The sequence below is a fragment of the Chamaea fasciata genome, unplaced genomic scaffold (genome assembly GCF_029207755.1).
Source record: "Chamaea fasciata isolate MVZ Bird 193981 ecotype frontalis unplaced genomic scaffold, bChaFas1.0.hap1 SCAF_4, whole genome shotgun sequence".
NCBI lineage: Eukaryota > Metazoa > Chordata > Aves > Passeriformes > Sylviidae > Chamaea > Chamaea fasciata.
Genome location: NW_027094089.1, coordinates 75,162,772 through 75,449,382, shown reverse-complemented (window position 1 = coordinate 75,449,382; position 286,611 = coordinate 75,162,772). Strand labels below are relative to the sequence as shown.

At 45.4% G+C, this 286,611-nt stretch overlaps 2 protein-coding genes and 1 long non-coding RNA gene across 11 annotated transcripts in view; all 3 read left to right on the top strand.

Moving 5' to 3' along the window:
- LOC136288984 (uncharacterized) overlaps positions 1-1,132 on the top strand; it is a 1,376-nt gene extending 244 nt beyond the window's left edge. Inside the window, exons 2-3 of the long non-coding RNA XR_010720684.1 lie at positions 1-29; positions 877-1,132. The exon at positions 1-29 is cut by the window's left edge and continues 55 nt beyond it. This is a non-coding gene — a long non-coding RNA (uncharacterized lncRNA). The remainder of the gene's footprint in view (positions 30-876) is intronic.
- Positions 1,133-48,254: 47,122 nt separating this feature from the next.
- On the top strand, positions 48,255-177,107 carry HS6ST2 (heparan sulfate 6-O-sulfotransferase 2). The gene is made up of 2 exons (XM_066182076.1): positions 48,255-48,852; positions 174,236-177,107. The coding sequence occupies exons 1-2, from the start codon at positions 48,341-48,343 to the stop codon at positions 174,936-174,938; spliced, it is 1,215 nt and encodes a 404-aa protein (XP_066038173.1). The 5' UTR covers positions 48,255-48,340; the 3' UTR covers positions 174,939-177,107.
- A 20,357-nt stretch (positions 177,108-197,464) lies between these two features.
- Positions 197,465-282,963, top strand: MBNL3 (muscleblind like splicing regulator 3). Of its 9 annotated transcripts, none has more exons than XM_066182070.1 (10): positions 197,516-197,531; positions 230,020-231,019; positions 256,933-257,097; positions 264,954-265,154; positions 266,585-266,821; positions 274,329-274,479; positions 276,719-276,754; positions 278,846-278,940; positions 280,379-280,452; positions 282,340-282,963. In XM_066182070.1, the coding sequence occupies exons 2-9, from the start codon at positions 230,846-230,848 to the stop codon at positions 280,433-280,435; spliced, it is 1,116 nt and encodes a 371-aa protein (XP_066038167.1). In that variant the 5' UTR covers positions 197,516-197,531; positions 230,020-230,845; the 3' UTR covers positions 280,436-280,452; positions 282,340-282,963. The 9 variants fall into 9 exon arrangements, 7 of the variants coding, with proteins under 7 accessions (XP_066038170.1, XP_066038167.1, XP_066038166.1 ...); XM_066182069.1 differs by lacking the exon at positions 197,516-197,531 and adding an exon at positions 197,678-197,772; XM_066182073.1 differs by lacking the exon at positions 230,020-231,019 and having other exon boundaries at positions 197,465-197,531.
- The last annotated feature ends 3,648 nt before the right edge of the window (positions 282,964-286,611 follow it).

The window sequence follows — 286,611 nt, the reverse complement described above, 5'->3', positions numbered from 1 at the left end:
ACTGCCTGACACTCAAATAGCTGCTAATGGTAGGTAGCTCCTTGACTTCTTCTATTTCTTTCTTGCATTTAATCCTTCTCAGACCATTATGCAGAAGGACACTGCTTTGCTTAAAGGGTAATCAATGTCACCAGGCACTGGAAAAGATCTGGGCACATTTTAGCCACCTTTTGGTAGATGGGATTCACATGTCCTTTTGAGACTAAAAAGAATCTCATTGAGGAAAATGAAACCTTCGGTGAGGATTGCTGGAAAGGCTTTTCCACTACTTCATGGTGGTGAATCTCTGTGGGGGAGTGGAGTTATCAGCAGTCACCACATCACTAACCATGCAGGACTTTTTCCATTTTAACTCCTATTTTTGCAACTTTTCCAGGGAAATTATATTTACGGAGCAGGAGTTAAAATCTCCTTTAATCTTAACAGTATCTTTGGGCTCTGCTGCCCCAATCTCTCCTTGTCTCCATCGGGCGTTTCTATAGCAACTCCCCAGGGAGTTTTCCTGTTATCTGGGTGAAGTTAACTGGAAACAAGTAAATATACTTGAGATGAAGTGATGTTGGGGAAGACTGATGAGGCCTTCAGAGCATGATCTGAAAAAAAAAAGCTGAATTATTTGCAGAACCTTCCTCACTGTAAGAGGCTTGAAGCTCCTGCAGTAGAAGATTTTGCCTAAAGTACACTTGCCCTCTGTTGTGCCAGCACAGTCCCAGGTACAGGAAATTTTTTCTGCATTAATAATAAAGCATATGGAGCTCAAACCAGCCAAGCCTAGAGGTGCCTTGCTGGGGAATGGGATTTTCACAGGCAGTTTGAGAAGATCGATTGTCCCTGTTCCAACCAAATTATAATAAACTTGGTGTCATGTCTCATTAGCAGGCATTTCTGTGTGGTTTCATACTCTGTGGGTGAGATCCATCTCCCAGCTCATCCAGGGGCTGCCAGGGTGAAGCAACACCTTTACCACCATCCATCAGGAGTATGGGGGGCCAGACCTGGCACTGCTGATCAGAGGAGGAAGAGGAGGAGGATGGGCCTGGCTAAAGGGGTGCTCTCAAAGGAAAGAGATCCTTTCTTCAGCTTTCTGTAAGGAGCTTCGTAGCTGTTGTGGCAGCTTTTCTCTGAATGAATAACCCAGATTATACTGAGTCAGAAGATTTGTGTCCCAGTCAAAAGCCCACTCACTTCACTCCACCGCCTGCTTCCAGGCTGTGGACCAGACTTTTCCAGGCTGCTGTTGTATCTGACAATAATGTGCTTTTCCTTTGCATTTTAGACAACCACAGACCAAGCTGTCGGCAGGCCAGCAGCTATTTGAGAGCTGCCAGACCTTTGCTAGACAGTGAGCATCTCTCTTTGAGCTTGACAAGTGTCTCCTGTGGGCAACTGTGACCTCCTGCTGCTGTCACCCCAGGGAGTGGAAAATCTGCCTCCTGTGCAGCCTGAGCTGCAGATACCAGCCAGCTCCTTCCTCTGCTTTCATTTTTTGGATACCAACCATGTGTTGCTTATCATCGGTTCTGATTCCTAAAGCTGAGGTGCTGATTCTTATCTGCCGCTTCAGCCGGGCTTAAATCTTTATCTTCACTCAGTGAGTCTGAGAGCTGAGTGTGCAGAGACATTATTAGATTATTAAATCAATGACACTCAGGTTATTAGTCACACTCATCCGCATTACCTGACACTGTAATGACGTTCTATTTTTACTTGCAGCCTGCTAATGTCCCAGAGGTACTGAAATTATGACCAGAAAATTAATTTCTATACGTTTGAACAAGAAATAGGAGTATAGGAAATAATCCCACATCAACAGTATAAATCCTAATGGAATTGTTCAGAAAAGCAACAGGGAAAGGGAGAGGGTGGAGAATGGTGTCTCACATGAAGCCTTCTCTCTGTGCTGCTGTGCCAAACTCTTATGGGTGTGATGGTAGCTAGTAACTGGGCCAGATTATTTTAGCTTGTAATTCACTTGGGGAAATTAGGACTTCTGAGCTGGCATTACTGATTTTCCTCACTCAGCCAAGACTTTCTTGCAGAATCCCTCCACCAGGATGATGCAATGAACTTGTTTTTTTAGGCATGAAATCAAACCCTGTAAACAGAAAAAGGCAAGATGTTGTTTATGTTTTCAAAAATTACTCCTTAATCTCAGGCAAATTATTACCCCAGTCCCCAGGCTGAGTTAAGAAGCGAGGTCCAATCTGATGACTCCTGAACACTGAATTCGATGTTATTTCTGCTTTGCATGACTAACCATCTGCAAGCTGGGAGGAATCTGTTACGGTGGAAAAACACCACGGGAAATGCTGGAAGTCCAGCCACACCTTTGTCTAGCAGAGCAGTACTGGCCTTTTCTCGCCCCTGCAGCCAGAGAGATGCAGAATTGTGGCTCCAAGGGCTCTGCTCCTCACTTTGAACCCCTGAGTGGGAGCTGCAGGGGTCTGTGGGTGTGGGGTGTTGCCAGTGTGGGTGGGCAGGGTGCTGGTGTGGGGGAAAAGCAGGGGGGTGGCTGGAAGAGGCAAGCTCTGCGGGGGTACCACAGCACCCAGCCAGCTTTCAGCCAGCAGGGACAACTTCTACAGGGAAAACAGTGGGGAGCAGATGGTGAAACAACACCCCACAAGGGAGAGCCATTCACACCCTTTCCCCGTGCCGCCCACAGCCCCAGATACTTCCAAGTTCCCCGAGCTTATTGATTACAAGGGACAAATCTCCATATTGCTTAATTATAACTTGGTTTTAGTGCACGTCTTCACACTGTATTTATTTCATGTTGGCAATTAATTCCAAAGTGTTCAGTGTGCCGGAAATGGAGCAGGGGGACTTTCTGAGATCTTCCACTGAGGAATTGCCACTTGAAAATGGAGAAATACATGTGAGTATGGGTGTGGGAGTAAGTATTGGTGCTACCTGCTAAATGCATGCTGCTGGATGCTCTTGAGAGCAATGTTTGTAGTAGAATTATAATGAGCTGAGTTGTTTAGGTGTAATTAAAAGATGGGAGTGAGAACTGGCATGGAAATCTTTTTCTCTAAGCTTTGGGAAGCCTGCTAATAAGACATAAACATTTAGCAGCTCAGCTGGAATATGGTGTGCTCTTTGGTTAAACATTAAAGGGGCATTGTTGAGTGGTTTTAATTAATTAGCTATGTTTTAAATCAAATCAAATCAAATTGGAGGAGTTAGGCTCAAAATTAATGTTATTTTCACCTGGTGGGGAATGTCCTTTAAATTATGAACATCTTAAAGACAATGAAAATTAAAAATGCCTTTAAAAAATTGGTTCCCTTTTCTCAGAGAACGGCCAGTATTCTGATGATCTGTCATTACTGTCATTGCTAGAACAACAGTAAAATTAGAGCCTTTTAAGTTCTCTCTATTACAACCAACATTTACACATCTTCTAGACATGTAATGTCCATGTCCAACCTGGCATGTAGAATCTTGAATATACTGTTTTCCTTTTTTAATATTTCTTACCATGGTGCAACATTGCACTTGCATTACCAGGCAAGAAAGATGGGCTAGAAAGTAGGTTTAATATATTTGCCGAACACAAGTGGGATGTGGGTATTGTACACTCAGCCTCCAGTATCTGTGAGATTCCCGCCCAGTTTTAGCCACTTTGGGTAGTGGAAAAAAAAGATCTCAAGGTTTGTAGAATTCCTTGAGAAATTGTGTTGGGAAAATTCATGGATAGGACAGGGAGGGAGTGCTTGCACTGAAGGGAGATGGAGCACAAGGAGATTCAAGGGGGAGGTGATGGATGCAATCCAGTTCTCTGGTTTGTGGGGGAAAGGGGTTTCTATTCTTCTCATTGCTGCTTAGATGCCTTGTGTTAGGTTTAGGTGCGGGGAGAATCAACACAAACTCCCCATGACACAATAGGCTGTAACTGCTGGAAGCTGTTATGTGCTATTATGCGAAGCCTTTACAGTCTATTGAGTAAATAATCTACAGATTAAAGCTTTCTAAGTACACAGTGACTTGATAGGTAACCAAAGAAGCCATTACGATATGTCATGTCAATAAGAGGAGGATTAAGGTCCCTCAGACTCTGGTGCAGTGACAGAGTCTATCTGCTGCCAACCCCTGTGAAACAAAAGCCATCACCTTTCAAACACTCTGAAGTGCAGTTGTGCTCTGGGGCTGGGGACCAGTGATTAGGACAGGGGCAGCTGCTTCTGCCCTCATTTATTGCAGCCCAGGGATGCCTGAGCAAATCAGTGATGGTCTTCTGTCTCCAGCGCCCAAGGCTCACCTGCTCCTGTGCCATGGGTGACTGGAGCCAGGGCCATCTGCCATGGAGAAAGGAGCAAACCAGTGGGCTGGGAGTAGCTCCCAGTTCTCTTTATGTAAATAAAGCGGGGTGTTTTCTTTCTGAAACCCAGGAGCAAGATGTGTGCAGGGAGTTGGGCTATGAGGCAGCAGGACAGGAGGATGTAAAGCCCTGTCAGCCCACCCAGGGGGAGGAATCAGGGTGCTGAGTGGGAAGACAAGGGTTTTTCCTAAGGCCAGAGAGATTTCTACCTTTCTCCCTTGGGCATCCATCCACCCACTCACCACCCTGACCACCCAAGGCTCCTCTCTCCTTCACTGCTCCCAGCTCAGAGCTTCCCCAGTCCCAAGGGCACCCCGGTTCCTTGGGGACCCTTCCTGAAGCTCCTCCTTTTGCAGGGGCCTCCTGGCTAAGGCACGTCCAGCATCCTGCCTCCCTCCTCAGCATTTAATTACTCCAGGTTTCCAGTCGCTCTGGTGAGTTTAATATGAGCTATGTAAATTCCTCCCAAGAATGATAGGATTTTGACAGCCTGATTTGCCTCGCAGGCATCCTCAAACCAGCTCATTTTCTCTTCTCTGGAATTTTTGAGTGGTCGGGTGGCATTTGATTATCATTGGCTGGCATATCTGAGCTCTGGGGTTGAGCATAAAGATATTTTAAATTTAATAGGTTTAAGATGTCATTATTTCCATGCTGATGAATTTATACTTGTAACCAGAGAAACTTAGAGCATTTAATGAACTTATTTAGATATCATGGTGCAAGCTTTAAACCCAATCCCCAGTATAAAATTAAATCATGTTGGATAAAAACTAACACCCAGAAGCAAAAACTGAACTGGGTAAATGGACGAATTTCAAAAGACAGAATAAATACAGATATAAGGCACCTAGGGGACAGATTTACTAAGAGTTTTTGCACTATTTTCAATGGAGCTTGTAATAGCATAAAAGTATTAAATCTGATTTACTAGAAAGTATTTGTATAGTATTTCACTGCCTGTTTCCTAGTGCCATAGCCCCTTCCTATCTTTCCCAGGTCTCTAACAGGAACTTTGGACACAGCTGAGCACTCAGTGGAGTAAGATCCAGCTTTGCTGAGGATCTTGCAAGCAGCCAGAGAAGAAAATAATGCATCCATTCAGTGATCCAACAGGATTAACAATGTGATTCTATGAAAATCAGTTCTCATTCCAAACTGCTCAATTGAGAGAAGCCCTGCCAGGCTGGCTGGGAGGTGAATGGTGAACATTCACCTGTGGGACAGTCCTGTCCACCGGCCCTGTGCTGTAGGGGCTTGGCCTTGCCAAGGCAAGTTTGAGGTCTCCTTCCCTGCTCCCTCGTGCCAAGACTTTTATCAGGATCTTCTAAATTCTACAGAGTTTCTGAATTTTTGCAAAGGAAATGTCCTGCCCTGAAAGGGGGACTTCAGTTTTCACCATTCTTGTTCATGTTGTGTGGAGTGATTAGCCACAGACCAGGTTTGGAAGTACCATAAGCATCCTCCTAGCCGCCTTTTTTTTTTTTTTTTCTTTTTTCTTTTTTTTTTTTCTTTTTTTTTTTTGGGGGGGGGAGGGGGGATGGGGTGTGGAGGGCAATGGGGAAGACCAATTAGAGAGCCCAGGTGAGGAGAATCAGCTCTTGATTTATTCCTGAGGACTCAAATTTATTCATTTGAGATGTAAGTACTGATGAGCTGCTGTCTGTTGATATCAAATTCAGCATCCCTATGGAAAAACCATCCTACCACAGCTATATTTCATTTTAAATGAAGAAGCTAGAGAAGAATGAAGAAACAGATTTAGATGAAATGGGAAGGGATTAAATTAAAAAGTTTAAAATAAACCAAGACAAGTGACCTTTACTATACTACCTACAAGCAGAGATTGTCTATTTAATGCTTCCAAAAGCAGGCAAATGCACCAGAAAGCAGCCAGCAGGACTAAAGCACAAAAGGGAATCACTGGAAGGGCTTAATGGGACCAGATTTTCGCAAGATTGATCTTCTATGGACTGATTACATGTAGGAAACAAGGGCTAGGAAAAATGTCCTATATCAATTTTAACAGTGTGTGGAAATTACAGTAGCAGTCCTGCAGGTGCCTGTTCTGGACACTGTCAGCATATTCCAAAATGACCTGGAACAAAGAGGCACAAAGTAGTGAGATGGTGAAGTTTGCAGATTTGTCCAGAGCAGCCAGACCTAAAACTGAGGTTTGCAGAAGGATCTTACAGAAATAAGTATCAGGCTGATATGAACTGGCAGGTGAAATTCAGTACTGATAAGTGCAAATTAATGCCCTTGTTAAAACAGGTCTGCCTACATACGCAGAATGATGGGGTTTGAATTAGCATTTGCCCTTGGGCAGTAAAATGTGCTGGAGCCTTTGCAGCTGCTCCTCTCCAGAGGCTGGCACCATCCTGATGGCCATGGAGAGGATGGAAGAACGCTCCAAGAATGAGGAGCACCACTGTGCCTAGGTGAAGTCCCTGCACACCCACCCTCTGTTCCTGCCTGCAGGTCTGGTGACCCATTGCAGAAAGGCTGCAGGTGTTCAAGAGGAGGAAAAGGGAAGGCAAAAAGTTTTGGATGTAGGAACCAGCCTCTGTGACCCAAAAATCCCCATAGGTTCAGGGCTCTTGCTAAGAAAGGCCATGACAGAAGGGAAAAGGGCAAGGGCGTGCACCATCCCGAGTGATATGGAGATGGATAGGGGTGAGCATTACCTATAACGCAAGAGGGAGAAAGACAAAGGCCTGTTTGGGGAGGAGAGGGCTTGTTTATTTATCTCTTAATTTATTTGGAAGTGCAGCACTCACCTCAGGGTGCGTCCAGAGTGGGGAAACCAAGATAGTGAAAGGCTTTGAGGGCAAGACTTGGATGTCACTTGGTTTGTTCAGCTTGGAGAAGAGCAGGCTGAGGGGAGCCTCAGCACAGCCTCCAGCTTCCTCAGTGGAGGGAGAGCTGCTGACCTGTTACAGGACAGGAGGAAATGGAATGAAGTCGTGTCAGGGGAAGTTCAGGAAAGGAAAGGCTTCTTCACAAAGAGGGCAGCCAGACCCTGGAACAAGCTCTCACAGCACCAGGTCCCTCAGAGGTCAAGGAGCATTTGGAGGATGCTCTTGGTCTATGATTCGGTGTTGGGTGGTCCTGCAAGGGGCAGGGGTTGGACTCGATGACCCTTATGGGTCCCTTTTGATATGCTTCAGTGGAATTATTCTATGACCAGCAGCCAGTAAAGTGGGTCAACAGTTTTCCATCAGAATAGTTTTCTGTTGGAAAACGCTGATTTGATGGTATCGAGATGCTCTGTGGGAACACATCAATGCCATCAAAGCCAACAGCAGAAGCCAGACATCTGCCTGGCCTCCTTGCCTGCTGCCCAGCTGGCTGCCTCTCTGGGACAGCTGGGGCTCTGCACTGCAGCCAGCAGCCCATTTGATTTTTCTTTACTCCATTGTTGTTCTATTTATATTGCTCTTTTTCCTAAATTTTCATCTTTATATTTTATATCCAGTGTAGTTACAGCCTTAAAAAATCCCCTGTTGCCCATGAGAACATCAGGTGTCAAATCAAAGTGCAAGTCACTCAATGAGAATAATTCACATTATAATTTAAATGAGTTTTGAACATGCATTTTATGGGATAAAAATATATAAAAATAAAAAACACATACAGTAAAGAGTTGGGTTTGAGTTTATTTGTGTATCATACCATATCATATATTAGCATAAAGTTATAATTTCTGATGTACAAAGGTTGAGCCCATGAAGCCCAAATGATACTTTATATTTAAACCTCTTTCTAACTCACTGGGCTGAATAGAAATGGCATTTTTGTAGCATGCAATTTCAGAATTTCACTCCCTGGGCAATTTCAACATTTTGCAGAGTTTGGTTGCTTCAATTCACAGATGTTTCTGTGAAGAACAGGAAAGAGAGAATGGAAGCTCTCCCTTTTTAAATAAAAATACATGTTCTCAGCCTGAATCAAAGGTAATGTATTGCACAAAATGACAAGCAAGATTTTGGAGGAAAATCCCATATCTGGGGTAAAATGAGCAAGGAAAGCCCTTTTCCTAGTGCAGGAGTGGGAGAAACTATGTGGAGTTACCCATCTTTGTAACCCAAAACGAGAAGAAATCAGAAGAAATAGGTCACTTTGTGACCTGGAATGATTTCCAAAGTTTTTGGTTTGCCTGTGACAGCGAACACATACAGCAGAAACCTTTCCTAGGTGAATTTTGCCCACGGTATGGATTGTCTCTGGCTGCTGATGGTACAAGCCTCCCCATGAGTTAACCAGCCTTTGCCCTTGACTAGATAAGCCACTCCTTTCTGAAAGGCTCAGCATGCTCATTTTGATTGGGAAGGCCTAAGTTTGGCCCATACAATCACATGAATGATTTGAAAGGTTGGTTTAGGGGCTGTTTTTCAGGAGAGCTGGTGATGCTGGACCAAGCTAGTGCAACTCCTGTGTGCAGTGAGCTGCAGGAGGACCTCTGTCTGCTGTCCTCCGTAAGACTATGAGACTCCTCAGCTCTCAGGTGGTGGTGGTGGAGATGGTGTTTCAGGTCATATATGATAAGCCACCACACCACTGTCCCCAGAGCTGGTGGTCACCACCATCATTTTTCTCTTTCTGGGGCAATTATTTTCAATAAACTTGAACAATAGGCTGAGATAACTTCAGCACAGGGAGCTGCTGCTCCACAGGCCACTATTAGCAATTAAAATTAGATGAGCAATTAACCTGTGAACTTGGCACTTGGACAACTGCTGCCTCAACAGATGCAAGTACATCCCAATGTTTGTGGGGTCAGAGCAGTGCTGGAGGGGTGGGATGCAGTGGGATGCCCAGAGGAGGTGCCAGCATCAGTGAGGGGGACTCTGGGATATAAAGCGTTATTTATTATGCCTTCAGCTGATTTTTCTTCTCCCCTTTTTCATCAGGGCACTGGAAGGAACAGGAACATGATATCTAATTTCCTAATTTTCCTGTCAGCTCTCTGGTTTTCAAAATGATTGCAGCAGAAATCTATAAAATGAAGATGAGGGAAGCAACCTTAATACCATTGTAAATCTCCAAAATGGATGCAGAAACACAGTACTCAAATAGAAGTAAATAAAAGCAAGGAGAGATTCATTCCAGTTTTCTCCTCTGTAAACCTACTGGCAGCTTGGAATTATTCAGAAAACAACATTTAACTGAGAAAAAAAGGAACCCTGTAAAATAGTAAAGATTGTACCGTAAAGCTAAGCACCCTCCATAAATCATGGCTGGGAACATTGCTAAGTTATAGGAACCTGCAGATGGCTGTCATTAAAGGGAAAGAGCCTCTCCCAACTTGGCGGGCTGTACTGCGTCCTGGTGTACAGCTACAAATCGAGCTGCCTTCATGGGGGAGTTGCAAAAATGGTTTTGAAATAGGAATTTCAAGCAGAAGCTGTATGAGCTGTTCAGCAGGGCTCCGGCTTATTGCAAAACCACAGCGGTAATTTCAGGCCTGATTTAAAGGAGATTCTAATAAACCCCCCCTGTTTGAAATGATATGGCAATAGTTTATCACTAGCGCCTGTCCAAGGCGGGAAGAGAGGGTTTGGGGCATGATGCCTTCAGTTCCAATCCTAGCATTATCTCCATCATAAACCAATACAACCCCTGCCTGCCCAAAGACATGAGGGCTGCTGGACCAGGTAACCTCCTGGGGGTCCTGCCTCCCAGCTGGTGTTTGGGAACGTGTCAGGACACACCAGTGGGCTCCTTCCCTGCTCCAAACACATTCCTGTGTGCTCACCTGAGGCAGCGCTGCTTTTCCCTTTGGGATGAACTTGTCTGGGGCTTCAACTCAAGAAACAGCAGGAGAGATGCTCAAAACAAGCCTGCAGGGCTGAAAATAGCACACACCGGCTGCTGCTTCTCTCAAGATAAAGATGTCACCAGGTGAGCTCTTTTAGGATTATATATTAAGCCACACCATGATACAGCATGAAGACACTCTGCAGCCCCAAGCTGAGCACCCCAGGCGTGTAGGGATATCTGTGCCAGTGCTCAGCCATGGGATGCTGGGGGTATTGGAGGGAGCTGCAGGGACCTGGTTCCCCAGGAAAGGCTTTGCCATGCTTCCCAGAGGCAGATCACACTATCTGCTCTCTTGCCAGAGCCTGTTAATGGAGACTTAATCCCAAACACTACCCTGAGGCACAAGCACTCCCTGCTGTGGTCCTGCAGCAGGAGGCCCAGATGTTGGTCTGGCAATTAAAATATCCAGCATGTAACAGGACCTCCAGGAACGTACCCTTCTAAAGAAGGGTTGGGAATGTTTTGCCCCAATCAGTCACACTTACCAGGGTTCATGGTTTTTCAAGGTCACCATCTCTAACAAGGTCAGGAGCATTTCCTAAAACAAAATGGCACAGCAGCTGATGGCATTGATTTTAAATATACCCTACCTCCAACCTTCCCATTTCTGTTGTACCATTCTGATTTTCTCAGCATTTCTGCAGGATTATCACATACCTGCAGGTGTTGGCTTAGGCTTGCTGGGCTGCCCACCAGGCCAGGGGCTTTCCCAGGTGCTAACAAGACTCCCTGCAAAAGCTGTAGTCAATGTTTTCCAAAATTGTGGCCAGGAGGAACTGGATACCACAGTATTATTTTTCTTTTCTGTGTCTGGGTGAATTGAAGAACTGTTCACTGCATCTTTAACAACTGTGTTTAGCTCCCTGTCATGACCTCCTTTGTACATCAGTAGAAAAGGCATCACCAGCAGATGCAATTTCTTTCAGTGCTGGAATTGTATTTATTTTACTGGAATTGTACTCCATTTGTCTGGTGGCAAAGGGACTAAGCAATTTATATTGGCAGCACTGAATGTACTGAGATTGGCAGTGCTCAGGCACTCACGGCTTGTTACCCAAGGAAAGTTCAGAGCATACTAATTTATCCCACCACAGAGCAGCAATAGAAGAACTGTACAGATTGGTATCAATCAGTCTTACATTAGTAACACTGTAAACATTTTTTAAGATGGTAAAAGATCCAATATATCTGCTTTATTCTGTTTCATTCTGAGGTCCAGTTCTTCCTTTCCATCATACAAACAACTTCCAGGTAATGGAAGGGATATTGCATTCGCTATTCACAAATCACAGTTTGACCTATTATTTGTAATTTTCAGTGCCTGCCTTCTTATGCAGTGTTCATAAAATGAGATTAGAGTGATTTACAATAGTGAGAAATGGAACAAGACTAAGAAGAGATGTGACTCATTAGACATAATCCTTAGGCTGTTGGAAGGAGCCTGCTTCACCCAGGAAGATGTGCTGCAATTTTCCAAAGCAGTCTAAGGGACTTAGATGTAAGTTTGAAGGCTTTCAGCACTGAAAACATGACCCAATAAAACCCACCAGCCCTGATTTTATCTTTTATAGAATCAATGAAGAAATTCAGGTTGAAATCTCCCATAACTTCCCTTCTGACACCCTGGTCTTCTTCATGATATTGCTGTAAAATAGTGTCCTTTAAATATTGTGTCACCAAGCTTTTCAAAATGAAGAAGATATTTTTATGTGCACTCAACATGGGGAAATTATACTTTGGGAGTAATTTACAGTGCTTCAAAATTATCAATATTAGTTATGGCTTGAGTGCTTAGCTGCTGTATCTAGACTTAAGAAAGAGCTTACTTTCCTAATCCAAAACAAAAATCATCTGTCCTGTTAACAGGTATGAATTGGGCTTTACCAAGCAAATTAACAAGAAACAGGGAGAACACTTAAGGGTTTATTTTAATGAGCAAGGAAATGAACTCCAGCAGAAGCCAGTCCATCTCCTGGAGTCATGGATGGTGTTGGGAACAGGTGGCTGGGCTCCTGTTGGGCCATTTGGAGAGTGCTAATAGCCCCTCTGGTTTAGTATCTCCTGCTGCTCGGTTTTCTCTTCTTGAGCACCCACATATTTCTGCCAAATTGTTTAGCGCATCTCCCTAAAAAGAAAAAAAAATTGCTTGTCAAGAAGCAGTGCTTGCTTCTGCTCTCTTGGAGCAGACAGGATCTGTAACAAATGACTCACATGCAATAATTACAGTCTATTTCTTCCTATCTTGCATTGATTATTCAGATGTGGAAAGAATAGCTCTCTCTTGAATAAAAAAAAAGCTCTGAAGACCCAAACACTGGATCACCAATTTTATATTTTTTCTGGTTTTCCCCCATTTCTTTGTTTTTTAAGAGATGTTTACAGACATGGAATACTGAAGAGATGAAACATTTATAAACAAAGCTTCCTGTCAGAGTACTTGTAGTTTATGTTTGCTTAAAGGACAATTTTGTGTCACCTCTTTGTATTTTAATAGTCAAAATAAATTTTGCATAATAATTCAACTCCTCTCTGCTGCCTGTAATGACTGTATCTGCATTTTTCTGATGGATGTTTGTATTTGTTTCCTATGATTTACATGACCTGACATCTCATATAATGAGCTTCCCAGCGCAAATGCCATTTGTGATACTCTGTGCAGCACTAATCTATCATTTGATGACCTTACAAGTGTTGGGGTCATGGATTCAATCAGTAAAATGTTTCAGGGTGTAATTAATTAATTTCCCCCTCCCCACTCTACAACTGTTCACTTAAAATTTGATGAAAGCGATGCTTTTCTGTAACACTTCTCCAATACATACGGTTTGTTTGTGTAATCAATCACACTAAGTTGGGGAGTTCTTAGTATTCATGGCTTTGTCTTGCTCAAAACTTCCAAATGTTTATTTTCCAGCATAATTTAATAGTTTAATTAACCAAACAACTAGCTACTGTACTTTTTAAAGTAGACTCAGGTTGTGATTTAATGGCATGGTTTTGCCTTTTCTAAAGCTGGGCTGTAGTGCTCCTCACAGGCCGTGGAGCTGGTCAGACTGTGAGTGACGCTGCTGTGTCCTGTGTCAGCCTTCCAGGGCTCTGAGCCATGCTGTGGCCTGTGGCAAACCCTGATGGAGCTGCTGGCTCTCTGCTTTAGGCTCCTTATCAAACAAAAAGGGAATTTTGTGGTCTTGGTGTTCAGCCTGCAGCCGTGTTGCTTAAGAGCTCACGTGGACGTCAGGAGAGAGGGCTGTGGGTGATGGGATTTTTCAGGCCACCCTCTGGAGGTGTATGGCTCTTTGCCAGGAATCTGTGTGAAACAGCCAGGAAAAGACAAGCTTAAATTCCCTATCCTGGAATTAGCATCTCAGAATAATAGAATCACTGATGTTGGAAAAGACCTCCAAGATCATTGAGTCCAATAATTAACCTAATGCTTTCAGGTCCACCACTAAGCCATGCCCCTAAGCAGCACACATGAAGTTTTTTTGAACATTTCCAGGGACAGTGGGCAGCCTGTTCTAACGCCTGACTGCCCTTTCAGTGAAGGACTTTTCCTAACATCCAATCTATACCTCCCTGGGTGTAACCTGAAGACATTTCCTTGTGTGCCATCACTTATTACGTGGGAGAAGAGACTGACTGCTACCCATCTACAACCTCCTTGTATGCTGTGCTTTGTAGAGTTTTTCAAATAGCAGGTGTATTTTCCTGCATAAGCAGTCATCTTTTCACCTAATAATGTGAATTTCTAATGTACAAGTGGCTCTGGGACAAAGTCCTCCAGGACCCTGTTGGGAGAATGAGATGCAATCTTTGCCATCAGCACTCAGGGCTAAGCCTCTGGGGCAGCTTGGAAGGAGCAGAAAGCCCTTGGTGGCTTTGAAATGAAATCCCTGAGCTGTTCTTATAATGTTAACAAGTTTTCTTTCATCCTATCAAGGTCTTAGGGAACCTTTCTATTGACCATTGAGACAAAGCAAGACAAAACACGCTGAAACTGAGAACTGGATGCTTACAGACAGAAATCCTATGATGTTATGATTAAACTTCTTTTCAGACAAATAGGATTGTTTCTGCAATCCTGCTGCTTGGCTTACTGAAGCCCAGGAAAAAACTTGGAGGGGGAAAAGATAAAGACGTGAAGGGAAAAATAAAAATTGGGACGATATTACAAATCCACCTGACAGATTTGATTTGGATGAGGCACAGGCATTTCTTTAAGGCACAGCAGCCCTTTAGTGCAAAGCAGTAGAATTTGGAAATAATGCTGGTGGCATCTCCCTGACTTTGGTGGCTTCTGTAAAGGGCTGCACACACATGTTGGTTGAGATTAGGTTCCAACCCAGTTCATGCTGCTGCCTGTTTCCTGGACCAGGGTGGAGGTGGCCCCCCAGAAGCCTACCTGTGTATGGAGGAGGCTTTGGGAAGACGGGATCATGGGGACAGCCTGGGAGGTGATTCCCTGACAAGGCTTCAGCCACAGCTTCACAACTTGCTAGAATGATCTTTCTCACAAATAATGTTTTCTTTACATTGTTTTGAACACAGTGTGGGTAGTAATTCACAGTTGATGCTTGCTTGGAATAATGCACTGAAGTGGTGTGGCGATGTTTTTTGCTCATAGTACGTAGCCACTCCTTTGACGGAAAACAAGCAGGGAATGCAATGTTCCAGTATGCTCTGGGGTAGCAGGTTAGACCAACCCAGCTCCCCAGTGCGGCTCAGGTCTATAAACACACAAGCTGGCATTTGCAGAATTAAGAATTAAAGTGATTTTTTACTGGGAATTGGTTGTATCCAGCATGAGACATGGTCAGTACTGAGAATAATGCATGCATACAGTCCTGCTGTATAGGCTATAGCCATTGCTACAGTGGAAAAATTGCTGCTGCTGCACAGACTTCTTGCAGTGGTGTTTGGGATATGTTAGCTATGGAATGTTAGAGGTCAGGAAGGACCAGTCCCAGCAAAGAACTAATTGCCTGGAGTGAAATTTCTTTATAGTGAGAGAGTATAGAAGTAGTATCTGAAACTACAAGAAAGTTTCTGTGCTTTTTGCTATATCAGCAGACTTTAATGAAAATTTAAGGGGAAAAAAATTGCTTCTTGGCTTAAAGCACAAGCTGTGTAACTAATCTTTGCAAAGGAGTTTTATAATTGAAATGCTGATGGAAGAGCAGCTCTACTGACTCAAACGATGACCTAACAGTGTCTAACATAAGCATATATGAAGCTGCAGAATGCTATCAGGATCATAAGAGTTCTTGATAATGCAGGCAGGTTGGAAACTGGGGGTTATACTCCAACCTAAATTCAATTCCTTTTAAATCGTTTTCCAATTTAACAATTTCCAATTGTTTTCCATGGCACCTGGTTTCTGTGTGACACCGTCAGGACTCCGACTGTCTCACAAGGACATCTGCTGCAGGCTTGTCTTTGGGAGGCACTTGGCATGGCTTTGTTCTTTATTGGGAACAACATTGTCCTGTGCTGTAATTTTTTATGAAAAAATGACTTTTGAAAAGAAAAGTGATTGTAGTACTTATATGGACAATGTCTGTGGTATCAGGTGAGTAGCTGGCCTTTAGGAAAGATAAGAGTGCTCCTCATACTGCTCTGCTCAACCTCTCAGCCAAACTGTGTGTTTCAAAGACAGTTTTTCAGACAAGTTAGCTTGAGGGCCTCTGAGCCAAGCCAAGAGCACAGCTTTTCCCAGCTTATCCTGGTCCTGCATTTTTTATTTTGGGGTTTTGTTCTAGTTTGCTGGTTTTGCTCCAGTTTGCACAGCCCTAAGGAAACCAGGATCTTGCAGGGCTGGCATCCGTGGGGAGGCCTGCTCAGATCTGTTCTCTGTAATGCAGACATCTGACGCTAATTTTTATTCTGATTTCTCTACATTTTTCCCTTCCTGATGTTTTTTTTTAAAAAAAGCAACTGTGAAGAAAGAGACATATAAATTACCTGTCTCAGCCTGTGCCTTTTTGTGTGTGTTTCTGATGAATACACACCAACATGCCTTCATTATCTCCCTGTTTTGTACCTACCCGTCAGATATGTAAAATAAGAACCACTATTAGAAAATCTCATCTTCTTTTTCCTTTTGTTTGAAAGTAGGTGAATGTATAAGTAAGGTATATATATAAAAGCACTGTAAGAAATAGCTTTGGGTTTTTAAATGACAATTTCCTTCTCCAAAATGGAAATGCCAGTGTTTAAGCAGACAAGAAATGCGCTGTGCACTCTTGATGCCACATGTTTCTCATCCAGGCACAGTGGAGACTTTAGGAAGGTAAAGAGGAGATGGGGCAGAAACCCGTCTTGGAAGGGAGAGCCGGGAGGCCTCAGGGAGCACCTAGCTGGTGGGAAAAGCAGGAGAGGGCACTGCACAAGCAGGCAGGAGCTGCCATGCTCCTGCAAGCTTTGAAATAATGCCAGTTATTGCTGGCATTGCCAGGTTTCCAGCTTGGTTGTTTAGACCTAGCATTTTTCCTTAATAAAAGCCCACGTTACATTTTCCAAGAAGATGCATCTCCATGTAAAGGACAGTGCAGGGCAACCAGACCTGTGGTGCCACAGACCAGCCTTGCTCTCACTGCCATGGTGTTTCCCCATGGAGACAGGCTCTGATTTGGACTCTTTATGTCTGCTCAAAATGTTCCTTAGAGATATTGAGAAGCCATCAATGTCACAGAGACCCACATTTTGCTGCTATCTCCTGATCCTGAGAGCTTATGAAAAATGATGTCCTGGTTGTATCAACTGGTTTAATATTTTCACTTTATATTTATAGCACACACAGTTCTTTCTGTGCCTTTTAAATGTTACATTAAAGTACTCAAAAAAAAAAAGCCACTAGCTGTAAGGAGTTGAAGTACAAAAGCACCTTTCCTGCTCTTGTCTCCTATTGTGAGGAATTCGCAAAGCTCTCAGGGAGGCTCTTGAATTATGGCTCTTCCTCTTCCTCATGATGCATGGAGAAATTAAATGTATTATTAATCTGCCCACTGTCAGAGATCTCTGCTCTCTCTCTCTCTCTCTCTGTCAGTACACAAGGAGACAGATTGACAGGAACAGCAGACACATGCAGAATTGCCTTGCGTGTGCTCAGGCTGGTGAATCACCACATGCTCGGGGTGATGAGATGCTCAGTTTGAAGGGGGGTTTAGAGCCCTGAAGGGGTTTGGTGTAAGAAGGAAACCATGACAAGGGTTTTGGTCCTGGATAACACAGTATCCTCCAGATGTTTGCAAGAAGCCCTTTCCTTAATTTTTAAGTTTGTTTGGGGTTTTTTTTGTTTGTTCGGTTGGGTTTTTTTTAATTAATTTTTTCAAAGCCTACTGGTCTGAGGACAGGTGGCTGCACCACATTTCCAGAGGACTTTGGAGAACAGCCAGTCTGATGTGTGTGGATGCAGTGCCTGCAGGGAGGGGAGTGGGTTGCGTGCAAGCCCCAGCATTTGGTGATGATGCCAGGAGCAATGTGGCCTGAAGAATCTTAGGATAAAGGAACATCCCATCCCTCGCCAAGCTGCTTGGTGTGTGCAGAGCAGCTCTATTCCTGCCAGGACTCAGCCCTCTTTTTGCTTCAGACCAAACAGTGTGGCTTCATGCCACCGCCTACATCCAGGAGCAGGGGGCTGAGTGTGACTAGGATCTCAAAAGGCCTTTAGAGAGCAAGAGCCAAGGCAGGAATCAGCAGACAGGAACATGTCTCCAGTGTGACTCAGCCGCTGTGGCATGGATTCATCTCTCCTCCGGGGAAGCCCGGCAGCATACGCCTGTGTCTTGCCAAGGCTCCTGCTGAGCTCTGTCTTTGCTCCCAAGAGAAGAGGGATTTAGTGAGGAATGTGTAAGCATGGGCTTTCCCATGGGGGCTGTGAGGTGCCTCACCTAAGAGGAGGAGTTTTGCTCTTGAAAGCACCTTGAAGAAGCAAGAACCGACTTTCTAAGGTGAAAACCCATCACTGGAAAGTGACACCCAAATTGTCACAGCTCTTGGTTGATCTCAACACCTGCTGGGTGCCCCCATTGAGAAGAGAGCCCCTGGCCATGCTCTGCCCCAACTGTCTATTCTCCTTCCAGCTCGGGATGCTGGGATGGGGCGCTGGCACTGCCCAGTGATATCCATGGGTGTCATAGCATGAGGGTGTTATTTGCTTGCTCTGCTGCCCTTCCTCCCATATGGACCAGGGTCTTCCATCTATGCCTAGCTCCAGTGAGAATGCTCTCACTCTCAAATAATACTCAGAAGGAACTGGTTTCATATTATATGAGTCAGCTCCTTGGTGGTTTGATTTTTGCAGCTCCCTGAGCTTAGCTGCAGGGATTTACAACTTCTAGAAAGACTAGATTTATCTCCAAGCAGTGTATCTCACCCCCCTACTCCCACAGATTGGAATATTTTCTATCAAATAGCCTCTTGGAGTGTATGGCTGTAAAGCACTGCCATGCCAAGGCAGCAAAGGTGACCACATGTGTCACACCTAAATTGTGCAGCATGATGGCAAGAGGCATGCAGAGATCTTTAGCATCTCCCAGCGCCAGTGTAGCAGAGATCCTATCACCTTCTCAGCCCTCCCCTTCGTCATACTAGAGCTTTAGCTTGTGATTCTGGGTTGCAGACAACAGGAAATTTTGCCTTTCCTGGGTCTGAGGCTCAGGACAGGACAGTGGCTACTGTGAGTTTGGTTGCAGTGGGGTTAGAAGAGCCAGGTGTGGTGTTGTGTCTTGCCTGCTGCGTGCAACGCCCACCAAGCAGAAGGGAGGGAGAGAAGCTGTGCTTGCCGTGTGAATCGATAATGCTGCTTTTATGGCTCTGTTTTAGTGTTTTTGTGCTGCTGTTATCCTGCTGGTGCTTTGTTAGTTCTGTTTAGTGCTTAGTGAGGCCATCACACTCCTCAGTGTGTGCAAAGAAATCACTATTTTCTTCCCAGAAGTTCCCATCTGTGTCTCCTCATGATTTTTGAACCTCTTTGGAGGATGGTCAGGGTCTGTTCCCCTCCTCAGCACCACAGGGTGTTGAGAGGGAAGGTCGTTTGTATTTGTATGAGCAAGTTAACAGTCTGGAGACATGTATTGATGCTAATTGATTTCCTGTCTCTTTTCCGTGTCCAAATGATCTGCTATATCACTGCTATAAATATCAATAACCTCCTGGATGAAAAACATGGCACAAAGTCGTAGCCTTGCTGCTGCATGTGCAAAGGGCAAGAAAAACACCAGCTGCTGATTATCCCCGAGGTCACCTACAGTCAAGTGTCATAAGAGGCAAACAAAACCACTGACCCTGTGGAAACTGAAGTTTAGAAGGAATGCAACATATGAGGGATGTGAGAACACAGCATGATTGGGTGTGATCTGTCTGGAAGCCCTTTTCAATAGGTGTGTAAGGGTGAGAAATGCCTGGGCTTTTGATGAGACCCCTCTTGATTGTTTGGTCTGCTCCGGAAATCCCAGAGAGAGGATGGGTCCTTCCACTGAGTCTTGCATTAAACCAGATTTCTCATGCTTGGCCAAGAAATTACTTGACATCTCTTGAAGCAGAAGCTCTAAGTGTTAGGGAGTCACCACAGCCTTTGAACTGGCTGGTAATGACCATACCTACTAAAAATGAGGCTCTTGTGGTTTAACCCCAGCTGTCAGCTCAGCGCCACACAACTGCTTGCTCAGCCCTCCAGAAGGATGGTGGGGAGAGAATTGGAAGGAGTTTATATGAGAACAGTTTAATAATTTAAATATAGTAATAATAATAATAATAATAATAATAATAATAATAATAATAATAATAATAATAGTAACAAAAACTGTAGTGAAAAGGAAAAGAACTTAGAGAGAGAAATAAACACCAAGAAAGACAAGTGAAGCAAATGATAACAATTGCTCACCAATTGGTTGGTGACCCTTCTGGCAACCTTGCCTTAGTTTTATTGCTGAGTATGACGTCTCAGGGTATGGAATATCCCCTGTGTCAACAGTCCTGGCTGCATCTCCTCCCAGTTTCTTGTACATTCCCAGAGTTCAGCAATAACTAAAGCATGCCTGTATAATCAACACTGCTTCCAGGACAAATCCAAAACACAGCCTCATAACAGCTACTATGAAGAAAACTAACTAGTCCAGCCAAATGCAGCATGATGGCTTACCTACATGAAAAAGAAAGTCTGGGAAGCTCTGATAAAAACCTGTGCTCTTTCATTTTTCATTTTGTTAACTTCTTTGGGATCACATGATAGAAGGGAAGATAAAACTTAGTCCTAAATTCTCTGTCAATTAGCAAAACTCTTTTGACAGTTGTAATAACAATCCTATGTCTGATACTCATCCTATTAATGTTGGACTGATTTCCTGCCAAATAACCATCACTGATGAAATGTTAAAGGAATTCTCTTCTAGGAAGTGGTCAAAGGCAGTTCTGTGAGAAACAGGCAAGCAATGGGATGGTTCAGGGTCTCTACCAGGGCAACTTTCATGAGACCATTGCATGACTGGCTGCTTAATTTTGCAGTGTAAGAAGGGCCACCAGAGGCTGTTGTGGTGTTACTGTGCTGATCGAAACTTAGGAGAGAGATTTTTACACAGATATCTTCAATATGGCACTCCTGGTCGCCACAGGGTAAGATTACACTGGAGGAGCTGGGGCGTGTGGAAGTTACATCTCACTCTGATTGAGGGTCCTAAAAGGAGATGTATTTCACAATTTTCTCAGAAATGTCCTGATTCATTAGGCTGAACAGAAATGATTAATCTCAAAATCAGGGACAATTTGAAGAGCCTGGAGAAAAGCCTTCATCTGTCCAGTGTCCAGGGGAGGTGAGTGACATGGACTGGAGCTGACATTTGTAGTCAGAAAGCAATGAAAGGGCAGATTTTGGTGAATAGAGTGCTGAAGGAAGGTGAGATAATTCATATCAGTCAATGCAGGGCTGTGAGAACATTAATATGATTTTGTTTTCTCATTAGATTATTCCTGGGATCAATAAAAGCGATAGTATTGACCAAGTATGTGTTGAGGTCTGTAAGCATTTATGATTTTGCAAATTCAAAGTATCGATCAAGAATAATATTTAGTCATTAGGGCACACATTAGATGTTTTAAAGAGTGACCAGCCAACATCAAAAATGAAAGTTGTTTCTCTAATTTCTTATTCCTAAAGATCAGCTCCTGGTATTAAGCTTTTTTGTAATGTTTTTATCTACAGTAAGGAGAAAAAAGTATTCCCAAAGTACTGATAAAGTTCCCAAGTGATTTGAAGATTGGTAATGTGGTAAACAAAGAGAAGATCACCAATCGACAACCCGGGCAGCTCACTAAGCTGAGGACAAGCAAACAAATATGCATTTGAAGACATGCAAATGCAAGGTCAAGCACTTAGAAACAAGGAATGTAGGTCTGGCTCGTGGAAGAGGAGGCTGTCTCAGGAAAGAGAAAGCCAGGAAAGGGATTGCAGAAAACTAAATGCATATGAGTTCCCACTTGTGACTGCAGCTGAAAGACCAGTAAGGCTCCCTGGATATATGGCTAAGTATAGTAGGCAAGTAGGAGTAGCGAGGTTGTATTACCTCCGGGTTTGGCACTGCTGCACAGCTGCTGGGTGCTGTGCCCATTTTGGGTGTCCACGTTTCAGAAAGTACGGAGAAAACTTACAAAATATTGCAGGAGAAAACTTACAAAATATTGCAGGAGAGACACAAGGATGATCAGAGTGTTGAGAAACTGTCCTGTGGAGTTTGTGAGAGTTGTCTCATTTCATTTATAAACTGAAGGTTAAGAAGTACTTTGAATTACCATCAGTGAATGTATTGGAGGAAGGCAGCTGGGTGGTATAGGCAGAGGGACACAGGCAGATTATCTGGGAAGTGGGACGGCTGGGATCTCTCCTTGGTGTGTGTTTCCTTAAGTGTAGATCAGTCTCCCCCACCATGGCCCCTTCACTGCCTGATTTGACTCCTAGGTATTTTTAGTGTTAAAATCTCTGCATGAAATTTGTTTTCTCTTGTCAATTCATCCCAGGCCCACCTTACACTTTTGGAGGTGTTATTTATATAAAACCACTTCTTTTCCCATAGGCCTCTCTGCCTAAAGCAATATTGTAACCTAGTTCCCTCTGGTAAGCAGTCTTATCCAGACTTCCCGTATTCATCTAAAATCCAGTAGTATAGTTTTTGGAGATCTGAAGCACCAAGGCATCATGCTGGAGCAGTACAAAAGATCAAATTTAAAACAAATAGGTCAGGGTGCACTACGATGTGTCACAAGGGCTTCTGAAGCTCTCTGCAGTGCAGCTGACTGGTACAGAGACCACATTATCAGATCCCATTTTGCTGCACATTTGTAATTATTACTGCATATGGTCATTATTAAGCCTTGGGTTTTCGGTCTGCCTTTCCTTGACAGTGCTTCTGCACTAACATCATGTAAAGAGCATTGCCAATAATAAATAACTCCTGGTTTTAACACACTGCTGTTTCAAAGGTTAGGTTATCTCTGTGGCAGCTTGACATTCAAGGATCACAGAGTTCCCCAAAACAACAGTGCATGGAATGATCTAATTATGCTTTGACAGGTCATCCCACAAAACAATTAGGAGGGACTGGAGATATTTTATTATGTTGCTCTGTGTGCTACACGTCAAAGACAGGACAGTAAGAAAACTCTTAAATAAACAATGCTTTCAGGGCTAGCAGTTGCTCCTAAGGTAATCTGTCTGATTCCTTCCCTTCTTCCACCCCACTCCTAGATGTAGGCATGTTGCTACACTCATAGTGTTGGACTCAGAGGTCTCCACCTCAGTGCTCTTGTGGTGATGCCTACTTTTATTTTGGAACAAGTCACATTTTTATGCTAAATCCTGACTGAATGCTTCATAAGCAAAGCACCAGCAAGACCAAGCTGATAGTTTTCCCATGAACTGTACCTCTCAGCTTGTTGCTGCCTCCTCCATTTTAGTTCAGAATGAGATATTCTCATGTTCTTGGCAATAATTACGTGCGTATTACTATAAAAGTTCTGTTGATTAAAAATATAGAATGTATTATTTAAAATAGTTGAGATATTGTTTCCATACAGATAAAGGGATTCTTCACTAAAACAGAGAACTGCTGAGTATTTACGTGGCATTCATTCTCTTCAAAGCACTTTAACAATGTTAATCTAGGGAAAAGGTTTTCTATAAAAACTGGAAGAGAGCACTTGGGTCAGGGGGACAGGTCTCAGAATTAAACATTTCATCAGCATCTGCTGAAAGACTGGAACACTTCAAAAAGGATTTCTAACAAATATTTTAGAAGAACACTCCTGGTTTCACATGCCTGTTATGCAAGAAAATGGTGCAACATTCTGATCAAGCCTTCAGGATAAACTGTGGCTTATCTAAGAGGATCTGTGCATTGAAGTTTGGTTCCAAAGTCTGTGTTTTGCACATTTGGAAATGTGCCGTAGAAGGAGAAGCACTGAGTCACCCTGAGCAAGAGGGGCCACAGGCTCTGCAGCACCTTAAAAAGGCACTGGAAAGCTTAAAAAGGGTACCTTTAATTGCTTTTCAAATTATCCTATTGCCCTTGGTAAATGCCAGATTAGAAGATGCTTCACACAACAAGTTATCTTCCTTTTTAAAATAAAGGTTAGTTTAAGCTTATCAAGAAAATTAATTGCCATTGCAATGTACCATGGAGAAAATGCTTTCACTCTATCCTGAAGACAGCTGTGAGGCTGTAATTCTCCTTCTGGATACAAGAATAAGTTCTCTGCCAGGGTAGTAATTATCTCAGCATCTGTCTCTTTCTTTCTCTGCTCCAAGAGAATCGAAAGCCTCTGACAAGGTTTGCAGATCAGCAAACACAGGGGAATTCTCAGCCTGTCTCCCCAAGGATGGACACTTATGTGCTTACACTCCTGTATGCTCTCTCCCTTTCCTTTGCTCCAGAAACAGGACCCTCATCAGCATCCCCTGCCCGTGGCTGAGGTGTGTTCCCCTCCCTGCCAGCCCCATCGATGAGAGATCCCCTGTTCCATCACTGCAGAGCTCAGATGGCTCTGGGGTGGGTTTCAGCCCTGCAGGGTTTTCAGCCCATGCATGAGTGCAGGCAGGAGAGATGTGCATATGGCTCTTCCAGAGCTGGGGAAAGATGGGCCTTCTCCTCCAGAGGGTGAGGAGGAATGGGTGAAAAAAAAAAGGAGAAAAACAGTTTTATCCAAAGTCTTTTGAGGAATCTGCCTAACCAGCGACACCCCTTCTCTGTAGGGCCCTCCTGCAGCTCCTGTCGTGTAGCCAGAGAGAGCCCTGATGCTGGTGCTTTCACCTTACACTGTGTCCTGATCACCTGAATGCTGAAACTGAACGCCCTTGGACACAAAGGGCATGAAGCACAGTTCTCTTCCCTCCTCCTCCACCAGCACCGTGCCCTATTCATCACATCTTTTGGGAATCCCTGTCCTCACAGGTCAGTCTCCCAGCTGCTGTGCCAGATCCTGGGACTGCTAATCCTCACTGCTCAGCCTCTGGTCCATGCAAACATGGCTAAATGTGAGTTCTTTTTACCTTTGATGTGTCATTTGTACTCTTCCCTATATGAAAAAACCAAATCTGCATAGCTGCAGGATTGGCCCATTTCCCTGCTGACACCAGCCTATCTTTCCCCCCTTTGTCTGAGGTCCCTATGGCACACCCTGGCAACGTGCCTTTCATGCTCCCTGCATCCAAGTGCTGTGCTTGAGGGCTGCGCTTTGCTCATAATTCCTCTCTGTTTTGTTGTGTGAGATCACTGAAACAGATCCTTACTCTGGTTGCTGTCCCTACCAGCATTTCATGTGCTCTTTGTCCCAGTCCAAGCTGAGAGCATCATCCCACCTTTTGATGGCTCCTTTGTGATTGTTTTCTACCAAGAATAAATTGCATTGCTGGTCTGTGCCTTCACCCTTCCAGGTTATTGATCATATAAATTAATTAAACTGATTCCAGTGCTGATCTCAGTGGCAGTCTATATTTTGCAACCCAAACTGCTCTCATTTAACCACTCATTTTCATCAATATCACAGCCAGTTCTTTCTCCACTCCAGCAGCTCCATCTATACAACAGCCAATACCCACGTAATGACCTTCCAGAACAGTCTTTTCTAATTCTTCCTCTTGTCCAAATCATTTTCTAGGTTATGGTCACTTTTTGTTGTGCTCAGAGCAGAAAAAGAGGGGCTCTAAAAAGGGTTAAGGTATGGAAATAATCAGGGCTGGAAAGAGGGGAATCATTCCCAGTATCACAGCAGCCCTCACTTTGAAAGGCAGCACTTGTGCATGCTGATTATGGTGCAACTTCCCAGGGCAGAGCTCCCTCTTCCAGGGAAGCAACAGGCAGGGTCTGTGGAGATGTCACGCTTCCTCTTCTCAGAGGAAAGGCAATATTTGTCCTCTCCAATTGCATTGACCTTTTATTGGCAATCACCACACTTGTCCTTGGCAGATGTATCAGTCTGAATTCGTGTAACTCCCAGGAGTTTGATACGTCTCTCTTCTCTCGCTTCATAACTTAAGAAGAGTCTCTCTGCCTGTTTCCAGTTTATCATGATCCTCTGCCTTGGGACTGACACTGTAAGATCTATTAATTTCTCATTGCTCTGAGTTTAAAGTGAAGACCCTCTTGTAACCCACTCATAACCTTCATGGGAGAGTGGAGTATCCTGGCCAATTATCTCAAAGATAGCTTTATAAACTCATTCCCTCCAAATATATTTTACAGCAGGAATAGCTTGTATGAAAAAAGATTCACCTTCCTTTCAGCAATGTCACTGGAGTCACAGCAGATTCAGAAAAAGTTGAAACACTAACAGGAGTCATAAAATCACACAGGCTTCTTCCTTGCTTCTTGTTTTCCCTCTGCTATCCCTTCTGGCTGTCAAAGCTCCCAGTGATATCTTGAGCAAAAGAATCTATGTCTCTAAGTCCTCATGCCCTTTGACACAGTCAATTTGTCCTTACCTCCCTTTGGACCAAAAATAAATGGGAGAGTTCTTCATTATCTTCCAAATGAGATGTGAAACTGAGGTCCTGACCACTTGTGATCATTAGAAAAATCCCAAGGCGCTTCTTGCAAGAACAAGACCATTAGTCCTGATGTCCTGGCAGAACTCCAGTTTGGGTCATTATAATTACATTTTGCCTGCTTTTGTAGCTTCAGAGGGACAATAGAACTTCCATCCCTTGCTTTCCCAGCCTGTTGTACAGGGCAGCAGTGCCAGCAGCTGCACTACCCCATCCACATGTTCAGGGTTCCTCTGCGAGAGCAGGCTGGGGCTTGTTTGGTCCAGGCCAAGGGAGAGACAGGTCATGGCCTGCCGCTGTAACTATTTCCAGTGAGTGCCATAGCTGTTGAGTGAAACCCTAAGCCTATGAACATCTTAGCCAGAGCTTGAACCACAGCTAGGGGGAGGGAAAAAATGGATGAATTATTCTTCAGAGCTGCATCAATGGGAATTTGGTGTCACTGTTCCTTTGAGGCTGTGTTTCAAAAGCATTCATGGGGCACTGTGAGAAAAACATCACAAAACTGAGTGATGCAGCTGACACCCTGTTTGTTGGCTGTGTCACAGTGTTAGGAGGGGAGCTTTAGGAAACCCAGGACATCCCAGGTATTTATTTACAACTTTTCTGCAGCAAACATCAACTTCTCTGGGAAAAAACCCCAGCATATTAAGCCCAGGAGAGTCAGTGGTAGTTGGGACCCCCGTGCATCCACAGACCTTTGCCCTTTGGAGGGGCGGGATGAGCAGCTGTGCTGACCTGGAGGTGTTGCACACCTACACTGATGCTGTGGCTGAGGGGCAGAGCTTGGTGTTGTGGATCTGCTGCCGTCTGGACATGCTTGGAAACAACCCATCTCTTTAAGTCCATTTCAATTTTCATTTTAAATCCAGAGTTGATCTGAGTTCATTTGGTCAGAGACTCTAGCATTTTTTTCCCCCTGTGTTTATTTGCCTGTTTGGCTGGCTCATTATGTGTTTCATTTCCCTGGCTGCTTTGGCATTTCTTTGAAGTCTGATTAGAGCAAATATGCAAACCACCTTTCCTAGTGGGAAATTCCTTCTACAAACACAAGGGTCTGGCTCTGGAGCAGCAAGCCCAGCTTGTCTGGGGGAATGGGCTTGGGGGGGGTTGTTGCTGCCACTGCAGAGCCATGCATGTGCCAGAACCTGCAGTGCCCATTCCCATCATGTGCAGACTCCCATGCTGAGCCAAGCCACTGTCTGCACCACACAAGTTTTCCCAACAGCATCACCTTGGCCCCTGAGCAAAGTGGGAATGAGCAGCAGCTATGCTGGCACCCAGGAGAGTGCAGGATTGGGACCCAGGGCAGAGCTGGCTCCCTGGCTCAGAGCTGGCACAGGCTGTGCTGTTCTGCATGGGCTGCTGAAGAGCAGCTCGAGGTGGCTGCATCCCTGCAGGAGATGAGCAAGCATTTCAGTAGAGGCTGCCTCTCACTCTCTCAAGTCCCCCTCTGCTCACAGAGGCTCCATGCACCCAGATCCTGTATCCCAGGCTGCCACAGAGAGGGTGAGTGTGCAAAGTCACAAGAAATCTTCCACCAGGCTTGGGTAGCGGCTGCTCACATTGTGCATAGACACATTTTGGCATTATTTCTCCCTGCTGCAATCTGGAGCAGCCAAATACTGCGACAGAAGAACTTGTAGAAACAAAAGATATTTCTCCCTAAGCCAAGTGCCACTGGAAACGGTTCAGGCTGCAGCAAGCTTTTGCTCTCCTATCTCTACTTGTAATTAAGCTTTGCATTAATACCAGATGAAATTAATGCTCAAAGCTCATTCCCTATTAATGGGGAGGGTGGTTGCTTTTGTGCAAATGTGTTTAAAGCAGAGTTGTACCTGCTGATCTTGATGAATGGGTCATTTGTGCTGTGAGTTTTCTCTGAAAATGAGGAGGAAAATACACGGCATCGGTACTGATAAGGGATGCTGTTATTTTGTGTTCTGTAGCCATTTCTCCAGGAAGCCATTGCTTCATTTGTATTGCTTTTTTAACCTTATATGCTCAGTGGGCCCAGGCAAGGCTTCTTTCTTCTTGAATTAAATGTAATCAGGCTGAGCAGCGAGGAAGAAATGATGAATGAGGACATCATTTTGGAAAACACATATCTCCTGACTGCTTATCTCAATGACATAAGAGGACTTGAATACAGTATGGAAAATAAATGCAGAGGGGGGCTCAGCATATCATGCTGGAGCATAATAGCTCAGACCTGGCCAGAAACTATTTATTATTTAGAGTATTGCTCTTGTAATTTATAAAGGTTAATCATTAAAACTTTAATTCTCCTATAGGAAAACGGTTGAAGAGCTCTGGCATTTATCATGCTTGCAGCAAGAAGGGATCATGGCAATAAAAGGAGCAACATTGCATGGAGAGGGGCAGTGTCTGGACTGACCCACCCAACAGGGCACCGTTGTGCTTCCTACCTGCAAGCAGATCCAGTCCCAACCCACCCTGGGAGTCATTTGGGGTAAGGATGGGTGGAAGGAAGGTTGTGTGCCAGGAGGTGAGATGCCAGTGATACACAAAACACCTTCCAGAACTGTAGTTACAGCAAGGAGCCATTGTCCTTCAGGGAAGGCACCAAAAATGCCTCCTCGCTTCATCTCCTGGCCACCCTCCCAGACTGGCAGCTGGGAGTCAGAAAGTGCTGCAGAGACATGAAGTCTCCAGAGGGCAAGAGGAAAAAGGGACTGAAAATAAAACTTCATAAAGTGGAAGAGCGGTGAGGTTGTCTCTTCAATTCTAAGTCTACATTTTTAGCCAGGGTGAATTTGTTAATAGCCCTATAAACCAGGTGACTAAGGAGAAGAGGAAAAGGGGAATAGTTGCTAAATATTTTGCTTTTCTCATACTGCAATCTACCACTGAAGTTATTTATTTGTGATGTAACCTTCTTTAGATAGAATAAATCTGATAGAGTCTGGTCATGCTGAGATAAAACAGCCTTTGAACTGGCTTGTTTAACACAGGTCAGTGTGTAATTATGGAAACATCCAGAGCTTTGTCTGAAGCAGAACAGGCCACTTTGCCATGAAAATGAAGGAGCCTCTTTTTGCAGTGATAATCAGGTTTCCATAAAAAAGAAAAGTGACTTCGCAAATCTGAGTCATCAAGTCATGGCTGTGTTCTGGTGGGGGTATGCTTCTCATCATAAGCAAAAGGAGTATGGTACATCCCAGAAAAAGTCCAGGGAAAGTCTCCAGTAAGGAAGTAGTAAGTATAATAAATAAAGAAGACAGAAAACCCAGTCTCTAGAAAATAATGGAGGTCTAGCCCAGCTCGACCATGCTCAACCTTAAACAACCATCAGACTTCGATTATCTGAACTTAGGGACTGGAGACTATCTTCAGTGCTAGTTGGGAAAAGCACCTGAATGCAGCACAGTACAGTTTACCTGACCTTCATATCAAGCATATTTTCCTGCAGAAAAGCCCTGGAATATCATGAGGATCCTGCTGCCACCAGCAGAGCTGGGCAGCCCAGCAGTTTACATTGTAGGTCATTGTCCCAGGAGCTGCCAGATTCCTCATGCAGCTGAGGGAAATACCCAGCCGTGCTTGAAGTTTTGCAGATGTGAGGGAAGAAGAGCTTTGGTTAGCAATCTGAGCACTAAATGGATGTAATTGAAATGGTATTAATTAGCAAATCTGTTTATTGGCATTGCCATAATGTGTTCCTTTAATTCAGAATGGCTGTTTTGACTTGCTCATGAAATCCAGGTATGAGGGCTCTCCAAGTCCTGCTCCTTTGCTAGAGCACCCCTCACATCACTGGTGTGCAAAATACCCAAATGCAACTGCTGGCAACAAGAGGGAAACAGCAAAGACATCACTAAAATAATGTATTTACTGTTGTTGTTGTTGACCTCCCTCTCTCCTGGGAAGGGTAACTTAGAGCAACCCCAGCCTGGTGATATCTTGCACTAGCCTGTGATGCTGCAGGGCTGATGTAGCCCAAAATGAGGGTGCCTGGATGTAAAACATGGATTTGGCTATATGTAGACTACAAACTTTGATTCTTCCAGGGAACACAGAGTGGGATGGGATCGAGCCGGGGAAGAACTCAGGAGCACTTCTGTTCAAGGCAGAAACCATCCAGAACACTTGGCATCCTTCCTGATTGCAGCCCATGAGGGATGGCTGGAGGATTTCATTCAGAAAGCCTGCAGGTCCCTAACAAATGGATGTTTAGGTTCATTGCAAAATGATGGATCAAGGTTTAGCGATACAAACTGAAAACTGGGGCTGGACCTGTTTTGGAAATCCTTTAGTAATGTCCTTAATGAAAATTACAGTTTTCCTGATGGTATTTCATTCTCCTCATTTTAATTTTATTTTTCTCCTCCTTTTTATTATGTTTCTCTATCCTCCTTTTTATTTTATTTTAAATTTCACTTTTAAAACATGTGATTTCCATTTTTTTTTACTAGGTCTCCCCTTGTTCCTGATTTACTCCAGCAATTATCTCCAAGTAGGACTGCAGTGCCACACAGCCGAGGCGCTCTTCTGCCTGCTGAAAAGCCACTAAATCTTGGAAACTGACCATGAAATCTAAAACCAGAACAGATATGATGACTGGGGCAGCACTTCCTCAGAAAAAGAATTGTGGAAATGTCAAACACAATGAGCTGTTTGCCTCTCAGATGATGTGTGACAAAGGAGATGGTACAGCATGGGGGGATCCCAACCTGCCATCAGTGGTGGCTGCTGCCAGAACTGCCAGAACTGCCAGCACTGATGTTCAGTGCACAGAAATGCCCTGAGGAAGGTCACAGAACCATGGAACCAGTAAGGTTGGAAAAGACCTCCAAGTTCATCAAGTCCTGCCTTCAAGCAAATGCCACTGTTCCCACTAAGCCATATTGTGAAGTGCCACATCTACTCATTTTTTGACCACTTCCAAGGCTGACGACTTGATCACTTCCCAATGGAGCCTTCTGCTGCCTTCTCCTTGCCCTTCTTGCCAGGTGTAAACTGGGGATAAGAGGTAGTGCCTGCAAATTGAAGTTGGGCAAGGGATGTTTTCTGCAGTATTTATTTTGAAGGCCACTGTGTGATGATCTCATGGATCACACAATAAATGGCAAAAGGTTCTGTATGACGAAGGGAACCTCTGGCCTGTAAAACAACCCTTTTTGGAATTGCCACAGAAACCTGTCAGTGCTCATCCTTCAAAGGCAGCTGCTGCATAGGCCAAGGGCTCCTCACTTACATGCAGAACAAAAACAATGTCTGCAAGGTAAGAAAGTGTGAAGGGGAAATAGTCTTCCCCTCCATATTTGCACACTGGTCTTTAAATTGCATCATATAAATCAGCCCCACCAACTAAATGTGGCGTGTTCTGAAATATTGTATTTGCTTTGGATCAGTTCACAACCAGATTGCTTTTATTTTGTTTCATAAGAAGCTGAGATTGGAGATGTATGGACATGTTACTCTTTATGTTTGCATCTGCCACCCTGGCAGGAGAAAAATGGTTGCTTTGGTTTTGCAAACATTCTCCACTTATTTTCCTAAAATGGTTTGGATGAAATACTGTTGGTTCATATAATTAGCTGAAATAATAAACTGGAAAGAGTTTGTTTTTGTTTCCTTTTGGAAGGAAACATACTGCAGTGAGCTCAACACCCTATAGTGCAGTTGGCACAACCTGTTATGCCATGGTGTCAACGCTTTGGGGTGGATCACAGCCTGCTCCCAGCCCTAGCGATGATCCTGTGTGGATGGACTTGAATTCCCACTGCTCTGTCTCTGCTACCACCATGGGTTTTCCTACATGCCAAACATGCCATCTTAGGTTCACTTTCTCCTTTTCTTACCGATATCCTTACCCAGACAGACCAACAACTGACTTCAGTGAGTGCCAAAGGACAAACTCCTGATGCACACAATCAGAAAGGAGTCATGTTCCCAATATGCAGCCCTTGGTGAGCAGGAGAGCCCTGTACCAGATCGGACAGAAATTCCTGGCGTTTCAAATTCCTGGCATTTCAATGGGCAATTCAGTTCTCTCCTTAATCCTTCTTTCAGCCCTTTAAGGAGCTGGGTGATTTCATCACTCCTCTGAGGAGAAGGGATGGGTGCACTGGACACATTTGGATGTGTTCCTTGGGACACCTGCAGTCTTCACACTGCAGCATCTGCTGATCCTGGGGAATAAACAGAAATTTCTCTGTGTCACACACAAAACTCTTCTGCTTCCATTGCCCATGTGTATTAAAAGAAACTAACATTCTAAGCAACAAATGCTGCAAACTAATAAAATTTAATTTTGAGTTGGGTTTGGAAAAGATGTATGGGTTTTTTAAATGCTTTTGAGCCTGATAGTACCAATTTTTATCCCTGGCCCCTGTAGCAACTCTGCCTCCTTTCCCATTTCTCAGTATATCCTCCCTCTCCCTGTGCAATAACCTCTGCTCCTTCATCCTGTATGAGTTGTGTACACCTGGATAGTGGATCAATCACCATAACAGCTGTTGTCTCTAAGGTTTATTAATGCTTTCCAACTGAATTCCTGTTTTCCTGCTAATGACCCTACCAGTGGAACAGTTCTCTGGACGCACAATTATTCATGTGGCAAACTTGCCACCTGCATGCTGGTGGGAAATTAGTAAGCCTTGCAATTTGTAATTTCTGCAATGGGCTTGAAACTGGGATTATTTCACTGCCTGTCTGTCTTTGCTCCAAGCAGTGCTTGGGAAGGAATGCAGCTGATGTGTGTGGAGGGATGAGAGTGGAACAGGTACTACCCATAGGGATTTGTTTGGCCCCACAGTCCTCATTAGCTTGGATTTGTGGAGTGAGGCTGAAAGGAGGAGAGGACTGAAGTGAAGGGGCCAAGCAGAAAGTGAGGGTTTGACCCAGCTGCTGTTGGTAGGAATAAGGAACACCTCTGTAGAAAGAGACATGTCATGCTGCTAGAGCAATGAAATTCCTATGTGGCTTGTGTGGGTCAGGCTCTTTGGGAATAATGGGCTGGGCAAAGTCACAACATTAATGCCTCTGCAGCAATAGTGAGGACTTTGACTAAGGAGAAAGCCAGACTGGGCTTATTTATGCTCCTCTTGTTTAAGCAAAGCTGCAGATACCATTTCAGTAGCTCAGCTAATAGCTGCTACCTTTTCCCTGTAGTTCTCTCCAGTTTTTGGTAGATAGGCAATGCTCAGGACTAGATACCACTGCTGGGCACTGTTCCAGCTCCCTGTGGTAGAGACAGAGATAGTATGTGGTCTTTTGCATTGTTATGCTGTGTCATTTTTGTGTATATTATATTTGGCAGTCAGAATAGTTGGCTGAGCTGGGAGTCATCTCTCTGCTTCAAAACAGTGCAGCTTGGCAGTTCTGTTTATCTTTTACTGATTCATTTTAATGGAAGCTGGAATTTGAGAAGTTTAAAAATTAAAAGGAAGAATGTGACAGCTGTAAAACAGGGGTTTAACTTGTGGCTTTCTTTTTTTTTACTTACACTTTCTTTATTGGCCCCAGGCATGATAACAGAGCTATCCATACTGGCAGTGTCAGTATTTTTATGCCTACTGTAAAAATACCCTGAACAATTTATGCTGAAGAAGCCAGCACCTCTCTCAAATGCAGCACTACTGGGGCCAACATATTCCTCTTCCAGACAACTGAATATTGAAAAGAATGCAAAACACACTGAAAAAGCAGAACCTGTCAGTCATCCCTTGGTGGCTTTCAGCACTGGAAAGGATGGATGAAATCAAACATGGCCATCTTATTTCCATGCTTGGATGCTGAGCTCAGAGGCAACTCCTTGGGAGGTGGGATACAAACTTTTCTGTGGGACATGCTCTAAATGTCTGTGGCTCTGCAGCTGAATGGGCATACTGCTCTGCTGCAGGGCATTGCCAGCATGTGTTTGACAAAGCCCATGGCAGGATGCAAGGAGACAGGAGTCCTGCAAGCCCTGCCAGGAGCCCTCAACAGCAGTGGGATGCCTGTGACTGATGCAGGAGCTGTGTGCAAGGTTATCCTTGGGGAGTCAGGCATTCCTGGTGCTACAGTGCATCCCTGACTGTGGCTTCTGAGGAGCTGTGTGTGCTGGACATGATGCCATCCTGCATGAAGATTTAGGGGTGGGGTGGCTTCACAAGCAAGGCTGACACTGAGCCGAGTGTGCTGTGGCAGCAAGGGGCTGCTGGCAGTGGCTTCCACCTTTCTGCCCCTAACACACACCATGCCAGAGAGTTCTTGCAGAGCTGCAATGACCCACCCTCTCCCTCATCCCTCTCCCCTCTCCCCCAGCATGAGCAATGCATGACAAATGCAGAGCCATGCACGCATGGGTACAATCTGACTGTTCCACAGTCAGCAGTGCCCGCCCATCAATCCACTGGAGTCACTTTAAACTGCTTTTATTCTATTTGTTTCATTATGCTGTTATGGCTCTCCTCAGACACAGTGCTAATTAACTCAATCCCATCCTAGCAACTCCTGGCTCCCACATCATCTCCAGGGTTTCCAGTCCAGGGAATTGTAACAGATCATTTATCCCAGGGGCTTTAAATGGATGCTTTTCCACGATGGAGCTGTAGGCAGAGGGACTCATAATTGCAGAGGTGCATTCAAGTCTCTAGCTCAGTATGCAGCATCAAAATTTGTATAGATTTTAAATAATTCATCACTGGGCTTTGGTATATTTAGTCATTCAAATTAGGAATCTAGAATTTTGTTCTGCAGAGAGCTGGTGTGTGTCATTGTCAGAAGTTAGCTCTGCCGCCCGTGTCCATGCAGAGGAGTTCAGGCAAATTAAGTCAGAAGAAGTGACTGGCAGCAAAAGATACAGCAAAATCTGTGACACATAATAATGCCATGAGGGCCTCCAGGCAGCTGTGGGCTGGGTGATGCTGGCACGGTGTCCAGCAGGATACACACTGCCGAGGTGTTGGGAAACTTAACTAGCAAGGAGCACTGCCTGGGATTGAAGATTATAGCCATTTGCATGGTCTAAGTAAGGTCTTTAGGCTTCAACCCATGAGCTACCAGCACCTGGGGACTGTCTTCCTCTGTTTCCCCCTGTTCTGTATATGGATTACAGAACTCTGGAGGCAGGGAGATGCTCTTGCTCTTTGCTGTGTCCTGTGACTAGCACAGGCAAGCGGGTGCTCATGCCCATTAGCAGACATGGCAGCAGTGCTCAGAGTCACAGCCGGTCTGAGGTTGGGCAGACTCCCAGACCCACTAGGCAGTGCTGAGTCCCACTGCAAAGGGGTGGTGTAGAAACAGGGGCCCATAACTTCATTTTACTTCCTCATGACCTCTGGCCTGCCCCCCTTTTTTAACTCAAAGGAAGTCTTTGAAAAGGGGCTCCAGAGGAGGTGACATGGGAGGGGTCTCTGTGCAGCATCTCCCAGACAATGAGATCTGCTCAGGGTGTCCAAAGTTATCCCAGCCACAAAGCACAGTGGAGCCTTTTGTCCACAGGACAGTCTATTTCTATTGCAGGAAATGCTGCTGGTCAGGAGGGGGTTGATTCTGCAGGGTCTCAACACCAATTCACCTAGACAGGAGACAGCAGGAAGCACTGAGCACCTCTCCCTAGGATCTCAGAGCATGCACAGCATTGAAGCCTTTTTTCTATCTCTTATTTTTATGCATTACAGTCACATTATAAAGAAGTCCTGCAGAACATTCAATTACTTGCTGCACAATTATAATCATATTTGTATATCTATAAGTAGGTCACCAGTCTCTTAGGTTAATCAATTATAATGGCATTCACACCGGTTTCTTTCATAAATCACTGACTTTTAGTGTATCCACTGAGATAATGGAGGAAAACCATCTAATTTTGATCTAAGTAGAATGAAATGTGAACGTGCATAATTTGCTCTTACAAAGTGTATCTAATGTTCTCTACATCTGTATTTATTTGTGCTGTTTCATGCATATCGTTTAAGTGGCAAAAAAATACAGAGGCTGTTGCACTTAAAATTAAATGACCCAGAATAATACAATTTATCCACATTTATTTTACATTGTTCATCATGAAAGATATTTTAATAACCTAGTTCTGATGCCTGGTGCATTCATTACCAATCACACTGAAATTTGAATCCTGACAGCAAGATTGTTTGGTGTGCCACAGGGATATTTTGGGAAGATGTTTTGCCATGTAAACCAGGAAGTTAAGTGGAAAGGGTGGTCTTTAGTCAGGCTGGAGACTGAGAAGCCTTTAGGACATGGCTGGAGGCCACCAAATAGTGGGCATCTACTGGGCCACTGAGGCTGTAATCGCTTTAATGCCTGCCCAAGCCACAGTTTTCAGGCAACTCAGTAAGCAGGACAAATAATAACTGAATGGTTTCTCTTTTCTGCCTGCATAGCATGGGTGCCTCAGCACTGCTGTTGGAGAATATGGGTGGGATAACTTTGTGCCCACCTCAGTGGTGTCCTGAGCAGGGTTTGCTTGGCTGGGTCAAAGGGACTGGGATGTATGCTGTGAAGTACAGACCAAGACCTAGACCTGTGCTACCAGAGCTGGCTGATCCCAGTTTGACTGAATAAACTGGAGAGGAGGGAGATTTCTGGGGCTTGGGATGCCCTTCAAAGTTCTGGCTGATGTGCCTTGGGCTAGTTTAGGTTGGTGAAGGACTGAGCTAATTGCAACCTACAGAAATGACGGAGCCAAACACTTCTTGGTAAAGGCAAAGGATGTTACAAGGGGCAACAGCAGCTTAGGAGACTCCAGCTCTAGAGATCATGAAAACTCTGTGAGACAGATGTATGGTCATCCAGTAGGATTGTGGCGTCCACAGCCTGGAAGGTTTTCATGCTCTGGCTAGACATAGCCATGACCAAGCTCATTTAGTGCTGGTGATAATCCTGTTTTGAGGAGGAGGCTGGATGGGAGGCTCTTCCTATCAACACTGCTGTGGTCCCAATTGCCTTGGATTCTGTAAGGGAATCCAAGAAAGGTGACACGAATAGGGTGTGAACCCTCATCTTCATAGCAAACACACCTTGAGTTTTGACATCACCTAAGTGTGAGACAATTCTAGAGGCAGTGGGGGCAGGGAGGTAGAGGGTCTGGTCAGCAGAGACCATTGCCTGCCTCAAGCATGTGGAACACTCATGGCAAGCAAACTCTGAGTGATGAGCTCAGATATCTTGCCATCCTGCCCCTCTTGGAGCAAATATAAAGCAAACCAGCTTTAGCTTTCTGTCTGCAGGAATGTCTGCCTAAGCATCCCTTTGGCTGTCAGCCTGGAAAATGCCAGTGTTGGAGAGGTGGTGATGCAGGGACTGCATCCTGAACAAAACCAGTGTGCAGATTAAATGCAGAGAGGGCTGCTGGGACTCACCTTGGGCAGAGTCACTGACTACTCTGGAAATGAGTTATTGGTTAGGAAATGGATTCTGCTTAAGCACTGTCTGTTTTACAACTGTGGAGTAACTTTGTGCTAATTTCCAGGCTGGATCTGAAGGAGCAGGCAAATGTTTGAGCTCAGCTTTGTGAGACGGCAGCTCTGTGGGTTTTCCCCATCCTGCAGCAGCTCCCTAACCCAGTGCTGGGATCTGCAGGTTTGCTCTGGGCATGCTGTGCCCTACAGCTCACTGCCATGCTGAGAGCTCCACATCCTCACAGATCCACATGATTCCCTGCTAGCTAACCAGGCTGCTGTCAACCCCTTAATCCCAAAGCAGCTCATGAAGGGGAGCTGGTAGTAGAGCCTAATGAAATTGAACTTTTTTTAAAAAAAAAACCCTCAGATGCAACCTTCTACTAAAACTCTCCATCTTTCCAGAAGATGCTACCTGAGGAATAATCAGTTCTTTCAAAACTTTTTCTTAGAGTTTTTATGTGTTAAAAACAAACAAACAAAACCCTAAAACAACAACAATAACAACAACAAAAACAAACAAGAAAACACAGAAAAAAACAAATAAGAATTTTTGTACTGAATTGTTTTCTACTTTCCTCATGGAGTAACAGCAATTTTTATCCAAGGGATTTCTCCTGTATGGAGCTGTTAAGTTTTGACAGAAGGTTGCTTGCTTTTTTTTAATCTGAAATTGTTTAGCAAAAATGCCCTGGCTCCTGTGACTTGGCCAGTTGGAAGGTCTGGCTCATTATTAATGCAATTATTTACTCATTTGTTGTGGTAGAAGCAGAGCCCTCAGCCCATCCACATCAGCCCCAGGCATTGTGGAGGTTCCCGTGCAGATTTGGTGATGGTGTCAGGGGTGAATGGGATGGGGATGGCTCTGGAGAAGCATTTATCAGGATTTATGTGTGTCTGACTCCTATTTTAGAATGGAAATGTGTCAGTACATCATAAATATTCTGAGTGATTTACATTTGCCAGTTCGGGTGCCTTAGCCCCAGGAGTAGATAAATTGTGGTTTTAACGTGTTATTTACGCTTTCAGGAAATTCAGTGTCTTGGGAAAGCATTGGGTTGAAAATCCTGGAGGGAAGTTGTCTCCTGGTGGGATGGATAACCAGCAGGAGAGGTTCTGCCAGATTCCATGTCCTACTCTGCACAGGGCCCTGTGGGAAGCGTTGAAAAGCAACTTCTTAAATTGTTTTATATCTCACATCTGAAATGACAGCAGGTAACACAATAGAGGACTTAGCTGAATTTTAGGTATGCAGATGAGCTAAATTAATTAACAGTAATCTCTTTTAAATGTATGGCAGACTAATTCCAGTCTAGTCTATAGAAAGATTCTTTGGGACTTAATAGTGAACTGGGAGTAATTAATTATGCAAAACCCCATGGTTAAGCAGATGATATCAGCAAGTCTGTGGGTAGGTTTTGGATTTGCCATTTTCCAGCAAGGATCCTTTGTATTTGCTCTGTGAAGTCAGTCTGCAATGGTGTCTGTGAGGGTGCCTATAGTTCCTGAAATTCCCATGTGGATCACGGGTGTAATAACTAACCCTTCACTAAAGGGAAACTATTGCAGCATAAAGCTTGCAGGCTCAGAGCAGGTATAGCTGAAAGGGAGAACTGAGTATTTTGTTAAGAACAGATAGTCAGCTCAGGACCTTATAAGCACCTATCTAAGCCCTGTTCAATTAATGAAACACAATTTAAAGCAAAAAGGATTGGTACTAACCAAACCACTGCAATATAAGCTTTTCTAATTATGCAATAAGATAATGTCCACCAGATTAAAATTTTAATTAGCTTAATTTAGAAATAAAAAAGCATTAGATTTCTAGTTCTAGAACACCTAAAGTGACCTCAAGGGGCAAAAGAAATTAAAAATCATTTGAGCATTGTGTGTGTGCTCACGTCTGTCGTTTTCTGAAAGACGTCAGCAAATCCCAGTGGGCTTGGGCTCCTGGCTTTGCTTGTAAGAACCTGTTTAGGGAGCTTAGGAGAGCTTGGGGAGGTCTGGGAGCAGATGCAGTGCAAAGGAGGACCCAGCACTCATTTCTAGCCCCAGCTGCCTGCAGTCCCTCTAGCTCTGCTTTCAGAAGGCAGAAACATGCTGGTTGTAATAGGGACTTTTGTTCTTTTTTGTTTTCTTTTTCCTCTTTCCTTTAGCCTATTCATATATTTAAAGGCTAAAACAGACCATTAAGTCCAACTAATCTTACATCCTGCATGACAAAGGCCATCCCGCCCATCCTCTAATTCCTCAATACCACGGCTGACCATGACCATGTGATAATACACCCTCCTGGAAACGCACTGGGAGCCTCTGTGTGCTCCAGGCACAGAGCAGGACCCCACTGAAAACACCCAGCCTTGATTTAAGGACTTTAAGTGGCAGATGATTTATCACATCCCTCATGAAACCATTCCAATGTATAATTAACACTTACAGTAAAATAAGTCATTGGGACTGGAAGAACAGAGAGCTGTAACACACAGAATGCACAGTGTACAGCTGTATTTGGTTATGAGGTAAGGAATCCAACAAATTGTTTTTATGTCTTTTCAGGGAAGAAACAAAGATATTTTAACCATTTGCATAGCATAGAAGCTCTTCAGCTCACCTTTTGAAAAGGCTAGAGGTTTGCTAAGGAAGTTTTGAGAAGATGAAGTAATAAAGAAAAGAGGGTTTTATGATGCAAGGTCGAGTGGGGAACTTTTATTGGAAGGGTTTGGCCAGCTCCTACTCCCATGGGGAAAGCAGGTGGAATTTGACTGTAGAGTATTTCCCTTTTGGAAGGTCAAAGCCATTCCATACAACTGCAAGGCAGCATAAGAGAGAAACATTTATTCCTCTGTCAAGACTGTCAAAAATGGAGGCGGGGAGAAAGACCCAAACACTACATTTCATCAAAGCCCTGAAGGTAAAAATGATTTGCTGGCTTGAAATTTATCTTAATGAGCAAAATTCAGCCAATGAAACAGGGTGCAGATGAAAGTGACAGATGGAATCACTTAAAGTTTGATTCTTTGCATGAAAGAAAATAATATTTTTGATAAGTTCTTTTTCTTCTGGTTGTTACAGTGTTCTGCATAGTGTCACAGCCAGATTAATTATCCTGAATCTCTCAAAAATTCAGAGTTAGGGGGAGCTCTTGGAAAACTTATATCACTTGGGACTTAGGCAGGTCTATAAAAGCTCTGTGAAGTAGGAGGACACATTTTCTTCCAGGGAATCTCCTAAATTTTGATCCTGAGAGGTGCTGATTTCCACCCCTTAGTGTGCAAGGCCAGCATTATGTGTTGCTTATCTTTACTAGGTAAAGATGAGCAGGAAAATGATTGGAGCCAGACCCATGCATTATAACAATATCATCTCTTCATCATTTCTTTGGACAAGCAATTCTTGCACAGTGACCTAGTGTACATCTGTGAGTAACAGTGTACACACACAGCACCCTTGTCCCTGAGAGAGGGCAGGAAACAAAGCATTGACCCCCTTTCCTCTGACCACTTAATTTCTCATTGTATCAATGAGCAGGTACAAAGGTTTAAGACACAAAGGAGGTCATCTCCTGGCTTCTCTGATTTAAGAAGTGTTGGACTACATGCTACAGTACACATAGCAACTGTTTGACTCTGCAGCCCCCAGCCTGGAGCATGAAGAACTCACACTGGTATGAGACAGGTGAGGGGATGTTGAGGCTGTGGTGAGTGAGCCTGATCGCCAGCCATCCTTTCCATGGATTCAGCCTTCCCAAAACACTGAGCAGGAGGCTGAGACAGATTGAGCAGCCCGTGCTGCTCAGCCCTCACTGGGTGGAGTGATGCTCACAGCATGGAGTGGGTACCCCACATCCATCTCCTGTCCAAGGCAAGGAAAGAAGGCCCTGGCCAGGGGGGACACGATCTGCATGTGCGCTCCCTGCCACATGTCTCTGTCAGCTGGGAGCAGAAATAAGGGATTGCAAGGAATTTCCTCAGATGTATTCCAGCAGCAGATTAAAATAGCTGCTACTATTTTGATCCAGTGAAGCAGCAGCTCAGGCACATGGAGGACTGGCAGCATCTCTGCAAAGAGGGATTCCAAGGGCAGCCTGTGACTGTAATAATCCAAACACAGGGCTGGCCCACGGTGCCTGGGGAAGGCTGCCCCAGGTGGTAGAATTTAGCATCAAGAGGTATAAATTCACACTGCCCCTGTTTTCTGTGAGTTATTGCAAAATGCTGCAATGCTATGAACCCTGAGTGTTTTTGGGAAGTCACAAGAAATTGCTGCACTCAATATCTGTTATTTACATCCAGTCCAGCTGTGGATTTTCTACTGAATTCTGTTGTGGTGAAATTTTAAATGTTTGAATGTATTTTTGGTTTCTTTTCCAGAAGTTTCAGCATAGTATAACACAAATATTCTGTTTCCCTGTGGACTCATGGCAGCAGGGGGTGGTGGGGGTGGGGGTGGTGCTCTGGAGAAAAGGAAGCTTTTTCTTCTTCAGGAGTCTTTTTACACATAACTGGAATGTGAAACTCCTGCCTTGTCCCTCATTTTCTATTTTATAGGGGGATGTTTGCTGTAGCCCTTTAGCAGCTTGGCAGACCTAGATTTGAAGTAAAAGAATGCATCTTCAGAGACTGTGAATTATTTATTTGCTATTCCTGGTAAATCTGCAGTCTCAAAACCTCACTGTGAAATGAGCATTCCTTTGTTTCACTGGACTATGGGATCACTCCCTGAAGATTCATCAGCCCTGCTGCTGGAAGAAGCTGTCCTCAAAGCTTGTTTTATTATTGTTATTCGGTAATGCTTGAGATTATTTTTGCTTCACCTTCATTTATTCTTCTGTTCATTAAAAAAACTGGGTAATTGCATGAAGTCATCTGAAATGTAAGACCTCTTCCTGAGATTTTTTTTTTTTTGCTCCTGCATCTGATCCTCTGTCACACAGGTTAATTCCACAACACTGTGTTGCCCAAATTCAGCATTAATTTCAACAAGCAAATATTTAGACAGCATCCAAGATGCAGTCTGTACACAGAATGACGCCAAATTAGGTTAAATTGATACTAACTACTCTTGGACTGAAGGGTGTCTGGGCAAAAGGTGGTACCAGTTTAACCAAATCTAATTCAAAACCAGTGTTGTTGAACTGGAATAATTTTACTGTGAAGGGCTAATTTCACTGTTAAGGGCTAATTTCACCTTTCAGATGTCTTGAATGCCTTTGGACCAAATCCCACTGCTTTAACTCCACACAGGACTACCTACTGAGATAGCGTGAGGTAATATTATGTCTTTTCTCACTGTTCTTTCAGGGCAATGTGGTTCACTCTGGGTTTTAGGAAGATCCAACAAATAAATTTATGAGTCTTTTGACAGCCTTTTTCTTCAGTGTAAAACCACTGTTGAAGACCACTGAACATTATCTTAGCCTGTCACCTACTTTAATCAGGCAAATGCTGCAGGTTTTGTCCTGAACTAGGTCAGATACACCAGTTTTGCATCATATATCTTCAAAGTGGGCACGAAGTGTCCCTTGGACCATATGGTCTGCAGCCCTGGGTTTTGTTGGCTCACACTCTTTCTAATTCCTCCTAATCTGCTCATAAGCACCTCCAAAAGGGTTCTTCACACACCTCACCAGTAATCTCTTTCAATGCCTGGTTGCTCTTTGGATCTAATGCCAGATGGTATTAATATACCCATCACTGTAATTATCCAGACAAGCAATCAATGGCAGGAGCAATCCCAACTTCTCACTTTTCCCACTGATTCAGAGGCATACTTGAAAGAGCCCTTTCATCCCCATGGATCCTGTTCCCTGGAGTTGTCCCAGGCTGTCCTCATCAAAAGGGAATTTGATGTTTCAGCAGTTTCTCAGCCAGTTTCATGCTGGGAAAGAATCAGTGGTGATGGGGCAGTATCATTTATTCACCGTCCAACTGTTGCCCAGACACTTGGTACATGGCCAGGTGTCAGTCCCACATCAGGTCCTCCTTTAAAACCTTTCACAGGACTGAGATCTATGTGTGAAATGGAAATTCTGCGGAGACCTTGTAACTTGAAAGCTAGCCTGCCTTTTGTCTGGCCCCAAGATTTGCCAAGAACAGCCTGGACGGAAGGTTTCTGATGCCATGTGTCGGGAAGGAGGTACTCCCAAAAGCTTCCTGCACCCAGCAAGTTTTGTGCAAATACTGCCTGCCAAGTCCATCTTCCTGTGGGGCATTTAGACAAAGTTTATTTAGTGATCAGTCCAAACCAAAATGAAACTTAAGGGATTATGTTGCAATTATCTTGCAAGGTGGGTCCCTTGAGTATCGAGGTCTTTGGCTCAAGCTTTTAAAGGCTGCCCAGCCTACCATACACCCTTAAGAGATTTGGGCAACATTTGTATTCAGGGAGGCAAGATCTGTAAGTAGAGATAAATGCAAGATCAGTTCAATAGCTGGAAAAAACCACACCTCTTTCGAACACCTCAGCCTTTCCAAGACCCATCTCCTAATACGAAGCAAGATGTTACACTTGCATCAAGTGTATTTGGTTTTAGGAATGAGGAGCAGTGATGCCATAGTGACAAGAAGGAAGACTTTGATGCCCATTTCACAAAGAATATGCAAACTTGTATTATTCCTTTGATTAGCTGCTCTCTGATATGTCAAGTCCATGAATAACCAAGCCTCATTTATTAATTAGTTTACTCATCACCCCACTGCTCCATGCCTTCACTCATTTGCATATCCTTTACTAGATTCTACGAGGTGGTAGCAGGTATTCCATCTCTCTCCCACCACAGCGTTTCTTTGGTCCTTTGCCAGATATTTCCTTGCGGTTGGCTTTTTCTCCCATGCAATGACAATCTCATTGCTCTGTGCTTTTCCACTCATTTCAAGACTTGTTTCCTCAGGGAGGAGAGTGGTGACTTCAATGCTGTCTGTCTCCTGGTGATACCTTTTGACTCCATAATCTGGTTTTACCGAGTCTCAAAGGAGAAGTAAAATTATCAAAGTTGCTGGTTTGTATATCTTATGGAAGAGGTGAAGGAGATATCCTTTTGGGGCAGTTTGGTACAGGGATGGAGCATCCACTTCATCACTTTGAGGATAAATGACGGGAAAAGTGGTTTTGAAAATGCCCTGGCCACAAGCCTGTTTAGCCATCAGCTATTCCAGACAAGACAGACAATTCCATAAAGGAGAGCTGCAGCAGTTGGGCTGGTGATGATTGTGTTTGATATTTTAATAAATATGCTACTTTCATGACACAGGAGGCTTTTCTGTACTTATTTCATCTATCTTCTCCCTCTTCCTGCACAGGTACTATAAGATGAATCACATTACAAGCAGATAAAGCAAACCTAATGGCTTGTTTGCATTTCTTTTAATCAAGTTATTCTAATTGTGCTATTGTGCAAATAAGGTTTCCCCTCTCATCTGAAAAAGACTTCATTCTCCTCAGCATTTGGGGTCATTCCAGCCCTGGCCAGGGCTGCCACAGCCCAGTCCTGCCCATCTGCACAGGGGGCTCAAGCTGGCTGCAGTCCTGCCCTTACCTGTATCAAGCAGTGAACACTGGCACCTACTCAGGCTGAACTGATATGAAACCTTACTCCTTTCAATAAACTGGAGGCCTCAATGCCTGGTAAAACTCTGTTTTACACACGAAGAGCCTGCTTATCTCTAAGCTGATGTGTGTTTTCTTTCTGTTGGAGCCAAGCAGTCACCATTTGCCAGCCAAATGCAGAAGTGAAATTCAGATGCTGTGGAAACAAAGGTTTTCAGGAGGTACACAGGGATGTGATGATCCGCCCAAACTGACAAGCTAACAACAGTTTCCTAAAACAGCAAAGATCAATCTAGGGCTTGAGGCACAAGGCGTTTTATTGATCAGTCTCTGGGCAAACACCCGGTGCCTTTGCATGCAAGCCCCTGATTTCCTGAACGTGCCCATGGGTAAAAAGAGAGGGCCAGCCCACAATGAGATCCTTCACCAGCTGAACTTGGTCCTGATGTGCTGGAGGAAGGCAGCTGCTGACATGGTGGGTGCAGAAGGGACCAGCCAGTGGCAGAGGACACCCGTAAGTGAGAGAAGAGCAGTGGCCATACATACCCATGTGTTCATCTGGGCATGACCATGCACTGAGACATGGGGTGAGAGAAGCAGAAAAGGGTTGTGTGTAGGGAGTGGGAACAGGGATCACGTGTTTGGGGTGTCTGGGGATGCCGTGTGTGGAGAAGGAGGCGGAGATTTTTTTCACTGGTGTTACTAGGTGCTCTGCGGTTTTGCTTGACCTCTTAACTTAAACCAGATGCCCTGCCAGCCATCAAATCTTGCCTGTGCTGTGAAACCTTAACAGCTCTGCTCTATCCTACTTTTATCTCGTTCTGAGTGATTCTCATTTCTTTAGTGCCTAAGCAAATGTTTTGGGTCCCTGGATCAAAGCTCGAGAGCATCATTTACATACCGTGATTGAGAAGGCAGCAGACTGGAGACCATCACTCATTACTGAAAGGATGATCATTGTTTGCTTAGCCCATTCCAAAATAATGGCTCTGCTGGGAACACCAACCCAGTATGCATCATATCTTTTATATTATATATTAATTTAGTGTAGACATTAGGCCATTGTTTATTCTTTCTATTTAATTCCTAGGTATTAGCATTCAGGATTGTTTTAATTCACCACACATCTTTGTTATTTCATAATGTAAAATAAATAAAACTGGAGGCAAACTTTTTTTTTTAATATGAATGACTGTGAGAGAGTGATGGATATAAGACACAGAAACATCTATAATTTTAAGGCTTGAACTTCAGAACACAGAGTTTTCGTTAAATGGTGGAATCCATTCATTTTGGAGATGCAAAAGGAAGCAAATGATTTCAGTAGTTCTTATGCCTAGAATCTCTGTGATAAAATTGCCTATTACTATGAATGTAAATGTTTTCAAAATATTATGGACAACTGGAAAAAAATAGGAAAGACAGGAGAGGTTGCTAAAGGATGAAAACCATACAGAAATCACCTCCAAACACCACACATGCCTGCTGAAATTATTTAGAGAGAATTGCTTGACAGGAGGGGAAAAAGGAGGGAAGCCTTTTCTTTTTTCTTTTTCTTTTTTTTTTTTTCTTTTTCCGTTTTATGATGAATAAAGGTCTGGGAGAGTGTTTACAAACTATTTTCTTTACTGCCTGCTGTGCATATTAAAAAATTCATCTCTAGGCTGATTGGCCAGGCAGAGAAACAGAGATATCACAAGAGACAGGGAAGCAAAAGCTGAGGTGCTGTGGTGGGGAGGGTAGGAGAAGCTGAGATATTTCCAGCCCTGCCTGAGACTGGACTTCCTGAAATGCAGCACCTCTGTGCAACATCAGTTAAGTATTGGAGCACATCAGTCAACCTGGGGGTGGCCAAACCCATGGTCTTGCCCTGGCTGCTTTTCCATGAAGGACAGGACACTGGGGATAGGGTGAAAAACTGCTTTAGCCCTTTTAGCCAGAAACTCTATTTTTTTAATTTTAATTTTTTTTTTCCCTTGCAAGGCTGCAGTTCTCACAGGCATTAATTCTCCCAACACCAGTTGCACCAAGAAGGAAATGAAAGCCTCGGGCTCTCTGGCTCTGTTGTGCTCCATGGCCCTGCCAGGTCTAGGCACATGGTTGGGGAGGGTGTCCCTGTGGAATGGAAAGGGGAGAACACGGGAGGATGAGCACCGATGGGCTCCCACCCACAGGCCTCATTGAACAGCCACCAGCAGCTGGAGGGCTAAACATCATTTGCATACAAATATACACAGGACTGTAATCAGAGATAAATCCACAGAGCCCTTGTTGTTATTGTTTTATTTACAGAACACTCTCGTTGCGCAGAGAGGTTTTGAAATATGCTGACATAGACAGCGCATGTATTTGTTACCTGAATCAACAGAAACCAACTGGGACATCAAGAAAAACAGTCGATGCACTACCTCTCCACCCAAAAAAACCCCAAAACAAAACCAAAACATTGGATGTCGGTGTGCGGTGTGGAGAGAAAGTGGACACCTCGGTGCCCAGCGATGGGAGTACGTGTGCACGTGTGTGATGGACGGGCGGGACGCTGAGTCCGCAGATATGACACTGGCATTAACTGGGATATTCCCTATGGAACAGCACCCTCCGCCCTGCTCCATGTGCCGCCAGCGGGCATCGGGGCGGGTAGGCTGGGTTCCGGGGCGGGCAGGACGGGCTCTGGGGCGCGCAGGACGGGCACAGGGCCTCGCACGCACTGCCGAGGATGTGCGCGACGGCTGCCGCCGGCGGGGGTACCGGTCCCGGTGCGGTGCCGGTCCCGGTCCGTGCGTGGAGCGCGGTGCCGGTATGGTCCCAGTCCTGGTGCCGTTGCCGGTGAACTCCCAGTTCCGTGCCGGTCCCATTCCCAGTCCCATTCTCGGAACCGGTGCGGAGCGGCCGCGCGGGGCGGTCGTGGCGGGGGGCGGGGGCGGGCGGCGGTCCCGGTGCCGTCCCGGTGCCGTCCCAATGCCGGTGTCGGTGCCGGAGCGGCCGCGAGGGGCGGTCCCGGCGGGGAGGTGGGCTGGTCCTGGTGCTGTCCCGGTCCCGGTGTCGGAGCGGGCGCGCGGGGCGGTCCCGGCGGGGGCGGGGCCGTGAAGGGGCGCGGCCGCGGTGGGGCCGGGCGCGGGGGCTGCCGGGAAGGGCCGTGGGCAGCGGCGGGCGATGGCGGCGGCGCGGGTTCCCCCGCGGCGGCGGCGGCGGCGGCTGCGGCGGCTCTGAGCGGGGCGGCGGCGGCGATGCGCGGCGCTCCCGGCGACGATGGAGGACCGGTCGCACAAGGTGCTGCTGGCGCTGGTGATGCTCTTCCTCTTCGCCGTGATCGTGCTGCAGTACGTCTGCCCGGGCACCGAGTGCCAGCTCCTGCGGCTCCGCGCCCTCAGCCCCGCCGCCGCCGCCGACCCGTACCGGGCGGAGGACGAGACGCCGGCGCGTTTCGTTCCCCGTTTCAATTTCTCCGCCGACGACTTGCTGCGGCGGGTGGACTTCAACATCAAGGGGGACGACCTGATCGTGTTCCTGCACATCCAGAAGACGGGCGGCACCACCTTCGGAAGGCACCTGGTCCGCAACATCCAACTGGAGCAGCCCTGCGAGTGCCGCGCCGGGCAGAAGAAGTGCACCTGCCACCGGCCCGGCAAGCGGGAGACCTGGCTCTTCTCCCGCTTCTCCACCGGCTGGAGCTGCGGGCTGCACGCCGACTGGACCGAGCTCACCAACTGCGTGCCCTCCGTGGTGGACAGCAAGAAGGAGGTGCGGCTCCGGCCCTCCAGGTGAGGCCGTGCCCCGGGGGGGCTCCCCGTGGACCGCGGTCCCTCCCCGGTCTGCGGCGGCGGCGGGACGGGCGATGGCCCGCGGGGCGCAGCCGTGGCGGGGATGCTGCGGCGGCGGCGGAGGAGGAGGAGGGAGGGGGAGCGCGCTGTGACCCGAGCATCCCGGCACGGAGCGGGTGGCACCTCCGGGAGCCGCACCGGCCCGGGGCCACCGCGGTGGATGCAGCGTGCCCCGAGCTAAACCTGCCCCGCTCCGCCGGCAGGGAGGGGATGGAAGTGATGTCCCGCCGGCTGTCGCGGTTGTGACCGCTGGTGGGGAGAGGCCGGGGGTGATGAGCCCGGTGACACGGGAACAGGCCTGGTAGCCCCGCAGCTTGGGGACCCCCGGAGCGGCTCTCCCAGGGGAGAGGGTGCTTGGGCTGCCTGGGAGCTTCCCCCGGAGCTTTTCCATCTTTGGCTGTACAGAGCTCCTGCAGCTCCAGTGTACGCCAAGAGTTAGTCTTGGTTTTGGGAGTGTTGGTGAGCTGCTGTATCTTCTTGGTACCTGAAGTTTGGCTTCAGGATGGCGGCCTTGCAAAATAAAGGTTACTGTTATGGCAGAGTTACTTGCAAATAATTGTATTGTTCTTCAGCCCTAACCTTGATTATTTTGTGCTTGCATTTTGAATTTTTGTGGCACTGCTTTCTCTTCATCCCTGGATCTTCTTTGGAAGTTGCCAATATTCCTTGACCATAGCAAGGGGGGTGCCTAAAAGTTGCCCCTGTCTTTCAGGAGCCCAGCTGACTTTTCCTCCTGAGCAGTGAGGATGTGCTTCCTCCGCTCCCAGAGCTCTTTGATCAGAGCCCACCCTCGGTTGTAACTGACTCAGGAGCTCGTCTGTGGCTGTGCATGCAGCTGTACCATGTAGCAGAACTGCTCAGGTTTTCAATTCCTTTCCCCCGTCTTTTGTGGGAAATTAGAAATTAGAGAATCACTCCTATTGCACTGTGAGACTAATGGCAGGTCCCTTTACAAAGAGGCTACTGTTATATATCATGCTATCTGAAGTCAAGTCTAAGCACAGATTCACTTGAAATACAAAGCAATTTCTTTCTAGAATTCCTTTTATATAGTGTGACACGACACTGCCATCTAGTAGAAAAATGCTTAGCATCATTATGGTCCTGTACCCAAGGAGCAGCTCTTCATCAGACTTTGCTATTGTGATTCCTGCTCTTTTGTCTTCCCTGCTGCTTTAAATTTTAATTTTCTAATTGTCTAATTTTTGTGACATCCCATTTGCTAACATCCGGACCAATTCCTTACCCTAGAGGTCTACTGACTTTCCAGTTTCGGGCTGCTGAGCCTTGCATAGTGTATTTTACCTGTTCTATAAACATGTTGTTTGTCAGCAGAAAGGTAAATCACATAACACGTGCTCTGTTTTGCTGTACCACTTCCAGTGATACATGTTTCTCTTTGCCCAGAGATGGGCCTGGTCTGCAAAGCTGTAGCTGTGGGTCAGGAATTTCCTTTCTTTCTCAAAGACAGGTCTGTCTGTGCTTGGTCTTAGCTGTGCCGTCCAGAAAAATGGGAGACTCCTTGTCCTGAACCCACCACCTGAGGGGGAAGGGAACATCAGGCTCAGAGAGCTGGGATTTGGCTGCAGCGTTTGGCTTTGTATTTTTTTCCCTTTGTTGGATACCAGACATGCTTTCCTGAGTTGGAATGGAAGCAGTGCGTGTACCTGCTCCGGAGTTCAGCGCGACAGTCCCTCATCCTATAAACAATGTACGCTGTCGCGGCTGACTTCTGAGAGGCCGCTAGGACTTGTGACTTGGGATTGAGGCCAGGAGAGAGGGAGGAGAATGAAGCTGTGATGATTTTCTGTTAGGTGGAGGTCTACTCTCTCAAAGCCTTCGAAATGATATTATACTTTTAATAACCTAATTACACAGCTTGCTGAATAGCTACAGTTGTTCTCCAAAAAGGTGTCTTGACAAGCAATTATTTGGACTGCAATTTCTAAATGTTTAAAAAATACAGGAAGAGAAGTTCTTGAATGAACAATAGTCCTTTCAAGTCTTTCTGCCCGTTTTAATACCTCGTCTTTAATTTTAGTTTGTGCTCTCAATTTAGCAGTGGTTCAGCTGACAACTAGTTAATTAGCTCCTCTGCCTACTGCCAGTAACAGACGAAGTCTAAGCCCTTTCTGGGCAGATAAAAGCTGCTTTCAGAGCAGCAGTAGTTGTGGGATGGGGGTGTCTAAGCTGGGAAGCCGTGCTGGCTCCAGGTGGGGTCAGCCTGGCTATTCCTGAACTGAGGTTTTTAGGGGGAAGCCTGATCATCCTGGGTTGTGTGCTGGTGGGAAGGGAAAGGAAGTCACTTCCCTGGTGTGCAAATCCTGAGAGAAGGGGGAGCAACCTGCAGGAGTGCAAGGCCCGTTTTGGGAGCATTGTGAGGGCAGGGAGAAGGATTCAGTTAGGAGCAGAGAATTTTCTTAAGTGAACCTTGGCTTGACAAGGGTGGGAATTCCTGCTTTTATAGTTGAGATGATTGAAAGGTGAGCCCTGTTGTGAGACTGATTTAAACTCCTTGGCAGCTGCATCAAGCAGTCTGTAGTTACTGTCTTGAGGCTGTGTAGCCTTGTCTGGAAATACCCAAATGTTCCTTCAAACCTTTTAGCTTGCGCCTATGTGTGATTACTTTGCAGAGGTGTTTGTCTTCTTGGGCGTGGCGAGTCTACTTGTCAGATTGCTGGTTACATAGGCTGGTCTCTAGGGGCCTTTTGTTTTGTTTAAAAGTTGAGTCTTTGTTAGTCTGTCCTGGACTGTGCAATACTCAGCACCAGGTACAGAGCATCTCTGTGGTAAGATGTGATGAGATCAGCCTGGAGGGTGAACACATGGGGAACCTTGCTGTCTGCAGCAGTCATCCTGTAGTATGTTCTCTTAATTCTGTTAGTAGTCTGCCTCTGTTTTCCCTGGGAATTGCAGGTTTGGAGTGCAGATTCCTTCACTGGAGCAGTAGAAGTACTCAGGATGGCTGTTGTACTTTAACACAATCCTGAGGTGGGTTTAACAGCATGGTGCTTTCCTGTCTGTGAGCGTATAGGTTCCCAAAACTTCCTTTCCTTTGTAATGGTGGCTTGTGCTCATTAATAAGTAGCAAGCAGGTAAATAGATCTTCTCCTTCTTTGGTTCTTTCTTCTCCTGGGGGAACAGGTTCTCCGGGTGTGGGGGGAGGGATTTTTGGGTTTCTCTCCTTGCATCCCATTGGAGTGCGTGTTCTGTATGCTCTTGTTCCTATTTGTCTCCTGTTCCATCCGCCCTGCTCACCACGGCAGCATCCAGAAATCACAGTAAAAGGAAGGGGGAAGCTATAGGCAAAGTTGATGCTTTCAGTGCTCTGGATCTGCCACTTGGGAGGTGGGTGGAATGGGCCGATGGTGGTGGCAGAAAGGAGGGGATTGTCTCAGCTTCTTGGCACCAGTGGTGAGAAAGGAAAAATGTGCTTTTTCCTAGTCATGAGTGACTGACTTGGGTCACTTGATTGATTGTGGAAGCCTCAAAGCTTTTGGCACACTGAATGGAGGCAGCATCCAAAGTAACTGTGCATCACAGAACTGAGATTTCTCTCAGCTCTGGCTAATTATTATGGGAAGTGTCTACTGAAGTTGTCTATAGCAGTAAATCCAGTGGCACCACTGCAAGAAACAAAAGGCCTTGAGGTTAAACAGGAAACTGTAGTGAGACACAGGAGCAAATACAGGTACCAGCATTCTTAATTGGTGCCATGGCTTTGTCCCCTCGTTGGGTGAGAGATGTGGCTGTGGTTGAAGGTCAGGCTGTGTTTGATGTTCCTCCTGGGTAGCGTTAAAGGAAGGAGATGTTCCCTGTTGAAAGGAGAAGGAGCTTGTAGAACTGCCTCTGGAGCCAGGAAGTCTGAGATTGGAAGAAACTTCATGCTGCTGGTACAAGCCTGTTGGACCAGGCTGGTGCCTGCTGTCTTTCGGGAGGCCTGATGTTGACACCAGGTTGTGATGTGGGACAGAAGCCGCTGGCAATCCATGGGTGTTCTTTTCCTGTCCCTGCGTGTTAGTGCAACCCTTCCAAGTTGAGTCTCACAAAAATCTGAAAAAAGAAGGTTAAAACATTTCCTAGCAAACTGGAAACGCTTACAGTGTGTGTCTCTGTTGGCCAAACAGATTAATCCACATGGTCTTGAAAATATGGAATCATCTACTCTGAGGTCTGCAGTACTGGGTCTGACTGTGGTGGGGTTAGTTTAGTTTTTAGTTCTCCCCACAGTGAGTTTTTGTCATGGTGCTGTGTGTAGGTAGCTACAAAGGTGTTGGTAACAATTTCCCAGTAAACTGCTTTGGTGTGGAGGAGGAAAACCGTCATGTAGCACTGCCAGGGAGAGAAAAGTCACTCGTGGGTTTGGTTCTTAGCAGCTGTTGAGTGTGCCTCTCTGTACTGCAGGGGTGTTATATAGCTGTGCGAGTGGATGAGCTCCATGGTTCACCTGTGGTGGTGGAAGTTGGGGAATAATTAAGCCCCATATATCAGCACTAACCCCCTTGTAGGCAGAAGAGATGCTTTAGGGTCCTGTGGCACCCCAAGGCTTTGGGTGGATAATGCAGGCTAGGGCAGGAGGTGTACAGTTTAAAACCTCTGGAGCTGGTGGAGCAGACACCATTTCCAAGGATAGAGTCCCACAGTGGTGGGACTGCTGCTTTCAGGGTGAAGCCTGTGGGGCTACTCGGGGAGAGAGGGGACCAGCACAGCTGAGCTGGAGACTGTGGGCAAGCAGATGGTGTGACCTGCTGTAACTTGGGCTCTGGCCAGAGCACCAAGAGGGTGCCTGCCTGCCCTTGAAATACACATCACTGAAACGCCCGGGAAAAAACTGGGCAACAATTATAAAGCAGAAAAAACCAAAAAAACCCCAAACAAACCAAAACCAAAAAACACCCCCCCCAAAAAAAAAACCAAAACCAAACAAACCCAAACAAAACAAACAAACAAACAAAAAGACCCAAACGAAAACAACAAACCACCAAGAACACCAAACCAAAAAAACCCCAAAACAAACAAACAACCCCCCCCCAAAAAAAAAACCAACAACAAAAAAAACCCCCAACCAACCAAAAACCAGAGCTTTTGCAGAGATGCCAGCAGGCCTGAGTGACTCTGAGCCGCTTCATTGATCAGCAAGATTTCCTAATGACCCTGCTTGTTTCAGCCTGACGGTTGCAGGATGGGATTTGCATTGAATACTACCTTGCCACCCGCAAACGTGCACCTCCAGCAGCTGAATTTTCCTGCATGCACCTGTTGGGACCAAAGCAGTAGGAGCAGTGGACTAGCCCACAGAGTGAAAAAGGGCTTTTGAGGGGTAGGACAAGGGATTATTTTCATAAATACAAGTGTCTCCTTCAGCTAATCCCATTACAAGGCCTGACCTTGAAAGGCTTGGTTATAAACTTAAGTTCATGGATTTTTTAGGTTTGGACTATAGGACGTGTAAAGCTCTCTAAATTGGTATTGGTGGTTTTGCAGATAAAGTGTTGGACTTCTAAAAGGGATTAAAAAATAATTTTTCGTATTAGGTCTCTTCAGTTCTCCTCTAAGTCTTTAATGAAGTGCAAATTGACTTTAAGTTATTTGAAAGTATATTATTCCTACTGCCTTTTACTTTAAATTTGGAGAACTTCTTGTGGCTAGAGAGAAACATTAATTGCAGAAGTAAACCCCAGTAGAGCAAGTCATGAGGCACAGGTGTTATACCTTGAATTGTTTATTCCATATGTTATCTGAGTTGGTCCTAAAGAAGGCAGTAGGAATTTGAATGCTGTAGCATGGTGGTGTTGTACTAAGACATAGTTACTTTTTATTAAAAAGGTACCTTTCTGCTAATTTTCCTTTTGGTATTTATAAATTTGAAATTAAACTATAAATAAATGCTTCAACAGTATTAAAATAGACACAGATTGTGCCTTGTGATCCCTCTTGATAACTTTATAACCTTGAATAAAGGTTATCAAAGGCGCTTGGAAGTCAGGCATTACCAATAAGTTATTTTTATTAAAAGACAGATTTTTAAGTTTAGCAAGTCGAGCGTTGGTTCTGAGACGTATTAACTGAGATTAATTTGTGCTTCATTTATTTAATCTGAATTGTCAGGAATCATGTTCTCTACTGATGTAAATGTCGGCAAAAAGGACTTATTAGTAGATTTGATTGCTTTTTAAATTTAACTAGCAGAGATGCACTGGCATGCCTAAGAGAATTGGTCTGTTTCTGTGAACAGTTCAGTGCCTAATGAATCACTTCAATGTACTTTTCTGAAGGAAAGCAGAGCAATTTAAATGTGCAATGCATTGATTTACCTCAAATGGATTAGGCCTCTGTGTGCAATCCTTTGCATTAATTTACTTTCTCCACAACTGTAATAATAAAGGCAGCATTTCTGTATGGCATTGGCCCAAATTAGCTCACGTTACTTGCTAGAAAGCAAAAATAATTAATATGTGGCTGAAAATGGGATGTTGGAATAGATCTTTCTGAGAAGAGACAGGCTTTGGGAAGTGCAGCAGGGTCCAGGTTGCCTCTGGGAGCCGTGCCAAGGGCAGGACAACTGGGCTGGATGGAACCCATGTCAGATGAACCTTGTGTCAACGGTTTTCTTGACATTTTTATGAAAAAGAAAAAAAAGTATTTGTGATTTGGTGCTACTCTAAGAGATTTCGGTGATGTGGACAGGTGTATCTTCTTTAAATTACTGAAGAAATAATGCAAAAACTTGTACCTCCAGCATATTCAGCTTATTTTATTCCTGCACATAACTTTTCAGTCATCTCTTCCCCTCCCATAAGCTCAACCTTTTGAGCAGCCAAGCTGCCAGGGCACAAAACTCTGGGCAATTCCTTTTTTAACCACTTTGCTGCAGCGAGGATGCCTGGGCTTTGTTTCACTCTGCAGGGAGTACTGTGGGCAAGCAGCCCTCAGCCATTTTTGGAAGTACCCTTGTAGGCTCCTTACATACTTGTGAGGATTAATCTCCCTTTTCCCTTCTCAATCAGTTAATTCCCATTGCTGGATAGCTGCCTGCCCAGACGTAAATATGCAGGGAAGCAAAGTGGTGGAGCATCCCCAGCTGCTGCCTTTGTCCCTAGGGAGCCTGGTTCCTTGCTCCCAGTTTGGGGATGGACTTCTCACCCGAACAGTGCCTGAGTCCGTAGCATCTTGGATGGAAGCAAAGCTGTCCAGGACAGGAGATGGGACTCTCTTTTTCGATGGGATGAAGGAGGCAGCATGGTGACTGGGATGGGGGGAAAACATGATTCCTGCCTTCCTCCTCCTCTTCTTCCTTGGCAGCTGGCAAACGTGGAGTATTGTTTGTGATTGACTTGCTGGTGCTGGCAATTGTACATTGTGTTCTGGGACTAATAGGGTAGCGCCGAATTATTCAGGCGTTATTGAAACGAATCACATTTGTGATGAGTAATAAGTAGGAGACTTTGGTATTTATGAATAATTAACATGGTAAAGTTTTTCTTAGACGTGAAGAAATGATTTAATTTGTACTGTGAGCACTCTGTAAAATTAATGAAAGATAATTGCATTTGCTAATGTGAGACTAAGAAGCCAAAGCAATCTATTCTTTTGCATTTAAGTTCATATTGCTGATGTAAACAGCCAATGTAGAATTCCTTTAATATGTTTTCTTTGGGTGGAACCTGTGTTTAACATCGAATGGGATGGGTTTTGTGGAAATAGAAAGTCCAAACACTTAATTTGCTGTTGCCTTTTCCTTCCGCTCCCATATATTTGGGTGGATAGTGGATATATGCATATAACAAGATAGTATTTTTGAATAAGTGGCAATTAGGACCATCTTTTTTCTTCTTCCCTGACTTTAGCCTTTTTTCCTCAGCTGTTCATGCTTTTAAAGACAGAATCCATTTAAGCTATTATATACAGCTTTGAGTGAAATCTCCTCTTTTTTAGTCTGAAAAAAATCATTAGTCTTTAGAGGACTATAAATCATAAGATCCATTAGGGGTGAGACTCAAATCGTGTTACTTCTTGCTTCTCAGCTGCTTATCCAACTCTGAAGGAGCCAAACTTTTGATGTAATATAACTAAATATATGCGGCTACGAGGGAGATAATCTTGCGGCATAAATGATTTTGCACATCTCCATAAAGGCATGAAGAAGAGTATGCCTTTCATGAGATCCTTGTAGCAAATGCTCCTAATTTCCCATAATCAGAAGGATTGTGCAGTTTTGATGCTCTTAGAGGTCCGAGTAGCTGGAAGATCAATTCTGCCATAGCTCCATTTTCCCTGGCCAAGTTAAAACATTGCAAGGCTCCCAGCAATGGCAGTCTGCTCATTCTGTGTGCTGTTTGAACTGTGAGATCCTTCGGCAGATGCCCAAATCGAGTGACTAAAACATTCTCTGCTGCTGATTATTTTCTCCAGCCTTCCTTGGGTTCACAGAAAAGCAACTATTTTAGCCCCCCTGTTCAATAAAACAATGTTTCCTTGGTCAGAGCCAGAGAAGCTGCTTTTGAGAGTGTCTTTTTCAGGGTAACTGAGGGGAGAGCATTTCCTTTTGCCTGTGGGAAAATTAGTCCCTGGAGCAATCCCAAGCCATTCTGAGGTTGCAAGTTTTTTTGTTGTGGATTCAGAGAAAGTTATTTGGAATAAGCTTGTGTCCTGCTTAAGCAAAATCTCCTAGATACTAACCTTTTTTTTTTTTTTTTTTTTTTTTTTTGCCAGCAGGTAATTCATCTTGATAGTGAAGGTGCTGTGGGGGTTCTCCTCCCCGTGGAGGACTTAAGTGGGGCTGGAGGTGGGAGGAGGTGTCTGTTCCTGCAACATTTCCAGAAGAACAGCAGTTTTTGTCCCTCCCGGAACTAATTCCACCAACTGTAGAAGAGGAGGAAGACGGCTGTGTGGCTTCTGCCTTTCACAGAGCTGTTTCTTTTTCTATGGGGGTGTTGGGTCTAATCAGAGCAGTTGGTAGCACAGAGAAGGGAGAAGACAAAAGCGCTCAAGGAAGTGTCAGACACAACAGGATGTGCTTGCTGGATGGAGCTGAGTGACTTGCAGAAACATAAATGGCATAAATTAGTCTTTAACTCCTTTAATTCTTGCTTGCTGCAAGTCAGTCTTGCTTATAAGAGAAAAAGCTTGTTGTTGGCATGGTCATCCCATTTTCTCTATTTCTAAGTGCACATCGTTAGCCAAAACTTCAGTAGGTTTGGGTTCTTTACTTTGGTGATTTTCAGTAACTTTAGGTCTTTAGGTCAATAAACTGCGGGGTAGAATTTTTGCTTTCAAATGCAACTGACTATAAGGGTCAGTTGTTTGGCTTTCAGGTGGCATGTTGCTGCTGGGGTCTGTGTGCTAAATTCTGGTCTGCATGAAAGAAAAGTGTTACATAAACATGAGAGTGGGATTTGAGAAGCCAGAACATTATACCTGGGATGAGTCCTGTCTTCATCACCAAGTCTGTCATCTCCGGTCAGCCACTGCCTTGTCTGTAATTCAGCTCTTTGCATGAGGATATCTTTCCATCTGTACATAGCTTAGAGAATGTTGGATCTCCTAGCCTAACTGCATGTAGCAGCTTTGCTGCCTATGTGTGACTAGTTCTAGGTAGAGGCACTGGAAATATCTATTTGTGTTCAGTTTGAATTTAGGGAAGCTGTAGTGTTGGAATATAAAACCAATGCGCTGTAGTGACAGGTGACTCCAGCCTGCCATGTATGTGCTGGTGTCCTGGGAGGGTTGTGGTGTTCCTTCCCTTCTCAGAAAGGTAAGAGGGAAGCTCCATGTCCACATGTCTGCTGGTATGGGTTCACACCACTCAGTGCTTCAGACCTCTTGCATGATCTTGTTTTCCCCCCTTGTCATGGATGAAGCAGTGTACAACTTTGGTCTTTGAAAGGAACAACTTAGGAAGATCCTAATCTTGCAGTTGTCCTAAAGTAAGATCTGATCATGCTCTAAAGGTGTGGTTGTGATTCTGGTGCTCTGGCTGAAGGGTGCTGCGAAAAAAGCCAGGACCTGCCCTCCGGACAGGGGACTTTGGGTATCTGACACCAGATGTCCTGTCCAAAGTCAGTAGGAATGAAACTGTTGTGCTTCAAGCTGTTGCTTTGTCTGGTGGCTGTCAAGGCTGCAGCTGCTCAGAGTAGAGGGGACTAGGCCATTAGAAGGCACAGTGCTAGCAGAGACTTAGGAGAAACTTCAGTTCCTTGATACGAGATTTCCTTCAGAAGTCAGTTCCTTGTATCTCTTAAACTCTTTTAATTTGCAAAACTATCCTGTATTGCCATTTAAGTCAGTCCTACTTCAGATAGACCCCAGGTGAGTGCATAAACATAGCTAATGGATTTTGCAAAGTAGGGTTATGAAAGCCTTTTTTCATCCCATTTCCAGAGAAGAGGCAGAAAACAAATGAAAAGAGTAGTTGCACCTGCAGCTGCTTTTCCTGAGATGAGCCAGCCTTCTACTGGCTCACTTTCCATGCTGATAGTTGCATTTTGGATGTCAGCAGTGTTCTGGATTGGAACACAAGCACTCTCAGAATTTTATGGATAGAGACCACTTGCTTACTGAGTTAGATTTATGGGGTAGTGCTGATAATACCTGCTGGAGATTGGAGCTCACAGTTTGCTAGCAGTGATGTGGAACAGCTGAACAAGAGGGCAGTGGCTAGGGCTGTTTTGACTGGGGAACAGTTCTGCAAGCTGCTTTATCCCCCAGTATTTTGTGGCATAGTTAACATGCAAGAAGAAATTGCAGTTTTGCTAGAAATACAGTCAGCAGAAAATACTACACAGGAAATGTGTTAGCATTGCCCTGTGTTTTGAATTACTGAGCTATTTTGTTGCTTCCAAAGATGAAAGTATGTTAATAACTATCGTCTGTGAGCATGGCTAATTGCATTTGGCCTGGGGTTTGGTACAATACAGCTTTTGGAAAAATCTGCCATAAATATTTTTAAATTTATTTATTTATTGGGACATTTAAGTGAAGGCATGTAGTGGTGCTGATGTTTCTGGAGATGGGATCAGAAGGAGGTTGTGCATCACTAGGTTTAAGAGGCACACAAACTACCTCTTGTCAAACCTGAACTCTGTTGTGTTAACCAAAGTACTTAAATGTTAAAATTTATTGCTCAGGGCTTTGCAGAATAGGGACCAGTAATATCAGCACGTTTTGTTGCCCTAGAGTGGCGAAGTTTTGTGCCCTGCAGGCTTGGGGTTCCACGTGTCGTCACTTGTGTGTGGGATGCCAGCTTTCCCCTGCTGTAATTCTTGCTATCTTGTACCTTGGGGCTGGTCAGTGCTGCAGCTGTGTGTCACCGAGACGAGCAGAGGGTGCAGGGTCTAGAGACTTGCTGAGACAAGTGAAAGTTGAGATTCCCTGTTACAGGACCCAAAGACTGGGGGAGCAGCTTGGGTAAGTTGATGCATCCCTGTGGTGTTGTCCATCCTGGCTGGTGTGTCAGCCTTGGGCTGGGGGCCTGGAAAACCAAAAGCAGCAGCTATTTCAGGCTCTGTCAAACAGCCAGGCCTCTGCAGGAGGAGGCCGTAGGAAGAGATGCCTTTCCTGGGCAGGTTTGTTTGAGGGTATAGGCGAAAATGGGAGTTTTACATCTCTTTTCCATCAGCATCTGAAAGAGCACACTAAAAATCCCAACTCTGTCTGACCTGAATCCAGACCTCCCGTCAGCCAATCCTTTTTATAAAATTGGTCAGTGTATCAGGCAGCCTAGAGAAAAAAAACACAGAAAGGACTTAGGAATAACGGAGCTTATGGTGAGATAAAAATTTCTCAGAGCCTGGATTATGGAAGGATCCGGTTATTTGTAAAATATATAAGCAGATTCTCTGGCTCGGCTGCAGAGGCTCAGCAGTTGTGCTGCAGGATTTGATTGTGTGTTTGGCCCATCCTGCTGCTCTCCCAGGTACAGCTGAGTCTGGAAATTTAGATTTAAGGCTGATGACAGCTTGTGTATTAAATGTTACAAATTAACTGTACTTAGGAAATTGCAATTACAGGTTTTTTAAAGGAATCTAAGGCTCGTTTCTTTCTTCTCTGAAGGGTTGGTTTTGCTGTTCCCATCATGCTATGTTATTTTTCTGGAATTAGCAGGACGTGTTTGCTTCTGCTTTTTCTCCTGTATTATCTGATTTCAGGAAGGTGAATTGCTTCCTGCAATAAACCTCTGTAATCATAGAAGAGTTATGGGTATAAAGTGCAGTATCATACTTTATTTTTTTCCCTTACAGTAAATGTATTTAATGTCTTATAAAATGGTCCATCAAGATAAGTAATATTCTGGTCTCTTTACTTGTGTGATTACAACTCTTTTAAAGGATATTTGTATGTGTCAGTACATATTGGAGTCCCAGTACTTTTAGTTGTTTATAGTGGGGGTTAGTTTGTTAAACCTGAGGTTTGTCATCTCGTGGTGATGGGCACTCAAGCTGAAATCTGATCATCAAGAGAAGGTAACACTATCTGTGAGGTGAGTTGCTCTTTTTTGGCAGCAGGTGTTACTAAAATGCTTTCCTGTGGCTTTCATGTGTTCGGCTTCCCAAGAACCTTATTGAGAACAGTTTTAGGGTGGGAACCTCATCTCCTCCCACCAAATACTTGGCAGACAGAAGTCACTGGACACGTGAGCATTTACAACAGGCTTGCCTATCTAGGACTATATCTTTTAAGGCGTGGCTAATAATTTTGATTACCACAGAGGACTGACTTAATTTCGTATGGAAAGGGGAAGCAGGCATCTGGTGCAATATAAAGGCAGGAATTGCAGTTCTGGGCTGCCAGAAGTCATCCCCTTTTTGTATTTGTGAAAGTTTGTGTTGGGCTCTGTTACAGGACTTGGGAGATATGCTTTCTTTAGGATTTAGGTTACTGTAGAATTTACAGAAGCTGAAGAGTACATTGTGTCCCAAGGGCATGACCTGTGCTAGAGTAAGTTATCCTAAAATCTGCAGTGTGATAGCTGCTGGGAGCCAGTCTTGGACATTTGGAGAAGTGAGGAGCAGAAGACAGACTTTTTAGCTCATGTGGATGACATCCTTTTATTTTGTGAGTGTTTTTTCTTCTTTGCTTGAGCAGCTGAGATGAAACATCCCTTTCTGTTAAGGACAAAAGCAAAATCCTTCACTTCAGTGCAGGTAGCAGGGCTGGGATATGCTGCAATCACTTGGCTTTGATCCTTGGTTGTGGTGTAGGAGTGCACAGTACAGTTCAGGAAAGTGTAGTGGTGAAGTGTTTTTAAGTCCCTGGTTTAGACTGACGCCTCTCTTGCTGGCCCAGAGTAAGATGAGATCACTCCAGACCTCAAGTGCTGTCCAGATCATTGGGGTCACCTGCAGCAGTCACATCCCAGCCACCTCTTCCTCACTGCCTGTTCCCCCTCCCAGATGCCCACCAGGCAGGGAGACTGGAGGAAAATTTTCTGGGAGGACTGTCAAAAAGTGGTCTGTTCCCCTCCCTGCTTGAAGACTGGGATTCTCTTATGGTCTTTTATTTTTTTACACAGCTTTCGTGTTAAATGAGCAGCCTTTTTGCAAGCTCCACCACTCCTTCAGCTGGGAGCAGGGTTTCTGCCTAGCAGAGATTTTGTGGTAAAATTTATTGTGCTGTACTTGAGCACTAACCTGAATGGGTTTTCTTCTTCTCTCTTTAAACAATTTTTTTTTTTTTTTTCCCCCCACTAATGGAAATTTTCAACTTGTCCTCTGCTTAAACACAGTTCAAGCTTTTCCAGGAAAATAGAATGGATCAGTAATGCTTCCCTCTTCTGCTTCTTGTATGCTTAGCTAACTATATTATTTTTATTGTGGTTTTGATTGGAAAAAGGCCTTTTTCTGGCATCATTTTAAGCATAAGAGAGGGCAGACAGGATCTCTAAGGTGGTGCCTTTCCCTCAGGAGCTATATTATCCCCAGACCTTCAGAATTTGGAAATCACAGCTTTAGGAAGAGGCTGAATCTGAGCAAGGACAGACAATTCTTACAGTATGTTGTTCTCCTGTGGACTGAGAGGTTTTCATTCAAATGATGTACAGGGATGGGCATCCAGGAGCACAGGATGACTCTGAGCTTACCCTTTGGCAGCAGCGAGAGGCAGCTTCCCTCCACAGCTCCCAGGCAGCCTCTTGGTGCTCCTAATTTCCTTTGCTGCCACTCATTCCCCTTGCAGATCCCAGCACTGTCCTAGAGGTTTGCTCTTGATTGTTTCACCTTTCACATAGACTCGATGCTCTCTAGATTGACGTCTTGAAGCATGGGTTTAAAAATCAAATAGCAAATGACTGCACTCCAGTGGATGTTATTGCACTAGACATTATGTTTCAGAAGTCACTGTGGTTAAGTGGAATATCTCTGGAATCTTGTTTTTATCAAGACATTTATGTTCCCATCTAATTTTTGTGGAGAGTCGTTTAGACGTTTTCCAGATTAGAGCATAATGGAACTGCTAGCTATAAATGTTCAGAGGAATCCATTACACATGCTGATTTAGTGGTTAGTCACAATTACTTTGGAGCTACAGTGTCAAATTTAACACCAACCTTCAAAATCACATATTGTGAAATCCGGTCATCATTCCTATGAGATGTTCCAGCCGCTCTGAGAAGAAAAGGACATTTTGTACAGCAAGATACAAAAGCGATTTGGAGGGGACAGGCTGATGGTGGAGGAGCAACTCGGTGCAAGAAGCAAATCAGCAGGCAGCTTTTCCCTGTTGAGTTTCAGCCTTTTTCTTTCTGCTTCACTGAAGTCCAGAGGACTGGTGGTGGCAGTGGGTTGGTGTACTTATTTCCATGTGTGGGAGGTGCAGGTGGAGGCAGTGACTGATGGAGCTGGAGCAGGGCTGTCCCGTGTGCTGCAAACCTGTCTCTCCTTCCTGGACCATTGCAGGGTGCAGAGTTCTGGCTGCTCCCAGACAGCAAAAGAGCTTGTCCCCTTGAGGTCAAGTCTGGTATTTCTGTTAAAGGTAGTGGAGGTGTTCCTGCAGGTTCTTTGGAGGCAGGCACCCTAGGCCATAGAGCTGTAGTTAACAATTAGAGTGAATCTTGCATAAGACAAATATCAACAGACATTTTCACTTACTGTAACTATGTTTAAGAGTGGGTTTAAAAATTAAATAGCATCTGCTTTAACCAAAGCCCTAGATGTAAGCTGTTGACTGTTTTGCTTTCGAAACGCCACCTTTTCCCTGAGACAACTTCCTGCTTGTTGCAGTTGGCTGCGTGTTCCTGCATCCCACAAATGGGAGTTGTATGCAGTGTCTTGAGCTGCACCTTCTATGACCTCCTGGGTAGGAATTATTGCTCTGAATTGAATGACCTGCATCTTGCTGGGTGTTGTTTGCTGAGGGGAGGCTTATGACCTGCAGGACTGCGTGTTTCCTTGCTTTCAGCTTATGAATTGAAAGCGAGTTCATCTGAAGGTGGTTGTAGCACTCTGTCTTGGGTTTTAAGCCAAGGGTAGAGGTGGTCAAAATGAAATTAACCTGAGATTTAGAGGATGAACAAGTAAATCCCATTGAATTTGGGCATGTTAGAGTCTCAGAACAATATTTATGTTAAGGGGTGAGCCTTAACAGTTGGGCATCCTGAAGCTCTTCGGTTGCTTTGTTGAACAGGAGTATTTGTTTCCGCAGTGGCTAATGCTGGAGATGCCCACAGGATACCTGAAAGTGCTTCACTGTCAGTAGTTTAATAGCAATGATATAATAGCACATTTAAAAAGAACATTATTTGGTATTGTTAAGACTTGGCCTTAGTTTAGAGTTTCTCCTTGATACCTGGAGAATATATTAAAATTCTGGGTTTGTGCAAGCTTGAAAGGGTCAGTACTCTGATCGATAGCTGAGTTTACTAGTAAAGCTTCCTAAACACATAGAAATTTTAAGCTATTTCAGGTCAGATCCCCCTTCTTACCAGTTTCCCAGACATTAGAACACTTTAGGACCTCTCTGACACACAGATCGTGTAACCCTTTCATTCTCTTGGGTTTAGAACATTACTTTTGTTCTTGAGCACAAGGTAAGCTTTTAGAAGAGGCAACGTTAGAGGACTTCAGTTCTGTGTTGAAGTTAAGGTTTCTGGGACTTAAGAGCAAGGTTGCAGTGAGTTTGAACTGCCTGGGGAAGGAGTTTGTACTGGCTGTTACGCCTCTGGCAGCTCATCCTCAGTTGCTCCTGGAGGCATCCAGAGAGCATTGAAAATGTCAAAGCAGATGCTGTGCCCTGGGGTGCTGCCAGGTCTGATCTTGATTTGATCTCCAGAGCTGCCTGGTCTGGCTGCTGTGGAGCCGAAATCTGCAGACTCCCCATTGAGTGTGCCCTGGACTTGGCAGGGATGGTGCTTTCATGGCCCAACTCACCCCTGTTAAAGACACTGGTGCTCATCCCATTGATTGCATGAAGATCTCCCTTCCCTGGAGAGGCTGCCTGCCAGGAAAGGAGATAATTCATGCCCTGCATCAGCTCTGTCTTAAATTGGTTGAAGAACAGCATCCGGTTAGCTTTAATGATAAGAGCTGGGATTTTGCAGTGTCAGCTCTTTTCCACGGGATTTGTGCTGGGACCACAAAACTCATAGGAGTTGTATGATGGGATGAGAGGTTAAAAGCCAGTGTAATAGCCACAAAATGCTCCAGCCTTACAAAGAAATGTCACTGCATCCTCCTTGGATACTTGTAATTAGTAATTCCTGATATGCCCTGGCTCTTTGGAGGAGTCTGCTGGGAGGGCAAGTCTGTGAGCTGTGCATGGCTGCCTGGTTAGGGCTGTTAAACCAGTGCTGTTTCTGACATCGTTCATTTTTAGAACTGGGTTTCCATGTCTTGGTTTGACTCTTATCATTAGCAATTTTCTTGTCTTCATTTTGAGGATGGGAGAGCACTTTGTGATCTCTGAAACATTCTGAAGTGCAGCAATGTATGGCAGTGACACTACATAAACCAGAACAATAGTATTGCTTTCTAAGTGTATTTTTTAAACTCTGTTTTCTCTTTAAAACTAATTTTTCTGGGCAACTCAACTGAGCATATGTATTATTGCTAACATTTTCTTAAAATCAGATCCAGTACATAGAGGTTTTTTACTGTTGCTTTTAGAGAACTAATTTCTTTTTTTCTTCCCCAGTAGACTTGTGTTCATCCTGCTCTCATGACTTTTTTCCTGTTTAATTGCTTTAGTATTGTATTGAGTTCTGCTTTCACTTTTTAATTGGCAATCGTATCGTGTCCATGGTGAAAGAGAGGGAATTTCACTGTGGAATTGAAGGCAGAGATTTGGACCACTGTGCTTTCACTTAATGAGGAAGGTACTTAGTACTTCTCTTCAAAGTGTACGTATTACACCAACAAGTGGTGTCTGCTTAAGTGAAGCCTATCAAATATCTAATAAACATTTAACGCTCTGTAAAGAATAATAAATTGGGGCATTGATAACAACTAACCAAGACTTTGTGCCACAGCACAGCCAAGGAGGAACCAGTGGTGCCAGTGTCACAGAAAGTGTGGGCTGACACGGGTGGTAAGGATGTGGGCAGAGGAGCCTTTGCTTCTCTGGCTCTCAGGTGGGTGAGTGAGAAGGGTGAGTCCAAGATGACTCCACCTGGGCTGATGGACAGCTCTGTGCCCTCCTCTGTGCTCATGGGCTTTGCATGGCAAGCTGGGCAGCCTCACCTTAGCACTGCAGTAAAATGGTATAGCTGAGATTATTTCAGGGTTAGAAATTTCTTCTTTCCTGTGGGTTGAGATACCCCTGATGCCCTTATATTCCTCATGTATGAGGGCTTAGATGCAGCTTTCTTGCATTTTCTTTCTACTGGCTGCTCTGGGAGCCAGTTACAGTAGAAACAGGACTCTACAGTGTAGAACTACACCTAATACAGGGCAACAGGGCTGCTCAGACTTCTGGCCGTGGCTCCTGTTTAAACCACCCAGCCAATTTTGTTAGCAGATAAACACTTCAGCTCTGCTGAGTTAGTGTATAAATAGCTTTTGTTACAGCAGTGCAGCCTCTATAAATGCTGTAATGTCTTGTCTGTGAGGGTTCCTGCACTTAACATTTTAGGGTTCTTAGGCTATGGCACAGACTATTATTGATCGTTTCTTATAGGTGCCTGTAGTTAACATAAAACAGGAAAGTACAACTTGAGTTGTGGGCACTTATTTATAAATCTCTTACAGCAGCCAGGAAGCCTTGTAAGGCACAGTTTGTGTCCCTTGGTGTGGGGCTGTGAACTCGGGTCATGCCAGCTCCTGTTCCAGAGGTTCAGAGCCAAACCCTCCAACCCTGCCACCAGCAAGCACTGTGCACCTGGAGCTCACTGCCTGGGTAAGGAGGCGTGAAGGAACAGCAAAGCAAGTTGTACTTTTGCATAATAACTACCAGTCTCATCCTGCCACCTGCCCAGGCATTGTGGCTTTGAGGTCACATTGATGCAAATACGCTGTGCTGAGTGCTGGGAGAGCATCTTTCCTGCTTCTTCACCCTTTTGAAATGCATGCCACACGGTGCTGGGATTCAGCTTAATCAGAGGCAGGAATGTTTGTACCAAGATTGGCTGATGTATTTATTTTACCCAGGATTAATTTATAAACTCTATCTCTACCTGGAGAAGTTTGATTAGCATTATAAATCTAACGTGCAATGGATACTGAAGGAACTTGAGCTTTAAAAAAAAGGAGATGGGAAATTAGAGAGAGAAATTGGATTTAAATTGCGAGGCTGCCTGTGGTCCTGGAGGAGCTGAATAAGGTCATGTTCCCTGAAAAAATGTAGCCCATGTGGAATCTACTTCTTTTATTTATTGCAGGTATTCAAAACATGCTTAACCCAGATCCGGACATGCCTTAATAATTTAGAGGTGATAGCAACAATAGAACTTCGGTTTTAGTTGCAAAACTACACGATATTTATTCCTTAATGTGACCCATGGAAGTAAATATGTAAATCCCAACAGGCAGCTGTGATTGTGGTTTTCATTTTTGTGATGCACAAGATTTTGAGCCAGCACTAGGGCCTGACTGATGAAACCATGCCCATATGAACACACATCTATTCTGCATAGCCATGTCTTTCAGATCCTTGGTCAAGTTTCTTGTGGCCACTCTGTAAACATTAGTAGAGCTGCTGCTTGCAGGATTTATTTCTACAAAGTCCATAACACTGGGATTTTCCTCCAAAGGTAGGCAAATGGCTTAGGGGGAAAAAGAAGATCTTTTCTTGAAGAGTGGTGACCAATATTGATAAAGCTTATTATTGAAATGGTTTTTAACTGCAGACCTGTTTGAGGGCAGGAGATATTTCTGTAGATAAAGATTTTTTGTTGTTGTTTTATTCCCAGAGTGTTGCTTCTTGCAGTTGCCTCTAGGATTCACGAGTCATCGAAGGAGGTCATGGTCTGATTTTTTTGTTTTGTTTTGTTCGCATTCCCAGCTGTTCCCCACTACGTGCTAAATGGGTCTTATAACCTAAATGGACGCAGTTGCATGGATGAAAGAAAACAGCTAGAGAGAGAGAGAGGGGAAGAAGTGAGGAAATATTTCATGAGGCAGTTGAAGTGAATGATTCTGCTGATTGGTGAGGTGGCAGACAGCCATCTGCTCGGCTCTGCATCCCTTCCAGCTGACCTTAGCTTTGTTCTTGGTGAGTTTCTCCTATGGCCTGTCACTATGGAGAGGGAAGACATTCACCACAAACAGTTTCACAGGAGGTCACTCCTTTGTCTCAGACTTTCTCTCTCTGTACCAGGTTGCTAAAGCCACCCTTGCGTCATCTGTCCTTATCCCAGAGCAAACATTAACGGCCCCACTGTCTCTGTGCTGCTGACGCAGGCAGAGGGTCCTTGAAAGCAAGGCAGTGACAGTGCAGAGCTGGCATTTTCCACTAGGTCTGTTAATTAATTAAGGTCGTATGTCCCAGCTATTAAGTTTGGCCATTGCATTTCTCTATTAAGCCGACAGTGAAATGCCAGGGAAGGGAAGAACAGTTCTCTGTTCCACAGAGCACCTCCATGACTCTGCAGTGATGGTCACAGGATGCTGTTGAGCTGTGGGTATGCCAGCCTGATGAAGCAGTATTTGCTGCTTCAAACAGGAATATATGGGTTATGTGGCAAGAAATTCTGCATGCTAGAGTGTTTCCCTGATTTTTCTAAGGGTCTGCTTCGGTGAAGGCTTGCTAGAGGGTGAGGTGTTACTAGCTAAGCTTGCTGAGTGCATGCTGGCAGAGCTGAGAAGTAGGCTTTAGTATTTTTAAATAAGCAATCATTGCCTCGCTTTAAAAAAAAAAAATCTTTTAATCAAGACTTATTGTTAATGTGGAGGACATTCCAGTGCAGAGTACGTCACCACTGCAATTGTCTAGACAGGTTACCAGTGTCCCCGTTAAGCAACCTCATTATTTATTTATAGTTATTTATTATAATAAATGTGATTGCCTGCAGTAAGACGCGAACTGCACCGAGTCATATTTCAGATCTCACAGCTGTGTTGGTTGAATTTTAGAATAAATAAAATGTTCACAGCTACAAATAGAGCAGCCTCTTACACTCTGGGGTATTTCCAGTTGGTGCTGTTCCTGGTAAAGGTACAAGAGGAGGAGATGCTCAGTTTTGGGGAGGAGGAGGTGGCATCCTTCAAGTCCCTGCACGCTGCCTGACCTTGAATGATGTCCTTGTGGGGTATAGGGGCTGGTGGAACTTGCTGTCATTGCTGACTTCAGCAGGGCTGGGATAGTACCTCAGGTGCTGCATTTAAACGTTCTAAATGGAATATGTCCAGTCTGTACAAGAAGATGGTGATTTTATGGATTTCGTGTGTGTTATCGCAGTGATCACGTTCTCTGCTGCAGGCCCATTGACTATGATAGAGCTACTAAAGATTTGCCTCTCTCAGTGGCTGTGGCAAAAATTTGATTTTTTTTTTCCCCTGGAATTTTGATGTGTCACAGGAGCTTGCCAGGTTACCAACAGCTTGGGTTTTCTGGGGAAAAAAGAGGCTTGCAGGTGTCTGACTTGTGTCCAAAGGGAATGACTTCCCTTTTGACAATTTACCCAAAATCTGGAGATCTCTGAGCTATCTAGCCAAGGAGGGGAGATTGTTAGTGAAGCTGGAGATCAACTCAGGACAGAACTGACCAGAGGGAACAGTTTCCTTGCTCGTCTTTTCTGACTGGTGTTCAGCCTAGAAATGGTCCTTGCTCTTTCTCCCCTTGGAGTCTCAGGTCTGCATCCTTCTGGGAGTGCTCTGGCTGCTGTCCTGGTTGTTAAGCATCTTTCATAAGCTTTCCAAAGCTGTGTATGAATTCTACATACAAGTTTTGGGCATGTGCTATATATATATGCCTGTCCTCTTGGGTGTATTGTAATTACTTCAACTCCTTGGCTCTAGGGACAATTATTTATCCTAAATGAGGTTTCTCCATCATACCCATCTGTTTGGTGAGGTGAGGCCCAAACCATATGCAGAAGATAACCTTCTATGCTGCCAAACAATAGTGGAAAGCTTTTTCAGTGATGCATTTTTGGTGAGGTTGGTCTGATGGCAGCATCTGGTCAAAATGGTTGAGCTTGGCAAGATGTATGTTTTCTTTCCTATAGAATTTAATTTTATCAAAGTATGAAAGAACATAAAGTTTGGCATTTTATGAAATGACTTGAGGGAATTGGAGTTAGTTGTTCCCTGTAGCATTTCATAAAATACACAAAGGCCAGAAGGAATGAATGATTCACGTCTCGACTGTCAGCTGTGGTGGAAAAATGAGGTGAAGCTGGATTCGTGATATAAAAATCTGTTCATCAGCACTGGAACTTGTCAAAACATAATTTCATCTTGTTAATTTTAGTGAGTTATTGACTCAAAAGTAAATCATAAAGATTTGTAGGGGAGCAAAACGGTGTTTTAGAGTGAGTGCTTATTTTTAGCTTGATTTTTTTTAAAGGAAGATTTTATAAAACTTCCTGCTGTTATAAAGTTAACATGTTCTTGCTCCAGTAATGCCTTCCTGATTGCAGAATTTGAGGTTTAATCATGCACCATCAAATTCTATTTTCAAATTTGGAGTTAAAACAGTCTTTCAGGCTTAAGTTAACATGCTCACTTTCATTTCAGTGCACATAGTGGCAGATAATTATTGTGTGTGCTGTATTTCTCTCATTAATAGGTTAGTATTACAGCTTCTGCGAGACCACAAATAATTAAGGGTTATTTCAAGTATGACTTTAAAAAAAAAAAAAAAAAAAAAAAGAAAGGTAGTTCTGAGGAATCCTACACAGTGAGGTAATGAGTGTCTGCAACAGAGACCATGTAAAGGACTTAATGTGCCCAGATCAGCTGAGAGTCAAACATAAAACCTGCTCAAGCTTGTTAGCTAATCTCATCCATAGAACTAACTGCCTATTCTTCATGGATGTTAACCCAGTTATACTAACTTTTTAAGGAAAAAAACCCTACAAAATTGGTAAAGCTACGTTTGAAAAGAGAATAATAAATGAGCCTTCCTGCTGTAATTAGACTGTTGATTCAACAGACCTGTGATTCAGACACTGCTGTTCACTGTGTGCAACTGGTTCTGTTCAACCACTGCTGTTGACCAGCCACATCCTAAGCAAAAACTTCTGGGATGGGGTCCTCAAAATTTCTACACCAGTGTGTGCATGCAGCAGATGGATTTGTAAGAGAGGGGAAGAAATGGGCTGGCTGTGGGGAGGATGTACATGGATGGAAGGAGTGCTTACAAAACTGTCTTGTACCATTGACTTAGAGTTTGTATCTAGGAATAGATGCAAGTAATGGAGCGGTTTAGGTCTGGAAATTTGTCTAGGATCCCTGGATATAAAAGACTCTGTTGCTATGAATTACTTATAAGTCGTTTTACTGGAGCCTTAATGAAATAGCAAAACATGAGCGGTTTGGGCTGTTCTTGGGCAGCACAGGTGTGCCATGAGCATCCATCCTACTCCTGTTTCCAGAAGCACTGTATAGTAGAAAATGCATAAGGGCCCAAAAAGTAGTGGGATGTGTAAGGGGTAGTGCTCATCTTCAAAACTGGCTTGGCTGTCAGGGTCCCTCTGTGATGCAGATCTTTTTTCAAGTGGTATTTGCTTGTTTTTTTACTGCTAAAAAACAGTGAAGTCTTGGGATCCAGCTGGTCTTCCCATTCTTTTGGAAGGTGTTCAAGGTATGTGATGTTCTCACCTTCAAAATGACATCAGTTGATACAGATCAGCCCAGCACCACCAGGTCTGTTGGCAACATCAACAGAGACCTAAAGGAGCTGGAGACTCTTGAAGATACTTTTTTATTGAAAGTGTTCTTGTAGAAGAAGCAGAGCTACTTTCCAGGTGTTTTTCTTTAACTGTGTGGAAGATCTTGCTATGGAAGAAAGCTCAGAGGCTGGTTGTTTTGCTTGGCTTGTGGATGCTTGGAGGTGAGATTCAGCTCTTCCCAGCAGAACTGGGAAATGATAGTTAGGAAAGATGGGAAGGTTTTCCTTTATCTGAAGCCAAACAAGTGGCTTAGTAGAAAAGCAGGAATGGAGGACTATATCAACAGAGATGCAGTTGAAATTGCTGGCTAGGAGAAGGATCTTTCTCCTCGGCTCTCTAAGAGTGGATATGAGCAGGACATGATTCCATTTCAGAGGTCAAGAAATGAGCTGTAATTGAGTTGTGCAATGAGCTGTCCCTGGGTGGAAGCTGCTACGTGTGGCAGGGTAGAGAAAGGCTGTTCTTTAAATCTTACTCAGGAAGAATCAGCAATCCTTAGATTCAGGCTGGCTGTGAGGATCTCAAGTGGTTTGTTGTAAAGCATGTTTGGTGAGTGTAGAGATGAGGGGAAGATGGGGAAAACAGCTAGAGAGAGAAGTGTGTCCAAGCCTGGGAGGCAAGTCTGTGGAGGACAAGGGCAACAAACAGGTGGAGAGCAGGAAGGTGGGCAGAGGTGAGCTGTGACTCACAGCTAATGGGTACACTGTGGGTACAGTGCTGCACCCCAGAGCTTTGTACCTCTGGTGACAGAGGTGAGAACTAAGGTGTTGTGCTGCCAAAAGGAGCAAAAATTAATAGTTTGCCACTGAGGGTGCAGGTTGCTTGTACAAAAAGGTAAAGAGGAAAGGCAAGCATTTAACAGTGAGAGTAGATTGACCCACTGATGATTTTCTGCTTGTTCCCTCTCACTGGTTTACTGTATTTTAGTAGGACTTTAATAAATGACTAAGATATCGTGATCAATTTACCTTGCCGCTCTTTGTGAGCTGATTTGCGGTGGTGGTGCCTGCAGCTGGGGTGGGCAGGAGAGGGAGTCTTCAGCAGAGAGATGCTTCTTGGAAAACCAAATCAACCTCCCTGGCTCTACTAGTTCTTCCTTCCTATGTCCTGCTTTCAACCTCTGATTAAATTTTGCGTATTTTAAAAAGGAGATGGCTTTTAAAAGAACTTGACAGTGTGTTAGTGAAGCCATTTGGTGTTGGCTGTTTCTGCTTTAGCAATGCTATTGAGACAGAGATCCTGTGATTTCCTGCCTCAGACTCTGCATAGGATAGGAGTTGTAGAAGTAGGGGGAATTGTTAACTGCTTTCCTGTTAGCTTTTAACATTCATGCAATTAGTATTTGGCAGGATCTTTAATACATATAATCTGTCACGGAAATATTCTTGAATTGCAGGTGAAGAGCTGCAGTAATAATTTGGGGGGATGCATTTCTCCCTTCTGCTGTTGGGTTGGGGTTGGGAGGGAGCTTTTTCTTGTTTTATTTTTGTTTGGTTTGGGGTTTTTTTTCCCCTTGGTGTTAAAATCAATATTGAATGAGTGCTGCTTTGAAAAAAAAATAAATTTGGATGTCCGGAACCAGTAACCAACCGACAGCAGTTGAAACAGTCCGAACATGGCCAGGCAGAGGAAGGGGATCATTCATCACTCTCACAGTTCGTTAGAGAGATAATGTTTGTGTGGTGCAGATCTGCTCAGGGGTGCTTTTCCTGCACCGTACATATGCTCGTGCTTTATTTGCCATTATTCTGCTGTAATGTATTTTTGGCTGCTAGCAAGCACATAAAACCTAATATCAGGCTCAAACTGTGCTTCCTTTATTTATAAACAGCTTTTCTTTTGCTTTACGCTGATGGAGCGTGATGCAGAGACATCTTGCCATAGACTATGTCAGTATAAGGTGCCAAAAATGAAGAGGAAACATTTTATGTGATTAAACAACTGAGACGTTCTGACAGATGTTTGCCTGACAAGAGTCTGCAGGAAAGGCAGCGACACTCAGATCTGGTTAGTGCTCGTGTGTGTGTTTGTGCCCCAAATTCAGGGGGAGGTGTTAACAGCTGGCTGTATCACACAGGCTCCTGGAATCCCTTCCCGTGTGCTGTACAGTGGCTCTGAGTGTGCTTGGTGTGGACTCTCTTCCTGGTGCTGGGCTACCTGCAAAGTCCTTCCCCATTCTGGCCCTAACAGCTTTCTCTCCTCTCCAGTCTTCCTTTTTCTTAGCATCATCACATTTGTTTTCTGGCTCCTGACTCTGTTTCTTTCTTGTACTTCAGGAAGTGTGTATTGGTTTCAGTGAAAGCTTTTGACACAGATCTTGCCATAATAAAATCACACTGAAGGTGCTGGTTCTAACGTCTTGGCTGCAACTGACTGTCCTTCCACTTTAACTCCCAACCAGATGGGTATGCTTTAAAGGCAGTTGATACTGGGGCTTTGACAGGTTTTGACTATTAAAATAGCTTAAATTTGAAGTTTGAATTCAAGGTAATACAGCTATGGCTTTGGAAAAATTGCTGTTGATTATTTCATATTCTGACGTAGGTGGTAGAAAGGCCCTAAATATTTTGAAGCTGTATTTGGAGAAGTAATAAAAATTAATTCAGACCTGTCCAGGCTAGTCTGTTCGGCTTTTTTTCCCCTCAGATTAATAGAGCAGGCAGGATCTTTTTGTGACACGTAATCAAGGTGGAAATTTGTTTTGAGTCAGACTGCAAAGGTCTAATCCCCTTCAGGGATTATGGTACATTCTGCATATTGCCTCCAAATTACTATCCAAGGTTTCAATGGATGCTTTAACCGTGCTGCTGTCTATAGCACTTTGGGAAGCATTCACTGATAAAGCTGGCTTTTACCAACAGCTTTGCAAAGACCTGAAGGAAGGCAGAGATTCCTGGGAGAACAAGGAACATTATTGCCCACAAAGACATTGTGATTCTGTCAACTGCCCTGATGACAAAAGGACACCTACCTTGTGTGCCAGAAGTACTTATAACTCATTTGGGGTTGAGTTCAACTCCAACAGCAGGTGTATGTTTGCTTTTCCAGGCCATCTCTCTTTGTAAGAATGTGACTGTGTCCGAGTAAACCAGTCATGTTTGCCATTAAATCTTGATCGGTTAACAAATGGTAATGTGTTATGTTGTATCTGTTTAGTCTCATTTGCATGGGGTGGAAGGTAGCCTGAAGACTTTATTTGTTGGTGCGTGGCTAAGTGGATTAGATGTGGCACTGCAAAGATAGGAGCAGATGATGGGGAGTTGGGGTGATGGAAGAGCATCTGCCATAGTACTGCTTATGCTAGAAACACTTATTTGAAAGAAACTCTCTTTATCCTGCTGTGTTTGAGTTGAAGGAAGCACATTTATTACTTTTGACTTGTTGTGGGAGTATGCTAAATAATCGCTTCATCCTACCAAAGGCAGTTGGTGAACAGGGTGGAGAGATAGCATAAAGGCTAAATAAGTGTAAATGGTTTAAGTGTTTCTAATTTATGGCACAGTGCTTACAGGGGAATATGCTCAGGGGAATACGCTGGGAAGACCTGCAGCATCTTTCCTGCTGAGTGAACGGATTAATGATGGCAACGTCTGCCGTGTTAGGGACGTGGGTGAGGTCACTCCTTGTCTTTGGCCGTAGGAAATACTTCAGCTGGAAAAGCCACCATTTCCTTGCGGCTGCTTTGGATTCTGCTTTTACAGTTGAGAGAGCAGACTCTTTTTCTGGGATAGTTTTGGAAAATATTTAATTAAGCGGCTCTAATGAGGGGCCATTATAACTGCAAACGGAATTATTGTTATCATCGTTTCAGCTGTTAACATTTTAAGGGCAGTTGTTCACAAACTGTTCGGTAATTAGGGCCCAATTCACTGTGGAAAAATTGTAGCTGGGCTGCTGCTGCAAGTGTAACATGGAAAGAAACATTTGAAAGGAAGTCTTTCTCCACAGGGTGTGCAGTGGACTCATGGGCACCTTGCTTTTCAACCTAACATGGTCTCCTGTAAGTGCAGGCTGCAGAGGTTCAGATCCCAGAAGTGTGGGCTGCTGTGCCATGTACACGATAGCTTTATTCACTCTCACAATTACTGCAAAATTGCCATGGTCCTTTAATAGGTGTGCAGAGCCGAGTTTTGGGACAGAACTGTGGAAACTCATACTTGTGGCACAGCTGTTCTAATGATCACAGTCTATGGCAGTTCTGCAAACTTAGTGGTATTGTGATATTAATGGCCAGGTGAGCCTTTGAGCCTCCTAGGAAATTAAACAGCACTAGGAGGGGAAAAGCACAAATTACCGCTCTGTTCTTGCTAAGACGCAGCACCTTACACAGCTTGATGCAAATTGTTTCTAGTTAAGGAATGTCTTAAAATGCAACTCTGCAGGGTTGCTGAGCTGTAGCTATAGTTAGAACTGCAACTATAGATAGCATTAAATTTATTTAAGTGCTTATGAAGTGAAGTTTGCCATTTCCTCCGAGACTTATTTTGGAGCAAGTCTAGCAGAATTTTTGAGCAGCTTTGTGCACCTCATGTTCAAGCACGTTCATACTGCTGAGGCTGGGCAAGAACACAGGGCTCTGTCAGTGTCTGGCTGAGTGGGCGCTTTGCTTCCTCAGGATGGTCCTGCAGAAGCTGTGTGGTTGTAGCAACCTTCCTGCTGGTCCTGGTCATGGCAGGGTGGCCAAGTGTGGCTGGAGCTGTGCTTCCACAGGGAACCATGTCTGGTATTAAAATAACTTTGTGTCAGTCTCATGCTAGTTCATATTTGCTTTCTGGATTAGAGTGTGTTCTGCAACTTTTGATTGGTAAACCCTCTTTCTAAGCAGGGGAGGAAGAGCTTTAGCTCAGGAGTGGGGCTTGGTGGCAGCACCAGGGAGCTCTAGAAAATGCTGTGTGCCACATCTAAGCCCTGACACTGTGACACTTTTCTTGTATTTACACCTCTTCAACTTAAGTAAATGTCATCTCTCCTGAGAGCAGATGGATAACTTTTGGAAAAAGCCTTGCCCAGATCCAGTAAGTAGCACTGGTTTGATCGTGGCAGAGGACATGGTATAAAGCCATTAGTGTTCCAGAAGATGTGTTGTCACATGGCTGTTGTGGCAGTGTGGGAGATCAGGGTGTCCCTATCCACTGACTCTGTGGGAACACATCACCTGTTGTTACAGGACCATACCTTGAAAAGTGTGTCTAGGGATTGGGATCTAGATGGGTTTCTGGATGGGAGAGCTGGTTTCCTGGAAGGCCCTACTGTCCTGCAGAGCAGCTTTCCTGTTTTACAGGTAAGAGCCATCGATAAATGGGAATTCTCTTTGGTATCATGTAGGAGCTCTGGGAGAAGCAGGCACTGAAATGCTGTGTCATTTTGGTCTGGGAAATGGTGTTTTTCCAAGAGGAGGGGAATAAGTCTCCTGCCATGAACAGCAGCTCTTGCAGAGAGAATCAGAGATGCCCTCAGAGAGTTGTGGGCCAGCCGAGGATAGTGGCAGCCCCAGAAGGTGTGCTGGGGCACACAGGGGGCTGGTGCTGCTTTGCTTCCTTGCAGGCTCCTTCCTGGAGCTAAGACAGAAACATATCCAGCAGTGAACTGAAAACCCTGCTTGGGTTAACATTTCCCATCCAGGGAATACCCTAGGACTGAAATACCCTCGGGTCCATACCCTAGAGCTGAAATCTTGCTTTGCCTGCAGGATAGGATCAGGACAGGCACTACCATCTTGTTTGAAAGCTCCTGCACTGCTGTGCTACAAGAAACAAGCCAAGATTTCCAGCTCTGGAGAAACTGATGCTTTTTTCCATTCGCATCCTAAGCAATCTGCTCGTGAAGGAATTTATGATAATGAAAATATTTTTTGTGCGAAGTGCAGTAGCATAGAGCAATAAAACCCATAATTGCAGTGGGAATATTCCACGTTAAACCAAACTATCAATTATAGTTTGCACAGAGGTTTGCTAGACTAAAAAGGTGGTGCTTTCATGTGAAAAAATATTCATTATCTTCTTTCAAACACACCTTAATTGCCAACATCAAAATTATTAATTAAGCAATACATCTTGCAAAACTGGATTGGCTCACCCAGTGCATGTTGAGTGTGGTAAGAAGGGTATGGAGAGCATACAAGTCCCTGGATCCTTGCTAGGGAGAGCTGTCATGGAAGTTTGTACTCAGAGTTGATTTTATGGCAAATGTAATTTTTTGGGGTGCAGTGTATTTAATTTGGCAGCAAAGCTGTAACCGAAACAGTCACAAATTCTTCAGCCAGACCTTTTCCTAAGGTTCCCTGTATGGCAAACCCTCAGGTCCCGCAGCTGGCTCCGCGGATGGCCAGGCTTTGTGCAGATCTCCCTGTCCCTGGGGCTTAGCCCCAGGTGCTCCAGCTGCCCCAATATGTGATTTATAAACATCCATAATAAGTGTAGTTGGAGCAAAAAAAGGCAAGGAAAGAATCTTTGTTCTGTTTTGCTTGTCTTCCTCCCCTCAGATGTACCTGTGCTGCTGGCTTCCAGTTGCTTCCAGTGCTGTTCTGAAAAACACAACTGCTTTGGAGAACAGAGCTATTCTACTTGAGGCATCCCATATTTTCATGCTGGCAGAGGCCTTGGATAAAATTAAATTTTAATACTGCTGGTTGAAACCTGGAAATTTAATTTCTTTAGCTTCTGGTAACTCAGTCCTTGCTCAAAAATGGCTTTTCTGTATAATGTGGTTGGTCAGCATCATAACTCATTAGTGCAAGGGGAGTCTCAGACCTGTTCTGTTGTGTACCAGATGCTTGTTGTTATCTTTCTGTTTTCCTTCTTTGTTTTATCACTCAGGAACATCCCCAAATTAATGGTGAAAAGCCTTCGCACAAAATGGTCCTCATGGTTACAGGTGAGACTTGAGAGTACAGCTGGATCCATGGGTATCCAGCTTACACTGGGCCAACCAGTCCTTTCCTCTCCAGGCACCTTAGTGCACCCTCCCTGGGCAGAAACTCCCCTCCCTCTTTGTTGATGTGCTTAAAGCCCTTTCTGTTCTTGGCCCTAATTCTGTTATACGTGTGAAATTGCCATGATAACGTTGAATAATTTTTTTTTCCTCTATATATGATTTTAGAGAATGCTATTATCTTCTGTTTCCCACTAGCTCTGGAGGAAACTATGCCTCTAAAGTATTTGTCTCATCAATTTGCAAAGACATCTTTATTGCCCTTGGTGGATCATAAAGGCTGCTTTCCAAGGGGATGTTTACTGTAAAAGCTAATGAAGACATCATTGCTTTCCGTGGTATCTTGTAACTTGTTCTCCAGCAAGAGTGATTGACTTCTTGTTGTGGCTCTATCTTAGCTTCTAGGTGTGTGTTTTAATGATTTTTTTTTTTTTCTCCTCAGGTTGTTAATGGTAGAGTTGGTGGATTGGACAAAGACAGCATTGTCTAAACTGGCAGGGCTTGCAGCAGACAGGGAGGATGTCTCGGTGCTCTCTTTGCTTTCAAGGGTTTTTTTGCATAAGAAAGTGCTGTTGTGTGTATCACTTAAAATTAGATACTTAATTTTTTTAAGATTTTCTCTCCCACATCTCAGTGCAGACAGGGTGTTCCCAATTACACTTTTATGACTACAGATTTTGCACTTCGCATTCACAAGAGCATGGAAACGTGATTAATGTAAAAAATTGTCAAACAGCTTTAATCATTGTTGATTTCTTATTGATTCCTGCCCTGCCTTTTCCCAAGAGCCGTTGTGCTTGCACTGGCCCGTCAACTTCCGTGCAGTGAATAAAATCCTACACCTTTCTTGGTGCCCTCTTGCCCTGTGTTTAAAAGAAGTACTGTGAAGAGACAGGGAACTGCTCCTCTGGGATTATTGGGTAGTTTTAGTCACAATGGAGAGAAATAATGGGAGGGGAGAATAAGCATATTCTATTTGAAGCCGTTGCTCTGCTTCCGCATGCGCTAAAATACGCACTTAAGGCAAGTGGTTTTACATCTAATGTATATTTTCAGCCGAGGTGGCCTTTGTGAGACATAAGTGACATAAGGTGAACAAACTGCTTATTAAGGTAAGACAATGAAGGCCCAATTTTAAAAGGTTAAGATGTACTAGAAAGTATCAGAGCATCCTCCAAGTCATTAATGCTGTACAGAATGCACAGCATGTGGTATTTTGAAAGGCCACTGTAACCTTTTCAAGCATGAAGCATGCTAAAAGGAATCTATTTCCTCACTGCCTTGAAAAGGGAAATCAGTCTTAAAAAGTCTTAGTTTTTATTTGTTTAAAAAAAGAAACAAATTTGGTGCATAAAGAGAGAGGGAGGATCCTTAAAGCTAAGTGAGCAATGAGCTGTGAGCTGTCTGCAGGAAGGGAGCAGCCCTGAAGTCCATAAGTGATGTGAGATGTGGAACTTTATTAATTAAAGAGAAACATATTCTCACTGTTGTATTTCTTCTCCAAATTCATATCTGTTTTAAACTTTGCACAAGCTTAGTTTTGGCTTTATTTAGAACAGCAAAAAGTTTTGGTTGGGTGAATGTATGGTGTGGGATCTCTGTGCCTGCTTTCAGTGGGGAGCAGAGGTGAGGAGGCTGCAGAGTGGAGCAGGAAGGGGCAACCTCACCCATCCTTTGTGTTGGCAATGTCCTGAGCTGCTGAATCTGATGTATTCAAACAGCAGTTAGTTCTCTTGGGGGGAGGGGGAGGTTGAAAATCCACGAGTCTTCAGGCAAACGAGCTACAAAGACATGAAAAGGGTTTGTGTATTCCATAAAGCTTGTCTGGTCCTTTGAGTTAGTGTGTTTGGTCTTATCTAAAGGAAGACAGCTCCCTACAGAGCCAGCCTTGCTGTCCTGTGCTGTCACGCAGCAGCACCACTGTCCCCACCCAGCAGGTCTCTGTGCTTCCAAGCCCAGCACGTTTCCATCTCACTACCTGCCAGAGCTGGGAGCGGGAGCAGCCCGTTTGTTCCAGCCCCAGGGATGCTGCAGCCGTGTGGCCATCCGCTAAGTGTCTTGGGGCAGCAGTGGTACTAAGCAGTGACAAACCTGCTGCCCCACTTCAGATCTGTTAGGATGAGTTGGGCCGGACCACACTTCAGAGTGCTGTGGAAGTCCAGTCATACCTCCTCCTAGCATGGAACAACTTGAGGACTCTTTTTTAGGGGGCTGTTGCTCCCCAGCCTGCTTTGCATTTTAACAGAGAAGGTTGTGAGGAGTTAACAAGCCTCCTGAGACTTGAGGAAGCCCCCAGGTTGCCTTTTGCTGAAATCTACTTACCTGTTAGACAGCCACACTGCATAGAAGCAGCTGGGCTTTGCAGCAGGCATCTTGTTTTTGTTGCTGAGAAGGTCTTCATGAAACAAATTAACCAGATGCAAGTTCTGACTTAAGCCCGCTGGGAACTGGGAAGATAACAGACCGTCTTGCCATAAGTTAAATATGAACTTTATGAAAGAACAATTTAAGTGCTACTTGTAGTCTGTCCTTGGCATCTGTTGGGTAAATGGCCTCTTCAAATATACACTAGAGTTCCAACTTCGCTTGCGGTAGCTAAGCTCCTGATTGCAGGATGCTTTTTACTCCTGACTATTCAGCCTTTGACTCTTGCAGTGTCAGTGGAATTAAAGAGCATAAAGAGCAGGGTTTTACAGTCAGTGCTGCTGCTTTTGCTTGTGAATCCTGAAAGCTGCTCCGGAAGAGCAGAGGTTTTGTGTGTGGAGGGAAGAGATGAATTAAAATATTATATCCCCTCCTGAACACAGAGAAAGAGAGTCCTTATGTTTAGATGATCTCATTCAGTGGGTGTCTGAAGGCTGAGTGATGTGCGCTGTGCCAGAGTTTTCAGTACATGTCGCATGAGAGCAGGGCTATTTTGCTTTTCTGAGAGGACTGGGCAGATTCTGGTCCGTCTGGGATTTCTCCAAGTTTTGGATTTGGTTTGCAGCCAGGTACTTGTCACCCAGATCTTTCCTTTCATACATTACAGGTCTCATCCACCTCTAGTTCTCAGTTACCTGGAAACCAATGGCAATTTCATTGTCCCTGTTTTGGGACTCCTGTGGGACTTTTCCCAGTGTGACACATTCAACATTCAGATCATAAAAGTGAAGTCTAGAGCATGCAAGGAAGGGACAAAGCAAGGATCTTGGCAGCTCACCAGCCTCACTATCTTTCTTGGCTGAGGCTTGCAAGCATCAAGTTGCGCTCCTGTGTGGAGGAACAATGGTTTAATGTTCGATAGTGATCAGATCAGGAGGAGAGCAGAGCACCAGGCATCCGACAGGTTGTCAAACCTGTCACATCCCAGCCTTTTCTTCCCCTTGACAAGGTTAGCCACTGACTGACAAGGGTACACTTTACCAGGATGGCAGCAGAACCTTTAGGAGGAAGAAAAATGCTTTCAAAAATGAGTTTGACTGCTTTCCACATATCACAACATCTCTGCACAAAGCTGCATTCTCAGATGTGCCTTTGCAATGACTTTGAATCTTTTCCTTTCTCCACTTCCCTGTTACTGGGAAAACAAACACATACCCTGAGCCTTTCCACAGGCTGCGGGTGCCCATTGGAGCATGGAGCAGGGTTGCAAGGCCATAAACATCCCTTGTTGTGGCTTCTGGTGTGAGGTGGATATCTGCAGTCCTAGAACCAGGTGCACACAGCCACAAAAACCCACCTCTGATGACACTGGTGTTACAGATAAGGCAAGTTTGGAAAGGAATGAACTTCTTGACTGAACTGGAGAGGTTTCTCTCTTGAGGCTTTACTCCCCTACCTACCCTTGCCTCTCTTCTGTTTTTCAGGATATTGAAAGTGCCATGATCTGTTCACTTCCTACAGTGCTGACTGCTGTGTTGGTAAAACAGTTCTAACTAAATATTTTTTTTTAAATGTGCTTTTAATATTCACTCACCTCTGAGTGTCTGTGACTTGCAAGGCAGCTTGGCCCTAGGATTTTGTGATGCAGCCCAGCGTATGTTTGTGTTGCACACTTTTCCCTGCTGTGTGCACATAATCGTATATAAATGCACCTGCCTTCAATTCACTTTTCCCAAACTGTGGCCAACCTCAGTCACATTAATACTAAAACTATAGGTTTGCAAAACCTTTGTGGAATCTGCATTTGTTGTAGGAGTGGAAGGATGTTTGTTAATCCTTTTCCCATGACGCACTTCATACTACCTTGGATCTGGTATGGTTTTGCACTTTCAAATCAAAATCATAAAGATGATCGTCATAAGCATAAAAAGTTAGCAGGCTCTTATCTATTTTAATTTTGTTTGAATGATGCCATCTGCTTTTCTGAATATGGTGGGTAGCTGAAGCAGGAGAATGTACCAGTTGGGAACGGCAGAAACAAAACAACAGTGTATTTCTTGTGGCTGATGGTTCATTATTTTATGTGCTGGTTAACTCAGAAACCCGTGCATCCTGGAAGGTCCTTTCTGCAGAGTTCATCCAACAACCTTTCCAGGCTCTGAGCTCTAATTGCAGTCCTGCTTTTCTTGAAATACCAAATGCTAGGTAATTGTAGCCAGGAAGGGGCAGATTTGTGAGTGCTTTTGCAGATAGGTTAGTTGCCCAAATTCCCCTTTTGGGAGTAAGTCATGCTGGTACCCACTCTGTTGGTTCCTTGGGAGGATGAAGGTTGCTCTCCTGCCTCTCTGCTGTAGGGAATGCCCCTGGGATGTTACTTAACCCAGAAGTGAGGATGCACTTGCTATGATCTCAGCTATGGGACAGATCCCAGCCTTCGCATGTGTGTGTTTCCTCACCTGCATAGGTCAGTGCTTGGGATTAGGCCTGAGCTGCAAGACTTTCAATGAACATGGTTATTCTTCTGCTGAACGTGATTATTTTTCTATGGAAGTATTATGACAACAGAGTGGGTGTGTTATGTAGAGAGATGCATATTTGGAGTACTCACTCTTGTTTGCCATCAGATCCAGAAATAAATAAACTGTTTTTGTTAGCTGTTTTATTAGAAAGACAAGAAGCATCTGCTTAGCTGCACTTTGGTGCGCAAGTTGGTTGGTTGATATACATGGTGGTGTTGCAAGCATCTGTTGACAGGTGGGAAGAGCTCTTGGTGAGCAGGCACATGGCTTTGTTGCTTTCCTGGATATAGCTGCTGCCCAGGTTAGGCTGCCAGGTTAGGAGAAAACCACTGCTTTGTTCTGTGCAGAAATCTGTTAGTATGGGTGGGTACAGACTGACCCAGGCAACTGAGACAGACATTAAATAAATGCCCTCGACTTGAGAATGAAGGGCTGAAGCTGACCTGCTGCCATGTTAATGCTGTGCATGTTTTTAGAAGTGGTAATATATGGGAGTTCTTTCACTCAGTTTGGTTTCCATGTCATGTTACAGATTCAGTTTAACTCTGGAAGCTGATACTCATCTGATGAAACTGGAATTAGTGTCCAGCCAAGTGAAATAACTAGCTTTGGAGAGTGAGAGGATATTGGGCTCTGTAAGGTATTTGCCATGGAGTAGCTTCTTTCTGGGGATAGAAAGCATGAATGTTTAAGTGAGTTTCATGATGTCTTGGTACTTCTCAGCTTTCCATGTTCTTGGTGACTAAATGAGCTAAAGGACTTCAGTAAGAAAAAGAAAGAAGTTCCTATTTTGACAAAATGCCGTACATCTACTATATGTCTTCAGAATGTATGAAGACAGTCTTTGACCTGCACAAATATCAGAGGTCCATACAGTTACTTTAAGGTCACTTGAGTAACCCTGTAGAATAATATGCTGGCATTGCCTTTGACAGATTGCCTGGAGTTTTGCTTGCTGAAGCCAGGCTTCAGAGCCACTGTGTCGTGGTAGCAAAGACTGTAATAAAATTGTTCAGTTCAAAACAGACCGTTCTTCATTTCGACTCGTAATCAATAACTGTCTGTGGCTGGTGTCGCCTCGGACTCTGTCTCATGGGGACGTATTGTACAGTGGAGTCCTGTATGCTAATCTATGCCTATAAATAAAGATCCATCTCTGTGAAGACTCCTACATCCTTCTGGAGCTGGCGGAGAGCTAGGGGCTAAGAGGGGAGCTCTTGTTGTTTAGAGCCTTAGTAGACTTTGGTCAATTTGTATTCTGGATCTGCTTTTTCCTGAAGGGAGACAGGATTTAGTACTTTTAGCTGGACAAGTGGTGCGTTCGCCATGTCTGTGGCAAATGGCTTTGCATTCCTTGTGGCTGAATAAAACAACAGCCATGGTGTTTCTGGCAAACATGCATAGATGACAAGTTCTGGCCAACCCCTCTTGAGTGTGGTGGAGTAACAGCACCTGGGGACTTGTCCCTGCAACCAGGGAGGCCGAGTCAGTGGTGCCCAGTGCCATCTTTGGGTCAGCTCTTGATGGGAACACAGGGATGTGTTTGGGGACAATGCAAACCTGTGACAGTGCTTCCTCAACCCCTCACCTTGACAGGACTGTGTGTCCCAGTGGCACCCCACTGCCTTCCAGTGAGATGCTGGTTGGTGATAAGGATTTATTTAGGGATGTGGCTAAGTGCCACAGGAGTCTGACTGGTTCCACGTGTCCCAGTTTAGCAGTGGAGGGAGCTGTGGGCAGAGCATCCTGGTTGAAACGTGAGGCTCGTGTGGGATCTGCTGACTTACAACTTGCTTCTGCTCTGCTGGAGTTGTGGGATTTTTTTCAAAGATGCCTGCAAAGGCTTCTTTATATGGACGTCTGAGGGAAAGGCTGGTGGCATGGTGGGAGGATATTGAGTTACTTTGGGCTGCAGGACGCAGTGTCTGTGGAGCAGACGAGTCTCTATTTATACATGCAGCTGATGGTGGGAGTGCGAAAGCTCTCCGGCTCCTGCATGAGCTGTTGTCTGTACTGATAGGAAACAGCCAGATGGATACTGGGGAGGTCAGAGATGCTCTGCTGTCCCAAAGTGGGGCTGTACGTAATACCTGGTATATTTGCTGTCCTGTTGCTAACTCTTGCTGCAGCATGTGCAGGATGTGACTTAGATGAAGCAGAGTACTCACCTTGAATGCCATGGTCTGATCAGACAGGCATGGCTGCTGTGAGCTGTAGGAAGAGGGTTGTATGGCTGTGATGTGGGGTTATTCCTGCAGCTCTGCTGTCTCATGGGCACAGCCCAGCAAGAAGGGAGGCCACGTGCCTTATGTGCTGGGGAGGGAGCAGGGTGGCCGTGCATGGCTGAGCTCCAGAAGAGCGGGCGAGTGCGTTGGTGGCTGCTGCTGGATGATAATGAATATGAAACAGGAGCAGCAGAACATGGATCTAACTCAGTGTCTGCCTACGCTGTTTCAGACCATGGCTTAAAGAGCATTTCTCTCCATCAGCTGAAGCTGCCTCTGCTCTGCTGCTTTCCTCATCACAGCTCTAGGTGAACCAGGCTGAGGAGTTAATGCAGAGTAAAAATAACTGAGCTGGAAGAGAGAGTGCAGCTATGGCACACCATACCACTGAGGGAAATGCTTGCCAAAAATGTGCCCACAGGGTTGAAGCAAGAACATTGCATGTTTTGAGTCTTAGATGGCACGTGGAAACCAACCAAGAACTGTTCTGGTTTTACACTCTTTTTTTGCTGTTGTTGAAATGTCTCTTCCTTTATATGAACTGTATTTCACTGCACGGGAGGCTTAAGATTGGTATATTGAGATATCCTGCCTCTGGATGGTTATCTTATAATGTGGGGTGATGCTCCAATATGTGCAGCTTTGGGATCTTTCTCCCTTTGGTTATTAAGCTTCCATGCTTAAATTGCATAGCTGGCAGTAAATGCTGCCAAAATGTCATGTAGATGAAGCAGCTTCATAAGAGCTTTAGTGCCACAACCTTTCCCAACCCCTGCAATTACATTTTAATTCAATATTTCATTGGAGTTTTCAAATAATTCTAAATTAATAGGGACCAGATTGCAGGGGGAAGAGCTGGCACCATTCTCTGTTTGCTTACGGAGTCTTCTGCACTGCAGATACCCGGTCGATACACACAGCTGGGAAACCAGGTTCTCTCTGAGGACAGTTGAATGATTCCTGTTAGAGCCCATCCACAGCTTAAATGCTGAAACAGCTCCAAGCAGGGAGCTGCAATGCTGGGGAGAGTAGGTGTAGGGAGGGAAGGCAGAAAGAAAATCAGTTTTGGTTCCGTCTTTAGTTTAAAGATTGTTGTTAAAAAGCAGCAAAGCAGTTACAGGAAAGGTCCTCTGCTGTCATGCCTGGCTCTGAGCTTCTGAGTTTATGGGCTGTGAGCAGGCATGCAGTGATGTCAGGGGGACTGTGTTATTTGGGGTGCCTGTGGTGCTTCTGCCTTGGTAGTCACAAGGGCTGCGCTCAATTCTGCATCCGCAGGAATCCTTGCAAGCGCATCCATGGGGAGCTTTGGGCACTTTCCTCTTGCCCTCATCATCATGCTTGTGGTTTTGTCCTGGCTCTGGCCAGCTGTGTGTTTAGCTGAGCCATCCCCTTGCCATGGGACTCAATTATCCTCCCCAGTGTCAGGTCTGAGGGGTTTACTGCTGGGGGCTGGCTGGGAGTTGTGCATGGCTTGAGGCTGGGTTGGCAGCTTCCCAGACAATCCTTGAGCAATGGGCATATAAAAGGATGGTTAAAATTCCCTGGATTCCTCCAGAGACAGGATTTCACCCCTTTTGCTTGGAAATGATAAGGCAAGCAAAGCACAGCACCAATAGTCTAGTGATGGACAGCCTTGTGTAAGACTTCAGACTTGGGCTTGATGGATTAAAACCACTGGATTTAGTCACAACAAATGAAGGCAACAGCCTTCATTTAAATAATTGACTTGAATCTTAGGTTTGCATTTATATTTATTTAAGTGATTCTCATGGGCTGGTAGCCATAAAATATACTGAGGAAGAGAGACTGTGTTACATTGGATTTGGTGTTCCCTCTTTCTTATCCAGGAGAAACATCTAGTGTCCATGCATACATATTTAATAAGTTGTGTAGATTTATATGTGTGTATTAGGATTTGTAGCATTCTTGATATACTAATTACTGTTGTTTTCCCTGTGATTTTGTCTCAAACTCCCTTTGAAAAGAAACTGGAATTCAATTACTATGCACAAAAATAGCATTTGCTTGGCTGTACTGAAATATAATTATCTGAAGTGTATCAGATGCACACAAGAAATATTTTCCTTTGCATTAGGACTTTGCTTCTATTGAGCTAGGTTAGAATGTGAAAAATTTGGACTGATGGCCTGTTTGTACCATGCTTCTGAAAATATGAGGATTAGTTGATCTCACTGTTTCTTCTTAAGAGAAGAATCTACTGAGCTTCCCCCTTTGTCTAAATCTAGTTAGTTTTTTCAGTTGTGAGAGGATAAAGTTGTTTGACAAGTCTGGGACTAGTGTGGGTCCTTCTTACAGCGTGGATCTGCTGAGCCCCTGCATGCAGAAGTCACCTTCTTTAATCCAGTTTGGTGGCTTGGCTTCTGTAAGACTTCATCACCAAACCTATTTTCAAAAAGTTTTCTCTTCAAAATCTCGTTTCTGGTAACAAACAATGAAATCTTCATCTGATTGTGAAAGAATATTACAAAATGTGTTTGTGATGTGGTTTGAGAATACTTTGTTATTCAGAAAAAAAACAGCCCTGCCGATTCCTGACACAAATTGTTGCTTCATATTCTGGTTTTCTTCTTGCAGTGACATTACTTTCATGTGGGAGACTCACTGGAAAATTTGTTGCCCAGATGTAAGTGCAGGCTTTTAGCCACTGGAAGCATTTCTAGTAAATTCATTTTCCGGCAGCTGAGGGAAAAGCAAATTTCTGTCAATAAAAATCTTTGTTATCTTGGAAAGTCAGTTATGAATGGAGAAACCATAGCATCATCAAAATGTGTAAGAATAAATAAACTGTACTTTGAGTGTTTACTAAGGAAAAGATTACTAGACAACAAACCAGTGTTCTTTAAGACCTAAAGATAGGAACTCTGACTGTGAGAGTGAAAGATGGGTCACCTCAGGGCTGCTGTGGTTTCTGATACGGGAAGGAAATCCATTCACTTAATTCAAAAGGGAGAAAGTTATCTATAAGTAGTTTCATTTAGTTTTCACGATCAGTAGATTGGGAAAAAGAAATGATAGCTGTGTGACAGACTTCTTTGAGGTCAGAAATTTTGTAATTTTAGTGGTAATGAAAAGACTGTAGTTCTTTGTTGGAGTGGCTTGACATAAATTGGGCCAGACGTTGCCAATAGTATTTAAAAAATTGGTAATGCGATTAGTGATTTAATGCTGACTTTACATAGGAACGTTGTTAATATTTAATCAAGTTAAACACACTTTGTGTCTGCGCTTTGCAAACAGGGGTGGTGTGAGACCTTGCAAAGCTGCCACGGCATGTGCCTGCTCAGTGCAAGCTGGTCACAGCCTGCCCCAGATCTGCACAGAAAAAGGGCTCCTCTGCCTCTCCAGGGCTGTCATGTCCTTGTCTGCCTGCAATTTGAGTAAATTTGATCTTTGACTGCCTCCAACATTAAAGATACTCCGAGGGGTGATTATATCACTCTGGCCCCATCTCTGCACTGCTCTGCTCTGTCAGGCTTTTTGGCTTCTCCTCCCTGGATATTTTCTACCTCAGTGGTACCTTTCTGGTACCTTTATTTGCACTGAAGCTCATCCACCCTTTTTTCCTCATTCACTCCACTTTTGAGGTCTTCCATCACTACTCAGGCCAGCAAGAGAAATGTTTGGAGTCAATATTTTTCCAGCTTTCGGGTTAATTTTTTTTTAAGTAATTCCCATTTATCAATGGATAAGAGCACTAAAACATGCTGTTTACAGTTGTTAGCATTCCTGCTCTAAATTTGTTGTTACACTTGCTGAACAGGCAAGCACACTCAGAATTAGTATGTGGCTTAGCACATGTCCATCTGCACGTATTTTCATATTGGGAATGACAAGTACCATGGCTCATGTTTACTATGAGCTGCTTATCTTGGATGGGCACCAAGCTGCATTTGCACGGGGGTTGGAATTTCATTAATACAGGAATGTGGGCTTTGTTTGGTTTTGGTGTTTTGTTTTTTTTTTTTTAAATTTGTAAGAAGTCTTAAATTTGCTAGATGCATTAAAAAACTCCTGTTTAATCATTATTTTCTCATGATTTACTAAGGAAAGGAATGGTGGGATCAGAGCTGTCACTGGAGTTCTTTTCAAGGGACGTAGGTGCCTGGCCCTGTTTGTTAGATCTGTGTGAGGACTGGCAAGTCTTTGCAGCTGGTACCTGTGGGAGCTGGGTGGCTGACCAATTTTGGCATGCATGAAAGAATCCACTGAGCTCCTCTTGATATTTTTCAGGTCTAAGAGAGCTTTTAGTGTTCCCCGGTTCATGCTGGGTGCCCAGAGCTGCTGGCCCCTGGTAGCAGTGCTGCGGAGTTCTTGTGTTTGATGACTTTTCACAGAACCATAGAATGATTTGGGCTGGAACGGATCTTAAAGATCATCTCATTCCAACACCCTGCCCTGGGCAGAGGCACCTTCTACTGGCCAGGTTGCTCATTGCCCCACCCAACCTAACTGTGAGCACTTTGAGAAATGGGGCAACCATAATTTCTCTTGGCATGCTGTTCCAGTGCCTCACCACGCTCTGAGTAAAGGCTTTTTTCCCTCATACCTCATCTTTTCCATAGCTATCTGGAGGGATGGAGATCTGGTCCCTCCAATGGTTTTCTTGGCATCTGCTATGTAAAATTCGCATCCTTGCCAATTAGGTAACAGATTTTAAAACCTAACCTACCATTAGCAGATTAAAAAGTGCCCTTTTTAGGAGAGGAGTCTGGTTTGATGGTGGGTATTTGCACTCTGGCATGAAATGAAATTTAAAGTCTTTTCCTCCTGGAGCTGCACTGGCTCTGGCCCTGGGGTAGCTGCTGTCTGAATGGATCCTTGCTTACATGGTGCGAAACGGCTGGGTTTGAGTTGAAACTTCTCAGATTCTGGTGTGGATTTCCCTGGGATCCCTTTGCTCAATGTGTTTGCATCCCATACACAACAGAATTCAGGTTAGAAGAAAGCTGAAGTGAAGCCCTAGATGCTTTAATATCCTACCTCTGACTGAAACAACCTCCCTGTGTGGGAGATAATAAACATTTCTTGTCTCCTAAGGGAAAACCATGCACAGACAGAGACAAGCACATATAAATAATTTACAAAGCTGTAATACACTGTAAATAACAAGCCTACTGAATAATGAATTAACCCAACTGCTGATTCATAGGTAAATATCTCTTGTAAAGCAGAATTTTTATAGATTTTTACAGCTTAGTTAATATCCCCTCGTATTTTATTAAGGCTGTTCAGGTGAAGTATTCTGGTAATAATATGTATATCTTTGGAAGTGAGACAGGGTGGTTGTGGGCTGCTGTGCTGGAGGCAGAGCCTTGCTGGGCCTGGGCACACTCTGGCTTTTGTTAGTCAGGCTTTTCTTCCCCACTCAAGCAGGCAGCAGAGATTAAGCAGGAAGAATTTTGATGTGGCCGGAGAACTGGAGAGCTACAGGGAGGAAGGAGTCTCCGAGCATCTTTTCTTTTCGTTTTTTTTTTTCTTTTTTCTTTTTTTTTTTTTTTTTTCTCCCCAGCTTCTGGTAATAAATAATGCATTTGCTCTACTTTGACTGTGCTCTAGACGTGGTGAGATTTTTCCATGCCTTCGAGGATGAGGAAACAGCAAAGCTGCTGGGCTGGGATTGCCACTTGCCGGCTGCCGAGTCCTTCCACGAGCACCGCATCCTTCCTGTCCGTAACAACCGCGTGTCCTTATTCCCTCTCATCAACTACTCAGAAAGAAACCAAACATGACATTTGCTTCCTCCATGCTGCTTCAGCCCCCTCTTGCCCCTCTTTCTCAGAAAAGCCGTAAGAAATAAAAGCAGTTGCTAAGCTACTGGATATGGAACATCGTGGCGTTTGGTTACGGTCCCGTATTAATGCGTCTTTCTGAGCACTGGGGAAGTGGGAAGGGCTCTCTCGTAGCTTGAGTTGTTTGTCAGTTAAAGTGTGCTCCTGATGCAGATGATATTGAATGTGTCAATTTAATTTATGCCTGAAAAGGTGGGGGTGTTTCTCTCTCCCTTTCCTCTTGCTCCTGTTTAATGTAGGCTAGTGGAAAAAAGGGTTTTTTTTCACCTGCTTTTTTTCATCTGTTATGGGACATGTAGCTTGTCAAATATGTTGCTGCTTTGTTTTATTTCTGATAGCTTAAATAATTGCTTTCATAAAAGATAACTAGATTTCTTTCATCTGGAAGTATGGAAGTTTTAAATTGCATTTTCTGTTAAACTTAAAATGTAGATGTCGACTCTGATTTTTCACTGGCAATGTACAGTGCTGTCACTGGATGTGTCTATGACAAGGGAGCATCTTAAAGGTTGCAGGAGATACTTTATGAATGAAAATTATTCCAGGATAATCTGTGTGGAGTACCTGCTGTGCTAATAGGATGGTTTTAGGGTATTGTTTTGTAAAGAAGTGGACATTTTGCTCTATATGCAAGGCTCTCATAGAAAAAAGTTCACACCCATTTGACTCAAGAGGTGGGATATAGCAGCATGAAAGTATTTCCTCTGTTTAAATGCTGTCAGTCTTCAGTTCAGCCTGCCTGGAGCACCTTGCCCTGTCAGAGGAGAGTACATCCTAAGACACTCACTGCGGAAGAGGACACTGCTGCCTGTTCTCTTCTAGGTAGCTCAGGATGGGGATTATACCTGACCGTAAACCTGTTTTTCATGAGTGTAGTTCTTTCATGTAGAGTTCCTTCATGTATGATCATAACCAGCAATTAGTGTCACTAGGCATACATTTTGTATAGGTTGCAGTGAAAGTAAATCCGAAATACCACAATATTTTGCATTCCTTTCTCCTTTTCCTGTCAAAATCCTCCCCAAATCCTTGCCCCTGCCTGGTGGTGTGTTTCACTGAGGGAGCCCTGGGTTCGGGGTGCCATGTGGATGGCAGGGAAGCACCGTCACATCTCTCCATCCCTGAGGAGCAGGGAAATGCTAATTGGTCACACACCCCACTCTCCTCACACACCACGCTGCTCCGTGTGCCATTGGACCCCAATTAATTCAGAAGGTTGGTGCACGCACATCAATTCCCATGTTGCCCTTCTGACAGGAGTAAGCTGCTGGATTTTTGCACTCAGAATGTCATTTTAAAAGTCTCATGGAATTACTAGGAATTGGGCTTGAAAGGAGGAGGGTGTATACTCGGGCTCATAGCAAAGTGTAGATTTTTGTATGTGTGAATTTCAGTGTAGCTTGTTGAGCCTGCATGGCACAGAAGTGGAAGTAATTTACATTGCAAAATGCTATTTTTTCTATTTTAAAGAATAACAGCCTAATTTGGAGGAAAGAAAAGTATGTGAAATGAGTTTTTTAACATTTGTAGCTTGTTAATACTTAAATTCTTCTTTATTGACAGAATATAGAATGTTTCTGTAGAGCTCTGCTTTTTTGCCATTGAAGCATTTTCCTTTCTTCTTGCCCCTCTGTGTAGACAGATTTCCTGGGGGCTGAGGAATACTTTCTATTGTAAGGAAAAAGGAAAAAATTACCATTAAGAAGACATCCAGATTGCTGGGGGGGAAATCTGTAAGCAAAATACTATTTGGAGAAAGTCTTTCAAGATTTTTATATTTTAAACAAAATTCTACATTGGGGATGTTTATAGTTTCAAATAAAGTTTGTATTTATAAAAAATAATGTGTCAGGAGCTTGGCTGGGGTCTGATTTTTTGTCCTGCCAGGTGCTGCGCAGGCACCATCATGTGATACTTCCCAGGAGAAGGCTTTGGGACAGTGTTCCTGCAGAAGTGGGAAAATGGAAATTAAAAACACTAAGTCATTGGTGGAAATTCCTATTTAAAACCTTTGTCCTCACCACTCTGTATTTATTCATTATCTTCTATCTAAGCAAAAAATAGTCTTCCGTTTTCCATGGAAAGTACTGGACTGGAGCAATGTTTCTGTCATTATTTCTTTCTTGTAAAACCTTTGAGGCGTGTTGCCTTTTTCCCCATGGGAATTTCATGGTGATTTTCTCTGCAGGCTGGCTGCAGGTCAGGCTGAGACCCCAGAAAACCTGGGGGTGCCAAGACCTGCTGATCCTTCTGTCCAATCCAGGCTGCAGCATGGGAGGGTTCTTTTCTGTCCCACCATCCTTGCTTTTGTAAGGACTCAGATTTTGTGCTGCAGCGTGTATGGGAAGTAATCTGTGAGTTTTATGTCTGAGGGGAGCGAAACTTCTTTTTTATGTAGTAAACAGCCTGAAGGGCAGGTTACAACTCTGCTGGTTTCCCCCTCCCACGAGGTGCTGCTGAGCATCTCAAACAGTCATGTCTTTGGGCTTCAGTTATGCAACTGAAGTAAAAAAAGATGAATAGATTGTATCACAGGTTAATTATTCTTTTTTTTTTTTTTGCATCTTACCATTGTCACCTTAAGCCTCTCTCAGTTAAGGAGACTTCTTTTGACTTCTGAATGTTCCATCCCTCCCAGAACCACACCAGTCTCTCTCTGCACAGGTGACACCCCATGGGGAGCAGCTGTGACAGCTGTACTGCCAGCAGCGGGGCTGAGCTTCAGAGTTGCACACAAAGGAGAGCTCACGCTGCCTGGAAAACTGATGGTGGGGAGTGAGAATATGATCAAAACTTGCAAAACCACGTGTTGGCTTGGAGGGACCAGACGGGATCACTGACTGCTGTCGCACCGTGCAAGTGCCAGCAGGCATCAACTTCAAACAGTCTGTGAGAGGTGGATCCTCATGACTCCTCTTCACTGTGGGTACTTCGAATTTGTATGAGCTCAAAGACTGTACAAAATCACCTTAGGATTCTGGGCTAGGGGAATCTTTGGCCTACACAGGTATCACAGTCTTTATGTTTAAAGAAGCTGTACAGTTTTGCTACTGAAATCAGCCATGCTCTTCACTGAATTGTTCCTTGAGAGAGGCAAGCTGTGACTTCAGTGGTGTGCAGCCTCCTGGGCAAACCCAGGGATATCAAGACAGGCATTTGTGGTATTTCAGTGATGATTTGTAGTTGTGGTAGGGTGTCTTTAAAGCTTGGTCTGTCCCCAGGGCATCCATCCCAAAGAGAATTTACTGAGTGCTTGGTTCAAGCATGTTGTGCACAGTGCTTTCTGGCTGGAGTTCCAGTAGTTCAGTCCTGGAAAAGCTCATATCAAAGTCTTGTGGCAGCAGTAAAATAAGTTTAGAGATTTTCTGTAGCTTGGACTGGGTTGATGACAGAGGCCAGGCATTCATAACCTCCCACTTTGTTTCCCCTTCAGGTGTACTGGAGCTGAATGTCTTATAACAAAACATCTGTAATGACTGATACTGCTGCCAGATGAAAGGTTAAGAGACAACAGAGCCTGTCAGCTAAAGCTGCAAAGTGTTAGCAATTGAGAGGTGCTCTTGGGTGGGAAAGGCTAAGCATTGCCCATGAGTTACGGACTGGCAGTATGGCAAGTCAGGTGACCTCACAGAATCATTCAGCCCTATCTTCTGTGATTTTCTGCTGAAGGTTACTTCTGCTTGTGAGGAGAGACTCTGCTCCCTATGTGATCTCAGTTCTGAACACATTTCTGTACTGCATACTCTTGCCCTCTCAAGGTGATAAACTAACGAAAGTTACCTGTCAAGGCCCTTGGGCTCCTGAAGCAAAGATGAAAGGGATGAATAAAGATGCACCTTTCTTTTTTCAGCTCCACGTACTCTGAAGTCTCCACTCTGATACCAGTTTATCCAGTGTAAATGAGGACCAGTTTCACATGCAGTTTGTCCTTGCTTCATGATGAACTATGGGCTGGAAATGGTGTTATGAAATGGTGGACTGATTATAGGTGAGCATATGTTGCAGAAGCCTCTTGGGAGTCCTTAGGAATTGGGCAAGGGAGGACAAGGTGTTGTTGGGATGGCCATGAATACAGGACAGGTGCACAAGTTGCTGGACTTGGAGCCTCTTTTCAGAATGTGGCAAAAGTGAAAAATGTGTGAGAGTTTGGGTGAGAAGTGTTTCTGTGTAAAACTGGATCTGGCTCCCGGTATTGCGCTTTCCTGCCTCCTGGCTACCCTTGTTGATGAAGTCTTGTGTTTTGTGCTGCTTCTTCCATTTGAGATCTTGAGGCATCACCTGCCCATCTGAACAAGGCAGAAGGACACCCCTCCTCTGCCTTGGGACCCTACATGCCAGCCATCTGCAGCCCAGGAGCAGCTTTTAGCCTAATGCTGCCTCTTCCTCTGTGAAATGGAACAAGTGGTCTCCATGGTTTTGTTTGGTTTTACTGCGCTAAACAGTGAGTCTTCACCAAGGTCTTAAAGGCAGATACTTTGAAAGTGTCTGAAATGTCAGAAATCAGTAGCATAAGGTCCTACTGCTCTGAAACTCTTACCACTTGGCCTACAGAGGGGATGCATGGGATAGAAGGGAAGAAGGGGAGAGAATGTCTTTCCATATTGCTTCCCCTTGTCTCTGACTCCAGAGCTCGATGACTGCTTTCTCTAGATCTTGAGATAATGAAGAACCGTGTTGGGAAGCAGCCTGATGCACAGATGTGCTGATAGATGTGACGGTCCATAGGAACCAACTACACCAGCTTTCTGCATGGAGTTGTTAATTTTAAATTTGTTTAATGACCTTAAATTGCAACTGACTTTAGAAGGATTAATGTGTTGTCTGGAGCCTCCTCAGCAGAGCTGTTTATCTGTAGGGAAGCAGATGCATCTTCATCTGCTAGCAAGGCTTTAGACCTGAAGCTGAATGCTTATGGGCAGTGTATTACTGTGGGGATGAGCTGCCCAGAAACACATTTTGGCTAGAAATTAAGGATGTCAAAATGTTCATTATACCAAGCAGTTGTTCACAGCCTCCTGGGGAAGACAAATCCTGCTTATTTTCAGGATAGAGCTTGCTTATTTCTTAGAGGCAGGGAGGAAGCCATGCAGCTGCCTGGGAGAGAGCTCATTATAAGGATATGCTTCCAGGCTGGTGTCCCAGCCTTCATACAGCACCCCATGGCAGAATAAGATTCTTGTTCCAAACCTTGTAGCCTTCTTTAGCATCAGGCGTCTCATCCAGTGAGGTGAAAGGTGCCCAGGGATTTTTGATTATGGCACAGTGAGATGGCACACAGTGATGCATTTTCTGTTTCCGCTTCGCCCCCATAGCCCTTTGTGCTCTGCTGTGAATTGTTAAGGTACCAGCATCCCACCTTGCTGGGCCTGTTTGTGGTTGCAGAGGAAACCATGGAATAAGGATTTGCACGTGTATGTGTCCACCTGCCTGTACGCTCTGTCTGCCAGTTTGAGGAGGTTACCCTGACCCTTGTGTTTCCACTGTTCCTTTTGGGTTGAGCATTTCCTGTGGGTGAGCCTGCCTCCTTTTCTGAGCTCATCAGGCACTTCTGGGCTTGAATATGGCTTGCTGTCATTGGAAAACACTGAGTTGTATGTGCAGGCCAGGGGTGGTGTCACCTCGTATGAGTGTGGCGTTGTTCCCGGTGACCTCAGCCAGAGCCCTGTGGGAGCGTCTGCTAGGATATCTGGGTTTGGCTGGAGGAACCCTCTCTAGCCCCAAGTTATTTTCCTGGAGATCTTTTTCTATTTGGTAGTACATTGCTTTATTGCTCTTGGGTGAGGGCTCATCTTGCAGTGTCCCCTGCCTGAAACGCCCCAGCCATGTATCATCCCTCTCTTTTTTGATACTACTGAGGGCAAGTGTGGGAGGCAGCCCCATCCAAGGGCACTGCAGGGCTGTGGGTTCTGTTCTTGTCCCAAGGGGAGCAGGGGGATGCTTGGGACCCTCCTGCACCTCACAAACCCCACCAAAACTCCTCTTTAAAAATCCAGCAGTGGGTGCAAAAGGAAGAAAAGCCACTTGAATATACCAAGATGAGTCTGGTTTTCATTTTCATCATTTTTATAAGAGGTTGTAAGACTTTCAAAAAATCCTCATTTTATGTTGTCCATGATGTTTTTCACTAATTTCACACTCTGGGATGTTGTTTTACATTTCATTTTAGTCTCTAATCACAGAAAATTATAGCTGACCGCACATGCTGGCTTTGCATTCTTGCATCTTGTTTATGTTCGTTTGTACTAAGGGATAGCACTCACTGTGTCTGCCCAATTTATTTTTCTCTGCAGCAGCAGGAATTTCCAATACTCTGGTGCTTCATTACCATGTGCAGGAAACAAAATTCAAGGTTATCATATTTGAACTTTGTGATTTCTTGATGTACAATGTTGTATTTATGTATTTAAGGTTTAGTAAATCTTTCGAAAAAGAAGCCCTTTAGAAGAAGAGCATAATGTGTAGCTTATGAAGAAAACCTAATTTTATTTTGAGATTTAAGAATCTTGAATTATGAATGTCCCAAATATTTGATTTCTGCCCTGAGATCTACAGAGGGGAGAGATGAGCTGTTTGAGCCAATGCCTTGACTTCTGATGTCCGTGAGCCAGCAAAAAAGCATGTTTTCAGAGAAGGATGCATGCACAGATTTCTTGTAATGGTACTCCTTGGTGTGTTTTTGAGGTCTTATTTTAATGTTAAGGTTTTGCCACATGACCTTGCCAAACCTCCTTTTACTGATGTCTAGAAGATAAGGATTTTTTTCCTTCACTTTGATTAGTAACCATTTAATGACTCACTGCTGGTTGATTTTGCCTGTTGGTTTGTGTCTTTGTCTGAAAGATAGGTGTCTGCCAAGGAAGGTGGGAACCTCCCCCGGAACGGAAAATATTACCTCCTTCCCTCTGAATTATTTTAACTTTGAAATTAAGGAGCTTTCAGGCAAACAAATGGGGAAAGGAGCAACGGTTCTTTAGTAGTAGAAGGCAAACAACAACAATGGTTACAAGAAAGAGCAGAAAACCTAAAAGTCTCTTGCCGCTCTTAAAGCCATTTCCCCTGCAGTGCAGTTCCGGGCACAGCCAGCAGGGGCGCTGCTGGCTCCGGGCCGGGCACAGCCCTGCTGTGATTCCACCGCGCCTGCAGGGGGCGCTGTGGCGCGAGCGTAGAGGCCACGCAGTAATGGAGAGCAGGGCTGGACACACCCCGGGTGACAAAACAAAGGTATCAGGAAACTGTGCAACCCTAGCAGGAGCTGTGGGGGTTGGCCAGACATAGGGTGTTGCTTTAAAGTGTAGCGAAAAAGCCAGAGGCAGAAAACACCGGGGCTGGGCAGCAGCAGACTGGTGTCTGCAAACCCTCCGGGAAGATGCGCCTGTAGGGAAGGGGCTCGAGGTCCTGGGTTTTTCCCCTGAGTCCCCCAGGTAGATGGTGAGCATCCTTTCCAGTGAGGTGGGGTGTGAATACCATCCCAGCTCTTAGGAGCAAAAGCCTCACTCAAGGTAGGAGGAAATAGTAACAGGCTGGACTCTGCCGTGGCAACAGCTTGACCATTCCTCTCTGATCCCAAAGGAGAGAACTCAGAGCCGAGCCCTGCCCCTCACCCCCCAGAAAAAAAATGTTGAAAATCTCTGCCCTTCCCAAAAGAAAAGCCCCAGCTGAAGGGCTGCAGCCAGCTGCCCCCCTTCACCCCACCTTGGCCACTTCTTTTGTCTCTCTTCAGTTCTGGTTGTTATTATCTCTTAGGCAACAGATGGGAGTAAATTCCCTGAGAGAAAATGAAAAATCCTAACCTCCAACGGGTTCTTTTTTAGCTGAGGCTGTTTCTTAATTCTAAGCACAACCTAGGGTGATCAGAGCAAAATCTCCAGGTATTTTCTAGGGTTTGTATTTAACAGGAGCACCTTTGGTTTATATTTTAAAACCTTTTCTTGGATAAAAATCACCACAAGATGTGTTTCTGCTGTAATTACTTCTTTCCACAGGAGATGGTCCTTTGACACTAAATCCATCCTTTGCTCTAACTCACAGCATTGATGGTCATGTCCTTGTCAACATCTCCTAAAGCAGAAGAGCATTTTTGGATGTGCATAGTAAATATAACCCACATTATTTTTTAGTAGCGGCTAAAATTTTTTTTCTTCATTTTCTTTTTTCTCCTTTTAGAAAGGTGCCATTTAAAAAAGCTTGATGTTTGCCTTATTCCAGAAAAAAATCTGTTGGTGTGTGAACCCCTGGAGTTGTTCCCATGGTTTGTGTTGTCTTGTTGGCCTTGGGTCATTCATCAGTGTGGGTGGATGAGGGAAATGGCTGTGCACTGCGAGGCCTCTGTGACCCACCAAGGGAGTATTTTTGGAAATCTGCTGGGTCCTGGAGTCACTGGAAATAGGGTTTTCTGCCTCGCTGTGGTTTGAGAAGCACCTCTTGGCTGTGCTCTGCCGTTGTCCGCATTCAGAATAAACTCACACGCTGCTCAAGAGAACTGTTGTACATCGATGTCTCCTTTTCTTGCTCATCATCTAACAAATAAATAGCAACTTGAGCACTGAATAATGCTGCTTTCAGAAGAAGCCTTCATGCGTCTTCCTCCTCTGCGGGGAAAATGCTGTTGAATGTTCTAATGAATGAGTTTATTTTGGTGCTGTGGAAAAGACGTGGGTGGTGGCTGCTGGGGGGTTTGTGCTGGTGTGAATGGCTGTCTTGTGAAGCCTGTTGAGATGGCAGCACTGACGTCTGTGTGTCCCAACAGCAAGTGCACTGCGGGCAGTGTTTGTGGGAATGCTTACACTGCCCTGCCGGATTGCCCCAGCTGGATGCACAAGCAGCTGGGAGGAGCTGGAGACAGATGGGCCTAAGTAAAGAGAGCGATGAGCAGCGTGCTCAGACCCCAGGATGGGTTTGCAGACCCCAGTTTGGAAATACGTTTTCAGTTGGAGCTGCTTGCATCAGGATAAGAGCCGAGATTTTGTTTATCTTCGCAGTGTGCTGAGGTTTCTCATTATTTTACAATGCAGCCACAATTATTTATTTAAAGTCGTGCGGCACACTGACCTCATATGTGTATATGGAAGCCTAAACGATGGCGTGGTGTAGTGGTGGGCTTGGCAGTGCTGGGTTCATGATTAAACTCAGTGAGCAAAGATGTCTTTTTCAGCCTTAGTTATTCTGTAGTTTCCCCTTTCCTTGTTTTTCTGTGGCAGGGCCAGTTGTGCAGCCTGCAGAGGAGGGCCTGATTGCTCCATGGTGTGGACCTGCTGCCTGTGTCCAGCCCAGAGCTGGGATGGAGCCTGGGGATCTCGTGCTGGTTCACACTCTTTCATGCCTGGCATGCAGCGGGTCCCATGCTTGTGTTACCTTGGGCAGCTTCCCATCAGTTATAGAAACTCCCAGCTCTCTCCTCTGTAAAATCACCAGGCATTGATGAAGGATTAGTGAGGGATTTTAATTTAGCACAAATAATTGGATTAAGCTGGAATTTGCTTCCTATTAGTTTTAGATTAGCCAATACAAATAGTTGGAGCTTGTTTTTGCACAAGCACAGCAGGCCGCAGTGCCACATGGAGCTGCTCAGGGTTGCCAGCCACTGCTGATCCATCAGCTATTGGTTTCCTGATCTGTGCGTGTACATGATGGGTGGTTAGAGATGACAACCTGTTGCAGCAGTTCATAAAATTGAGACAAATGATATATTCAAATTAGATACATTTTATAAACCAGTTAAACCAGATAAACCAATTAAAACAATTGAAGCCCTGCCAACATGTGTGTACAGATTTGTGATGTCAAAATTTATTATGTGATTCACTTTAAAATTCTCATATTTTTAAAAAGCATGACCCAGTGCAGTCAATCACCCAATCCAGGTGAGGGCTTTCAACTCCGGAAGAGTTACTTTAGGTTGTGTTCCAACCCCAGAGGAGAGTCACCATCCGCAGACCAGCTTCACTGAGCCTCCAGCAGCACTCCATCTATACCCAGCTGGGTCTTCTCTGACTCCAGATAAGGTCAAATTAATCCTCACTGGCTGGGCTCTGACCTTCTGCCCCAGCATAGCCACCACACGGAGATCCTGGGGAATGGTCAGCATTCCATGCCTGAAGCTAGCCATGACATGGCTAAGGCCAGTCTCAGGTCACATCCGTGCCAGAACACATGGACCTGCCACACAACTGTGTGTTCCTTGAGATGTACAACCTGTGGGTGCTCCTTCAATCTATACTAATCACCAGTCATACTATAGCAGTCCCTTGTTTTAAGTTCTGTGATGCTTTCATGTCTGTAGATTTCAACAACAAAGAAGAAATCCCATCTGTGTTTCTGGCATTAAGGATATTGTCAAAAACCTGCTGATGGAGGGGCTGCAAGGAGAGCAGGAGAAATGCTGGATGCAAAGCGCTCAGCCTACTGTGCCTCAGGATGACAGAAGCAGGAAGGCATTTCTCTCCTGTGGGAGCACAATCATCACCCCCAGACTGTACCAAACAGGAGCAGACAGACTTGTTTTACAGCCCGGGAGATGCAGTGCATTCATTAGTGGTCTGTTCATGGCTATTTCATCTCTTTTCTGGAATCTTTCTTCTTCGAAAACTTAGCTTAAATCTCCATGAAGGAAGATACTTTTTTGTAGTACCAGCAGCCTGCTGATTTTTTCCAAGTAGCTTCAAAGCAGTGCCTTAAACAGTCTTATTTGCAGTCATCATTTGTCCTGGGGATGAATTTTACAATGGGTGCTTTGTAAAACTGTTTAGCATGTGGAAGATCTTAGTTTTTTTATCTCTTTCTTATGCACCGCTTCATTAGATTTTTTTTTCTTTTATCATTTCTGTTTAAGGGTTTGTGAGCTGATCCCTTTATTTTTGGAAGAGAATACCAAATAAACAGTGATTAGCATGAAATATGACTCATGGCTTCCTAAAGGATATGCTTTAGAACTGGTAAACAGTTGTAATTGCTGTTAGATGAAAGTAGCAAATTGAATACATTCTCATAATAATTATAAAGAGATAGATAGAGTATTCTTTCTCCCAAATCTAATTGGAATCAGTATAGTGTTCTGTTTTCCTAGTAGAGGATGATCTGTGTGAAAGTTAAATGTAGTTATAAATTTATTCATAAAAGCTGAGTTTAAGTAAGTGGAAGAAACCTGCTTCTACACAGAGGCCAAGGAAGTAACTATAGTGTGGCTTTTTTCTGAGAAGAAAGAATTGAATATGATATTCTATGGCCTGGAGATCATCTCACCTGGAGTAGTGTTGCATACATGCTGGGATTGGTGCCAAGCTACTAAGGATTTGTTTGCAGAAGACCCCGAGCATGAGCCTTTGAAAAATCCTGAAATCTCTTCTGTTTCTGCCAGTCACATCTGAGAAAGGTTAGAAGTAGGGTGTTTTTGCAGTGTCACTAATTTTAATCAGAAATCAGAAAAGAAATAATACCAAGTAATTCATTACAGCAGACTCTATACTTCCTTGATTCAGCTGCATAGTATTTTCACATCATTGGTTCCTCTGAATCCAGTTAAATCGTAGGGAAGAACCTAGGATATCTGTATGCTCTGGGCATTTGGTGGCAGCTCTGTGCAGTGTGTGGAGGTCTGTCAAAGAGATGTACCAAGGAGAGGTGTCAGGTCTGTTCTCACTTTTCCTTTGGCTAGGACTGGCTTACGGCTTTTCAGACATGAGTCTCTGCTGGAGCTGTCAGGTGTGCCTTCACTGACCTGTGCACTAAGCCCCAGGATGCTCCAGAGGGATGGCCTCCAGCATCCCGGCCCTGACGGGCTTGTTTCGTAGCGTTCACCTGAAGTGACAGCCAAGAGGCGAAGGAGGAGAGTCTCTGCCAGTGTGTTGTCCCCCCTGTGCCAGTGTGACATCTTGCCACACACGTGTTTCAGCAAGCCTGGAGGTGGGCAGGAAGGGGCACGGGAGTGTTTGCAGGGAGCTTTTCCTGCCCCTTCCCGTTGTTAAGTGACTGAAATTGCTTTCCAGCTGCAGGTGGATTTGGGTTCCCTGAGGTTGCTCAGCAGTAAATCACTGTGCCAGAGCCGTGCGGGCAGCACTGATGTGATCAATACTGGGTGTTCCAGCAAACAGCACAGGTGGGGAATGGACAGGGCAGAGGGGTTCTGCTCGGATGCACCATTCAGGATGTCACCCATGGGGAGAAATGGCACATGTGCCTGTGGATTGCTGCCTTTTCCTAGTGCTGGCAGCACCCAGCTTATTGCTTTGCCATGCAAACAGCGGCCAGAGGCTCTGCAGTCTGCTTCTTAACAAGGAAATTATTTTAAAAGAGCCCGTTTTGTAGCTAAACTTAGTACCCTTGGATGTTGTCCAAAACTCTGCAGCAATAATGCAGCAAATACAACTGTTTTAAAATACATTAAATATGCAGGTTGGCTCATGGTAGCTAAGCCCTTGTAGACAAAGAATAGGTGAAAAACACTTACTTGCATTGTATGCATATATGGGATGGTTAATCATTTGCAAATAAACATCTATGTGGGGAAAAAATAATAAAACAAACCGTCAAATTGCAATGTTACAGGAATGTGTTCTTGGCAAGAGCTCTTTTGCTTCTAAACTGAAGTTCTTACTCAAATCTGAGCTGTAAAATATAGGAAAGGAAAAAGAAATGATAAGCCTGTTTTAGTTAAACAAAAGCAATGCATTCAGCATTTGCTAGAGGCATATTTTGAAGAAAAACTCAGGCTGAAACTAGCACAGGAATCCTAATTAGCGTGTTTTCCTAACAATAGCATCGTCTTTCCAAATGAAAAGGGGCGTACAACTGAGTAATTTTTAGCAGAGTGATGGTTTGGTTTTGAGGCACAATCTGATGAATCTGCACTTAGAGCATTCCCAGAAGTCTATCCTCTTGCGATTCTTCCAGATTTCTCTTTCTTAAGTGCATACATGAACACTGATTCACCTGAGTGTTCAAAAGTAACAAAATAACAGCTCTCAGGCTCAGACTGATAGCAGGCAGATGATTCAGGTTTTTGAGGGTTATTTGTATCAAGGCACATATTTAAAAGAAAAAAAGACCTCATAGCTATTAGTAATTTTTGTATGTGGCTATTAATAGAGATTTTAGTGTATGTTTTCCTAAAAATACCACCACCAACCTCCAGAGAAACAACTCTCCAGCCCAGCTCAGTTAGATGGGTTTGAATGCAGTCTTTTCAACTGATTTAAGCAAACAGTACTCCAAATGCAGATTTGCTGTACCATGCATTTTTATGGTACTGAGGTGAGGTAGTGCTTTTTAATTAAACAGTGATTTGAGGGGAAAATGGCTATTTTTAGGCCAGTTCACACCATATAAATGTGAACGTCTTGTGCAGATGTAGGAATGTGTTATTTTCAGTTTCTGCAATGTGTTATGTTGGCATTTTTAGCTTTATAAACATTTGTTGAGAGCTTATGGTTCAGGATCAGAAGTTGGGTCAGCAAGGGGATGCAGGCAGTAGGCAGAAGTTGAAAAGGGAGGAGGTGGATGAAGCTTGCTTTAATAGCTGGGTGACTCCTAGCTGCAGTCTGAATGCAACAGTGGGGATTAGGATCACCTCAGTGCCAGCTGGACTGTAATCTTCTGCAGCGTCCTTGTAGCCAGACTTGGGAGACTGCAAGGTGGGGAGGAACTGGCTGCATCATCATATGCAGAGGAGAGTTGTCAAAGATTCTGTTTCAGGTGGTATTCCTTTGGGCTGGATAGAGGGACCAGCGCTATTTAGCAACTCCATGGTTATAGAGATGATGGAGGCAGGGTATGGTCTTTTCCTTTTGTACTGAAGATCCAGTTTCTTTAATTACCTTCTCAGGCTAGCTAACAGGTGCAGAGAGGGTATTTTCTTGTTTGTATCTGTTTGTTTGAGGTTGAGAATTTGCTTACGAGTTGGAAAGAAAGAGAAATTTGGAAGTGATGGTGACATATATTCCTCTCAGACCCTTCTTACATCCTTGTAGTAATAAAAATAAGCTGCAGTCCTGACCCAGGCTCTGTGACCCAGGAGGAGCAGGGTTCCATCTTCAATACGGAAGTTGGTACATTGACTTCTGGAGCAGTCACAGTGAGCTCCTAATAAACTCCTATATTGAACTGCAGCTGATTCCAGTAGGAAATGCACCCCTGTCTGCATTTAGAAATGCTGAGCTAAATTTTGGAAGTCTGGTCTGTTGCAACTGGAGACAAACCTGTCAGCTTTGCTTTACCTACATTTATATACCTTTTACTGAGGCAGTTCGAAATGCAAGTATGTTGTTAAGAGACTGACAAAGCGCAAATGGCAATCTTCAGATTCAACTGATTAAAGGACTGAGAATCTGTCCACTGTATTAACAGTCTTCCCAACAGAAGCCGTTGTCTCTATGGGTTCTGTGGGGTGATGTAGGCTGGGGTATGCTGTTATTTTTTTTTGGTTTGCACCTGGGGTCACATAGTGGCAAGAGCATGGTTATCTGATGGTCATGAGTAATATCTCTTCCTCTTGTTCCAAGGCCAGTTTTCTGGAGCAAGAAGATTGCTGGTGGTAGAGGCAGAGTTTGGGAAAGGTACTGGCAGTGGGTGCTGCCTTAGAGAGCCTGGGGTGGAGGGAAGGCTGTGCTCCCCAGGAGCATGGGGACAAACACAGCATTCTATACTGGAGTGACAGGTGAACAGCTCATCCCCAGAAGTGAATCTTGAAGTGAAGCCGAAGTGCCTGGCAGACACCTCTGTGTTTGGTGTGGTGTTGAGGTTTTTAACAGCCAAACAATAAAATGTAATGTTTGAAGGGAGCGGGATTGGATTGATTTTTATTCCTTCAGAATGTTTTCTTGGCTGCTGTTCCAAGACAGTGGAGTTTTGTGGGTTCTTTAGGACTGTCTGGCCCAAATGGGCTCTGTTTCCTGTAGGAATGATGACAGGAGAAGGAATTCAGGAAAGGCAGGTTTAAAATGAAGGTGCCTTCCTGAAGGGTATGCAAGTGCTGTATTATTACCTGAGCCTCTAACATTTACTCAAGACCTCAGAGAAATTTGCGAAAGTGCTCTGATAGGTCCTTTTATGTTTTAGTTGAAGTCTGACTTCTCTATCAATATGTTTCAACGTGGGCAGGCAATCACTGAGGGAGAAGGAAGGAAGAGTAGGTTCACTACCTAACTGGTGACACTTGCACCTCATTTTGTACATTCAGCTTTGCCCTGGGCTTGGCTTCCGCTTTTCTAACACAGCTTTTCTGTGTCCAGAAAGAACTTGCAGCAGTGCTTTCATGTTAAAATTTCTGATTTAGACACAAACCAGTTCTCTTGCTTGGAAGTCAGGGTTTTGCTCCCTCTGGGGAAGTCTGTTATCTGGTTACAAGCTAGTACATGATGGAGGCATGCCGGAGAGTGGTAGTACACTAAATGCTGCAGCTGTAATTGAACCACACCAAGCATCACCTGCTTTTAAGTTATTAATGAGTTTGAACTATTTATAAGCAAGGAACAGTGTGAAAAGAGAGGGCTTGTTTGTCTCTGGAAGAAAGTCCTGTTGAGGTCTAGGAGCATGCATTTATGTTGTATATTCTGATAATGCAAAGTCTAGAAGGGGTGGCACCATGGGTCTGGCACTCAAGTGTCTGGGTAAGAAATCTGGCACCAGAGGAGCCCAGCATCCATCATCATCTGAGCATCCTTGTCTTCCTCCTTACTCCTCAGGAGGACACGCTGCCTTTAACCATTTCCTGGAATGTTAAAATGGCTCCAACTAGTTGCCACGCTTGGGTGATTGGATTCAGGTGTCCACCACTGCCAGAAATATTGCTCTGCCCAGCTGACCCTGCTGCTGCTGAGTGGCCCTGGCTTACAGCAACTTGGGGAGCATCTCCAGAATGGCACAGGATAGGTCATGGTGCTTTGTATCTCACGGTCTGGAGGAATTGGCAAGAAGACATTTTGTCCTCTCCATTTCAAGAACTTGCTGCAAACTGCCTGATGACATTTGGTCAAGTGATAAGCTCCTGGGTAATAGTATAGGTAGGTTTTGGTTTCCAGACAAGAAAATAAAGAGGATAAAAAAACAATGGTATGGATCAGACTTCAGGGGGGAATAGACTGCTGTTAGTGTTCTCAGATGTGGTTTGATCTCGAAGAAAAACAGATCTTCACTTCATCATTTTAAACCAATTTCATGCTTCGGCAGTTCTACCCAGTCCTGTCATCTCAGCACCATGGGTTGCAAATGGGACCCGTGCAACTTGCAGGAGCTGAAGCATTGCTGCGACACCCTTCGTGCACTCAGCCCTGTGGATTATATGGAGCTAGAAGGGCCAAAAAAAAGTTTCTTTTGATGTTTTCTTTTCCACAAAATTGAGACATTAAATTGGACTGTTTAAAAGATTGCAAGATCTTATAAATCATGTATTGGAGCAAAAATAGCGACTGCTTGTCTGACTTCAGGGATTTAACTGTGAGGCTGTGACCTCTAGAGGCTAAGAATAAGCAAACAGCTTTCCATCATTCCCTGCTCCAGCAGAGATGTGTTCCTGTGGTGTCACATTTTTGTAGCATCTCATGAACTCTTGTTTCACGTGGTGATTCTTCTAAGTTTGGAAATGTAATTATAGTGCACCGTAAATTTTTTACTTTTGGCAAGATTATTAGAGATGGCCATTTTGTTGGCAGAGATAATTTTTATAACTGTTCTTAAACTAATACCTTAAATTGGTAATGGACATCTAGACTTAGTAATACTTGCGCCTAAAGTGCCACATGGAATTTTTTGCACGTGCATATTTAAGTGCATGTTACATTAGATTTAACTTGAAGTAAACTCTGCTGCTGCACTGGGGCCATTTCTGGGCTGTAATAGGCAGCCACAATTTGTTGTCATTGGCATTGCACACCAGGGAAGGAGGGAATAGCTGCTCTAGCTGAAAGCACTGTGTCCATTGTGTCTTAGCCTACAAGCTCAGATGGAGTCACAGATGGTGCTGCTGATATGGCCATGGCTCTTACGGCAAACAGTGAGTTCTGAGGATGGAGCCTTGTACACCCTAAATAACCAGCAAATGGTCTTGATCCCTGTCTGTGGTGTTTGCAGCATAACATTGTGGGTTTTCCTTGGTGTATAATTTAATGTCTGAAGCTTTCAGTTGCTTTCTGTCTGTTTTCAAGGTGTTAATGGGACAGTCCCCATGCTTGCCCAGCAGTAAACAAAGAGTTGCTAAATGGGATCAGATCCGTGGTGGTTCAGAGGAATAGAACCACAGCAGTTCTGTGCAGACAGACCATAACCTAGACCCAGGAAGATAAGTTACTTGCAAGGTCTGAAACCACAGTCTTTGTTCCAAAGAATATTGGATTTTGTGGCAAGCTGAGAGATCCTGATGATGCCCAGGGGTGGCAGATCCCTCTCTCAGACCTGTGGACATCCTTGCCTCCCTTCTGCCTGCAGTATTGAGTTCTGCTATAACCTTACATGCTGGACATGTTGGGGGGAGAAGTAAAGTTGTTGGGGGTGGTTTTTTTTGGTTTTTTGAGGTCTTTTTACTATTTAATAAAAGTATGTTGTAATTTCTGGGTTGTCATTGCTCCTAGCTGACCTCATTGCTGCCATCATTTGAGGTGCTGCAGGCTGAGCTGGATGCCTGTGAATGTACCCTGAGGCTTCTCTTTCAGTCTGCTCTCTTTGCAAGGGGGAAGGTGGTAGAAAAAGGAAATACCTGCGTTTAAGAGTGGGGGCTCCAGTTTCAGTTGCTGTTTTGATTAATTCAATGATTGCAGCCCCTTCTCCTTTCCTGGTTGTGATGGGGAGGGACTTCCTCCTCTTCAAGGCTGTCTGAGGTTCATAGGGAACCCAGTGTTCAGGAGATTATGTCTTTGGAGTGACACAGGGGCAGTACTTTGATGACAATGCATACATTTTTCTTGAAACAAAGACTTTCCTTGCATAAGCAGTGCTGTGCTTGCCTTGTTGCTTTATGAGACCTACATTCTAGCAGGTGGCTGTACTCTGTTTTTTGGTAATTGTCTAAATGCAGTCGTTTTGATTCGGTGTTCATTTTTCTTCTGTTCTCTTGATTTATGCTTGTGAACCTTTTCTACTGTCTGGGGTTTTTTTCTTGGTTTTGGTTTAATCCTTTTTCTTTTTTTTTCTTTTTTCTTTTTTTTTTTTTTTTTTGTTAATGATATTATCCTTTTGTTCTCAGTCTATTTTAAGGCTTAAATTGTTCAATGTACCATAACAGGAGTTTCAAACAACGTCACAGAAGGTCACTGTTTTCTTGACTTCCTTAGTCCAGATACAGAGCAGGATCTTTCACTTCCCTCTGCAGTCATGCTGGCCCCAGCACGCCTAGAGTGAAGGTCTGCGCCCTGGTGGGCAGGTGAGCAGTCTTTCAAAGCAAGGGTCTGTCTTGCAGTTCGCAGAGAGTTACACTGGTCTCACGGAGGATCTTGGAGTAAACGGGAATTATGGACTGAATAGGTTTGTAAGAATTAGAAAGCCGTAATGAATATCCAAATAGCTTTGTAATATGGTGTTGCCATAGAAACAGAGTTTGAACAGCCCCTCATCATCAGAATTTTTGCCAGTACTGTCTCCTACTTCACCCAGTTGTAGAGCTGTTTTAAGCAGCTGAGAGCCCTTGGCTTGAAGTATCATGGGGGTTTTCCAAGCGAGTTAGCAAAGAGAACACCCAGCTGGCCCGAAGTCAGCACTGGAGCCCAGGGCAACCCCTGGGTGCTTTTGCTTTGGGGGAGTGTGGGTGCTGTGTGGCAAGGGCTGGGACACCCCTGGTGCTGCTGGTCCACCCTCAGCTGTACCAGCTCACCAGGTGAGCTTGGTGATGGCTCTTTTGTCCATGGGACTGCTGTCTGCAAGGAACACAGTCTCCTCCTTCCTCACACTGAGCTCAGAGCCTATGGCTTAGAGTATTAATGGCTGTGGTCATTATCTGTTCATGCAAATGAGGCTGGGCATTTTCTCTGTCCAAATGGACCCGTGGAGAGGTGCCTCATTTTATTTTACAGACAGTGTTAAACCATGGGCTTGCCACACTCACCCTTTCTTCCCTGCCTCCACTCAGGGTCGGGGTGAGTGATGGATGAAGGAAGCAGCATGCAACTCTGTGACAAAGTGGGGTATGAGCGTTCTGTGAAACGTGCTCCAAGTGCAGTATTCAGCCTCCCAAAATAAACTGTGTAGCAAGCCCATTCAGGGGCAGGCAGTGAGAGCAAACATCTGAGGAAAATACAAAAGCTGCCTGGAGACTCCCCAGGGCTGTGCTCTGTGGAGGGCTCAGGGCACCACAGGAGCAGTGCTGAGTACCCAGGGGGTCTTTTTCTTAACGAAAAACACAGCAACCCCCCTTGTGCTACAGAGATTTAATTAAGCAACAGCATGTGGTTCTTGTGCTTCTTGGTGATAACCGAGCGCCAGATGATGGGATGTAGCAGAGCTTTCCTCATGTAAGTACTAGTACTGTGCTGTGAAAATGAGACTGGCATTAAAAACAGTCCTCCCGATTAATACTGGTAGTTGAGTGCTCTGGGTTCTTATGTATGAAATTAAACATTGTGCGTCTGATGTAAAATGCTTGCAAGACAGGTAATTAATAACATTAGAAACTAATTAACTGGAAGTCCCGTGTATCTGATGATGACTACGTGAGCAGACTTGATTTGAAAATCACTCTGGATGTTGTGGAGAGGACTGGGGCTTTTATTCTCTCAAAGCCTCCTACTCTCTCAGGTGTGGAGGAGACAAGCCCAAGCAAGGGCTTGGTGCTGTTCTAGGCTTGTTGCAACCTTTCATCTTCCTCACCTCGAAACATAGGGATGAGCGAGTTTGCAAACAAGTTCATGCTTCCGTGTTTTCCAGTCCCAGTGACAAGGATCCAGTGGGAGCTGGTGGCTGATGCTGGGGAGGAGGATGTGGCAAGGCTGGGAGTGGGTCTGTGTTGTTAATGAGATGGTGCCTCCCTTGGCCCGCTGGTCCCCTGTGCCCAGGTCACACCAAGTGACGTCTGCCAGGGCCACAGAGAGGCAAGGCTGCACTTCCAGCCTAATTAGCAGCAAAACATCCTCCAGCACAGAAGTGCTTTGGCTTCTCCCACATTCCTGCTTCCATGCAGCAGTGGCAGCACAAGGGTCTTCAGTGGGAAAGGGCTCAGCAATGCCTTGTGGTCCCCAGAATCCATTCCTGGAGAGCTGCTGCCTTGTTTCTTCATTGGACTTGGCATTGGTCAACTCAGGATGGATTTTGGGTGGAGAAAAACCCAGAGGTTAGCAACTCTGTGTTCTTACTGTGCTCTGCTCCAGGCCCCTTTTTAGCTGGCAGTATCATCTTCAGTCTTGGATGTGGGGTTTTGGAGATGCTGTGGAGGGTGGTAGGGATCTGCAGGGTAGACTTCAACATTCCCAGTCTGTAGGATTTGAGCACCTTGCTGCACAGGTGTGATTGAGTTGTTCCCTGCCGTCCCTGGCTGCAGGTCCTGTGTGTGGAGCAAAGACGCAGATGTAGATGCAAACCCCCTCAATATGAGCACTTGGAAACCCTGATGGAAAAGGGCCAAAGACCTCAAACAAGCGAAGCCATGGGGAAAAGTTAAACGAGGAAAAATGTGAGAGTGAGCAGTGTCTGCTTTTTCCTGGTTTGGAATGTTCTCCCAGCCATGTGGGATACTACAGGCTGCTCCCTGCACTGCCAGTGCAAAGTGGCAGCTTGAAAGTGCCAAGAGAGTGAGACTCTTTGGAGCTTTTTGTTGCCCTTCTGACAGGTAGTAAACAGGGCTCTCTTCTCATTATTACTAAATCAAAACTGTATTGATTCCTTCTGTGAAAATCCAGTGTGACATAAAATGTTTTATTTATGCTTTTAACCCGGGCTTGCTGCAAAAATGCTGTTTTTGTAAATAAATGAAACTAAATTCATTGCCAAGCCAGAGGCACTAAAAACAGTCCAGCTCTCCCTGGTGTCTCCTGGTCGATGGGAGGCTCAGTCATGCTGGCTGAGCCCGGCAGAGTTATGGGGCTGCCTGTGAGCTGCCTTGGGCACTGCTGGTGTGGGAACAGGATCCAGCTCTGTGAGCAGTGTCAGGACCAAAAGCACTGTCATGTCCTTGTCTGTCCCTTGTCACTGCACTTCCTCCAGGAGCTCAGAAGCTACCAAAGTGCTAAAACACCTTTCCCTTCCAAAGAGTATTCCCTGTCTGCTCCAGAAGGAGGAAGCAGAATTCAAAAGGTTTTGAAAACAAAGTGCTACTCAGCAACACGTCTCTGCCCACTTTGCAGCTGTGTTCTGCAAAGGACATGCCATAAGAAGAAAGGCAGGTCACTGATGCTGTGTGCTGCTGCTCTGCTTATGGGCTGCCAGGGGTAATGATCCTGCCATGGGTTTCATGAGCAGGAATGTCCAGAGTTACTGGGCCCAGTTCAGACCCTGCAGCTGATCTGATGGGGGGTGGTCAGGCAGGGCACTGGAGGTGAAGGCAGTGTGGCACCGCTCGTCAGCACAACATTAATCGTAGTTGTTTAATGTGGTGATTCATATGGTTTATTCAGATATCTAACATAGCAAGTATCCCCATCAGGGTGTTCAGTGATAGGGTTTTGAGTACTTTCTTCCTTCCAAGGAGTACTCAGCATCTCCAGCCTCCTGGTGCTCCCAGCTTCTGTAGTGCTCCTGCACCTCATCTCAGAAATGGTGCAAGGCGAGGTGACCTGCTGCCACAGAGGTGCTGCTGGACTGCCATCCAGTCAGAACCCAAATTGTCACTGGTGCTGTCTCAAGTATGGTGTTCTCATTTTAGCAGGAACTTGCATGGCTTGACCTGCACTGCTCCATCTAATGCTTTGGTTGAATCTCTCATAACTGGAATGAGTTTTGAACCAGAGAAGTGGCCCATGGTTAAAACCCACTGTGATGTGCCAGATGTCCTTAGGTGCTACAAAACCATCACCGATAAGTTATCTGGGATCATGTCCCTTGATTAAGACCCTGGGATAGGAGACAAAATACATCCCCTGGTGCTGAAAGAGAAAACTATTGATTTTTCTTTCACTGGGTGAGATTGGTTTCTGGGTTTTGATGGATGACAGGTTGAAGTGTAACATAATCCCCAAGCTGTGGGGGTTTGGTGCTCTCTGGGACCAGTGCCATCTTATTCTCAAAGCTATCAGGACTGTCAGCTGCTCCACAGTGTATTGCTCCACAGTGCTGCCCTGCTCTGGCAAGGGGAGAGAGAGGCATCCAACAGCAGCTTTGCAGTGGAATGTTTAATTAGCAGAACACTTAAATGTGAGTGTCAGATTAAAAAGCTGGGGCCGAGGAGTACCATGGCTCTCATGGGAGGGGGAAATGCACTAGGTTTAAGGATATAGGCTGCAGAGTGTCAGCAGCTTTCTCTGGGGGTTTGCTTGCTCCTCCACTCAAGTCCTGACCAGGAGGAGGCGGTGCTTCCTGCAGGAAGTACTGGTCTATCCCACTCCCCTGCTCAGGTCTGCTCCAGGAGTCCACTCATTGCGTCTTCTGCTCTTCATCCTCCAGGTTCCAGAAATGCATGAGGAACATTAGGAACATGGTGCTCTCTCTAAGTCAAAGGCAGCTACACAAGCAGCTTGGGGAAAAATGAGTTGTTCCTGGTACCTCGGGTGTTCTGGGCTGTAGCTCAGTGCTGAGCAGCCTCAGGACTGCACTCCACTCTTCAGGTGGGCCCGAGACATGGAGCTGGGGGGCCCAGGGAAGAGGTTCTGGGTAGGTGAGTCCCTGCAGAGGTATTTTTGATGGGGCTTCTACCACATGGCTGATGGACATATTCTCTTGGGGAGGTTGCTGGAGGAAAAAGAATCAGGGAATTGGTTCCAAGCCAGGTGAATTCTGGTGAGAAGAGTTTCCCACAGTTCTTCATCATTTGAAAACAGTTTCTTTAGACAAGTTGCTTCTGAAACTTCCGATTTTTATCAGGAAAACAAGCTGACTTTTTCCTGGTTTTAAAACTAAAACTGGAAGAAGAAAAATAGCTGCTGGCATTAAGTGCTTGTCATGGGAAAACAAATCACAGAGGTGCAAGATAGGAAGCTGCAGTAGGTGTGTGCCAGGCACCCTGACGCTTCCAGCAGCCCCTGCCTCAAAGAGCAAGGATGCTGGACCGCTGGCATCCAACCCAGGTAAAGGGTTGCTACCTTCTCACCTTCAAAAAAACTGTTCTTTGAGAGGGGCAAAGCTGTTGACAAACACATCAGGGAATATACCAGTGCTGAGAAATGCTGTCTGTTGACTGGGAGTTTACAGAGCAAGATCAACTGTAAGTTGGTTGCTGCTTCATGCCTGGAGGCAGGGAGCTTCAAAGTGAATTATACAAGTATTGCACATCCATGCCGTGAGGGTGGCTGCTGAAAGGAGCCTTCTTCCACTCCCTCCCTCCCTGGCAGCCCTTCAGGCAAGAGCAGAGCTGGCTGCAGAAGAAGCACTAGTTCAGCCCTGGGGCAGCAGTGCTGTGGCCAGTAACAACAGCTTGGCTGGACATGGTTGAGTGAAAATGCTGAAGCATAAGAGAACAGGGGAAAACATTGCACTGAAGATGCATTCTCACTGTGGTGTCAGGCTGTGTCTCCCTGGGGGGGTTCCCTGGCCTTCCCTCCCATTCCTGCACGTGTACCCACACGTGTACCCATCCAATAATGTTCTGTGCTTTCTATTATTCCAAGGCTTCTCCTTGGACACCCCTGTCTGCCCTGGGCTGAGGATGGAGCAGGGCTGCTGGCAGTGATCAGGAGTCTGCTGTGGCAGCGATGAAGGCCAGCCCCAGGCAGTGGCACCTGGGGCAGGGAGCAGTGCAGGGGGGGTTGCATCCTGCTCAGCACCAAGGTCCTGTGGCAGATCCCACTGCTCTGAATGCTGAAGCCCTCTCCACTGAGGAGCTCTTCACAGATTTTATGCTTCCACAGGGATGCAGAACCTGGCAAGGCCTGACTTGGCGAGGTCTGCCCTTGCCTCTCTTTTGCGTATTGGAGGTTTCACCTTTTTTCCCAGCACTGCTCTGTTGCTAGAGGAGTCTGCTCTAGCAGAGGGCATCTGGAGCAGAGCGTCGAGGTGGTCCTTTGCCTTGGGCTGTTCCTAAAACATTTATGGCACCAAAGGGTAGGGCTGTCCTGCAGAACCAGGAGCAACAGGCATCGGAGGGAAGAACACTGCAGCAAGACCACATCCACTGCAAATTCCCTGTGCGCCGTGATAAGCTGTCTTGATTTCTTTATGAATTATTTAAAATGCAGGAATTGCAAACAGAAGTCTGGCTGGTTTTGTTGTGTGCACAGGCTAGATTAGAGCAGGAAGCTTCGTTACAATTAGCTTAGAAGTCTTCAAAGACTTGGATGTATTTTTCCCTTCATTGATAAGCAATATTGATTTTGGCAGTGGTTCTCTGTTGCACCTGGCCACAAGAATGTTGTCCTCCTGCGGACCTAGAATTGTGCATTAGCACAAAATTGTGCACTTAGTGTTGAGCAAACTAGGTTTTTTTTCCTGCAGGCTGTCAATTCACCTGTGGGAGAGAGGGTTCAGAAGATGTTTAAGGGGAAGATGTGTATTCTTCTGTGTCTGGTAAGACCATCAGAACTGCTGCATCATATTGCTGCCCCTTATTCTGGCTGCCTGAGTGCTGCTTATCTTAGTGCAGAGAAAAGCAGGTTATCTCAAACCTACCCTATACCTGTAGAGAGCTCTTCCCATGTTAAAGGAGTGTTTTCCTGCTGTCTCTGTGCTGAAAATGATGCTTTAGGTAACATGCTGCCTCCAATGAAATCTTTTCTGCTTTTAAAAGCATAACATTATAACATTTTCTCACATAATGTGGTGCTGCAGGGGAGAAAAAAAAAAAGGAAGCTTTGTCCCTTTTTACTGGCCAACTAAATGCAGGATTTTGCTGTTTTTTGAAAAGGGATGGAGCATCCTGCTACTGAGAAGAGCATCCAGGTGCCAGTGACAGGAAGGAATATGATGGTCTTAAAGGGGTTAGGAGAGATATGAGAAAGAAATGCTTCTCTGGCCCACACAGTCTCTTGACATAATTAAGGCAGGCAGCTGACAACGCTGAGCTCGTGGTGTGAAGTAAACCAGACTGATGAAAAGCCATGGTTATAAACATTGCCATTACGCAGGTTCATGTGTGAAGATTTATCCTGCTCAACTATTCCTCCTATATCCCATCAGTAGCACTCACCCAGGTTTGGTGATGCAGCCAGACAGTGTGTAAGGCTGGGGTCTGGGTGCCTAGAGAAGGCACAGCTCCCATGGTTCACACACAGTGCCACTGCTTTTTTGCCTGCTTGTACTCCTTACTTTTTTTCAGGAGCAAGGTGACAAGATAAAGGTTTAAAAAAATCAGTGCTCAACTTCCTTTGCTGCAGAGTGCACTTCCCTTTGTTGTGATTCAGAAGTTATCCAGAAAAATATCGCTAAAATAGAGTCTGCCTGGTAATACCAGATCATAAATACCCGCTCAAGCACATCTGGATGCTGGAGTGTTGACTGCACTGTGTAGAGCTGTGGGAGGTGCTCCGACTGGACTCCTGTGAGTTGAGATCTACCCAGAGTTGGGATTGCAGGAGCATGTTGTAGGTGCCTGCTGACCAGCTCTTAATGGGCTCAGCCAAGTTGAAATTCAGCCTCTTATTTGAGCTCTTGGGCTATTCTCAAAGAGATTTGAGTTCTGTGAGGATTTAAGCTCAAACTGGATCGCGATTTGCATGACTAATAATGTGTGTATGATGTTCCATGTAGCAGAAACCATGACCTGAGCTCACACACAGCAGCTTCTCCCTGTGAAATGTTTGACTGTAGCATTAAAATCACAGGAATGAGAAAGCAGCAACTTCTTTTGTATCTTGAGTTCTTTGGAGGCACTTGAATTGCATTGAATTTTTGGTTTTTTCCACTTTTCATTTCCGGAGTGACAAAGACCCAAACGTTTTATAGCTGGAAAGCCAGATGCCAAAAGCTGAAACTATAAGAATAAACAACATTGTGAATTGTGTCATAAAGCCACATGAATATCAATGCTGAATCCTAGAGGCTTGATTTTCTTCTCCTTTACCCACTTAAATCCAAATTAACCCTGTTCATTTGCTTCAGGCTGACATGAGATGGGCCCTGAATGAGGCTGTTTCAGTCCTGAGTGGATTCTTATGTTTGCATGGCATTTGGAAAGGCCACGCTCTTGGACACTCCTATCTACATCCAAGTTTCTTTGGCATCAATCTTGCCCTTCTGCCACTGGGAGACCCAGGCTTAGAGTTTTATCGTTGATTTTGGTTAATTAAAAATTGGCTTCACTAGTGCACAATGAAGTGAAAAGCACATGCATTTCACACCATGGTTGCTAAATATTTCATGTTATCCCTGGATTTTTTCAATAGTTTTGGATTACATTTGCTGCAGCTGGAGGGGATTAGAGCCCTTTTTCTTCTCTCCCTTTAGCTGGCTTGTTCTTTGCAGTCAAGTTGTGAGCAGTTCTGTTTGTTTTTCTGCTGGTAAGTCTCAATGAAAGGTGGTGATTAAATCGAATTATGGCGATGATGGAAATGTTGACAGGCGACAGTGAACGTTGATGGCAAAGATCTGTAGCAGGTGTTTTGTACCTAGAGTATGCCAAATCAAAAGAAATAATTAGGAGCAGTTAATTTAAGGGTGAGTTGGGTGAAGCCAAGAAATACTGGAGTCTTTGCAACCTTTTGGTGCTGTTCAGATTGGCTGGAAAGAAGGAGGTTTGGGGAATGAATGTACATCCTCTGCAGGTACAAGTCAGGTCGCAGGGAGCTGAGGGACAACAACCAATTGCAGCTTCACCTTTAGAGAGCTTTGTCTCCTGCTTCTGGCTTGTGTGTTTTGAGGCCAATGCTTCAAAGTCCACTTTATCTTTTATTCACAAATGCTGATGTGTTTAAATGAATGGTGCAGTGCAGTTGCTATAAATAAGCAAGTGTCAATATGAGGCTTTAGCAGATGAAAGGCTCATTGATGGGAGGCAGCCCTGATAATGGCTCTGCAGGTTGTCTCAGATGTCTGCAGGACAAAGCAGAGGAATCAGGCTTCTGATCTCTTGCAGGAACTTTCTGATCCTGGTGGTGGTGCTTGCTCTGTACAGCATGGGAAATATCAAAATAATGGAGAAACCATTTATTGTTATTCTTGTGGAAAGATGGAGGAGGACTGGCGGAGGTGGCTGTGATAAACTGGTATTTTATGGGAACATTTTTCTGTCTTAACCTCTCTCCTGCAGCTGCAGGAGCCTGTAGCTGTCGATCCAAATCAGTTCTTTCACCTATCTGCTGGGCATCCCATGCCTGCAATTGTTTCTTTGGTTCTATTTGTAAAAGTGAATTATCAGCAAGCTATTCCAACCTCATGCTCTCATCTCTCGCCTGTGACTCTTGTGGATGTATGTATGACACACCTCATGCAGAAGATAGATGTTCTAATAGCAGATGCTGCGTGTCAAGATCTCTGGACATGGGAGGGAAGGTCTGGATTTAAAATAATCCATACAGCCTTCTGCCTTACTGTGGCCCTGCTGAAACTGAGGAGGTATGGCATGAGAGTGTAGAATGGTATTGCTGCAGAGGGACCCATGGGAGGATGCTCTCCATGGGAAATCTCTTTTGCTGGCCCCCGGTGCTTCTTCCTTGTCCATCAGGATTCAGGATGGTGCTGGATCTCAGCATCACTGCAGAATAAGGCCTTACGTGCTTGTGGATGCTGCAGCTCTCTCTGACAATTGGCTCAAACAATGCGTCAGCCAGTGGAATTGAGGTGACATCACTTGGTCCTGTGCTTTGGGGCAGGCAGGTTTGGACAAGGAAGGGACCAACTTGCTGTGGACAAAGCCAGGGGCCAGCTTGCAACCAAACATCCAGGGGCATGTCTTAGTGTTTATTTTGTTCAGTTTGTTTGCTGAGAGCTCAGAAGAATTACACCCAAAAAATTACTCAGGAAGAGATTTCTTCCTTTGCAGAAAATCCTCCAGGCTTCTGTTGGGTTTCAGCTGGCTCCAGGCTGGCTCTGTGTGGCCAGGCATGCAAGGCCACTGGTCTGTCCCAGTGCCTGTGGAGGCACGAAAGGCTGCTGCCATAGATACAGGAACAAATAGCTTGCTCAAAGCATTGGCTGCAATTTGAAAACTGTTTCCTGCAAGGACAGTGAATTTCCTTCTATGTGCAGCATCAGTTGACAAGGATGTATGTTATTTTTGTGTCTGTCACCAAGCCAGACAGGCTTGATGGTGGTGGTGCTTGGGTGTTCCAGCTGGGATGCAGGTTCTCTCATCCTCTGGCATTTCTAGAAGTATCCTCCTCTGTAAAAATGCTGTTGGTGTGGAGATGAATTTTCTTCATGAGGAAACAGATCCCTTCCCCAGGCCATGTTCTGTTCCTGGCTACTACACCGAAGTAATTTGGCTTCAAATTATGAAGAGATTGCCTCCTTTTGGGGGTTTCATGACTGGGCTGTCTGGCACAGTCTGTGGGTGGGTAAAATGAGCCACTGGCCACTGCTTGTTTGGTTCTGTCCTGGAGTCATGCAGGGAGCAAGCAGCTTGCCTGTTTTGCTCCTGTTTCTGCCTGTTTCCGTCTGCAGTGACGGCTCTTGTTCCCAGTTTTTACTGGGCCACAATTGCACATTGTGCTTTGCTGTTCCTTATATTTATTTTCCCCCTGGATTTTATTTTTAATGGCACCAGGGCTATGATGATGGCTGTTTGCTTTCCCCCTGCTGTAATAATTGGTACTTCAGGAGAACTGAAATAGGCAGCTCTGCCTTCCTGCTGGATGGCTTAATGCATTTTAATTTAATTAATTACATTGTCCATTTTGGTAATGTCATGGGTGAGGCACAGGAAGTCAAGGTCTGGAGTGGTGCAGGCTAACACGGCCTTTTAGTGCTTTATAAAGGCTGTTGTAAGAGGTGTGTGTTGTTGTTTTCCCTCAGTGGTGGCTCCATTAATGCTGTAGCTCTGCAGTGGGGCTGAGGCAGGTGATCCTGTTCCGGATGTTTGGATTTGTGCTCTCAGTGCCCTTCTTTCTGGCCTTTCAAATGGAAAATGATCCTGCAGCCATGCTCTGCTCTGCTCTCACAAGACGAAACTTGAACTTGCATCTCCAGTGCTGCTTTGCTGAATGCTGGGATCCTGGGGGTCTTACACTTCGCCCTCTGCACTCCGTCTCCTAAAAACACTCAAAGGGAAGCCACAGAACTCTGGAAACCAGAACTGTGGTTAACATTCCAAAAAGGCACCTGTTCAGCCTCTCACTTAAAGTACTCATAGCTGGAATTTCTAAAATTGCTGCCCGGAGCGGGGAAAACAGGTGGACAAACAGAAACCCTTACTTCTGGAGATTTGGTCTTCCATCATTTGGCAAGAGAGAAGCTGGTTGCAGTATGAAATGTCACAGCAAGCAGTGCTGTGATAGTTTGTCTGTCAAATTCTTGTCCCATTAATGACTACAGCTATTTTTCTTGCTGATGATTTTACAAAGGAGAGTGGCCAGTTGTCCTGGAATCTGTTAGGAATCATCACCCTCCCAGGCTGGGAGAGCAGTGTTGGAGTAGGAGCAGGGATGCTCTCTAGGTTAAACTCTGCTAAACTGAGATGAAGATCAGGTGCAAGACTTGCTGGCTTACAGACACTGCAAAGATGTTTTCAGAGAGGGGGTGAAACCTAGCAAAGGCCAAGGAAAAATGGTTGCACTTCCCAAAGTGAAGGCTTGTAGGGCTGTGGTAGGACAGCAGTAGTAATGGGTGTTTCCTAGGGAGAACTAGTGTATGCAAGGCTGCAAAACGTGCCTGGCAAACTAAACTGCTTGCAGCACAGGGGAGGGCAGGACCTTTGTTTTGCAGGAGTTGATCTTGTGCAGGTAAGGGAGAGCTCCTGAGCTTCCTGTGCACTTGGGGATGGGGAGGGAGAGAGCACCCCAGCCTGCTGAAGAGAATTCTGTGGAGAGTACAGCACATGGCTCACTTAGTTTATTAAAGCTTTGAGATAAAGGATCAAACTCCAATTTAACTTTAAAATGGGATTCTCAAGAACTGGTGGGGTTGGACTTATCAAGTGATGCTGCATAATTCATTGCTGATTTTTATCACATCATTTAAACATAAAAAAAGCTATCAGAGGGTCAGGCCAGGAAAGTTAGCTGTCGACGGCAACCTTCTCCTTGACTCGCCCTCTCTCACACCAGCCATGCTTGCATCCAGCAGGCAAGGCAGAGCCCAGCAGAGCTGCAGGAGGGGAGAGGGGTGAGGAGTGGGTTTTGTGGTGTAGCTTGAGCAGACAGATGATGGGAGGCTTGAAAATGATGGTATGCTCAATCTCAGCCTTACGTCCTGCAGAGCAGAGAGCTGGGGTGCTGTGGTGTTGTCCAGAGAGGTATAAAATACAGCCAGCATTAGCACATTATGGCAAAAACACAGCCCTTGGTGCTGGCCGCCTGCCGCTTCCCGTGGGGGCTGTAACTGATGGAGCCTTCTTGCAAGGAAACTTCATAAAACATACATTTTATTGCTTTGCTTTCAGGGCCTTGATACTTTGGGAGTTAGCACTTCTCCTCAGACCCAGTGACGCTCGGACTGTGTTTTTCTCACAGTGAAATGGCTTTCAGAGGCGGTCAATAATTCTTCAATCCAGATTTTTGAAGCGTTACCAACGTGGTTCACAGTAATGGTTTCTTTGTTTTTCTTTAACTTTGCTTGTCCTTGGAAAATCCACACAGAAAGTTGCTTTGTGTGTCTTGGAGCATCCCATAAACTAAGCTGGTGTGTGTGTTTGTCTGTGTGTTGTGCTAATGCTGTTGGTTGTTTTTGGAGGTGAGGACAGCAAGAGGGCAACAGAGGAAAATATTTGATTGCAGTTTTAAGTGTTTGTTCCTGACTCATTTAATAGAAGTTAATTTAGATTCACCATGATTTAACTTTAAAAAAAAATTAGCTGCACTTGAGGTATTAAAAATAGTATTTCTAATTGCAATAGCATCTGGCAAAACTCTTGGTTTTATAAGTAAAGTCAGACTTACTCCTACGCTGTAGGTGAGGTTGAATCATGGAGGTAACAGGTTTTTAGTTGAGATGAAAGTAATACATTTTTGTGTCTGCCAAGTCCTCTCAGTGAATGCTGAGGCCTGAGGTCATGTGCCATGAGTGATACAGAGCATTCAGAGCTCTAGGTAAAGGCTTGGGACTTGTATGTGAAAATGACTCAATAATGCAAACAGCCATGTGTACCACAACACCAGGTGTTTTAATGACCACACTAATTCCACTTGGATTTTAATGCTCTTCAAGGTTCAGTGTGTTTTCTCCTCCTGGATGAGCCCTGGTGTGTGGCAAGAAGCCTCAGTGAGCCCGTATGTGATTTGCATGGGTGTTTTTTGTTTTCTCTGCAGTCTTCTAAAAAGAAAAAAAAACCCAAAAATTAAAATCCTACTTTTCGCAGTCCTCAGGGTTATTCCCAGAAGTTTTCCTCCACCCTGTTGCTAGGAATTTACCAGGAGAGCCCTCAAAGTGGCCCTTTTCCCCCCATTGCAATTGCATCTGAGTGCTGTGCTCTGTCCCTTCACAGTTGGCGGTGCTGGGACCCCAACCAGCATCAGCAAGGCTTAAAATAGAATCATGGAATGGTTTGGGTAGGAAAGGACCTTAAAGATCATTTCAAACCCCCTGCCATGGGCAGGGACACCTTCCACCATCCCAGGTTGCTCCGAGTCCTGTCCAGCCTGGCCTTGAACACTTCTAGGGATGGGGCAGCCACAGCTTCTCTGGGCAGTTTGTGCCAGTGCCTCACCCTCAGAAGGAAACGTTTCTAATTCCTTCCTAATTTGTAATCTTTTATGGGCTCTGATGCTCAAAACCCTGGCCACTGAGTTTTCTTATGCTCCCTGGGCTGCTCCAGCTGCTGAGCCTCTGCAGCTGTGACAGCATGGAGCAAAGCAGTGATGCTGCTCCAGAAGGAGCCTCCCTGTCCTGTGCTTCTGGCTGCCCTCTCTCCACCAGGCCCACAGCACTGGCCAGGGACTCACTCCTCAGCCCTTAGGTTGTTCTTGCCACTCTCATTTGAGCCCCTCTAAATCCACAGAGTACTTCCTGGGAAGGAAATCTCCACCAGTATTTATGAAACTTTGTTTTCATAAACTGCTGGTTGTTCAATAGGGCATAAAACAGCCAGTATGAGACAGTTATTTGCTCTACAAAATCATTCTGCTCCCTAGCTCCAATTTTACACAGCACTTGCTGCATTTCATTTAGTCCTCTAAGAAATGTGACACAGTAGATTAACTATTGATAGCAAAGTATGGACTTCCCTGTATGACTGTCACTTAACCTTCCTCCATCCTCTCCCTTTTAACCCCAGATGATCAAGTAGTGCCAAATCCCGTTACTTCTATGATGAAATAGGTGCTGAAATACCTCAGTGGAGAGAAATTTTAGAAGGGTGTTTTAGACATTTCTGCTGTTTTCTGTCTCCTCAAAGCCAGTATCAAACTGCTGATGTCTGAAATGACTGTGAAGTATTTTGTTCAGCCTAGGTAGTAGCATTTCCCTTGGTGTCTAGTCAGCATCCAGCACCTTCAGCACAGAGAATTATTGCTATTGTCAACATAAATTACCATGTATTAAGTAAATAATGCATAATTAATGTCATGGCAAATAATTTATTGTGCAGCTGATCAGAAAATACTTTTTTAAAAAATGAAAGTAAATAGGTTGAGGAAACCTGTCAGAAGATTTGACTTTTTTTGTTTTAATTAATTAATTTTAACTCAGAAAACCATCAGTGAGAAGAAGAAAATCACCTGAGCAAATCCCTGTTTGTTTTTGCACAGGATGAAAGTCCCCTCTTGTCCTCCAGCATTAGTGTTAGCCCCATGGTCTGTGCCCTGTGCCAAGGATGATGCAGAGTAGGTGGTGTGAGAGCTGGTGGCAGCCTGGGCTCACTGGACAGCGCTTTGTCCCACTGGCCGCTGCATTGTGTCACCATCCACATCAGGGTGCCATGGGGACCACCTCCTTAAAAAAGATACCCAAAAGTGAGTGCTAGGATGGGATGCAAAGCTCCTTGAGCTTTTCAAATTGCCACAAGGGTGGCCAAGGTACTGTGGTTAAATACCTTCCTGCAGAGAAAATCACTCCTATTAAAGAGCTCTTTAATCTAGTGCAAGATCCATAGCAAAAGCCAGAGGCCAGAAGCTGAATAACCTGGCCCTGATTTCCTTGCATGGCTGTGCTTTAACTCACGGTACAAAAAGTGCAGCAGAACAGAGAAGAGAAGAAATACTGATGCAGCCTCAGAGCTGCCAAGATGCTCCTGATTTTTCTGCAGGGTTTCCTCTTTGTGCTTTGAAATAGATAAAACACAATTTTATGTGATGGGTCCTGGGAAGGGTGGTGTTCACAGAGCCCCTGATGCAGCAGACGCTTGCAGAGGTGGAAACAAAACAATGGCAAGGAAGGATGAGCAGTGGGCACCAGGAGGAGGAGTCATGAATCATGTGTTTTGTAAAGGGCTAGAACAGTTTCCTTGCCAAGGTGCTGCTGTGCATGGCAAGCTGCAGGTAACAGCAGGAGCATCGAAGGCTTGCGCAAGGTTAAGCTCAAGAGGGGGCTTCTGACATTCTACATTGTTTTCAGACATGGTTCGTGCTGAGTTGGTGTCAGAGGGGAGGGAGGCTGATCCCAGGGGACAGTGGTTGGAAATGAATCTGCCTGCTTGTACAGCCCCTCTACCTCCCTAGTTGAATAAAGTTTTGGAACTTTAAACAGCAGTCATCTGGAAGTCTCAGAACTGTGAAGGTGTGATTTCACCCCAGTGCCCTCACAGCCGATTCTGGTGAGAGCAGTGTAATCCCAATGGAGGAAGCATCTGAGAACAAACAAGTTACCACTCAGTCTCTGTGGAGCACTTGACTTGTGAAACATTTTTTACCAAGAGTGATGCTAAGTAAATCAAGAAATGGGCCAATCTTCCTGTGCCAGCTGACTTTTGAAGTGGTATTGAAATAAAAGCTCTGTACTTGTAAGCTGAGCAAAATCGCAAGCAATTACTGCGACACAATGATTTTGGTTTCTTTCCACTGCTTTTTTTTAGGGGATCGAACAACATTTTTTGGAAAAGGATGCATTCACAGTGAATAAGTGAAACCTGGGATTAGTAACTCCTTGTTGCTCATGGGAGAAGCTTTCCTAGGCCTTTTGGCTTGGGAACAGGAAGAACACAGCCTCTTCTATGTAAGGCTGCCTCTGTACATGATTTGACCCCATGCTGGAAAAGAGATGCTCCCTACAGAGCAGGAAAGTTTCCTCTGAAATTTTGAGGCCAGCTGTCTTGGCATGCACATCTCTTTGGCGGTGGCTGCTTGTGTGCAGGAGTCAGTGCAACTCAGACAAGTCTGTGAGGAGCAAGCTTAAATAAATTTTATTAATAAAAAAGCAGTGGGCAAGGCCTTCAGAGAAGAAAATTTTCAAAAAATGAGGGTTTTGACCATGGTTGGTTTAACCTAGTTATTTGGAGGGCTGTAGTCCTGGCTTAGCAGGGGAGTGTCTGCACATGTGGGATATGTGCCATCCTGCTGCCATCTGTCCCACCCAGAGCTCAGCTGGGAACTATGGCAGGAGGAGACCCAGGGTCCCTGCTGTGGATTGTCCTCATCAGCTCACTTCTCACAAGTCTCCAGCTACCAGTTTTAATCCACTGTAACTGAACAAACTTTGGTGGTGCAAAGGTTGGGAGATGCCTGTCTTTATTTTCTGTGCTTTTTTACATCTAATCTGATGGTCTGTCTTGGTCTGTGGCTCACCATCAGCATTGAGTTAGATGACCTCAGGAAGTATAATCCCAAATCCTTGCACAATCACCCCAGTAGCTGTGCACCCTTAGCTGTCTGCAGCTGATGTTGACACAAGCCAGTGTGGAAGTGTTTGAGATCACACAAGTAAGGCACTAACTGGACTAGAAAATTTGGAACTATTTTCAAGGCAGGAAGACCAAAATTTCGATTTGTGGTTTTTAGGGACCTTGCTTCCTCCTTAGAGGACCAAGTGTAATTTCAGGTCCATTTGACCTTTTAGCTTGAAGAAAGACAACCTTTATACATGATGCATGAGCACAGGTCTTTGAAAGGTGGGAGAAATAGTTTGCTCATTGAACATGCAAACAAATTACTTGCTCTGGCCTGGAATTTAAACTGACATTAAGTTCTGAGAACATCTATATTTAATTATATTTAAGGGCCAGAAAATAATATGTAACCTTAAAATGATGTAATTAAAAGTGAAGCCCTTCCTATGGAAGGAGTTTATCGTAATAAAACCCTGTCTTTCTGCTCCATGGGGATGCAAAGAAGTGTTAACTAAAGCAAATCATCTTTAGCACTGTTTTTTTGGTTGTGTTTTGGGATTGGCTTTGGATCTGGATGTAAGCTTCTGCAAGAGGTGGTTTGGAAATGTACAGCAGGAAAAGCCTGTCCCCCTGGCATGGGAAGCCTGGATAGCATCTGTCCCATGGGCACCAGTGACAGGTGGGCAGTGGCTCTCCTGGGACAGCTCTCCCCTCCTCACCCTCAGCTCCTTCAGAGCAGTGATGCAGAACACTGACCCTGAATGCTTCTTGCCGTATGTTTAATGTTCTTCCCATCCTAATTTTATTAGTGCATATAATCTCAGGCAGGGATGGGCAGTGACTGAGGGAGGAGTAAAATGGTTTTCCATTTTTTTGTCATTTGAGGAGTTCCCTGGGGATGGAGATTTCTAAAATAAATATATACTTGCACAATTAATTTTAGCAGCCCTGGCCAAATTATGTTGCTTCGCTTTTGGTTTTGCATTTCTTCTTTTTGCGGCCACATTTTGTCCCCCTCTGCCCCAAAACATTGCCATTCCAGGCAGGAAGTTGAACTCCGTCTTGGCAGTTTGCCATCTGCTGTCGGAGGTGGCAACATAAAAAATTATGGACGCAATCTAGTGGTAGCCCTTTGCAAAACCGACTGTAAAATGCTGAACTGTAAAACCCTTTCCTCCTTTCAGAAGCGAGGCCAGGGTTATTAAATACAAAATATTGCCCATTAAAACAGCATTAATCAGCTTGACTGGAAAAAAATATCTCTTAAGAATCTTGCAAACTCCAAATGGATGCTGAGGTTTGTAGCTTTGTCCTTGACTTGCTGTGTTTCACTGTGTGCACAGTTTCTCCAATTTCTCAAGATCTCTGCAAACGCAAACTCTTGACTGAGAAAAGTAGACAAACTGGGAAGTGTTCAGGCTATTAAAGATTAGCCTAGGCTATGGTATTCAGTGACTAACTTTTAATAATTCTTAATCGAATTTTCTTGTAATGTTTTTTCCTGGCCTTCTGGTATACAAAGTTTATGTTTCTGCAGAAACTGATTTTACAGAGGAAGGTGACTGTGGGCTCTGTCCTGTGCCCAAACTGAGTGACAGCATGTGCATCTGTTTCAGCTGTTTTAGCCCATGCCTCATTCTAGAGAGACGTGGCATTCTATGGAAGCTGCAGAGATGGCAAAGTAACTGGTCTGTGTCAGAGGAACCTGCCTGTAAATTGGGAATATCGCACTGCTTGCAGTATTGAAGGACCTTGCAGCTGCCTTTGGCTGGTGCTGTTCACGGTGCTTGGGCAGAGAATTGCACATCTGCGTTTCTGGGCTGTGGGTTCTGCATGCTGGCGTGGGCTGCCTGTGGATGCATCAGTCTCTGCCTGGAGTCAGAGGATGTGGGAAGTTGAAAGGCATCTCTGGCCATCTTTTCAATCCTTTCGTTGCAGCAGAGCCAGCTTCACAGTCAAGTCAGGCGACCTACAGGAATTGCAAGGTGATTTCTTCTTTTGGGGCAAAAATCCACCTATGGACATGGATATCCCTGCACTTGGACAAATGACTTATCATATAACCTGTCATCAGAAAAAAATTATTTAAACCCCCCTGCTTAGAAGTGTTCCTTGCTAAGGCAGGAAGCACTTTGGGAGAACCAACTGCAGAATGTAAGACTCTTTAATCTTTGCAGAGCTTCAGGCAGAAATGTATTTTACGGGGAAGATGCGCATGGATGAGCGTGAAGTCTGCAAATGCAAATCATGGTGGCACTGGAGGGTGTGTGAGGGATGGAAATGGCCAGGCTTTGCGCAGCTAATTCATGCTCTGGATTGGGAGAGCTGTTCCTATAAATACAGGGAGCTGAGTGCTTTAAGGACCAGTATATCAGCTGGCGTGGCATGGTTAACATTCGCATAGGCAATAAACACGATTTGCTGAAGATTTGTTCAGCAGTTCTCATCATCAGATCTACTTACTTTAAAAAATGTGATTGGTACCTTGGTGAATACATTGCTGGGGAAACGTGCCTTCATTCTCAAAGAAAGTGGAAGAAATATCGGAGTCGCTAGTGTTTATCATTGCAATCCAGCAGTAAAAACAACATTTGGGGGAAAACATGAGAAATGAGCATTAGCAAAATGTGTGTTTATGGTTTAACAGCTACTATAAAGGAATAATTCAAAATGTAGTTTGCTAATGGCTTTCAAGTATAGTCTTTATCCTGCTTTTGATTGCAAATAGTCAGCTTTAAAACAAAGGGATAGCAGAGGTTTAGTCTACTTCATTACTGGTTGGAAAGTACTTCCGCTCACTTTACAGTACAGTATCTTTTTTGTTCAGGGTTTTTTTTTTCCTCTCTTTGAATTCTGTGCAGTCACTCTTTCACAGTTTTTCTTGTACAGTATCAGCTTTGCTGTGATCTACTGATGTGTCTCAGGCTCTTTGGAAGAAGAGCCATGATGGTACAATGGATGCTTTGGGTGGGAGAGGAACTTTGCCTTTTGCCTTTCCCTTCTCCCTTCCCCTTTGCTTGCAGGGACCTGTAATCAGGTACCTCCCCCTGACTTTCTAGCTCAGACTCATTAAAAACAGCAGTAGTAAAAGAAGAAGAAGTTGCTGTTGAGTCTAGCATTGATTTTTTGATTTTCCCATTGTTAGTAACTGCGTACAGTGACCCTTCGGGAGATGCTAAACCAGTGAATTACCATCAGAAAGATGTCTGTTTTGAGGGCTGAATTATTTGAGTTATTTGAATTTTTAAAAAACCCAAACAAAAAACAGCATTAAGCTCATTCTGAACTCTTCTTAGCTGATATGAGCAAACACGTTGATTGAAGACGCATTGGACTACGCAGTGTCTGGCAGACATTTAAGCAAAATCCTTATATATTTTAAATTTTTTTCTTCCCAAATGCTTCAAAATTTAGACAGTTTCTGTTATTTTACTCTTCAAGGTTGTTACAGCTTGGAGTGAAGTGCAGTAACAATTTTGAAGGGTTTTTTCCATTTTAAACAGTGCAAACTTGAAGTGACATGGGCGTGGAAGTAATATTTATGTTGAAGGCACTGAATAAAGTGCTGAAATTATGATAGATATAAGATGTAATTAAGATAGATTTTGTTTTCTATGTTTTTGGGTCTGCTGCCGTCCCACCTAGGGACACTGGGGTGGTAGTTGATAGATGCTCTGTCAGATCTCCCACTGAAGGGTCTTCTAAGACCTTTCACCTTTTTAAAGACGGCTGAGTAAATAATTTTATGCAAACATATTAAGCTTAGTCCTCAGCATTTAAATTAAAACTTTAGGTATTAGAAAAGCTGAATTACCATTAGGTAAAGACTTAAGACCTTCAGATTTTTTTCCCCATTTGATCCCACAAATCTCTCATGAGCTTGAAGTTCTCTAGAAGCTCACAAGGTCCCATTGATTTTGCAAAACTAAGCTTGTGCTTAAGTGCTTTGCAGGATCACAGCCAAACTTGGGTCTTCTTTATTTGCTTATTCCAGGCCTGTGGGGATCACATTTTCAAGCTTTTCCTAGTAATCAGGGAGTATAAACAATTTATGTCTTTAACAGCAGTACAGATTCTGATTTCATATGATTACAGGAGCTCAGGTTGTCCAGTGTGTAATCAAATGTAAAGAGATAGTTCCTTACTGTATTTCTATCTGTTTATTCTGTGTTTCTTATTTTATCTTTGCAATACCAGTCCACACATTTTCCTTGACTTTTAAAGGAGGAGGGAAAAGAACTCAACAAATGAATACAATAAGAAAAATAAATACAAATTCCAGGCAGAATTTCTGTGTAGCACCCCCAGTGTGTCTTTTCCTGAGGATGCACTGCAAAGGTAGATTCCTCTTACTGCTCAAATGAGAATTGCTTCCTCTCCAACAGCCAGGTCAGTTGTGTGTAACTGCTCTGCGAGTTTCCATCTAGCTGCTGGGCAGGAATGTGAGCCACAAAGGAGCAGTGAAAGCCACCTGAAATTTGCAGTCTCCAGGAATAAATGGAAAGCAGTGTGCTCCATCAGGTTGGAGGAACTCCTCAGCTGTTTAAATGTATGCTCAAGTATTATAAAACTATGTTTTACAGAGTTCTTTTATTACAGTTATGTGAGGCTTGATCACATAAAGTTATATGGGCAACAGACTGGTGCTGGAATGAAGTTCTTATGGCTTTGTTTTGATTTCCACAAGGAAAAAAGAATGAATTTTAAATGCAGCATGCAGCTGCAGATAGAAATCTTGGTAAAAGCAGAGGAGACTTCGAATTCTGCTTGCCACAGGGTATAAATTATAGCTGTCTCATTTCTGAACCTTTTCGGGGTTTTTTGTATATTCTTGGCTAGAGGATCTGTACCTTCAGGCCAAGCTTTGCAAAGCTTTCCTTGTCTTCTCTGCAATTCTGTAGCTGTTGTGTGAGCTTTACCTGAGTGAGGGCTGGAAGTTGGACCCCAATATTGTGAAAAATGGTGTAAATCCAATCTCAAATATAACCAAATCCTCTAAAGAAAAACTGGTATGACAACTCCTGTTTCTTAGTGGTATTATGAATGCAATTAAGAGTGTTAAAAATGTGTTGCAAACACTGTATTGTTATGCTAATGGGGATCTTTTTGTTTCTCTCCTAATGCCTTTCACCTACAATGATTGGAAACACACGAAATGATTGGAAATTTGGCATCTTCCGGTTTTCATCTTAACTCTTCTGGAAATTCCTACTTGCAGGTAAGCTCATTGTTATTACACAATGCATTCAGATTTGCATCTTTTGTCTAACCTGGCTTTTTCATTACATTTTGTAGCAGAAATAGTCAGCAATTGAAATGAAGCCGTCTGTGGTATGTCCCATTAAGTCCCCAGTGATTAGGTATTAGTGGTGCAAAATACCAGCCGGGGTAAAACTGGATTTGGTGGGCCATGTGATTGTCAAACACAGCATAATACATTTAGGAGCCTACCAAATGCAACCGCTTGAAAATGGTTTTTTTTTGACAGTTCCTCTCTAGGAACTAAGATTTTACTCGCATTATTCTTCTTCAAGGAGCAAAATAAATTTCTAATTCTCCTGCTCCTAAGAACAGCTTGAAGACAAGAACGTAAATGCTACGAGCTGAAACCAAATACAAGTAACCAAACATGGACGTGTTTGTGCAGCTGAAGGATTCTTGAGGTTTTTCTCAGGTTTTGAAGGCTTGATCCTGGACTGTCTCTGGTTGCTGGTTTTGAGTTGCTCTCCTGCACAGCCTTCACTCCTGGAAAGCTGCTTCTGTTAGCTGGACAGCGTCCATGCTTAGGTGCAGCTCTCCCCTGCTGTTGCTGTGCACCCTCTGCAAGGCACTGGCATAACCCCAGAGGGTCATCAGCAGTTCTGATGTGCTGGGTCTGGCACATGCATGAGCACCACCAGGCAAGGGGCAGGTTGGCTGGCATGGGAGGAATGGGGATCCAGCCCTGCACAAATTTACTCTTTCCCCTGCTCACCTCTAGCTCCTTGCAAGCAGAGGAGTGTGCTGAGAGCAGCAGCCAGGTGTGGTGGCTGCTTTCTTGGTGCCAGCTCAGGGGGACTCTCCAGCCATGACCCCTTTCCTGATGCCCTGCTGCAGCTGCTCACCCAGCAGAGACAGTCAGGCCTGAGCAAACTGGTTTTTTGAGTTTAATATCTTACCAATGGGCGTAACAAAATCGTTGGCAATTCCTCTCAGGTCTGTCCGATCGGTCTTTTCCATTTCCATGATGCAGCAGGTTTGTGCGGCAGGACACAGATCACTGTTCTTATTTTGTGGAAGGAGATTTAATTACAGTGCGAGTGAGCCACATCCATCATTTCCGGTTCAGAGCCCTTCTGGAGCTTCTCCCTGTGTTTTGGGTATGTGGAGTCACAGGGTTGTTTTCACTGCATTTCCCGTGGGTTTGCCAAAATGATAGCTAATTAGGGAAGAAACAGGCCACCTTCCAGGCTGTTCCCTTGCGGGGTTTTTTTGGACGTCACCATGCACTTTCCCCAGCATTGCAGTGCTTTGTGCTCTTACCTCTTTTTTTTGCAGTAAGTGGTGTAAACTTTGGGATTTGGAGCCTTAAATAAAAATGATAATGCATTGCTGGTTTTATTGAGCTGGAATAACTGGTCTGGGAAACTGGATAGAAATAGCAAGGCTAGTATGTGCTGGCTGAGAGTAAATGAGCAGGAACTGCTCTAGGCTGGGCAGGTTTGTGTTTGTGTGCAGTCTTCCTTCTTTCTCATGTTTTTGGTTTTTGTTTTATGACTGTTAGGTGTTTTAAGTCAGTCTCCCCAAGTGTGAAGCAAAAGGACAACCCTGAAGCAATAAGCACTGAAGCTTTCATTTCGTGTGCCTATTTCATTAGTGGTAGGAGGATCACTTTTTTGGGTAGCTCTGAGCCTTTTTCCTTTCAAGTGTGAGAGTTCATGCCACAAAATGGGCACTCTGAGGTTCCCTACCATCTCGTGTGCTTCTGTCCCAAATACCCCAGGTCCAGATTTCAGGCAGGTTTCAAGTGAATGGAACTAGATCCAGTGGTTTCCTGAGAGCCCAGGATTTGAAGCCTGGCACCATTGAAAAGTAGCTGAGTATCTGAGCTTCGGGTTCAGCAAGTTCTCAAGAGACAGTTCAAAACCAGTGGGGATGCTTTGTTACCTGCTCTCCCATTTATTTTTCTAGGAGGTACCTGGAGTTTTTACTCCTGTGACTGTTATTTTCCAGTATATTAAATCATCTATTATGTGGCATCCCAGGGGCATGTGGCTGCTCCTGGGCTGTAACACCCACTGCTCCAGGCTGTGCTGCCAAGCAGTGAGCTAGCCATTGGCATGACTTTTAAAAATGCAGTGAAGACAATAAGGCAACTATTGCTTTAGCTATCCCTGTTGTACATGTGGTTGCATAAATGCGCTAGATTATGATTATCTCTGCCTCATAATTAGCAATTTGCATAACTGCTTGCTGTGAACAAGAAGTCCCATCAGTGTTATGAAGGATTTATTTAGCTGTCTGAATATATTTTTGTTATCCAGTGCAGAAAGAAAACAATCGAAATGGAAGCAGTCCCAAATGCTTGGTGTTATTTCTAACCCGCACGCATAATTAACAGGAGTACTAATTGTTCAGCACCAGAAACTCATTTGTTTCTCTATAGACTGGAAGAACATTAATTCTGAGAGTGCCTCTCTCTTTTTTTTCCCCATAGCCAGCGGTATCACAGGCTCTGCAGTCGGTTGTAACCAGATTATATTTGTTGTGTTTGCAGCGTAGCGCCCGTGATAGTCTTGTTTTCTCCCAAGGTTCTGTCTAAGCAGTGAAATGTATGTAAATGTATGTAGTCATGGCTGTGTTTCAAGACTCTCAACAATGGATCCTTGTATCTGCTGTTGTCATAAGGAGTGAGGGCTCAGCCGAGGTGCCAGTGATACCTTGGCTTGCTTGTTGCCAGATCATCCCTGCCTAGTGAATGCCAAAAGATGAGGTGTGCTTTGCTATCTGGCTTCACCTGTTCATCTGCTCCTGTGCTCCAGGTGATAAAATATACCTTTGGAAAAGGAAATTAACATGTCTCTGTTTGATTTTGGAAACACGGGTGCAAAGTTGGCTGTGCCCATGTAAAGGACCAGACTGACCCTGTACAAAGTTATGGTTTTATTTGCACTCATGTACACTGGAAATCATGGGAGCTGGGAAATCCACCTTCGAGCTGAACTTCCTTTCAAAGCCATTTAAGTGTAGGTCTTGGGTGCATTCTGTTTTGTGCCACACAGCCTGAGTTTGATGTAGAGCTGGGTTAGTAAGATGGAGGAAAGGATAGACTGGCAAAGAACCTAACTCTAGGAATTATCCAATTATCCAATATTTGGGAATTTTAAAAAGCACATGGCTTCTCCTCAGAAAGCTGCTGGATCCTGACAAAGACACAGGTTCTGTTTTTTCAGGTCCTGAAATGGGGCAGCATTTCTCACCGTGTTCCTTTTTTTGCCCAGCCTTGTGCTGTAGGGTGGCATGGCCACTTTCTTCTTTGGTGTATAGGAAGGAGCACATCTCTCCCTGGTGGCAGCAAGTTTGCTGCCCACATCAGAAGAAGTTCTGCAGAGCCTGTGGTTCAGTCTGTGCAGTGAGGAGTTGGAAAAAGGATGAGCAGCTTAGAAAAGTGATTGGATGAGAAGGTCCTTTTAAGCTTTTGGTGGCAATCCTGAAATGTAGGGTCCTCTAAAGGTCTTTTGCTGTACTAAGCTGTAGTTTTTTCTGCATAAATAATGCTGGAGAAAAGTAACTTACTTGTGGAACGTATGTTCTACATGGTAGCAAACCTTCACAGTGTCTGGACAAAGTGTCTCACTGCTGCTATGAGAGCCATGCAGCACAAGCCACTGAAATCATGGGGTCCTCAGTATGAAGTTGAAACTGTTCTTAAATGATGGCCCTACTGCATGGTGGCTGAAAGGGCAAAACAGTGTCTTCAGACAACCTGCTTGAAATGAGAATATTGTGTAGTCCAAGACCCAAATGATTTAATATGCAATGAACCCAAAATCTCATTTAAAGAAGTGAATGTGCAGGCTTGCCCCAACATAATTTACTTATTTTTATGAGTATCTTCCATGCACTGCTAATAAATATGAACTATTAACGGGTTTTTAATCTGATCCGCGTTTATTGCAGGTTGAGTGTGAGGCTATAAATAATGCTTGCTTAGAGGCATGAAGGGTAAAGCTGTGTAAGTGGGTCCCTCAGACCTTCCTGGAGCTGGTCTGTGCAAGGCAGTGCCCATTTGCAATGCAGATAAGCCACCAACTCAATTAATCAGGCTGTGAGGATGCTCTTCTGGAGCATTTTTACCACCATTTTCTCTGAAACAGGGTCTTGATCTGACTGCATGAGTTTGAAACAGGTATTTTTGGGGCATAATCTGTGTTTCTCTGTTCACTGAGAACTTAGAAGTCAAACTGCTTATGAAAGGGAAGAGAGATCTTGGAGATACTTATTGTTGATGTTTCCCAGAGTCCCTTACCCTCATCTATCTCTCCCACCTTTCCTCAGCCATCAGGTAACACAACTAATACAAGTAATAAATGCTCATGTGAGGAGGAGAAGAGTTGAGCATAAATCATTAGAAGGAAAAGAGAAGACATCTTAAGGACTTCTTTGCTCCTTTTTAATTTTTTTTTTCTCCTTTTATGGAGCCATTTTCTCCTACAAGCTTGGGTCCCCAAATGGATCTCTCTCGGGAGGGGATTACAGATCCAATAAGAACAAGAGAGAAGTTCCTTATTGGAGTGTTCCTTGTTTCCAGCTGGGAGATCTTGACTAAGAAAATGAAGAAATTAGCAACTCTGGTATCCTGGAATAGCAATAGCTAAGGCAGGTAAGAAATTTGTATGTGTTTCCTGCTGGAAATCTAGCTTTTATCAAGGAGAAGATATGAAATAGGAATAGCCGAGAGGCTTCGCATCCTTATTTCACATCCTCCTTCTCCCCATTTGCTTGTTGTGTCCTGTGGGTGTGCAGGGCCAGAAGAGCTCTCCCAGCATGTGCTGTATAACCCCTCTTGCTACTGCAGCCTGATAAGAGACACAGCCCAAACCAATTTGTCCAGAAAGAAGAAAATGCAGAGAAAAGGCACCTCTAGGACTGCCTGTTGAGATGTGGCAGCATAGCTTCTCTTTGTGGCTGATTGTTTTGTCTCAAAAGTTTTCTGATTGTTTTGTCTCAAATGTTTACCTTTCCAATCTGTGGAGGCTCCCTGAGGAAAAGAAAGGCTTTGTGATAAATAGTTTTGTCAGCAGCCCAGTTTTCCTTCAAAAGCGTTCTGATGGAAACTTCTTAGGAGCATGCACCTTTGGTCTTACTTGCCCTTTATTTGCACAAGCAGGTGTGATTTATTTTGCCCTTTGATGTATAGTGCAATTCCCACTGAAAGCAACCATGGTTGTGAATAATTGTGGGAGCAACTCTTTGATGCTTCCCAAGATTTCATTAATGAGTGGGAGCGACCCAAAGTCTCAGGGACTGCTTGATGGAATTATAGCTGGCAGAAATTATTTTATAAGCATCAGGCTAAAGTAAACAATGTCATGGACGTGTTCTGGATCTTGTGTAGCTGCGTTTGTTGGTGCATTGTGGTTTTCACGCTGATTTCAGTTCTGTTACATGGCTGAATATAGTTTAATTACGGAGAGGAGAGGCCAATGCCCTGGTTTGATCAAAGGGCAGAGAAGGTGGCTGTCCACTGAGCTCCATGTGAAGTTTGTGTGGCATTTACATTAAAAGCTGCATGCTTGCTGTACTGGAGAATATGATAAATATTTTATTCTGAGATGTTTTTGTGTGATCTGTGTAAGGTCATCCAGTACAAGGGCAGGGAGATTGTTCAAAACTTCCTTAAGGCATCAGCATGATACTGCTTAATGCTTTGTTCTTGTGGTTCTTTGTGTTCGTGTTCCTTGCCTTGCATGAAAATCAGTAAACAATAAAACATCAGACCTGAAGCCCCCAATCTTTGTCCTGTACTCGGTACTGGTGAGGCCACACCTCAAATGCTGTGTCCAGTTCTGGCCCCTCATCGTAGGAAGAACATTGAGATGCTCAAACACATCCAGAGGTGGGCAACAAGGCTGGTGAGGGGCTTGGAACATGAGCCCTGTGAGGAACGACTGAGGGAGCTGGCGTTGTTTAGCCTGGAAATAAAGGAGGCTCAGGGGAGACCTTATCACTCTGTATAACTTCTTCAAGGGTGATTGTAGCCAGGTGGAGGTCGGTCTCTTCTCCCAGGTGACCACTGACAGAACGAGAAGACACAAGCTGCACCAGGGGAAGTTTAGGTTAGATGTCAGAAAAAAATTCTTCACTGAAAGAGTGATTGGGCAATGGAGTCATCTGCCCTGGGAGGTGGTGGAGTCACCATCCCTGGACATGTTTAAAAAAAAGACTGGACACAGCACTCAGTGCCATGGTTTAGTTGATGAGGAGGTCTTGGGTCATAGGTTGGAGTTGATAATCTCAAAGGTCTTTTCCAGCCTAGTTCATCCTGTGATTCCTGGGGTCTGAGAGGAAGGATTCCCAGCACAGCTGTTGGGACAGCAACTGACTTCCATTGGGGGCTACAGAGATGGATGAAATCCCAGCTGCCTCTGCAGGAAATGCACAGCAGAGGTCAAGCGCTGCCTTTGGGGGTTTGTTTTGGTGTCTGTGCTGCTTAAAATTTGGCAGCTTTGTGTGGCTTCAAAATGTGCACTGAGTGCCTGCAAATGCTGCCTTCCTTGGGCTGTGGCTGCCCAGCAGGGCCCTGTGGTGTTACTGGTGAGAGTGGCAGTGTGGCCATTCAGTGATCAGGGCTGTGGTGAGCAGTGCAGGCACTTGTCTGTCTCAGATGGCACCTATATGTCCAATTTTTTGTATTCATCCTGCTTCCTGCTGCTGGAGGTGCCTATTGAATGCAGCCAGTATTCCAGGCTAACTTTGCTGCCCAGACATTATTAAAGGAAATGAATTTTCAGTGCCTGCAATGGTGTTGGCTGCTTTGTTATGTAGTCCTAGAGTAAGAACAGGTCAATACTGCATTATTTCTGGCTTGATGTGACCTATCTGAAGCCACCAGAGTAAATTCAATTTGTGTTTATTTCTGTGCTGGAGTCTGTTCTTCATGGACTTGACAAGGAATTAATCTTACCTTGCTTTTACTTATTTTGAAAGGAATAACAGTGGAAGGACTTAATCCTGGAAAGACTTTGCACTGGCTTTCAAATACACCTTGTCTAATGTTTCTGTACAGTTTTGGCCTGATGGTGCTTAGCTAATCCATCTGATTGTAATTCTCACCAAGTCCTTTGCAGTCTCCACTGCCCAACCTCTGAGTCCCAGGAAAGGCTTTTACAGCTGAGACAGTGCTGTAAATACTGCAGCTCTTAACTGGTATTTTTTTTTCTCCCACATAATTCATGGACCTCAGTAATGTGACTTCCCCAGTGAAAGGGCATTTATAGATTTCACTCTCTACTGCCTGATCCGTGACCTGCTGGAGTCAGCAGATGTCTTTCTGCTGACCCTATCTGGCTTTGGATCAGGCGATAGGGAGCCTTTTGAGTGAGAGCTATCTGCTCCTTTCTAATGGCTGTATCATATGTCATAGATTTTTCCTGGTTAGAAAAGGATATAAAAGCTGTGATGTTAGAAACCATAATACTTTGTTAATTGGATTGCATTAAGGCACGTTAATCAAACTGAAAGGGAATGTTAACTGGATTTTCATGTCTGCTACAGCAGCACTTAGAGCCTTTTGCAAAGATGAGGACCTGTTTGGTGGTGCTTGAGGACAGAGGAGTCAAACCAGGGTTTCTTTGCAAGGAGCTGTACGATGCCTGTGTGAATCTGTGGATGTGAGAATTAACTGTGAGATGCAGGATCATGCATTGTGATCCCTTTCACCACCAGTCCCCAGAGACCTGAGCTCAAACCAGTTGAGGGTTCGGGCTCGTTAAGCATCTTGAGCATGGGAGATGTAATAAAATTTTCCTGTAAAGAAAGACTGGAGCCTGTCCATCAGCTTTCCTAGTTTTAGAAGCTGTTTCTCCCAAGCCTCTCCTGGCATGGATGGCTTTTTCTCTCTTCCAGGAAAAGCTCACCAGGCAGAAACAGCAAATCCAAGCCTGTGAGCACATGAGCATCCTCACAAATATGCCATCATTGCAGGTTTATGAAACAATGCTGGTAGGTTTTAAGTCTACTTTTATGTAGAGATAAGTATGTTAAAAGACCTATGGGTCTTTTTCTAGGAATCAGTTATTTATGAAAGACCACAGATGATATGATAATGATCTGCCTTTTAGGCTGCTTTTTTGTACATCTGTCTTCTGGGAAGCCTGTTGGCTGCACAGTTGTCACCAGTTGCTCAAACACAGCAGTTTTTGGGTTGCTGGGAGGTTTTTTTGCAATAAACTTACTTTTCATTTCAGTAGCAGATTCTCATTATGCAAAAGGAGAAACAGCCAAGGCAAGTGTTTAAACCTACTTAAGATTTGGACTGCATCATCTGTATAATTGAAAAGCACTGCTTGGGTCATTGTTCTGTTTCAGCTTTGCTGCTACTACTTTGGCAGATGTTTAAAGATCCTTCTTGATGCTGAACCTGGCACAGGGACTACAGGGACTTGACCTTGATGCCTTACAGATGCTCCTGCTCCCCCAGCAGACCGAGCTGCAGCAAAGGGAAGGGGCTGCAGCTTGATTTCCCCCAATACAGCCACCCCACAAGTAAACAAGCATTAATCATCCATCCCAATGCACTGGTTTTCAGTCGAAAGTGGTTGTTAAATTCCTGATTGTAATAGTGATTTGCATTGCCAAGCAGCACCTCGGCTTTAAATAATCGATGTTTCATTTTCTTGTTTTGTGCATGTGTGCTGGTTGTGTCCCTGAAGGGAGGTTTGGTGGGATTGTTTGGCCCCTCTTGCTAACCCAGGTCCCCTTGTCTTACCTTTGCAGCTAATTGGCTGGGTTTGATTTTTGATTCACCACTTGCCTTGGGTTGAAAGAGGCATTCCAGAAAGTCACTTCTTAGAATTTGGTGTTAATTGACTAAAGTAACTTAAAAATAGAGGATGTATAGGAAAACTAATACATTTCTTGCATTCAGTTTTGACTGGGAAAGGAAATACTGCTCACAGTTTACACTCAGTCCTGGTCTTAGCTGGTCATCCCATCCATTGTACATGATCATAGAATTTTTGCACCTTTATTTCATTCATAAACTGACAGAAGACCAAAAGCTGTCACCTTCTGCCTCTCCTTGTTCTGCTGCTCAACCCTGAATGGTCTGGTCATTAGCAGACCTACTTGAGTAAGTGGAGAAAATACCCTCCTTCCTCCGCAGATGGTTCCTAGGCTGTCCTGATCCTGCCCCATCCAGCAGACCTGATGGCTGGGGGAGGTGAAGGATGAAGGATGATCATTCCTATGATCCAAAACTCAGGTCCTGGTCTGCTCAAGGAGTGCGGAACAGGCAAAGTGTACCCCAAGGCAGGGGCAGTGGGCATAAGGAGAGGTGAGCCCAAGTCCCTCCTTCTTAGCTCATGTGCAATTTATCAATACAGATGTGCACCACTGTCTTGGCAAAGTGTTTTAACACACTTCTGAGAAAGACTTGTCCCCCCCAATGCTGTCAACAGTGTTAAAATAGCAACAAAGCAATATGCTTATCAAGTATTTATCAAAGCCAGGGTAAATCAACAATGTAGTGTTGATGGTAATTCATCAAATTAGTGAAATCACTATGTAAGGTTTGATTAATTTGGCTACTAATTTGAAGTCTAAGGGGGTGACTCTTCTTCTGAGGCAGGTGGTCTTCTGGGATTTCCAGTAAGTCAATCAAATCTATAATTGCAAGCTGGCTAAATCTTACTGAAAATAAATTATCATCTGACACTTCAGCCACTACAGCAGAACCAGCTGCACACGTGTGGTGCAGGAGGGCTGAGAAGGACTCTCCAATACATTTTGTTTTGTCACACAGTGTTTACTCACTAGCAGGATGAAAAGTCATCAATGCTCAAGAGCAGAGGGCTGCTAAGCTGTGGAGCACATTTGAAGCTATGGTCTTTCTCTCTTCTGTGGTTGCAGTTGGCCTGTCAGTGTATTCCCAGGGATTGTGGATGTGTTTGGTTTAGTGAGAGGGAACTAAAAGGCCTGCTGCATTTTTAGATGTGTTTGCGTGGCTCTTTTAATGTTGCTAAGAGAGGTCTTGCAGACTTTAACTGCGTGCAACATTGCTTTCAGGATATGGTGTGATGTTGCAGAGGGTACTGTAGCTCAATCCACCTCTAAAAGACACCAGGGGTTTAAGGGATTTTCTGGGAGTTGGTGATGTCAATGGACTCCTCCTGTTTGCAGGTTCTGTGGCTCCAGCCCTGTTCAGGCACCTCATCTCAGTGTGTTATGCTACAGGCCCTGGCCAGGGCTGGGTTTCTGATACGCCCGACCGGCACGAACCACCAGTCCCTGGAGAGCTGATCTCACCCAAATGGCCACTGCCAGGAAAGCTCCAGATGAAGGGCTGAGAATTGCTTTCTCTAATGGCTTTTTATCCAGCAAAATGTTTTGTTGCCTTATTTATGATTTCTGTAACACAGGAGCCTGGGATGAAAAGGCTGAAGGCTTCCTTTTATTTCTGTCTGCAAACTCCCTCTCAGTGCTGCGGATTTGCAAGTTCTTTAGCAGGATAAAAGTTGTGGCTGGGGCTGGCCTTCCCCTGAGTTGTTTCATTATGCTGTTGACATGAACACTAAATCCTGCTTTCCTTTGCTGCGTGCTGAAGGTCACTGCTGCAGTATGATCATAATGAGCCTCATAAGCCAGTGTCTCATCTCAGCAGAGCTCTCTGCAGATTGCCCAAAAAACCCCAACCATTTATTCTTTAACCTTATCGGTCTACAGATGCCAAAGGCATCATGTGAGCCTGAGTCTTGTAGCTCATCGATGTTAGATGATGCTTTGATCTTATGGGACTTGGGGCCTGGCAGAAGGAATTAGGCAGTGGAATAAAAGTAGGCAGTGTTTCAGGTAGTAAGTGCAAGACTCAGTATCAGAGTGCTCACTCTGAAAGTAATGGTCCTTGTGCTGTGTATCCTGTATAACCTGGGATGAAGAGGTGGTCATGCAAGCCAATTCTGATTTTTGTCTACTCAGTCTATGGAGGAGTCCTTCAGCAGCACGCAGGCCCCGAAACAGAGGGAGAAGTTGGAAATGAGCCATTTAAATAAATGCACCTGCAGTTTCTCCACTCTCTCTCTGATCATAGTTTTCCAGTTAAACACCTGCACATTTAGAACCCATTAATATAATAATTTCATGCTCCACTGACTATCCTGGCTATTAGAACCATGGAGGGATAGTCTGGGAATACCCAAACAATGTTCTTTTGAGTGGGTCTGTTGTTGCATAGATCATCAACATCCAGAAGTTATGTTGTCATTTAGATTGTGTGAGTTTGGTTTAATTAAAAATACAAAGAGAGAGAAGAAAAATCACACAAATTTTGGAATAAAGCAACTGAGAGAAAATGTTTATCAGAGCCTTTATTATAATCTATGCAAGATACATCGATCAGAATCTATCTGGGTGTGAATGTTTCTTGAGTTTCACCTTGTTGGTGTGACATGTCTAAGGGGTTCCCATGCACACTGCCACCTGCACCATGGGCTGAGGTCCCTGATGGACATCTGTGTGCCTCTCTGGATGGGCACAGGAGTGTTGGTTTTCCATGCATTTTATTGCCTGGGTGATGGCTGCATCATACCCTGAGTATGCAGATAAAGAGCTCAGGGACTCGCTAGGGTCAGCAGCTCTAGGCATTCCCCTTTCTGACCCAGCTTCTCTTCTCTGCTCCATGTTGCTCCTCCATTTCCGCCCCCTGCTTGTAGAACGAGGCTGAGCTGATGAAACACAGACTGTCCCTCTCGTGCTTGGTCTCAGCCTGCAAGTTCACTTCTGATAGACATGATTACTTCTGAGTCAGTCTCGGGTCAGCAGGAGGGAGATCATCTCCTCCATCTTTCAGATGTCTGAAAATTATGTGGAATTTAAAACCTTTTCTATCATTGCAGAAAAGAGGGGAGGAATGGGGTTGTCTAAAGGCTAATTTCTTTCTCCTTCCCCCTTGTCTTCAAGCAATTAGCCTGGGAGACTGCCCTGGGATGTGCTAGGGAAGGAGGGGAGCATCCCACACTCTGGTCTACCCGGTGGTCTGCTCTGGTACTCTGTTCTTGGTCAAGCTGGCTGTGACGTGATGTGCATGCAAACCCCTGCTTTGCGTGACCCCAGGAGAGTTAATTTGCTCCCCCTTAGCTACCTGCAGGAGGGTGGATAGCACGAGATGTCATTAGAGTGTGGAAATTTTCCTTTGGATTTGTGAGCTGAAACGAGGATCCGGGGACCTTTATGGGACTGTATTTAGAGCCGTATTTGCTGCTCAGCACAGTGGAGAAGAGATTGCTGTAAGAGCAAGGGAAGGCGCTCGTCTGTGATCCAGACAGTGTGTGACAGCTGATTCAGCCCGGACCGGGCAGCCGAGCGTGCAGCACGCAGTGGGTTTGTGTATCCTGCTCCGATCCCTGTTACAAATAGTCCTGGGCAAGAGCCGCTTGCTGTCTCGGTGCAAACACCCCTGGGGGAGGGAGGGAGGCAGCTGCAGAGCCCGTGCTGTGCAAAAGCCAATTATCCCGACGTGTTTTTCAGCAGGAGGGACTTCCCAGAGCACGGGAGCAAGGAAATTTGCAAACTCCAAAGGCTGCCTTGTTCTTACGTTTTGCTTTATTTTAACGCTGTATCTGCCTGGAGATCCAGGTTTCCTCCTGTGAGCTCCTCCTGTCCAAGGCAGGCTCTCCTGTGCCTTTGCCATCCTCGATGTGGTAAGTGGTGCCTTAAAAACTGCAAAGAGCAGAAGTTCTTCCTCTTCCCTGGGCGATCTGTCAGTGTCCTGGTTAGTGGTATGTCTGCCTGAATGGGCATCATTCTATGGCATACTTTGCTTGAAGTTCACTCCTCTTAGTGTCCCTGATCAGTGAGCAGAGAACTAAGTCAAAATCTGACTGCAAAATAAGGGCATGGCATTATTCCTCCACTGCTCACTGGAGCCCTCGGAAGTGTCAGTACAGTTTTTACATTTGTAGCTAAGGCTGGCTCCACTGTGGATATGTATTCCTGCCAGATTCATGTTCTTTGACGCTAACTTGCCCAGTTCTTTTATGATGTAGCTAATTTGTCCCATGATTTCATACTGCAAAGCAGTACACAAATCTATGTGTTGTGATCTGTTTAGCACTCAAGTGTTCCCCCTTTGTTTTCCTTTGCATCTACTACTTTTAACTGCCATCTGGACAAAGTGAAAGTTTTATATTGTGTTAATAATTACTGGTGCACAGGTTCTGGAGCAATGCTTACAGTACCTGTGATGCCTTCTGGATGGGAAGGTGGCTGCCAGCATCCTCCTCCTGCCAGCATCACACGCTCTTTCAGCCACACGATGCATAGCCAGGCTTTGAGTTGCAACCAGAAGCGAAATGTTAAGGTAGGCAAAGGTATAAAATCAACTGAGGTTTGGTCCTGAGCTTTTGCAGGCATCTAGTAGGAATAAAGGGACTGCTTCTATCATTTGGTCTTTGGAAGAAGAATGGGCTGACACAAACCAGCAGGCAGTTTTCTGGCCGCATGCTGCTTAATAACACATTCAGTATTGATTAACTGTAATTTTAAGCCTGTTTGGACAATTCAGCCACTTGACTGAGGGGTTGGAACACAGTGGAAGAAATGTTAATAAGTGTAGCTCCCCATTTGATCATGAGTTTAAATTTTAAAATCCTTCGTGTATTAATTGAGTTATTGTATTCCCAGAGAGAAGCCAGTTTGATTTATGACCTTTTGATGTCCCAAATACAATTAGCACTCCATCAGTATGCAGATACTATCACGGGGTCCAATGACTTGAATGACTTCCCGTTACCCCTCTATCGGCAAGAGGTGTCAGAGCTAATGAAATTCTCTCCAAAAATTATTGATTCATTAGACAACACAATCCTTTGGCTGTCCTTTGCCCAGTGAACTGTCAGGAAAAATGCATCTTCGGATGTCAAAATGTTCCTCCTGTTTCTCGTCACAGTTCTTTCTCCTCTCTGGGGTCACTCACATCACTACTACTACTGCTTGTAGTAACACACTGGGGGCTTTCGAGCACCCAAAAAGTGTGACCCAACCCTCTGCCTAGGATTGTGCAGTGCAGATCTACCTGGCAGAACAGATGCAGTTTCCTGAGCTGAGGTACTCACACCGCCAAAATCCAGGGTGAAGGATAGCAAGTACATCTTGGAGGATGCAAGGTCAAGGAGATAGATACGGTGATTTGTAGAAAATCTGGTAATTCCTGTGTTTGACTTGGCACCAGGGATATTCTTAACAGCTTAGTGACAGCCAGAGCCCCACAAAAATATTTTTAAAATATTCTTAGTGACAGCATCCTAACTTTATGTAAATAAACCTCTTTTCCATGCTCCTGCAGTATGTTAAGACACTATTAATGCTCTTTTATAACATGCGAGGGAGTTGGAGAACACAGAGCCATAGAGTTTAGCCAGAACTTAACAGAACTTCTTGTTTCTGGTTTCCTTTCTTCACGGATGCACTTGGGGCTGTTTTCCCTTCATTTAATTACCATGATGATAGCTGCAATGTTTCCAGATGCTTTTTTAATTTATTTCCTTTCCCAAACAACCGCTGGAATGGCAGGAAATGCTAAAATAGCAGCAGACAACCAGGGTGCTGCACAGCTGAGGCCAGGCTCAGTGACAGCTTGTGCCTGCTCGTGTAGCACGGAAGTCTTTACTCACCCAGTATCCGGACCAAATGAAATTTGATGAGCCTTCTGCCTTTTCTGAGGGGGAGCTGGGCGGTTGTTTTTTTGCCCTCTTCACACTGCCAGCTCTGTGCACCAATTAATCCATGCTAAAAGGACTTACAATGAGCTTGTTATTCTGTGGGCTTGTGAGGTGGCAGCTCGCCAGATTTGAGCTCGTTTCAGATGTTTAATAGATAGAAAGTTGATCGCTTGGCAGCTGAACACACACCCTGGAGGCTCTCCCAAGGCTGTGAAACTCTCTGGGATCCAGCAGTTTGGGAAAGGCCAGGTATCTATGAGATAGAATAACGTTTAGCCTAACTGAAAACAAACACCTGGATACCTGCCTGAGCTTCATATTATTTGAACTCTTTCGTGGATGCCCCTCTATTGACATAGTGCTGTCCTGTTTCAACTTCCCATCAATACAGGCAGTGATAAGCAAATAGAAAGATAATCACTAGCAGATTAGCTGTTGCTTTGGAAGATTATGCTTCAAAGTTATGCAAATTTTGCTCTCTTCATTGAATCCGGCACACACATAGAACTAAATTTTCTTGGTTTATTTGCCTTGTTTGTAATAAATAAATGCAAGCTGAAAAACATATCTGGAGCCTATAAATATGGATTTGTTTGAGGCAAAATGCTTCTCAGGCAGACTTAGAAGGATCCTTGCCAGCAATTTATGAGGACAGGCTGTGTGTGATCCCAGGAGAATATTTTGCCATCAGCATCAGATGACACCTTAAAGGACAGAAGGAAATCTTGGCTAAGGGCAGCAGCAACCTAGGCATGAGGAGATTTTGTTGTTGTTGTTGTTTTGCAGCTTTGGGATACCTCTTTTTTAACCATATTAGTACAAAAATAAGGGCATCCAAAGTGTCACTGTTTGGGGACAAGGTTAGAGGTCACAGTCTGTACAGAGAGCATCAAACCAGGCTTGCTGCAAATACTTTCTGTATAAAGCTTAAGGAGGGGCTGTCCAGGGGAGGAATATGGGCAATAAATTGCCTGCAAGTTTGCGGACTGTAGAGTCCCTTGATGATGGCAGATGCTGTGCAAAATAGTCTGTTCCAGTGTTCTGAGTGTTGTGCCAGAAAATCAGCAAGAGAGCAACAAAAGTAATGAAATTCTGTGGTTGAAAGCAGCAGAAGGAGAGTAGTTTGTGCTGGGTATCATTTTTTTCTTCCAGGTTACTATTTTTTGAGTCTTCTGGACTCTATTGTGCTTTGATGGACCTAGGCAGTTTGAGCATGGGCTAAGACAGGCTTTTGTAAACTTGGCAGGCAGAGGTGCTTTTGATTCATCGGTTGTTGCAGAGCCTGTAGATAGCCCAGGAAATGGGTGAAATTCATGAAAATTCAGTGTTCAGATTGCTGCCTTTTCCTAAAACCTTTCACAAGCCCTTGGAGTATCGGATCTGAGCCCTGTTCCTTTCTCTGCAATTTGTCTTGGGGAGACCTTAGATGGTGATGAAAAAATACCACAAAAGAAATATAAAAGGGCTTTAGTTTGACAGGAGGGCTTACACCTGCTTTTACCCTTTGTTATCTGCTGCACAGGGACCAGAGTTTTGTGGAGTTTGAGGTTCCCTCGCCAAAACACATTTGATCCCATGATGTTGTCAGAGAAACAGAACGCACTTGCAGTTGTCCCTGGTTAAATGAGGGATAAAGCTGAATCCTGATGTTTCAGAGCCCCAAGTAGAGTGTTGTACTCTGGCAGTGCTTTGCTGTCCCCCACCACAGTGGAATTCCCTTCAGTGGCCCCATATCTGCTGCAGCAGCATGTGGAGAGGTGTCCGGCTCTGGCTCCTGCATCATTCCACCTTCCAGCACAGGAAGGTGACAAGGTGTGACTGCCGTGGGCTCTTCTCTGGCAGCAGATGAACATGTTGGTGTATAAATGCTCGTCTCACACCTCAGTGTTCAAATCAGCATCACAGCGGAGCCTGGAGAGGTCCAGATGCCCTGCAGAATTAACCAGGACTCAAACGTGTGTGGGGTTTTTTTCTCCATCTTGGGCATGCAGTAGGTTTTGCATTACCTGTTGGAAAAGCCTGCATGTGCCACTCGGCTCCCTCTCCTGCCTTTTCAGCCTATTTTGGGATGGACTATTTTTGGATTGCGGCACAGGTGACGTGCCTGGGAAAAGCGGCATCGCTAACGGTGGCTGCGGCGCTGCTGGGAGGATGACACCTTGCTGTTCCTCTGAAGTGAAGGGTTTAAATGAGTCACTGCCTTGTGATTTATTGGAAAGTTTTGGCTGTCATGCTGGTTCTCAGCAGCTGACACAGAGAAGGAGGAAAAAGTCCACCCCACAACAAAACCCTGCTAAAGAAGAAAACTGAATGGCATTTTCTATCCATTGCAGCCTTTGGTATTATAGGATGGGGTGATTGTTACACTAGTCTAGATAAAAAATATAATGCAGTTATATGTGGATATGTTTCCTTTCAAAAATGCTAATGTTAGGTTAATTACTCTTTTTTTTTTTTTTTTGCACATGTATCCTGCCAATCAAGTGAGATCCAGCACTAGAGCATTCGATTAGTATCTTCAGTGTTCAGCTCAGTTAAATCTTCTGGTTGAGAGCTGTTCCTAAAAACACGTATAAAGTTATAAAGTCTTGTTATAAATAATCTAAAGCCTGTTATTTAGCTGTGATTGGTATGTTTGTGTGCAGAACAGAACGTGCTTTGTTTATTGAGGCTTTTATTTCTCTAACATACTGCAACTGGATTCATGTCCCAGGTCCCACACCCTGCCCTAGTGGAGGCTGTCCTGTATTTATTCAAATATTCTGTTTATTGGCCATATCTTGGTGGTTTGTTAAAAGCAGAAATTAAGATGTTTTCCAGTCACATTCCCCTAAGTTGTCTCAGGCTAAGTGAGGCTTGCAAATGATGTGCTGGAATTAAATCGCAATTACGTTAATAAGGAGAAAGCAATTGAAAAGTTGCACGTGGGTCTGTGCTGGGGCACCAAGGATGTTGTTTGTCAGCAGCAGGCACAGGGCTGAGGTTTCAAGAGCCCTTGAGCTTGCAGAGCTGCTCCTGTTAGTGCTCACAGGAAAGTTTGTCCCTTTGCTTTATACTGAGACAACACAAGAAACTTGAAATAGCATAGAAAAGCGGGAGCTGTCCTGTTACCGCCTTAACATGGTATTGAAGAGCATATCCCTGTGGTGCAATGGTGGCAACATACTGCAGCGGAAGAAATCTTAGAAGCAGAAGGAATATTTGTAAACCTGTGCTTGGTGTGAGTTCAGCACAGCCACTCTCTTGCCATCCCTCCCTCCCTGAAATCCAGAGCTACTCCTCTCAAATGAATCCATCATTGTGGGTCGAGCTGTTTTGGCTCCAAGACTAAAGCCTGGAGAGCATATGTTTCCCAGAGTAATTCAGAGAACCTATAATGTATAGCGTTCACAACTGGTCTCCAGTTGTGAATTTTTAATTATGCCAGATCATTCTCAGTAAATGGGACTTCAGGCTCAATTAGGGCTGTCAGATCCAATTTTTCACTCACCTACTATTGAACTCATCCTATGTTGTTTGCAATAATTGCCAAATCCACAGGAAAGATGAAACTTGCAGAAAAGGCATGTCTGGTGTTTCCCATTCTCACAACCTCCTTCAGCAGAGTGATAGGAGCCCTGGGTGCAAGGGAAAGTAACGTGCTTGGAGTGATGTTCAGACTGTTGAGAAGTATTTTTGCCTGAAATAGCAAGAATACTAAGTCTGGTCTCTGTATACATCAAGGCAACTCTGCTTGCCAAGTCCAAGAACTGGCATCTTAAAAAAATAAGATCATTTCCTCTGGTGTGAGTGCAGTTTTGTGGGGCACTGGTCTGTTGTGGGGTCTTGGCATGGGATGCCAAGCCTGTACCTGAGATGTGATTGTCTGGTTGGAAGGGCTTGACTGGCAAGCTTGCAAGGAGCTTGCACCGGTATTGAGGGGAGTACTGCTCCTTCCCCTGCTCCTCCTGAGGGCTTGTCCCACCCTGGGGCTGCCCCACTGCTCTGGTAACTTCACTGGAAGTGTACTTACCCTGTGCCTTTCTATTTCTTCAGCTTGCTCTAGCTGTTGTCTCTTCAAAGCAGAGACAAGGAAGATGCCTGGATAGCAAAAAAGTTGCCTTTGCTCTATAGATCCATGCAAAATTTGGTTTTGAAAACAAATGTGTATCTCTGTATGCACTGACCTGGAAGAGGCTGGAGATTTTTGTTTACCAGGCTGAAACTGTGCAGGGGCAGCTTTCCTCCTGCTTTTGGCTCTTGGGGCACCGCAGAGCCATGAATGCACAGTGCATCTTCTAAAATAAACCCTGAGCCCACAGAGTGGTTTATCTCTCACAGGCTGCCTGGTGCTGGTAACTGTGGGGAAGACTCCCTCTGCTCACCACAGGGATGTGGAGTGTGTATCCAGACTCCTAGTCTGGATGCAGAAGTATGTGGAGAGGTTTATTTGGAACAGAAAATAGCACACAGAAATAGCAAACTGTCTTGGGTCAGCCAGCTCTGCGCAGGGATGCTCGACTGTTTGCAGACAAATTGCACCCAGGCTCTTTGCCATGCTCCTCCAGTGTGTCTCTCGTGGATAATGTGAGCCTCTCCTCTCGGCCACATCTGTCAGAAAAGTGTTTGGAGCTAAGTCCCTAACAGATGTGGAATGGTGCAGTGATGTCCACTGCATTCCCTCCTCAGCCAAAGGCAGTGGGGAGCCAGGCTGGCGGTGCTGTGAACCTGCTCTGAAGAACACAAAGCCTGTGGATATGTGCGTGTGCTGGGTGTTCTTGGGGACTGGCTACCCTCATTGGTCCCAAAAGGTTTGGAGAGGTTGTACTTACTTTTGACTGAAATCCCAGAGCAGAACAAAACCTAAGGAATGGGAGGGAAGGGGATAAAATGAGCTAAAACCAGGATGGGTATACAGTGTGCCTGTCCTTGTCTGCTCCCTGTAGGAATGGGTACATGGAAAGAAAGGGGTGGTGGAGTGTAGACGGTGGAGCCTTTTCCTGACCATCTACTTTCTGGTACTATTTCAGTCTGCTCAGAGATTGCACTGAAATGAGAGCTGGGTTATAAACAGCAGCATCCGTATGGATTGCTGTCCTTTCAGCTCTCTGATGATGGCAGCGCCAGCTAATGGAACAGGCAGTGTTGGACAGGGTGGTGTATTTACCCAGCCACTTACCTGAGCTCCAGCAATGGATTTTAACATCACTTAGCCCTCTGGCAAGTTAATGGCCTGCAATTTCTCCTCATTCTCTTAGTAAAACACTGACCCAGGTGAAGTCTGTGCTAACTGGGCAGAGGAAAACCTGTTTCTCCCAGCCAAATCCTGGCTCCAGCAGGCACTCTGCTGACTGGCAGCTGTGCTCCTGCACTCCTGTTACCTTTCAGCCAGTTTCCTCACCCGTTTCTCCTGTGTGTGTACTCTTCTGACCCATGTATTTTTGTTACTGAGCCCTTCTCTGTGTTTGATGCTTTTTCCTTGTGATGGGGAACAGCCAGTTCTCTCTGCACACTTTTTTCTTCTCCCTTGTTTGATCCAAGAAAACCATTAAACAACAATAAAAGTACATCAGCAGTGGCACTCAGCAGAGCTGGCTTTTCCTACTCTGCTGGCATTTTGCATCTTTGTCCCATTTTTATGCCTTATTTGAGATGACATATCAGCTGCTCTTGGCAGGAGGTCTGTAAACGTCACTGGCACTCTTGGGATGTGGTGAATGCTGTTCTTCAGCAAAGCCATCGAGTAGTACCTCTGTGTTCTGCCCCTGCTGCATCTGCCAGCTTTCCATGCTAAATATCACCGTGCATGTCCATCTCATCTCAAGCTCAGGTGACAGGAGGCACTTCTGCTCTCAGGCCAGCCACAGCTCCCAGCAATTCCTGCTCTCCATAGCCAGCTGGGTTTTTTCCCCTATATCCCTTCTCAATGCTTATTTATCTTCCACCCCAATAGGACAGAGGAGTCTCCAGATAAAGGAACCAATTAAAAAATTATGGAGAGTGTGGTGAGAGAGGAGGGAGGTGGACACTGTGTTCGTAAGCGGCTGATTTCTTTAGAAAATGAGGCTAAAAATAAGTTTTATAAAGTTTTACTGAGCATTTGCTTCAAAGCAATCTGCTGAGTGTGTCTCACTCCTTCCTGCTCTGGGCAGCTGACTGCTATGCTGTTATTGGCTGTAATTTTCTCTGCACTTTTAGGGAAGCTGTGAGATCTTTGCTAATCACAGAGGGCAGACAAACCTTCTATTTTAAAGGTCTCATAATAAGCAAAAAAGAGAAGGAAGTCACGCAGTAAATGCCACAGCGCTCCAGTGAATCTGCCATGGAAAGATGAAAGCTTGCACTCTAGTAGCCAATATTTGAAGTGGCATCTCTGAAGTCTCTGACAGGGTGTTGAGCCACCACTGCTGGTGGCATGAGCCAGATCCCCGATAACAACCAGCTCCCCCACACCGTGTCTGATGTGGGGATGGCACAGCACCTCAGATGACCACACATAACCAGGAATCAGCTCCGCAAGTGCAGTAGTGATGAAAAGGACATGGCTTTGGTTTCCCTTCATAAAATTAGCCATATGGTGCTGCCTGAGTCTCCTGCTTGATGGAAATAAGGATCCAGAGAAGCGAGGACTCAGTTGCATTCTAGAGGTTTGAATGGCCAGGTGTCTGTGTCCTTTACAAAGCGGAGCACAGCTCACAGTGCCCCTTCATCCAGACCCTCAAGGATGGCATCCTTTCTCACCAGTAACCCAGTGGTGCTGGATGGTTTTCACAGAGCACCTCAGCAGAGCTGTGCTGAGCACCGTCAGCCTGACAGTCAGGCAGGAGAGCACTCCGGTATTAATTAACTCATCCTGCCAAGAGCAGGTATTGATTTGCTTTTACAGGACTTTGATGAGTCTTGATTATGATTCTATGGAGGTAGGAAGGTTTCCTGCCCTCAGAAGACTAGAACAGCCATAATTATAAAATAATTGTGCTTGTTTTCTTCTAAAGGAGTATTTTATTATTTGACAAATCTCTTGTTTGTACTGAGTAGACAGTATGACTTCACAAACTACTTGTTTACTATCGTGCTTTGATTTATAATTCTCCCTTAAAATTTTAGAGGGTGGGTTTTTTTTTCCCAAATATGCATTCAAATTACTGTAAAAGTAGGTCACATCATATTCGTGCAGATGTTCCCCTTCTCCTCTCGCTCCAGCTCCCCACTGGTGCATGGGCTGATGATAAGTTTGTGCTGATGACCCAAGGCAGCACTTTGCAAAAGGTGAACCAATCTCATAAATCTTTCACCATGATCCTGCTGTGTGTTAAAGGCTTACGTGTAGTTCAGAATATTAATTAAAGACAGTTAAACGGCATTTTTTTTAAACTGTGTCCTTAGTGTCTCCTGCCTGGAAGAGAAGCTTGTTCTGCATTTGCCTTGTATGCACAGTCCCCTGGAGTGCTGGCTGGGGTTTGGGGGGTGTTGCTGGTGTGGGAGGGTGCAGGTCAGCCTTGCTGCTGTGCCAGCTCTGATGTCCCCTCACTCAGGGGAGAATAGTGGAAGGGGTCTCTCCTCCTGCTCTGCTTCACCAAGGCTGCTGCCACCTGCCATGAAGCTGGGGAGAGGATTTATGTTGGTTTGTGTGCAGAAGGAAGCAAAAGCAAGGTAGAAGCACAGTAAGGTGAGGCAGAAGCTGGTCTGGCAGCAGCTGCGAGTGCAAAGGAGGTCAGATGTAGCAGGAAGCAGATTTATACCATTGTTTCCTCTGCACTGAATAGGAGTTTTCCCTTAGGAGGTTTTTATGGAGAGGTGCAAAGAGCTGTTAAGTCATTAGTGCAGTTTCCCATTGTGGCAGCATTATTCCTTGTTATCTCCACTTTATAGCTCCTCTTTCACACCAGTGACTACTGACCCAATAAATATTTGTCCTGACTGTATTATCTGCATCCCAAATGCTTACCTTGTCCTCTGGCATGCAACTTAAAGACATTACAGCCCCTTTTTCTACCTGGCAGGGAGAGTCTGGTGAGTGCTGGCCGCTAATGCCTGCTCGGGAAACAAATCCTGACCTTGGGTATGGGCTGGGCAAGTTTTCCCCCACAAAAGCACTTTTCTTCCTTCAGCTTTTAAACCCTCGACTTCGAAGACGTCCTTGACGAAGCAACTTCTAAAGCAATCTGCCTATTTCACAGCACCGACTCTTTGCCTTCTTTTTTTTTCTATTCCATTAACTCAGTGTTTTGCAGCCAACACTCGTGTTAATTAGGTGCTAATTTATTATTCCAGCCAGCTGTTACTACTGTGTAACCCACCCCTCCACACAGATAAACCCCAGCCCATCTCAGGTGTGGGTTTTGGGTGTTCTTTCAGCCATGGCATGACTATAGGCTGAGTGACCAGCAGCCCCAAATTCACATCCATGGGAGACACCAAGGCTGCCCTGGCCATAAAGGAGGAGAATAAGATCCCATGGACAGTCTGGAGATGTTTTTCAGTGTTTCCTCCCCCAACTCAGCATCATGCCTGTGCATGAACCCCTACTCCAGCATAGTCCTTTCCAGGCAAACTGTCCCCATGAGCACTGACAGGATCTTCCCCTCAGGGGTTTATGTCTTATGGTCAGTTGGTTTTAAAGAGGTGTGATTGCTAATTGGAGCACATGCCATCCCTCTCCCATCTGGACACCCTCATGTCCATTAAAACCCAACAGCATCTCTGTGAGGGAAAAATGAGTCACACTGGCAAAAGTGGACAGCAATTTCCTTACTCTGTTCTTACAAATTTTTCTTTAAATATTCACGAGAGCTTTTTTGATGGAAAATCAAACTAGTAAAAACTCCTGAAAAGAGGAGTAATTATCCAGCTGGCTCTTGTTAGTGCATTTCATAGCTATCAAAAACAATGTTCTCTTAGCTCCCTGCCCTTGCTTCATTCATTAATTAGTGATATTAATTAGTTTTATTAATTGCAAGCTGATACTTCTAAAGCAAAGGAGTCTGAATGCAAGAATGTGGTTCAGAACCTCTCTGTGGTTGAATAAAGGTTTCTTTCGGAATATTGGAGGTGCCCTGGAGAGTTGTGGAAAAGCCTGCCAGGTAGCAAAGGTGGCTATGTCCATTACTGCTAGCAGGACCATCCTACCATATGGAAGTTAAAATACTGATTTTAATGATGTTGTTTGTATGTGCAGGATCACAGCTGCTGTGCTGGTGACTCCCAGCTCAGTGGCTGTTGTTCTTGCCTATGTGTTGAGGACATTTCTGTTGCTCAGCATCCTGGTATGCCCTCCCCAGCTCCCCTCTCTGGCTGTGATGCTCTAGAGATTTTGTCATGCTGTGGTGGCTTGAGGGCTCCGCTGGCTCAGCTCTGCAAATGATGTTGCAGAAGGTGGTGAGTCCTCCTGACTCCACGTCACTGCCCCAGGGGATGTTTGTCATGGCTCTTTCTAAGCCATATCAGATTGAAAGCCTGCATCAGCCCCAGCTCCCTGTTCTAATGCCAAGAACAGATCTGTTGCTGCCCATCCTCGAAGGTCTGCAGTTCGGTTCCAGGTTTGTTGCCAAAACAGCAGCCTCTCTGCAACACGACTGTGTCAAGTCCTTGTGGTCTGGTGGCGTCAGTCGTGTCACTCGAGGATACAGCACAGTGTCATCGAGCCCTGCAATGACTGCCTTAGCAACATGGTTGAGGTCATTTGTGTAACCAGATGTGCTGAGGCTTTAAGACAGGCTGGCGCTTGCTGTGAAGATGCAAGGGTGAATCATGTAATTTAGGCTTTCAGGTCTTTTGCATATGTGACAGTCGCTTGAGAGGATCATTTTGGTCAAGGAGAGCAGGGCACTGCCATCAAGGAAGAGAACTCTGTAGAGATGGGCATGTGAGGAGACAGGTCACAATGTGGTGGCAGAAAAGGCTGAAGCTGCAGATTAACAAAAGATGGTTTGCTAAGAGAATTGAGGTGCCGCAGTTTTGTTTGTGCTGTGGTCAGTCGACTCCCCCATGGCACTCCAAGCCTGATAGGAGCAGGTAAACAAGCTTTGCCATTTATTTAGCACAGCTTCCAGGATGTGAGTTGAACAGAGAACCATGGAAGCAGGGAGTTTGGGTACAGGTCCCTGCTGTGCTCCTGCAGGGCAGTGCCAGGGCAAGCAATCCACACAGCCAGTCCTCCTGTCAGAGATATTGAAACTGCTTGGATTTAATTTCAACAATGCTTAGAGATCAGGTATCGTCAGTGGAATTTAGGGTCTTTAGTTTGAAGATATGCCAAGTATTGCCAACTCCTGCAAAATAGCCAAGCTGGTTTTTTATTTTCCTTTTCCCTCTCCCTCATTTTATATCTCTAAATATTAGTGCATTTTCCTCTGGATAAGCCATCAAGGAAGGACCATATGGTGGCATTGAAGATGTGGTCACTGTTGGGAACAGTTACAGTTGGAGCATGGGCTCTGCTATCATTGCTTCTTTGCCTACTTTGGGGAGCTGCCCCATTCCCACCATCACCAAGTTTTTTGCTTTCTGTGGCACAGTTACTCCTGGGAGCTCAGAAACTAAGTTGGCAGTAAGGTGCCATTGTTCCAACCCATGGGCAGAGAAGCCCACTTGGCTGAAGAGATGATGCTGGGCAGCCCTAAGGAGCAATTTTTCTTCAAGCAGTTCTTTTGCCCATATAGATTAATGGCCCTTTAGACCAGGCAGTTGTGTAGATTTTAGGAGTACAGCTTTTTGGGGGTCTCTTTGCAAGGGGCTGCCGAGGTGGGACCGTGCATCTGCAGAGTGGGGCTGCCTGTGGTGTGATCCTGTGCTGTGACTGGCAGCATGCTGAGACCCCAGAGCTCACAGTAAATGTTCACCTGACTCCTTTCAGTGCTGATCTACAGGCAGAGGCTCACTAAGTAGTTAACACCTTTCCCCCTGCTGTGTGCTCTCGCAACTTGAGGTAATTTGGTGATTTGACAGCATTTCTCCCTCACACCGAATATAAATCAGCATTTGGCACAGTCCTGCAGGACTGCAGCACTGCTGGCGCTGGGGCCGAGGCAGTGGAGCGGGTGCTGTTAGTGTGCTGCTGGCATACTGAAACCTGAATTTCTGCAGTGTGCCAGCCCCAGGAGAGTTGTACTGCAAACAGCCCCTCTTGTCTTCACAGACCATCACCTGGACCAGACCAGGTGAGTGCTCTGCCCCACCAGCTCATCACTTACTTCTGCCTTGGTGGCCTGCTGTGGGCACAGGAGCCTGAGCTTGCCCACAGTTAATTAACTATAAGAACCATGAATTCTGTAAGGCTTCACAATTAATTTCTTAGTTTCTTTTTTCTTGCTGTTTTTGTTAATGAATTCATTCCATGTGCTCGTGGAAGTATCCTGGTGAGGCTTGAAGAGTTGGATTACAGGGGGAAAAAAGCTTCACATTTTGCACCAGCATTTAGCTGATGGAATGTAAAGATGCAATGAACTGATTAGTGATTCTGGTAATGTAATTAATGCCTCTGTTCTATCATACATGCAGAGCTGGAGGTTGAGCTGAGCACTCAGTGAAAATTTGCCCTGAATGCGCAGTTCAGTGTGCTCAAAGTTATTGCTCCCTCATTATGATTCCTCCAGTAATTCCAAATTAAAGTTGATATACTTGTAAACGAAAACCAGGGCATGCCTGTGAATTGCAGGGGCTGGAGAATTCGGGTGCAGGATGGGAATGTTAATGCAGTGATCCGTCACAGACTGGGCAGGGAGGGGCTGCAGCAGAGCAAACACCTTGGTGGCTGTCACTCCGGCCAGATGCAGAGCTGGTGGTGGGACCTGTCTCAAATCCTTGTCTGCACTTCCCCTGGCTGCTACAGGCAACCAGCCTCGTGTGGTTCTGCAGTTACATCTTCTTAACATCGCAACCGTCATAAACCATTAATGTAACTCCCAGTCTGAAGCCAAGCTCGGATGAGCTCATTTTTCCATGCAACATGATTTTGACATGCCTTACATGAAACTTTTTATCTTTTTTTTTTTCCTCCCCCATTTTTAATAAACATCACATTATCGAAATATTAGTGACGCTGGATTTGCCACCATTGGTTTACCATAGATAACAGCATGGAGTGTTCTTCCCGTTCTGATTCAATAGTGCATGACAAGGGAATCCAATTTGTTCAGATTTAGATGACATGCCTCCAATTATGTAATTCCATTAGGAGGTGCCTGCAGCCAAGTCTGTGCTCACAGTCTCAGCAGACATAACTCTAATGGGACGTGTTGCAATATTGCTGTGTGGTAAGCACAACTTTGATAGAGAGCACGACCTGTCTCTCCCAGTCGTGTTTGTGGGAATGGAGAACACAAAAAATGACCTGGCTGTACTTGGGGCTCTAATCTGGCAATAAGTTATGTCACTACAAGAACAAAGCTTTGCAATGAAAGGTGAATTTGCAATGGCTATATATTTTATGTATTCAAAATCAGTCAGTAAATGCAGCACTTTGAATATGATCTTATATTCAATTCCATAAATAGAAGATATATTGGTTGCAGTTTTTTTTTCTTGAATACCTCAGATTCCTATGTACTTGGGAATGTTGGATATTTATGAGAATATAAAGCAGTCATGAAAACATAAGACTAAATCTTAGCACAGTTACAACTTGCTTTAAATTATTAATCTTTAAGAAGCATGATAAAAAATTCTGCTATGCAAATTCTCTGGCACTGGAGTTGGTGTACATATCCATTACTGTAGAGCTATCTAAATAGTGGTTTTAAAATAATTGTGTAATATTGATGCAGAGTTACAGTTTCTGCAGGCAGTAAAAGGCAATTCTAGTGGCAGATCTGTCTCCCCAAGAAGTGGGATGTAACACCATTCATAAATAAAGCTGTTTAGATTAATTTAGCATCACTTGCAAACCAGAAGATTTCTGCAACGCCTTTGGGCAACATGGCTCAGGCAGGGTTTGGCAGGACTCAGCTCTCCAAGGGCTGGGAAGAAGCTGCATGGGCCATGTGGGGTGTATTTTTGGTAGAGGGTGCTAGACCTGTGGAACTGAAGAAGTCTTAAAGCATTTAGTAGCCATAGAAAGGTCAAAGCTCTGACAACCGTGTAACATCTCTTGCTCAGTCCTACCCTGTGTTGAGGCTGGACCTGCAGACAGGTTTATTCTGCAAGGTAGGGATGTGAGCTGTACCTCTGTTGGCCAGTACTAACTAGGGCTTGTCAAAACAGATAGTATTTAAATATATAGCTTTTATTAAGAAGAAAAGATGCCTAATCCCTGCTCTGGGAAAGTATGAGTGATAGCATCTCCACTTTCATAATCTTTTGCAGTTCTCACATGAATATATGAAAGAATTTAATAATGTTCCAGGTTAGAAAATGATCATGCATATGCATACATCTTTAAAATCTGTCTTCTCTGACTTTCTTTCCCCTTACTTATGTCAAGAGAGGAAGCCAGCAAACGATTTCAATGTATGATGCATCCAATATCACCTTTCACATAAACAGGAAAAATATGCTTCCTCTGTTGATGTGATGAGACCAGGATGCATTTAAGTGTCTAGAGAAAGTGTCATTTTGTTTAAAATAATGTGAAGAGAAGCCTAGTCGCAGTATGTTGGAATGAGTTGTGGAGGTGCTGCTGTTTTAATGACAGGATGAGGGAAATGCAGCTGAAGATGCTGCCATTGTGCCTGAGCCCTGGCCCAGGTTACCACTGCTGGGAGCCCTTTTGCACCTGCTGTTCTTGTCCCCATCCCTGCACGGATGCTTTGCCAGAAAAACCCACTCAGGTGGTGCTTAGCTGTGCTTTAATCTGGCCCCTCAGTGGATTGCTTAGCCTGCAGATACAATGGAGTGTATGAACCTCAGTTCAAAACCCAGTGTAATTTTGTGGGAATGAGTTGTTCAGATAAATTTGGTAGAGCACAGTTTCTTAATCTGCTAAATGGGGAAAGACACTGCTGCCTGCAATTTGGGAATAAATTAAATTATTCTAGATTAACCCCTCCAGGGATGGAGTCATAGGAAGAAGCTTTTTCTGCTCAGACAGTCGATTTTCAGGTTTATTTATCGCAGCAATCCAGCTGCCAGTGTGACCAAGAGCAGAGCCTGAGCTGCTGCCATGCACTTCATCATGCTCTGGAGCACCTGTTTGCTGAGTTCAAATGCAGGACCATCAATCTGCTGCAAACCAGGCTGCATACCCTGACACTGGGGGCACTGGGTACTGCTTTGGCTTCTCTCCCTGGGGTAAAAATACCCAGGTGTGTTTCCTTGGGTGTTCAGGAGTTCATTGGAAAGTTTTGTTAAAGCAGCTGTGCTCCAAGACAAGCTCAGTCCTCGGATCCCTTCCAATCTACAAGTGCCCTGTTTGGTTCCCTTTAGGAAGAGGTTCCCAGGTGGGCTTAGAGGAACGCCAAGATCTTGCCATCTTCACCCTCGGATGCCAGCGTGATGCTGGATTACGTGTTGAACCTGGATGCAAGAGGCAGAGCCCATGCTGCTAATGCTTTTGTGACTGAGCATCGCTGCCTGTCTGCAAAGCTGGGATTGGACCCTCCACCTCCAAAGCTCTGCTCCATTTCAAAGCAAAATGGGAAAAGTCTGTGGTCCAGAAGATCCATCACTTGGCCTGTGCAGCATCTCCCTTTGTCTGATCCTTGCAGGAGTCCCAGGGGTGTCTGCACAAGCTGAATGGTGAGAGCAGAACTGGTGGTCCCAGCCGTGTGCCAGCAGAGGGGCATGACAGGAGGGGTGCCCTTCCCTGGCTCAAAGCTGATGCTGACAGTGAGAGGAGTTATTGCTCAGTACTGCAAGTGGTGAGAGGAAATGTTCAGTGTATTACTTTCTGGGACACCTTCCCAGAAAATGTTTCGTTGTCATAATTGCAGCACTGATGCCATAAGCCTGGGCAGCAGCTCCCCTTTAGTGGAGATGAATGGAGTGGAGTATCAGGAAAGCTTTCCAGGATTCAGTTTGGTCACAGCCTGCTAAATCAAGAGCCTATTCAATGAGGGCATCATGTTCTCCTCTGCCTGGCCACACACAGCTAAGAGGGACAGCTGAAAACTCATTGTGTTTGCTGCTTGAATCTGAGTATACTGCTACATCTGCTCCCCAGGAGTCACTGGACTGACACTTTCTCCTAATGTCTGAATGGGATAATAAAGCTCCTCGAAGCAAGGACCACATTTGCCATGGTGTTGTCAATCCAGTAGATGAGTATTCTCAGGTCCTCCTTGTCCCCATCCAGGTGTGTGGCTCCTGTGTCATGAATTATATTTCATGGTTTGTAATAGGGGGTGAAATAAACATGTGAAACTGCAACTTTGAACTTAAGCATTGAAGGTTTTTTGGAAGGATGATGGACCAACAATTAGTGGAAAAGCTGCTGGCTTTGCTACTCTGTTGTTCCCTGGTGATGTGGGGCTTGGCACTGGTGGGTCCTGAAGGGTCACGCATTCCATCCTGTCCCTTCCCCTTGGGGGCACCCACTGATGGGACTGCTGAGTACACTAGGTGGGTAAAGAAGGAAATCTCAGGACTTGTAACTCATATGGAGTTCCCTCCATTCATATGAGGAAGAGAATGAGATAAACGAATCAGGTCCTTCACGGAGATGAAGGTATCAGGATCACCTCTATGTTCCCTTGAGTAGGGCAGTTCCTCAGTGCTCTCCCACTTCTTATCTGCTATGCTTTTGGGATGGTACAGAGTTGTGCTCCACTTTGTTTCCTCATTGGACACATTTGCTTGGAGGAGGACAGCTTGGGTTGAATTTCCCAAAAGTTCCCAACTTTCCCAAAGCTGCCCTCTCAGCATTGGAGGGTTGCAGTGTTTCATACGGTTAAGGCAGATGCAGTAGAGACAGAACTTAAAGCTGATGATTGGTGAACTGTAAATTTGAGCTAGAAAAGTGGCTGTACTGTAAAATTCAGGACACCATCTGTTTCATTGCTTACTTGCAGTAACATTTGTACTTGATAATTAAAATGTCACACACATTTTTAGCCAGAATAATCCATGGAGGAGTAGGACTGTGTCTTCTGAAAATCTTTCAAGAGATCACAGATAGGAATGAAATTGTTTTGAACCATCTCTTGCTGCTCATAGAGGAGTTTTGTTTCTTGGACTTTTCGTTTGGGGTTTGGGGTTTTTTTTTCTTTTTTTTCTTTCATATTTTGAGGATGAGGTTAGGGGAGTGGGAGCAGTAGCAGATCCTTTTGGAAGGAGCTGTGACCTTAGTGAATAACCCTACATGTCACGTAGTTTATTTTGCTTCAGGTTTATCATACCAGGTTTATCATACCCATTCTGGCAGGGGTAGGTTATCTTTGGCTTCAGCTGAAATCAGCTTGGTTTTAAGGGTTTCTCAGCTAGCCTAAGCAAGGCTTCCCTCCAGCTGAGGGTTCAAAGTGCTGCCTGTTTGTTTGGCTGTGGTTGGTGAGGTCTGGGAGCTCAGGGCACAAGAACTGCAGTGAGAAGCTGCTCAAAGAAAGGTCAGATCTTGAGCCAGGCTTGTGATACCCTCACAGTGAGAGAGCCAGAGCAAAAGGCAAACCAAGTAGCACTGTTCATGGTCAGTGGAATTGGGTGCTTTTTTTAGCAGTGCCAGTCCTTCAGCTGGCACACAGGGGAGCTGGACTCCTCTCATTGCCCAGCTCAGGTTGTTGCCTCTCTGTGGTGTCCTCAGTTCAGCTGCCACTTTGGCTGGAGTTTGCGTCGTGGCACTGATAACATGGAAAAATTGAATTTGCTTTTGACTGTCTGCAAGTAGGATTTTGAATGTCTTAATGCTACAAGTTAATTTAAAATATAGGGGGCATCTGAAATCCAGAAAAATGGAATGTGACCAAGCTGATGTTGGTGCTGAATGTGCTGTCACTGGCAGCCAGGAAAGCATCTGGTGAGGTTTTGCCAGCTCAGTCTCCAGTTTCCAGGCACACCGCGAGCTTGGACTGTGTGGGTAGTCCTTCCGAGCACAACACAATGCACACAGCCCTGGGTTTGTTCAGGGTTGTATGAGATGCTAAAGTGACATTTTCCATTAACATGGCTTTCTAAGGGCATTATCCTCACTGATTCAGACTAAGATATACTTTTACTAAATGTTTGGGGTGGAACTAGCAGACATGGGAAACAAGATGTTCTGTACATCCTGTAATGTTTACTTAGTCTTGCTTGCTTAGCTGATGTAAAACCCCTCCCAGCTGAGCTTTGACACAATAAATGCATCCATGGAGTTTTACTAGAAATGCACTCTGCTGTTCCATGAAAATTTTAAATCCAGTTATGTCAACTGTGTGTGAATACAAGTTTTAAAGTCCTGGTCTGCTGGGAGCCGTTTGGAGCTCAGAGTGCTGTGGTGCATTGGAGTGTGCCATCAGTAACAAGTCAGGATTAAAGATGAAATCTGCGGAGAAACCACAGCCAATGCCTTAGGAACACTTCCCAGCCAGCCAGGTGCTTTCAGGGCTGTCTCCGATCTTAAATCAAACATCCCAGCATCCATGCAGTCCTTGTACGTCAGAGCTCAAGATGTATCCTTGCAGGATGGGGCCCTGTGCCTCTGCCAGGAGCCTGTATTGTAGTGTGTGAGAGAGGGCCTGAAGTATTCTAATTGTCTGCTGTGAAATTGCAGTTTTGTTCCCTGGAGTAGAAAAGTGAGTTTAAATCATTAACGCCACAGGTCTCAGTGATGATTACAGAAATGTTTGCAAGTGACTTAATCAGTATAGTTTGTCTGAGTGGCCCATTTTAATATTATTGCACTGATTAAGTTTTCTTAGCTAATATGTGTTTCATTTCCAATTCAATTAAATGAGAATCTCCTTCCATTGCATGATATTACAGTAGTGCCCTAGTGGGGCAGGAGCACACTTGATATTTTCAATTGATACAGATTTCTTCATTATACAGTCTCATGGTGTTCAGTGGAATCAATGAGAGTTGAAATTAAAACTGTAGAAGTTGCAGCTGTAAATACACTGTCCGTTCCTCTATCCCTCTTTTGACAGCAGGCTGAGAATTATATTAGTATCAGTTCATTAATTACGTTGCAAAGATGTTTTCAATAGATGCTTGCTTTTGACAAAATTTTAGAAAGATTGGGAAAGATTTTCCTTGGATTTCTGTATGTGCATAGTTATGATAAGCAAAATATAAGTTGCACTAATGTGCCTTTTTTATGTGCTCTATATCCTTCGTCTAGTTTTTAAAAGCACTTCTGTGTAACCTATCGTGGGATGTATTAACTGGCGTACAGGAGATTATCTGCAAATGGCTTGTGAAGGAATTACGTTCTTTTGTGTGAGCCAAACCTCCTCCTTTTATGTAATATTGAAGAGAATTGATTGAGCTCTGATATAGTTACAAATGATTTTATAAATACCTCTCTGGAGTTAATTTCCCATTGTGGGAGATGCAGAGCTCTTAAGGCTGATCGTATGATCTTTTTCCTGAGAGCTCCAAGGTTTCTCCAGCACCGAGGCGGGGATGTTCAGTAGTAGCTACTCTCAGATACAAAGGAGTTGGGAGGGGTGTTCAGGCAGCAATTTCGAATTTTCAAAGAGTGCTCAGGATATAGGATAAATCACAGCTTCTAAATACACACTGATGGGTTCATAAAGGAGGCAAGTGTGCGTGCCAAGCTGGGACCGGAGCCCTCCGCACCCGCTTCCTCCTGGCTCCGATCAGCCACAGAACTTGCAAATGAAGCACACCGGGTTCAGTGATCTCCTGCTTCCCGTGGAGATCAGCTGGTGGCTGGCAGGATGAGTGTCCACAGCCCCGGGGGACCTTGGGCAGGTTCCCTGTGGCAGCCCATATCTCATTTCTCTGCTTTTGTGCAGGTCCATGCAGCCACGTGTCAGCTTGTGCCCTCTGCTTGCACACGCAGAGCCTATCTGAAATATTGGTTTTATTAGATTATTAAAGGCATTTTCATCTGCTCAGAGAGTATGTGGCTTTGCACATTTAAGACATAGGTAAAATATATATGGATATAAGGATAAAGCTTTTTTATTGCTAAATATATGCTTTTTATAAACAAGAAGTTGGATTTTTTTTAGAATATAATAAATATTTTAGCATAGTTATTCTGGCTCCATAAGTGCAATGAAAATGTTAGCCTTGGCATATCAATTGCGCTTTACAGATGACTGTAATTTCCTGAATGTCAAAACTCCAAATTTCTCTACTAAGCAAACTTTTCAGTGGCAAAATAGATTGCCTCCATAATATATCACTGTGTGCAAGAAAAAATGAAATCTTTATGTACTGTATTATGAATCAATGAGGCATTAAGATTCTTGGAAGGGTGAGTGGACTCTGGAAAATGAAAAACTGCCACTATTCCATCTCTGTAAACCGCTGCTTATGGAGTGTAGGCTTTGCAAACCTCGATCTTTGCCACCGCAGAAATATCAGTTACACGTTGAAACTAATTCCTGCAGCGGCATTTAGATGGGGTAAATACTGTTGTAAAGATCTGATTTATAGCAGCATCCTGTGGTTATTCACCAGCTCTGTTGCAGTGGCCTCCTTTTTGCTTCGGGATATCTGCCATGCTTTCTAATGAATCCTTAAGAGCTCTGTGATCAGGGCCATGCTGTACAACGGCTGGAAGATGTGTGTGAGGCACCTCCAGGAGCTCCAGGGGACAGAGACAGCTCCTCACACTGGGTGTGGGAAGTTGCTCCTGGCACTCCGTGGGCGTCAGAGCTCAGTGTTTTCAAAAGACATCGCTCAGACCTTGAGTTTTCTTAGTATGTATTAAGAGCAAAATTCAGCTCCTCCTCCTCTTTATTAAAGGATAATCTCCCTAGACAAGAAAGGCACTTTCCAAAGCCAAAGCCTTGCATGCTGCTGAGACCTCACAAATCCAGCATCACCTGTACTGGACCTTGTCATCAAGCATGATGGAAGCATGGCACACACTGATCCTCTTGCCCCTTCCCTCTCCTTTCCTTGGGTTTTGCCTCCTGTGTCCAGTCAGGGGGCTCAGCACCACTGCTGCCCTTCGTCCTGATGCCTCTGTCATATAACTGCGCTCATGAGGTGGGAAGCTTTACTGCTCTAGACAGGCTGTGATGGAAGCTGGGTGTTTCCAAAGGGCAGTTCAGTCCTTTATCCAGGTGGGTGGAATGAGTCTGGGCCCTTCTGCTCTGCACTGCCACCCTTTGCCATGCCACACTCCAGTGTGGAGGCAGAGGACTAGCACCAGCAGCTGAGTCACTCTTCTGGTTGCTGAGTCTGGAAACAGAAACTTGCTTCTTTTTTTATGCACTGCTGGGAAAAAAAAAAAAAAAAGAAAAAAGAAAAAAAAAAACCTAAGAGGAAACTATTCTTGCTGAATTGGTCGTGAGCAGGGGTATCCTGCAGAGATCTTAATAATACAGGCAATTATGAAATTAATACTGCTCTGGCAGATCTGCAGGGCTACTCTCCCCTCCGCAGGCAGCACTGTGGACAATTATTTTGTGCGTGAGGGTAGCTGGGAGCATGTGTGTGTGTGTGTGAGGCTGCATATTTTTTGCTTATTTAGTCTTATTTTCATCTTCTTTGTTTGCAAATGCCATGCCTGCACATATATGCATGTGTACCTTGACCTGCTAAATCACTGCCTTCCTCTGTGCCTGAAATGTTTTTTTTCTGCAGATCTTTCCTATTTGGTAATTTCACGGGCAGTGATGGGCTGGTGTAATTGCTGTTCTTGAAAAATCCAGCTCCTTTTTATGGGTTCCTCTGGCACTTCTCTCCTGCTGCCGTTGCTGTGGGTAGGCTGCTGGCTTCCTACCCCCACCATTAGTGTTTCTAGACAAAACATCTCTGTGATTCATTGGGTGCTGATAGAAGTGAAAACATAATGATTACTTAGAGGAAATGTAAATTTGCATTTGCTAACGGCTTTAATTCGCAGTCCTGAAATACTTATCTCCTTTCCTACCAGGCCCTTTTTCAGAGCTAATGCATTATTTGCTTCTGCCACCTTGAGACCCAGAGTAAAGGAATATAGTCCAGGTAGTCTTGCAGGCTGCTGCAGAGGAAAGGGGTGTTTGTTCCTCAATCTCTCCCTCCCCATAATCTTTATCCATCACTTCTGTAATGAAGAAGGGATTTGGTCATCTTGATTTTACTGTACTTTGAATTTTGGATGTGGTGGACCTGGAAGTTTAGTTTCATTTAAATGACTGAATAAAGAGAGGTCTCATAGGAACAAGTAGTAACCTGCCCAGGGTCCAGCTGGGCAGGAGCTGCACCAAGGTCTTTGGGGAGAGGAGAGAAGGGGAGCAGTCCTGTTCCAGTACCCCTGCTCCATGGTCACCTCTTTGCAAGAGCTGTGACAGTGGCAGGGGGGTCCTGGCATGGGCAGCCAGGCTGCCTATCCAGATCCAGGACATGGAGGTAACCATGAAATGCTGGGCATAAGATCTTTTCCCTGCAGCTCACGGGGAACTCAACAGGCTCCCTTGCTCCTCTCCCACTTTGAGAAGGGGTTTGTTGCCACTGTCTGTGAGGCTAGGAGGCCTTGGAGCAGAGCAGCAGTGTGGGAAGCCCATGGGCAATGAATGCATCTCCACTGCTGCCATTGCCATCCACATCACTTCTGGGAAGCATCTGGAACCAATCTGGAGTGGATGCAAACATTTGATTCCCAGCGCTGCCTCAGTAAGCTTGCCAAATATTCTGGCCTCATCTCTGTGAGTTATGCTGCAGGAGCAGCTCTTGGCAGGGTAGAGGCATTCTCATTTTGGGGGGAGGTTCCAAGCAGAGATGGTTGAGGCAGGAGAGGCTCTCACCAGGATGCTCACTCCTGTGCTTCTGATTGTGTCCCTAGGTGACAGAGGTTGTTAAGAATCGGGATGAGTCACACTATTAAATGAACGCTTTGCTCTCTCTGAGTGATCTCCAAACAGATGCCTGACTCCAACAAATTAGGCAGCAGCGGTATTTCTTTTGGAGGAACAATTTGTGGTATTAACAAATCAAATTCTCAGTGGGCCACTCTTGATGGGAATTAACCTCAACTTCTGGGAGCAAAGCACTTGGCGCCAGGCTTGGCATAATTGAGTTTGACTTCTCAGAGAGATGTTGTGGCCATGATTGATTGGCTGGGAGACCCTCTGCCAGAGATTAAAATCCATCTGCAGCTTTGGAGCCTGTGGGGAGGGTTTCTCAGGAACAGAGCAGAGCAGGGAATGTGAGACTCGCACCATTCCTGTTCCTGACCTTCCATCATTGTCTGTTACTTTGCTGTCAGATAATCCTGAGCAGGGACATTTTCAGAGTGGTGTGGGGTGAGGGACAAGTGCAGGAGGCTGCCTGTGACACAATTTCACTTTGTTGGTGGGAGTAGTGGAGGAGAAGGAGATGGAATCTCAGATATGGGCATGAGGCCACAGCACAGGAGCATCTTCCTGTGGTCAGATGAGCTGAAACAAGTTGCCATCTCAAAAAAACCCCAAATATCTCAGCTTTTAAAAGAATGAGTATGTAGCTACTCTTTTATAAGCGAGCTGTCTAGATTTTTATTCAGCAGCATGAGCAGTTTGTGCAGAGGGGGGAAGGACATGGATGTCCTTGTGCTACTTGCTGGCTCTGGTGATTGTGCATTGTTTCTGGTGCTGAAGTGCCAACCCTATGATTATTTTTCTTTTTTCAGTAGTGCCATCCTTAATCCTTTTGCATCATATGCAGAATCTCTGCTGCAGGGTTTTAGTTTGGTTTATTTGCATTTCTGCTGGATGTGGCACAAATCTGTTCTATCCCTTTTCCCCTGCACCTTCAGAGTGAACTCTTCTTTCAAAATATCCATCTTCACCCGGAGCAGAACTTGGTTTCACACTGCCCTGTATATGTACCACAAAGTCCATGATCTGGAAAAAAAAAACCCACACAGATTTGGAAACATAACAAATTTCCTTGCCTCCCTCATCTCCAGTCAAAGAGATGGAGACACTTGTATAAAATTGCCTCCCATTCACTGCACAAGCCCTGTCTGTGACTCCAACCATCCTAGCCAGGTTTGCCATCTGGCTGAGCTTGACCTAGATACAAATGGGTGTGTTTGAGCCAGCTTAAAGCATAGCCATACTTTGCCATGGTGAATGGGACTGCCCCAGTACTCTCCTTGGAAATCATAGCTCTACTTCCTCAGCCATGTGCTGAAGCTGTGTTTTACTGGGTTAGTTTGCCTCTGGGAACAGCCTGTGGGGGAGATGGGGATGTTTCTGGGGCTGCAGTGCTCCCTGTGCAAAGGTTGTAGGTTTCTCACGCTCGGTAACCTACAAAGCCCTTCTTGCTACAGCCTCATTTCTCAGCAGAAATGGGAAAAGGTCACTCAGTCCCTCACCTACTAATCCACAAATGGATGTTATGGTGAGTGGATGTTCAGGTTTCAGCTCCAGTCCTTACCTCATAGCTCCATCAAGCCGGGCTCAGGTTTCCAGGCTGAAGACGTGGCAGCTGCCAGCCTCTGACCTCCAACCTCCCTCCACCTTAACAGGCAATTAAACAGTAGGGCAGTGGGGTTGGGATGAGATGTGCTCTGACTTTGGGGGATTCTGACCCATTTTGATTCATCATTAGAGTCACCCCCTCCTCACCTCTTTAGTTCTGCTCACAATGAGCCCCCTGAGCACCATGGTGTGGGTACCTGGATATCCCTTCCCTGGCAGCCTGTCCAGACTCTCAAGTTTCTGGCTCTACTCAGTGTTGTCATCCCCTGGGGTTTCATAGTTCCTTGCTTGGACTTCAACTTTTTTTTCTTTTTTTCTTTTTTTTTGTTTGCAACTAGAAGTTTGATGCAAGGATTCTTTAAAAAACTGATTGAAAAAAGGAAATCTCATTCTGCCCCTGTGTTTGGCAGAGGTGGGGAAAGGGCTGGCAGGAATGGACTGTGTGACCACAGGATTGTCATTCAAAGCAAGCAGATGCAGCACAGGGAGCAATCACCATTGTGGGACTGTTCAGTCCCCGCATTCCTCAAGGAAAATCAGTGCTCAGGTAGATACCAGGAGCAAGTCACTGTCACATCATCCCACATTCCTGATGCCTCCAGAGTCAACCTACTTTGTCAGTTGCCCTCAAGCTCCCTTTCTCTGCTTCATGGCCACCCAACTTCATCAGAAAAGCCATGTTTTTGGTGAGTGCAGCTCTAAGCTGGAGGGATGATTCACAGTAGTTGGAGCTCTACCTGTAAACATGTAGTTTCAGTCTCTGAAGCACATGCTTTAAGGAAGGGGCAGGAGCTCAACACCCCCCTGGTAAGACAGTAGAAAGAACAAGCTGTTATGTACAGAGCTAAAAATAATTGCAAAGCTTTAAGTCTTCCTTGGTTGCAGCACAGTGATGCTCAAAGTGCTGATGGCCGAGGTCATCTCTGGCACAGCTCTGACTTGAGGATGCATTAAAGCTTTTGTGACTTTCTGAAGCTCAGTTCAGATGAACACAGAGCAGCCCAGCTGCTTTCCTGGAGCTCCCACAATTCCTGATTTGGAGGAGAGGCTTGGGGCAAAAGCTGATGTTCCCAAAAAGGGTCAGTGCCTCTTTAGGTAGAGTTTTAATAGACAGCCTTAAGAAGGAGAGAAATGCTTAAAATTGCTGAATTTGGTCCAGCAACTGATAAAGCATCTCTCTCTAGGACATCTCTTCTCATTTCTTGAAAGCAGGATTCATCTGGGAAATAACAAGGTGGAATAAGTAACAGCTGTGAGCCTGTTTCAGTGAGCTGTGCTCAGGCCAGGGAGGATATGGGCCCTGCCTGGGGCATCCTGTGGGTATCCCTGCCTGGCATCCTGAGCTCAGGGTGCTGGGGAAGCCCAGACACCTCCATGCTCACTGCAGAGTCCAGTGAGTATCTTTTCTCAGCCTTATCCCCCCCAGTCTCCCTCGACTGCAGCATTCCCTGGCAGGCACAGATGGAGATACCTGACCAGATGAGGCAACCCAGGCTGATGGTGATCTGTTACAGCACAGCTTCTTCCACCAACACACAAGTTTTTATTCATTCTTTTGTTTTTACAACAGCAGCCAAGGGAGACGCTTTGTCACCGCCTGTGACCAAAGAGCACAAAGGGAGAGTGGCTGAAGAGTTTGAACTATAATAAAACGCTCACTTGTATCGATCTTGGCTCAGGATTTGTTTTCCTTCTCGCATTAACTCCCCATCGATTCCTGCGATGACCTTAGAGCATACAGTCTGGTTGGCCTTCTCCTTCAGCTGGTAGCACCCCTGTGCCTGCACCCTTCTCCCCTGAGCTGAACTGCCCGTGAACCAGCTCATACAAGGGGCTCTGGGGTAAGCAGGGCTTTGCTTTTTCCTCCTTGCTCCAGAGGTTTGTTGCTGTGTTTTAGTTGCTATAGTTAATGTAGAGGTTAGTGCTATATGGTTGGGTCGTTATTTTAGTGCAGTGCTGCAGTAAACTAGATCCAAGGCTCAGGAGTCCTGGCAGAAGGTAAAGAAGGGGCTTGGGTTTGTCCCAGGGATGCTCCGTTACCCTGCGTTGGGGATCCTGACACAGCTGTGCTGCTGCTGCTGCATCAAAGGAGCCAGAGGCATAAGCATAATCAGAGACAGCTCCTGCTCATTGGAGCGGCTGGCTGAGGTGGTGCTCATGGAAAACCTTTCCTCTTTGCTGGGTTGGGTTCTCCAGTGCTACCAGAGACCAGAGATAAGACAGGGCAAAACTCTTCTCATCTCTGCAAGGGACAGTGGGGGGTTAGTAGCTGCCCCTCACTCATGAAATTGAGCTTTATTCTTGCTCCCTCTTACCTCCACCTCTCACAGTGAAATCATTGAATGGCACTTCTGTGGAAAAGGATCTTCCTTGGGATCGTGGCAGGGATTTTGGCTCACTTTGGCTGTGTGAATCAGTGGCCAAATCCCTCTGAGCAGGCGGGTGGCAGCAGCACCACCCCAGCGGAGCATGGGGATGGGGTGGTGCTGATTGTGGTGTCACGGCTGCAAGCATTGAGTGCTGTTGTTTCCAGCCACTAACGCTGTACTGGGCTCATTGCCTTTATTTGGCTTTGCACCTTTATTGTACTTTCTCCTTATTTAATTATTTATGAGTGTGGATGCTCTAAATAGGAAAAGGAATGGTGACTCTCCAGGTCTTTTTTCCCTGTGCAGCTGGATCCTTTTTGTGCTTGTGATTCACTTTTTAGTCCATTCAAAGACAATTTTCTGTAAAACATTGACATCTAGTGGTTTTTCTGCCAAAGGAAACGACAGGGAACAAAAGTTTGACTTCAAGGTGGCCAGTCACAATGTTACTTAAGAAAGCAAGTTAATGTCCTTCTCCTCTTTACAGAGCACCAAGGACATGGCAATCACACCCCAGGGGTTCAGAGCTCCTGGGCACACACTCCTTGGTGTCCTCCTCCTGGAGCAGTGGCCTTCCATAGCAGGACAGTTTGCATATTGAGCTTCTTTAATTCCATTTGCTTAAGCAGATGGCTGGTATCCTGGTGCTGTTCCTTCAGCATCATCCAGGTGAGGCCGTGCTCATGTTAGTGGAGGTTCTAGGGGCTGTGTCCATCTTCAGGCTGTGATGGTGGATGGCATGGTGTTTGATGGTGGATATTAATGTGCAACCCAGAGTGAACTCCGGGCAAGTTCTGTGGTTGAACTTGCAGCTTTCCCAGCTGGTGGCCTGATGGGTTCCCTGCAGCAGCGTGTACCCCACATGTGCTACTGTCCTGTTGCTTCAAACCAAAGTCAGCAGCTCTCTTGAAAATGCTTTCTCTTACAAAATGCTGTAATGCATCCTTTAATTTCTTGTTAGTCACTTATCTCTCCTCTCTCATCACTTCACTCCTGTATCAGATGAAGGCAGGAGAATAAAGCAGGATCTACATGGGCTTTGCCAAGGTCCTTGTTAGGGTGCAAGTGGTCTGGGGCTTTTGGGCATACTCCGTTTATCTGGCCTGTGAAAGGAGAGGTCCTGTAGGAAATGCCTTCCTCAGAGGTGTTGTGCTGCTCTGGGGCTCATGCAACTGAGACCCACAACTGCTCATCAGGGAACATAGCGCTGGCAGCTCTTTGCTGTCTGTGGAAACCTGTCAGTTCAGCTCTATTGTACAAGGAAATTAAGAGAGCCAGAGCTACCTGTGTCCTGCTTCGGTGGTGGCTTACATCCTTGGAGATACTTGAAGTATTCTCCCAAGGTCTGGGGCGACCGTTTGTTGGAGCACCAGCAGGAGCCTGTTGCCACATGTACAGCCCAACACAGAGGGGAGTCTTGGGTTCCCTTGGGCTCTGTAGAGACAACACCTGTTAAACAGAGACAGCTCAGTGTGTGTGCAGGTAGATACAGCCCTTTGCACTCCCCCGAGGGTTTGTTCAGCCGTCCTTTGCCCTGTGGAGGTGAACTCGCGACGCAGCCTGTGCAGCAGGGCAGCTGAAAGCCTCTTAAGTGCACCTCCCTGTTTGTATTGATTTTGAGCGTTAATGTGCTCTGTGCCGGGACTAAACGCTCTCTTTTCCTCTCCCCTTGGCAGGAATTTCTACTACATCACCATCCTGCGTGACCCCGTGTCCCGGTACCTGAGCGAATGGCGCCACGTCCAGCGGGGAGCCACATGGAAGGCGTCCCTGCATGTCTGCGATGGCCGGTCCCCGACTACCGAGGAGCTGCCCAGCTGCTACACGGGGGATGACTGGTCGGGCTGCTCCCTGCAGGAGTTCATGGATTGCCCCTACAACCTGGCCAACAACCGCCAGGTCCGCATGCTCTCCGACCTCAGCCTGGTGGGATGCTACAACCTGTCGGTCATGCCCGAGGAACAGAGAAATAAGGTCCTGCTGGACAGTGCCAAGGAGAACCTGAAGCGGATGGCATTCTTCGGCCTGACCGAGTTCCAGCGCAAGACTCAGTATCTCTTTGAGAAGACTTTCAACATGAACTTCATCTCGCCGTTCACGCAGTACAATAGCACAAGGGCCTCCAGTGTGGAGATAGACAAGCAGACTCAGCAGCGCATCGAGGCCCTCAATTTTTTAGACGTGGAATTGTACGATTATGCAAAAGACCTGTTTTTGCAGCGGTACCAGTACATGCGGCAGAAGGAGCACCAGGAGGCGCGGCGGAAACGCCAGGAGCAGCGGAAGATCCTGCGGGAGAAGCAGGCGCACCTGAGGGAGCAGGGGGAGAACAGCTCCAGCACTGACTACACGGGGAACGTGGAGCGGTGGCGGCGATAGGGAGGGGGGCCCCACCAGGCGTGGAAAAGCAGCAGAGCCCAACCCAACCTGCAAACCGGAGATGACGAGTGATGCTTCTCAAGGGTCTGAAGCAAAAAGAGGTCAAAATGTTGCCTTTGCAGTTGCCTTTGCAGTAAATGTTGTACTGTACGTGGAACACTTAATCTTAGCGTGTAATTAAATTGTCCTTTTTAGGTTTGGTGGATTATTTATGAAATACAGGAGCCATCTCGGCTCATCGGAAATGTTTGCTTGGACATTTATTTAAAAGAAGTGAAAGAAAAAAAAAAATCCTTAGATTAGTTATGAGTAGAAAATGGGGATGCTGGAACATGTTCATGATGCTCGGCTGAAATCTATCTGGGAAGCAAACTCATTTCCTGATAACGAGCATTTAGCATATTCTCACAATACAGTATATGAACAAAACCTTTTCCCTTTGGCTTTATCTCTTAATTTTGTTTCAATAGTGTGTTTTCAAGGGCACCAACTGCCTATGATATTTACCAAGTTAATGAGTGGACAATGAAGGGAACAATAAAGGTCTAGAAAAATTATCGACTAGTTTTATGTATAATATTGGCTTTTAAAATGAATAGAAGTAATTTCTCTAGTTATATAAATATTTAAAATTTTAAACTTTTTCTACCTACTGCTGTTTAGAGTTTTAAGCTTGATCTATCTCATATTAAAAAAAAATTTAAAAAAGACATACGTACTTTTCTGAACTCAATGCCAACGTTATAGACACTGTTTCCAGAATTTTTCAGGGCTGTATGATTTTAACCATTCTGGAAAAGTTACAGCACATTCTCATGTTTGTTTCATAAAGCCTTCTCCAAATTATAATCCTGTTACAGTGTCTCATTTTAAGTCTTTCTTACCCATTAGAATACATAATGCTGAATTTATCATTCCTTAATAATTGGTGGTATAAACTAGATGAAATTATGTTGCCGATATTTGTGTAGTGTCTTTAAAAAGTCATAGAACTCTCTAATCCCAGCAATATTATAAAGAGAATTGCTCAATGGAAGTAGATTTACACTTGAACTAGGATTTACTTCCAGTAAATCTTTGCTACACCAGATAAGAACAGGGCTTTTTTTTTTTTTTTCCTATGCTCTTGAGCCCTTCATAGCGATGACAGATGAGGACGGAAAATGACAGAACCCAGTTTTTCCATAGCCATAGTTACACAGCAGGAGAAGGATGTGTGGTGCATGGGGATCAGCAGCTTGCTCCTGAGCAGGCTTTGCTAGGGCTCGGGGTGCGGAGCTGGAGTGGGATCACCCGCAGCCCTCCAGCCTCCCCCAGACCCACAGCGAGAGCAAACGGGGCACGTGGTGCCAGGGGCTCCTATAAACCTCTATGCAAAAAAAAAAAAAAAAATAAACCTCTGCAAGGCTTGGGCCAGACATTCAGCAAGTTCAGAACATCTGTCCTGCAGTGCTCGCGGGCTTGGCACTGAGCAGAGACACCCGGGAGGGGCCCTCTGTGGCCCCAGGGACACGATGCTTACGAGGCTCACTTGCACTCTTGCCTTTCACCTGTAATACTCTACACACCATGAAGGCAGGGGGGCAGAAAATGAGGCAGAAGGCTTTAAAAACATCCTATGGCTCCACGCGTAAGTTACCTGGAAGTGATTTTACATCTGATGTTGTGTGGCAGCCTGGGGGCAGCAACCCTGCCAAGAGCAAGGGGAGAGCAAAGCAGCAGCAAACCAATACCCTGCATTAGCAGCTTCGAGAAGAGAATAACTTCATGTACAGCAATTTTTTTTTTTTTTTTTAATGATAACTGCAGTTGCCAATATGATGTCTCAGTTGTACTTTAATCTTCACGGGGATAATAATTGACTCTTGAAACTGAAAGGCACTGCTGTAAACAGGACTTAACTGTGGGCGAGCTGGAGGCCTGTTGCAGGAGGTGCATCTTGTTTTTATGCTGTGGTGTGCATGGTTTACAGACTAGTTGCATTTGCTTTGTGTATACTGTTTATTGTATATAGGGGATATACGAATATAAGGATACCATTTTGTCATAACCATATCAAATTCTACTGATTTCCACTGTAGACGCTGTCTTATTGTGTAGATTTCCAGGCCAATCCACTGACTTCGATTGTGTCATTTAACAATAGAACTGATAAATAAAATTTAACTAGAGACTTCTGATTTTCATGTGATTATTTCTTTCTCTGACAACGTGTTGAGAGCTGTGCAGTTGAGAATGGATGGTAATTCTGACGTGAGTGAAAGGGCAGTTGACAGCAAGTATGTGAATTTGAAGTCACAGCTTTTCTGAATTGTATTTAAACTACAGCTTTCAAGGGCAAAGCCACTTTGGGCTTTTGTGTGGTTCAGGAGTTACTGCAGAGGTTTCGGCTTCTTTTCTGAGCAGCCCTCAGAAAAACAAGCTGTGGTTTCTGGTGATTTTAAATGTGATTGTTAGTGGTCTGCAGCATTAATGAATTCTTTCTCTGTATGTGCATATATGTGTGTGTATGCATATGATTTTTTTTTTTATCCTTTATGAGATATCCACCCTCGGCTGTTGACTCTGGTGAATGCTGCCTAGCCACTGACTTCCAGTGCATCCCACTGCATCCCTTCTGGGGACACAAAAGAAAATTGACAGGGACACCTTCCGCTGTCCCAGGTTGTTCCAAGCCCTGTCCAACCTGGCCCAGGACACTTCCAGGCATCCACAGCTTCTCAGAGCAACCTGTGACAGGGCCTCACCACCCCCACAGAGAGGAGTTTCTTTCTAATATGTTATGTACATCTTCTCTCTTTCAGTTTAAAGCCATTTCTCCTTGTCCTATCACTCCATGTCCTTGACGCCCTTGTCAGGACTCCCTCTTCAGCTCTCTTGAAGTCCTTTTGGGCATTGGAAGGGGCTCTCAGGTGTCCCCAGAGCCTTCTCCAGGCTGGATACCTGCGGCTCTCTCAGCCTGTCTCCGGAGTGGAGGTTCTCTGACCACCTTATTAGCCAGAGATGCCACAAAGATACTTTTTGACAGTTTGGATGGAGGCTTTTTTTTTTTTTCTTGGTGGCTATAAAAGATCCACAAGTTTTCCAGGCTTGCAGGAGGAGCTGTTGACATGAAGGTCCCCACGGGAGACTTTGCCTTGATCTATTCCCGTGTAAGGACAGAGCTGCCCTTCCTCTGTGAGTGCCTGCAGGGGCATCTTACCTCTGTGAGGCTTTTTGGGCCCCGGGGAGCAGGGAGTGGAGGGGTCTGCCAGCAGATCTGCATTTGACTATCTTTATAGACGGGTCTGTGAGTGCACTGAGGGAGCTGCTAATGGGATAGAGGTCATGCGAGATGCCTCTCTGCAGCTTAAAAAGCACCCAGCAGTGAAGTCTGGCGTAAAACCAATTGGGGTTGCCTTCTGAGGGGACTAATTTGACACCTGAGAAAACTCTTACAGCAGGAGAGGAAGGATGGAGGAGTGGGGGGTGTGTTTGGACAGACAAACTTCAGAAGCTGAGGAGCTACAGCAGTGTAGCTCTCAAACCCTCTGGCGGGTTTTGAAATGCCTGGAGACACGTTAAGAAAACTCTTTGGAGCACCGAGATGCCTCTTAAGTTTCCAGGATGGAAAGGGGTGCCAGCACCGCCAGCACTGCTAGCATCCACCTGGGCCAGTCCAGTGTGGAGCCCAGGGTTGTTGTAGAAATGGATAGGTGTAGTGCTAAAGTTAAAGTCTTGGTTCCTTTTGCCCTCCAAAATATTGGACAGTTGATAACTGAGACCTGTGTGGCCTTGCCAAGGGCCATGTTTGGGTCTTAGAGTTTGGAACTAAAGCTTTCCTAAAGGGTACCTGGTATGTAAAGGCTGTTGGATGTGAACTGCTCAGCTGATTTCGGTCAATGACCTTTGCATCCTCTTTATATGACAAATGATCTATTTCAATGTGCTGTAATACGTTTGCTTCCAATGACGTGATTTTTGAGTAAAAATTAACTAATGGGCTTTTTTGTGTAGTTTTTAAAATTCACTCATTATCCAAAATATCAGAGCCATGGGTAACACCTGACAGATACCAGCGCAATTGCTGTTTCAGCTGTTTCTGCTCATAAAATCAGTGAGAAGAGGAGAAGAAAACCTGATACATCTCCTCTCTTAAATCTGAGCCAGAAATACCAGGTAATTGAGGAAACCTGCCAAGCTAATGCAAACCTTCAGCTGCAGCCCTGACCTGCCAGGTTTGCCCAGTACTCCCAGGGAGGCACAGAGAGCAGCTCTGGGTGGAGAGGTCATCCTTACGGAGACATCTGCAGGAGAAATATTTTCCAAGCAGGGGATAAATTTAAATCATTCACTTACTGAAAATAACCCTGTCTCCAAAGGATTTGGGTGGAGCTGGGGATGGTTTGGTTATTGCTGGACCCTGCTGCGGTGGCAGCTCCTGGCAAGAGAGAAGTGGAGATTCCTTCACAAGTGGGAATGGGGGTGCTGGGATGGGGATGTGGGATCTCCTGCCTCCAAAATGCATGGAGCACTGCCAAACCAAGCAGTGATCCGAATGAGGGTGTGCTCCAGGCTCCAGAGGGAGCTGGCACCGTGTCCTTCCTGCCCTGCTGGCAGCTGTGGCTCCACAGAGAAGCAGCCTGCACAAACCTTCCTGAGCAAATAGCACAGCGTCTGAACTCTTACCTATGAAATTCAATTCTGGGTTTCCTAAAGCAATCTCCCTGTTCCACCAGCCTCATCAGGGAAGAGTGTAATTTCATTTAATCCATTTCTTGAGTTCAGAGTGAACGGCACTGCCATCATGCTAATATCACTGCTCTGCCATCTCTAGAGACGGGCTGACGAGTTTGGGCCTGAAATCAAATTTGGCTCTGAGCTTCCAGAGGATCTATCAGCCAAATTACCCGTGGTCTCTACCCAGCAGCTCTGTCATGCAGTTTAGCTCTGTGAGGATACATTAGGCCAGGCAGGAGAGGTTATATCGCTTTTTGTTTGGGGAGCAATGAAATGCTGAAACAATATATATGCAAAGCAATCAAAATAGTTACCGTGAGGGCTGAGTGTTCATTTCCAGGACAATACAAGCACTGCCTTTTGGTATCCTCAGCTATTTTCATCTATGTATCCCCTCATATGACTGCAAATAAGGTTTTCACTTGATTGGATGTGCACAAGCAGTTGTGGACATAAACCTCTGTATAAGCTAGAGAGATTAATGTCAAATATATGTATTTTCTGATGGGTATTCATGGGCAGAGGGATGCAAATGGGTCCTGGCACAGCGCTCACTTGAGCCATCATTCTGATAACCATGTCTCAGCTCCGCAGTATCAGTTGTTGGCCAATGCCACAACACTTGTTTTGCCAGTGAATAGCAAATTTTCTGATACATTAAGTTGGGAAATTATGAGAACTATAGCAGGAAATGGATGAGTTTAAGGGATATTTACACCAAAAGAAAGGTGAGATTCTGGGACAGCTCTATGTTTTGAGGTTCTCAGCTCACGCTTCATTTTCCCTGTTTGAAACAACATTCTTATTTTAAATGCTGTCTTTAGATTGTAAAGGCAATCTGTAGTGAGCTCAAATGATCCACAAGCCAAATTAAACCTTTGATTTCGGGTTAGATGGTTTAGCCTGACTTGGGGTAGCAACACTGTGACTTCTTTCTTTCAAAACATCCTACTAAAACAAGATGCTGAGTTTTGGGTGGGTTGTGGCTGTGGCTCTCTCCCCTTTGCTATCATTGCTTGGTAGTTGATACAGCAGCAGCTCTGTAATGTTATTAATATTAGGTGAAGCACATAGAAAATGTTCTTTTGTGCCACATAAGCAGGTGATTAGGGGGGTTATGCCTCGTGGGAGATGTGTGCTCCACAGGGGCGGACTGGGAATTTCCCCTCCAGGCATGGCAAGCTGGGAAGCGTATTAATAGACATCATTACATTAGAATAATTGCTGTGGAATCAGCAAGCGCGTACATAATCTTTAATGCCTGGGAAATCTCACACAGTTTCAAAATAATTAAAAGTGGGATTAATCTAGATGCCAGACAACGCCTACCTAATTACTAATGAATAAAGCTGTCTGAATGGCTGCAGCACCCTCAGCAGCCTCAGCCTTTGAAGTCAATCCCCTGCTAATGGGCCACAGGGCAGGAGCCCGGCCCAGTCCTTGTCCCTGTCCCCGCAGGCTGTCACTGGATGTCAGTGAGAGCCCACCCGGCCACGGCACCCACCAGGGATGCCCCGGGGAGATGCTGCTGGGGCAGGAATACCCGGGACAGGGGGCCTAGCCCTCCTGGAGCATCCGTGGTTGTGCAGGTGCGCTCTGCATGACTGAGCTGGCCCCGAGTCGGCCCCACGGCAGGGATCTGGGGACAGAGAGGGGTGCAGAAAGTGAATATCTGTTTGGGCCAGGGCCCCTCAGCACCAACTCACATCCCAAACATCAGCTCGGCAGAACCCCTCCTGTCAAAACCCCAGGCTGGCTGCGGCTGGTGGTTGCTCGTGACTCACAGCCTGGGCCAGGCGGGAATTTCTGCTCCCAGTAGCAGAAGTTTCAAAGTTTCATGAGGCTGTAAATACACAAAGAGCCAAAATTCTCTTTGCAGGGAAGGTGCTGCGATGCACATCCTAGCTGGGTCATGGTGATCCTGGGGACAAACCAGCACAGCTGGCTGCATGTCCAGGTCTGGTGGGTGGAAGGCACCACATCCAGACCGACCCCAGGTGCCACTGCCTGGTGCCCAGTGTGCCCCATGGCTGTGCTCCCCAAAGGTGTTTGCAGGCACCAGTCACAGATTTACAGTCATCACTGGGATTTTTGTGTTCTCTGAAGAACTGCCACACCTGGAATAACTCCTGCTGCTGGACTGAAGGCCAATGTAAGGAAATCCCCTTTTCCTCAGTTCCCAGTGCTGGGGGTTTAGTTATCATGTGGGATAACCGCTGCTGCTGCTGCTGGAAAGTGCATTTACTGCTGCTGCCTTTGCCCCATTTGTTGTAATCCTTCAAGGTTTTTCCATGGGCATGTGTTTATTTTGATTCACTCGGAAAGCAAAGGGTTAGATCAGAGGGACTGTGGGGTGGACAGATTAATGCAATGAGCAGGCCTGAGTGTACTGCTTATTTATGTATGTAAAAGTTATAGGTGCTTCCTGGGAGTAATAAAAAGTAGTGATATGCTGAATTTTTAAAATACAAAAAAATATATTCTTACAATACAAATGTATGAAAATAATGAGGAGGGAATCACAGAACTGATTCCCTCAGGTCCAGTGCTCCAGTGTCTCAGTTTGCACATGGAGGACTCACACCTGGAGGTGGCCTGGGTGGTGCCAGGTACCTCCATTGTTGGCAGACAGCTAAGCCAAGAGGTGACACGTGGGCAGCCGTTGCCAAGAGGAATGGTGGAGAGCTCTTCCTCTAGCCAAGGAGCCTGGAATGTGACCATCATTCTGGAAATCACTAAGGATTTGTGAGCTGTGAGCAGGCTAATCCCCTCATGATTGGGACCTCACATCTTGGACTGCTCAGGGAGGGTGAGGGGGGGCACAGAGAAGGACAGGCAGTGCCCGTGGTGAGTCCTTGTCACAGCCCTGTGCCCCCCTGCCCTGCCATACCGTGGGTACCACCCAGTACATCCATACTGGGATTGCCCACGGATCCCCCAGTCCAGCCATGCCAGATCCTGCCCAGGGAGCCCACGTGCACCAGGCTCTGCCAAAATATTGCTGCCTACTGGGGCTCATTTGATGTGCCAGGGAGGCACTGCCAGCACCACACCAGGCACAGGGGACACAATTGGCAGCATAAGTTTTCTCAAACAGTCCCTTCCATCTTGTCCTCGAGTTCCACCGTGGAGGGAACACAAAATATAATTAAGGACGTCCTGCCTGCCTCTGGTGCCCTTCAGAGCACGTTCTGCACCGTGGCTGCCTGGCCATCCATGCCCATGGCGTGTGGGCGGCTCTGCAGGGTCGCTGTGGTGCTGCTGACTCACACACGGTGCCACTTCCCCTCACCAGCTGGTCACACCATTGCAATGCTGCCTTTTTTTTAAATTATTGTCATTTATTTCGCTTTTTATGGCCTCGCTGAGAAAATGCTGCATCGGCTTTGGTGTGTGCAAAGTGCTGCCTGCAGAATTCTAAGTCCCTTCCAGGGCCTTTCGGGATGTCGCTGCCAGTCTGGAAGGAGTCATGCTGGCTCTTTGTCAAACATCACATTGATTTTAAAATTACTCTGATGGCTGTTTAAGGCAGTGCACTTTTTTGTGGCCTTCTGCGTTTGTCATAGCTGATCTCTCTACTTCCCGTGGAAGGGCAGAGGGGTGGCATTATCTGGTTTGCCTGCACAGATTTTCTGGGAGTGGCAGGTCAGATTTCAGATGGGGAGAAGAAGATCAGAACTGAAATACCAGACTCTCCATTTCTTCCCAGTGGTGCTCAGCTGCTGAGCAGGATGGAACTCACAGAACACACTCTGTCAGATGAGGTTTTCCTCCCAAGACACCTGGGTGGTGGATAAGACAGCTGTGCTTGGGCTGCAGATTTGTAAGGCACAGACCATGAGCTGTGATAAAGGGAATGTGGGGTCCACATACTCCTGCTTCCTCCTTCTTTGCTGAATCTGGCAACCCATGCCCTAAATCCTCTCTCCTCTGACCTGTCTGGTTTTCTGTCACTTCTGCACAGAAGTGAAGGCCAAACCAAAGGTTGCAGAGGCAATGCTAGAAACTAAGGTGTGGAAGTGAGTCACTCTTCACCTGCTGCAGGCTGCAGAACAGCCTTTCCATGAGGGTAAATACAATCTCTCTATCTATACATTCAGCTGTTAATACTGTACATGAAGTACAATGTTTTTCAGATTACTGAATCATTGCTGTCAGTAGAACGAGCAGCCCAAACAGGCTGCCATGGCAGGAGATGAAAGAAATCATTAATTTTATATTTCTGGTTCATGAACAAATTTCTGAGCAAGGGTGCTTAACTGCTGGAACAAGCCACCGAGGGGAGCAGAGGATCCTCCAGTTCCTGCTGTTTCCAGATGAAGGCTGGCTGCTGCTCTGTGAGGGACGCTTCTGCCAGATAAAGTTGCACTCCGTGCAAGTGCAACCAGCACTTGGAGGGAGCCCACCAAGTGCAGAGGCCAAGTGGAGACAATCTGATCATCTCAGCCACCCTTAACACTTGTGACATGCTCTTGGAAAAACATCCTGCTGCAGTGTGTGTCCTGAATATTCATGGGTCAGTTCATTCTGTCCCCTTAAAAAAATATCTCAGCTGGCACCAGCCTCTGGCCATCCTGTGCCTGTGGGGATGGTGCAATAGCTGCAGGTTTCTGTCCCCTGCAGGATGCTGTGCAGGGGCCATTCTGTGCAGCCCTACAGCCTTCCCTGGAAGGGAAACTCGGGCATGGAGAGGTGCAGCACTTTGCTTTTTCTGCTTTTGGGGGTGGGAGGGAGGTGGCCTGAGGGTGACAGCGTGGCAAAGCTGCCTTCCAGCATTCAGCTGCATGACAGAACTCTCCTGCTTTGCAGCCTCTTGACCATTTTATATATTGCTTGTGTGTAGCAGGTTGTAATAGAGGCCAATGGTCGTCACCTGACCCTGGCACTGCACAGCTTCCTCACAGACCTTGTGTTGGGGGTTGGATGCATCCCCTGCAATGGCATGCAGCACCGTAGCTCTGATCCTGGAAAATTGTTCTGATCAGTTCTCAGAGCAGATAATAATTAAGCAGGATGCACCTTGGATTTGCTTGACCAAAGTGTTGGGATGTGGCTCATTTCTTTTGCTTTGTCTGATGGTCAGCCTGGCTTCTCAGGGCAGGGCTCAGCATCCAGGGGATCAAAGAAGATGTAGTCAGGGTAGGAGGGGACTTACTGAGCACATCTCAAGGTTGACTTTCTTGTGAGACCTCAGAGAAGAGTCCATTTCTCAGGCCCTCAAAGCCAAGGGTGTGCTTTTTTCCATAGGCCATTGTGTGAGGAAGACTTTGCTGCTGATCATGGGGCTCAGTATTAGATGTTCCCACCTGCCAAGCAACAGAGATGCCTGGACATCACAACCCAGCCTGATCTTGGCCCTCATCCAGTGCCAGGATCTCTGTCCTCAGGGCAAAGTTCTCCCCTTCTTCGCCCCATCTGAGGTCCAGGGGGAAAAGAGGTATTTCTTGAAAGCATTTCTATGTGCTGGCCAAGTTCTGTTTGGTATTCAGAAGCGGAAGAAAGTAGGAACCCTAATATTTACATCCGCACTGATTTAGGCTTTAATTTAGGCAATATAATGCAATCTTTCTCTGGACTTTAATAGCTTTTCTATTATTTTGCTCCACAGCTGCTTGGAAATGTGATCTCCTTTACTACGTGACTACTTAGACCAATAAAGGAGTTGTTTATTTAACGTATTAGTTTGCAGGCAGCCTCCTGTGAGCCTGCTGGTGGAGGCTGCCTTTGTCCATGGCTGTGAGTATGAATATGCATAATTAATAATGTTATTTGCTGGACGTTTATTCCTGAGTGTCTCAGCTCTCCTTGACCGAGAAATCCTGTCTCTCTGAGATCTAATGAAAGGTTTAGACTTTTTAATTTATTTTCTTAGATTAGTCTCAGAAAATAACCCTATTATTCTAATAGGTAGATCAGTCCCTGAGGAAGATATGAATAAATGAAAAGGCAATAGGTGAAAAATAGGCCAGAGCTGCTATTACAGAAGAGTCTTTCTGACCTTTTTAATTTTTGGTTCAGAAACACAAGAAATCAGACTGTGAGTATGCAAAATTCAGCCAGGTGCTCCTGCAGCTCCAGTAGCTGTTTTTCTGTGCAAGAGTGGCAGAATTTCTACTAGAGCAAGCATCTTCTCTGGAAATACATTTTTTAGTCCCTGTTATAATAAACCTATTTTTGGTTGTGTTTTAGGAGTGCGCAAAATTCGTTGTCTGTGCTCAATCCCATTTTGGATTGTACACACTAGAGGGAGCCATGGAAAAACCAATCCCCAGCCTGCTGCCAGGTTCCTGCCTTTCTCCCCAAAGCCTCGGGCCCTGCCTGCTCCTGACCTCTCCCCTGGGAAAAATTGGTGTCTTCGCGGAGCAAACCCTCAAAAAAAAAAAAAAAAAAAAAAAAAAGGCTGTAGGTGCAGTTTGTCGAAAATAAAGTGCATTGCTTGAATATGCTGATGTTGGTCAAAATTTTAGACGGGAGAAAGGAGTTCATTTCAATACAACTAAACGTTGCCTTTTGAGAATGTCCCAGGTTTTGGTCCTTTTGGATGTTGCCATGTATTCCTCTTCCCCACTGAAACATTGTGTATACATCCAGGAGATGCTTTTACACAGTATCCCACTCTCAGGAAGACAACCGCTGTTGAAGGTATCCTGGAGTCAATTAAAATGTTTCAGGAGACAGGAAATTATTTTTGCAACTCTGTTTCAGCTGAAATTCCATCTGTTTCTCCTGCTTCCCATATCTTTGTATGTCCACCACCCACAAATTCGCCTAATCTCTTCCAGAAGTCTCCTGTGGTCCCAATACTACTTCCCAGAGAGGGAAGTCCTTGGGGCCGGGGGAGACGGAGCTCCTCTGCTTTCCCTTTGCCTGAGCCCTCTTTGTGTTGGGAACCAGGGAAAAAGAGCTCCCAGCTCACCAGCAAAGTCCCAGATTCTGACAGCCTCCCCAGCCTGCATTTTCCTCAACTAAATGATGCTTGTTTATAGGGTATGATTTAGGATAGCAGATACTCATTTTTGCCTCCTTTGGGAGCTAATACTGGGAGCTGGTGATGCAATCCCTGTGTGCTGATGGGTCCTTGAGGAAGTCAATGCACTGTGGAAGGCCAAGATGAGCCATGCAGCCACTCCAAGCCCTGTATTTTCACAATGACTATTTCCCTGGCAGCTTTATGGAAAAGAGTGGGGCTGTCAGTGGAACACGGCTGGAATCAGGGCAGGAATATGAGAATTTAGCCCATGCTGTAGTTAATGATGGTCACAGTGAATCCCAAACGATAACAGGCTCAGGCTGTTTGCTTTGCTGCCTTACAGCACAACAGCAGCTTTGTTGGAGCTTTGATGTGCTGTCTCTGCTGCAGCTTGGGTACGGGCTGCTTTTCTGTCTGCAAGGAAACATCGTCTCTGTAAAGGCAGAAATGTTTCCCTCTGAATGACAAGAAAAGAAAAGCCAAGCAGTGGTCTTGTCAAGTGCTGTTCCACTGATAAAACAGAAAATAGGACAAAACTTTTCTCCCATCAAACACAGTTATTCCCAGCCAAGAGCAGACATCTCCTATTTATTTATATCCTCTTGCTCCTGTGCTCTTTTTGTACTCCCATCTGTATAAATTTTCAAAGGGGCTCTAGGCCTGGTACTGAAAGTCCCCAAAAGACCTGTCACTGAGGTAAATAAATCCAGCAACAGGCTGGGAGAGAGTAACAGACATTAGCTAACTAACTAGGCAGGCTTTCCAGGATTGCAGCCCCACCCTGGCACAGAGGTGGATGCACAGCTCGGTGGGTGGGACACACACACTGTCACATTTGAGGGTCAGAGGTTGGAGCTGTGGTGGTGCAAGTAGTGACAATCCTTCCTGGCCTCTCTTGCTCTCCCACAGTGATTAGTGCACTTTTTGTAAGTCATGGAAAAAGAAATATTAACTGAGTAATGCTTAAACAAAGCCTCTGTGTGTTTGGGGACAGTGAGGAGTGTGCAGGCTGGGCTGCCCAGGCAGCCCAAGAGTAGATTTAGAGCAGATTTTAGCTTCTGATGAAGCCTGTCCCACACTTCTGCTTGGACCAATGACCCTGGAGGAAGAAATGAGAACCCATTTGGGAAAGGGTGATACCTCCACAGATCATCATATCCAGAGTCCACCAATGACCTGGGGAGGTTTGTTTCAATCTGAGACGGAGATATCATTCCAAAGTGATTGGCAATGCACACCAGACATGGTGTGTCTCAGTGCTGTGATCTGCAGGGAAAGTCTCCAGGGGGGATGGTGCTGGTTGTGTTTGGAGATGATGCCACAATTCAGAGGGACACACCAGGGACAGCATGTGTTTGGGTTCCCCTGCATGCTGGGTATCGTTGGGAAACAATTTTTCTGCTTCTCAGATGCATCTCAGTTTCTCCAAAGGCACAGCTGAGCGCTGAGGGGCAGAGTTGTATTCTCTGTGTTGTTCTCCACCATTGTACTGGGTTTTATTTAGAAAAAAGGCAGCAAGGCTGGCAGAAGCCATTCTTTGTGATATGATGCAGCAACTGAAAGGAGAAACTCTGCTTTTTATGGCTTTCAAGGAAAGGCTTCCCATTTAGCCCAGGAATAGCAGCTGTTCTCCCAGTATACAACACACAAACAGACGGCATTGTTTTCTGATTTGCCTTTTTTATTACCGCAGATATTGGATGGATGGATAGCTAGCAAAATAAAACAAAACTAAACAACAATCCCCATCCCCCAAAAACACCAAACAAACAACCAAAAAACCAAACCAACAAACAGACAAAAAACCAACCAAACAAACAAAAACCACCAGGGGAAGACCAGCCCAACTGGTTCACTTTATGGCATTTGGGAACTGTAGGAGCCCAGCACATGCTCTTCCAGGCAAACACCACCCAGGTACATGCATCATCAGTGTTGCAATCTCTGGGTGCATGGAAAAAGGATCCCTTAGGGTCGGTTGGGCAGTGAACAGCTGGTCCCAGGGGACTTTCTTTTATATGGGTTGTATGCAAAAGCTGGGAGATGCCCCATGAGCTGGGCAAGAACCAGCCTGTAAGAGTGGCTCTGCAGCCTATTGGGAGCACTGCAGTCGAAAGGGACTTTTCTGCCTCAATTCATCAAACACAACTGCATTAATGTGAGGGAGCAGAGCGCTGAGCAGGCAGGGGCCATTTTAACAACGTGGTGATGTCTTTTCATTTATTTATTTATATATTTATTTAACCAAGATCGCACCTGCAAATGGCTGAAGTGATTTCTGTAGGCCAGGCTCCTCTGAGTCAGGTGCTCAGAGGGTATTGCTCCCTCGGCTGATCTTTCTGCAGGCAGCACTGGATTCTTTTTTTTTTCCCTCAAGCTCATCTGCCCTCCCGGCTGCTCTCACGATGTAGCAAAGCAAAGGGGCTTCTGCCAAGGCTTGTCGGGCAGGCCACTCCGCAGGGCTCTCTGCCTTGGGGTGACTCGAACGCTGGTTAATTGGCAGCAGGTTCTTAGCCCTCGCTGGAGGCAGAGGCTGCGCCAACACGCTGCTTCCTCCAGCGCATCGCTCCGGTGATTACAGCTTGACTCAGCCTTGCAGTGCTGCTGTTCTTCCCTTCTGAGCCTCTCCTGGGAGCCGGAGGTTTTGGCAGGCGCTTTCCTCCGTGTAAGGTGTCTCTGGGGACCCGGGTTCACTCAGCAGGACTGTCTCACATTGTGCCCAAATTGGCTGCAGTCTCCAGCCATCGAAGGAGAGCAGCGAATGCCAGCAGCCAGTGAGTCAGTGCACTCCCGTGGTATTTGCTAGGCTTGGGTGGGGTTCCTCAGAAATGCCAGTTCACTTCCAAAGCAATATAAATCACCACATTTAAACAAGCGTCAGTTCCGCAGATCCCTGTTTAGCAGCCAGGATGGGGCTCACAGTTAATTAAAAAAACAGAAGAGAAGAGGGCATGTGAAAGCAAGACCCAAATGTCTTTAATAATTATCCCAAGAGCGAAAACTTTCACTCTCCTTTTGGGTGATGACAAACACTGGGGAGCAGCCGCCCCCGGAAACTCGGGCCCCTCCTGCCTCCCTCCCTTTGAAGCTTGGTTTCCTTCCCCTCGGCGGTGTAGCGACGTGACTGGGGACAGTGTGTTCATCACAAGCTGGCACTCGGGCTCTCTGCGGGGCTGAGCCCGACTGCTCCTACAGTCACCCATGCCCTCCCTGCAGAGCAGCTCCTCCGCGGATGCTCGAGAGAGGGACAAATGGGGCGGCTGCAGCCATTTGCTGGCTTTGGAGAAGGAATCCCTCCTTCCCCATCTTGCCTGGCTCTGCGCACCTCTGCATGAGTGATCTGTGTGGGCCAGGAGGGACAAGAACACTCCCTTGCTGGAGGAAGGGGCCAAGAGTTTTTCTGTGGGTAATCCACCATAACGGTCAGGAAAGAAAAACTCCCAAACACTTCTGTTTAAAACAACTGGATCTCCCTTATCTGCTCCTACGAACTGAGAGCATCTTTTCCTGCCCTCTTGTTGCTGATCCAGGTCAATTGATTGGAAAGGCTGGATGCCTGATGGCTGGTGCCTCATTTGCTGCATGAACCTGATGCTCACAGCCACCCACAGCCCACTGCCTCTTTTGTGAGCCTTGTTCCCCTCCTGTGTTTCTACCTTTGACGTTATGTTCTTTCTCTTGCAAGTCCAAAGAACAAAGCTGTCCTCCCCACGCACTCAGGCACTCCTTCTTTTCCCAACTGAGCACTGCAGTGCAGAGTTATTAATAAAAAATCACAACGTCATGTACAGCCCGCACCATCAAATCTATCAATGTCACCACCACGCAAGATTGTGTGTTTTTTCCACCTTTTAGTGTTTCTTTGCTGCAGAGGTTGTTTAGTAGGAGGAGGAAGGCTGAGAAATCCCTCCCCACCTGTCAGAAGAAGTGAGTGATGATTTCAGTTAGGGGTGTGGCAGTTTGATGTCGTCATTCATGGTTATTAAAAACTGTTATTTGCGAATATTCAGCTGCTAAAAATAAAAGAATTCTAATACTCTACCACGATTTATCTTGTTGAAGGTGTCAGAATGATCCTGCTTTGTCAACCTCTTATGTAAAATGTCAACTTCTAAGTGGTGCTCATGGCCTGTGTCTCTGCTCACTCCTTGGTAACACATTTAAGGTTAATACTCAGCAGTGGCCATTAAAACCAGCTTCTTCTTGAGCGGGGTTAAGTTTTGAAGACTTATTTTCAGCATTTCCCATAGTTAGTAGAATCCATACAGATGGGCAGGAATGCAGTGCAGGACCCTGTCCCAGCAAATGCTGGGTTTCACTGCCATGAGGGTGAGTGATGTGCAAAGCAACTTTGGACCCAAGGCCCCTCTTCCCTGACACATTGAGGAATTCAGGACAAAAACTTCTGAAGAAAATGTTGCAGAAAAAAAATACAACACAGCAGAAGGAAGATTTTATGGTGGGGATCTTTCTGTGTTTTCCCTTTGCAGCATAGGTGGGACCTCTAATGAGTAAACCACGCCACGCTCCCCAGAGCATTGTTTGACTCACTCCATTGATTGTCTTGTAGCAAGAAAAGGAATTAGCTTGTGGCTTTCTTAGTACCTCAGAGGATTCACAATACTGCCAGAATGTGGAGCAGGAGAAGGTGTCACAACACCAGCCTGAAGCACTGAGTTCCTCCAGCATGGGCTGCAGGGACCATGGGTCTCATGCCCCCACCAAGGGATCTGCAGGTGGATGTGAGGGCAACACTGGCCCAGGGAAGCCCTGCAGCCTTCATCAGCCCACTTGGCACAAACACTTCTGAAATAGTTTCTTGCTGTATGCACCTACATTGCCACTGGGGTGCAGCTCTGCAATCTTGTTTCTGCTCAGCACTCAGATTCCTTCATGTTACACATCTGTGGGCAGGCTCTGTGTACATTAGTGGGGCTTTTGCAGAGGACAAGCAGGGCTTTTGCCATCCTTGGCTCCCAGGGAGGTGGCACAGGACCCAAATGCATTTGTTGAGAGCAAGCCAAATCTGGAATTAAAGTGAGACTGTTGTGTCCATGGGGAAAGTAAAGGCAGCCTCAGACCAATTCACTGTGCAGGCAAACAGCTGCCAGGGGGCTTGGTGGAGCCAAGAGAACAGGGTGATGGAGAGAGTGCTGCACTGGAAGACCCATTCAAGGAAGATCAGTCCTCCTTGTTTTCTGGTATGTGAGGCTGCCTGGGAGTGTCATCGCTGTCAGGTTTAAAATCTTGTGGACTTCAGGGATGAAGGTGGAAACTGCTGTGGGCTAGGCAGGAGGAAGATATCTTTCGGTTGTAAAAATCCCTGAGTGCCTTGTGCTAGCTTGTGTGAGGAGCCATTTACTTCCCAGCTGGAGAGCTGCACGGTGAGTGAGGGGGAAGGAAATCCCACTCCGTGCTAGAATTGCATTGGCGCAGAGTATCAGGGATATTTCTTCCTCTGTTGTTACAACTACCTTAATCCATGTGCTACTTTCTGCTGTTTTATTTAGCAATAAGAGCAAAATGTCACTTGCTTTTGCAACCTGACAATGTGTATGTGCCATGGGGCATAACGCGGGAAGAACACTGAATATACCTGCTCCTTCTGCTATCCATGGGTTGTTCACAAAACCACATTAATATCCCTTCCCTCCAGACACCTGCCAGAGACACAAACCTCTCCTGCTTTGTAATTCTTGCCCAGGAGGTCTGGGATGCAGATGAGAAGCCATAGACTAAAAGGCCCCATTCTGGTCCTCTCTAGGTTCTTCCCCTTCCCTGGGGCAGTCCCAAGCAGAGAAGCTCGGGATATTCTTGTTTCTCCTCTCTGGTTCACCCAGATGGTCCTCTGACTGTTCACAAAGTTGAGTGCACAACCCAGCTGAGTACTCAGCATTGAATGAAGCCCCTCTGAATCCACCAGCTAAGCCATCTGCTCAAGTGTTGCAACTTTGTGCAAATTCCACCCCAAGTTTCCCAAGTATAGACACAGCCAGGCTGCCTCGAATAGATACTGAGAGCAGATCACACACCTGTACAGTGTGCAAGCAGCTGGAGATGTAAAAGCACCGCCTCTCCAGAGAGGAACCTGCCCTGTGCCAAATACGGGATGTGGCGAGTCAAAACCAGGGACACCAGGAAATAATAGACTTCACATGAAGGAGAGCAATAATTAGCAGCTGTAAATCACCTTTCATCTACAGATCACAGAAGCGTCTCAAGCATTAATTTGCACAGCCTTGCAGCATCCCTGCCCCATAACTAGCGCGGGGCAATGGTTATTCCATCTGCTGGCATGCGGCCACTTGTCATTGTAGGCACCAGCAAGAGGGAACTGGCTTGCAAGGTTGGTCCTGTTCCACTTCTCACAGCTGGGCTGGAGGTTCTCGGGCACCTGTGACAAGGCACTGCTGTGTGCCCCAAGCCAGTGCAGGTTTGGTGTCTGCTTCAACAGCAGGTAAGTGAAGATGGGCCAGGGGGAAAAGAAGGGACTTGGGATCCAACCCATTTCTACTTTCTATCTGATATTTTCTGCACAGAAATCACTACTTAATTCCAAGAAAATTCGAGTGAGCAAGGTAAGCTCCTCCAGGAGCCTAAGTTCTCCTTAACAGCATTTTTAGTATGGCATGGAAGTTTACAATCTCCTAAAGTTTTCATAAATATAAGTGTGTGTGTGTATATTTAAATATGTATATTTACAAAATATTTTCAGAAATCTAGAGTTCTTTAACCTTGGTAGTTATCTCTGTAATGTTGGGAAGACACACCCAAAGCACTTGTTAACTCAGGCATGAAGCAGAGAAGACAGGTTTGCAAGGATCTGTGTGTGGAGTTGTTCATATTTCTTGGGAACTGCACAAAAGCCTGACCAGCCCCAACCTCAGTCTCCTGTTTCTCTGAGTTGAGTCATCTTTCCTAGAAAAAAATGAAATACGTTTTTCTTGGAAGAATTTAAATGTGAGAAAGTGGCATCCTCAGGAAATTTCCCAGTTAGCTGTAAGTGAACCAGACCCATCTTCCCTCCCCCCAGGCTGGCTGCCTACAGCACATCAGCAGCACCCCAGTGCCTGAAGGACACAGCTGGAGTCACAGGGTTGCAAAACTTGTCTATTTTGAGTTTGCAGTGAGCAAAATGAAGCAGAAGTTACCGGGCTTCATGTGGGAATTGAAATGTAAGACTGTGAAATATGGGAGAGGGGAATCAGACTGGTTAGTCTCTCTCTGCATCTGAAATGTCTGTGAACGTGGTTGAAATATTGCGTGTGATCGTTTTGCATGGCTGAAAATAGCTCTGCAAGGTGCCTGGTGGCAGTGCAAGCCAGCCCTTGGCATCACACAGCTCCCAGCATTGCTTTATTGTCACACCAGGAGCTTTGCTGTACAAAGAAAGCACAACTGGAGTCTGCTGCTTTGTCCATGCTACAGGGAGGTAAATTAAGGGCTGGAGAGATTTTAATTTGCTCCAGGTCATAAAGAGCGTCAAGGCAGAAGTGGGACCCTGCAAGCTGACAGTCCCTTGCTCCGACTTTGGAATGATGTGGGATTCATTCCCTTCGTTTAAAATAACCTTGTTTATAACCTCTGTTTCATGATTCAGCTTTTCTGCAGTCATCAACTGATCGCCATCAAAGCAGGGCAGCATCAGATTTCAGGAGGAAGATGCAATAGGCTGTTGCAGCTCAGGAGTGCTCCTTGAAAAGGACAGTTTGATGGAGGAAATGAGGGATACCTTGTCAAAGGGATGCTCTCTTTAGAGAGGAGTTCTCCTCTTTGAGATCTCGGTGCCAAATCCTAAACTGACTGGAGTTCCTGTTGTGCAAATCCCCACCCATGGCTTCTGCCCTGCCAGAAACACCAGTGCCTCATCACCATGAATGTGGTCCTGTGCAGGCCCAAAGCTACAGACAAACATGGTTTTCCTGGTTCCTCTCCTCCTCCTTGCCTGTAGGTCAGAGCATCAGACATGTGCTGCTCTACATACAGCGACCTGGGGCCCTACCAGTGGCACAGCTACCAGCTCTGTATTTAAAGCAAGACTCATTGCCAAGAAAAATCTCCTAGAAAGTCCCACACACCCACTTTCATTCCTCGCTCTGTGGTGTGACGTGTTCCACAGGCAGCACAGCTCCCCAGGCTCCTAATGACCATGTTGTGAGGGTTTGCTAACTGCTGTATTATGTTGCCTGCAAAAGACAGGCTACGCAGCTGTAATCCTCATCCCATTCAGCAGACTGGGAAGCAGAGGCACAAAATGGAAAAGATCATCCCTTTCCAAAACTTCCTGGTGATTTTCGGCTAGCTTTGGATTAAGTTGCCATGCTCAGGTGAGTCAACAACTGCTGGCCCAAGCGGTGTGCCCATGGACAGACAAATAATGAGTAGCAAACACCCAAGAAGAAGCCAAACCCTTGAGACAAAACCCTGTGGTGCAAATTTGTGCTCATCTTTCTTTTTTTTAGGAGCTAATCTTTTGTCCTTGCAGGAAAGAGGAATTTTCCATAAATGTGGTATTTTTTTTTTACACCTCATTGTGTGTTTAATGTTTAACAGTGGGATCATTATGGTTTTATTAGCAGCATGTAACGCTTTGTCATCTTCAACTGACTTCACAAACATTAGCTAATTGATCTCAACTATGAATCAGTGGTGTAACTAGGAAGGGAGGCGAAGTGGTCTGCTGCTGGTCACTGGGGAAGTGGTTGTCAGAACAGGGCACTGAAACCAGGGCTCACGCTTTGCTTCTCAGACCACGAACATGACAGTTTTACTAGTGTTATTTCCATTGGTGCTGCTGTCAGGGAGGGCTACTCTGTGTGCAATAAACAATCTTCAGCTGCTTCCCTCTGCTTCTGGTAGAGTTCATGCTTGACAAAATGCCACCAAACCCCCAAAAATGCTGTACTAAGAAAAGAAAAGAAAAGAAAAAAAAAAAAAAAAAAAAAAAGAAAAAAAAAAAAAAAAAAGAGGCGACTGACTTTGTTTTCCTCAGTGATCCAGTGGTTGCTGGTTGTTTTCCGCTCCCCCTAACAAAATGCATTATTCAATTATCTATATTCGTGGGAATTAGATGCTAAAGTCAGAAAGGAGCAGGGCTGCTTGCAGACACAGCCTGAGAGGTTTTTAAGGGCCATATCGGCAGAGGCTGACTTGTAGCATCCTGAAGCTGGCTGCCAGGAAATTAGCTCCTCGTTTGCAGTATGCAGAACATGTACGGCGGCTTCATGATTTACTCGCTCATCTGCTTCACATTGCGCCTACTCTCCCTCGCGACTGTCCTGGCGTACGCAATCTTCTGTTGCAAAACAGGAGTGAAAATGAGCACTGCAGCGTGGAAGAGCCGTGCCACTACCCAGGTAAGGGTGGCCAAGCCTGGCAGGGACACGGCCCCTCTGGGGAGGGGGGTGTGGAGTGACAACGTCTTCGGCGACGAGAGGCTGTGGCGCTGGCTTTGAGGACAAGCGAGATGTGTTGGGGAGAGGTGTGATGATTCCTTGGGGACAGTGAGGACATGGCCCCTCAGTGAGGGGATGCAATGATGGCTTTGGACATAAGGATAGGTGCACAGGAGGAGGTGATGGTGACTTTGGGGACAGCAGGAAAAGAGCGGGAAGGTGTAATAGTGGCTTTGGGAATGGCAGGGTTACGGTGGGGACATGTAAGAGTGGCCTTAGGGACAGAGAGTACATATTGGGAAGGTATGATGGTGACTTTGGGTACAGTGGGGACACAGCGGGGGCATATGATGGTGGTTTTGGGGACAGGGAAGACAGAGCAGGATGGTGTAATGGTGGCTTTGGCAATAGAGGACACAGTGGGGGGTATAGATGGTAACTTTGGGACAGCAGGGACCCAATGAGGAGAGGGTGAGATGGTGGCTTTGTGAGCAGTGGGGATGCAGCCCATCAGCACGTGGATGTGATGGTGTTTTTGGGGAGAGTGGAGACACACAAAAGGTGTGATGGTGGCTTTGGGGTCAGAGAGGACACAGCAGGGATATGTGATGGTGGTTTAGGGACAGTAGGTATTCAACCCCTCATCAGGGGACCGTGATAGTGGCTTTGGGGGCTGAGGGTATAGAGTGGGAAGGTATCATGGTGTCTTTGTGGACAGTGGGACTACAGCCCCTTAGGAGATAGATGTGATGGTGTTTTAGGGGACAGTGGGGACACAACAAGAAGGTGCGATGGTAGTTTTGGAAACAGGAGGAACACAGTGGGGACGTGTGATAGTGACTTTGGGAACAGTGTGGATCCAGTGGGAGTGTATGATGGTGACTTTGAGGACAGAGGGGACACAGCAGGAATATGTGACGGTGATTTGGGTACAGTAGGGATGAAACCCCTCAGTGGGGGGATGTCACAGGGGACAGCAGGAGGTGTGATGGTGGCTTCAGGGATAGAGGGGACACGCCAGGGGCGTGCGATGGTGGCTTTGGGAACGGAGGGGTCAAGACAGGAAGAGTGATGACAGTCGGGGGTGGAGGGGACACGGCAGGGAGGTACGCCGGCGGCTTGGGGACAGAGGCGATGCAGCCCCTCAGCAGGTGGCGATGGCTTTGGGGACAGGTGGGCTCGGTGCGGGAGCGCGGTGTCTCCGCGTACGGCGCCGGGCAGAGGTGCGGGTGCCGGGAGGTGCCCGAGCATCCCGGCCGGCGGCGGGAGCGGCGGCCCCGGGGCGCGTCTGGCGGGTCGCGGCGGGGCGGGGGTCGCGGGGCGGTTGCCATGGCAGCAGCCGGGCGGCGCGCGCGGCCGGCGGGGCGCGGCGCGGCCCCGGAGCGTACCATGTGCGCCCGGCGGCGGGAGGCGGCGGCGGAGGGGCCACGACGGCGGCGGCTGCTGCTGCTGCCCTGCTGCTATAGCTCCGCCACGGCGGGCCCGGCGACCAGGAGCCGCTGCGTCAATGTAACGGCGGGGACGGGGGCGGAGGGGACGGGGAGGACGAGGGGGGACGCTGAGCGGCATTTCCACGCCGCGCGTGGCCGCGGGGAAAGGGGGGTGAGGGGGGCGGAGGGCGGGCGGGAGGCGTTAAAATGGCGGCGCGCAGGCGGCCCCCGCGCTAAACCGGCCCCCGTGGCTCGCCCCGCGCCGCCGCGCGTGGCACGGAGCGGCCGCCGCTGCCTGCGAGCGCCGTCGCCGCTGCGAGGTAAGGCCGGGGCGGCCAAGGGGCCCCCGATGCCCCCCCCGAGCCGCCGGCGCCCGGGGACGGGGGGCGCGCTCCGGGGAGGGGGCGCGGCGGCGGCTGGTTCCGGTGCCGGTCCCGCGGGTGGCTGTCCCGGGAGCGCAGGCGGGCGGGCGGGCTGGCCGCGGGTGCTGGCGCGGCTCCGCATCGCTCCTTTGTCTGGCGGCGGCGGCGGGCCCGGGCTCCGCTCCGCTCCGCTCCGGCGGGGGGCTGGCGCGGTTGCAGCGTGGCGGGGGCGGCGTTCCGTTCTTTAATAGGAAAAAAAAAAATTCATAACACAAAACCCACACCAAAACTAATTTTTGCAGCCGAAAGTGTTGCAGGCGCTGCCGTAGCCCCGGACGCCTGGTAGCGTGGCAAACCCCTGCTCGGAGCAGCGGGAAGCGGAGTTTTACTTCTGGAAAAGCAGCCCAAACTCTCCGGAGGGCTCCGACCGCCGCAGCGGCGAGAGAGGGGGCCGGAGGGGAGGGGGGATTTTTTTTTTTTTTTTTTTTTTTTTTTTTTTTTTTTTTTTGACTCGTATGAAGACATGCGCATTTGTTCATTCTTGCCACCGCACTGGAGTCTGCCTAGAAACAAAGAACACAGCCTGGCGAAGTTGATGCTGGCTCCCAAAGTGTCTGGCTTTTTTTTTTTTTTTTTTTTTTTTCCCTTCCCCTCATTTACTTGTGCCATCGGTAAAAGCCTCGACATGGTTCTTTCAATTATTCCCATGTGCCTGCTGATGGAAACACAGCCCCCCTCGCCGCCTCTCCCCTTCGCCCCCCTCGCCCCTACCAGGCCAGGTTACGCATTTTGGAAAGTGCAGCCATGATAGACAGAGCAAGTTCTCTCTCCCATTTTGCCCCGGCCCCGCGGTGTGACAGCTCGCAGGAGGTGTGCCTTCTCACCGGGAGCCACCCCCTTGCTGAATCATCGCCGAGCCATGGCCGGTCAGCTCGTCCGCCCGGGCAGCGGAGCATTCTCCGGCCGAGCATGAGGCGGTGGCGAAGCCGGCGCTGAGGCTGAGACCTGTTAACATTCGGCTCAGGCGCGGGCGAGCGGCCGCGGGGAGATAAACCTTCCCGTTTCATGGCAGCGGGAGCCGCGGATGCAGTTTTGAGCTCAAAGGCAAGACGTGCGCTGCTGTAAGGAACATCCCCTGCCTTTGAGGTAGTGAAAGTCCGACTGAGTGGTCCTGCAGCTTTTGCCGTTGGAAACTCCCCTCTCGCTCAGATAGGCTCCGTGTGCGATCAGCACCGGGCTCGGGGAGCGACGTGCAAATTCGTGGTGTTGTGGCTCTTAGCAATAATCCTATATTGCCTTTGTAATGTGTATGAGCAGTAGTGTCGGGTCTGTGCTATTTGCTTAAAACTAGTTTATTCTGCCCTCATGGAAGTCATTGCCTTTGTTACCACACGGAAATAATGACTTAATCTTTATGGGGCTTGGGGTGCGAGTGTGTCAGATGTTGAGGTGTTGCTAGGTATCCCTGCCTCCATTCAAAGGTTGCCAAAAAAGTAAGAGAGTGAGAGGTGGGATGAACAATTTTCAGCTGGGGTGTATCAGGCAAGACTAAATTGCAGCAGTTGTTGGACATGTAACATGATCCTGTAATTAGAGTGAGGTTATAGTCTATACCATGTTGAAACTATCGAGTGTCTGAGTTGGAGCAGTCTGAATTAAACTAGTTATTCTGGGATTATACAGAAGCAGAAGTAATGCAGGTAATGTTTCCACAGAGCAGCTTTCATGGGGTTGCAGAGATGTTTTCCCCCTTTGGTCCTCCTTGCGGCTGTTGAGGCAGTGTGTGGAGTCTGCAATGGTGCTGCTGGTCTCCAGGTTGGAGAATCGCCTTACATGGCACAGTTCTGCTCCTTGGAGTTTAATTTGCTAATGAATATCCAAATCATGCATCTCAGTCCTGGGAGGGAAAAAAAATCCTGAATGGAGGACTTGGGGGTTCAGGTTCATGAAGAAGTGAAGGACTTAAAGGACTGTAATTTGGTCTTGAAACTTCCCTGCTCCCATTACATTCCAAACCCCAAGAAAGATGAGTGTTAGCAAGTCTGGTGTAGAGCCTGGTCTGGTGGAGAGCCTGCAGGCTGTGGTCTTTTCAGTGTGGCTTCCTGGGGTGGCTTCAGGTGGCTCTGGTTTGCTGTAGGGATGTAGTGGTGTGGAGCTGCAGAGGCAGACCTGGGAGGCTGTGCAAAGGTGCAGTGTGTGGGCACCAGCTCTGCTCACGGGTGGTAATTTCCCTAGGTGTGCATATATATATATATATATATAATGGTACATATTTAAATTAAGTAATTTTAAAGTAGAGATGGCCCAGAAAAGTTTTGAGAACTCTTGCAGTGTTTTGAGTGCTTCTCTTTCAAAACAATGGACTGTGCTGAAGCTTCTAGTTATTATGGGATGTGTTGATAGCAGGAGAAGGAGCAGTCTGCTTTGGGCTCAGTTGGCCTTCCTAGGAGTGGCTGAGTTTTATGTGAGCACCTGGTTCAGCCTGTTTACAGCTGTGTGGCTGCTGCAGAACTGGTGCTGCCTTATGGGCCTTTTGGGATATGTTGGCAGGGGCCCAAAGCAGACCTGGTTGTCAGCAAGGAAATTAGCCCCACGGTGCTGTAAACTGTCCTGCTCAACCTCCTGCAGCATCTGGTCAGGTCAGCAGAATTCAGGGTGCCACATCCTTTCTGCTTCTGTGAGGAACGCACATGGAGAAAGAGGGAGTGAATCCAGACCTCTCATTCCTCTCTCCAGTGCTGGATCATGTGCTGAAGGAAGGTTATTGACCGTAGAGATGCTGGGCAGTTGTGCCTGAGATGTTGAGTCCACACAGAGGATTTTCTAGTGGTTTTTGTGCCCAGTTCCGTATCACAAGCAATGGAGGCCTGCCCTGCCCTCTTATTCTCTGTTGGGGAATGGCTGGCATAAACCTTAAATGTTATTCTTGGAATTTTACAGACCTAGAAATTTTCTTGTGGGCTTGTCCCATCTTGGCAAGAGGAATATGTGGAGCTTAGGATTTTGCACCTATGATGCCATCAGACATGAAGTTTTGAGGGGCCGTTCTGCATTTTTAAGGGAATCTCAAAGTGCAACTTAAAACCTTGTGACTGCGGAGAGAGAGGCTGGCTTTCTTACTTTTTGCAGCATAACTTGCAAATCAGTTTTGAAGCTGGTGCTGTGGTGGAAGTGGTGCTGTTTCTGGCCTTTTCCTCCAGACTCTTCCATCCTTGTGATTTAAGAATAATCTTGCTGAATAACAAGAGAAAAAAGAACACTCATTTTCGCCATCACTCAGCTTCTCCATGTGGCCACAGAAACGGTTGTGTTGGCACAAGGACCTGGGGGTCCCAGGCAGTACAGGATGAGGCTGGGCCACAGCATAACTGCATTTCTTATGTCTGGCAAATGGATTTTCCTAAAGACACAAGTCAAACTATGGCTGACCTAGTCACCAGTGCCTGCAGCTCAGTCAGGAGGCAGAAAAAAACCTGAAGATTTTTTTTTTTTTTGTGGCTAATACAGGCTCATGTGAAGATGATGAATCTACAGTTGGGATTTGGTGACTGATGCCCACAGTAGGACACCCCTTCTGTGCTGGTGGTAACAACTTGGCTTTGTCAGTGGATTGAACCATGCATGACTCAGTTCATGTCAGAACTCAGAGTCAGATGTGTTGGGAAAGAGTATGGAACATTCATAGGAGCAGGCTTTTTGGGCCATGAACATACTAGAAGTCACGTGTGGGAACTGAGTACTAGAAACACGAGGCTGTTCATTCAGAGCACTGAAAAGCACAGTTTGATTAGATCTTGATATCCAAAGGCAGTCGTAGGGGTGATGGCTCTCTTGGTGTGCTTTAAGAACAGTGCACCTGTCCAACCAAAGAACTGCTGCGTCAGACAGACATGGCATCTTGCACTTCCATTGCCCAGGTCCAGCCTTCCAGCAGTCATCAGGGAAAATGTGAGAAAAATCTTTTGCAAAATGCTAGAAAGTCTTGGTTGGGGAGCGACTGCAGCCTGGAAGCAGGGAAGAGAGGATGTCTTTATTGAACTGTGTGTGTTTGCTCTTAAAATCCCTTAAAAGCTCTGAAGCTCAAGCTTGCTTGATTTGCTGTGTTTGCCATATGTAATATTTCAGTGAGAAGTTTCAATTCAGTGTGGCTGAGTTGATGCAGGAGTTCCTTTTAAGGTGATAGGAATCCACTTATCCATGTTTAATGTACTGGTTTGCTTTTTAGACTGTTTTTTGGAGAGGAGGGGTTGTGAGCTTCTTTTCAGTTGGTGTAGTCCAGACCTCTGGGCAGTGCATGCACCCATCTCTAGGGCAATGCTCAGGTTCTTAATTTGTCGTATGACTTAAGCACAGACTTGTCTCTTTTGCTGAAATTCAGTCTTTAAGCTGGAGCATTTATAATAAAACGTTTTGTTATTCTCTGTTCACCTCTAATGCACAGGTTCCCCAGACTTTCTATCTGTATCTGCTGCTGGAATGGAATTCCTTATCATGCCCCCTAAGTATAGAAATTGTATAAATGGATCCTTTTAGTTTGTTTTCTCCAGATTTCCATCTGTGCAAATTCCTGCCCCTGGATAGATGATTTACCTGAGTTAGTGCTCGTGATGCTTTTTGCACCTCTTGCCTGCTAAGCTGTGCAGTGTGTGTTGTTCTTTTAAAAGGTGTGTATCCTCCCCTTTTTCCATGCTATCTTCCAGTAAGGATTGTCTACCCTGAGTGATGCTATCATCTTCCATTTTAAATGGTGTCAGCAGATATTTGTTTTCCCCCTTCTTTCATTCTGATGCTAAGTACTCACCATGGGAATGAGTCGTCTTGTATTATTCACATGGAGCAAATCTGTGGCTTGGCCTGCAAATTATCAGACCCTGCTGAGTGAGGATGAGGGCCTTGGGAGCCCAAGTGAAGCTGCCAGGATCTGTTTGCCTGGGGTTTTTTTTGTAAAAGCACGTAGGCCGATAGCAAGCTGAAAAAGCAGTGGCCGCCTGAGCCGGGTATTTTATGTCTGAGGGCTTCTGAATGCATAAAATCAGAGAGAATGTGTCTGTGTAATCCGATCTGCTCTTGAAAGTCTTGTGGAGGGCTGCATGCTGCAGACATAAGCTGTGTCAATAAGAACTCTATTCACCCTCGGAAAACAGCCTCGTGATCGAGCTTGATTGGCAGGCTTCCTAAGGGAGGGCCTTTTTTTGAGAAAGAGCTCTGATTTTTTGGCGGTAGTTCTGACTGCCTTTTCGGACTCCCACTTATTGTTCTTTCCTCGGCGTGCTGAACTTGGATATTTTTGCTGCGAGCTTGCTGGGGCAGAGGGAGGATTTCATGTAGCACTGTAACAGGAGTGTGGGGTGAGTTTTCTTGCTTGCAGTGCAGCTCCTCTGCTGAAGCTGTATTTATAAGCATGAAAGTGAGGGGTTTAAAGAATATGAGGTAGGACTGGAGATTGCTGTGTGCAGGAGAGTGTCCCGTACCCTTTTGGGTGCTCAGGGTACTGTCTTGTAGAACAGTGGCACAAAACACCCATCCATGTAAAAGTCTTGTATGGTAATGCACAAAATGTGTGGTTGTGCATGCTTATGTGCTTTTTTCCCCCTTGGTTCTGCAGATGTCTGTGTTATCCAGAAGTATTGTTGGATGAAATTCTGCTTTTGGTAATGCTGCCATAAATCTGCTGTGAAGGCAGTGTTGTACTAATGGCTGTAATTTGCTGGGTGCTATTATATATATATATATACATTTATAAAATTTAACAAAAAATCACGCAAGGCAAAAATCTAATTCTGCTGTATGAAGTATTCTACACCTGGCATGTAATCTTTTAAAATCTTGTAGGAAAAGTCTGCTTGAGCTGATAAAAATGGTACTTATGAGATTTGCTGAAAGCAGAATTTTAGTCAGAGTACAGGTTCTGAGCTGCTGTTCAATGTGTAGCGTTTGTGTAAATGACATTTTCTGCTGCATTACGTGTGCACATTCAGCATTTGCTCTGCTGAGGACTTAAAGCCATTCTCTTTGGCACTGAGTTACTGGCTTTAGCAAAAGAGATAATGGACTTACAGTTTTGCATGTTTCATTTTTTATTTTCCAAGTCCTTTGGTCTATCTGTCACTTTTTTTAAAGCTTCATGTCCTTCATCAAGTCATGATTTGAAAATTAGCTCATCTGTATGTCTTTCTGGGTTATTCCTGTAGCTGCAAATGAAAGCTTTAAAATATAATTAGGATGTAATATGCACGAGCTCAAAGAAAAAAAAAAAGCAAAGTTATTATTTAAGAGAAATGCAATTATGTTTTGAGCCAATTGAGGCTTGACTTAGTTTCTCAGGGTTTGCTGGTGATGATGTAGTAAAACCAAAATTAACTCCTGAAATATGCCTGTCGTGAGTCAGGAATTTGGCTGGTGAAAATGTAGAGAGCCACCGAAAGAAGGGGAATCTCCTTGTAAGGGAGCCTGTCCCTGTGCAGTTTGCAATTGGATGCAGCATTTGGGGCGATTCTTGCAGTTCCATTTTCCTGGCTCTTCCCACCTGAATCCCCTTCAATAAAGGCCTGATTTTGCCCACAACAGCTTTAATAGCAAACTCTCTGTTTTAGGTGGGGTTGACCTGTGAGCAATCAGTGTGCAGACCGTGGCGGCCATGGACAGAGTGAGGGTGAGCAGGAAACACTGGCTGCTGCTCCTCTTAGTGTGGGGAGGCCGCAGCTGGGTGATTTGTTTTTACTTCCTGTTCTCAATCTGTTTGGGTCAAAAGTAGCGGTGTTTTTCCATATTAAGATGTTTGGCTTCATTCTGCTAGGCAGCAATAAATTTCACACCGTGCACAACGTGTTTCTTATATTTCAGAGATGCTTCCTTGCTGTCTTTGACTCTTAATTTGGATGGTGAAACCTTTATTAGTGCTTTCTTTGTTGCACGACCTGCTTTTCAAGGAAAACAGGAAGCTTTTTCTTTTTTTCTCCTTTCCTTCTGTTTTGGAAAGAGCCTTTGAAATATCTCACAGGTCTGTAACTGAGCAGGGAGAGGAAGCTGGCAGGTTTGTCTGCCATGCCTGGCTCCTCAGCAGGCTCACAGGGAGATGAGGATACCTCAGCCTGCTTCTCTGCTCTTGGAGTTAATTGGGATGCTGGGACTTAATCCATTAGTGCTTGTGAAGCGTTTGGTAATGTTTTGGTGGAAGGTTCTGGAACTGTGCGGTGGTGAGGTGTGGTTGTACAATGCAGGGCTGTGACGCTGGGAGGCACCTGTGTAGGTTGATGGACCAGTTGTTAAAGTGGTCCTAAAGGCGGGAATGGTGTGCTGTAAAACATCCCCATGTCATTGATGGGAAATGCTGCCCGGTAAAGGACAAGCTCTGAGCTGTGGCTGACTGCCGGGTGGCTCCTGGGAGTTGTTCTCCAGAGCACCGGGTTAGTCCACAGCATGCAAAATGTTACCACAGGCCACAGGGTGCAAAACTGATGGAGAAGAGAGAATCAGGCTCTTCGGGCTCTTGCCTGGTTGGGCAGCAGAGGTGTTTGGGTTTCTCTCCCCAAAATCTGGTCAAAACTCTTAAGCTGCTGATCACTCTTCCCTACGTTGCTCATTTGTAGGATCTCCTACTCTGCAGCCAGCAAGTCAGGATGGATAAATCTGTTTGTGGCCATACCAGGTATTAGTGGGCTCCTTTCAAATATAGTCTGGACATTTTTATATAAATAGTAATAAGCAGTGCTGGCCCAGGGGGCTTGTGTTGCATTCAGATACATTTCAGTGATGTTATTTTTGAAGTGCAAAAAAGAAACAGTAGCATGGAGCCATCTGCAGGGTTACAGGTGGTTTATCCTCCTTTCTCTTAAGCCTCCAGATGCTGAGTTGTGTCCAAGTGCAGAGGTGTTTTGTGAAGCCTCCATGCCCTTAGACATACTACCCAGGTTTTGGCAGTGGCATCTCCACCTTGTTCTTGCACTTGACTCCTGGATCTATATACATACTCCTTTATTCCATGTATTCTGCTTGTTCCTCAGACCAAGTCCATCACTGGATTTGGCTTGACTAATTACTCAGTGAAGCACTTAGTGTGACAACCTCAGTGCCCTTCGTTAAGCAGAGCCTAGGTAACTGAGCTAATGTTGGCGGTGTCCCAAGTGCCTGGGTGTGGTCTGGCTAATGAAGCAGCACCTTTCACATGGTGCTTGAGGAAGCTGCACTTCAGGTCATGTAAATGAGGAAACCAGAGTGGGCTGCTCTCCTGCAGGATGAACAGTGAGCCCCTTCCCTCCTGCATCTCTGCAGTGAGGTGACACCTCCACTGCTGCCTCTGTGTGCAACCAGCCTCTCCCCCTTCTCAGAAATGCAGGCAGGTTGTCCCCACTCTTCCCCATGCCTGCACTGCATGCTCCCTTGGACCAGTCTGCCCAGGGCACTTCTCTTGGATGGCTCTCTCGTGGGATTGACCACCTTCATCATCGTTTTGAGGGTCTGCAGAACAGTGGGGTTGAGTAGCTGTGATCCATGCTTCTTCTGAGACTGTGGAGATGAATATGGCATGTAGGGCAGATTCTGCATGAGGTTTTATGAACCTTGCTGAAGGGTTGGTTATGAACCTGCTGGGTTGGGGACTTCCCAGCTCTGGTGACTGTGTTGTAATATGACTCATTCAGTAGCTGATGCTCAGGTACCAAGGCTGGAATGAGGATGCTGCTGCCAAATGCCAAATTCATTCTGTGCTCTGTGTTAGGTAGAAGGTTATCCTTCTGACAAGATCTTGAGATCTATTAATAAGGTAAGGGAAGCTTCTCGTGTGTTTAATAACAGATTTATTTATTTTCTCTACAGTGTCACCCATCTTGTTTTTCTAGAGATACCTGGATTTCTAAATTCAGCCTAAGTGTAGAGATGCCCCTTGTTGGATGGTGCCACCATTTTGCATGCCAGCTTAGGTGATAAAGTTTTCCCCTAGGTCTTGAAACATCTTCTGGGGGGTGTGTGTGTATTTGGGACAAGACGTGGAAACCTTTTGACAGTGGGGCTTTGCCAAGGCAGAGCCATTGGCTGCTTGAGCTCCCAGGCTGTGCCAAGTGCTCTTGGCTTCATAGGTGCCACGAGAAGCTAAGCCTGCTGCTTCATGCAGTTCATATGTTTTTTGGCACTGAAAGGTGTGTTCTCTTTCCTCACTGCTGCTGTCCTCTTTCCTGTGCTTTGTCTGTCTTACGAATGCTAGTCCTGGCTGAGGGAGAGGGCAGGAATGATGCCTGGGCCAATGTAGCCTGTGCTTGGGTCAACTGGAAAAGGTGGTGAAAGCAGAGCTGGAGGATGCCTGGTGCTGCAGGAGAGCATCTGCATGGGTGAGGCTGAGTCAGTCTCTGGCGGCCTTTCGTAAGCTGCTGGGGTTTTTAGGTTCAATAAAACACTCTCATAATTATGTACTGATTTAATTAGAAAAATGCTTAGAGCGTCCATTGCATATGGCCATGAGCTAAGGCAGGTGCCTTTCAGCATGAGTAATTCCTTTTTTGGAACAAAAGGGCTGGACAGTTGAGTTGGACTGATCCCATGCAGTGGCAAGTCACCACACACTGCATTTCAGACAACTGCCTGCTGATTCTGGTTTTGTAGGTGTGGGGATGTGTTGGCTTGACTTCCCAATCTAGGGACCAGGAGAGCAAGTGGGGAATGCCACAGTCCAGCCAAGCATGCCAGATTTTGGACTGACTGGCAGTTATTTGCAGGTTTTTTGACATGAAATTCCCTTTCTCTCAGTAAAATTTAGATTCAAACACTTGTGAGACGCTTTTTTAGCGCAATCATTCGTGATGTTCAGCAGCAAACATGTGACTGGTGACTTGCTTGTCTGATGGCTTTCTCTTGAGCATCCTCAGATATTTCTGTCATGGTGACTGGGGAGAGGGATTTTACAGTTGAACTGAAACTTAAATTTTGAAAGGAGTTTTTTCTCTTGAAAATGAATCTGTGTTTTGCTTTGCTGCTGTTACTGTGCTCCATCTTCATTTTGCTGGTGCTGGCTGTAAAACCATTAAATTTTTAATGGGATGGGGCAGAGTAGTGTCTTCAGTTTGAATCTGAACATTACTGAGGAGCAACTTGAATTTAAAATCAAGTTTTGGTCACCAGGAACAAACATTTTTGTTGTTCCCATGTGCCTTTGACATGTGCTGGTGTTCTGGTGCGTTCCATGCTGGTGAGTGTCAGCTCCCTGTCCGTGGAAGAGCCTACGGCTGAACCCCACTTGTTCTGTCTGCAGGAGTGACACTACTGCAGCACAAGTGAGACTCTCTGCATGCCTGTTGATGGGCACAGAACCCATTAGGATTACAGGAACTTCTTCAGAGATTTATGCAGCAGTTGTAAAGCATCCTATCTTTCTATTTTTTTTAGGTTAAACTAATGCTGCAAATACTTTTTAAAATAAGGCTCTTAATACAACGAAACTGTCAAGGAGGAGAAGTCCACTGTGGTGATTATTGTCCAAATATAATTTGTGATAGGCAGAAAGTGAGGCTGACTACAAATAACAGTGATTCTGGGATGAAGGTAAAAAACCTTAATATTCTGAATGATAGAAGAATGAATTTAAATTCATTTAATGACAGTAATCTTTGTATTATTAACCATAATCTGCTTCTGAGAAGCATACAGACGTGGCTTCTTTTTTTTTTTTTTCCCCACAACTCTCTGTAGAACTGCATTAATAAGAACAGAGTGTTTCTCCTGACCTCTGCCTTTAGATTATGAGCTCCCAAAGGCACACATTTTTCTTCTATGTTTTTGGACAACATCTGCAGCTAGTGAAAGCTGCCACAAATAAGTAGCAAATCTGGGAGCATGTTACCATAGTCCCAGATCATTTAGCAAGGGGTTAATCCTGCATGATGCTTACGGGAGAGTGAAACAAGGCCTGCAATCTGATAGCCTTTCCTGGGTGGTTTTAGAATGGTCTTGAACCTGTGTGTTGCCAGAGATTCTCAGCAGGGTGATTTTAGGAGGAAACTGAAAGAGTGCAAGAAGGTGCAGGCTGCTGTAGTTTTGGATGCACAAGTTTCTGGATGGTTTTCCAGAGGGGAGGTACAAATGCCATGATATCGATGAATTTGATGCAGTACTGTTAGCTGGATTGTGGAGGAGACGAGACTGGCTTTAGGGTGGTTGTTTGGAGCATTCAATATGGGGAAGGAGTGCTGTGGCACATCAGACATCTTCAGGTGGGAGGTTATCACAATCAACCTCATGCATTTCCCTCTTCTGAGGGAGAGAGCTGATGCACAGGAGCTTGGGTTTCTGTAGGAATGTGACACTGCTCATTCTGGAGATCCAGGAAACAAAAATGAGAGAGAGAGAGAATTAAAGTGTGATATCTGCTTGCTTATGGCCTGAATCCCCTAATCACAGCCCCGTGTAAGTGAAGGTCTTAGGCTGGGTTGAGTAGAGGGCATGTCCACCCAAGAAAATGTACATCCGCCCACCACATTGCAGAATTGGAGCTTGCTTCTGATGAAATACGGCTGTAAGAACCCTAAACCTTGCCTTAAAACAGCCCCGCTGTTTGTGACATTGCTTCCCCTGTGGCAGGCACATCGTGGAGGCACAGTGAAGAGAGGTGTGTGCTACCTGAGCTCCCTGTCCTCAGGATATCTACTCTGGGGCCAGGAAGCTTATCCTGGTGAGTCCATGCCTTTTGAAACTGGTCCTTCATTTGATGGCTTGGATTAAAGCCTTAATTGTATTAAGTATTGTGATGCTACTTACTTACTGGGAAGTAACATTGAGGCAGTTCATGCAACAGTGTGGCCGCTTTCACTGACCCTGTAATTTCCTTTTGACTGTGGCTGTTTCTCCTAGGGTATCCCGCTAATACCAAGCCAGTGGTAATCCCATGCTTTGCAGCATGGTGTTCAGTTTATTTCAGGTTGTAAGACTGCAGCCAGTGATGTAAGACTTGCTGGCTTTTTTCATGTATTTAGCTAAACTGAAAAAATAATTAAAAAAAAGAAAAAGGAAAGGAATTTATTCCATTTTGAGTGGCATCAGCAAAGAAAAAGAAAAAAGAAAAAGTTGTCAGCACATTTTTGGCTTGGAGGTGAAGGGAAGAGCATATTTTTATGGAAAGGTACATAATTTGTTTATTTATTAGATGTGATGTAGAAATGTTTGCTGAGGGATGGAGGAGAAAAGAAAAAACAAGGAGGGAAGAAGTCTAATGCTCTTTGTAAAGAAATGCTTCAGTTTTTCTTTTGAAGCAGTCTGGAAATTCAGGTTAGTCACTGTGAAGCTGAATAAATAATTTCTCAGAAAAACACTGCCTAGACTGCACACATAGCAGGTAGAAAGATTAAAATATGTCATAAAAGGACTTTAAAAGCACCTTTGGCTCAAATCTATGGTACTGTAAACTGAGGGAGAACCTCTGATTTTTCTGTTACCTGAGGATCTGGCTTTTGGTTTTAATCTCTTTTTTTCTCCCTCCCCTCCTCCTCCCAAGATATGAAAGGTGTGTTTGTATGGAGGATTTCTTGCGGCACATATTCAAGGTTTGTTTCAGGGCTCAGAGTTTGATCCAAAGGCTCTTCGTAGCCTTGGAATTTTGCTTTTATAGCTCTTGTGAGTTAGGAGACTATTGGTTCAGCATCGTGTTAGATACAGATAATTGGGGTTTCGAACATTGCCCACAAACACTTACAAAGCACTGTGCAAATGTTTTTGAGAACTAACAAAAACCTGCATTGTTGTCTGAAGGTTGAATCCACAGCTGCCTTCTTGGAATTAGAAGATAACAAATAAGCTACTAATACCTTATTTGTGGTTTGATATTCCCACTGCTGCTACTCATGTATGACTGGGGTCAAGGTTTTTGGGTCACAAGGTGGAGTGCAGGAGCTAGGTCTTGCTCAGTGTTGATACCCTGTTTGTGTGGTGTGTTTGGGCAAGATAGGATAAGCTGTTGTCCATCAATCTCTAGCCTGTGTCTCCTGCATATTGGCCACATGGGGTGGGGACAGCAGGGACCAGGCCACATGTGGCAAAACAGAAAAGCAACAGAAGAACCAGCTTGCGCTTTGACTATGCCATTCCAGCAGGTCACTGAGCTGTGCCTGGTAAGGCACTGTCGGGGGATGATGTGGTATCTGGTTGAAGTCCTTTGTGTTCAACTGGTGTCCTGACTTGTGTTTCTGACAAAGGATGAATAAGTGCCAGGTTAGACAGGGCTTTGAGCAACCTGTTTTAGTGGAAGGTATTCGTGCCCATGACAGAGGCATTGGAAATAAATTATTTGTAAGGTTAGTTTAATCTCCATTCTAACTTTTAGATGAAGCTGGGTATACCAAACTTGGCTATGGTTTCAGTGTGAGGCCAGAGCTGCTTCTGAAGAAACTTTGGGGACTGTTGATTTAAGGTTCATGTCCTGTTGGGTGAGCTCTGGGGTAAGGATTCAGCTCTCAGAAAGTACTGTGTGTTTTCTTTTCTTTTTGGCTTTTGAACATGTGTGGTTTTAAAAAAAAAAATCAGTTTTGAGGGAGCCTCCTGTCAATAATTGTTGGTCTGCAGGCTGAAGGGGAGACTGAGCATAGAAAGGCCCATGTTGGAGTCGCTGTGTGTTCGCTGTGCCCTTAAGGTATAGGATTAAGCTTGCAGAAAAGGAACGAGGTCAGGTCTAGACCAAGAAGTAGACTCTGGAATCCAGCCAAGAGTGTAAGGTTTTTCCTGTAACAGCATCCTAGATGTGGCAGTTGTGTTGACTTAGCTGAAATGAGGCTGACATCTGTAGGTCAGGTCTGATTAAAAAGGAAGGAGGGTGGAGAATAGCTCTGCAGAGTAAAGAGGATTTAAAGATAACCGGGGCAGGGGAGATGTGTGGCCCTTACTTGCAGAATTTGAGTTGGCCATGAGAATCTTGCTGTGCCTGGGAGCAGGCACCTCCTGGTCCCTGAGTTCTCCGTGAGCCCCAGGACACTGTGGCTGCTGCTTCAGTTCATGGGTGTCTTCTGACTGATCTCTTTTCCCCCCGAGTCTGACTTTTTGGATAGAAGTCTGACTTAAGCTTTCTTCTTCTGCTGTTCAAGGGATGCCTCCCACACAAACCTTTGGCTTGGTGTAAAACCCTACTGTGAGGACAACACCCACCCTTCACTTTGTTGTGTTGGAGGGTTAAGTGTCTGGGTCTCCTGCTTGGTGGAGATGAAAGGTGCTGTATTGCTGAGCTGTGCTGTATGCTGGAGCATTATGTGCTGGAAGCTGCTTCAGAAAATGTTTCTGTGCTCCTTTTGACCTCCATTGTGTCTTTCTGCCCAACTTCAGTTGTGTCGGTGGCTGAGGATGTTGGAGGCTGTCTCTTTTTTGAGAGAAGGAAAGAGGAGAGTGATGGCACTTCAGAAGCACTAATCCCATGCTTTGCTAGAACAGCATATTGTGCCCAAAATTCTGCTTCATGATTATTAGCGGCTGCTTACACATTAAGTATGTTGCTCTCAGAAGTGCTCTTGACACCATGGATCTCTCTCCTTTGGGATGGGTGAGGTGACACTGCAAACAGTAGTAGTTCATGCCACCGCCGGGGTCAGGAATGTAATTTATCTGTACTTCTTTCCTGGAGACCTTTGGGAGCTGGTCTGCTGTTCTAATTTATTTCCAAAATGATTCCGTTCAGAAAAAAATGGCTGATTTGATTAGATGAACACTTCTGTGGTATAAATCAGAAAGGAAGAGGGTGCTTAGCTTCTTCCTGAAGCAGGAGTTTTAGTTTCCAAATGAAAAACTTTCTTATCATGATAAAAATAGAGAATTACTTTATAGGGAGAGTACTTGCTTCCCCCTGGCTCTGCTGGGCAGCCTTCAGTGGGGAGGAAGTGGGGAAATTACCCTCAGCTCTCTTGGACCACAACCAGTTCTAGTGGTTTTCCAGTGAAATAACTAGTTACACCAGAGCTGTGTTTCAGCTCTTCAAAGTTAAGGGATAAATGGCACCATATGAAAACTGAATTTTAAATCCTGCCAGGCATGATGTCCCTCCCTGTAGGACCTGCAACTCGTGTGGCACTGCATCATGAAGTGTGGGCCGTGTTGAATGGTGATTCATCACATTGGGGTGCTCAGTTCAGCTAAGCAGCATGGATAGCTGTGATCACCACTCATGTCAGTCAGTTAATAACTTTTATATTTGGAGAAATAGCTCCATAAGCAGTAGTGGCCTCGCATAGAATTCTGGGCCTCTCTGTCAGGGGCCAGCAACTATTTGATGATTTTGTAGAAAATAAATTATCTTGGCCTTTATTCTGGTCCCTAAATTCATTTTCAACTGTGACAAGAGCCAGGATTTAAGCCTGGGTTTCCCAAAGTAAAATGCAGTTAATTAGCCCACTCCATCATTCTAGCCTTCTCTGTTAACAAAGGCAGTGTACTCAGCCAGACAGCTCTCACTCACAAGTGATGCTCACCTTTTGTATGGCAGACTGTGCCTGCTCAGAGCCTGGAGTCCTTGTTTGCATCCCTTTTCAGCAGTGCTTTTTAACCCCTCTGTGCAGCCCCATTGTAGCAGCTGCCTGTCCCCAGTTGAGAGACTGCTGGCACCAGGATGTGTTTAAGTATGAACGATGGTTTGTGTTACTGGTAATGGCTGTGGAGTTTTACCAGGGTCAGAGACTGTTGCAGGGTAAAGGGGAAGAGGGTTTCTACCCCCAGGAGCTTGTAGCCCTTGGGTGATGTGACATTAGTGTTATTAGCTGTAAATTGTGAATGGGGTTCAAGCAATGTTGGGGGGCAAAGTGAGAGTTAAAACATCTTGATTTCTGAGCTGGAAGAAGGATGTACGAGCCATTGTCTGGAGTTCTGGCTTGCTGTTCCCACCAGACCAGGTCTCCTCACTGGCTGGAAGCTTGTTTGCAACAGATACTGGTAAGCTGGAGCTCAGCACAAATGCTGCTGTGGTGGATCAGGTGTGGGGAAATAAACCAGCAAGAAAGATGGGTTGCTGGGGGCCTCTGCTGCACTGTTCCTGGCAGATCAGGGGATTTTTTTTTTCTTTTTTTTTTTTGCTATTCCCCACTGATTTGGGTTCAGAGGCTGAGGTGAGGCAGACTGCTTCCTGAGCAGGGCAGCTGTTGGCAAGTTTTCCTAACTGGCCACTGACCTCAGATCACTTAATTCTGTTCTTCTGCAAAGGAGTTGCTTGGGTTAAATGTCAAGAACTTTGAGTTTTGCAGTATCATGATATTGTACAGTTTCAAATACTGTTTTTCTTCCTTGTGCGGATATCTACATTTGACTATTGTACCTGCAATGTTTACAGGATTTAGTAAACTGAGGAGAGGGACAATCCTTAGTCTAGGTATAACTATTGTCTATAGTCTGTAAAAATGTGTCTGCAGTTTAAAAAACATAGAGAATTATTTTCAGATCCTGTCATCTATTTAAACCCAGGCTCTTTAGTATTTGGCTGCTTCCTGAAGACAGCACTCACTGATATTGTAATCCTGAGCCTATGTGTGCAGGCAGTGCCATGTGGTTGAATGCAACTCTTGCACAAAAAATCATCTGTATGTAGATACTAGAATGTGAACAGTGATGTCTGTGTGAGTGGATAGCAGGTCACGACCCCTTGAAAATAGAAACATATTGATGTTGTTAGCAAAAGCTGTGGAGCATGTTTTCCTTGAAAATTGTTATTCAATGTTGTTCTTGCTGTCATTTGAATTAAACATACTGTAGGAGTTGGTTTGCTGGAATTTTGACTGTTCTGGAGCACTGGATATTGGGTAGTCATTATTAACAGCCAGAGAAGGTAGCATGACCTACTGAACAGACAGCAAGATGCATAGACAGTAGCAGCAGGGAAATCTAAGACTACGCATGGAAAAATATGTACAAGGTAAAACTTGCGCAGCCAGCCCTTATGCAGCAAATAAAGCAAGGTCTTACTGACCTTGGCAGCTGTACAGGCCAGTCTTTGCATAAGAATGACTTGTGCTTAATATGCTAGAGAAATTATTCAGGAACAAATATTCCTGTTTTCTGTGCTACTGGGGACAGTGTCATCTTCCATCTCCAGTCGCAACACGAACGCAAATGCATTGCAGACAAGGTACAAGGAGGACCTGATCCTCCTCAAGCACAGCCAGTTCTGCTTCCCATGGCCTAGAGAAAAAGATTGGTACGTCCTCCTGGTAAAGCTGGATCCACTTCCTTATAGCAGCCACCTTTGAGACTGGCAGTGGCTGGATAGAATGGCAGCATGATGGGTGTCTTCCTTAATTAGTCTGTGCAGTTTGTGTTCACTAATAACAGCTCTGCTAGACTCGAAGATCAGAGGGGCACTTTGCTCTTCCTGTTGTGCTGTGTGGAGGCAAACAGGGGGACTAGACCTACAGGCTGGTTAAATGCCAGGAGATACTGAGCCAGTCAGGCATTTCCCGTGGCCCAGTGCTTGCGTGCAGCTCTTGGACAGGCCAAGTCCAGCTCACTCACTGTTTGGAGTGAGCAGGAATTACAATGGAGTCTGTACTTGGAGGTTCCCTGCTTCAGAGCCAAGTTTCCCTCCAGCCAAGGTGGGAGTGGGACAGATGAATGTTGAGCTGGCTGGAGTCTCTGCTCCCCACATCATGGGGCCAGCCCAGTCCCTGTGCCACTACCATGGCCAGGTCTGCACCTGCACATCTCCTCTGGTCGTTTTGCTTAGTAAACCTTGCTGCTTTCTCACTACTGCTGTTTCTCGTGACTTTTTCCTTTCTCTTCCTCTTCCACTGATAGATCAGCCTTGTAAATGTCCATGTTCATGACCAAAGCTGTCTTGAGTGTTTGGCAGAGCAGGGTCTCCAAGGTCATTCTATCAGGAGAGGGCCAGTGACAGTGTTTGCTGATATTGACCATGGGAAATGTAATTAATGCAGGTATAAAGTGTTAAATATTAAATTAAAATGTGAGATTTAAAGGCAGTCAGTAGATCAATTCTGAGGCTGGGATGAAAGGCTCAGACTTTCAAACAATAATCAGATTTCCGATAGAATCTCACTGTGTGTAATTAGAGGGGTTGAAATACTAAATCAGGTGTTAAGGGAGTGATACTTAGATTATGTTGAAGGAATAAACATCCAGAGAAGAAGAGCCCTCCTGTCTGCAGGCAGAGCTCAGGCTGGGCAGAAATAGTGTGGAGTTCAGGGGATGTGCTGATCTAGCAATTAAAAACTGCCAAGAGAGGAGAATGATGGGAAAACTGCACAAATCTACAATGCTGAACATCTGCCTGGATGGAAACAAGACTATTTGGACCTTACAGCTGTCTTGTAGTCTGATAACACTTCTAAGACATTGGTCCATCCACATGCACAGATGTCTACATCTGATGTGGTCTTGGTGAGCCTTCCAGAGGAGGACAACATGTTAAAACCAACCCCAGCAGGAAGTACTGTCATGTAAAACACTTCCCAAGAGTTAAAAATACTAATTACCAACTGCCACCACATTTCAGTGGTATTCCAGTTAGTCAATAAGAGCAAAGGCATGGAGCTGATAGTTTGTTAAGGGTAACAATTTAAGGAGGGGAGCAAAGTTAGGCTCAGTGTCCTCGGGCACATGGCATTTCCAGGACATTTCTTTGAAAAAAGTAAGCAGAAAAGAGCCCAGAGTAGCCAACTCCCTAGTTTAACTGGCCTATGAGTAACGATACCAAATAAGTTCTGCTTTAGGAGCAGCATCAGGCTTTGCTCTTCCAGTCATCTTAATTTTCTGATGCTGCAAGCTGTGCAGGAGGCTGCAGGAAACATCCATTCCCTGAATATGTATATTTACTTTCATCCCTAAAGGGATTATTTAGAATATGGGACAGACATAATATTTACTGTGGGCACTGTACCTGTCAAGGTAACATTACTATGGAATGGAGGGTAAAAAACACTTCTCTGCTGGGTAAAATGGATAAAGTGACTCATTAGCTCTGGGCACTTCCTTTCTAACCTTGTCCTGTACCTGTGATGTGGTTATCTGTGAAGATGTAGCCGTAAGTCTCTTCAGAGCCTTGAAAGATGCATGTTTTAAGAGTATTTTCTAATTTTGTTTTATAATCCTGGTGCAGCCTCTGCTGTGCAGTTCCAGAGGTTGAGATACTGATTAGCTCCGTGGCTGTGATGTAACCCCACCCAGCTGGCCATCAGTGCCTTGGAAATGCCTCGTGGTTGCTCCTGCTTAACTGCAAGCCCGGCCTTGGCCATGGTTTGAGCCAGACTCCTGCTCACCTTGCTCCTTGCAGAGCAGAGGGTGAAGAGTGAATTGGGCAGTTTCAGCAGTGAAGAATTCTTCTGAGCTTTTAAATAAAGGTCTCTAAAATTTCCACCCTGGTGTGGCTGGGGTGAGGTAACCTGATCTTTGGAAAAGTGCCTTTGTGCTGTAGTTTACAGAAGGGCTTCTTGATTAACAAAGCCTGAATGCGGGTTAGTTAAACTGTAGGCATTGTATTCAAGGTCACTGTTAATGTTTTTAATTGCAAACTTTCTCCCCAGTCTGGGGTTGGAAATGAAACTGGCCGCCATGTCAAGCTCCCAGAAAGGGTTGGAAATTGTGGCATTTCATCCTGTAATGACTCTGTCTCGTTCTGCCCCTTCCCTTTAACAACAAACTGCTGTACATAGATTTTAAGTTCATTGCTGATACTAGAAGCCCCAAAAGGCATGTGTCTCTGGGAAGAGACTGATGCTCAGTCTGTGGTGTATCATAAAATCAGCCAGGGGAAGGGCAGGGACGTAGGGGCATGTCTGTGGCTAGAAACTTGTAGGTGTTTCACTTCACACAAGTCATAGTGGAGCTCTGGAGGTCCTTGCCAAAAGGTGTTGTGGGCACATGAAGCTTTCAGAAGTGCTGCGGAGACAAGACAAGCACGAAGCAAGGAGTTGGTTGGGGAATAGTGAGCAGGCGAACAGTGGCATGCTTAGGGAGTCCTCAGGAGTGGGAGGCTGGAGCACCAGGGTGAGAGATTGTGCATGTCTGCTGTGCTGTTACTGCTGGGCGTCTATGGAAGCTGCTGGATTGTTTTCACCAGCTGTAGCCCAGCTGGAAGGAGGGTCATTCCTGCACACTCCTGCTGCTCCTGCCTTCTTTGCCCACACCTGCCTGTAGACAGGAGCAGAGGAAGGACCCACAAACAGTGCACCACTCTGAAACATGATGTTTGAGGGTTTGCATGCTGGAGGGGAAGTCCAACCTCTCATAACCCGCTGTCAAGGAGCATTTTCTTGCCCTCCCTGAAGCATTCCTGGGGTTCTGGTTCCAGCCTTCTGGGTTGTTTCCACCTATATATTCAGCACAAGTAGGAAACCTGCAGCACTTGACAGCACAGAAAAGGGTTGAAAGACTGCATTATGCCTGGTCCTGCACACTTTCCCCCTAAAGAGTTTTCCCTTACTCCTTTCCTAGACAGAATATCAGGATGCAGAACAGAGATTCTAGTTTCTCATCTTCTCAGATGCCTCAGTATTCCCTAAATAATACTCCCCTGGGTTAACACTGTCCTTGCACGTTTTTAAGGTGAAACTCCTTGCAGTCTCATTCCTGGCAGGCAGAGTTGGCTGCTTCTGCACTTGAGCTCTGGTGATCCTGGCAGAGCAGCGTCTGCATGGTTCGTGTGGTGAGTCCCAGTTCTGTTTTTGGTGACCTGAATGCATGGAACAGCTTGTTCTCTGCTGTCTGTTAACCCTTGAAATGACATTTCCTCTTGTGCTTCTTGGTTCTGCACTGGCAGTGCTCAGCAGGGTCGGCTCTCCACTTCGGGTTTGGGGGCAGAGCCTGCGAGGGAGTTAATTGCTGAGTGATGATGTCTCTCTCCAGCTGAAGGTCTGCTCCCATGAGCTATTTAAGCCTCTGTTTCTTGTATCTCTGTGCCAATCAGATTAGCTGATGCCAGGAAACAGACCACAGCCTGCTTGCTCCTGAATGCACCCTTTTTCCTCCTTACCTGTTTATCCCGGTCAAGCCCCTTTCCGCTCTGCCTCTGTTCTTTAATTTAGCTGTGTTCCTTCCTTTTCATTTTCACAGCCTTACTCTGGCCCATCTCCTCTCCCTGAGGCTGCCTCTCTGGCTTTTGACATGCAGCCTTAACAAGAATCAATCCTGCTTCCCGTCGTAGTCATGACTGCTCCATTTGCAGAGCCATGTGCCCCTCTGCATTTCTGCATTGAGCTTTTCTTGCTCTTGATTCCCTCCGTGTTTACCCTGTTGTAACTTGGATTCCCTTTAAATTGCGGTAGAGAGATTCACAGATCAGTGGGGCTGCTTAAGGGGCTCATCTTCCCAGGGTAGAAAAGGAAACGGGTTTGATGGGGGAGCGTGGCTGAGAGCTGCCCCTCAGTCATTCCGCAGGGCTGTTGCCACTCCGCTGTCTTTGCACCCCCTGCTTTACTCCCAGCTGGACCCCTCCACTCATTCACTGATTTTGGCAAGGGATTCAGTGTTGCAAAAAAGAAAAGCTCTAAACCCCCTCAGGCACACAGGACCAAGCGTTCCAGCCTGGCCTTCTGTGCCAAAACAGGCCCATCCCCTGCCTCTTGTGAGGCCCCACCTTTATCCTTCTTCTAAAAATAAAATGCAATGACATTCCTTCCTAGTTACTCTGTTCTCTTATTCTGACCTCATTAGACTTTCCCAATAGAAAATTTCATTGAACTCCTCTATTAGTGGTGAAAACAAACAAGACCATTGGACTTCCTCTGGAAAAAATGTATCTATATAACAGGGAATTGCAGGGAGCCAAATTTCCACTGCTGAGTTTGTGCTGTACACATATGTTCCCTTGTATGCGTTTAGTAAACAAAGTTGTCTTCACACTAAGAAGAATTAAAAACAATTTATCCTTTAGATCTGATTTTCCTCCCTTGTTGGAAGAAGATTGCTTCTGTAATATTATAAGGAGTAAAGTACTGTTAGCTGGGGTTGCAAGAAAAGCCTCTTTTTTCCAGACCCCCTGAGCTAAATATATTTTGAGGCTTACGTATGTGCATGTACATAGGAATGATAGCCAGGTGATGGATTGCTACGCCACATCATAAATTCAGTTTGTTGGACACCTCTGATTAACCTCCTCTGCACTCTGCCCATAATCATTCTCCTTCAAACATCCTTCTAATGTTCTTAACAGCAGCCAATTAAAACAAAGACTTCACTTGCCATCTATCCCCTCTTCCCTCTGCCATCACGCAAACTCCTTTTCTTTGGGGGCAGGGACAGAAGTGCATTAATGGATAGTGGTTCAGTGTGTGTGCTCAAGGTTTAATGAAATCTATCCCTACTTGTTTTTTGGGTTGTTTTTTTTTTTTTTGCTGCCTTCTTTAAAATTCAGCTTGGACAGACACCCAGCCAGGCAGGGATGGGTACTTGTGTGTTTGTATGTGACTGGGTGCTGGGGACTGGTGGCAGGAGGGGTGGGGCACATGGAAGACACTATTCATTTGTACATCTGCCGACCTTCTTGGGCCCCCGGTTTTGATTCAGAGATTTCATGCTGATTTAGATGCTTTCTGAAGAAAAGCATGCCAACAGGCCTTAAGGGGAAAATTGAAAATAATTCAGGTCACTAAGATTTCCATGGGGGAGAGGAATTACAGGTTATGGTGTTACAGATGCAGGAGGGTAATGAGATAATTGAAGATCTGAGGATTTCAGTTGATGTCAATGACTCAGGCATGTCAGGGAAAACAGAGTATATTCAGTACCTGAAAAGTTGATTTGTCCACCTTGCAGCGAGGTGAACAGTAACGAGTAACAGATTTTGGGGTGCATGAAAGGCAGGGAAGGCCAACACACTAACTGTGAATGGCTTGGGAAGTGCCTCAAGGGTGATTTTGACTTCCTCTTGCCTTTTCTAGGGCTTATCTGTGCTGGTTTCTCTCTGCATGGACCCCTAAACCTTGTTTGCCACAGGGGCACTGGACAGAGAGTAGAGTGGGTGGTGCTTGGTACCAAAGTATGCTGCCATAACTAGTCCTTACACCTTTATGTGCCTTTTTGGTTTGGCTGCTCCCCTCTAAGTACGACAGCAGTGCCTCCCTTGCGTGCTGGCAGGGTGTTCACTGCTGCGCAAGCAGGACTGGGATTGTTGGACGTGCCTTTCATCCTGCTGGATTAATGGGGCAGATCTCTGTGCATGTGCATGCTTTCTCCTCTCTCTCCTCTATGCTGCTTCATACTGTAATGGCTGTGGGGTCTGAAACAGATCTGTTCATCTGGGGCTTGTGCAGCCTTTACCACAGCAGTTTTTTAATGCCTGATTGCAGTTCCTGTGTTTTATCTGCCAGACATCAGTGAGAGATGGGAAAGTACAACCCCCGTTTGCAGAGGGATTAAGTGACTTGTCACTTGTGGCACCTGTGGCTGCAGCAGTGTTTGAGCCCCTGTTTCCAGGGTCCCATACTGACAGGTCTAGAACACCTTTCCTGTCAAAATGATGACTACCTGTGCAATGATAATGCCTTTGGGGTTTGGGACTAGTCTGCTCTGGATTTTCCCTGGCATATGGAAGTGGAAAATACGCTCTCAGTTGCCACTACATTTGATTTTTCCTGTTTTCCTATGTGTTCTAACTTCTTTATTTTAATTCTGAAAGAAAATATTATAAATACATTGTATGCTTTTCAATCTCCTTCTATCATTGTGTGTTTGATTTGCAACCTGAGGATGCTGTTAGAGGTTTGAATTGAGAAATAAGTCAAGGCTTTACTTTTCTCAAGTCCTGAATTGTTTAACAAATATATTAATGAGTACCTCTGTGCACTGTATTCCCTTCCATGTAGGCCATAAATGATAGGTGTTTTCCCTATTGTGCATGAGTCCTCATTTTTAACACATCGTGTAACTCAGATGGACTCAAATATAGGACCACAAAGACTTTGGAGGTCTGCCCTGGGCAAAGGGGAAAATTACTGTCTAGCCCAGAGCGGTGGCTTTGTGATGACTGCATTGTATTCTGGTGTGCTGTGTTTGTACCAAACTGGTTTGCTGCCAAGTTACTTATGGCTTATCCAAGTGCTCAGTACAAAGAATGTTAAAAGAAAAACTTTTTTTGTTTTCTCTGAATTCTTTTAGCTGAGAAAGAATTCAAACCACAGTCCAAACGCTCTCCCCTCTTTCTGTAGGCCTGTGGTGACCAGGTAGGGCAGTTAACACTGGAGTATCTTCAGCTGTAGTGTGTGTGTAGGAGCATGTATGTGCTTATAGAAGATATAATATGGGACCTGCAAGGAAACTGCCTTTTTGTTGGAGAAAAACCTGTCTCTTTGAGCAAAAGGCTCTGTGATGGAGAAGTCTGGAGTGGGAATTTTCCAGGCACAAGTATGTGTGCCCGGGGAGAGGCACCTATGAAGCACCAGACCAGGGTGGGTCTCCCCTCTGTATAGAACACATCTGACACCTCCTGAAAGTTCCTGCCTCTGAGGCACAGCAAATGGCTGAGCCAGGCTCTTTTTTCTGTATTTCTCCTGCCTGGTAGAGTATATTGCCTGTCTTGAGGGCTAGGATCATGCTTGGAGCTTATGAGATACCTGTAGGTCGTTCCTGTCAGCCGAACCCCAGGAAGGACAGGTGGGTAAAAGCATTCCCTCTCCTCAGCTGTCCCAAACACATGTGGACACTTATTTGATTGGCAAGGACCTTGGGAGTTTCTTGAACACAGAGTAGGATAATCAGATAGATTGTGGGATACATCTGCTTGATCCTATTTCTTACCATTACTTGGTGGGGAACAACCCTTAATGAGCCTTGACTTTTCCTGTCTCCTCTGTAAATTTGTTTGACTCAATTGAACTCTCTTTGTGTGAGACAGCTCTCTTTGTGCTTGGATATGGAAGCATCCACCTCTGAAGCTGACTGTACTTTGAGACGGGGTTTGGATTAGCTGACCTCCAGAGATCCCTGCCAACAGTTTTCTTTTCCCTTTTCTTTTGTGTTTGCAGCTGGTGTAATTGTGGTCCTAACCCCTCCCAAGCAGTGCTGACACTGGAGAGGATTTTAGCACTGTTTCACAGCAAGTGCAGTAGCTGCTTCTGCACTGTAGAGGAAATGCTCCTTTCGGGTCAGCCACCCCACTGTAAGGCGATTCCCTGGCCCTTGCACTGGGAAGTTGCCCCTTGTAGGGGGCCAGAAGGGATTTGCCAGGCAGATCCTAATAGCAGGGAGCATCCTCCTCCATGTGTCTCTTACTGGTGATGGCCTTAGTAAAGCACAACCCCCAGCTGGCTGCCTGATCAGCAGAGCATTCCCCAGATCCCACAGGGGTGGGATGGCAGTGGGTTACTATCAGTCCTAGTAGAGAGGTGGTGTAGGAAAGGGGTCTTTAACTGGTTCCACATAAGCTGATGGCAGAAAATCAAAAGCCCAGAAGAACAGAAATGTGCATGTGTAGTTATTCTAACAACAAATCTATTTAGTGAAAGAGGTGGAAGTTCCCTTTGAAGCACTGCAATGGATGCTGACCTGGAACACCCTATGGAAAGGTATTTGTTCTGCCAAGGCACGTGTGTGGGTCCAGCACAGCAGCTTCTCTCTGACTTTGAACAAAGACAAACAAATAAACAAAAAAGCTCCTTAAACTGCAATGTTTTTGTAGTGCATTTTTGGCTTAGAAATCCCCAACAGATAATGAGAAATAACTCCCAGCCATTTGCCTGTGGAACCATTTTGAAGAGCTAAGCCTGTAAGAGTGGAGAGGATTTCTCTGACCTTTGTTGGACAAGAAGTGCTGAAGATTCAGGAAGAAGGAAAACAGACTGAAGATTTCAGGTGGCTGAGGGAATAGGAACACCATAATGCACATTGAAGAATGGTAGATTTCCAAAACAAAGGGATTTTTTTCAATATTTCCTTAAACTCAGCATTAATTTTTCCTGTGATTGTTTGCTTCAGGGTGTAAGTGTGGAGAATTACATGTACACAAGGGAGGATAAAGTTCCCTGTATTTGTACATTTTTTTTCTCTGCAGTGGAGAGCTTCCTTCCCTCATGCTACTTTATTTTGCAGCTTTTCATTCCCCCCCCCCTTTGTTTTTTTCAGTTGCTCACCTCTGCATGTAAGAGAAGTGCTGAGGTTGTGTCAGGGCAACTAAGAGCAATGGGGAGTGCCCAGAGGCCAGTGATGCATGGTCCATTTTCCCAAGGACAGTGGCACTGCTGGCCCTGCAGAGCCCCACAGCCATCTCCATAAATGCCATAAATCCAGGAATTTAGCAAGGCAGGCGAGCCTCTGAAGAGAGGGGATGCAGTATATGTACAGCCTTCCCCATGGAGGGGCAGGAGAATGTTCCTTGTGCTGCCCTGTCCAGAGAGATCATGACCAGTAACAGCCATTCTCCAAAGTTGCTCTAAGCCAGCAGAATGAGAGAGTGTGGGGAAAGGACAAGTGTTTGTGGTTCCTTCAGCACAGATTTGGGTGGTACCTGCATGCCCAAACATCTACCCTGTCACTTCTGTAGTGGGTTTATGTCCTGAAAATGAGGCTTTTCAATTGCAGCAGCATTGTGGGGTTGTTTTACTTGTGTGGGTTTATTATTTATTTCTGGGTTCTGCCGTTCTGTTCTGAACAGACGGCACTCAGAGCTGAGTTGACTTTTTGGCATGTGGTGTGACCCCTGTTGTTTCATGGCCCCAACATCTGTGATTAGACCTTGAACAGAAACTTTTCATGTATGCCCATGGTAGAGGAGACCTGCTCTTTTTCTGAGTAACTGGTAGAAGAACAAAAGGAGATTTATTTTCTTTTAGTTGTAAAGGTCTACCTTAAATTAAGTAAACTGTTCCCTGAGGGAGAAAGTGTCCAGGTACAGAATGTTAACAAAGGAAATATTCAAAGTGTCTACTGTGTCCCTGAAGTGTTTGTTTTAAAGTATGAGGGCCAGGGCAAAAAATAGAATATTGTATTCTAATTTGAAAGCAAAAATACCTCTTGGAGGTGACAGAAAATAAATTGACCTTCTTTGGTCTTGATACTGCAGCCCATTCAGTGCACAAGGGGTGAGAAGCCCTGGAGAAGCTGCCATTGCTGAGATGGCTCCGGTCCCAGAGCACAGGCTGGGAGTGCGGGGGGCGGCAGCTGGCCCGTGTCCGGGGCAGCCCCGCTGTGTGCAAACTGTCAATGTTCCACCAGCAAAGGAATCGTGTCTGTGGGAACCTGAACACTGCTGTGTTTTATGTGAGGTAGGGTAAGAGCATTGTCACTGGTGCTTCAGCAATGGAGGAGCCACTGCTGGACTTTATGGGGGTTATTTCTGTGGTTTCTTTTGCTGTCGCGAAGCAGCGCTTTTGAATCAGTCCCAAGTGAAGCCTTGTGATCCAGTGGTGACAGCACCTAACTTGCCATGGGCTTTTCTGAGGCCCAAAATGCACTTCTGTAATGTCAGCCAACTCAACTAATGTCACTGTGTTCCTGGCTTGGTAGATTCTAGATTAAGGTGTTCTAACTTTTTTGTTTCCCCTCATCACTGACTTGGAAAGCTGCCCACAAATGTGCAGTATATTAACTCATGCATCACTGCCAATAAATGTAACAGTAGAACTTTTCAGTTAAACCTTGCCTTTGACTATAACTTTTTGGTTCCTTTGGTAAGCAAGGATACAGTTTCATGTATTTTTTAGTACTTGCTGTGAAAGTGGAAGAGAAAGGAAGGCTGTTGGATGGGTGGTGGTATTATCCACAGTTTTCTTTCTCTTTCAAAACAAAACAGTTCAATGTGCTATTTTCATTGCTCCCATTTCCCTTTGCCTTGCAGTGTTTCCAGGAACACTGTGTTTATTTGGAAGATTGTTTGATAATGGAAGCATCTCACTGCTGTTTGGGTGAGGAGTTCCCTGTTCTGGCTTATTGAGAATGTGGTGGTGGGCACACCAAGCTCTTCCATATTCATTAAGGAGCAATACAAAGCCCAAGTTACAGAATCATCTCAAAGGTGCAAGGACTGATGATGAGTGTGGAATTTTTACTGCCAGCTGAATTTAGTGTTTCGAGGAAAGCCCATAGACAAAAGTCTTTTTTGGGCTCTTACAGCATCTGGACACTCAGTGAACATTAACAGCAATATTTAGTTTTAGTGGAATCAGTATAAAATTTGATTTTGCAAAATTTCTGATTCTTGATTTTGCAAGCACAATTTCTCTGTTGCTGTGCCTCCAAGATATCCACCCATCCCATCCGTCCATTCATCCATCCAGGATGGGTCTGAACTTTCATTGACTGTAACTTGCAAAACTAGGTAAGGCACACGGCAGCCTGGCAGTGTAGGGCTGAGCTTGGACTCAGGAGAGCTGGTCCTCAGTTCCAGGGTCATGTGCTGGAGGTTTGAGTGGAAGATGAGCATGGACAGCATCACATGTGATAAAGAACGGGCACAGCTGGAACTTAACCTTGAGAAAACTCCAGTGTGTCTGCAGTATTCCTATTCCATTTCAGGCGAAGGGGATAGCTGCTGTTCTTACTCACTGGACTGTAAGTTAGGGCAACAGCACTTCTGTTCCTCAGCTGAGCAGCTGTGACCCAGAAATCCTTGAGAAACAGTAAATAAGAAACCCACCTTGGCACTTCTACTGAGTAATTTTTTCTTAAAAAGAATTTAAAAAGAAAAAACCCCCTCTTTTAAATAGCATCATTTACACTTGGGAGCTGCTGAAATCCATCCTGTCACATAAATTACCATTTCTGAACTTGGCTGTCAGGAAGTGTCCTCACAAGCTGACATCCATGGGGGCTGTCAGTGGAAGGAGATCAGTTTCGTGGCAAGCAGGAGGAATTCAAGCATCAAGTGAACGCTCGTCCTTATGTTACCTCAAGCGGTCAGGGCATCTTAGTCCCGTCAGAGGCGAGCCCTGGTGTGACCTTTGCTCCTCAGACTGCCCTTGTTCCCCTGCACTTCAGTAGCTGTAAGGCTGGGTCTGACATCTGGAGCAAACCCCATCCTCCTGCAGCTCAGGCAATTAGAGCCTGGCCCAGCAAGTGGCCCTGGAGCAGAGGCTTCAGGGATATTGTAGTTTCTTTACAGGGATAAAGGCCACAGGCTTTTCTCTCTGCTCTGCTGCTTTCTCCAGCTTTGATGCTGATGCTGTTGAAATGAGATTGGCTCATGTGGTAGTGGAGGAGCTCAGCCCTCAGCCCTGCCAGACAGATCTGGCTTGCTGGGAAGGGTTCAAAAGGCAGCACCTACCCTTTGTTGTATTTCCTGCACGATAATGAAGCCCCTGATTTCTGGAGCTACTTTTTAATCCTTGGAGGTTGTATGTTGGTTTTGGCATGGATGCTTTTTGTTTGGTTTTTTAAATTCCTTCCATTTGAAATATACAGGAGAACAAAGGGAATAAAATGCCAGCCACCCAACACCCTCCCCCACCAAAAAGGGTAATACAAAGGAATTGTAAGGGTACATTCTGGTGAGAACTGTTGTTTGGTGCCAGGAGTTGAATCCTGGAGAGCTGAAGCTCTGTATTGTCAGTGGCGGGTTCCTGTCTGAGGTGTGCTGTCCTTGGGCTGCGCGTGGGAGCCTTGCTGCAGCAGTGTGCAGCACTTGCTGTGATGTCAGCCCTGCATACATGCGTTTCCAGCCTTCCCCGTGACCGCATGGAGAGGGATTTGCAGCAATCCAAACACTGACAGAACTGTATTTGTTGGCTTGCAGAAAAGCCTAACTCGTGCTCCTCTGTGCTGTGATCATGTAAGCTGAAACACGATGACTGATGCCTGTGCTTGCTGGCCTCCCAGTCCTGATAAACCTGTGAAGCAGATTCATTTATTTAGGCCCTGATTCAGCAAAGCACTTAAGTACATGCTTCAGATTTTCTTTCCAGAAAGACTGTTGGTATGCTCAGAGTTAAGCATGTGCTTAACTGCTCTCCTGAGTGCCCAGCAAACAAGTGATGGGGCAGTGTGTGCTGCTGCTGTGCTCTGCCAGGTGCCTCGCAGGCTGCAGAATTGCGGTATGAAAAATATATTCATTAATTTGGCTCCCTCCAGTACAGGAGCTCTAGTGCCAGGGTCTGAGATGAGTCAATCCTTCTGCAGGGAGGTGGGTTGTTTCCATAGCACAGAAAATGTCTTGTCTCTTGAATGTTGCACAGATGAGTGTGCCCTTCTGCAAGGTGTGGGGCAGGGACAGTTTCCATCGGTGGATTTGTTTCCTCCCCCACAAGCTGTAAAGAAAAGTATCCACTGTGTTACATGTGTCTGAATGTTTTGATATTTGTAGTTTGATATTTTGTAGAACTAATTTGATATAGCTTTCATTAACACGATGCTCTTCATTTTGAGGACTGAGTAGTTTAGTGCAGTCATGTACCTGTGGGCAGTGTGTGCTCCTGAGGTGCATGGCTTGAGAGCAAGATCAACATTTGGTTTGTTACATTGGAGTTTCTTGAGGTGGAAGGGCTGGGAAGGGCAGGTGTTACTACTGTTACTACAGTTACTACTACTATGTTTGGACATCTTGGTGTTTGGTGTAACGGCATTAAGTCAGACCCATCATATTCTATCCCCATCATTAGGAGACCCTCGCTTCCCTTGGGAGTCTGAAGCTGTGGAATAGGCACTTAATCCACAAGATGGTTGTATTTCAGTCTGCCCAGAAGAACTTCTGAGGGTGCATTCTTTCTAATCCCCACCCACATCTGACCTGTTCTAGCTCGTTTTTAAGAGCTGCACCCAGCTAGTCCTTAGCTCCTTGCAGAAGGTTTCTGCCCATCTTTTCTTTTCTTTTGCTTTCTGAGCTCATACGAATAGGGAGCCCACATATCAGTGAATGAGATTCCTGTATAAATCTGCCGTTTGCAAAATTGGAATTGATTTAGAGTACCATTTTTCCTTCTCTTTGAAGTTTAAAACATGCTTAGCAAATATGACGTTTGCAGTCTCTGTTCCCCACTTGATGTGCAAAAATGCAAAGGTCCTTCCAGAAGCATGGGTTAAACCAAGCTTTGTGCTGATGCCTCCAGCTGGATTGCAGGGATCTGAGCAGGTTTTGTTATCAACTTGAGTCTAATTAAGCCTAGAAAGTACTTGCAGTGTAGGTTTAACGAGTGTTGTTTTTCTAAATTGAAATAATTCGATCTGTGAATCAAAAAGCCTCTGTGCCCCACCCCCTGCTGCTGATGACAGCCTCTTCCCACACTTCTTCCTTAGTAGCATTGTTTCCATTGTTTCCAGCTCCAGTAGGTTTCAGTTACTGATCAGTGTAATTGCAATAACACACCAATAATAAAAGAGGAATTTAAGCTTCCTTTTTTTGTAGTAGAAGGCTCTTCTCCTACGAAAGCTTGAAATCTTAATAGCAGTCACACAGGCAACATCCCGTGCCTGTCAAATGTTTGTGAAAGTGGACGGTTGTACTTTGGGAAGATAAAGGGCTAGATTTTGGGAACTTGGAAACAGCCCAGTCCTATCAGGCGGCAGTGGTACAGCTAATATTAGAATGGGAGACTCTAGGGACAGCTTAACATTTTAGTGGACGCCAAGGAAGCCTTCAACTGGAATGCATTGAAAGTTGTTTGTTGTATAACACGAGTTGCTGGAGTCAGAGTAACTCGAATTGCCTTTGGTCTGGTGGAAAACTACAGCTGTGAGCAATGAGTTAATTTTTTCCGTGTGTGTGTGTGTGGCTTAGGTTTCCCTGTCGGGTTTGCTCGTAGTTTTGTAGGCTCTGAATCCATAGAGGAGCAGCTGCGAAGCAGTCGTTTGTCTCCATGTGCCGTGGCAGGAGCAGCCCTGCGCTGGGGATGGGTTTAATGGAACTCCTTGGAAGTGCGGAGCGGTGCAGGGCTGAGCTGGAGCCTTGTATATAAGAAAGCCACCGACCGCTCTTCCTGCCTGAACGTTTCCTACAGAAGAGGGGTGGGTTAGTTAATATGAATAATAGAAACCAAAAATACTGAAGAGCAAACTATTCCCCCGTAGTCTGGGAGGGCTTGTAGGGTGCACCCCCGCCGCTGCCCGGAGTTTGGGCTGTCCCGTCCCCCCCCGCGGCCGTTCCCGGAGGGTCCCGGGGATGCGGCGCGCGCCGGGCACCCACCGCGGCCCGATGAAACGGTCTTTTGTATTGGTCGGCTGCCCGCGGGTTCTGCTGTAACGGCAAGCGCCATTGGCCAGCGCCGCCTCTCATGCGCAGCGCGGCGCGGGCAGTGCCCCCGTGCCCGCAATGGCCGCCGGCGCCGCCCCGCGCCCGCCCGCCCGAGCGGGGCCGCAAGCTCCAGGCTGATTCTATTTCTCTTTTTCCTGCAGGTTGCTGAAAAGTGCCTTTCCTGAAGCCACCGCTGCTTGGATTTCTGTCTAGGGCTGCCTCTCTCTGCCCCTCGCCCCCCTCTCTGTTTAATTCGGCGTTGCTTGCGGTCCGTGCCCTGACGGCGGCTCCTCCAGCCTTGCCCTTTTTTTTTTTTTTTTTTTTTGCTCCCCATTTACACGCAGTTTGCTCAGCCATTTTATTTTTTTCCTTCCCCCGACTATGTAGCAAATATTTAAAAGAAAAGAAAGAGGAAAAAAAAAAATCAAACATCCTTTTGCCTGTTTTGATGCTCGTGAACCATAATTTTTAGAAGCAAGAAATAGAAGGAAAAAAAAAACCAAACCCGAAGTTTTCTCCCCAAGGACCGAGACCATTCCACAAACTGAAGTGCTGCCAGCAGCATATGCTTTTTGCAAGAATAATTGAAACCATTAACTGGAGAGCACAGAATTCTTTTGAAAGTCTGCCAGTTATTTGCAAGTAACTTTGGCAGTGGCACAAAATATAACACTTGTATTTTAACTTCTACAATTGCACTTTTAGGAGCTGGCCTCTAATTTGATTTTCAGTTGTTCTGATAAGATTTCTATTTTATGATTGGCTTTATGTTTAATTCTTGTTTAAAGAAACACGATTTGACTTAAATGAAAACCTAAGTGCTGATGAATAGGAGTTCTACCAAAGCAACAAGTTAGTTATTCGCGTTTAACTTGAATTCACTTTTTTACCCTTTTTTTAAAAAAAAAGAAGAAAAAAGAAGATCAGCAGTAAATATTACCCTGAGGAAGGGTGCGATTGCTTGCATTTTAATTTTTGTTTTTTAATATGGCTGTAAACGTTTCCCTGGTTCGTGATACAAAATGGCTGACGTTAGAAGTGTGTCGAGAGTTTCAGAGAGGGACTTGTTCTCGGTCTGATGCAGAGTGCAAGTTCGCCCATCCGTCACGGAGTTGCCATGTGGAAAATGGTCGAGTTATTGCCTGCTTTGACTCCCTAAAGGTGAGGACTGTAACGCGTGCATTACCTAAAGATTCCTTGCTTTTCTTTCCCTTCTGAGTGGCTCGGTGTGCAGGGGTGTGGGATATGCAGAACAGCTGTTTATTGCTCTGTGTCTGCAGGGAGGATGCTGCTCCTGAAATCTAGGCTGAGTCTGACATCGGGTACAATTGCCTGGAGTGCCAGGCATTGCAGGGAGAGAGGATTTTATCCAGGGCATTTTTCAGTGGTAGCTCAGGTCTGATGTAGCTGTCCCTGAAACAGAGAACACGGGTTGTGGGCAGCAAGTGAAATAAGAAGAGCAGAGAGAACTGAAACCCAGTTCTTAGTGCCCAGATCACATCAGCTGTGCCTTTAGTGCAGGGATCTGAAATGTGCTTTTAATGAGCAGAAATGAAAGCAGCATTTTAAGATAATGAATCAACTTTACATGTATTTCCTGGAGATAGAGTTGCAAATGCTCTTTAAGGTTATCCTGTAGATGAGGACTAGCCAAAATATTTGGAGAACAACATTTCCAGAAATGGCCATTAGGAAAACGCTCTCTGCTAAGGACGCACGAACTCGAATGCTCTGCCAGGCCTGTTGGAGCTATGGCTGATCCTTGAGGTTGGTGCTAATCCTTGCAGAGTCGATTCTGGAGGCAGTAAATGGCTCTTGGTTGATTGTCCCTGCTGGAGTTCCAGGGTGACTTTCAAAAATACCAAAGACCTGCACTGTGAGTCAGGGTGAGGAGTGTAGGGGCTCACAAGAGGGGGATGTGGGCATCTCTTTCTAGGCTCACTTCACCATGGCTGTGGGGAAATGAAGATCCACTTTTTTTTTTCTTTTCCCCAAATGTATGACTCCTCAAAAGTATTTTTACTCTGAGACCATATGGATAACTGATAGCAAATGGGAATCCTTGACACTCTGTTTAATGTTTTGACCAAAGTAACCTGTTAAAATTTCTAGAAAGAGTCTGGAAAGTTTTACAAACTTAAAAGTTTTCTCTTGAACTTCAACTGTTGCTTGAAAAGATTTGTGTTTATTTTTATGATCATAATGAGTAACAGAACTGGTAGAGTTATTTATGTGGAGGTTCAGGCTAGGACTGGATCTGAACAAACACTCATTTACCCATTTTGTTCCTGTTAGTGGCCTCTTCATATTTATGTTTCTGTTCTCTTTTTCCAAGAAGCTCAAGTTTTCTGTTTGCATTTGGTTTTCTCTTTTTAATCTGATTATCTGAAATGATTCTTAGTTATGCAGTGACTTTCAAATGTTCATTTACATTTCTGGTTTGCTGACAGTAAGAGACAAACATTTTTTTTATTGAACGGGAAAAAAAAATCTTGTTCTTTATGTCCTTGAAACTTTTGAATTGTAGCCAGTGGCAGTGCAGATACTTTTAATGAAGACATTAGTATGTTCCTATTTTATAGTGTTTATTTGTGAATAGAAAGGAGGGCTGCCATGCTGTGAAGGGTAATTTTGTGCCCCTTGCTGGTGTTTGCAGCATCTTGGGGAGGTGTCCCTGTGCAGCCACCCGGCTTGGCTGGGCTCTGAGCTGTGCTGTCACCTGGTGTGTGACGCTTCCCCACGGGTGCTGTTGGCGGTGCAGTTCCTGCAGCAGGCCCAGGCTCCCTGTGCCAGCCCCTCTCTGAGCAACTGGGGCTGGGATGATGTGCAGGACCAAGTCCATGGGCAGCTAGGGTTCAAATCCCACACACTGGTATGAGCAAACACTTCTCCCACTTCAGCAGTTGGATGGGATGAGGAGCACCGGGTTAAGAAAACAAAACAAAACAAACCCAGGGGAAGGAGTAAGGTGTGATATTCTACAACTCAGTGTTTCCTGTGTAACTGGCAGTTAAATAATTTTCTGGTTGCAGTTGCCTCTTGACACAGTAGCAGATGCCCAGTATGTGCTGGTTAAGTGGTCTGAATTTTCCAGAAAACAGGTTTTTTGGACTTAGGAAAGCCTCATGGAGAGCTGACAACTCTGTCTTTGGGAGGTACTCGAGGAGAGGTCTGACTGTGCAGAGCACTTGGCCAAAGGTGATGGGGCTGTTTCTGCACCCCTCTTTGCAGACAAGAAAGTGGGTCTTGGGGCACTTCTTTCAGACCCGTGGATCCAGCAGCTCTCAGTGGACAGAGCCCTGTTTCCCTGTGCCACGGAGGGCTGCCGTCCCCAGTGCTGCAGCCTGAGTGTGTCTATCTAAGGCCACGCATTTCCCGGTGGAGATATCCCCCCTGGGGAACTAAACCCTCAAACAATGGTCATTCTCTTCCTGGGCTCGAGCTGGGCTTGCAAAGCCCTGTTTGCAGACGTCTTGAGGGGCTCATGGCTGTAAGGGTGGCCAGCCTTATCGGTCACCAGAGAAATGTTACTTTCTCAGACCCTTTAAGAGGCTTTTTGTGCCCATCCTTTGGACATCTTTGTACCCAACAGCTGTGGAACACTGACCCTCTCTCCTGTGGAGGGCTCAATAGCCGCTTAGTGCTCTCTTGTCTTTTCATGCCCTGCATTAGCAGAACATCTGTGTTTCTTTATTGGAGGCAGGATGCAGGATGCTTGTGGCTAATAAGTTTTCCCGTTGTCTTGCAGCCGCCCAGGGCTTTGTTCAGTCGCTTATCTGCATCCATTGTGTGCTGCTGTTGCTTGGGTTTTTTTTTTGTTTGTTTTTTGGTTTTTTTTTTGGTTGGTTTTTTTTTTGTTTTGTTTTTTTTCTCACTAACCTCTTAAGCTTGAACAATGCCTTCAATACAGGAACTTCTGATAACTGAGCAAACAATGGTCTCACCTCACTGGTCAGGTCATGTGCAGCATCCATATGCTGGCTGGATCTCCCTTTCTCCTTAATCTCCTATAGCAGTTCCACGCCTGTTGCAGTGGAAAAAGCAGTAATGCTTCCAGAAGCAGTCAGACTGCCTCAGTGTGGATTGTTTCATGGGTTACTGTGTGCTACCTGTAATCTTGTGAAGAACACACAGGACTCATTGAAGGTAATGGGGGCCGTCACTGGTGCTCAGGTGGGGATCACCAGAACATGCTCGGCAGGAACATTGTGTTGTGCAATGCTTTGGTCATGAAATATCTGGTCTTGATTAGGTTGAAAGTGCAAGGCTGGATCTTGCTGTCCTGAGCTGTGTTTCTTTGAAGGGGGAGTTTGCACATTTGTAGGCAGCAGAAGGAACCTTTCTCAAGCAGATTGATACAAAACTTAAAAATAGTTCCTTGCAAGAAGCTGTGATTTGAATCAGATGCCAAAAGAGCTCTCACTCTACTCGTGCATCCCTCCTTATTATTCTGGAAGCAGTGTTCTCTGAATTAATTTGTGTGAATGGCAGAAGAGTCTGCACTGCTTGATTGCAGGGTAATCCAGAGGCACAGGAGCTGACTGTGCTCGGCCACCCTGCTTCCAGAAGTGACCACAAAGGCTGCTGGTCAGTGGCCAGTGCTCTCTGGTACCTCCTAGGCAGATCCTGTGGCACCTCAGAGATGTTCTGAGCAAAGGAGAGGAATGTCATGTCGTCTCTGTATACTCAGGTGGGCTCTGTGTTTGTTCATTGTTTAACTCCCAGGATCGGTGCGCACTGTCCCATGCACAGCCAGTGCTTTTTGTCAGGGTTGGGACATGGTTTGCTGGCTCATGGCAACCCCTACAAAGGTTTGTTTCGGCACTTTGGTGGGCTGCTCATCAAGTCATTAACTTTCCTATTCAGGCTGGATCAGGAGGGGGACAGAATATGAGTTTGTCCGACTCTTAGTTCCTGGCCCGCAATTCGTTGTTTGTGTTTTCAGTTTCTGATGCTGTCAGAAAGGAAAAAAAACCATCACCTTTGGTCACTAGTGGATCAGAGAGCTGAGAGACGGGGCATTAGGAGATGGTCACATGTTATATTAAAATATGTAGGTAATGTACATCCAGTCTTCACAGAGGCTTTTATTTATACTGCTCACAGTTTGGGCATCTGCACTGAGGACTTGTGCGTTTAAAAAAATTCACAAACACAGCTTTGTGAGGTGTGGGCTAGGGTTTTTTGCCATTCAAGGGTTTTAAAATTTGCTTTATGAACGTTGATATGAATTGAAGCTTCAAAGAGCATTTTGAGATGGAAAATAGTGGTGTGAAAATTTTCAGTAGTGTGAATTTTGACTTTGGGAGGTCTAATGTGGAAAACGTTGTTAAACTATTGCATGTTCCGAAGCAGTACTCCATAAAAAGAAGGTGAAAATTTTCTGGGAACAGGCATAAAAAGAAGTTAAAAGTAGTTTTGTCTAAATTGTCTGTTTTCTAAAAGAAATGTTATTCTCTGGTAATAATATTCAAAATCCCACAGCAATCTAAAAAGTGCACACTACTTGGGCAATGGATGTACTATATGATCTTGAAACTGATACACCTAAGGCTGTTCCTCACAGTTCTCATGCTAATTTGTACCTGGTTTATGCTGACTTGACTAGAATTGTTTCTGACTTACTGGTTGGCAATCAAATCTATTTTTTTTTAAATTTAAATAAACTACAAATTAGGAAACAACTTAAAACACCCACTAAACTTAGCATATGGTTACACTTTTAGAGAGGAAGAAGAAAGCAAACAAAGCCATAGTGGTATTTTTGGAGACATTCTGACTCCATGTCTCAGCTCAGTGTAATAGAGATGTAAATATTCTGCAAGAACAGTGTTGAGCCAAGTCACCTGTGTGACAAATATTTGTCACTTTTCGTTGGTCATTAAGCCACTTACCCATGTGTCAAAGGTAGATTTGCAGCAGCTTTCTGTCCACTGTGGATGGTTATGTGTCTTGCAGCATGTCATAAGTGCTTTTTATAACTACCAAATCAAACAACTTAAAGTGAGGAAAAATTTATTTAGACTCAATTTTATTTATAAAAAGTGTTAATACTGAATTTCTCTGTCTTTTGCTGTTAATTTCTGTATTTCTCTTTGTATTTATCTCTGAAGTAAGTTGGTATTTCACAGAGAATAGGAGAACTTGTGGGGGAAAAATAATTTAGGCCTGATCCCTTCTTGTTTATGCGTTACAACAAGCTCCATGTTTTTACAGATTAATTTTATTGGCACACATTCTGTCTATACTCTCTGTCGTGTCTTCAGAAGTTTTTGGCACATCTGTGGAATGGAGAGCACTGATGGAGAAGGTCACCTGGCACTGCCTGTGGCTGAGCATCTCCCAGGCCTGCCTCAGAGTCTGGACTGCAGATGCTCTCTGTGGGGTTAAGGCTGGTTACTTGAAGATGTGTGACCTCCCTAGGCATTTTAAGCTTTCCAGGGAAAGGATACACCTTGTTTTTTTAATCTGCCTAGCTGATTTTTCTGTGGGACAGAGGTCTGTGCACAGCGTGTTTGATTTGTTTAGTGTTATCCAATGGTTTCTCTGATGGCCCAGTAGTCTCATTTCATTTATCTGTGACTTTCTGACAGCTGAACCGTGGCAGATGAGTGCTGGTAGGTTTTGCAGTCATGGTTTAGAATGTTGCTGCTCTGAGCTGTCCCCTTGCTTCTCTGTTGCAGGTTGCTGCCACTGTGGCAGGGTTAGCAGGAGGACAGAGCGCCTTAGGCACTGAATACAACGTCCAGCAGCTGGAATTCCTTTGGTCCTGGCTCTCTGCAGGGCTGCTGGGTGATGAACTTGTGTAACTGGAAACAGGCTGGTGTTACCTGGTGACTGTGCTGCAAAGACAGCAATAACCAGGAAGATGCAGGAAGGTCTTATTCATTGCTAGCCATTTGTAAAGATGTAAGGCAGAGTCCTTGGCAGGAATTCTTGTCTGTGCTGTCAGGCAAGGAGGTGATCTTTGAGGTGTGTTATGGAGAGCAAAGAGGTTGGCCCCATCCTTACCTGGACCAGGTCTTTCTGTAGCTGAGCCGCCTTAGCAGGGAGCAGTGCCTTTACATTTACAAGGACATGTGCTTTGTGAAACGTGGTGTTGTGCGTGGTAATATGGCAAGAAAGGTGAGATATTTGTAGGTTTCCTGGTGCATAGTCTAGTTCTGGTGCTACCCTGGAGGGATGCTCTCTTCTCAGCTTGTTGCTTGTACTCCTGCAGAGGGTGGGTATTTGGTGACTGGGTGTTTGCTGTGCAGTAAATGGAGAGCACCATCTGTGCCCCAGACCTCCTGACCCCACATTTCTCCTGAGGACTTGCCCACACTGGAGCAGATGCCTTTGCTGTTGCCTGTGTGTGAGTGCCACTCTCATGCCTGGTGTCTCTGGGGCAGGTTCAAGAGGCTGGCAGAGGTGTAGGCACAGACTGGCATGGAGGGAGGCACTTCCGGTGCAAGGGGCATGGACACAGTCCTTGTCTGTCTTCTTGCAGCTAATTTATTGATTACAGCTTTTCCTTGGGCCTCAGACTTGTGTGCATTTCCCCTTGTACGTGTTGGAAAGCAGAGCTGTGCCCACAAACTGGTCCTGAAACCACACTTTGGAGACCAGCCTCTTCAGGGAGATGGGCCAAGCAAAATCAGCAGTGGGGTTTTGCTGCCAGCCTCGCCTCTCCTTTCCTCACCAGCCAGCCCTGGCAATGCAGGGCCTCTGCCTGCAGCTCATGTTGCCTCGTTCTTCTCCCTGTGGCGTGAGCAAACCACCGTCCTCAAAGGGTAAACTCAGAAGCTTTTACATTATTAACATAAGCCAAGAGTAACCGTGGGTTTCTGGTTGGGAAAATGATGGTAAAGTGCTGACTTCTGCTCACACTTGCCTAAAAAAGCAGGAGAGAAATTCTTTTGGGATGTTGACTCTAAACCCTTCTGAGCTTCTGTGTGTGCTCAAGCAGATACATTTTGAAACCTTTTATGGGCATATTGCAATGTTCCACTGGCCCTGACATGCCACCTCCTGCTCCTGCGGCTTACTTTCCCGTTTGAAGGGCAAAGCCCTCCAGAACGAGGTTCTGGTTCTGCAAAATACTTAAACCTAATTTTAAGTGGTGTAGAGCTCCTGCAGGCAGCAAAGAGCTCCTTGTGCTGGAGTGAGCTGTTGCATCAAGTTTAGAGCATGGGAAGTGGTCTTCTTGGCCACTGTCTAAAGGGGGAGAGCTGCCCACGGTTGTTTGCTCTGCCACCTTTGGCTTTTGGGAGTTTCTTTGCACACACCCCTTGAGTTTGCAGTCTTGACAAGCCTGCTGGGAGCTGCGAGCACAAACTCCATGCCTGTGACCCAGCACAACTGCAGGGAGATGCTCTGTGAGCCCCAGGGTCTTCCTCTGCGCAGGGAGGAGAGAGATGATTGTTGGGCCCAGATAGCAAGTGGCCGTGCTCATGTTTACCCCTGCCTGCTGTGAGTCAGAAGTTGGCCAAGGGAGCACAAAAAGGGTGTGTGTGTGTGTACAGTGAGCTCTGGCACCTCAAATGGTGCCATGTTACAAAATGTGGCACTGCCAAATTCTTCTAGGGAAGGAGTTCAAGCATTATGTCTTCCAACCCTGATGTGTAACAGTAGCTAACACTGGGATTGAAATAGAAGCACTAAACCTACAAGTCTCTATGCCTAGACAGAGTCTGGGGCAAATAGAATGCTTGGCTTTGGTGTCCTGTCTTGCTGGAGTGTCAGTGAAGTTAGCTAGGGACTGCTCCTGATTGCATTAGGTCTGCAAAATGAGTTGATGGCAAGGTGTGAAAGATGCCTGAAGGAGCATGTGGAATTGGTGGATTTCTTTAGTGGCATAGCATCAGTTTGATGTAATCCCTTAGCTGACAATAGCTTTCTGCTACTTGGTTCACCCTTCTGAAGGAGGGTGCAGTAACATGCTTTTATGTAATTGAGCTGTTTGGAAGCTTTAAAACAAATATAAACAAGATGTGCCAGGCTCTTTGGAGAACCATTGCCTGACATCTCCCACAGAGCATTTCAATAAGTGGTTAGATTTCCAAGTGAGGAGCTGAGTGCTTTGAAATTCTGCCCCTACAAATATTGTTTTGCTGGTATTAAAAGACCTTTGAAGACCTTGGGTGAGTGTTGCCCCATTCAGGCACAGTTTTACTTCTGGCTTATTAATACTGTTTTATTGCTGTTCATAAAACAGCAGGGACCCAGGCACTGACCCTCTTCCTGACCCATATAGTCCTCGTGCCATATCTGATGACAGTCTTTTGATTAGAGGAAAGGCCACAGATTTGGAAAACCACCTTTCAGAGCCTTGTGATGATGCAAACTGCTTCAAAGTGTTGTAATGTCGTTCTCTGTGCGTAATTGCACTTTTTGACCTCACAGGAGCAGTAAAAAAAAAAAGAAAAAAAAAGAAAAAAAAAAAAAGAAGTCTTTGAAGGCTGAGTGTAGCTGAGCTGCTGTAGTAGCAAGACTCTGGGTGTTTCAGGCAGGTGTCCGAACTGAGTAAGCATTTCAAACCCTGGGTCTTTCCAAACGAATAGCTATCAAACTTGCTTTGTTCTGTAAGCTTACCTCCCTGTTAGGAAAGCTCCCTGTTCTGTAGTGGCAGTGAAAATATTCAGCTTAACCATAGCTAATGTGTTAGGATAGTAAAATCTTTCTACTGTCCAGACAGTAGAAAGTACATGGCACAAAGGTAGTGCTGATCTCTCAGGAGCCCTGGATTTTGCATCTGGCTCTTTGAACATCTGGTTAGTGTTTGGCCTTGGTTTAGGATTTCAGTGACATGGTTACTTGATGTCCCCACTGTCAGAGGAGCCGGATGCTGGAGGGAGGGATTATTAATCACTAACTCTGTGTTTTTACCTCCTCTGTCTGAAGCAAGCACCTGGGAATCGCTTGGGGCTGTTCTCTGCATGCCTCAGCTCCAGGCTGGAAAGCTGAGACCTGGAGGTGCCTTTCTGCAACATTTAACTTAAAGCTGTGAGGAAGAAGCATGTTCCTGAGAGGGCACAATTGGCACGCTGGGGCATGAGCATACTCAAATCAAGCAATTCCCCAAGTTTGTAGTGAAATGTTACGGCAGATGGCCCGCTTACAATGCGGGATATTATTAGAACCATGATCAGTGCTAATAAGGTCATTGGCGGTGGGGGAGGAGGTCAGTGTCTGACCTTGTTTGGAAGGTGGCAGCCTGTGCTCTGGGAAGAAGTTTACCTCTTGCAGCAGTGGAATGTGAATATTTAAAGCTACTTTGTGTATTAGTCTGGCTGCACAGAGGAGAGAAAGACCCACCACCCAGTCCAGCATGACTGCTGCAGGCATGCTGCTGGCCCCCACCCCTTGCTGAGGTAGGTGCACAGAGCACCATTAACAGATGAGGCAAAGGCTGCTTAATTCTGGGAAAAGGAACCAGGAGCAGTTTAGCTAGTACTCCAGCACGGGTATGGTATCACAATGCATTGCCCAGGTGACTGGTCTCCAAGTTTTATCTTGCCTCTGATCATACTCTGCATTAACACAGCACTAACTTTTGGCTGTTCTCCTACACTGGTGTCAGAAAAAGACCCAAAACAACCACTGCAGATAGGAGTGTTGGAATCCAGTTGAGTGATGTCCACATCTCTGCCCAGCAGTACCTACACCAGGTTCTGGTGGGGATTTAAGCCAATAGCCTGAAACATGGTGCTTTAACTCTGTCTCGTTACTTCTTCTTTGCGTCATGAACTCTGGGTGCTGTGATCAGCTCTGGGTGCATAGTGAGAGGAGACAGCTCTTATACAGAGGGACATCTGGGGAAGTGTGGAGTATCTGGGGGTTCAGAGGTGGCCAGGGCAGCACCAACACGGTGGAGTTGCAGCCCACATGCCTGTGACTGCAGCGGTTATGATGATGCTTCCCCAAGTCCCTGTTATCCACAGGGGCACGGCTGGTGCTGGGAGCAGTCACACGGAGATTAGGTCCCTAAAGAGCCCTGCTTCAACTGAGCAGAGTTTGAATACAAAGCCTCAGCGTGTAATCCCGGTGGTATTGGCCGGTCCCACTGATCTACATTTTTTCCTCCTGCTGTCCATTCCTAAAGGATCAGAGCATGGGTAAGGCTTGCAGCCATTATGTGCTCTAGAACCCAAATGGTTGGTTTGTGCAGTATTGTGCTGCGTGCAGTGCTTGGGCTCTGCTCCCAGAGTCCCTTCCATGTGATGCTGCAGATAGCAAACCCAGGATGAGTTTGCCAGGAGAAAGCTGGAGCATTATGGGGTTGGACATTTCATCCCATGCAGTAGCACTTTAGTGCTCAGGGTCGTGGGGAGTTGAAAGCCACACATATAGATGAGTCTTTAAGGGTGATGTAGAAGGTCATTCAGGCATGACAAGAGATGATGGTGTTTTAGGTCAGCTGTAGGAAGGAAAACTCTTTTCTCCCTGTCAGGGAATCTTGTTTCATAAACCAGCAGACTTTCAAGACAGAGAGTGTTTTTGGAGAGAATGTTGCTTCTTCCCAAACGTTGTAGGGGGAGGTGTTAAAAGATACTCCTGCTTATGCAGAAACCCTCCCAAATCTTGCTCTGATGGTGCAAGACCTGCAGCCTTATTCTAATGCCCTGTTTCTTCTTTTTGCTCTGTTTCCTCCTCCCCTCTGGGCCTATTTGTCCTTAAGACCTAGTGCAGCTCCCCTGTCCTCTTTGTCCCCGTTGTAGTGTCTGCAGGGACTGTACAAGGCAGCCTGAGAAGTCTTGCTCTCCTCACCTGTTGCTTCAGCAGTCATTTTTATTTCTCAGTGCAAATGGTGCCCCTTGCAGATGAAGATGTAGTTATGTTTACCTCCCTGCAGACTTTGACTCCTTGCTATGTCAGTCCTGTTGCTTGTAAAACCTCTGTGATGGTGCTGCAGGGTGGGAGCTGGAGCAAGGCAGGCAGGCTGAGTGACTCTGGGGCTCTAAGTTGGAAAGCCATCAGGGTTGATAAAAGCAAGACAGGAATGTCTGAAACCTTCTCTGAGCTACAAGGGATGACCTCGAGGGAAGGAGGAGTGGTGGAGATCCCCAGGCTACTTTCCCATAGGACTGGGGAGCTCGAGGATGTGGCAGGGACCCTGGCCACCCATCGCTGCCAGCTCTGTCAGCATTTGCTGGCTGGCATGACATGGCAGGGCGTGGATAGCCCGGAACAACCCACATCACTCCTGTCACCAGAGCCTTCTCAAACTGCTCTGCCCTCCTTGGGAGAGTTGAGGGTGGGGAGGATGAAATCCCTTGGGGGCTGGGAAACAAATGGGCAGGATCACTTTTAACTAGCGTTGCAGAGATGGGACACCGTGCAAAGGTGGGGTGCCAGGCAGACTGCCAGGAGGAAGGAGCTCGGGAGGCATTAAGGGCATCACAGCTGCAGCAGCCCAGCACAGAGCAGCTGGAATGCAGTCTGGGTGTTGCTGAGGCTTCCCCTGGCTGCCTGGGGTTTTTCCACCAAGTCTGGTGTATTTAGACTGAAAACTCTTCAGGCTGGGACTGTCTCATTTTCTGTTTGGGTAGTAATTGGAGCAGGACCCTGAGCTGTAGCATTGATGAGTATTTGTATTCCCACAGCCAGAAATCCCCTGCTGAGGCCTTGTGCGATAAAGCACAGATTGAATTAAGAGGATTTTCATTGTTGTTTTGTGTTTCTCTGCATGGGTTTTTGAAGAGTCCACAGTAATATAAAATCTTTAGAAGTCTTTACTTGGAATAGAGCTCACATTAGGTAGGACAAAAACACTACTCAAAACTGGGTTGTTTTTTTTTTTCCCTGTTTTGATTGTGCTAATTCTTGGAGAATGATTTTAAGCATCCTTTCAGTGCTTAGCCCAATCAGGGGAAAAGTGTTAGCGCTTTTCTTACTTTGTCCTTCTTGGCCTGTATTAAAGGCACTTGAAGAAAAAGTTTGGGCAGGGATTTCTACCAGGGCCCTATCAGAACTCCATCTATCTTGGTTTAAAGCAGTTGGAGCATTTTTCCAGCAGTGTTGGAGTGTTTGCTTACGTAGGCACTGGTCCTGCTGCATTCCAGACTTGCTAATGACCCTGGAGCTTCTTTGCAGCTACTCCTCTCACGTGGCAGAGAGACTGCAGATGTCCTCAAGAAAGGTCACTCTTCCTTGCAGAAAAAATCCCTCCAGTCCCTCCTACCCCAATCTATATGGGCCCATCCCACCTAAAAACAAATGAACATTTGCATTGCAGCTGACTCATCCTGACTATGCCCGGTGAGGGCAATGAAAGGTCTTTTTCTCACCGCCCTTTTAGGAAGGGATTGTGCTGCATCTGAAGATATCTCTTGTCAGTAGCAAAAGCAAAATACATGAGATCAGGTGTCTGCTGCCTAAGGAAGTAATGTTGTTTAAGATTCCTTTCTAATACAAAATGGCCATCAAACCTAACCCTTGTATTCCTCCTCATCTACAAAAGGTTGAGCATCTCAACCGTCTGTACTGCACTTGGTGAACAGGACAAGGATAAGCAGCTTAGGGCAGGAGTTTGGAAAGCAGAGCAGCAATACAGGAAGGACAGAAAAACCCCATGGTAATTTGATCAGTTTGCTTTTGTGCCTCAAGTCTGAGTAAGCAAGCACATCCACATGGATATGCTTTAGTTGCCTCTGCCTCCCCCAGCTTTTCTCTTGTGCTCTCAAACCTATGTAAATTAATCTGGCAGTTATTAAAAACATGAACTCCAAAGCACCAAGCAAATGGAAGGAAAGCCTGATCAGTTCCATTCTTGTTGGTCAGCTGGGACAGATGGATGGACAGACACACACGTATGTGCATGCAGGACACATTCTTTTTTTAGCTGTTCTGGCATTTACACCAGTGCTGCTCAGAGGAGAATTTAGGTCAGACTAAAAGTTGCATCCCACGGGAGTAAATGGATACATCCACCTAACTAGGCATACAGCCTTTTCAGTGTCCTGTCCTGCAGCTCTTGTTACACAGAAGGGAACAGATCTCAGTGGCTACATGGCATTAACCTCTCAGCAGCTGAAATTATGGTTTCTGCAAAATGCATTATCAGTTAATACCCATTCCTGCCATCACATGGAGAAAGCAGACCACTCTTGCTAGATTTTGGTGTGTTTGGGCTGTACGTCAGTGTAGAGACCGACAGACCCCAAATTCTGGCTATGTAGGTCAGTATGGAAAGCAGGGTGAGCAAAAAGCCTCCTTGAGCACTCTGGTTTGCATCATGTGTTGGCTTACTGTCCTGGGAAGGCTTTGTTACTTTGTAACTGAGCTGCTCAGTTAGGGACAAGAGCATGGATCTGCTTTGGCTGAGTGAGGTTGGGAATTTGCACAGACCCTCAGAGATTCTGTAATAGACTATGGGAACAGGGATCTGTGAGCAGTGTTGTAATTAGAACAGGTTAAAGTTTTTCCTCTGTAATAAATCCATTGTATGTTAACAGGTTTTCAGATGTTGGCACAGAATTGGGCATCGTATTCATTAAAGCTGGCTGCCTGTGTGGCACTTGTGACTAGTGCATGGGACCTGCACCTAAATATGTCTCATTAATTGCAGTTTTATCCCAGGATTGTCATTGCCAAACTGTCTTTTTTGCCCGTAGAGATGTCAGTGTATTATCTTTGGCACTGTGGGCCCATCGTGTTTGCCTCTCTGGGAAAAGGTCTGTCCTGTTGCCACCACAGCCTCCTATGCTTTTCCATGGGCTCAGCTCCTAACAAACATTTACACTGCCTTAACCTCCCTTTTGCTTGAGGTGGTAGCAAATGTTGGTCACGTATCTGCTTTCTAGTGTCAGGTACTTTGTAAAGAGCACTTCTGACTGTGCTTTTAAAGAGAAGAATCCCCTCTCTGACTTAAATGTGCATACGTTACTGTCTGTAATAAACAACTCACCAAATAGATCAGTCTGCAAAAGCTGACTGAGCTTGAATATTTGCCTAGGACAAGGCAGGCTTTCTTCTCATTTTTGTTCAGTTTCTCCCTTTTTTCTCTTTCTTCCTTTCTCTTCAAGCCTTGCTGCCTCCTAGATGGAGGTCTGTGTTTCAATGTCACTTGGCCTGAATGTCCTCTTTGGAAGCCAAGGCCCGTGTGAGATGTGTGGTCCTTGCCTGCTGAGCCTAGCAGGCTGCAGGAGCTCTCTTGAGGGTACCTTTTGTATCTTCACCTTTAATCCTCTGACCAGCAGCAAGTTCATTATACCATGGGCATGAAATCTGAGGTCTGGCATGGACCAGAAAGCGTTGGGGTCTTTGCTGTGGAGTTGGTGGCATACAATCAGCCCTTTTCTGGTAGCTTGGTGGCTTCTCTGCAAATCCAGAGCAGAGGGGAGACCTGCTGCTGTGCACAAACATGGCTGGCTTGTGTAACTGAAACAGGAGCGCGAGGACAAAACTTGGTCATTGGTGAACAGAACTGTAGCCTGAGAAAGCAGCTGGGGACATCAGTGGGCAAGTCAGGGTGAGGAGCAGGGCAAGCTGGCTTTGCTCTCTGCCATGGGGCAGATCCTAGCCAAGAGCAGAAAGGTGTCCTGTGCCTTGGAACCCGGCTCTGACAGATGTCAGGGACCACGTCCTCTGGTGGCAACTGAGGCCATCACCCTCCTGTACTGCTGCATCTGCTGTTGCCCTGCAGTTACCTCCTTTGTTGGCTTAAGCTATTGCACAGAGGGACTGTCGTGTCATGTTCTGACATATCTTGGTGTTTTCACCTGAAGTGTGGAAAGCCAGTGGCAGAGCCCAGCCGCATCCTTCTGTATTCAGGCAATGGTTGTATTCTGCCAAGTTCTTATAAAAACCCAACCAAACCTAGCCACCTCCATATTTTTCTACCTGCAATTTCATTTTGCTTTCTGAAGCACTGTAAGAATGAGGTTTTCTGAGCATGACTTTGCCCTCTGCAGGACAGCAGGGAAGGTTTGGGTCAGACATTTAGTTATCAATCTCTGCTCTTCCCTGTTTGCCTTTTCCCTTGTGTAAACTTGAGGCTTGAGGCTGCCAGAGGTGGTCACATGTCCGATATATGTATTCATGAACACAGCAGTTTAACATTTATTCTCCTGGGCTTTAATGTGCTTTGCTTGGTTCTGTCTACGTGTGGCTTGCCTGCTGCAATTGTAATATTCAACAGACACTGTAGGTAGAGGAAGGTCAGAAGCATCAACTTTCCGTATGACCTTGACAGATTCATCTGGTGAAAGTTACAGAATTGGATTAGGGGATTTACAATGAAAAGATGGTTTAAGGGCCAAGAGAAACTGCACTTGCTGTTTTCAAATGCTGGCTTGGTGTAATAGCAATCATGAGGGACACAACTGAGGGAGATAGAAGGTAGAAGACATATGTGAAGTTTAATTTGGTTTGTTTTTCTTTGGGGTTTTGTGGTGGTTTGGTTTGTTTTTTTTTTTTTTTTTTTTTTTTTAAATACAGTACTTGTGCAGTGTTGTTCCAGAGAGCTGGCATGGGCTTTTTTTTTGTAATTTATTATAGAAGAAAAATCAATGATTTGCCAGGGTTTCTATCGTCCAGATAGAATTGATTTTTTTAATTTTTTTTTTATAACTTAGAAGTAGTTCCACATTGAAACCCACAGGAATATTAACATTGCTGGATGTCACCTACTCCACGTCCTACTCTGTACATGCAGTGGTCCCAGGGCTAAACATGCTCTTAAACCTACTCTATTTACTGGACACTAAATGTCTTCTTTTGTAATTGTTATTGATCATTTCCTTCAGCAGGTCTGTGGCCAGGCAGGTCTGTAAAGTCTTATTTGTCTTGGAGTGAGCCTGTTTTTGATACTGTATTAAAGAAGCCTATTTTATTGTGCTTTTAACATTCCTGAACCTGGGAGGGAAGTGGAATAATACTTGGAAGACATGAAAGATACTCAGTTCAGAACTCTAAATGATGATACTTCTACTCTGTTTAAACCTCGTTTCAAATATGTGGTAATAACAGACTGATATGGTTCACAGACGTAGCATAATCAAAATGTATTGGTGGATACGAAAGAAAAGAGCCTGATGAAGTCTTTATTCCTGTCTTTTGTGGCATGAGATTGCTGTTATTGGAAGTAGTTATCTCTCAGATAAACATGTTTTTCTGCTCTGTGGCTCTACAACTCAAAAATATACTTTAACAATGCCATACTCTTTTAATATATATTTCTTGGCCTTGGTAAACACTATCCATTGCTTGGAGCAAGCTAAAATGTTCCACTAACCAAAAACATTAAAATCAATATACTTTTTTCATTGTGCATAACAGAGTGTGCCATTGGCCTCAAAGAAGAGAACCTGGCAGGGGAACAGAGCTGGAAAGGGTTGTCAAGATGTAAAAATATAATGAAGGAGCTACAGGGCTTTCCCCCAACAAAATAACTGCTCTGAGTTTTTAAGAACCTTCAAGTATAACAAACAGCTTGGAATGAAAATCCTGCATGAAAGCAGGAGGACAGCCATGACCTCTTTGTGCTGTCCTGGGGAAACTCAGTGGAACATTGCTGTATTCAGCAATGTGCAAAACTTCACTCACAGCAGCTCTCAACTTCCCTAATTGCCAGGTGAATAAGGATTTGGGAATTCAGGCTAGTGCCTGTGGCTGCTTAGAGTCTACTGGAATGCAGTAGTTGCATGTCCCCCCTGTTCCTAATTAAAAAATATTTTTAAATGTCAGGGTGATAGTACTTGAGCTCATTTCTTTCTGGAGCTGGATTTGCCTGCCGAGGTCAGTGGTTTGAAGTGATTGGCAATGGCTGTGAGGGGCTGTCACCAGTTAAGGTACTACCAAAAGGGGAGGTGAGGACATGAAAATGCTGCTTTCTGCTTTGTTTTTGTCTCCTGCTCTGTTTTGAGCTATGTAACAAAAACAAGCTTGACAAGCATTTTGAGGCTGCGGATTTTAAGCGAGTCCTAGATAAGCATGTTTGAGTTCCAGCAGAGCACATCTGATCTTGCAAACCCCCTTGTCCAAGTGCTTTGCACTTTTATACAGACTATTTGAAAAGACTGGCATGTGCAGTAGGGCTTGGCCACGCTCTGCATCTGTTTGTTCCCAGCATTTGCACCTGATCACTCTGTTACCCTGGTGCAAGGGAAGCACTGTGATGTGCTAAGTGTACATTTTTAATATACTGGTGAAATTAGCTGCTGAACTGTTTGTGCCATGTGGTGGGAAGTGTGTCTACTGCTTGGGAAAAAGTGCTGCTGTCCCTTATATGCCTTTTGGTGGTGACCTGTCCAAATCTGCAGTAAAGAGATGACCAAAGCCCTGTCAGCTTGGCCATGTGCCACAGGGTTGGTCATTGTGTGTTGGTGGCAACGACAGTTTTCCAGTCCTATGATGGGAGAGAGCCCTCAAGCACAGCATATCCCCCTGAGCCAGTGGCACACAACACAGCCCCTGCAGCTTGGTTGCTGTCTGTGGTAGATGTTGGCTTTCACACACAAAGGCTGGAATGACAAAGAGATGGAAGTGTTACGGGTCTTTAGCGGTGTTTGTTCGGCAGTCTCCTCAGCTGGCTGTAGGCAGCTTTTTTCTGGACTTGAATACCTTTTGCAAAAATTATGCTGGTTTTTTTTACCTTCTGCGTCCTTCTTTGCATCTTCCCTGCAAAGCAAGAATATCCTAGCAGAGCAGTCACAGTGGGAGGCCGAAGAGCAGCATCAGTGTCTTAGAGCCAGGGATTGTTGTATTTGCTGTCCATTCCTTGTACATTTTTCTAACTCCCTGGACATAGTGCTAGACCCTACGTGGACTGAAGTGGTTGTGTTTCACTGTCCTGTTCTTTCAAAGTTGTAGAGGGATATAACGTTTTGGGTTTTTTTAAGATCAAGCATTGGTTGGCTTCCCAAGGCTCTGTCCCACAGCTGTAGAGAGAGGAAAACTGGGTAGACTGGGACTATGCAAAATGCACCAGGGGCAGACTGGGACTGTGAAAATTATACTAGCCTCCCTTCAGTGGGGTGAACAGAGTGTCTGCTTGGTGTGCTTCAAGGATTTTCAAGCTGCCTTTCACTTGCATGTGCCACTGAGCTTTGCTTTGAGCTCTCAGTTCAAAAGGACCCAAAACTCTTGTCGTAGCTGCAAAATGTCACCTGCTTTCATTTGGAATCATGCAAAACATCATGGTTCACTCATTTCAGTCAAAATCAAGTCTAGGCTTGCTCCAGAAGGGCTTGACCTAACATTCACTGACGCCATGAAATTCAGCTGCTGTTTTAGTGACAAGCTGGGACTGCCTTGAGAGTGCTGGGAACATTGGTAGCCCTGGGACCTTGTGATAGCTGTTCTGGTTTTTCCACTGAAGCTGTGTGGAAGGGCTGGTCTGACTCTTGTCTTCTGTACTCTGACGAAAGACATGTCCCTGTTCACCTCAGCAGTCCTGGGTCAGAGCTGACATGCTGCTGCTGCGGCTCAGTGCATCGTTCAGAACAGCATAAAATCTGCAAACGTTTCTCAAGTGACTGTTGGGGAGCTGGCCTGGGCCAAAATAACACCTGGGGTGTTTTTAACAGTTTTCTTCTCATCTGTCTGCGCAGGCTCAGGGAGGTGGCTCTTAATACTTAGAGGTGGGAATTTCAATGTTAGGCAAAACTCATCCTAGAGTTTTGTGAAACTGTGGTTTATGCTTTTTTATGGGCTATTTGAATTCTATTTCCAGCAATTTTTTTATTTATGAACTGTACACTTTCCTGGCTAGAACATGCATTTCAAAGGGTCTGTATCATCCGTAGCTGAAAACTACCAGATTAACCTTAACTCTAGCATTTTTATTGACACACATTGAAATTGAAACTTCTGTATGGTGGGAAGTCTGTGTTGCTTCCCTTGCCTTTGAGGCTGATTGCCATCTGGTAATACTAACTAGGAGATACATTTTGCTTTTTCTTTTCAGCTATGATCTATTCACAGCAGGATCCTCACCATAACAGCAGTCTCTTGGCTCTCTGTAAATGGGTGTTACACCTGCATTTGAAAAATGTCAGCAACCTATTGTGCTGTATTTTTTATTGCTGTTACAAGTAACTTGAGACCACCAACTTCTTTCTAGCCAATACTGTATAACCAGAGCTGCTGACATGGGAAGGGTGCAGACCATGGACTCTCCAGAATCCCAACATCTGTCCTAAAAGGAGCAGAAAAAGCAGTAGAACTGGAAAGCCTTTGAGAGGAGTTATTTCAGAGAGGGAGAATGAAGTGCTGGTGTTAGATTTGGGAGTCTTTGACGCAGCATAAATCCACTTCCAAACAAGTCAGGGAACAAAGCATAGGATAAACTTTTATGTCACTATCCACAACAGCTTGGAAAACTGCTTTCAGTGGCAGTGTGGAAGGATGTACTTGGCAGGACTGTTCAGTTTTGTTTTGTTCTGGTGGCTTGAATGATGGAATAGAGAGAGTATGCTTGTTAAATTGGTAGGGTGCTTTGAGCTGAGAGGAACTACAGACACTCTTTAGAGAACCAGATGTGGAGTTGCACGTAGTCTTGACAGGTTGGAAAAGTAATCCATAAAAAGGCAAAGGAGTTCAATAAAAGCAGTATGAAATTCACTGGAGTGAATCAGCTGCCTCATGCAGGGTGCAGCATAGCTGCGTCTGGACTAGTTCTGGAAAAGGCTTATTGAGGGTGAATCAAAGAATGTTACATTGTTAGTCGGAAAGAAAATGCCATGTGGGAATGTAAAAGCAGCACTGTCATCTGCAGGACATGTGAAAAAATCTGTGTATTTGCATAGCACTGGTCAGGGTTTAGGTGGAGCACAGTGCCCCTGTGCAGGTACCCACAGCAGCAGGGACTGGGGGAGTAGCCTAAGGAAAAGCTTAGAGACTGTGCTGGGAGAGTTGGACGAGGACAGTTTACATAATCTAGGTCTTAGAGTTTTAAGGAAGGAGGATAGATGTGACCGCAGCCTTTAAGCATGGGCCCTTCCTCAAGGAGGAAGGGAATAATTCATGTTCTGGCCTAAACCAGAAGTTTTAGGTTTCTTTTGCAAGTAGAGCAAAACTGCAGTTGAAAATCAGCTGTGAAGAGACTGATGTGTTGGAGTCCTATGGGAAACACAAGTAATGGGTACAGAGAAAATCCATGATCTGTGTGGGCAATGGCGAAATTTATGACTTCACTAGATTCTTCTACACCTGCTTTTTGTATGCTTGTAGGGGTCTAACAGCCTTCCATGAGAACTTATTCAAGGAGTGTTTTCTACATAATTACACTTTAAAACTTCTCTGTGAAAGTGAGCTGCTCCAACACTGCTAGGAGGAAAGCTTTGCACTTAAGTGGAGATTACTTGATGCATTGGGCCAGGGTCAGTGTTCAAGGGAGATTGCAAGGTTGCAGTTCTCACTGACTCAGTTGGCAGCATAATTTCTGAAATTTCATTAGCCTGTAGAAAGGAGTTGCAGATAAAGGTGTGTTCAGGGCTGCCTTTGAACTGCAGTGAGTGACAGCTGGGGTGCATGAACACCTGTCTGAGATGTATCTGATCCTAATGATCAGACTGACTTTTCAGATCCAGCCTCCTTTGTTTTCCACTTGAAAACATGCTATTTCCATGCTATTTGATGTTTGCCAGTGAAAGGTGTTTGATCCAGCAATGAGATGGACAGCTATCTTCCCTTCCTCCAATGCAGTTCTCTACCTGTGTGGAAAGAGGAGCATGGTGCTGCATTGGAGGAGGCTGTACCAGCTGTGCAGTGCACTGGAGGTGGCAGGATGAGTCACTCAATCCAGCCAGCGTCCACATGCTCATCCACATTGCTTGGGGACAAATTGCAGTGAGCACAAAGCGCTTGAGTAGAGGTGGTGCTGTCCTGGAAGGGTAACTTTGAAGCTGCAAGTCCTTATAGGATGGGTGTAGGACTTAGAGCTTGGGCACCAGGTACCAACTCTGCCTCCCAGGGCCTCTCTTTTCTTACAGAGCAGGTGGCAGTAGGGGTAGACCTGAAGCAGCATGTGCTGCTCAGGACATGTTCTTAGTTGTGCTGCATGGACACAGGGATGCAACCCTGAGCTTCCCACTTTTTGTCTCCCACTGTTGCGGGGCAATTCATGCTCTATGGCATAAATTTGCAGCCTGCCCTGCAAGTGTGAGGCAAGACACCATGGTGGTTGAGGTTGTATTGTGTATGAGAAAGCCTTGCAAGGCTGTGGCAAGAGCTGGGATCCATGGCCTGGAGAGAACCTTTGTGTGCATGTTATGAGTGGGATGGAAAGCAGAGAGCATTTCATGCCTCAGCACTGGAGCGACAGGCACTGAGTAAGCAGGGCCAGCACATCTCTGAATGTGCCTCCCCACTGAGTTCCTCTTGGGGAGGTGGAAATCTGCTGCTTCATGCGGAGAAAAGTTATGTAGACAAGCTGTGTTTTGGTGCCTGGTTTTGTGCAAAACATGGAAATCCTTTCCTGCCTGGTCTCTTTTCATTCTTTTTGCTGTCAGTCATTGCATATGTCATCAGTGTCTGTGGAAAAGACTGCACAGTCAGGGCACTAACCCACTGCAGCCTCCAGTGTGTGAAAAGCCGCATTAGCTTGAAGATTTTCACATGAGAACTGCTTGTGATTGAGAGACATAGTGTGCAGTCATTAAAACCAGAAATGTGTGTCTGGAACCCCACACTGGTGCCTGGGATTAAAGAGTCTGTAACAAACTGCATTACTGGTGCACATGTGAGCAGGCACTGGGATTTGTGCTGAGAGCCTTACTTCTGCAGCACAGTCCAACTCACTTCAGCAGCCAGCAAGGAGAGCATTTGTGCAACATGCTTAAGGAAGTTTCATCCAGCCTGGTGCAGTACCCAGATTGCTCTTATTTGCATCCCTCTGAGCTAGGATGCAGATGACAAGGTGCAAACTCCACACAGCCAGGTGTATGCAGGTTTTTCTACTGGATTTCAGTGTGCTGGTGTCAGTGCTGCACTCCAAACAGCTGGCTTTGTTGCAGTGCAAGCTGCTGTCACGTTAGCTGGTGTCAGATGCCAGCCATTTACAGTATACGCCATCACAGCATGACTTAAGTTGGCAACACAGAGTCAATCACATGCCAGCAGCCTACTGTAAGGGTGGGGGAGTTTGTGGGAAGAAATGGGGAGAAGATACTCTTGTAAAATCCTTTAATGATTTATTTTTAATATCCATTTTTCAAGCCTATGAAAGTGCAATCCATATGCTTTTTCCTCCTGGCTGTAGTTGGCAAATAAGCAGATGAATACAGTCCTTCAGACTCCTTCCATTTTGCAAGGAGCCAGAAAACGCAGCTATATTTAGCATGTTACCAAGGCCAGCAGCAGTCTGTTACTGGGTGGTGATTCCCTGGCTGCAGGCTTGTGTGCCACCTGGGACAGGGTGGGAATGCGCCTGTCCTGAAGTCAGTACTCAGGCTAAATTGACAGCAGCAAATTTCAAATTTCCAGTTACAGGAGGGTGGCTGTGCTGGTGCCACCAGGCTCAATGTGCTGTTTGCCAGCACAGATCAGTCTCTGAGCACCAGGCCCCTACCAACACGTGCAGTGGCCACTCCAGATGCTGTAATGGTGCTTCTTGGTGCAACCCTCAGCTTGGAGAATGTCTCAGTTGGTCTTCTGTGCACAACCCTGGAACTGTTCTGTACCCTATGCTGAGCTTTTGTTATGCTGGAGCCACAGCTAGTCCCTGCAGGAAAACCATGCCTTTGTAGCATAAATATGGTCATCTAATACCGGGGGCCTCGTTCCTGTTGTATTTTCTCACGTTGTATTCCTAGGCCACACAGGTGTAAAATGGAGTTGTCCTTATTTATCCCCAGCCCAGTATTCACACAGCAGATTTGCTACCAGTTCCCTATTGCTTTCCCTGCTGTGTTGCAGCTGGTACTGAGGAGTTAAAAATGGCAGTTCCTTTGACCTTCTGGCAGCTTTTGTATAGCTGAAATTGGTCTTGAAGACTGTGTGTGTTTCTGGGAAGTACCAAGAACTATGGGTGTTGCGATGGAAGGGTAGAAGAAGGGCTCACCCCTACCAGTGTTGGAGTTCAGGGGGTACTGGTGGTGCCCATCACTATAGAGCAAGACATCTTGAAAGATGCTACATAGCAAGGTGTCTAAACTGGGAACATCTTGTGTCACTCTGTCACATCACCAGTTCCTAAAATTCATTGTCTGAGAGATGAAGAACTTACTGTGGTGCTGGAGAAGGCAGGTTAACTCAGCTGTGGCTTCCAATATGCCCCAGTGAAACACAGTGGTTGGTGGTGCTCAGGATCAAAATGTTGGCAAGGAGGAGTTAGACCAAAGACATGGGTTTGAATCTGAGTGCAGCAGTGATTCGTTTTGTCTTTCTGAGCCCTCGAAGGCCTGACTGACAGCATTTCACAGCCTTTGCTCTGCAGCAGCATCTGCACAGCTCTGTTTCTTACAAATGTGTGTCCTTGAAACCAGTTAGCACTGTGTGGGCACTAGCTTCAGCTTACAGACTCTGCAAGACCAATGCCTTGTGCTGTATGGTGGTTTTTTTATTGGTAGTAAAAATATTCTGTTTGTAGAACCCCCTGTTGGAATTAAACAAACTGCTTTGAGGGGAAAAAAAAAAAGGGCAGAACAAAGCTTCACACCAAGCTGGGGTTGCTGGTATCAATGATATTCACAATTTCAGTTGAAATAGCAAAGTCCTTCTCAAGTTGAAGTCAACTGTGTAAGTATTGTTTACAAAAAAAGTAGTTCTTTTCTTCGTCTTCTCCATTCCTGCAGTGTAGAAACATCTGCACAGATTTATTCCAAATTTGGTAGAAATAAGTGTTTCCCCAACGAAAGCACTTGTGCCAAGTTACAGTGAGGAGGAATTTCTAAGGCTGGTGTGTAAGCCTGTGGAGGCTGGAGCTCAGAATCGAGCTGCTGCCTGGCCATGGGCGACCTGTGGTTCTGGGGGTCTGCTCCCCACGTCTGGTCAGCAGCAGCCCTGCAGGAGCTGTGTAGGTGGTACACTGCAGGTGTGCTCTGAGGCTGAACCCTGGACTCTTGCTGGGTCCCAGGTGTTTGGAAAGGCTGCAGAGAGGCCTGGTCCCGTGCAGCATGAGCAGGATGACCCAAACCTGCCCTGTGCTGGTGAATATTCTCCTTGCAGATTAATGCATTTATTTCCTTTGTAGTGGCACTGGTGTCTGAGCACCAGCCAGCTGCCATTTTACCCTCACTTCACCCAGATGTGGAAAAGTGTCTGGTGATGAAGAGTTGTGTCCCCGGCCCCTGTGAGCAATTAACTCACTGTTGGGAATCTGGAGCTGTTGGATTGCTGAGAAGCCAAAACAATAGCATTGAAAAGCCTGTCTTGTTTTGAGTTGGGTTGTTGGGAGCAACTGGGCTCTTTTAGGAGCAGGGCAGAATTTCATTCCACCAAGCCAAGCTGCTTCCTGTCCCACTGGCTTTAGCCCATCACTTCTTGCATTTAATTATTTGCCTTTTGTTTAACTCTGATCTCCTCGGAGCAGATGAGAGAGGAGCCTGTTCTCATGACACATGTCAGACAGCCCCTTTTAAGCTGCAGTCAAGCTTTGCAGCCCTCTCCACAGTAATGCTGTTATCTCCACCAGGAAGGGGGGCAGAGTAAAACTTAAAACCTCAGGCTGCCCTACAGCAACCTGGCATGCTGGGGAGCCTGGCTGGGGATTCAAAACCAGTCCCTGCAGTGGGTCGTGGTGTTGACTTTTTGTGGTGGTACTTGGACTGTCCAGTGGTTCCACCTGTATGTTTGCACAAACCATAAAGAATCCCCAGGGGAGAATCCTGGATGCATCAGGGGCTGATCCCAGGAGGTTCCTACCTGAGCCTTGCGTGAGTGGTATGTAACAGCTGTATCCTTGTGGACCTGTGTGGGGTTACAGCTCTGCTGCCCATGATCCTGCCAACAGGGGCAGGTACATGGGGTCATCTGATGTGCCCCTTTTGGAAAGAAAATTTAATTGCACTGAGACTGAAGACTCTGTGTCCAGCCCTTTACGACTGTACCTGGGACAGGCTGGGTAATGGATGATCCTGTGCCTTTGCTGACTGCAGGAACCATTATTAATTATCTGTCATGGAACAGCTCTGTGGCCTCCAGGTCTGGCCTTATTTTAGTAGGCTTTGAATAGCTCAAAATAATTTGTTCCTCAAAAAAGTCACCATTTTTGCATATAGTTACATTAAGTATTTCATGTTTTCTGTATGGCTCTTGTTTCTTGAAGAAGGAATTCAAAAAGAAAGGGGGGAGAGAAAAAACTTTATTTTTCAAGAACTATTTCATCTTAATGACAGCATTTGTTACTAGCATTCTTATTTATCTTCTTATGTCTTGCAAACAGTATTAAAGTAAGGCACAGTTTATGCATTTTTTTTAAGTGATGATCTCAGGTGATTTGCAGGGATAACATTAGTGATCTCTTGTTTTTTAGGAGCCACTGGCATGGCCAGTGCTTATGTTTATTCCAGGGGGAAGGAGTAGATGATGCAACACGCATCACTTTTGACAAATAAAAGAACAAAGGGGGATAATCGTTTCAGTTCTTCCTCCTGTGACTGCCAGCTCCCAGCATCTCAGAGTACCTGCATGTTGTGGGTCAGAGGTGCTGCCTTACAGGGCTGTCCTCTCAAAGTTTTATCCAGTGCAGCTGGGGAAGCGGTGGAGACAGTTTCTTACTTGCAGTTACAGTTTCGTCTGGTTGTCAGGGCCAATTAAATGGTCTGGTTTTGGGAAGGAGGAGAAAGGCAAACCCACACAAAGAAACAGGGAATTTTTGTTGTTGTTTCTGGAATTATTGCCACTAGCTTCTGAAAGTATTGGTGTTTGTGTTAGACTGTTTGGGACTTTTTCTTACAACAGTCATTTTAACATCAGGAAGCCTGACTTTTTGGTTTAGCTTGATAGTATTCAGTCAGTGTTACTGCAGGAGAAGTCATGTTGCTCTTCTCTTCGCCTACTATAGAAAAATCACAAAAGAGGCACAGTAGCTACCAGGCTGCCTCCGCCTCGATGATTGTGTTGTTGCAGTAACCCAAACAATCCTTAATTAAATTTCTCTGGCTGCCCTGGGTGTTACAATCACTGAAATGCTGTTCCATTATGTTTTTTAGGGCCGGTGTACCCGAGAGAACTGCAAATATCTCCACCCTCCCCCACATTTAAAAACACAACTTGAAATAAATGGACGCAACAACCTGATCCAGCAGAAGACGGCCGCAGCCATGTTTGCTCAGCAGATGCAGTTCATGCTCCCGGGCGCGCAGCTACAGCCAATTGTGAGTTACAGCCCTGGATCCATTGGGTTCACACTGCTCCCTGTTCCTCCCCTGTTTGTTCACGGAGGTTCCAGCCCTGTGCCTGAGCTCAGGCTGTTGTCTGTGCTGCACAGAACTGGGCAGAATCTTCTAGAGGGGTGTCTGATGCTACCTTTGCATCTCCTTGCAAGCTGTGTCTCTCTTTTCCTCTGATAACTGAGGAACTGTGAGATTCAGGGCGTCAAGTAGAAGAATCTTACCACCAGGTGCTTATTTGACCAGTTGATTGATGTACATCCCAGAAGTTCTGAGTGGCTCAATTCCAGTGGATCCTGTCCTGGATGATTGTTTGGCACTGATATGGTGCTGCGTCCCTTGGACTAGGTGTGTTGCACTGTTGGACTAAAACTGGGGAAGATGAATCCTACCTAGACTTTAATCCTTTTTAATGTCTGGGAGTGAGACCCATTTCACTGCACTTGTCCCAGCAGAGAGTTGTGCTGATGTCACATCCCTGTCACTTGTTTTTCACAGTAATGCTGATTTAGAGTAGGAGCAGGAAAGATTTGCTTCTCTTCATGTAGGAAGGGAAGCCTGTGGGAGATAGGTGTTTGCAAAGCAGGTAGTTCAGAGAAGCTTTCACTGCTTGTCCCTGCTTTTGCTTGTCAGTTCAAATGGGTTTTAGGCTGGAGAACCCTGTTACACCAGGGAGAGGATGGCTTTTGTCTACTGGTTGGTGTATCTGGGAGGGCATGACACTTGTCAGCTGAGTTTTAGTCTGTCACAATGTATATTTTAAGAACTGTCAGTGGTCTTGAAGCAGCTCTTCAGTGCTGACGTGCATAAGCTGCACTGAGAGTTAATTGGGAGTTTTCAGTTGAAAGTTGGGGCTGAGTATCTTTTCTGGGACAATGTACACTTAGTGTGCTGTAGTTGGGTGAGGCTCCTTGTGCTGTGCCACACGGGAGGACTGGCCAGATCCTTTGGACAAACTCTTCTAGCCTGAATGTGTCAAGTCTGTGAACCAGCTTGAACTTGGCCTCCTGATGGTCCACCTACAGTGGGCCTGACCTCTGCCCATGTGGGACACAGCATCTGTCATCCCAGCTTTGAAAAGCTCAGGTGTTTATTCTCACCAGAGAGCAGTGAAGAATTCCTCCTCATTGGAGGCTGTTGTGATGGAGGTTTCCCTGTTTCAGCAGGGCAAGCTGGCCAGTGTCCCTTTATGATGGTGGTCTGCCAGCACACTGGGCCATTTCCTAAGTCTGGCATGTTTCTCCTGTGTTTTGAGGGCTTTTCTGTGTTTGCCATCATGCTGGCCCAGTGTCTGGTAGTAGCTTTATCTTGGTCCTGCCCTACAAGCTAGGAAAATGTTGTTTATTCTTCCCATTTTGAAGATGGAAAGGTGAGACAGAAGAGAAAATTGTCCACAGAAAAGGTTTTTAGTTGTGCTATGCCTTAGGCTCTTACCTGTTGTAGTCTTGTACCTCTTTTTTGTAGAGCTTGAAAGTATGTCCACATCAGAAGGAAATCCTGAATTCTCACAAAATAGTGGCATGGGTTTCCAAGCCCTGTACCAAAAGCAAACCCTTCCTATTTGAAATGTTCCTCTGTGGGGAATTCACATTGAATGCTCATTTGGCTGGCTATTCAAAGCATCTTTGGGATTTCCTCTTTGGCAAGTTCCCATCTTCCCACTTTGCAATCTTGCAGGTCCAGTATGCTCCTAAATTTTTCTCCTGCCTTTTGAATTGTCGCTGAGACTAAATGTGTTGGCTTGTCTGATTAGTCTTCTCATTTCAGAGGTAATCTTACCTGATGAGAAAGGCCCCTGGTTTCTAAATTGTGCCATGAGGGAGACATGGGCAAAGAAGAAAAATAAGAATTTCTTCTGCAGTGACTGCTCCTTTTCTGCTTTCCCACACTTTACTCAGACTAAACAAGCTCTTGGTCTGATTCCTGTGGCCCAACTTGCTCCACACCAATTTCAGGACAAACAAGAGATTGCTCTTTCAACTACCTTTGATTTCCCAAAGATGCTGTCAGTGGAAGCTGGCTTTGAGAATTTTTTTCTCTCTAAATGAGAAGGGTGGGGCCTCTTTCTGGGTATGCATGAAATTCGGCAAAGCAGAAAGTATTGTATCTGATGCAGCAGCAGTACAAATCCCATGTGATCAGAAAGCTGATCAACAGGATGCCTGCTTAATTGGGATGCTTGCCAGAGATGGGATTTGAAACGGCATGCTTAATAGCTCCAAACAATAGCTGAATGATTAGACATTTTATACGTGCACTTTAGACAAAGTGCAGTTTCACCAGAAAAACTACCAAGTTAAAAAAACAAACCACTACATAAAACGCCCACCAAGTCCAAACCAAACCAGCACTTGACATAGCAACTTTTCACCAGGTTTCCTGAAATGGTGGTGTCTGTCTATGAGCTGGGCTCTGGCATTGATAGGAAGAGCTACTTTGTTAAATGTTAAGTCTGGTTTCTCAGATATGGTCACTTTGCATCCTGTGTGTGCCAGTGCAAGACTATTCGGAAAGTGCTGCACCTTGGGCCTAGTCCCCACCCTCTCCATCCTGCTTTATCCCTTTGCAGCAACATGGGACAGACTTTTGGAGCTGACCATGGAGGTGCTGCAGCTCAGAGTCCAAGTGATGTGGTGGAGCAGGGCACTGGTTTGCCCGGTGCTTCCCCATTAGTGCCCATTAGAACAACAAGGTGTTGATGGAAGACGGCAGTAGTGACACACCTGCCACCACTCCTGCCCTGCAGCTGCCTCAGTTGCTGCCTAAGGAAGCTGTTTCTTCTCTTTGTTTTCAAGCTCTTTGTCTTTTCTTCATGTCAAGGCCTTTGTAGACAGGATTATCATGATAGTTCTGAGTCACCCATGTCCCTGAAGACAGCCCAGACTTTAACCCAGCCCTCTGTCCCCTCCTGGAGCAGCAGCATTCTTTGGTGCTGATGGAGAGGTTAAAGCAGAGGATGAGCAGCTTGCTTGGCCAGTGATACTTGGAGCAAGTGCTGGAGCCAATTTCAACAGGTGCTTTGCACTGACATTTGTTCCATGCAGCAAAAACCTGATTTATGTCTCAGCTTCCAGTCAAAGGCACAATAGGAATGCATAAACACACATACCCTGGCCCACCCAGGAGCTGGTATCTGCCAAAAGACAATGCTGTGGGATGTTAACACATGTCTTTTACACTACAGCAGCCCACAAATGAGAGATTCTTTGAGCTAGGAGTGTGTCTGCAGTCTGGTTGGGGAAATGAGCATCTGTGGTGATAGGTAGCTGGATGCTTTGTCCCGTTGTTCTCACTCCAGCATGCTCAGCCTTCATGTTGGAGGGTGGTTTTGCAGCCAGCCAGTCCCATGCAGTTACGTTGGAGGGGAACACAGATGTTTGGGTTTTCTGACAGCATCATTTCTGTTTTTAATATCAAGGTTTTCAATCTTGTCAGTACATGATCTTCAGTTTCTATCACCAGACTATAAGCTGCCATTGTTTTTTGTGTGCTTTCCATATATAACTGCTTAGCAGTGACCTGTCTCCCCTCCTTCAGGATATCAATACCTCTGTATTTACAGTGGGCCTCTCATTTTCAGGCTTTCCCTTTTTTAGGGTCTGAGGTAACTCAGAATCAACACTTCCTGGCTGAGCCAGTGCTTGTGTTTGACAAAACACCAACCGCTCCTCTGCCTTCCTCTTCACACCCACTCTGTGTTTCTTCTCTAGCTTTAGCACAATTTCTGCTAGCCAAATCGAATGCAACTTTCTAGATTGTTAACAAAATCAGCTGTTCCAGGTTCTGTCGTCACCAGTGGTGACAAATGTCCCTCCCTGGGACGGTTCTCATTCTTTGCTCACACCTTAAACCCAACTTCCATGCTTGAGGTCTGCGAGGAGCTCAGAGCTGTCAAAGTTCTTGGCAACCCTCCCCCGAGACGTGTTCTCACAACAGCCATTTCAGCTTTTTAAAATCTTTACTATTCTTACAAGCACTTTAATACTCAGTAAACCAGTCTTGTGAGCTGCTACCAGCCTGAACCCTTTTCTGCTGCACTGTAACCTGTTTTCCTCTGCACAGGAGTAACTGGTAGTGTCTCTATGCTGTGATTTATAAAAGTTAATTTGCAAGGAAACCTGTCTCTGTATTTCTTGAATTAGCAAGAGCTTCAAGGGGGGCAGCAGGAGTAAGTGCAGATAAGTTCAATCCCTCTGTTTTGCCCTAGAGCACACCAGCAATTAAGTTGAGTTTGTTTTCTTAATGTACAGCCATAATATTGCTCTGTCAGGTCTCCTGTCCTTCCCTCCCTCTTCCTCCCGCAGCTTTATATCAGGAACATGATACCATCCAGTCTGGGGTATCCCTTGGGTCAGCTGTCCTCTGTCCCCTCCCAACTCCTTGTGCTGCCCCCACAGTCAACTTGCTAGTTGGGTGGGGTGTGAGGCAGAAAAGCCCTCGACCCTGTGTAAGCACTGCTCAGAAACAACAAAAACATCCCTGAATTATCTACACTGTTTCCAGTACAAATCAAAACCACAGCCCTACACCAGCTACTGTGGAGAAAATTAACTGTATCCCAGCCAAAAGCAGCACAGCTGTCACAATAGGTGGACAGGAGGTATGTTGAAGATGGGCTGTTTGGAGTAAAAATTACATTTGGGTTCTGGCTGCAAGGAGGAAATTTGCTCACATTCCCTGAGGACATGGGGGACCTGCACAGACGTAGAGGAAAGAATTGGCTGGCAGCATCCCTATTACTGGTACTGATGCATGAGCCAGACTGGATTTCCCAATCCAAGACAGGCAGCCGGGTCTGGCAGTGAGCACAGCCCATCTTTTCCCCTCATCAGCCACAATAAATACAGAGCTCCCTGGTGCCAGCTCACAAAGGCACAGTTCTCAGAGTGCTTCGCGCACTCCAGACTTAAAACCCCAGCTCTTGTAGGTTTAATATGTTGAGTGAGGTCTGCTTGTTCCCTGGCTGTCAGCCCCAGCCTGCGGGCAGGGTGTAGAGCACAACTGTCTCTTCCGATCAGGGAAGCAGGCACATGGTGCAGGCGGGCAGAAGGAGCGCTTGTGAAACCTTGGGAACACAGCAGCAGATGTCAGGGCACGGAAAGGGGTGAACAAACAGCAGCAGCAATAGAAACTCATCCTGCTCCTACAAGCATCACTCTGCAGGTCTCCAGGATCGCAAGTGGATCGTGCTACTCGGTTGTTCCTCATGCACATCTTTTCTCCACTTGCTTCAGCTTGGGTTTGGATCCATTAGCCCTTGCTGATTGCTCCCTGTGAAAAGAGGGACTGCTTTTGAGGGAGATGGGGATTGTGTCTCAGGGAGCAGGTCCTGCTTCCACCTTTGCAGTGGACCCTTTTCACTTTTTGTTGAAGAGGCTGGTATATCGTCTCTTAGTGAATGTTTCAGGTGAATTTACTCCGTGTGAGGTGTTGCAAGCCCCCAGCATTCCCAGTCTGCACAAATCCCTCCTTCAGCAGTGGGAGGAACGTCTTCCCTTTGTCTCAGAAACCAGTGAGATCCTTGGCCTGGCTGCTTGCTGGGTTTGAACCCAAGCAGGGGTATCTTGCTTTAAAGGATCTCTTGGCATTCTGAAGCAATGTTTGTGCCACCTCTACTTCTGCTGTATTAGGTGCTGAAAAACATAGGGTGGGTTTGCCCACACAATTGTGCACGCCACTTGTACTGCAAGGATTGTGCTACTATGGGTACATAAAACAGATGCTGACAACATGTCAGGCCCCAGTATAACCTGTGCAGACTGGCCAGGCAGGAGAAGCTCCTTAAAATAGCATTTATGGTGTAAATAGTGACAGAAGTTCAGCAGGTACCACTGTAATTACTGGTACTCACACAAAAGAAAACAGTCTAATGGATGCTGCCTTCTCACTAAAGTGTTCAGGGAGTCACAGCTTTGAAAATCGAAAAGAGCTTTTTTGAGCTGCAAAAGGTGTAAAATGTCTGGGAGCCACAGAGAATTGAAAGAGAGAAGAAAATTATTTAGTAAGGGGCTGTGGATTGGGGGATCTCTGGCTTTAGTGGCTGAAGTCTCCCAACAGCTGAAGCAGTGCTTGACTAAGGCTCATGAGAAGGAAAATTGGTAATCCTTCCCAGAAGGAGAATTATTTGGTTCTTCTACACTTAAAGCATCCAGCACCACTGATGCAGGAAGCTGTGTCTCCTCACTGAGGAGGAGAAAATGGGATGTATTCTGTCAGTGATTCCCTTGCCCATCAGCTTGGGAGCTGCTTGCTGTCACTGGCCTTAGGAAGGGGCACTGTTGAGCTAAAGCCGGGTTAGGACAGTTGGCTGGAGTAACTGTGGGTTAACTTCTTCCACATTGCAACGAGCAAAGTATCAAAGTACCAGGATGAAGATGCTGAGGAATACACTGTCCATATGTGGTTTCTTTTAGAAGTTCACAGGACTAGAAGTACCAAAACAAAAGAAAAGAGAAAATTATGTGTATGGCCGAAAAAATGCCCCAGGCCATTGTGTAAGCACACTTGTTTTTATTGCCAAATAGAGGCTACAGCTCCCAAGGATGGTATCATAGACACCTGCCAGTGAGCAGCTTTATCTGGAACCCAGAGTTTGCAGTGGAGCAGGTGACAGGAGGGAAAATAAAAACAGTTGCAAGTTTCAGCCTGTTTTCCCTGGGGGGTGCTCGAGCCCCTGCTACAGGAGCAGGGGTGCTGCCATGCATACTCTCATCTTCAGCAGGGGCAGGTAGAGCTTTTCATCAGCTGAAATTGGTTTCATTCCCAAGAATACTTTGGATCTAGTACTTTAAAACCTCACAAACTCCCTCGCTATAGGGGCTATTACCAGACTTTAAACTGAGCATCTGCTTAGGCGCCTTGTGCTCACCTGCTTCCCAGCACAGCAGCTCCTTTTCCAGATGAGCACTGCTGGAGCAGCTCAGGTCAGGGAAGTGCTTCTGGCCTCCAGCACTGAAGCTCTGCTGCAGAGGACCTGCCCAATGCAATGTAGGGACCTGAAGTGGTCGAGATCTTTATGGCCTGTTGTTGTGTTCCAAAGCGAGCATGGTTCCTTGGTGTAGCACAAATGGGGTCTTGGACCTCACACTAGTCCACCTGTCATTGCTATTCCAAGCCCAAGACTCACCTGCTCTTGCCAAAGCCATGAGATCTGTCATGTTGTGACATTAGTGAGTTTGGTGTCCTCTTGTTGCCATTAACATAGAGTGCAGGCTTAGATCCTTCTGCAAAATGGTTTTTGTCTGGAGTCTGTTGACACTCTGAAACCAGCCCCAGGTGTCCAGGATGCCTGGCCAACCGAGTGTATTGCAGCAGGGATTCCTCACCTGAGTGAGTGATGCCTTTGGTCTAACCTGAGGTCCACTGGCCATGCTAACATGGAGCTCAGGATGGGCTGATGGTGGATGCAGCAATGCAGCTAATGGGGTTCCCTGCTTCCAGGTCCTGAAGCTGCAGTTTACCTTGGAGACTCTACAGCATTGCAGTGTAGGCATAAAGAAGCCGAGATGTTTATTTGGGAATGAGAAGTCTGTTTAATTTGGGCCTGCCCTAATTGCTGGCATGAAATCGTTAATTGTGTCATTAAACTATAAAGATCATCAATATGCTTTGATCTGACAAATAAAGATGCCTTGTATTCAGGATGAGTCACAAATCTGTGAGTCAGGAGAAGCGAATGGATTGCAAATAAATGGCAATAAATGAATAGATTGGGGAGCACAGCATTTTGATGTGGTTAATCAAATTGTCTAAAAGGATTGAAGTGTGATGCAAGGCCTTGATGGGTAATCCAAGATGGAGCTTTTAAACTAATACCTTGTTTTTCCTCTTTCTGTACACAGACAACGTTTCCTGTGACTCCATCGCTTGCAACAAGCCCCACAATGGCTTTTAGTCCCTACCTGAGTCACGTTTCTCCTGGGATGGGCTTAGTTCCTGCAGAGCTTTTACCAAATACTCCTGTCCTGGTTTCTGGAAATCCTACTGTTACAGTACCGGGAGGCTCTGCTGGACAGAAACTGATGCGTACGGATAAACTGGAGGTATTTGGACATCTGATGCAATACTGCTGACAGGGATGAACAGGACATGTGGTCCCAGCTGTTGCTCTCTGCTAAAATTACCTGATGCAGCACAGTACAGAGTTTAACTTGCAGCTTTCCTAGCACAGGGCTGCTGCTCTCTGCCAGAGCAGATGCTCTTGCCGGGCCTTTTCCCAAATCCTTGGAAATTTGGGAAAACTCACTATTCTGGTACCAGCAAGTATTAGGGCAGGGTTAGGATTGGTTTTCTGTATGTGATCTGCTATGCTTAAAAAAACCTCAGAAAAACAAATAGATGATCTGCCCTTAAACTTTGTTAGTTGGGAGATTTTTTGGTGGTAACAGATATTTCCCTTTTCTAGAGATGAGCTTATTGAGCTTTTAGAGAAAGCTTCAAGCATTACACTGATGGGAGCGTTGAGTGTAGGGTTTTGGAAAGACACCTATCCCTCTCCAGTTGGCTGGACATGCTGAGGCTTATTGGTGGAGGAGTTGTAAATGTCTTTCAAACCCTAAGCAGAGACTCTGCAGGAGATAAGGGCTGAGGACCTGAATTCAGAGGCCCCTGCAGGTGTAAATTATAACACAGGAAGATAGCAGAGAAGGGTGTAATTTCAAAACACATTGTTTTGTGTTATGTATTTTATCTTGCCTTGCTGACATCCCACCTTTCCCCACACTGTCTGATTGCACATTGGTACGTGAGCTGCACCACTTGCTGTATTATTCAACAACTTCTCTCTGTTTCTCAGACAAGAAACTTTGCAGAGTTTTTGTGAAACCTTTTCCTCTGCCTCTGATGCTTCAGTGGTCATAACTTACGAGGATCTGCAAGATCCTAGTACAACTAGTAATTTTGTCAAAGCCTTCAAACACATTGCTGTGTGATCAAATGTGCTGTCATGTAATCCCAGGGTTGGGGGTTTTTTGTGAAGGGCAGGGAGACTATTTATGTGAAAGAGGCATCTCATGTTTAAGGAAAAGTACTTGTTGAAAATAGCAGTAGCATGTAACATTTAGAATTAAATGTCCTAGCCAAGTGTATGCTCCATAACAAATACATAATCCAGGTGAGACGCAAATGGCAGAGTTATTAACATTTAAGCTTTAGAGGCAATGGAGGAATCCTGAGCTGCAAAAGTTTTGTCAAAATGACATTGATTTTCTGGGGTCACTTTCCATTCTGTACAAATTCTGTACTTGCATTTGGTAATTGGCTTTATTAACCTTTTGGTTTTTTTCATCCCCTGAAGCAGTTGTGAGTAGTACCAGTTACCCCTGTGTCTGTCAATATATGTGCTACCCCAGCTGAGCATGGATTTAGAACATACACATGGTTTAATGTGGCCAACTGGACTGATATTCTGTGTTGAAAATACTGACTGAAAAGTAACTTGATGTTCTGCTCAACAATGTGACTTTCTTTTAAGGTTTGTCGAGAGTTTCAACGTGGAAATTGCACACGTGGTGAGAATGATTGCCGCTATGCTCACCCTATAGATATTGCAATGATAGACACAAATGAAAATACTGTTACAGTTTGCATGGATTACATCAAAGGTCGATGCTCTAGGGAGAAATGCAAGTACTTTCATCCCCCTGCACACCTGCAAGCCAAAATCAAGGCAGCTCAACACCAGGTGAACCAGACAGCTGCAGCTGCAATGGTAAGTAGAGCTCCTTAGCATTTCCATTGCTAAGAGATTTCACTGTCATATGTGTTATTTGTGGAAAAGTAGAGAGCTTTGTAAATGGCTGACTACAGAGCTGAGAGCATGTGCAAAATGCATCCTATCTCTTCATCCTGTCTCTGTGCTCATCACAGCATGAAGCCCTCAGTGGCACAGTACATCTCACCAGGTAGGGACATGGTGCCCAGCCCTGTGATTTGCTGACATGACATTGTGATGTGACATGAATGCAAGTACAGCAGCACCCAACACCTTCCCTGGCTGAGTAATAGGGGTCAGTTCAGCTTCCTCAATACACAATATATCCTTTTTCGGGAGATCCTGGCCTGTTCTCTGCAAAAAGCAGATGATACCAGTTGCATGAGCTTAGCAAACTTATGTCCGACACCTTTGCCAAGACTTAGTGAAATTACAAGACACTAAACAAGGGTCACTTCCTGACCTGTTTGATGCTTTGGACCTGGTAAAGATGGTCCCACCTGCATTTTAATATGAATTGTGACTACTTGTATCTACAGTTCTGAACATGAGTCAAGGAAGACTCACCAGGTGACTCCTAGCTGGTATAAATGTTTGCCATTCTGTTGAGTTTGTTTTAATGGGACCTGTTAATTCCCGAGATGAGAGAGGTAAGGAGGGAAGAAGAGGCCCAGAGGATCCTGCCCATGGGCATAAATTCCTGCTGTGAGAGGTAAAGAAGGTGGAGGGAAACTCTTCTTCCCTGTGGTGCCCAGTGAAAAGATAAGAAGCAATGGGCACAAACTGAAATTCAGGACATTCCATTTAAACATAAGGAAAAATTTGTTTACCAAAGAAAAGTCTAAAACTGCAACAGGGTTCTCCATCCTAGTAGATACTGGGTACCTGCCTGAAGGAGTCTCAAGCAAACTGCTGCAGTTGACCCTGCTTAGAGCAGGGTGTTGGTCTGGCTGATCTCTAGAAGTCCCTTCCATTTCTTCTATGTTTTCTTAAAGTTTTTAAAATTAATATTAAAAAGGCTCTTGACTCTTCTTTGATTTGGAATTAAGGCCACCACATTTTTTCTAAATGCCTTTTTTTTAGATAGTAAAGGAGGTTGTTTTTAATTCGCAATGAAATTTCATGCAGAGCCAGGGCAGTTCTAGAAATTAAACAAGTGCCCTCCTTGTAGCATCAGTATTGCCTGGAAAGTAATTTGAACAGTTAATTTGTACTGCAGTGTTTATTTGTCCTGCAGAGTTTATTTATTAGTTTTCTTACTGTTTTTATTGTTGTTGAAATAAGAGTCCAGGTCTGTGAAAAATAACCTTCTGAAATGAAACTCTTGCATTTTTCACAATTGAATCTTTACATTTTCACTAATTATCTAGGACACTGCTACTTAACCAAAGCAAATGCATGTTTTATTCATCCTGCTGCCTTCTTTTAAAAATGTAATTAACCCTATTTGTATGCTGTTAACTAGAACCTGTAAAATATTTATTAATGGCTTGTTGCATCATCCCTGCTACCAAAACAGCCTACATTATTCATTGACTTTTCAAGGTTTGATGCATTTACTGTACCTGTTGAGGTATAAGACTTTATTTAAGGAAAGAAAGGTGCTCTATTTTCTTGGAGGGAAAAACAGATGCCAGGCTGTGGGTCTACATTCTAAAACAGATTTAGAATCTGCAATCCTGCAGTTACTTGATGTGCACAAGTAGTAGCTTTACTCACTCCTGCTTGGCTGAAGTCAGTGTAGCATTGGATGAACTGGGTAAGGCTTGGTCCCCAGCTCAGGGCAGCACTTAAGCATGTGCTTGAAGCTCCCTCATTTTCCAGTGGTCCTTCCCTCTCCACGAGTGCTCTGCTGGCCTCTGCATGATGTGTAGCTGGAGCATGAGGGCTGGAGCCCCGTGCCAGTCCCTGTGCAGGTGCTAATCCCTGAGCACTCCTGCCCTGCCATGCCAGCCGATGTAACGAAGCTCCAAAGCACGTGTCCTGTGATCACATTTCTTTACTTTTAAAACTTACCGAGGCAAAATAACTGACTTGCCACTAGGCCAGGTAATTACCCAGCCACCCCATGTTGTGCATGCCTCGTCTTTTTAATATATTGTATAATGCATTCACTTTTTAATTTTTTTTCTCTTCACCTTCCCAAATTGTTGCTCTCTCTTGACACACCTCTGCTTGCTGTTTTTGTTACTGTGCTTGATCCCCCTCCCCGGCCCATTGCCATCATGTGCTCGCTGCCTGCTAATTAAGACTCAGACAGCTGTCAGATCACTGAAGCGACCGCTCGAGGCAACCTTTGACCTGGTACTTGGACCTTTCACCTTCTCGCTTTGCACGTAACCATCTTAGTCTGCATGAAAGCCTTCTGCTCTTGGTCTGTGGTGTCAGTGCCTGGGGAGACTGCCCATCCCAGCCAGAAATGTTCAGTGTGCATTCAGACATGCCAATCCTGTGCCCCACACACCATCCATTAATGTCTGAGCTTTGCTTCCTGAAGCCTGGATGTGTTTTGGAGACAGTGAATAATCTTGGGGGGAGGTAACTCTGGCTTTTGAGGTATTTTTCCAAGCACTGGCAGCTTTGGAGTCACAAGATGCAATGTTTCAGAGAGAATTTGAGAATTTAGCTCATTAGCTCTGCAGTGTACTCTAAATGCCAGAGGACTGGGTGGTTGCAGGACAGGTCCAGTCACTTTTCTTTGTATTCCCAACATCACAGCATTGTCCATGCTGGTAACTGCCATGCACAGGAGCGTTTTGTGTAATGAGCACAACTCAGATGTAGGGGGAAGAGGGCTAAACAGCATCCTTGGGGATCTGTGCTGGAAACTGAAGCAGGTGCAGTGTGGGACTTGGCTCCTACAGTAGGTAAGCTGGGGAGATGACTGTCCCTTCAGCTGGCTGTCGGTGGTTCATCCCCCATTCTCCAGTGGGACAGTGTCAGCAAAGGGTCCTCACTCTGGGTGCCTTTTGCTTCAGTCTCAAGCATGGGATCTGCTCTCCAAGCTTCTGCCTGCAAGCTGTCTTCATAAATACTGTCTTTGATTGTTTTCTGACTCTCAAATAATATGTTTTACTTAGCTTTATGATGTTTGTAGTGAGGCAAAAGCCATCCTTACAGTGCTGTCAGTCCTGGCTCCATAGAAGACAACTCCTTCCTGTTTTCCCAAATAATAAGGGATACAATACATTTTAAAAGAAAGAGCTCCTGCTGCCCAGCTATAGCAGGGAGAAAAAAGAGTGGGCACAGAGAAGCTGTGAAACTGTCAAGCTGATGTTACTTCTCATTCCCAGAGCTAGGGAGGAGAAGCTAATCTGCTTCCCTTCCCCTCCAAGGACTTGTTTTTGGGTTTAAGTAGTCAACTTAGAGGCTTCCTTATCAGAGTGTTTGGCAGCAGCAGTAGGAAGCCTTGCTAGGGCCCAGCTTCTGCCAGCAGTAGTGGAATGATGCTGAGAATGACGTTGCAGCCTCTCACTTCCTCTGCTCACGGGTGACACAGACACAGCCCCAAAGCCAGCGCAGGCAGGACCTTGCCAGCAGCACAGTGCCTTGCTGCCCTCTCCAAGAGCCACCACTCTGAGGAGACACGGTCTGGCAGAGGATGGGAGAGCCCATAACTACTCCCCCACTCTAAAAATCCTACAAGAGAAGCTGCTTGTACGAGTCTTCCTGCTCTGGCACATTGAAAGGTTTGCAGCCGCTCGTTGGAATATGTCTCCTCCTCTGAACCCTTCATGAGTGATAGCAGCATGTATGATCTTCAGAGGAAACTGCTCGCTTTGCTTCTGCTGCTTGCCAGGGAACAGGTGCTACCTCTGCCCTCTCTCAGATCATTCTGCGTTTGTCATGCCTGGCAGCAGACCCAGCCCCTCTTTGCTGAGTGCAGAAGGGTGAAAGTGTGATCCTGTCCCAGGAGATAGAGATCTGAGGGAAACTTGGAGGTGCAATGAAATTGTTTGTTGCAGAGATTTAATCCAGTTTTTGTCTTGCAAAAAATAACGAGAAGTTTGTTAACCAGCACGTGGGAAATTCTGACTTTGGCATGCAGTGTGTTTTTATCTGTCAGTTTTGCCAAAGAATTGCTTTCCATGCCATGCAGAAAAGTGGCACAAGCCTCTTTGTTCAGATGCTCATTCAAGCAGGAATGTGGCTTTCCCAGCCCAAAAATGGGAGGCTGCCTGGCATTTAATTAGTGGAAATCGTTCATTTGGATCAGTGCAGGACTATCACATGGATACTGAACTGAATTAACCCTTTCACTGGTGCAGATGGCCAGATCATGTTGCAAAGGTTGAGTACCTGTGTGTACACACAAACTCACAGGAAAAAGATATAGTCAGAAAAAGCTACTGTGTAGAGCAGCTGCTGTATTTGTGGCGGTCAGAGCTTGTTCAGAGGGAAAGCACAAGCAGCTATATGATGTGAATTCATCAAGTAAGTTCTTTGCTACAGGGGTTTAAGTTTAATTCATGTGCTGCAGTGAGAAGACACTGGCTACACAATTTGGTGGTGAGGAGTCTCTGTTGCCTTTTGTGTATTCTGCTTGTGGGATTCCTTGAGAACCAGGACATGGTGCAAGAAAGAAATGTTGTATCCCCTTGAACTGCTACAATTCCTGCAGGTCCTGAGCGATACAAAAATTGTAGCCCTTGTCAAATGAGACACATTTGTTTGATCCTGTGTCTCTGCCAGATCCGGGTGCAGAAGCTGTATTGACCGAGCTTCAACATGTGCAATTTTAGATGCCTCTTCAAGGCAATATAGATGGACCTTTCAGTGAGCGTGCTCCTGGCCTGTGGCTCTTACCTCAGCACACAGGCTGGAGAAGGGCTGAAGCCAGATCATTCTGTCTCCTTGGACCCTCCTACACCTTGGTATGGAAAATAAGATTGGTTGGCAACAGGAGGAGCACATCTTCATGTATCCTGTGTGAACACTACTCCAGCTGCTGGGGTGGAGGAATGACCCACAGGGCTGGGTCAAACCAGAAGCAGATCAAGATGGGTTCCTAGCTCCCCTGCCCAGAGAGCCCATGTGGGTGAGTTGGACTTCAGGTGGCACAGGAGCTGCTGCAGAGTGCTTGTTTCTTTAGAACACTCTGGAAATATTGCATTTATTTGTGTTTCTCCACCTGGCTGCTGTTGAGGGAGCAACAGTGAGGCTGCCATAGCTCCTTTCTTTCCCTTGTTCCCGAGTAGCTGTAGCAGGTTAGGAGGGAGGGTGATACTGGAGAGGTGGTGGGATAATTTGATGTGTCTTGACATCCCTGAGGCCTGCTGGTGTCCGTATACTCCTTCTGACTGCAGTGCTGGGCTTGGGAATTGTCCTGTGATGTGTGGGGACATCACAGCAAGGTCTCAAAGCCTTCAGCTGTTCTGCTTTTTGCACTACCGTTGTGGGATTTGGGGTGGTGACAGCCTTTGGCCAAGAAGCAGGGAGTCAAAAGTCCATTATGTGCCTGGCACAGTTGCTTTGCTATAATTAGTACATTCTTCTTCTGAGATAGATTTTGGAAGTGTCTGAAAAGGATTATTTAGCAATTGGGTACCATAAGGAGCATGAATTTAAGTAGCAAATTCTTCAGTCACTGTAAAGCTGTGAAACCTCTGTGATGTACATGAAACTACTCCAGACTCTGTAAGTTGCAGATCTGTCCCGTGCCTGGAGGAATGTTCACGTAGCCGTCATTAAGTAGACAAGTTGTAGGTAACAGGCAGATTTAACACAAATACCAGTGAAAGCTTACGTAGAAATGAAAACCATACATCATCCTAAAATATAGATCTTAAGTAAAAGATTTTGGTGTCTGTGTCTGAGAATATTGTCCCATCTTTGACTGCTGTCTTTTGGTAGCAGCCAGAAGAAATCTGGGAAGATTAAATCCTAATGCTGTGAAGTGGATGCCCACTAGCATAGGCAAAGGATGTGTGCATGTCTGAGGGCAGTTTTGCAAATGCAATTTCTTCTAATTTTCTTTTTTAATATTAAAACCACCCAAAAGCAACCATGTGAGTAGAGAAAGGATGGAGTAATACTTTGCCTGGAAGTATGTTGCTTAACATTTCTCAGATGAGCAGTCTCCTATAGCAAATTAAAGTGAAACCTGTTTCTAGATGGCGACAAACTGTTGCAAGCTTTCACTTACATTCTGTTGTGTGTTGATCTTCATAACGCTTTAAAATCTCTTTACTTGTGTCTTTTCTTCCGAGTGTTGTGTTTGTAGCTTTAACCCTTCATCAGCCAAACCTTCTCCATTACCTACCATTCATTTGTGACCTATTAAAATAAAAGCAGGAGTGATAACCCTGTTTTTCAGCCATTGCTTTGCTACATGATACAGACTAACAACCAGTCAGAAATGACCTGATTCTGCATGACTTCCACGTGCGTAAATCTCATTGACGTCAATGGGAGTGTTACATGCAAAAGGACTGCGGGGCATAATTAAAAAGGACCCTTTTCTATCACAATGTGGAGGAAAAAATGTGGTTTCTTACTTGGGTACAATGAAAAGCTGTAAATCATTAGAAACATTCCTGTCTCTTAAGAACCTGACATACTACTTTGCTGTTGAGACATGCTTGGTTGAATGATGAGTTACTCACTGAGAAGAGTTCCTGAGTTGGGTTAATGCTTTTTACCAAGTCTGATCATGAAACAGGTTTGACGGGCTGGAAGAAGCCCAGTGGTGTGATAAAATAAAAAGAAGGGATTTGTCAATGGCTTTTTCCGCTGTTAATAATGAGTGAGCAGTATTTGACTGATGGAGGCCACCTTCTATAAAGTGGGAGGTGGTCCAAATTTGCTGGTAGTGGGCTGTGCCTCTGATGTGAGCAGTGGAGAATCAGGCCTGGTCTTGACCATGTTGCTCAGCCTCTCTGCTAACAAGTGGAAATGCATTTTACTGTGAATGTAATGTTATGTGTGTAACTGGCAACAGCTAAAGCTTTACCATCTGGACACATGGGTTGGCTGCACACTGTGCACACTTCCACACATGCACACATACATGTAGGCAGGTGTTGAACTAGAGGCAAGCATCCATTTTTTTTTCCATGGCATTTGTTGCTTATGCTAATCTTCTTGGGTTTTGAATAGTCATCTACTATGTTTTTCCTGTTTGTTTTGGGGTTTTTAATGCTTGTTGCCTGCAACTGCTCTTTGTAGCATCCTGTCCAGGTGATCACCTTTCCCCTTCCTTTCTCTGTGCTTTTTTTCTCCCTCGATACCCAAGTCAGTCCTGCTGAAAAGCTCCTTAGCATCCCTTCCCTTTCTGGACTCTGCCCCTCCTCCTGGTGCATTTACTAACTGCTTACCTAGTGAAGCTGTTGTTTCACCTACTACTCGTACTGTGACTTAGCTGCTCTTCTCCTTCCTGTCTTGCTAAGTTGATAGAGTTGCAGGTGATTTGCAGCCAAGACCCCCTATTATTTATTGCATGCTTGATGCACATCTGGGCCCCTTTATTTACTCCACTTGTCTTTAATGACTCCCTTATCCGCAGGCCCTGCCGCCTGGTGCACTTCAACCTTTACCAAAGAGGCCAGCACTTGAAAAAAACAATGGTGCCACCACAGTCTTTAACCCAAGCGTTTTCCACTACCAACAGGCTCTAGCCAACATGCAGTTGCAACAGCCTACATTCATCCCTACAGGTAAGTGTCTCCTTGCTTTCCCACCATCATGGTTGTTTATTTTATGATCTCAGTGTTCAGCTAATGAGCAGTTTTACTTGTGAGAGTCCTTAGCAAAAGAGTATTGGTGTGTAGTCATGTTAAAAATGGATGAAAAAGTAACATCTTTTGTTTTACTTTTTTCCCTTCATCTACTACAATTTTGAGCTTTTCACATGTAAAGATCCTTCTTAGACCTTTCTGTGTGGTTTGGGGTTTTTTTAAGCAGTCAAACTAAGAAAAATGTCTGCATGTTTCTTGAATTCATACTTTCTGTTTTTTCTCCTTATGGTTCAACTGGTTAATCCCAAATTAATTCTTTGATTCTTGCATAGTGCTCTTCTGGACTCATGTTAAAATGTCTTCTGGACCTCTGTGCCTGATCTCTTGAGACTGTAGGCATCTCCCTGAGCTTGTATCTCACTGACCTACATATTGTGATGTTTATAGAGGGAATGGTTAGTCTTTAGTAAATACAAATTATATAATCCTCTTTAAAGGCATATATTTCCCTCTTCCTTGTCTTTTGACCAGTACAATACCCTAAGCTTTTTAAAAGCAATTTAACTCCCAGCTTTTATTGTACCTTTAAGGTCTCAGAGTTAAACTGAAAGATGCAGTTCAGTAATTCTTACAGGACTGGAAATACTGATGTGGCACATGTGACTGATTTCTGACTGGCCAACTAACTGCAGCCAAATGAAAAATAAAACCTGCTTGGAGTGGAAAGTATTTTAAGTGGCTGAATTATTATAACTCTGAATTCCAGAGTTGATAGCTCATATTTTAGTATCATTATTATCATTCAGAGCATCATAGGAAAATTAATGCCTGGTGTTTTTAATGTTTAATGCTGTATTTACTTCTCAGATGATATTTACAAAAATACACAGAGTGTTTGTCTGGGCTGACCCCTGGAGGTGAACACACAGTGGACCTGCACCTTGGCGCTGTTGTTCTTTGGAGTCAGGGGAAAAGCTTTAGAGACAATCCTGTCCTGAGAGCAAACTTTCTCAGGTGGAGTGTGGGTCCAGGGAGTGGGGACCTAAACCCTCTGTTCATGTGGCCTTTCTGTTATGAGAACCCTTGGAAGCACTCAGAACTCAGCAGCTACCAAGGTGTTCTTCTAAGGAAGTAGATTCTTACGCAGAAAGATGGAGTGGTAGCCTCTTACCTTGTACTCTGCAAAGTGTTGGAGGGGCTGGGCTGAGCTGACCTTACCACAGCTCTGACAGATGCCAAGTGAAATATTTCTCCAGGAAACACGGACACCTTGGGGAGTGCCAAGTTCCCCAGCTGGCTACACACTCCTCCTCCTCAAGGTCGCAGTTGCCAAAGTTGACATAAGGACACGCATTTCTGATGGAGCACCGTAAATCAGCTGTACCCAGCACCCACTGTGCTGAAATTACGCGCAGGGCTGATGCATAACAGTGCTGCTTACGGGCACCTGCTCTCATCTGAAGACATTAATGCTGAGCAGAGCAGCAAATTTCCAGTCAGAGGACGGATCTGTGATGAATTTATGTTACACATCAGACTGCAGATCTGGGCTTGGCCTTGGCAGTGCTCAGGAAGGCAAAGCAGGGAGGGTGGCACGTCGCAGCTCTCACTGTGGGGAGGGGGAGGGGGCTGTTGCTTTTCTTAGTATCTCCTGTTCAGTTGTTGAGAGATCAGTATTGTAGGTTGCCATGGCAGGGTGGAGTCAGGCTGTCTCTTGAAAATGGCATCACCACTGCAATTTTTTCACGTCCAGAAAAATAAATGCCTCTTTCAGCCTAAACTGGAGACTTTGAATCAGAGTCCCTGCTTGTGGGAGTAAATTGCTTTTCGAAAGTCAATTTTAACATGAGTGTGGCATTCTTCTAAGGGCAATTTGTTTTCTGTTGACACGATCAGAAAGAAATCAGCATACCCAATACCCAAAAAATCCCAAACAACCCTGATTTCTGGGATCAGTCATATCATTTGATACCAGGGTGAGAGGAGTTTATTGTCTACTACCCAAGAATTAAAGAATTAATTTGGTTTGCTATGATCTCTTAAAACTGAGTTTAAACTATTGATGTACCAATATGCAGAATCGGGTTGCATGTGCTTAAATACTGAATGCTGCAAAGAGAATACCTGCTTTTTAGTTAAAGTGATATCTAACACTGAAGCTTCACTAATGAAATATCCCTTTTGTTCATCTTTCCACGCTTCAATGCATGGTGTGCAGGGTCAGTTCTGTGCATGACACCCACTGCAAGCGTTGGTAGGTTTTTCTACACAAACTTCTCAACTTTTCCTAATCTGAAAGAGACTGCAAGTTAGTATGCATCAGTGAGAACCTGGGTGGCTGAGTGGTGTGACTGTCTATCCGCTGTCTTCTTTGAGGCTTAAATTGTTGTATCCCTTTTAATTTCTGTGCAGTGCAGTGTTACATGTGACTTACGATAAGAGAATCCAAGGTGATGTGTTCCCACCCCTATTTAGTTCCGCTTCAGAGACAAGAATCTGTCACCTGAATGTCTTTACAACCCATTTAAGTCATCTGACACAAGGAAATAGAAGTGGGAGGATCCTGTTGGCTTATTTTTGTTTTATTTTATCAAGCAACAGGCGGATTTAAGATTGGAGTTTTAGTTGTCCTTCTGAGGATATTTTAGGAGACTGGTTTAACAAAGGTGCTAAGGAGGAACACATCTGGGGTCAGCTCCTCTGCCGGAGCAGGGTGCTGCTTGTACAGCAAGAGAAGCAGGGTTTGGCTCATGGACTGGCTGGAGAGTCATCGCTGCAGGGCAGTGTTAGGTGTGCGGGTACAGGAGATCATAGGGAGGTACCACTGCAGGTGCACGTGGGATGCAGGGAGGCAGTGAGTATGTGCTAATTAGTGCTGCTGGGATTCACTCTGTTCAGGCTCAGCATCTGGGTCTTGATGAAACCTCTGCAGGCCTTTGAGGACCTTCCCCTCTGTCTACAGCTGCTGGGCACAGCAGGGCAGGTGAAAGCTGAGCTTTCATCCTCTAGCCAAGGTTATGCAAGACTACCAGCATGGAGGTGTGTGCCTGCTTTAGCCAGAGAGAGAGAGGCAGGAGCCCTGGGCTGGGGTGGAGTGCAGAGCTTTCCAAGAGCAGGTCTGGAAGCTCTGGCATGAATGGCTCAACTCTGCTCTTGAACCTGCCTATCCCTATAGCAAAGGGAGGACACATGGCTTGCATGACGGGGAGCTGAGTCCCTCAAATACACCTCTTCCTGTAGGAAACCCCAACCCACACGTTCCAACATCTCGTGGCCGGAGCGTGCCCAGCTGCAGGCATACGCTCCATCCCTGCTGGGGCTGGCCGTGGCTGATGGGGTGGGGGGGAAGGCAAGTCTGCTTCCCCACCGCATGTTTGTGGGGATGGCTGGGCCTTCCTGTGGGCTCCTCGGCCCCACAAACCCCCCCCCAGGTTTGGGGGATGCCCGTGTGTGCACCAGAGCATCCCTTCCAGCACTGTGCCCTGCGGGACGTGCAGCTTCAGGAGGCTGCCAAGATCCCTGCTGCCATGTTGTCCTTTTGGATGCTCTTCCTGCAAACTGTAGCTGTTCAGATGCATTTGTGTATTTTTCCCCTCTCTGTCCTTTCCCCTCTCCATCCCCCCACCCTGCAAGAGGGTAGTTTTGCCAAATCCTATAGAACTAGGGTGGAAAGGAAGCATGCTGAATTTGTTCGGAGAGAGCTCAGTCTGCCAGCCGCTCGTTTGCCGTGCCTCCAGCTCTGTCCCGTGCCGAAACATTGTCCCTGCTAGAGAGAGTCAAGAAAACCTGGTGAAAGGGCTGCGGCAGCCGCTGCAAAGTGCATCATGTACCTCTGGTTGCTGGCGGGGACGGGGTGGGGAGGGAAGGGGACAAGCTTTCCCAGGCGGGCGGGAGGGTGCGCTTGCCAAAATGTCCCCACCCAAAGGAACGTGCACTGGCTGTGTCTAACTCCCCACGGGTGCGAGCTGACGTGGGCTTTTGCTAGCACACCCATCCTCTCCCCCCTTTGGAAATTTGGCCCTCGGAGTCTAATACATCATTGTTCTGCTTATAAATGTACTAAGTGTTGAGAATGTTTTGGTTTTTTCCTTAATTATAATTGTAATTGGCTTTTCCCCTTCTCTCTTGTTTATTTTTTTTCCCAACGCTGTCTTGCTTTGCACTGTGATTGCATGCTGCGCCCCGATGTGTCCTTCATGACGATGTCACATGGCTTGTTGCTGTGATTCCTGCCACGCCCCCAAATCCACCACATGTTGCCATGGTTACATAAACCAACCAAACAAACAAAATATATATACGCTCCACCCTCCTGTATGTCGCTTCCATGGTTCCCTTCCGAAAGTGCCCATGATGCACGGTGCTACGCCCACCACTGTGTCTGCAGCAACAACTCCTGCCACCAGCGTCCCCTTCGCTGCAACAGCTACCGCCAATCAGGTTTGGCCCTTTCAATGGCTTTCTTTCACGTGTTCAGATCTTGAGGACCGGGCGAGGGCTGGATCCCATGCGGGGTCGAGCGCCGTCCCGCCCGGCTCGGCGCAGGCTGGGGCGCGCAGAGGCAGCGTGTGCGTGTGTGCGTGCGTGTGGCCGGGGATCCGAGAGGGGCTGCTCCTGCCGCTGCGGGATGGGCACAAGCCCGGCCGGAGCGTAGGGATGGGCGATTGGCAGGGGCACAGGATCTCCTCCAAAAACACACCTCCCCCCGGGGCCTCAAAGAGCGGGCTGTGAATCTCCCATGCGTACAGTCACGCGAGACCTGCAGCACTTCTGCTTTCAGTCTCAAGCAGAAATACCACCCCGAGCGTCTTTCCATGTGGTATTTTGGCATGTCCTCTCTGGGCTGGAAAGTGGAAGTGGAAACACAAAGTGGCCTCCCCCCACCACAAAATTGGACTCTAAAAACTAGCAAAAAATCCCCGAACAACCAAAAATGAAAAATTGGGGGTGAGGCTGTGAAGTGTAAAGTTTTTTTTTACGCCAATAGCATGTCACCCATCCCTACAGAAAGGACTCTGGATGTGCAGTACGTGCCATTGTAGCACTGCCATAAGTGTACAGGATTCCATGCATGTCTGCCAAGCCATAATTCTCTTCAAAACTTTCCTCTGAAGATACTGAGTGTGATGGCTGCTTCTGCACCAGTCCTGAACCTGTATATGCACAACCTGTCCTAGTGATGTTTCCTGATAATTTGGTGTGACACAGCTTCTCCCAGTTAGACCAGAGACATATTTAGACCAGAGACTTTTTAATTTTTTTTTCACCCAGGACTAGTTTTAGCATTTTTATTTGTCACGCTCTCAGGTTTAGAACTATTGCAAAGAAATCGGGGTGTCACTTTGCTCTGTAGGAGGCTGTTAGCCATGCTGAATGCCGGTAATATCTCTGGGGGCATCATCTAGTCTTTTGCTGGTGTGAGGTCATGAGGATTTCAGTAGTTTGGCCTGCATAAGTCCTAGGCAGTGTTTTACTGCTTGCAGTAGGAATTGCCAGTCTTTTTCTGTGCTTTGTCGTTATTTTCAGGTAGAGCAGGTCTTACTCAGACTTGTATTGGTCATGAGAGGAAAGTAGAAATTCCTGTGCAGCGTTGCTTTGTGGCTGTGTGAGTCCTGTTTCAGCCAGATAGTTTCAGGGCATTTCTGTTTTACTTGTAGTCTATGGAGTCAAAATCCCAGTACACCAGGTGCTCCAAAAGGCATCAGTAGTGGTGCAGCTACATTGTACTTAATGGCGTAGCAAAAGAAAGACTTGGGAGTGGATCCTGTTTTATAAGACACTGATGTACATATTAACCTGATACTGAAGACAGAATGAGCAGGCCAATCTCAAGGCGATGTTTTAATGTGTTGTGTTCTTTGTTTTTTTTTTGCTGTAGATATCCCAGTTATCAGTAGATGAACTGAGTAGCAGCATGTTTGTTTCACAGATGTAGAAGTTCCCGATAGAACAGTAAGTCCCTTTTTGGTATTTCTCTTTATGGTGAATTGATGTGTACGTGGGCACTGCATCTCCTAAACACGGGGCTGGCTCAGGCAGAGGGCCTGAGCCCATGTGACCCCATTGGCCTCATACTCTGCTGACTCAACAGGAATTCAGCAGCTGCAGCACAGACATGGACCAGCCCCGTGGTTTGTAACGAGTTTCCTGTGTCTCAAGTACCTGTGTTGCAGTGTTCACAGCCTCCCTGTGCATCCCCCCAGTCCCATGGCTCTGTTTACAGGTTGCTCTTGCTCTGCACAGCTCCCAGCTGCCTGCAGATGCCTCAGGGATTTGCAGTGTTGATGGCAAAGACTGCTCTGGTAATGAGTCAGCTGAAAAGGTGTAACTTCTCTTTTGCTGTTAGTGACATATTTCCTTTCCTGGGGTAAGCAGGATTGGGTCAACAGCAGCTGCTGTGCATCTGCAAGGCTGACATAGTCTGGGTAGAACTCTACTGGTCAGCTGCAGAGAGAGCCTGGCTCATGGTGGGTTGATGACCAGAATGACTGTCATAAACAACATAGCCTTCACCCCACCTGCAGATCCTGGGTTTCCCTAAGATGATCGTTTCCTCTAAGGGGAATGATGGAGGAATTTGTCCTTGGACTTAGAGTGTACTATTTCACAGTCATAGCAGCAGTGGCATTTTTCTATTGCTTTTCTTTGTGAGTTTTAGCTGATGTTCATGAGCTAAAATCTCTGAGTAGTTTCAGTTCTTGACTGTGTTTTTTTACCCCAAGAATGTAAAGAGCAGTTCAGCCAATTCAACAAGAGGTCAACAGATTTTCTCAAAGCAGCCATTTCGTATATGCAGATGTGCAATCCATTTCTTCTTTAGGTCACATATTACAGGCAAGTCCTTAAATACTGGAAATTAATTTGGCAAGCAGTTCTGTAATGATATCTATTAGCAATCAACAGAAGCTACTTTCTCAGTGGTGGCCCTTATCTCTGCTGACCTTAATTAAATAACATATGTATACATGACCTGCTAACTGTGGCTGTGGACCCTGTTCATGAGGGGTGACACCAACCTTATCCACATTAGTGAAAATATTCAGCTTAGACTTTACTGCTGTTCCAAATGACAGACAGACATGACACCTGACATGTTAACCCATTTCCATAACATGTGTAAACCAGCCTGTTCCACCCAATAAGGGATCATTTGACTGGAAGAGCTTCATCCTGAAGTGTTTGAGGTTGTTTTCAGTATTTTTTCAGGAGACTTTCCCTGAGTGGGACTTTGGTAACTGAAACACTCGCTGCTCTGACCGATGTTTTTCTTTTCCTCCGTGGTTGAAGTAGTCCTGGTAGCTAGGCTTGTTGGTCTAGGTCTGCAGGAGATAAGTGGAGGATTTTCATGAGTACATCACAATGAGGCAATTTTCTCCCAGAAGAGGGTCCCCTGAGCACAGGGTTTCTGGGCTCAGTTTGCCTTTGGCTTTGTCACTTCTTAGTATCAGATTTAATGTGACTGCCTGAAGGGAACAAGAGCTAACACAGACCAGGGATTCCTTTTGCTCTTTCCTTAGCCACCCTCTACTTGGCATCCCATCCAAAAATCAGGACTATTATTTATCCACCTCCCTCTTTCACTATTTGTCCTGTCATTGTATTTGAAGTGCATGGGAAAGAGACAGTCATAAGTGCAGATTTAAGAGGATGCCAAGTGTGTTACTGGCAATTTCTCCCTACATCAGAAAGTTAATGGAATAAAATGTCTGTCTGCAACACACTAATGACAACCACTTGGGCAATACATTGAGAATGTAAATATATTAGAATTACTTTTAAAATTTAGATGTATTAACTTCTCACTATTTCTTTGTTGTTGTTTTTTTCTTTCCCCTGCAGCAGACCATGTTGAAATTCTGAACAGTAAAATTATGGAGCACCAGGACTTCTTGGTGGGAAGCTGCGCATGGCCTTTCTGTATATATTCCCCTCTTCCCTCTATCATTCTCTACCACCTCTACAGTAAGCCTGTTGCAGCCTACATGTTAACCAAAAACTGATCAATGGGAATGTCAAAAAAAAAAAAAAAAGGCAAAAAAAAAGCACTATAGAAACAATTAACAAACAGCGCTCTGTTATATGAGATATACAAGTAGGAAATTATAATAGACTTTTATAACACATTACTTTAACACACTTAATCATTTTATGACTACCATCATGATAAGTGCATCTGCACAGCGGACTGTTGGTTTACTGTATACTATCGATGGATAAATGTTTGTCTTGTTTTTAAAGTGTTATCTTACTGTTTTGTTTACATCATAGTCTATTGATTTGTTTTAAAGTGTACATCATTATCAAGTATACTCAATACCATTTTTTCATTATTGTTATGTCTTAAGTTTTCATATACTGTAGGTTTTATGGGGTTTTGTTTGTTTTTTACTAAAAATGTTATTGTGGGAAACAGGAATTATGTGCTTGAAAAACACGACAGAGAATGTTCTGCCCTTTGCTGGATTTTGCTGTTAATGTCAGCTAAAGTTGCTTATGTTAAATGCTCCTTTTATCATTTAAAACTTGCCTTCAGATAGTATCCAAATTTTTAGTACGAGTGATGTGAAAGAACAGCTATCATTTTAGTCCAGTTCAGAGTTCTTCTTTCAATACAATGAGCTGATTCTGGAAACTTTTGGAATAAAGAAAAAACACAAAAGCCCAGGCTCAGTAAGGGGACAGGAACAATTTGCTCGGACAGGGGTAAGCATCAAGGGATTTCTGCAGCTCTGTTGTCCATTGAAGTGCATTCTCAGCTGCAAACGGCGCACAATCTCTCTCGCTGTTCTCATGGTGCAGTCAAAACAAACAACAAAAAGATGGTGGTGGAGTGAGACAGCTTCAGTTGGGCAAAAGCTCATTGCATTGGAGAGGAGCAGGTGCCAGGCATTGGCTGGGGAGGGCCCGGGGCTGTGGCTCAGCCCAGGCTGGGTAGCACCGAGCCCTGGGGCTTGTCTCCACCAAGCATGCTGAAACATTTTGGCCTGAAATCTTATATGTGTCTCTTGTTGAAATTTTGTCAGCATGCCCCATTTATTTAATCACCATTTTCCGTAAGCGGGTGATTTCCACCCCTCCCCACCCCCGTGATCTCTGGCCCTGTAAAGCAAACACAGCAGTAACAAAGCAGCAAAAAGCTCATCACAAGTTTTCTGCTGTAGATAAACATTCATCTTAATGGAGTTCCTGTCGGCCAGTGGATTTATTTGGCACCTCCTACTTGATCAAGAGCAATGTTTGCTGCACAACAAGGGCTAGTTCTCAATACCTCCTTTTCATACGCACGAATAAAACCATTTCAGCCCGTGCACCCTGGACAGCCCTGCCTGTCGTTATGCTGTGTTGCTGAACAATCTGGCTGCAGAAATGCATTTTGGTTGAGGATACCTCCAAATTCATCCCTGTCATAGCTCTACAGTATCATTGGCATTATGGAAAAGATGGATTTGCTGCTGTAAATCCACAAACTCCATACAAGGAGAAAGAGAATCAAGCAAGAGGCCAGCTCACAGTGTCTGGAGGGGCAACCACCCCAAGCTCAGAGTGGTCCTGTAGAGTGCCAAATTCAGACAACCAGATTTTCTTCTCTTTTCCCAGTTCCTTTCCCCCTCTCCTACAGTATGAGCACAGACAGTTTGCTAGATATGTATCTCCACAGGCCGTGAGTGATGGAGGCACCCCTAGGGCAGGCTCTGACCATCTGCCCGTGGAGACTCACTCATAGCACCAACCTTGGAGGAGCCCAGCTCAAGAAGGCCTTGAGGAATCTTTTTGTTCAATTCAGCACACTTTGAACCAAACCCTGACAGAAAGGGAAAAAAAACCCATCCCCCCAAGACCTCCTTTATGGACCCTGAGTTTTGACAGTCGCTTGTGTCCGTGAATGTTCCCCAGCCATCTGTGCTCACAAACAGTGGGGTGGCCTGAAATCAGTGACTCTCATTTGTATTGGCGACCACATACCTGTTCTTTTCACCACTGTGTTTCTGTTTCCCAAAACCATAACATTGTTAGTGGAAAAAGTGGATTTGAGTACTTCCTGTTTGAAATTATTTGTGTATCAAAAATGGGTTTTGCACAACCTGTGCCAGTGCCTCAACAAAGAACAGAGCTGATCTTCTTAAGCCAGAAAGGATGCATTCAAGCTTGTATGGCTTTATGAGTTCAAGGAGGTTGAAATTTTTTTCAGTGCTAAGTGGATTTTTGTATATCTTGAAACTTTGATGTAACCTCCTATTTTATTTATCGACTTAAACATCTGGCATAGATGTGCATAGAATGTAAACCTAGAATACAGCTGTTTTCATGTCACATTTAAAGCACTGAAAAAAAAGGCGTTTAAGGATTATTTTTTATTAAAGAGGTCCAATGAGGGATGTTCAGGGTAGTTATATTAGGTGCCACAACAGTTTTTATATTGCTGGCAAATTTAGAGTTAATTTGTAAATGAGTTTAAGGAAAGAAAAGCTTGAAGCACTAAACTTCACCAAATTCAAAACAATCTCGGCAAAAATGCCATTTTGAGGTAGCACTATTTAAACTAGTTGTGCAATGACTTGCTCTAATTTTCTTTGTTCAAGAAAGAAAAAAAAAACCAGTCGCCAGACTATAAATTTCCTAAATAGACTATTACAAAGTCACCGAGCTAGTTAGTGACTCTAAACAAATGTCATAAAAGCATGAATATCATCCTTTATTTGACAAGAGATGTATGTAAGTTTGTTTAAATCGATATAATTTTAGTGACATTTTTATAAGCTTCCCACTTTCCATGAACCTATATTTTTTATTTATCCAAAGTTATTTCTCTTTGTCCATTTCTCTCAGCCTTATGCAAACAATATGCAAGAAATGCTGAAACTTGGATAAAACGGGTCATGCAGAGGGAAAATGAAAGCTGAGATTGATCATTTTCACAAAAAAAGGTTGTTAGTAGTTTCAGTAAAAAGTACTACTACTAAACTGTAACATAAACAGACAATAAAAGAGGGATTTAAAATAAAATGGATTCATAAAACTATTAAGATTATTTTTGTTAAATACAGTGTTTTTAGTAATTTGGAACATGATTTCACAATCAGCCGTGTTTTTTAGTTGGAAATTTTTAGCCGATGATTTTTGACTGTGTATTTTTGCATCGCAACGTTCTAGAAGCCGTTACCTCCCCGGGCGGCCCGCGCAGGCCCCGCTCCCGACGCGCTTCTCCTCCCGGCCGCCCCTCCTCGCCGTCCCGCTCCGCGCTCGGTGGAGCCCGAGCTGCCGCTCCCCGAGCGCGGCACGGCCGGGCCGCGGCCCCGCTGCTCCTCCCGCGGTCCCGCTGCTGCAGCGGCGACCCTGCGGAGCTGGCCCCGGAGCCGGGAGCGCGTCGGTGGCACAGGTGGCCGGAGCGGGATGCGCGTGTGCCGGCGACGTCCCCTGGCCTGGCTGGGGCTGGCGCTGGCGCGGTAGGAGTAGCTCTAGGACACGCCGGGTACACAACGATTGAGAAACTGGAGTCCTCGTTTTGTTTATCCCTTGTACATTTCACAGACATGAAAATTGAAAAAGGTGAAATTTATGAGGAAAATCTAATTTCCCATTCCTGTTGAATGGATTTAGTTTGATATTGACCTGATTTTACCATGTGCCTGTTGAAGGCCTTAGAGTATATACTGTATGTTAAAGACTGTAATAACTTTAAAAAAAAATAGTTGATAGCCTAATCCAAATGTAAATAGAGCTACAACTCATTGTTACTAGGCTACAACGCATTAATTCATGTCATATATTTTCATTTCTCTACCATTAGTTTTTAAGGTTTTCATTATTGCTTTTTTTGATATCTTTAGTAACTAATGAATTTAATTTTGAAGGAGAGTTAGAGAAAGTTTAAAATTTTTAATACATGTATTCAGCCCATTTAGTTATATTCTAAACCAACACTGAAGCATGGTAAGGTATAGAATACAGTCCATAACTAGTTTGTATAGTTTACAGTTTAAGAACAAAATTAACTTTGTATGTAACTCCTACAATGATAGATTCATTGTTAACTAATTATATTAAGTTGTTGTTGCTATGGCAACAAAACTACAACATGGCTACCTTTGTATACATTATTTGTGAAATTTT

Excerpts from the sequence above, each read along its gene's own strand:
- HS6ST2 (XM_066182076.1), top strand. The coding sequence starts at position 48,341 with ATGGAGGACCGGTCGCACAAGGTGCTGCTGGCGCTGGTGATGCTCTTC. Across the intron at positions 48,853-174,235 it reads GTGCGGCTCCGGCCCTCCAG|GAATTTCTACTACATCACCA; the intron begins GTGAGGCCGTGC and ends TCCCCTTGGCAG.
- MBNL3 (XM_066182070.1), top strand. The coding sequence starts at position 230,846 with ATGGCTGTAAACGTTTCCCTGGTTCGTGATACAAAATGGCTGACGTTA. Across the intron at positions 231,020-256,932 it reads CCTGCTTTGACTCCCTAAAG|GGCCGGTGTACCCGAGAGAA; the intron begins GTGAGGACTGTA and ends TATGTTTTTTAG. Across the intron at positions 265,155-266,584 it reads TGCGTACGGATAAACTGGAG|GTTTGTCGAGAGTTTCAACG; the intron begins GTATTTGGACAT and ends CTTTCTTTTAAG.